A 257,786-nucleotide genomic window follows, 5' to 3' on the forward strand; every position below is an offset into this window, starting at 1 on the left:
TGAACTTGTGTTGATGCTTTAAATAGGATACAGGACATGCTAAACAGGAACAGAGGTCTTTACACTCTGCAATCAAATAGTAATTTTACTATAACAATTTCAGTGCTTCATTTCTTCAAACTGATCTTTAAACAAAAAGTTTCAGGTGTAACAAACTTTTGGGGCAGTTCCCTAAAAATGAAGACTATTTTATACATACATGGTCTTTAACAAAAACTGCTTTATTGTTTCTCATGTCATTACAATAATATTCATCACTATAAAAATAAAGAGTTTTTCAAACAAAAATTCTTATGGTCAAATCGTGTCACTTATCTGTGACTGGATGTCAGCTGACTATCAGCTTAGATTGGCTAATGAGGAGTGAAAGACAGAAACAAACCCACACCAACCATGTCACTCAACAACTAGAATAGAAATGAAGAGAATTCTGGGGCTGGAATATTGTCTATCATGAAATCTACCCCTAAAGAAAAAGACATCCAAATATAAACAATTTGACACTTCCAATTGTACCAACAGATTACTTTTGTGACTAAAAAGGGGTTTTCATGACAAAATATTCTTCTTGAAAGAAAAGAAAAAAAGAAAAAGTATCAGCTCTTGGGTTTTACACAAACATGGTTATTCTTAAAAACCTAAAAAGAAAACTCAGTGCAAAACCACTGCCTCTTTTGAACATCTCAGTGACCTTTTGCAGCGATTGGTTCTCTTACATATCACATATCAGCAAAAAAAGGAGCTGAGAGTTAAATTATCCACAAGTACTGAAACAAAAATAACAGTTAATGTGATGTGAAAGATCCATGACATCACATCAGTGCTGGTTCTTCATTCCCTGCTGTTTGCTTGGTTTTTTATCCGGCTGCTGTGGCTGCTGGCCTCGACCAGGACCTGACATCCCTCTGCCGCGGCTGCCAAACACACCTACATACAGACACAAAAAATGTCAAATTCAGCAAGTTAGAATAATAAATTCCTAAACAAATAAAGATGATGTTTCACCAGATGTGTTTAAAAGCTTTAACAGAGGGATTTTTTACTTATTTTAAGCTGATCTAAGTCTCATTAAGGCAAATCATGACAGAACAAATGCAGAAGTTGCTTCCTCTCACCTCGGCCGGCTCCGCCTCTTCCTTTACCCTGCTGCTTATTCTGCTGGGCACCTCCACGTCCACGACCCTTAGAAACCACCTCATCCTTCACCATGTCAATAATCTCATCTGGAATTCGCAGATACTTGATGGTACTTCCCCTGATGTAGCACTCTGGCATCCTCCAAAACTTATCACCATCCTGTGGGAAAAAGACCAAACGATGAGTGTAACCAGTATACTTCAAAGGGTCTATGCTAAATCCCTTTTTTGAACTTCCCGGTGTATTATAAAGAAACCTCAAACCAGTATTGACCCATTCACGCATTTCTGAGAATTCCTCTAAAAACCTGTGCTCCAGGAACCAGCCACACCTAACCCACAAAAACAAGCGGGTTCTCACGAGCTGATGTAGATAAGTGAGAACAGCCCCTTCCAGGAAGAGTCTGCGCTGCCAGCCCCGCCCCCAGGCTAAAACACACACTCCATGAAGCTAGTGGTGTTTGGCAAAACTCTCTTTACATGCTCAATATGCACATTCATCTTTACGAAAGTTTGAATGTTGTTTGTTTCGTGGGCGAGACACAGACATGTTGTTGATGCTGGCTATAGGTTGACATCATGGAAGTGCCGGTGCCTCAGATCCAGTCGTCTTGCTTCCAGGTTGGAAAATAACTCAGGAAAATAACTAATATTCATTCATCATTTTTTAATTCATCTTCTAAACCCGCTTTGTCCCTTTTGGGGTCACTGGGCTGCCGGGGCCTATCCCAGCTACTCATGGGTGAAGGCAGGGGGCTTCCTGGACAGGACACCAGTCTGTCACAGGTCCACAAATCACTCACCCATGCACACTTGCATTCACACTTATGGACAATTTAAGGTAACCAATTAACCTACGAAGGTGGGAGTCCCCGGAGAAAACCCACGTATGCACGGGGAGAACATGCAAACTCCACACAGACAGGTTCTTTTTCAGGTCCCCCAGCCAAGTCTTGGACCTGGCTGGGCTTGCAGTTGGCTGGGGGACCAACAGCAACCAAGTCCCCAAAACTTGGCTGGGGGATCTTGCGCTAACCACTGCGCCACGTAACTAATATTTAATTTAAAAAATCTTTCTTTTGTGGGCCAAAGGTAATATATATATGGATATTCTTTACCATGAATGGTTTAGGAATAGCATGGTACAGGGCCTTTAACAATAATCAGTCCTTTTTCTTCTAACAAAAAAAATTAGCGTTGAGGTTTTTGTTCCAACATGTATCAAAGGATGTTTTACTAAAACCATTGCTTCATTATACATTAGTCTTTATATTTTAAAGGCTCACTTCAATTATCTTTTGATCTATTCCCAGTATTTTGATTTTGTTTTTTTTCATTATGCAGCTTTAAGCCAAAATGAAAAACTTGTCTTGTTTTCTAGGACAGTTTCTGCAGAGTGACAGAAGTTCATTAGAAATATACCTAAAAAAGCCTGCCGCATTTTCCAAGGTCCCTTTGTTTCCACTCTCCTGCTAGCTTACACACCCTCATACCCCCAATCTAACACCAAGTGCAAGAAAATTGGTGGGGAATGTTGAAGCTATACAGACGTACAGTTTAAAGCCAGATGCCAGCTCAGACGAGGAAAACCAAGACGTAAATGGATCTAATTGCCTACAAACTTTCTTTATATATGTCCGTCATTATGAGAAAAATGCCACAAAACATGTTAAAAACCAAACCAAACAAATACACTATTTTAATTGGGGTGGGTCTTTAAACGGCTAAGGTAGTCAGAATGAAAACTGAAGGAAACAGGTAAGCGACTGTTAAATTTAAGCTAATTTTTTTTATTTAAGGTGTGCAGTTTATGGATCGTTCTCCACTGAGAACATGAGAGCAAATCTGTTACCCTGGATGTGCAGATGACTTCTCTCAAGTTGATGTTCATCCAGTTGTCACAGCTAACCAGATGACCGTTGTAGGTTTCTCCATTCTTCAGTTCAACCAGCTGAAAAAAATCAAAGTTCATTGAAAAAAAGGTCAGCTGGTGATTATGGTTTTCTAAAAGGTTCTTTCTTTATTCAAAAAGAAATGCACAAAAATTATTGTTTAAAGAAAAACATGCAAACAATCTCAATAACAAAACAAAAAACCTGATCTTAAAACCACAAGTAACTGAATAAAATGGTTTAACCAGTAATCACCAGATAAGGAATAGAAGGAGGAAAGAAAAGCAATTATTTCTTACCATAGGATGGTTCTGGGCCGTCTTCAAAAGGGACAAGGGAAGCTGCGAAATAGTAGAAATGGGTCCGATTTATGATCTCTATGATATATTAAAATAATGCATTCTAAAAGGAATATTGATTCAGAAATGAAGAACACGTCTGAATGTATTTCTGTGTCGGCGGAGAAACTTAAGCTCTGTTCCGAACTATAATGATTCGTTTGTGTTTAGTTTAGTACTAAACGTGTATCTGAAATGGTGACCCCCCCCCCTTATATATTTATATAGAAAATAATTTTAAAAAGAACCACTTGTATAGTCAGCGTTCCACAAGCAGAAAACAATTTAGCATTGGTTGCTAGCGTAGCTTAGCCTTGATTTGCGATGTTTAAACCAGTTACATGGGATTTTTGAAGCCAAAGAACAGGTCAGTATTTTTATATAGTGTGTGATTTTTACAAAATAGTCCATTTGTAAGTAATAACTTACCATTCTGGTAGGTTATGTTTGTGCTGCCTTAGATTAGCAACACGATTTTTACTCGCAGACTCTTCTTCGTTTTCTACGTACTCGGTGCCACGTCTTATTAAAACATGACTGCCCCCTAGCGCAAAACATGCGCAAACACAGGAGCATTTTCTTTTGTTCTTTTACTGTGACGAAATTCAAAAATAAATACAGAGGACCAAGTGTAACATCTATCTATCAAACACAGGAGCATTTTCTTTTGTTCTTTTACTGTGACGAAATTCAAAAATAAATACAGAGGACCAAGTGTAACATCTATCTATCTATCTATCTATCTATCTATCTATCTATCTATCTATCTATCTATCTATCTATCTATCTATCTATCTATCTATCTATCTATCTATCTATCTATCTATCTATCTATCTATCTATCTATCTATCTATCTATCTATCTATCTATCTATCTATCTATCTATCTATCTATCTATCTATCTATCTATCTATCTATCTATCTATCTATCTATCTATCTATCTATCTATCTATCCATCCATCTATCTATCCATCCATCCATCCATCCATCCATCCATCCATCCATCCATCCATCCATCCATCCATCCATCCATCCATCTATCTATCTATCTATCTATCTATCTATCTATCTATCTATCTATCTATCTATCTATCTATCTATCTATCTATCTATCTATCTATCTATCTATCTATCTATCTATCTATCTATCTATCTATCTATCTATCTATCTATCTATACACAAACATTTCCTTCAAAGCATAAAACCGCTTAATAATATCTTATAGCAAAATCCTGTGTCTCAAATTTCAGATTGTACCATTGCTGATTAGTTCGCATTAGGTATGAGTGTCTAGACTAAACATAATACAGTAATTTTTTCTTCATTTTCAGTGAAATGCATTTTTATTCCTTAAATTAGTACAGAATAAAATTAAAAAAAATAATGATGATAAAATGAGGATAATAGAGAAGAAAGAGAAGAATAATATTGAATAGATCACTGCCACAACTCCTTGTATTATAAAAAAGGAAAAGCTGGAATTTTGTTGCGTGTACATGTGACACAGTGACAATAAAATAAGTCTATTCTATTCTATTCTGTTCTATTCTATTTTATGATTAAGGTCTGTCTGGTTTTGGTAAAGTCTAAATAAATGTGACAGTGGTTTAAAAAATAATAATTTTTTTCATTACCAAATGGATTCATGTAATTGAATTACGTGAATCCTTATATAATTTGACCAACACGTTCATATTTTTGCTGGTGCAATTTTTGCAACAACTAATTTATAGCTTGGTACTTAATTAAAGTCTTATTTTATGATAAAACACAGGCAAGACAATTGGTTGTATTAAAATAGGATATTTGTGTAGTTTTTATTTATTTATTTTTTCTTTTTGTTTTTTCCCTAAGTTGACATTTCTCAGCCACCGTAGCCGTCATTCCGTTGATGGCGTCATTACGTTGGGTTTGACGCAGCGTGCAGGATGAGAGAGAACGGCAGGTTTCTTTTGATTGTGGGAGAAGGAGTCGTCAGCTGTGAGGGTCTCCGGCTGTTTAAGAGGATCTGTTTCGGCGTACAGACCCAAAAAAGAAGAACAGATTCTCGTCTACAAACTGGAAAATGGATAACAGTAAACGGAATGTGGTCGTGACAGGTTTGTCTTTGTCTTTAGCGCTCTTGTTCTCATGTTTGGTGGGCGTCTGAAGAAGAGCGACTGAAGTGAAGGAAAAGTTGCAGAGATGACAGCTGCTCGTTCGTTAATGGCGTCAGTCTGCTCTGGGCTGTTGTTGCGAACAGGAAGAACATTTTCTGTTTTGTACGTAAGCTCCGCGTAAAACTTGTACGCGGACTTGGTTACCTTTTGAGTGAAACAGTCGCTTTTTGGTATACTTTTTTTCAGCCATGACACAAAGGGGCGAAGTTAAAATAATAACATTAGATCGAAATCGATTAAATCGATGTTACATTTGGTAAAATAGAGCATAAAAGTGAAGTTCTAAATACAATACACAACCTCAATCACAATTTAAAGTAAACAAAAGCTTTAGTTAGCTTAGCTTCAGATTCCTGTGCTAACTTTTATGCTAACTGTTATTATTGATGGATTTATTATTAGTAACACAGCAGTTCTTTTCTCACTCGACAAATAAAAAAGAAAAACCACATGATGTATAATTTTATCTTTAATTCTAGAGACATTAGTTTACTGTGAAACCCTTACAATTGTACACATTCTGTACAGTACACTTAGTCTTTGTTCCTACTTTTGTGTGTTTTCAAACTAAATAAATGCTTTAACTCTGTTTTCAATGCCACTTGGCATGTTTACTTATTTATGCTTTATTAAAAGCATAAACCTTTATTTACTTTTTATTTTTAAAATTATTTTAAAATTAATGCAGTCATTATGTTAAAAAAAAAAAACAACGTTTCTTCCCAGTGTGTGCACACAACTCAACTTGACTCCTGCCCTGTCATCAAGATGCTTGATTTTAAACAGAAATCTACAGTCTTGGATGCTCTTTTTTTACGCAGAGTTGTAGTGGCAGTGATTTGTTTGCCGTGCACAAAAGGAGTGCTGAAACCTGCTGGGCCCTTTCATAGAAGACTTGTAGATTTCCTGGGAACGGCTCCTCCACAATAGCAGGTCGGCTGGCAGCTGCTGGCCTTTTGCTCCCCTGCTTTCCAGCTTGTCAGACAGACTGATCCTTTCTCCACCCAACCCCCAGGGACCCTCTGACCCAAAGACGGAGTGGTGGAAGGGGCTCAGTCGGAGATCCTCGTATAAACAAGTCTGAGTGAACATCCAATAGCGTTTCAGATCTGTTTGGTCTGCCATTTTAATTGTTGCTTTCGGCAAATTTCAACATAATATCATACTCATTTTGTTAAATTATGTGCATTTTGGTCTGTCCTTTTTTAACATTTAAAAGTTAGATTGGTCAAATATTAGCAGATTTTTAATTTGTGAATTAAAATCTGTCTCATATTACTATGATGCTTAAAAGATTTTACAGTACTAAACAGAAATCCAATTAGAATTATTTACATATTAAGCTTTAGATCAACCTATATAAATTTGTAGTGTTTTTTTTAGTGTATTATTGGTGCATTGAATTATGAACATTTGGCGGCCTAATACACTAGGAATAAAATGTATAAAATAATCCTACAATAAAGTTACTATGCACAATTGCTTTTTTTTTTTGCATAACTGCTCAAAATGCTGGTTTCTTTTTTTTCTTCTTCAGGTTTTGGACCATTTGGAGAGCACACCATCAATCCCAGCTGGGTAGCAGTTCAGGTATTCTTTCAAGCATCTTGCTATTCTAACAATGACACATTTTAGGTTGTTTTCTGTGACTAGATCTTCTATATTTGCTTGTATAGTAAAAAAAAAAAAATTGGTGTTCAGTTTGGCGTCTTGGTGTTGACAGCTCTTAAACCTGTGATGCGATGGTTCATTGACTGCTGGCCGGCCGTTCGGCTTCTCCGTCCTCAGCTGTGGAGGCTTTTCGTGGGGGTGACAGTGGTTGTGAGGGTGTCTAGACGGACTTGATAAGGATATTAGGGCCAAACAAAAGGCCACATTGTGTCGGGGTCGCAGACATGGTCAAACTGGTCTCTTTTCAATACTAGTGGGTGGGGTGGGTCACTGGGGACTACGGGAGTCTGGGGGAGGTGAAACTGACTGGTTGTGAACTTGACACATATTTATCTTACTTATGATATATGAATGCTTTATGTTATTTATTTGCTATTCTAACACTGCTGAAGATATTTGGAGAAAATGGACTTTGTTTGGAAAACAATGTTCTGGTAGTCAATATCTCCTTTAAGGAAATGAAAACAGACATTTACCCATTTCATGGTTACTATTCAAACACATTCTTGTTGAGGTTGTGTCTTTTATTCCAAAAAATGCTGTTATTTAATAATGTATGCCTCAGCTGGTTGAGCAGGTGAAATGGAAAGTTTCTTTGTTTTGCTGCAGTTGGCTTCTGTTTTCAGTCCCACCCTGACACGCTTTCCCATATGTTTTCCTTTTTTCCTGTTGTCCTCCTGTCAAATAAGAGCCTTCAGTGCCCAGTCAGTGAAAAAACTGCTGACAGTGTATGGGTTTTATGGGTTTAAAGGTCTCAAGGCAAACAGAGAAAACAGTTCTGTTCGAAACCATAATAGATGGAAGGTAAAAAAAAATACAGCATTGCACTAAAACAAAATAAAGTATATTTATTGTCTATTTGATTTTGATCTAAAAAGAATCTGTTGATGTTGCTTTAAAAGTATCAAATCTGTTCCAGCCTGTATGTGATTTTTGTCCTGACAGGAACTGAAGAAACTGGGACTTGGCAGCAATGTGGACTTGCATGTATATGAGGTTCCTGTAGAATACCAGACCGTCCAAAGTTTGGTTCCATCGTTGTGGAAGCAGTATCACCCACAGGTAAAAGCTAAACTGTAGTTTCCTTCCACACACGCAATTTTACAGATTTTAAAACCGGATGACTTCATGTGTTCTTTGACTCTATAATTTTACTTCTGTAAAAAAAGTTATTTAAGTTATTGACAGACATCAACAATGTTGTTTTTGACATTTCATAGTTACATTTAAGGTAATCTTAGTTGTTGCATCATTTGTTGCTACATACAGCGGGGCAAAAAAGTATTTAGTCAACCACCAGTCAACTTTTCCCACTTAAAACGACAAGAGACCTGTAACTTTTATAATTGGTATACCTCAGCTATGAAAGACACAATGAGAAAAAAAATCACATCTATACCTGCAACCTCTTCTGTAAGAGGATCCTCTGTCCTCCACTCCTTATCTGAATGAACAGCACCTGTTTGAACTGGTTATCTATATAAAAGACACCTGTCCACAACCTTAAACAGTCACACTCCAAACTCCACTAGACCAAAGAGCTGTCTAAGGACACCAGAAATAAAATTGATGACCTGCACCAGGCTGGGAAGACTGAATCTGCAATAGGTAAGCAGCTTGGTGTGAAGAAATTAACCGTGTTAGCAATTATTGGGAAATGGAAGACATACAAGGCCACTGATAATCCCCCTCCATCTAGGGCTCCCTGCAAGATCTCACACCGTGGGGTCAAAATGATCACAAGAACGGTGAGCAAAAATCCCAGAACCACACAGAGGGACCTAGTGACTGACCTGCAGAGAGCTGGGACCAAAGTAACAAAGGCTACTGTCAGTAACACACTACATTGCCAGGGACTTAAATCCTGCAGTGCCAGACGTGGCCCCCTGCTAAAGCCATTACATTTTCAGGCCCCCGTCTAAAGTTTGAAAGAGAGCATTTGGATGATCCAGATGAGGATTAGAAAAATGTCCCATGGTCAGATGAAACCGAAATCGAACTTTTTGGTAAGAATTCTACTGGTCGTGTTTGTAGGAGAAAGAATGCAGAGTTACATCCAAAGAACACCATACTCACTGTAAAGCATGGTGGTGGAAGCATCATGCTTTGGGGCTGTTTTTTTAGCAAAGGGACCAGGACAACTGATCCGTGTAAAGGAAAGAAGGAATGGGGCCGTGTATTGTCAGATTTTAAGAAAAAACCTCCTTCCATCAGCAAGGGCACTGAAGATGAAACATGGCTGGGTCTTTCAGCATGACAACGATCCCAAACACACTGACCGGGTAACAAGGAGTGGCTACGTAAGGAGCATTTTAAGGTCCTGGAGTGGCCTAGCCAGTTTTTTCCACAATAATTTACAAATAAATTCTTTAAAAATCAGACAATGTGATTTTTCTGAATTTTTTCTTCTTATTTTGTCTCGCATAGTTTAGGTATACCTATGATGAAAATTACAGGCCTCTTTCATCCTTTCAGGTGGGAGAACTAGGACATTTGGTGGCTGACTGAATACTTTTTTCCCCATTGTATGTTTTTTTTTAATTGTCCAGTTGCTGACAGGTCAACTGTGCAACTTTATTGACTCCAGTCATCCTTTGCTTTAACACAGTTCACCTTTTAAGATCTTTCTGTTTCACAGATTTTTTATTTTTTGGTGTAATTTGGATTTTTTTTTGTTTTTACAGTATATTGTGTTCTGCGTTCTGATTGGCTGTTGACCATTATAAATTAATCTCTTTCATGCTGCCATCCTGTCTAGAGTATGTTTATCTTGCCAATTCTAAAAAAATTTCAATTGCAATCTGATCTTTATTTTCATTCTATAATACCGGACTGATTGTTCTACAAAAGTTTGAACAGTGAGAGTTTAAACAAGAGAGAAAAGTGTGAAAATGTTCATTTCTGAGAAAAATTATAGTAAAAATTAAAGCTGACTACTTTGCGGATTTCACATATTGCGGGTTATAGAACAGATAAACGAAGGACCACTGTATATCCTTTATTTTGTTTATATTTTATGTTAATGGGTAAAGGGAAAAACTGCAGTGGAAAGTGGTGAATATATCAATGAGAAAACACTTCTGATGAAGTGTTCTTTTCTTAGGCTAGAGCAGTGAGCTGGAATGGCCTTCCATTTATTGGTCAGGGAAACCTACCTAATGGTTCTTAAACGGAAAAAAACAAATGTTTTCTTCATTTTAGTCAATATTTGCTGTATTTTTTCCACACATACCCCAACAATAAAGCCAAGCACATTTTAATCTGTTTTGAGTTGCACTCTATTTATCTTACAGTAGTCGTTTGATTACGATTATGCCATTTTTAAGGCAAAATAAAAAGAAAAACTGTTGTTTTCTAGGACAAAGTTTCTGCATAGAGCTACCGGTTCATTAGATATTTGCCCCTGAGTTGTGGGAGAGATTGTTGGCACAAAGTAAGCCTGACGCCACTTCCTGGCATCCAACTGCTTACTCTCTCTCCCACTAGCTTACAGCCCCCCACAACCCCAACCTAACATTACCCTGAAACAAAAACAGCAAGCAATATTGGAGCTACCCATACGTACAGTTTTGAGCCAAATTCAAGCTCGGACGACAAAACCAAAGATGCTCATGGATCTGTTTGTGGATGCATCAGAATGGAAAGGAGCAGGGAGCTTTTGGCTTGCCGTAGAAGCTTCTGCATCACTACTACGAGCTTTTACCAAATGCATTTTCGCTTCTGCTCCTGATTCACAATTATTTGAATAAAAAAATACTCAGAAATGTAATTTTAAGCTGAATTTTCTTATATGTTATATGTTCTCCATCATGCCCCAAAAACACGTCTAAAACACCAAAAATACGATTTTCATTGGAGTGTGTCTTTACTTTCTCTGACGTTTCTTTTTTCTTTCCGTGTCTGTGCAGTTGGTAGTTCATGTTGGAGTCTCGGGCATGGCCACTACTGTCACGCTGGAGAAGTGTGGCAGAAATCATGGTTACAAGGGACTGGACAACAGCAGCTTCTGTCCGGATTCACAATGTTGCATTGTGGGAGGCCCAGACTGTATCAACTCAGTTATTGACATGGAGTCCGTCTGCAAGAGAGTGACTGCGTCAGGACTGGGAGTAGCCGTCTCTGTTTCCAAAGATGCTGGAAGGTCTTTTTTTATTCCCTTTTAGTTAAGATATAGTAACATTCAGACATTATTTATACTCGGTGAGGGTAGTGACATGTGCATGCATGATATGAGAAAAACTTGCACTAGTAGTGATCAGTATTGCAACAACAAAATGACGTGCAATAGCAAAACAAAAAACAACTAATACATCATTTCCATTTCACAGCAACAGTTGTATTTAAGTAAAAGACATTGTAACTTCAATTATACTCCGAAAGATCCTCCTTTCATAAAGGCTCCATTGGATTGGTCACTGGCGAGAAGGGGTCCATCCGATTAGTCAAATGCGTAAAGGGCTTTTGTTTGATTCTTTAAATTCTTTAAGCTGCCACAAGATTGTATTGGCATGTATTTAAACATTTAAGGTAAGCATTTATCGCAGTTAATGCCATCTTTTGCGATACACGTTTCACACAGACATCACAATGAAGATATATTTGCCGTTTATTATGTTTGAGAGCTTTTACTAGCTAAGTCTTCATTGCAGTGCAACACTGTAATGGTCAAAGAAAAATGAACAATTTAGTATTTAGCAACTTTCCAGCTTTTAACTCCAACTTCTATAACATATTACACCAAATAATCTGAAAGTTTTTACTGCCAATAATTTTGTGAACTGCTGCTATTGATAATCTCAGATTTATTCAAATTCATTGAATATTTTTGACATGTTTATTCATGGCTTGCTTTGCTCCCATACAGGTATCTCTGTGACTATACCTACTACACATCCCTGTACCTGAGCCACGGCCGTTCTGCCTTCATTCACGTGCCTCCTCTCGGAAAGCCTTACAGCGGGGAAGACCTGGGCCGGGCGCTGCAGGCCATCATCCGGGAGATGCTGAAGCTTCTTGAGCAGGCGGAGGAAAAGATCAATTCCCAGCAGCACATCCACTAAGTGCCCTTCAAATTCTAACCAGCCTCTCCTGCCCTTGTCACACAAGAAAAATTGCACTTGACCACAAGTAGCCAAACTTCTTTTATACTTTGATCCTTTTCTTGACTTGGATATGCTTCAACTTATTAGGCTGTTGGAAGCATGTGCCTCTTTGTTTTTGTGTTGTTTCTTTTCCTTTTTCTACACCTGATTGAATACGATTTCAACGTATCCCCACCACAGGAGGAGAACATCCACACAACCGTTGGTTCCTTCGGTTTCTCTCAATTCCGAAAGACACAAGCAACGTTTGCAAAGTGCTTCTTAAATGTGTTCATATGCAGTCCACAGTTAGAGATGGAGCGCTGTAACCCCAAATATGGCTTCTATTGATGCACCTTATAGAGTTAGGGTTATTGGAATAGTTATAGAAGGCACATTTGGGTGTACTGCATTATCCATCTCAGAATTCTCCTCTTTTTAGTTTTTATTTTCTCGTATTTGTTTCAATTACCAGGTGTTTACCCAAATGATACAATTTCTCTGTGCCCGTAATGCATTATGGATTATATAGTAAGCATTAATTTTCTTTAACATTCTCTTTGTCTGTTCCTTACAGTTGACTTGTTCACATTTGTTTCTCTGGTAATTTTTCTTTATAAGAAGTTGTAAATTTGCCTTCTCTAACAAAGGTTATTTAAATCAGGGAACGGGTTGGTTCCAGCTCATACTTCCCCAGTTTCTTGGCTCAATTTTGACACCAATAAACCCAAATCAACCCTTTTGAGACCTGTCCCTGGGCTGTGCAATGTTAGTTCACAGGTCTCATCTAATGAATCCACTCAAAAACAAATATTAAAGTTTTCTTTTAGCTGCACAACTGTTAAAAAAAAATCAAACTTTTCATTCTTCAGCGCTTCTGAACTATTGAGGATTTTTCAAGTAAACACCTTGTGTACATTTAAACCTGCATTAAAGTTGCAGAAATATGCAAATAAGTACTTTTCACTTTTGTGCAGCCGTAATTGCTACCCCTTGATTAAAGCTTTTTGGTCTTTTTTTTTATTTTTATTTCAATGATTTGAATCTTTCAGATTTAATAAAGATGGACTTCAAGTTCAGTCATAATTGGGCCTTGAATTATTTCTGTTGCACTTTCTGTTTTTTATGTCTGTTGTACCTAATCTGGAATCTGGACAGAATATCTCAAACAATGTGAAAGACTAAGTTTTGTACATAAAAGATTTTTTTTCTGTCACTGTAATCTAAAAAAATGTAGCTTTTCAAACACAAGCATCATTTTCTTTTGTTTTTTTCTACATTTATTACAATAATGTGTGTAAAATGTGCTTAATTGGTGAGTGTGAAACATGTTTTTTGTTGCCTAGTTCCCCTTTAATCAGATCCAAGACACAATTAGCAGTAATTTTCATCTCAAAGTCTGAATCTGCTGTTGAACGGAGTTTTGTTCAATTATTTCAGTTTGTTGTTCAGTCTACCTTAATTTCTAGGCTATTTTGCCACCTTCCAAAGATTTACTTTGGTTGAAAATGGTTTTAAAATGCTCCAAATTGATCACTGCCCTTCGAGGGGACATAAATGTAGCCTATCCTGTAACATATAGACCAATATATTGCATCATTTGTATGGTATATTTTCCCATTAATTTTGAGTACTGGTAAATCCCTGTTCTTTTAAACTGATCTTGTTTTTTTTTTTTTTTATGTATAAAGCATTTTTTACTCCAAAGTAGGTTTCTGGAACTGTAAATGTTTTAGTGTTACCAAATGGTTTGTACCTTTTAGCATGCGTCTTTGTTTTCTGGTTTCAAAACCTCTTACGGTCAGGGCAAGTGAGGCGGTAGGGGCATGGTTAGTACTTAGATGCAATCTGCAGAAATTCTGCCTCACGTTTACTCATGAGGTGACCCCTTGACCCCCAACTCTCCTGTGCCTTGCTGTTATTCATGTGTGTCATAATACGGTCTCCATAATTCTCAGTAGTCAAGAGATGTGTTGCAGATGCTGTTCGGCCAGATGTGTGGCTACCTCAACAGAAACAAAATGTTTTGTTTTGTGTGTGCTTTGTTGTACACTAACAGTTTGGCTATGTGATGTATTCCAGGTTCCAGAAGGTTTCTTCTTTGTCCAAAACGTAGCACTGTTGGTAATATCACTTTGAAAAAAGAAAGACTTTGAAATAAAGATAATTAAGAAATTGTATCCGGCTGTTGTATCTGTTCTTCAAACAATTTGTCTAAACATGCTACCATTACAACCATGTGAAACAACCACTCTGCTGTAAAACAAACTTTTGAAATGTCTATAAACGTCATCTTTAATGTTTCAAAAGTCACACTGCTTCTTTGGTGAATGATGTATACTTACCGGTATATAGAACTTGGATAACTTCCTTAAATCATTCATACATTCAATCACTGATGGCAGCTCCACTCCCTTAAGCTGCCTTTAATCATTAGGAGGAATACAATTTTACAATCAGGGGTTGACTGGTCTACCGCTGCACCACAGCTGCTTGAATATTTAAGCAGCTCTTAATTTTACCTAGCATATTTGTGGTGGAGGGTTTTGTTTTTGACAATTGTTTATATCACATGTGTCAAACTCAAGGCCTGGGGGCCAAATGTGGCCCTCCCTGTCATTTTATGTGGCCCCCGAGAGCATAACAGTTTTTCATTTCTTAAAATAAAAATAAAAATTGGTGTGCATTTATTCATATCTAGGTGGAATTTGACTTAAAGTATTGGATTGGGCAACTATATATTAGGACTTAAACACTGTCTATATAACCTAACTTGACCGAATCAAATTTAAAAGGATTTATGCTAGAGTAACAAGCAAACAAATGTTTTCTATGCAACTGTAATTGTCACTTTAAAAAGTTATAATAAATAAATAAATTAGCTGTTTAACATTAAGAAGTAGTTACGTTTATTTTTCATTACATGTAGTTAAATGTATAAGTCATATCCGGCCCTTTGAGGACAGCCACTATGCTGATGTGGCCCTCGGTGAAAATGAGTTTGACACCCCTGGTTTATATGGTTAATTATTATAAAGTGCATTCCTCAGAAAAGGTTGCCAGAATATTGGCTTATTTGTATATGTATTTATTTATTTGTGACTTATAATGTTATAACTAAAGTGCCACCAGAAGAGGTGGATGGAGCATCCATAGATGGTACTGAAGTATAACTAGTGTTCCTTCAAAATGAAGAGTGAGAGTAAAACAGCAACTGGTGACAAGAACTCAAGCACTGAGCAGTTTGTAAACCTACGAGAATTGGTTTATAGTGTGATATTTAAAAACAGATGTTCCAATAAAATGCTGACTTGGATGAATAAAAAGGAACTTGGTCTTTTATAGAATATTCAAAATGCTAGAAACATAACTTTATGCAATAATATCGTTTTTGTTTTCCTTTATTGCAGAAAACTATGCTTCAGATCACTCCTGCTTTACCAAATTTGTAAAAGGAACAGGATTGATTTTAAGATTTGTAATATTCCTCCACATCCCAATAATGTAAAAATGGGATGCAAGCAGCATGGCTGTAGAGCCAAAGCGGAAATATTTTAGACTGGCTCATGCAGAGGTTTTCACATAAAAACTAAAGAGTTTTACAGCAAAGTAAACTTGATAATCCTAGTTATATGTCATAAACCTACATGAGTGGAAGTAACATGTATATGCACTTGTACAACATTCCATTTTTTTTATTTCTGTTTCAATACAGATTGCTTTTGCTTTAGTTAAAATTGTTTTATTGCTTTCGTGATGGGTTCTTTTTCTTTGTTTTGTTTTTCTGTTTTTTGTTCTTCTCTCTTGCTTAAAAATTAAAACACTTGGAAACTGAATTACAAAAGCCTCGCCTGGAACCAGTAACTCTTGTATAAACTGACTACAATAACAAAATTCAATTCATTTTTACCAGATTTCTGTGTTGTTGTGATCCGTTCAAAAAAAGTACGCGTGAGACATCTTCCTGCATAACCAGTCTTTTGCCCAGCCTCCAGTTAACGTCACACGTTGCGCGTCGCAAGGAAGTCCGTCACCGCCGAAGCTTTACCTGGATCTGCGAAGCTATCACGGTTCTGATCGGTTCTGTTTTTGTTTGGATTTGAATCCAGAATCTAAGCAACGGTCTCCGAACCATTTAGCGGCAAATAAACCGTGCGCAGATTGTAATCGTCACTATACGATTATCGGAAATCATTGAGCAAAAGTAAAGTTTCGGGTCGAGATGAGTGTGGAGGCGTACGGGCCGAGCTCTCAGACCCTCACCTTCCTGGACACCGAGGAAGCGGAGCTGCTTGGAGCGGACACACAAGGCTCCGAGTTTGACTTCACTGACTTCACTCTTCCCAGCCAGACGCAGACTCAAGGCCAGACTCCGAGCCAACTGGACAGCCAGGTTGACACGTTCAGTCATACAGGAAGGCGCGGTTAACAGACGCTAGCGGCAGCTAGCTATAACTAGCTAGCTCATCCAGTCTTTTTGCTAACCAGCTATTCTTAGATTTAGCTTGACTTAGCTTTAAGTTAGCTTGGTTAGCGCGTTATTAAGCCTTTTATCAACACTTCAAGCGTTTTTGTGTATTTCGGCACGATTGTTTTCTAAATTTAGAAACAATTCGGGTTCAAATGCATATAAATACGGATGATGTCTGCCATACAGTAACAAAATGTCAACATGTTAAAATTCCGCAGCGTGTGCCCTATCCGCTAGCAGCTATTGGTTAGCATCTAGTTTGTTTTGTAACGGCGGCATCGTTCAGCAGGTCAATGGACCGGACGAGGGTCTGCTCAACGGGGGATTGGACGATTCTGTGGCCAAGACCAGTCAGTTCTTGGGCGAACTGAACTTTGAAGAAGATGAGGAAGATGCGTACTACACCAAAGACCTGCCTGTGCATGCTTGCAGGTACTGCAACCTGTCACCACCACATGGACAACACACACAGGATGAAGTCATTAAAGCTTGAACATTTATTTTTTTCAACACATTTTTTTATTTAAAAAAAAGTTCAAGCTGTTAGTTGCACAGAAGTGCTTTCTTTTGCTTTTTCTGTATGAATCTTGTTAAGTAAGAACAATTGCTTAGTGTCTGTTGTATGATTTTATTAGTTGTTTCCATGCCAGTTTTTAGTCATAGAAACGTGTTTGAAGCAAAACTTTTGTCTAAAGAATGAAATACAGGTAAAGTCTAACGAATGTGTTTTTAAATATTTGTGGATCACAGAAATACATGGGATCCTATGAACATTTTACTGATTTCTACATTGCAAATTCTAAAATTTTAATGTGTTCCATTTTAACAACTTATCTGATTCATATAATAATTTCTGTTTGCTGTTACGATTCATAGTCCATATATAAAATTTCAGCCCACTGTTGTCTTTCCATATCAATGTCGTACAAAAATGGAACATTATTACAACATTCTATCACACTGTATGATCACATGTGTTTTTTTTACATATTGGACTGTCATCACTTGTTTGCTGTCCGCTGTGAAGCATTTTTATGTAGATTGATTACAGATTAATTCATTTTATTTTATAACTTTTTAACAAGTTGCCTCAGACGGATTGTTCTGGTTTAAAAAATGGATTCATTAATTTATTGTTTCACCTCTAGTGTTCATGAATTAATCTAACATTTATTTGATTTTGCAGCTACTGTGGTATTCATGACCCAGCGTGTGTGGTGTACTGTAATACCAGTAAGAAGTGGTTCTGTAACGGACGTGGCAACACATCTGGCAGGTGGGTACTTTTTAAAAAATGTGTTAAACTTAATCATCACAAGACTTAAGTGAATAAAATAACAAAAATCTGCTTTGGCCTTTAAATCTAATTTGTAATTTCACATTTGACACTGAAAACAGGCAATTTAACTAAATTCATGTTAAAACTTCACTGCATTTTCTGTTTACATTGCCACACAACAAACAGTGGGAAATCCATTATGACCCAATTCACTTTGCTTGCCCCTCACTCTAAAATGTTCTGTCTGTTCTGTGTAGTCCTGTTGCTCAGTCCGTCTTTGAAACTAGGCCTGGACAATATACTGTAAATTTATCGCCATCGCAATATCAAGCTGAGCAATATGCACATCGCAAATGACAGCCAAAATTGCAATAAATGGTTACCTTAAATGTGATAAAACAATCTTATGGCAACTTGAAGCATTTAACGAATCAAATAAATCCCTTTGTGCATTTGACCAATCGAATGGACCCCTTCATGTTGTGGACCAATCAGATGGAGCCCTATAATGTTAGAGTAGAATTTTTAAACCTTTGCAATGAAATGGGTTTGATGTGTTTGGTTGTTTTGTTATTCGCTTACATACCGCAAATTATATCGTTATTGCAATATTAATCCCTAATTGAAACTATAAATAAGTCTCTTATATTTTATGTCTTTTTTTTGTCTTCCATTATTTAGCCATATTGTGAATCACATGGTGAGGGCCAAATGCAAAGAAGTGACGCTGCATAAAGATGGACCGCTGGGTGAAACGGTTCTGGAGTGCTACAACTGTGGCTGCCGCAACGTCTTCCTTCTGGGCTTTATCCCTGCCAAAGCCGATTCTGTGGTGGTTCTCCTCTGCAGGTGAGCGGGTGACTTTGGGTGTGTCTTTGTTTACTGACAGGCCGCTGGGATAGTGTGCACTTACAATTTTTATGTTTCCAACACCTTCCCAAAAGATTACAGTAAACTTTAGAATCTAAAAATGAGAAATTTGCTGCAAAATGCAGCTTTTAATTTGAAAGGTCACACTTGGTGCTAAAGTGACACATGTGCTTTTAACATAAATGTCTACTGCTGTAAGTCTACTGTAAGTTAAGATAGTTTTTCTGGATTTATTCATGCATTTTTAGCGCTGTACTGCATGAAATAATTGCTCTAAAAGAGTTAAAGTTGTTCTATAATACCTAAAGGGAAATAAAGAAACACCCAGAAATGTGGGTCTTAAAGATTATATACCGTATGTCAAGAAAAAACTGTGAATCTTGAGCGAGGCATTAGGTTGTGAGTGGTGCATTTTTTTATTTGTCGGTTATTTTTAAAATAATTTCATCTGAATCGTGTATGTTCATGCAGGCAGCCCTGTGCTAGCCAGAGTAGCCTAAAGGACATCAACTGGGACAGCTCCCAGTGGCAACCACTGATTCAGGACCGCTGTTTTCTGTCCTGGCTGGTGAAGATCCCATCGGAGCAGGAGCAGCTGCGAGCTCGTCAGATCACCGCTCAGCAGATCAATAAGCTGGAGGAACTCTGGAAGGTATGCAGATTCACCTTTTGGGGTGCTTAAACAAAAGTTGAACCCAAATAAAAGGAAAAAGTAACTTCATTAGAGCAGAATGAACTCAGTCTGATTTCAGTGTTTTATTATTGGTTCTGATTCTGTTTCCATGGTAACAGGACAATCCCACCGCTGCACTGGAAGACCTGGAGAAGCCTGGCGTGGACGAGGAGCCCCAGCATGTGCTGCTGCGTTATGAGGATGCTTACCAGTACCAAAACATCTTTGGTCCTTTGGTCAAGCTGGAGGCTGATTATGACAAGAAGCTGAAGGAGTCACAGGTGACTGATTGACCAAGTAATAGTGGCTCAATAAAAATTAGTCATTTAAGGGGCTGTTTTTGCAATAAAAACAGAGCTACAAGGATCATTTGGACTTCCTGTTTTCTCTTGTATAACAGTTAATGTGGAAACAATTCCACTTTGGAGTTGCAATCTGGCAGCATTTTTCTTTATTATAATTTTAATATTATAATAAATATTATAATATTATAATATATTATTTATAATCAGTTATACTTCTTTCTTTTTTTCTAGACTCAAGACAACATAACAGTCAGGTGGGACCTGGGGCTGAACAAGAAGCGCATTGCATATTTTACACTGCCCAAGACAGACTCTGGTATGTTTTTGTGTAGTTTTTTTTATTCTGCTGTGTTATTTGGTTATTTGCAAGTATTAACTTTGTTTTTTTTCTACTTCATTTTAAATTTTGCAATTTATTTCCCACCATGGTTTCCATCCTAGATATGCGCCTAATGCAAGGTGATGAGATCTGCCTGCGTTACAAGGGAGACCTGGCGCCTTTGTGGAAGGGCATCGGCCATGTCATCAAAGTCCCTGACAGTATCCTTTACACTGCTGCAGAATATCTGCTGCATCACACTGACTTCCATCACAATTTCCCTCTTTAAAATCAGCAGCGTCACTATAGCTATAAAAGAGTTTCTTTAACAGCGTGTGCTTGAAGACTATGGGGATGAAATTGCTATTGAATTGAGGAGCAGCGTTGGAGCTCCTGTGGAAATCCCACATAACTTCCAGGTGGACTTTGTGTGGAAATCCACCTCCTTCGACAGGTACACTCAAATGCCCTGCCATGAACTCCAAATGAGACAAAACACTTAAAATTTAGGAAGTTTTATGTTACAGGATGTAATGTGACCTTAATTTTTCTTTTTTTATTTGTAAGAAGATTTCCATTCCAAGTATTTCCTAAGTTGACTCTTTTTTTTTTTTTTTGCACCCCTTTAGGATGCAGAGTGCCCTGAAGACCTTTGCTGTTGACGAGACATCGGTCTCTGGCTACATTTATCACAAACTTTTGGGCCACGAGGTGGAGGACGTTACCATCAAGTGCCAACTGCCGAAGCGTTTCACCGCTCAGGGCCTTCCTGACCTCAATCACTCGCAGGTCAGTCTGGCTTTCTGCTGATACTATGATTCTTGCTGTTAAATTTTAACTCATTTCAGGGCAATACTCCCATTCACTGTCATTTTTGTTGTCATATGCCCTTCAAGCACGGTCATTTACCTTTGGTTTTTGAAATTTTGTGGGGCTTGTGACTTCTTTAGAACAAGACCAAATATTAGTTGCTACAAGTGCCAAGATTACGGATAATTCATTTTCTCTTCTGCCCTTTTCCTCCCAAACAGGTCTACGCAGTAAAGACAGTGTTGCAAAGGCCTCTGAGTTTAATCCAGGGTCCTCCTGGCACTGGGAAAACTGTCACTTCTGCCACAATTGTGTACCACCTATCCCGTCAGGGCAACGGGTAGGACCATCACAATCAACAAACTTCTTCAAGCATAGAAATGTTATGCAAATCTAAAAATATTCCCAAAAACATTTACATAAATCCCTCATTGTGCTTTTATGGGTGCTTGTGTCCTTTTAGGCCAGTCCTGGTGTGTGCTCCAAGTAACATAGCTGTAGATCAGCTCACTGAAAAGATTGATAAGACTGGTCTGAAGGTTGTCAGGCTGTGTGCTAAGAGCAGAGAAGCCATCGAGTCACCAGTGTCTTTCCTGGCTCTCCACAACCAGATCAGCAACATGGACAGGTGAGCGGCACACAGACAAGAAGTTAAAGTACAGTCCACTCATTTTCTTTATTTTTTATTGAACCTTTATTTACCCAGGAAATGTCCCATTGAGATTAAGAATCTCTTTTTCAAGGGAATCCTCATCTTTTGATCTAAGTGTTACCAGAAGTCTTTTCAATATGATTGTGCCGATTTTAGCCTAAATCCAAAAATGTGTCATTTTCTAAGAGTTTCTGTTACGCGGTAAGAGTTCATCAGAAACTCGCCTCTTAGTTGTGTTTGAGACTGATGGTGTGGAAGTAAGATCCCTTTGTTTGCACTCGCCCGCTGGCTTACAGCCCATCACAACCCCAACCTAACATTAGCGGTGCATCAAAAATGGCGAGCAATATCGGATCTATTCAGCCATCCCGTTTTGAGCCAGATTCCAGCTCAGACGAGGAAAATGAAAACGTTATTGGATCTGCTAGTGGATGTATTGGAATGGAGCGTAGCAGTGAGACTTTAGCTCGCCCATTGCAGTGTCTATGTTTTTCAAATGGCATTTATTAATCTCTTGATTCATCGCGGTTTGAATAAAGAAATACTCAGAAATGTAGTTTTAATCGTAAATTCCTTTTTGTATGTCTTCCATGAGAAAAATTCTACAAAAACATGTTAAAAACAAATTTTCCTTTGGAGCGGATCTTTGTTAAAAATCTTAAAAATGTTTTTTATACAAGTCCTGCTGGGAATGTTTTTGGGCTTTGATAATTTTTTACAACCTTTTGTCATTTTGATGTACCTTTTTAATGTATTAAGCCTATCCTCCCAAATCAAGTTAAATTTTGAAAGATTTCCTTATGTTTTAAATTGTGCAAATCTATGTTTCTTTTTGAGAGCAGGCAGTTGGATTACAGTTTTAACTTGATAGTCAAATCCATTCGTTTATCCTGATCTTAGGTTACTGTTGCAGTGTGTGCCTGCCACTGTACATTCAGTTCAGGACCTTTTGAGTCACTGAGTTATCTCTCTTGGTTTCCACAGTATGCCAGAGCTTCAGAAACTGCAGCAGCTGAAGGATGAGACTGGAGAGCTGTCGTCTGCAGATGAGAAACGTTACAGGGCTCTGAAGCGCACAGCTGAGAGGGAGCTGCTCATGGTAAGACAGCTCAGCATTTGTACTATGATTGATGGTAGACAGAACATTATGTACTCTTAAGGGGTTTTTGGTCTGGCCCATTAAAAAACACGCAATCAAAAATCCCATCTATGCGGAGCTTTTTTTTTTTTTTTTTTTTTGATGGCTTTGTTTTTTTAGCAGCACAGAAAATCTAAATGGTTCCAAGATATGAAAAGAAAATATTCAGATCATTTAAGAGTTTTTTGTGATCACTATCTTCTATTGAGATGGTGTTTCCATGGAGAACCTATGAGTTTGTGCTCCATTGTACTATTTATTTTTACTTTTAATGGTATAAAACTGTAAAAACAGTGCAGATGCACCATTGCTTTGTTGTGTATGTACTGTGTTGTTAGCATTATTGCTGTATACGTGCAACAACTGCAAGCTGCAGAGCAAACAATATAGAGATTTAAAGTGAGAACCTGACTGTACTGAAGATCAATGCCCCACAGTACCGTACTTCAGCTGGCATAACACCTAAGTGGAATATCAACAATAAAGAAGAAGTGACCTTTTTATCTTTTGCACAGGTCTTAAGAGTTCTACAAACTATAAGTTCCCGTTTTTCTTTTCCAGAACGCTGATGTGATTTGTTGCACCTGTGTCGGGGCTGGGGATCCCCGTTTGGCCAAGATGCAGTTCCGCTCCATCTTGATTGATGAGAGCACCCAGGCCACCGAGCCGGAGTGTATGGTGCCGGTGGTGCTGGGAGCCAAACAGGTAAATAAATCCCACCTCTGTTCAGAGAAGTGCAAACGGATGTTCAGTTGCTTTGTTGCAACATTAATTTAGGATATTTGTCATCACACGTATGAATCACAAGTATATGTGTGACATCTGTTTGACCTGCACTCTTCCTCCCAGCTCATTCTTGTCGGGGACCACTGCCAGCTGGGTCCTGTGGTGATGTGCAAGAAGGCAGCAAAGGCGGGCCTGTCTCAGTCTCTGTTTGAAAGACTGGTGGTTCTGGGAATCCGGCCAATCCGCCTGCAGGTCCAGTACCGCATGCACCCGGCTCTCAGCGCCTTCCCCTCCAACATTTTCTATGAGGGCTCGCTGCAGAACGGTGTCACTGCAGGTTTGTCTAAAGACCCTTCGGGGGAGCTTTTATTCCCACGGACTGAGAAAAGCTGTGAAGAAAACAATGAGATTTTCATGTCGTTTCCAGCTGATCGCATCAAGAAAGGCTTCGACTTCCAGTGGCCTCAGCCAGATAAACCCATGTTCTTCTATGTGACTCAGGGTCAGGAGGAAATTGCCAGCTCTGGAACCTCCTACCTTAACAGGTAAAGTCACTTCACCCTTTATCTCCAGAGATGTCACCACCTAAAAAACACACGCTCTTTGATATACATCTTTGACAAAGGTGAATCGGCTGATTCTGACGCAGCTCTTCATTTTGGCTTTGCACCGTTATGCAAGACATCACCAACGTAAAGTGCTGTTCAGCACAAAGCTTCTTTTCTCTGCTACAAAACCTGCTGGAATTCCGTTAATTGCATAAACGTTTAAAGAGTGTGTCAACACCACAGCTAAAGCTTAGGTTTAAATGGTAAATAGCCTAGACATCGCTTTTCTACCTTCCTCGAAGGCCCAAAGCGCTTTACAGTCACATTCACACACACATTCACACACACTCTGCTGCCGAACAATGGCGCCAAGCTTCCACTAGAGGCAAGGTGGCTTCAACATATGGGCAGGAAAGGCGGGAATCGAACCTGCAATATTCTGACCAAAGGTTGACCGCACCATGGTTAAGCTACTCAACTCATGTAAATAATCTAACAAATAACAAACACGGACGAAAATGATTCTCTTTTTGCCTAACAAATATGGATGGGTATCGTTAAGCTTTTAACGGTACTACTACTCTTACTGATGCTGCTTATCGATCCACTATTTTAACGATACTCTTATAGATACTTTTTGAGGACGAAAAAAAAATAAATAACAAATAAAGAACATAAAGTGTTTTATTTCCTCATTATGCAACATTGTTTTTTTAACAAAACATTTTACTTTATACATTTTCCAACTTGAAAAGTAAAATACATGAAGAAAAAAGAAAAATAAACAGCAATGTTTTGACATATTGCTATCATGATGTAAATATTAAACAAATTGAATAAATGTTTGAGCTCATAAGCTCATCCCAGAGAAAGTCTGTGCTTCAACTCCCGCAGTGAAAGCTGCGTCTTAATCTGACGCCCGTGTTTTCATCTCTCTGACAGTTTGAAGTCAAAGCCCCTCCCCCGCCTCTCTACCTGCTTTTCCTCTCTACCTGTTCACCTCCTCTGCAGCAGCGAGTCGTTGTTTTTTTCCGTGCCCCTCCACTGTATGCTTCACAGAGAGCGCAAAATACGGTCATCATAGCTTCTGGTTGACACGATAGTCGGGGCGCTCTAGCGCAGATTGAATTAATTTTTACGTGGGCCTGCGTACTGTCTGAACAACAGCCCCGCCCCCCGTGCACACAAATAGCCATACAGACCTTTCCTCTTCAGCGAGAATAGCGAAATTAATATCATCATTAATTAACGGAAAATTGACTAACTTGGTGAGTTAAATATGGCAGATACCGTTTATATCTTGTGGGACACAAAAAAAACCAGATTTTTCCAGTACCGATAGCAGAACCGTTGAGGTCAGATCTTAACGATACTGCGGCCTTGAAGAATGTTGCCCCGGGGCTCGTTCAATACCGGGGCTCTGTACCCATCCCTACTAACAAAACTGTTGAAACATTCCAAACATACACAAGAAGTGAGGAAAATGTTCCAGCCTTGTTGTTGAGAAAGAAGATTGAGTAGCGCCTTTATTCCCATTTTTCCTTTTCTTAAGGACTGAGGCTGCAAACGTTGAGAAAATCACCACCAGGCTGCTGAAGGCAGGAGCCAAACCCGATCAGATCGGCATCATCACCCCTTATGAGGGCCAGCGCTCCTACCTGGTCCAGTATATGCAGTTCAGTGGCTCCCTGCACACCAAACTTTATCAGGTACCAGCACTTCTGACTTTTCCTCCTAAAAATGTAAAATATCAACAGAATATGATAAATCAAATTCACCCAAAACCATTTAAAATGCTTACTGTGTTTGTGCTGCTGTTACTAAGACATACCCCCATCTCTCCTGTTCCATCATAGCAAGTGGAGATTGCCAGCGTGGACGCCTTCCAGGGCAGAGAGAAGGATTTCATCATTCTGTCTTGTGTTCGTGCAAATGAGCACCAGGGCATTGGTTTCCTGAACGACCCTCGTCGTCTCAACGTTGCGCTGACCAGAGCCAAGTGAGAACCGTTTAGATCACGAGCAACCTGGGCTTCTCATTTGTGCAGATTCTGAACCTCACTTTCAGTCTCCTGTGGTTCTAACCTGATCTGTGTGCGTTTGTGTGAAGGTATGGGGTGATCATTGTGGGGAACCCCAAAGCCCTGTCTAAACAGCCTCTGTGGAACAACCTGCTGAACAACTACAAGGAGCAGAAGGTTCTGGTGGAGGGGCCCCTCAACAACCTCAGAGAGAGCCTCATGCAGTTCAGCAAACCCCGTAAACTTGTCAACACCATCAACCCCGTGAGTACAACCTCCTGCACCACTAATTCCAAGGCAGATCGGACTTTTTCTCAACATGAAAATGACAATCCAGAAAGTAATTTAAAATTCAAAATCAGATTTTGTTCATACTTTTTACTAGAAAAACAAAAAAGCATTACATTTCTTTTTTAAACTTGGCTTTATTTGAACTTTTACACACTTCTTAGGGGACTGAATTTGCCAAAGTCCAGCAAAATTATTTTTTAAGTAATTTTATTATATTTTGAATAAACATAATATATAGATGACTGTTAGTTTAGGCTTTAAAGAACTCCAAACTCTTTGTTTGTTCAGGGGGCTCGTTTTATGAGCACTGCCATGTATGACGCTCGAGAGGCTCTCATCCCTGGATCTGCATACGATCGAAGCAGCACTGGTATTTCTACATCTTTTCACATTTGTAAACATTCAAAAATGATCTCAGCAACTGTTGTCGTTTGTAAACCCCGTGTCTTCAAATGCTCTTTCAGCTGGACGTCCGTCCAACATGTACTTTCAAACACACGACCAGATTGGAATGATTGGGGCGGGCCCAGGTCACATGGCCGCTATGAATATCCCCATACCGTTCAACCTGGTGATGCCCCCAATGCCTCCCCCAAGTTACTTGGGTCAGGCGAACGGCCCTGCTGCAGGTAAACCAACCATTGCCGCTCTGCAGAAGCTATGACCTGCAAAAACAACACAGATTTCTTGATTTTGGCTCAAAAAAGGCCTCAAAAAGACACCTGGGAATGCTTTTAAATGTCTTAAAACATGATCAAAGTGGGACTTTAAATACTCAGATTTGTCGTTTTCTAAATGGAAAGGTGTCCAACCCATGAATAGGGTCACTTAGACCAAAGTTCTTCCCTGTTTTTAATACTTGACATTGGCCAAAATTCATTTATCCTGCTTCTTGTGTTTTGCAAAATGGTTAGAAATGATCCTTCTCCTGTTTTTATGAAGGCCGTGGGGCTATGAAAGGGAAGCCCGGGCGCAGCGGGCGGCAGAGGGTCCGCGGCATCGGGAACCAGGGTCCCGGGCAGGTTAACGGACCAAACAGCCAGGTCAGCCAGGATGGGGCCTCCCAGTCTTTCTCTCAGGGGCCGTTGACCCAGGGCTACATCTCCATAAGCCAGCCCTCTCAGATGAGCCAGCCCGGCCTCTCCCAGCCCGAGCTGTCTCAGGTAACCCATGCAGGGTGTATGCATAATACAGATTTTGCATTTTTTAAAGTAGAATCCTAATTTTTATTCAGTCAAATATGTACAGATCATTGAGGAAGTGTCTGGTCTTCTCCTCTACAGGACAGCTATCTGGGTGATGAGTTCAAGTCCCAAATCGACGTGGCCCTGTCCCAGGACTCGACCTACCAGGGCGAACGTGCGTACCAGCATGGCGGAGTGACCGGACTGTCACAGTACTAAAGTGTAAGTCACAAACTGTATCGGGGCACATTTAATTCTATGTCAAGACAAAACTACTTAGAGTTTACTCCGTTTTCAGCGCAAAGACAACACTTAAGGGTTTAATCCACCTGTAAATCTGCAGAACTTTGTTATGAATGCTTGGCTAAAACCTATAATGCAAAAGACCCCTGATAGTGTGTTTTACATCTGGCAGGTTGGCTGAAGAAGGGAGCTAGGCTGGAGCTGAGCTTAGTTCATCAGCTTTTAAATCTGGGAAAAAATAAAAACATAAAATGGATACCTGTTTTCCTCTGCTACATCCGAAGCACCACCAAGTGAAAGCGACGGGATAGCGAAACCAAACCAATGACCAGCGAGCGAAATAAGAGGGTAGAAGAAGAGAGCACTAACCGATGCGCATGGAGATGGAAGGAGAGGCCGCGTGAACAAGCGAAAGGCAGGAAGCGATGCCCGTGGGTAGTGATGGAAGGAGGTCGAGAAGATGGCGGCGTCTGGTCGGGCTGCTGAGGGAAACGTGAGAGATCAACAGTCTCTGAGAATCCAAAAGAGGTTCAGTCCCAAAGAAAATGATCCATGCAACAATGCCCCCCACACACAGTCCCTGTGAAGGCTTTAGTCCAGTTTACTCGTCGTCCGACGAGAATCGAGGCTTTTCAGCGGAATCTGAAGAATTCTTTCTCCAAACCTGGACAGAAATGTGTGCGGGAAGCTTTCAAGCATTCAGCACAGACAAAAATACAAGTCCCCCATGCTGGATGTGGGTTGTCTGATCAACCCGAACAACGTCCAAGACTCTTAAAATTAGGTTAATCGTGGGAAGTAATGTTCACCCGGGCCCTGACTCCTCGGCAGCCTACGAAGGAAGCAGCGGTCGACAAACCTTCTGAGAGAGGAAACAAAAACGCTGGTTTCTGTGCTCGAGTCTGATGTTGAAATACCTTTCACTTGCCTTGAGAACCACTGGCTCAACCACAAGGTTTTCAACGGGGTGGTTTCGACCACGTCAGAGGTGGAAAAGTGTGTGGATTTCAGACGTTTTTGTTTTTTTTTCCTTCTTTTCAAGGCATGAGAATCCGCAATATCGCAATCCTCATGGGACAGTTTTTCCTCTCTGGAGTATCTTTCTTATCACAGAGCACAAAATTGCAAAAAACAAAAAAAAAAAGTTGGAACTCAAACATGACCAGCGGAGAACATCCAACCATTTGATGTTTCTGCCTAGCCTTTTTTCTTATTGCAATCTGTCTAAAGTCAGAAACTGGCATCTTTCTCTTGTTTTTTTTGTTTTATTTTTTTGACTTTTTTAGCACGCTATATGCTTATAAGCAGATGCTTAAATGTTTTACACCTTGTGGTTCCTGTGGGAATCGCAGACTGTCCATAAACCATCGAACGAGTCGCAGGGAAAGTAAAGGATTATGGGGGTTGAGGCCCTTGTGGCAGTCGATTCACAAAGAAGTGGAAAAGGAAGGTGGCTGGGACAGAGAGGGGGTGTGACCTCAGTCAAAGGCAGCGGGTAACCACGCAGAGTGAAGGGCGTGGCATTTGGACCCTAACGGTCTGGGCAGATTAGCTCGCTAATGCGAAACTAGTCTTTTTGTTTTGTTTGTTTGTAAGTAGTTGTTGCATCAGTCCAACAACCAGGCAAAAGGCAGGAGGAAAATGTGAAAGTCAACAAAGCTGGTTGGCGTGGAATGCTCAGGAAGTGCCGTCAGCAGACACCAGGCGACGGCGGTGAACGCAGAAACCAGAATTAGTGCCTATAACCGGTCAACCATCAGAGAAACGCCTGCAGCACAAGCATGAATGTAGTTGGAACCAGCAAATAAAAGCTCCCAGACACCCAAAGGGACGGAGAAAACCAATGAAGAGGATTTTTTGTTAAAAGATGGGATTCCATTTGGTTAATTTAAGAGCTGGGATGAGGGGAAAAAGCCACCTTCCTTCTCTGTGGAGTGAAGACCGGCTGGTCGAACAGATTTGACCCTCAGTGGATGTTTTGGTTTGTGCAAAGCTGTTTTGCCTGCATTATGTTTTCAGTTGAACTCCTCTTGAGATCTATGACGCTAACATTTCTTGGACAACTGTGAACCAGAACCCTGAGCTCCTCTAGATTAAGCTTCTGTCACGTTTGCCTCAGCAAACGTGGGCGTTACTTGGGACATTTAGTGTAATTTTACTATAACCTGTCTTTTTGTAGCAACTTGCCGATAAACGGGAAAGAGGCGCGGGCCATTTCCTTTCTTCACAAAGACTTTTGTACTTTCCTCAAACTGTCCGAGGGATTGTAGTTTTGTAACTCTTCAAGGAGAGACACTTTCTGAACACAGTACGAATGTAAGTCCTCAGTGTATCTCACCTGCTTCTCATTTCTGCAGATTTGTGACAATCCTGTTTCACATAGATGTCTCCACCTTTAATTGACTTGGCTCTGTTTGTTTGACATTGTGGAAAATCTCATGTGCTTTCAGTTTTAATGTATCGGCCTGCTCCACTAAACTAATGTTCTAGCTTTAAACAAGCCCTCAATCACATTGCTTTGATGTGTTCCCATCTTCTGAGCCACAACTGATTGCATTGTGCAGTGAATATTATAGAAGTAATTCCGTTGTTTTGTCGTTCAGGTTTGCATTACAAATTACTAATTCTGTCATCAAACCAGATTAAATTGATGGATTAGATATGTCAGTGTGATGTGAATACATATTTGCAACAAATCTTATTTGCAGTGAAACATCACTGATGATTCCCTTAGAAAACCAAATCAATAAAAGTTTTCAATTTCATTTGTACTTATGGGGTGGTGTTTATTTGCAGCTGGAAAATGTCAGATATTTCACAGAAAAAATATGTATATTTATACAAAAATGTAAGTTTTATGGTGGTGCTAGCTCTGTCTTCTTCATCCTCGGTGTCTGTCCGTGCTTCTTTTGAATGGTCTCCTGGATTTTCTGCTTAAACTTCTTCTTCTGCTTCCTGATCTTCTCCAGCTCTGCCTTTCTCTTGGCCTCCAGCTCCGGATCCTGTCAAACCAAAAGAAGATTGAATTAAAAATTCATACAACTTCAAAGTAGCAGGCAGATCAAAAGGGTTTTATGTTGAACTTGATTAAGCAAAAACTGTAACTCCAGTTTGCAACACGATATTTTGACAAATGACACTTTTTAGGGCAAGAATCTTATTTTTGACCAAAAATAAAAGTAATTACTTCATATTTCATGAGAAAGAGGTTAAACAGTTTCCAAATCAAAAGTAACTTATTTAAAGTTTGCTTAGAAAGTTCATAAAAATTTCTGCTTCTGCTCAGTCATGTTTAAGTATAACTCAACACTCAAAGAGAGCCTTTGACTTCCAATCTGTGATAAAACAGAAAAACAAAGATACGGCTTTATAGAAAAATGTAATTAAAGTGTGTGTGTGAGGTTAACCGTGACAATGAAGTCCCAGCTGAAAACACAGATGTATTGAAGACCCACTCAGATAAATATGGTGTTTAACATGTTTTTGTGGCATTTTTCTGATGATGGAGGACATAAAGAAAAAAGAGGCTTAAATTGCTTTTTATTATTTATTTAAATCGTGAATCAGCAGCAGACTAAAGATGCAGTTTATAAAAGGTATTTGTTGCGTAGAGAAAACCCAAGCTCCCTGCTCTGCTCAATTACGATGGTAGACGACCAGTCCGACGGTACGTCTTCATTTTCCTCATCTGAGCTGGCGTCTGGCTCAAAACTGAACGACTGGATGGCTCCAATATTGCTCGCCATTTTTTTTGCACCGGTCATGTTGTGTTGGGGATGTGAGGGAAAGAGTGTAACCAGGTGGAAGATGGGATATTGGGGCGGGGTTGCTTTACGCCAACAGTCCCGCCCACAACTCTGACAAATTCCTGCTGCTCTGCAGAAACTAGAAAGATGTTTTGATTTTGGCTAAAAAAACTGCATAATCATGATTCAAAGACCACTGGGAACGCTTTCAAAATAGCTCCGTAGATGATCAGAGTGGTTCTATAAATGCAGCACTTTGAACTCTACATGAACTATTTTTATGCTTCTGACAAGCTCCTACAAGAAGTTCCTTTAGGGATTCTAAACAAATTTGGTTCGAAGCAGAGAAAACAGGTACATTAAAAAGTAAAATAAAAAAACACTGGACTTGCCTTCCCCTCCAGGATCAACTGTTTCCTCTTGTTTATTTCTTTTTTCTCATCAAAATCTGTTGATTCAAGTCTCTGCAAAACACAAAATGCCAACAAAACTATCAACATTTCAAATGGTTTAAAACTTGTATTTTCTATGTATATTTGAAACCTAGTCAGAATTTGTGCCCTAATTTGCTTGTAAATCCATGAAGGGAAACAGCCTTACGATCTCACACTCCCGCCGCGTGACGTTGACCTGGGTGAGGATCTTGTGGACCTCTTTCTCCTCCACAGGGTATTCCGTCAGCTTGGTCTCTGCAGAAAAGAAGCAGTCAGTGTCTGCCGTTACATTTGAATAACATTAATAGCCTGATCTTCCATTCAAATGATTAACTATTTCAGGGAGACTCCAGCTTTCATGACTAGTTTGCAGCTATTTTGATTTAAAAAATGTCATCTATTGTTTAGTTCAACCTGTAGTTGTAATTTAATACATGGAGCCAATCCCCCATCACTGCATTGCTAACAAGCTACAGGCAATTTCAGGCTGTAAGCATTAAAACCCACAGACAAAACTACATACTTGTCTGTTCCTCGATGGAATGCACTAGATGGATGTCGTACTGCGTCACCAGGGTGATGGACACTCCGTTTCTCCCTGCAAAAGATAAAATAATACTATCTCTACGGTGCAAATGAATCTATTCACATAGTATGTGACGGTTTGTAGTTCTTAAATGCTACATTTACAAACTACATGCAGCCAATGCTCAACTGCACACGGACAGAAAGCATCGTGGGGAATTGAATTGAATTTTAAACAAAAAGAAACAAAAAAAGTCGTTCAAATAAGACCGTACCTGCTCTCGCTGTTCTTCCAACTCTGTGGATGTAGATTTTGGGAAGCCCTGGCGTGTTATGGTTGATAACAACCTGGACAGTTGGGATATCTAAACCCCTAAGAAGCAGAACAATCATCAGAGGAATACCAGTTAAGAGTGTAAACAGTGGAACATTTTCTAGAATCAAAGACAAAAGTGGCCACAAACATGAAAGCTCTGTAGGTTTTCTCACCTGGCAGCGACATCTGTTGCGATCAGGATTTTATAGACACTGGCCTTGAACTTGGCGAGGTTGGCAAACCGCTGCCTCTGGAAAGCACAAAGAGCAAAATCCCTTCTGTTTAAATCTTTATCTCATCCAACATTTGATTCAAGCAGAAACAGTTTCTCTCTGAACAGCTCCTTAAGATCTGGCTTTGACCTCTAACAGTGGTTGCCATGGCTACAGCATCACAGCTGGACTTACCTGTTTCATCATAGAGTGCAGGGAGATGGTGGGGAAGTTAAATTCGCGCAGCATCATCGTGAGAATCTGACAGTTCCTGCAAAACGGTTAAGAAAGGGTGAACATTCATCACCAATGAAGAAGAAAACTCCAAATCATTTTTTAAATTTACAAATGTATGTGTTATTAAGGTGTTTACAAAAGCAAATAATATGTAAAAACAGAGTTTTAGTCGCACGGACGAGGCGTGGACAAATGAAAACACTGCAGAATTTAAGATGGATTTAAAGTTGAGCTCTCTGTTGTTGATTCTGAAAGAGTTTGAACATCTCACTTGCACGTGTTGGTGAAGATGATGATAGACCAGTCGTCGTGTTTGTCAGTAAAAGTCTGGATCAGATGAACCAGGTAAGCGTCCTTCACCTTCTCTGGGGTCAAGATGTATCTCTGGTCCAGCTCTTCCACCGTTCGTGTTCTGATAACAGCAATGAAGGAGACCATCAGCTCAGTTTATCTTCATTACAGAGGTAATGAACTCAAAACAGCTTCAAGGAGGGATTCTGCTTTAGTACCCCTGTGCTGATGGCATGTTTATCCACAGCAAATAACCAAAACAGAGGGCAGGAATGACACCGGCCCGTTTACTCACTCTGAGGTGCTCTCCCAGAAGAAAGGTTTATTCATGGCGATGCTCTTCAGCTCTTGCAGAGTGTCGGTTAGCGTGGCGCTGAACAGCAGCGTCTGCCGTTTGGCTGGTAGGGTCCCAAGGATCTCCTCCAGGTCTTTGGTGAAGTCGGTACAACCTTGTTCCAGTAGGCGATCTGCCTCGTCCAAAATCTGACAAACAGAAAAACAAGTGGAGTTACCATTCAATAAATTATTCACAGAGACCTAAATTAACAGAACATAGTTCTTCAATTCTTAAAGTTGCTCAATATCTCAGGATAAAAAATAATATGCTGGAAAATTGGTGTTAAGTCTACAAGGCATCAACTTGGCAATTTCTTAATCCTGAATAAAAATGTTCAAGTCTTAGTCCTCTGCTGTTTTTGGTTTGTCATATTTAGCATCACAGGGCAGTTATGTGCAAAAACGATCAGATTGCTGCTTCCAAAAGACAAATGTAGAGTCAAATGACTTAAGACGCCATTTCACACATTGATTAGAACAGATCAACATTTTAGTTTCCTTTCAGAGCTCACCAGAAACTTGATCTTTCTCATGCTGAAGGTGTTGGAGCTGCGGACGTGATCAGCCAGTCGGCCTGGTGTTGCTACCACCACATGCGGCTGCTTGGACAGCTCCAGCGCCTGGGTCACCATGTCTGTCCACAACACATCACAGAGAGGATTCCACCGTGTGAACACATTTGTTTAGGGTTGCATCCTCAAGGAGTGCAGAAGAAGCAAGAATGTGGCTACACTCTTTGGTGATCACCAAAACATAAATAGATTTAGATAAGTAATCCCAAGCATCAACAATGTTAAAAATCAAAGGTTAGCTTTAGATAAACTGAATATACAGCAATGCATAACGATGATTTCTCCATTAAAGGTTTTTAGGATGCTAAAAACATCTCGCCCCATTTTCAGATGTTCTGCTGGCCTCTCTAACTGTGAGGGTGATGTATGCATTTACCCATTCCACCAACAACGATGCAGTCCTTCAGACCAAGAGGCTTCCCCAGAACTCGGAACTGCTCTGCTATCTGATAGGCCAGCTCCCTGAAAGACAATCGATTTACAACATTTGAGAAAGCTAAGCCAGAAGAAGAAGAAGATTTGAAAATATTACAGGTTTTTAAAACAAAAAAAATGTAAGATATATTGTCCTTTGCTCTTCACGTCTCATCCCTTTATTTTCCAGACTGTATTAAGAAGTTGCACTAAGAAATTAGGTTATGAATAATTTAACATTTTCTAAAAATTCTGTTTTTTATTAGTGTTTTTTGGATCTGCATAAAAGTGAGATTACTTGCATGCGTTTGAAAGTACTGCAATGGATCTTCGTATAGCTTACAATCTGTATAAGGTAGGGGGCGTAATGATTAATCGACTTGATCGATTTGTAGTCCTACCATCCAAACAAAAAATCTGGCAGAGGCAAATTAGTAATCATGGTAATCAAGTCAAGCTATACCATTATACAATCATTTAAAAAATAAATAAATTGATTGTATCAACCCATTTGAAATGAGGTATGGTAGGTTTATTTTACTGTAATGTAGTGGACAACACATGTGATGCAGCAAAAATGATTAAACCATCAATTCAGTCCAATGTGTGGAAACACTTAGAATTTTACAGACATGTGACCATACAGTGTGCTAGAATGTTGTAATAATGTTCTATTTTTATATGGGGAAAAACAACAGTGGCCTGAACTTTATGGAACTAAAATGTAAATGGGTTTGCCCTTAATTCTTGTTTTCTTGTTTGTTTGTTTGTACACATATTTAATTTACACTTAATTATCTTGCAAGAAAAACAAGGAATGCGGAAAACTTCACCTTCACTGTTTGGTACAAGGTATTTATCTGAGTCACACTGGTTACATTTTTGGCTAAAGATGTCTTGGATCAATTTTAAGTCAGTGAATCAGATCAAAATGAACCAATATCAACTGTGAATCGGATCATCAACCACAAATTGTGATATGAATCAAATCGTTGTCATTCAAAGTGAATTGTTACACCCCCTAAAACGTGGACTACATGACTTTGTTCTGAGGTTTATTCTGTCGCATGTGGTTTTATATTGTACATACATAGACCTAACCTGAATTCAAGATAAAGATTATCGCTTGTTTGTTTTTTTTCCTGTCAGTCTTCCACCACTGACCTGGTAGGGGTGAGCACCAGGCAGAAGATGCCATAAGGATCTTCTGACAGTTTCTGCAGAACCGGCAACACAAAGGCTGCAGTTTTCCCACTTCCAGTCTTGGCACAGCCTAGACAGTCCCGACCTGCGTGGAGGACACACACAGCTGACTCACCTGCATTTGTTTACACCATCAAGGAAGCCACTAGTTTAACAACTCTGTTTATGTTGAAGACAAAGTACAAGCCCACAATATTTGTTGTTTACCACTCGACCGATGAACAGTACACGCCAACAAGAAGCTCGTGAAATTACGACACATCACGATAATTTTTTTTTAAATATCTAAAGAAATGTGTGTTAAAAGCAAGGTTTTAGGATAAGTGTTCCCTGGTTTCACCTTCGAGGATAGCTGGGACGCAGTTCTCCTGCACAGGAGTGGGTTTATCGATTCCCAGCTGTTTGCATTGTTTCACCAACCAGTCCGACAACCCCAGAGAGTGAAAGTCCCCCATCTCTGACGGTCCTTGGTACACACAGCTCAACAGAAAGGTTGTTAAAACACCCCAATAAACCTATTTGTCAGAAACTTTTTCTCATCCTCGTGCGTAAAACCCATCCCCGTCGCTGAATAATGACGTAACGGCATACCTCATAATCGCGGCGCTCGACTGCTCCCTGCTGGTCAAACCCGGAATTTAATACATTGAATAACTACAAACGTGGAACAAACGTACAATTATTGTTGTTATTACAGATGGATAATGTTAATCGATAGAGAATTGTTGCGAGAACAGGGTTTTTAGGCCTGAAATTTAAGGACACAAATAAATGTCATAGTGGGGCATAACATGAAAAGAGCTTTTTTATGTTTTGGCATTATAACTCCATGGATATTGATAACATTTTCCCTAGGCAATATTTTAAGCCAAAGACGTGTGTTTATTTACACAGACCCAACTCTCCCCCATGAGTGTTCAGTTTGGGTCTTCTGCCAGAGACCATGGTTGCTTGAGGTTCTATCTGTTCTTGGAATTGTGCATTCTGGCAGGATATTGTAGGTGTACAGACCCTTGCCAAAAAAAGAGAGAAAATCATAGAAAAGTGCAATCATTTCCATAATGCCATTCAACAAATGAAACTTTAATGGAAAATAGATTCAGGGCCCACTGTTTAATTTATTTCAAGTTTTTTTAGTCAACATTTTTGAGAAATCTACCCATATTTGGCAAGGTGTGAATGTTTGAAACTAAGGTTCACCAACTAATCCTCTTCTAGACTCAAAGCACCTGCACAGGTTCCCCACATGTCATTATATTGGTTAAGTTTGGTTCAATTGTGTCAGATGAGTTCAAAATGGGGAAATTTCAGACTTGACCACTAGCCACAAAAGTTCCTAGCTAAGGAGGCTGGCTGTTCACAGAGCACTGTGTCCAAGCAGATCAATGGAAATTCTAATGGACGGGCAAAATAAGGCAGGAGACGATTCACCAGCAAAAGACGACCATGGACTTCAGCGGATTATGGAAAGGACAAGATTCAAGAACCTGCAGACATCCAGAAAGACTGGAATGAGGTGGAGGAACAACTTCAAAAACCACCACATCCAGACGTATTCAGGAGATGGGCCACAACTGTGGGACTCGTCAAACCACTTCTGAGCCTGGACCAACAGAGGAAATGCCTCACCTGGACCAAAGAGAAAAAGGACTGGAGTGTTGGTCAGTGGTCCATAGTTCTGTTTTCTGATGAAAAGATAGTGTGTCTTTCATTAGGGAATCAAGGTCCAAGGGTTCTGAGGAAGACTGATGAGGAACAGAACCTAAGCTGTGAAATCTCCACAGTCAGTCATGATTTGGGCTGCAATGTTCAGCACTGGTGTTGGTAAACTCTGCTTTCTTTAATCCAAAGTCACTGCAACCGTCTAGCAGAATGTTCTAGAGGACTTCATGGTTGTTTCTGCTGAGGATCTGGATAGAGATGTGGGTTTCATCTTCCAGCAGCTCCTGGCTCCTGCCCTTACTACTGAAGTATTGAAGCTGGACATATCATTTTGACAACACTTTGTTTTAATTGAATTGATGAGATCATAATCTCTGTCCTTATCTTTTTGCAAAAACTGAGAAGTAAATAGTGATATCTCCACTGTTTTCTAATTTTTCTAACCCTGATTTTGTAAGTTTTTTTTGTGAGCTGGAACCCCAATTTATGTAAAAAATAAAAACTTGAAATCAAATAAACTATATTAAGTTTTTTAATGGAATTTTGGAAATGTATACACTTTTCCATGATAGAATATTTTTGGAAAGCGGCTGTGTTTCTTGGAATCTGCTGCAGCTACTCCCCTGTTTCACCGTCTTGTCTGTATGCATCTGTAGCTTTGTGGATTTAGCTGTTTCTTTTCCTCCTTCTCAACTTTCTCCTGCATTCAGTGATGCAGTAGATAGTGACTACAACTGTAGTCACTACTTTATTTTGAAGTCTACTTTCTGACGCTTTTATAAATGTTACGCCTTGGTATGCTGTGATAGTGCATGGGGGTGTGACGATAACCACATCACTGCATCACTGCACGTTTTTTTTTTTTTGAGAGCTTTTTTTTATTTTTTTATTTTTTTTACAGTTCTGCATATGGTGCGTGATTGGAACTTTAATAAACACAATAAACACATTCATCTTTGCTGATAATTTACTTTTTCTGCTAGTTCTGTGTTCAGACTTCAAGGGTTTCTGGGGGAAACCTTTTATTACTGTTCTCCTTCACTCCCTGCACCGCGCCTCTCACCTCTTGCACTGCACGCCCTCCCTCTTCTTACACACACATGCGCGGTTTCAGCAGCACATATAATCAGAATCAGAATCAGACATACTTTATTGATCCCACACATGGGAAATTTGTTAGTCACCATAGCAACTGACAGCAGAGGGAAAAAAAGACTTAGACTGAAATAAAAAAAAGCAAGAACAAAGAAAATGTAGCATAAATGCAAACATCAAGGTATTATATATACATCCTCATTCTACAACAGTTTCCATCTTGCGAGGAAATACATAAAATTTACTGCGTTCTAACTATTGATTTCCATTGTATTCTTTTCCATTAGAAGCTGCGTGCATTCTTGAGTGTGCAATGCGGCCGGCCTCCTAAGGTCTCCTAAGATTTTGTGTGTGTGTGTGTGTGGGGGGGGGGGGGGGGGTATGCAGAGTCCCAACAATGCGACTCCTGCTGCTTCATCACAGCGGTGATCAAAAATCCCACACCTCACAGCCCTAATGATGCAACACTCTTTCATGCAGCTTAAAGCTGTCCTGCTATCTATATTCATTTTTAGTTAAGGTTTAACTTATTCTAATACAAGACATCAGATATTTTTCTATTCGGAAGTTTTTACTCTTCAGGGTTTACCATTCCAACTTGGGTCTCCCAGGTAAAAGGTTCACATTATGTAACCACAACAAATCCATAGCATTTTGTCCCAAACAGCAATGGAAAGTGACATCAATAAGCTAAGAAATATATTTTTTTAATTTAATTATAAGTCCAAAGTGAGAGTGAGTTTTCTGTCCAGGTTTAAAATAAACCACAAAATGTCACCATAAGGTGTATTTTATGACAAATGCTTTTGAAATGTTTCCCATAAGCCAAGCAGCTTTATTGACAGAGGCCCCAAAAAATGTAGTTTCTAACTTCAATTCATTTCAATTTTATTTGTATAGCCCAAATTCACAACAACAGTCGTCTTGATGGGCTTGATGGCACTTGTATGAAGTGAAGTTCAGTTGTAAAAATTAAACTGTGTGACAGTTACTAAGAAATTGTTTGAATACATTTTTTTTAATGATTCTTCTTACACACTTTATTTCAATTTGGTTGTAACTTTTTTTCTTCATATGCTTGTCTTAGGACAGACTCATGAGACTGTAGAGCAAAATGAATGGATGGTTGGACGGAATGCTTTTTTCTTCTTTTAACAGTATGTAAAAAATAAATGTAAACTGACTTTTTTTGTGTTTTACCACTTTTCTCATCCTTATCTTTGTGGTCTGGCTCTGCTTTGGGTGAATTTTGACAGCGAGTTTGCTGAATGAAAGAAATTTGCTCATTTCTATGTCATCTACCAGTATTTATTTTTGGAAAAACAAATATTAGCCTCCTTTAGTGCACAAAGAATGAGTTTATCTGCATGTTTCTGTTTGTGGAAGGTCAGATCTTTCTGACATTCAACTGTTTTCTGTTACACATTTTTCAATCATTTTTTTCTTTTGTCTTATTTTTTTTCCTGGATTTTAACCATAAGACTGGTTTTCATTCAATTTAGAAACATCAAGTGTGACTTTCCGCCTCTCAAAGATAAGTGGAACAGTGGCACAGTGTTTCAGATCAATAAAAATAATTTATTTTCTCAATGTGGCAGACAATTCAAAAGTAACATTTTCCTACTTTATGGTCTGTTTCACCCTGTGGTTAGTGCACCACAACGCTCCAAACAGGCATCATCATCTGAAGCAGTTTCCTTTTCCTGGTAAGATGCTAAGTTATACAGCGAATGATTTCTGATCATCTGTTCAGATGGTGACTGGTCAGGGATTTGCAGCCTTCTGTTTATTTCCAGCTGTTCTACATGGATTTAAAGCTTGTGTTTTAATGGACATTTTTCATAGCTCATTTTGACCAAAAAGAAAAGAAAAAAACCCAGAGCACTCCAAGTTGTAACAGAAACCTGCTTTTGTTTGATAAAAAGCTTTTCCCCCCTTCTACTTTGTTAGAATTTACAAAGCATGGACATTTTTCCCGGTTATGGTGGTTGCCTATACTGACCAAACATCAGAGGAGGAACAAAGTGTGAAAATGTTTTATAAAAAAAGCAACAACATAAGACTAAACTCTAATGACTCCTGAAAAGATGGAAACATCTGATGTTTTAAATAATATATATATATCCATTTGTAGTAATTCAGTTGTGTGATAAACAACATAGAAAATGCTATTGTCCTTTATGGAAAAAATACAATACAGAATCTTTGATGTGAAATTTGACAAGAAGAATCATTTATCCTGGGACAGATTTTTGACCTCTCCACGGTGTTCTCAGTAGTAGCTGGGATAGGCTCCAGCAACTCTGCAACCCCCAAAAGGATTAAGCAGTTTTGGAAAATGAATGGATGGTTGGACGGAATGATTTTTTCTTCTTTTATGAAAAATAAATGTAAACTGATTTTTTTTGTATTTTACCAATGATTGACACACAAAAAACGAGATAATAGACATCAACCAGATTTCAAAGTTGACAGGAATAAAAGTCTGCGTTTCTTATGATTCCTTAACAGACTGACAAATGGAGATGGAAAGCTGTGGCAAGAGATGCTCTGATGTCTCAGAGCAGGTTCACCCTCTGAAATTCACCAACAAATCAAAAAGTTCTCTTTCAGCTTTTTGCCCAATCTGACCTTTTTTAAACTTGGCAGATGCATTATTAAAAGCATCAGAGGAAAGTTCTTTTCTTTACTTCTGCCTCCCTCCATTTAAAAAAAGGAATCTTTTTAAGCAAGTCCCTCCAGTGTTCTCGTCAGGTTTTGCTGCCTTTGAAAGGCGGTGTTAAATCAGTCTTCTGTGTTCTGCAAACACAAAGGCTAGTATGAGAAAATTACTGTCTTGAATTTGACAAAAAAATTACAGCACAAGTGAGAAACATCAAATCCTTGCTTGGATGTCAGAGGTTTTATTTTTTTTTTAAAAGTCAGATTACTTCAAGCTCATCCATGAAAAAGAGGTTTCAAAGAGCATCAACTCACTGAAAGCCAGGCTTATGATTTGGTAGACAAAGACATTCTGCATCTTTGGAATCATCAGGGCATCAATTTCAGGGGAAAACAGTGAAATTATGTTTTATGGAAAACTTCATAGTAATATTTTGAAACAAAATGGTTTTCAGTAAAGTGTCACGCTTGTTTGTCATGGGGTTGTGCCTGAAACTTCTTCATCAGACAAAGCTCCAAGGCTAATCAAACACACGTGACAGACAGAAAACAACAAAGAGATCATAAAAAACATCACCTGGATGGCACCACTTCCAATTAAACGCCTAAGGCAAAACTAAAGAAACAAATTGCAAAAAAAAAATGATAATCAAAAAACAGCCTCAGACAAGATTAGAAGATGATTTTTTGACATTTATGGATTTCAGGCTTCAGGAAATTACCAAGGATTTTTGACAAAAGTGAATGTTTGGTCTACAGCTCTTCTCCAGTTTCTGACTTTAGTAAAAACAAAAGCTTCTAAATATTGCTTCCATAACAGAAATCTAGCTTTGTTAAAAATAATTCAATTTGCCCCCAGTCTTTAGAGTTCGGCTCGGCTTTTGTTGGTACATCTGCATCTTGAAATTAACATAAAATAAAATTAAGAAATAAAGAGATTAAACCCTTAATGTATTACTTTGTAGCAGGGAAAATCTTCTGATGAAATGATCTGGGTCTGGACACTGGTGTGCCAGAGGTGATTAAAGCTCTGTGTAGCTGAAAATTTAGTCCGTTCTGTCCAGCTGTGCTAGAAATTACCTCAGACTGAGAAGTGTTGTTTCCAATAAGCACAGAGGTTGTTTGCATGCGAGACAGAGATCCAATGTTCCCTGTTGCCTCTGCAGCACAGAGGAGCAGTCAGCTGCATCGCTGTAACAGACCAATGACCATCAGTGCTCCCAGTGCTCTTCAACCACATTTGAGCCTCTGCTCTCCTGTGATCAGCTTGTTTTGCAGCAACTAAATGGGAAATTTTAAATCATGCATAAACCTTAGGCTATGTCTGTTTAGGTCTTTTTTTTTAAACACAGAGATATTTCCTTCTCTGTGAAATAGTGAAACCCTTATAGTATAACATAAAGAAAGGACCATTTTTGTGCTTCAAAATACACATATTGACATAACCTTCTCTCTGTGTATTTCACAGAAATATTATAAATAAGAAAATAAGGAACAAAAACAGAAACGTGTGAAAAAAAGTTTTGAAACATGCTTCCTCTTCTTGGTTGTCTGTCAGTCATTGTTTAACATTTCAACAAAACTGAAAACTTTCTTCAGTATAAATGAGACACATTTCCGAGCATTGTTTCTTAGAAAATAAGAGAAATGCTTTCCTGCATAAAAATGTGTTTTTCAACGTAAATCATTTTAAAGAATACTTTTCTATATATACTCTGTACCAATCAATGTGTACGTCAGCTAATAATATATTATACTTTTTTTAAATCAAAAGTTAAAATATATTTTGCCAACATTTTGAGTTAATAAAAAACCATGTATAGGATCACAGGGGTTTTCTGTTGATTATTGCCGGGCTAAAAGTTTTTTTTAAAGAAAAACTAAATGTATTTTTAGGTGTTAGATTTTTACCGACACAGTCCCAAAATCTGCCTGGATGCAGCTAATTTTTGTAAAACCAGAAACAGTTGACATGTCATTTGCATTAACTCCACCAGGGGCGCCAAAGAGGTCTCCCGAACCCTGAGAGAATTCTTGAATTGGATCCCAGAACGATCTGGCTCAGAGGTGGGAGGGGAACACAGCGTCTAAGTTCTGGAGGAGGCCTGAGCCGGGAGGTGACTGCTGCCCGTTGTGTGTTTTTTTTTATTGACAGTCTCCCGTTTGTACAACACGCAAATCTGAGCCAAACGTTCATTGTGCGCAATTACGCACGGGAACGACAGATCCGCGGCGTTACTCAGCGAGGAAACCCGCGGACAAAGGACGGCGGGCTGTCTGGAGTGCAACAACTGACTTGAGAGAAGAGGACTGCTGTTGGGGGGGGGGGACCGGGGACGGGATTCCGGAGTCGGAAGTAATTTTTTCTACTCTTTCCTTTGAAGACATGTAAACGGATTTTCCGAAAGGAACTTGCGTGTTTCGGGAAGGAAAATAGAAACCAGAAAGACTTCGTGTGTGAAATTAGTCCCGAGACCAGCAGACCCTTGGAGTATGGGGTAAGTTGAAAAGCAGAAATATCCCTTAGGTGTCGGGGAAAAAACAGTTAACTTTAATGACTTCCGAGCATGTGAGTCTGTTGAAGCGCCGCGTGTTTCTATTTAGACGCACACATATGACTGCTATCAGTTCACACATGACGCTGCTCTGTGTTTATGTCCCTAAATCCATATTATTTGGGGTGGATCCTTTCTGCGTAATCCTGACCCACTTTCTACAAAAGTCTCATGTTCGTTGAAGCCTCGCTGTCAGGGACATTTTTAAAGTCCGTAACTTTATCATAGTGAACGCACGGATGCACAGGCGGCTTCTGGGTGAACTCTGATTGTGGCGAAAAGCTTAGACCAGCCTGACACATACATGCCATATGAAATGCAGATGCGTTTTGTTGCTGCATCCTATGTATGGTCACGCGCACTGGTGAGTGGAATATGAGGAAGTGAGATTGGTGTTCAGGAGACTCCGTTGGAGTGTTTTGTTGGTTCAAACACACCTGAATCCTCCTCACTCCACACTCTACCTCTTCAACTCAAGAGAGATTTTCTAGTGCTGCCTACATGACAGTTTCATCAGGCTCACACTCCAGATGGCAGCCAAGATGACAATAAAAAGCAATCAAAAGGCTTCTTTTGTTGAAAATGCATCTAATGTTTGAATCTCTGCAGTCTGCGGGTGATTGGAGTATTTAAAAAAAATCTTGATAATTTACTAATTGCTGGACTTAAGCTGCAGGGTCTGCTGAGAGGCAGTGTTAAGAAAAATGTTAGGGATGAAACAAAATGTTAAGAAACTCGAAAGTCTTTACAAGAAAAAAACCCCAGACTCATCTGGAGCTTCAACTGGATGTGAACTTTGTGTCTTCCCTTTGGAGCAGGGATGCCCTGGTCCTCCAGATGCCACACTTAACCAGGTCTCCCTGCTCTGCTTGCTGCTGATTAACTGACTGTGATTCCATATTCTGACTGACTAAACACACCTCTCCCAGGTAAGCAGCAGCGAGCAGTGCAGGGAGAGCTGAAAAGCAGGCAGATTTGGTAGATCAAGGTGTTTGGAAGCTTGAAGAAGCAGAACATACTTTTGCCACTTGGAAAACTTGAACATCAGGGAATTAAATAAACCCCACATTAGATAAAGAAGCAGCATTAATGTTAGGGATACTTCAACAGCATCTAACCAATTTAGTGTTGATGTTTTTTTTAATTCTTTATTTTTCAGCAAACAAAACAATACCAAAAAAAAAGAACTAAACAAACAAATTGTGTCAATGTTTTTTTTTATTTTCTAAACAGGCCAGATTCCTAAAATAAAAGACGCTTTTTTGAGCATGTTTGTGTGTTTTTTTTTTTTTTTTAGAAATGTATGTTTTTGCGATTCTTCTAAGGTTCTAACTTGAATCTCTTTTGTATCAGTGGGAAAAAATGACTTTTTACAAGGCTCTAAACATAAAAACACACAGATTTATCAAAAGTTCATGTTTTTAAGCTGTTATCATTTGATTTTGTAATCTTCAGAGTGGTAAAAGCTATGCAGTGAATATATGAGTCGGAGAAAAGCACCTGAACTCATAAGCACCAGAAAAAAGGAGAAAAAAAATCACCCCAATCATTTGCTTGGAGTCTGCACATTACTTTTCTCTGGAACATTTAGAGAGATGTAGACGTTAACAGTCATTATTTTATACTGGAGACGAATCTGTTGGTGATAAAACTGTGCCACAGTAACAGCACCTTTCTTAAGTTTATTTAATTTATACTTTCACTCTTATTTACTTCTTTTGAGTTGAGAAATACATCAAAGTACATCTGTGATTGTGTTGCTTCTCACTGCAGGGTTTTGCAGTTCTGAAACTCATCTGACCTTAATCCAAAAAATTTTTTTTAACCAACTTTGTATTCTAACTGTGGAAGCACAAAGTGAGAAAAAAAAACATTTTTGGATCAATATTGGGAAGCATTGCATCATCAGTAGTGACTAGACTGCATTACCTGATACACTCTGCATCTGCAACATCTAACTGGACCTTCTTTCTTCTGCCGTTCTGCTTCAGAGGAGTAATCTGCGGGCTGTAAAATGTACCCGATACACCGTGAGAGGTATGAACGCACCGTCACCTCTGTGTTGTGGCTCTGCATGACAGAGAAGGGCCATCCCACAAGCTCTGGTTTCCTAAGAGGTGATGCTGAGCTTCAGATCACTGCAACAGAATCTTCCCTCAGCAAAAACTGCCTGAATGCTTACAGCTTTGCCGTTCATGCATAATTTACTAGAAAGTGCAATGAATTTAGACATTTGGCCCCAAATAAATAAGTAAACAAATCTGACAAGTGTAAAAGTATCTTAATATTAATGAGTTTCTTGCTGAAAACTTTTAAATGAGGGCAGGGATTAATGGAAGAGTCAAGTTTGCCTTTTGGAATCGAGAAGTTGAGCATAAAAGTATTTGGTCACTATTTACTACTCTCAGAATCAGGTATTTGTGGGGATTGTTCAGCCCGTCTCTACATCATTCATTTGCCTTTTTATTAATCCATCATCATGTCAGACCCGATGTTAAACTTTGCCATCATACTTTGTGGAAACGGCATCAAACGGTGGATGTTAGAGGAATGCAGGCTCCGTGTTTGTCTTGATGTGAGCATGCCGCCACGGCTCCCGCTGTCATCGCCTTCTGTCCCTTTCATCATGTCATCCTTCTGTCACTTGTTCCCCTGCAGCTCGGCTGCTGCATAAACTGTTGCTCAGTGTCACTGCTTATAGGAGCTGCGTGCCCCCAGCATGCTTTGCATGCAAAAATAAAAAGTTTGAAATCGTGAGAGCTCTCCTGTGGATATTTTGTGTTTAACAGGGAAAGGAACTTTTGATTCCCTGCTGAAACCAAAGCAATGATCAGTCTATATGTTTGAATAGTAGGTTTATTTGAACAGCAACAAAATATAAACACCGAAGATTTTCAACAAAACAAGTTGTAAAAGTTATAAATTACAAAATGGAACTAAGCGGCAAAAGACTTGTTTGTATTAAGTGTCGATGTGTTTTTTGTACCGTATGGGTAATTTCTTTTCAGATTAACTGACATCTCAGGAGGTTTGTTTTCTCACTTCTCCTGGTAGTTCATTTTTGTGTCAGTTTTTTTTTTTTTCTGCTGACATTTGGGAACTTGAACTTTCACTTCCTCCACAGATTAAGGTCTGGAGACTGGTGTGGTCATTTTCTGCGTCTTTTTGAACTTTTGTTACCATGGCTGTGTTTAAGGTCCATATTATGCTCAAATATCCATCCTTGACTGTTTTTCAATATCCTGGCAGATGGAAGAATACTTCATTGTAAATGACCTTTCCCAGTTCTTGATTTAATTCCTTCTCCAAACACAGCGAGTTCAGATGGAGCTCAAGATGCTTTCTTTTAGTCTCATTCAACCTCACCACTTTCCCCCAGTCTACTCTCAATCAGTGTGTAAATTTGCAAACTTTACATGCACATGTGCTCTCTTAAGGGGAGGTGGGTGGTGGAGGGCCTTGGAGGTGCCTTGAGATCATTGACAGGATCCTTTCATGGACTGCTGGGAGGATTTCTTATCTCTTTTTCACTGAAGCTGAAACTCTACAAGGCCAAAAAGACCACATTGCTGACATTGTTAAGCAGCTTTTGGTCTCGACCACGATGGAGTCTTTGAATTCTGATAGATTACTTATATCATAACAGGTGAATTTGATACAAGCAAAGAGCGTAGATGAAGATATTGCTTCTTATTTTAGATCATGATCTGTGTAGGAGACACATTGGTAATCTCTATAAATTTTCTTTAAAATTATTTTTTCTGGATTTCTTTTTTTTGAAGTTATAGACTGATCATTCCCTAGCCAGTGGGCAAACATAAAAAAATCCAAAAAATGCTTTTCTCCCTCTGTAAGAGAGCATTTCCCGCTGATGTTCTGAGTCTAGAATAATCAGCTTTGGCAGACTCTTTTATGCTTTAGTGCCACTTTTTGTACCATTGAAAGCTCTGATTGTAACTCAGGTTTCATATAAACCACCTCGTGACATGCTCACCTTTCAATTCATTTGCAGATAGATGCACTCAACGTGCATTTATCTGCTCGCTGAACTCAGCATGGAAATATTCTTGATTTAGAGTTATTAATCTGAATTTATTAACCAATTTACTTGATTTGAAAATCCATTAATTATTCACCGTAATTCATTTCTCTCACAAGAGCAAAGCCTCTGCTTGGACTCCACCTGTTTAAAAATCATGCTGTGTTTATTCTACGGTAATGTCCGGGTTTCTGCAAACCTTTTTTTTCCCCACTGCTTGCTTGCGTTTGTTTTTCTCAACTGATCATTTTATTTAAGGTCCGTCTGTTGTCTGTGTAGCATATCAGTGTAGCTCACAGGATACTATTTTTTTTATTTTCAGATTCTGTAATAAGATTAATTTACAGTGTTTTGGCTGAAGCCTGGACCCCTGAAAATGGGTTTATCTTTTCTGTGTAAGGGTCACATAAAGTGCATTATATGTACAGCTCACTGCACTGCACAAACCAATGACTCACAACCCGCTGATACAAAGAGAGCAGATTTACTGCATATTTACTGCAGAGTTTGCCTCAAAAGAACATTGAAAAAACTGTGCAGCAGTAAAAGAGGATATCGTTTTCAAAAGCAGTTTAAATAAAGCTTTTTTCTAAAAGTTTCAAGCCTGTTTTCTTACTTTAGGGATGTATAACTACTGCAGTTTAGCAACTTTTTTTAGAACAGGACTCAGCATGTTTTGCACTTTTACATAATTAGCTATTTACACCAGAAATTGAGACAATTCTAGAGTTTTTGTAGTCCGCAGTTGATCTGAAACTCGCTTTTAAATAAATGTAACCACTTTATGCGCATCACTGTGCTTTCTAGAAACTGTCAAGTGTGTGTCCTGCTGGTCAAGGAGAAACCAGCTTCTCTGCTCCTTAATTGCTGTTTAGGAATGATTTGCAGTAGCAGGAATAAGGAGTCATCCTTTTATGTGCGGGTTTGCTTTCCTTTACTTCAATTTGTGGTTATGGAAGCATGAATAGAGATTTGCTCTTTCTCTTTTTCTGCCTCTCTGACCTTCATACTGAATGCAGACAACACATTGCCTTTGTGTCAACTTCACAATTCATGACAGCAGCAAGTTATCTTCCCAACTCCTGCAAGTGGAGCTGACCTTCACATTAGTGCAGCAGCGCTCTGGTGCAGGATAATGAGAGCTCGTGGTTTTTTTAGTTCTTGTTCTTATCAAAGAAAACCTGCAGTCCTTCAGAGCCTTCCCCGCTTTCCACACCAGAGAAGGAAATGCGTCTCGCTGCGTGTTGCGGATTGTGACTTGTTGAGTAGCTACAGTGTGACTTGGCGTTTCCCCCTTGCTGGGCTATTTTTGTTCAGAGTTGTAGCGGGTCATGTTGCCCAACAGAGCTGGAGCATGGATACGAACTCTCAGTGGTCAGAGGAAGTAAACCCTGAAGGAGAAGTTCTTTAAGAAGAAAAAAGAAAACGTGACAGCAGGAAAAGAAAGGCAAAAGCTTCTCTGGGATGCCTGAGGCCCTCAGAGGATGTAATGCTACATTCAGTCGGTGAAACATTAGACCCAGCCTCGCAGGTTCAGTTTTACATGAGATGAACTTTTCCAGATGGAAGCAGAAAGTAGGACTCGTCTTTGTTTTATGTGGGTCAACGCAAACTGATTACCTGTGATTAATAAAGAGAGAGAAAACAAGAACTCACAGCTTTTTTTCTCGCCCCTAAACCAGTAAATGGACGTCTTAGTGAGTGTGGATAAAATAAAAAAAGAGTCATATGCTTTCACTGAAAAGTGAAAAGACCGGCAGGAAAGTAAAATGAGTTCCTGGGCAGAAATTAGTGTTATTGTGCAATTTTGCAAAGTGTACAGTTAAAAAAGAAAGGTCACATCATTAAAAGGCACTTTTGTGGAAGGTAATAGAAATTCTCCAAAATGTTAATTAAAACCAGACCCTCAAAAAGAGCCACTTTGTACATAGCCTTTACATCTGTGCCCATAGTAACTGGTTTATGGGTGGGATCAGAGCTTCTATGCTTTAGTGCTTTTTTCATGGGGTTTGTATGATTTAAAACCGTTTGGTAACCGTGACGCCCATTTCTGCCATACAAAACACAAAGTGGCATGAAATTGAAGATCTAAAAGACACATTAGGAGACTCAAAGAAGTTTTGTTTTTGAGTAATCAGTTTTTAAACTTTTAAAGTTCCACTCCGATCATCTTATGATCTATTTTCAAAGCGTTCTCAGTGGTCTTTTAATTATGAATATGCAGTTTTTTGGCAAAATAAAAAAACCTGTTGTCTTCTAGTACATAGTTTCTACAGAACGGCATGAATTCATTAGAAATTCACCTCGGACTTGTGGGTGGACTGGTTGGCACAGAAGTAAGCCTCCACTGGTATCCCATCATCTCTTTGTTTACACTCTCTCCCTCTAGTTTACAGCCCCTCACAAGCCCAACCTAACACTACCACTGCTATCCAGCAGTACAGTTTACAACCGTATGCCAGCTCGGATGAGCACGCACATGGATTGATTGATTTGATTCATTCATTCATTCATCCTCTAAGCTGTTTTGTACCTTTCGGGGTCACAGGGCAGCTGGTACCTAGCCTATGCGGGCGAAGGCTGGGGACACCCTGGACAGGTCACCAGTCTGTCATAGGTGATTGATTGATTTTCTGCAAGTGGATGCATCGGAACAGAGCAGAGCAGGGAACTTGTTGCCCACTCTTTGTAGTTTACTTTTTTTCGTGTGATCCTCATTCACGATTTGAATAAAGAAATACTCAAAAGTGGAATTTTAAGCTTAGTTTTCTTAATATATGTCCTACATTATGAGAAAAATGCTATAAGAACATGTTATAAACATGCAGCTGTGCCTTCTGAAAAGACACAAGATATTTTCCCTTTTGTCTCCCGTTCCTCCTAAAAATTCAGCTGTCTTTCTGCTGAGCCTAAACTTTTGAGTATAATCTGTAAAAGTTGGCTCTCCCTCACAGCTTTCCAGATCACACGCAGCTCAGAGGCCTCCGTCCTTAAAGTTTGAGGTGTACTTTCCTAATAAGCGACTGGTTGTTTTTGACCACAGGCAAGACAGGAAGGCTTCGCTTGTGTTTTCTGATCAAAGGTTCAGGCTGGTGGTTGGGTATCAAGATTAACACGACAGATGAAGAGCAGTCAGAGAGGATTAAAAAAGTAAAGGACTGGGGCAACTCGGCACAGCTACAGTGTGTGTCTGTGTGCCAGTGTGTAGCGGCAGCAAGACATTAAACCACATTTTTGAAAATTCTACACCAGCGCTGTCATTTCTGACTTCAACTCAGTATTTTTGTGTGTTTTTAGAACATGGAAGCACGCTTGGAAAGATAAATAATTAAAAAGTTCAGAAAAGTTGTACTTTTCCCCTGGTGATGGAACAAGGTTGTCTGTAGTGTTGGATTTAAAAAAGAATGAATCAATTCAAATTGATACTCAAGTGGAAAATATAAAAAAGGATCAATCAAACCCATAAATCTATTTGTCTGTTTGTGTTTAATTTAGGAATCAACAATTTTATCAATTAAAATTTCCAGTCATTTTTTAATCACCATTCATGTGAAAACAGATTTTCCTAAAATAGTTGTGTGAAGAGAAATTTGTAAAATAGATGAATACTAAATCCAATCACATGGTATCAGAAATCAAAATGAAATTGGAACTTAAACTTGGCACCAAAACCCAACCCAACAAGTTTGATCTAAGTTGTGAAACATCTTATGACCTGTTGAATAAGGTCAAGAAACATACATGTGTATAAGATCATTTTATGATGCCAAGAAAAGCAGGATTCCTAAGAAAATAGGTGAGCTCCTCTGTAAATCTTTAATTAGAAAATTCAACATAATAGGTCAACAGAACATTAGAAAATTGCATAAGCCAATCTGTAACTATGGATCTATATGCCCTACAAAAGCATATTGCGGGCATAAAAGAATTTACACAATGATGTTTTGCATTGTGAACCAATGTATTCATCATCAAAAATTCTTTCAAGTGCAGAAAGTAAAAAAAAGGTTTCTGGTTCTAAAACAATATTTGAGGTTCTAAAACAATATTTGCACACCTGCAAAGGCATTTTATGTCTTCAGAAGTGTAAAAACAGTACATTCACACACGAGAGCTTTATCTACAAGTGTACAAACAGACCTGCAGACAAACTCAAATTACAACCTCAGACTTTTGACATGAACATTTTTTCTGGATTGATCGACAAATCAGCACCTTTCTCCTGTCACCAGCAAATTGGCGTTCCTCCTCTGACTAGAATTTCTGACGGCAAAATGTTACACTGTTTACTGCAAACAGAGTTTTCCAGGATTTCTGGTAGTTAACTTTACTACTAAATCCTAAATCCCATTTCTGTCTGGCATAATATCATGTAAGAAATGCTCAGTTAAACTGACCTGTAAGAAAGGGCTGTGAAATGCAGTTAAATTATGGTGATGCCAGATGATACGGTTCCCATTTGTGTTTGAACATTTTCTGCCTAATTAAGCAGCTATGTTTGCAAAATGATCAAATGTCCCCATCTGAGTCTAAGTTATTCCTCAGAAACACCTGAATGTTTTTGGTTATTAATACTAATTTCCTACCTGTATGCAGACAAACACAGAGAAATGTGCAGTTTTGGAGAAATTCCTGCTCTAAAATCAGCTCTTTGTGCCACTAAATTACCAAATGTCCACATTAAATAATGATATACTCATTTCCATGCAGCTTTATTAATCGTGTCGTTATTTTGTTTGGTTATAATTCCTGACCACACAATGGGCTGGGGTTAAAATCAATATTTTTGAATTGGAGTTGTTGCAGGTTTTTTTAAAGGCTGCTCAGTAAGATGATCTGAAACAGGGATGGAAGAAATCAAGATCAATAGGAAAAGAGCAAACGCACACATTTCTGGATGCTTTAGAAAACTGTGAGAAATTTGAGATATAAAGTGCCCTAGCCACTTATGTTTTTAACCCCATTTTTTAAAACGTTGCATTTGGTACTACATGCAGTTAATGGGACATGTTGAATAGATTTATTAATATGTTTACTGTTTGTAAACATAATAAGGCATTGATTCAAAAACGCAATGAGATAAATTTGCTGGCATAATGAAATGAATTGCATAATTAACTTTTAGAATAAAAAAATCTATAATCATCAGTCAAATGTTGAACATTTTGCAACGAGATTTGCTAGTGATTGACAGCATAGTGATTCTCCTGTGACAGGAAAAAAGTGCTAATTGATCGTTTCAGACAAAATATTCAATGTTGAAAGTCCTTGGTTGTTACTTGATTTTGTGTCTGTAGATCTATGTGTACTTATGGAAAAGTATTTAAGCTGTTTTAAGGACCTAAATAATTTTTCTGTAGGCTGAAAACGGTTTATTACGTGCGCAAAAAGTTTCTGCAGCTGTAAATCTTTTTTTTTGGCATATTCTCAAACATTTTTTTTTCACAGATACATTTTTATTGTAAATGCAGGTAATATCCTGCAATTGCATCATTTCATTGTGCAGCTGCAAAACTTTATTACATGTGTGGTTATCATATTAAAACCAAAAATACTTTTAAAAAGTAGTCCACATGGAACAAGTCGATAAGTTTGATTAGCAGTACACACAGTTCAGCTTACAGTTCTGCAAAATCCAGCAATAAAAAGTCGTGACTTGATGTGAATTGAACAAAAAGGTGATGCTGTTTCTGAGCAACAGGGAAACAGTGTATCATTACCATAGTAACCCATGCGTTCACACTCACACAAACACATTCCTGTTCACCTTTATACAGGTTCTGGGGCACGACAACTTCAGTCTGAAAGAAAATGAATGAATCTAATTTTTATCGCTTTCCTCCTTATTGATTTTAGAACTTCTCCTTTGCCTCTTCTCTGTTTATATAAATGCCTTTATTCTCTTTTTTGTGTTGTAGCTTTTGTTCTTTTTGTGAAGAATAACAAATACTGAGAACACCAGAAGTGTGATTTCATTTCACAATGGCCCTTTTTTCGTTGCTCAAATCCAATATTGAAGTTTACAAAGAAATCCTGGTTTAGCATTAAAGTGAAACAGAGATTTATAAAACAACCAAATAAATGCAAGTTCTGAAAAAGTGACAAACTGATACTGCAGACCAGTTTTCTAAACTCTTATGAAAAAGATCCCATTGCTTCTGCAAAAAGATGAGCAAGATCATGTACTTTTCATATACTTTAGCTCTTATGAGATAAGGTCAGCAATTCTGCAGCCCTTTCTGAAGGTTGTTGTATTGGTAGTTGTTTTAATGCTTTAAAGAGAAGCTCTCTTCTTGCTTGAGGGGCCTTTGATTGACCAAAGGTGCCCATCTCATCCTACAGTTGCTGTGCCCACAGAAAAACAGAGCCAAGCACTGAGTTTGTCTGCAGTCAGCTGACATAAAAAAGAGGCTGCAGGCACAATGGTGCTTCATAAACTGTGCTTTGATTTGTGAGATGCTCATGTGGAGTTTCTGCAATCACAGCTCGCTTGTTTTTTGGGCATTGTTTCAAAAGTGTGGTGAGAAAGTTTAATGGCTTTCTGATTAGATTCAGCTCTCATGTCCATGGTGTCCCCAAAGCATGTCACTTTTTAAAGCTAAATTGTTTTTATTAGACTTGTCTTTTGTAAAATGTATGAAATCTAAAATGTGTCAATAATTACTTCAGTCTAAAGACCCACTCCAATGTTCTTGTGGCATTTTTCTCATGATGAAGGACATGTATAAAGACAATTAAGCTTCAAATTATATTTTTTCTTTTTTCTTTATTAAAATCGTTGTGAATCAGCAGCAGAAGAAAGCTGTATGGCTGAATAGCTCCAATATTGTTCGCCATTTTTGCTGCAGCACTAATGTTAGGTTGGGGGGGGGATGAAGGGCTGTATAAGGGAGTGTAGACAGAAGGATGTCGGGAAGCAGGGGCAGGTCTACCCCTCTGGGAACGCTTTTAAAATGGATCAAAAGATGATGAGAATAGGATTTTAAAGCAATAGTAACTGCTCAGCGTAATGTTGGTTCTGATCCTTTAACAAAACAGCAGAATCACTGGATATTTTGCCTTTACTGCTAAATACTGTTATGTTTCCCATTTTTACTCCAAAATCAGGATATTCTGTAGCTATCCTGTCTTCCCTGAGTTCTACAAGTCTTTCTATGGTTGAGTTTTTTTTCATTTAAATTATTAAATTTTTTTTGGTTTTGCTGAAGGAGAAACATAAGGAGAAGTGCTGTTTGTGTTGTTTAAACATATAGAGAGTATTGCATGTCTAAAAACCAAAAGAGTATCATTTGCTTTTATTAAGTAAAAAATTGGTGTAAATACAGAGAAAAATTAGGCAAATGTTTACTTTTATAAGAAGTGTCAGTCTAGTGTTAAGCTTATACCACTGTGGCTTTGTAAAACTCACTCTTTTACAACTCTGGTGTCAATTTTAGTCTGTGTAAAGTTGAATTTTTTTTTTTTTTTTTATCCAGTGGAGGCTCTGAAGTGATCCTGGGATGTTAGTTTTCATATGACACTGAGCCCACATGCCTGTAAAGTGTATGTAAGGGAAGAGCATCAAAGCTTCCTTTCCCAGTTAGGTTTTTCTTGTTGGAAGCATATGGAGCAATGTCCCAAATGCTATCTATCAGTTTGTAGTCTTAGCTGAACACAGTAGCCCAATCATTTTGTTACATGTTTTTTCTTCTGCAAAAAAGAATAATTTCATCTGTGTGAAGCAGAGAAAATGTTTGCATGCCCAGCAGGACGCTCACAGGCTGCACAGGGAAAGGCGTTTCATCAGATCGCTCATTCTGTGAGTCAGGCCGTGTCCTTGAGCTTCATCTGAATGCTTCTCGGAAATCAATTAATCATGATGAGGGAATGTAGCTGATGATGTCTGGACTGAGGTCTCTCATGTGGTGTTTTCAGTTCCTCGTTGAGCAGAATTTGTGGATCAAGGTAAAAACAAAAGTTTTGGGGAAAACTTTCAAAGTTAAGAATGTGTCATTATAAAAGCAGAAACTGACCCATCAGACAAAAGAGACTGCTGCAAACTGCTGCAGTGGATGAACTCAAAGTTGTGCAGAAGTGAAGGAGAAACTCCACTGAGTGATTTTTCATAGTGATGGTGTCAGTTCAGGTTTGAAACACACTCGAGAACCTGGCTTTGTTCCCCTTCGGCTCCGATCCCTTTTTATTCAGTGTCTCCAGGGCTTTTCTTGTTTATTTATTTCTTTGGACCATTCAACTCTTTTTCTTTTTTCTTATTTTTTTTTAAAGGAGGGGGAAATTTGTTGCTTTCCTTAAATGAAATGTGAAGCACAACGACTAACTATTCCAAACAAAACCACCTAGTGGTTGTGTTATCATTATTATGAAAATGGAATAAAAAAAAAAACTGTCAAAAGTGAAGATCAGTCAGAATGGAGCATCTGGGATGATGGGGCTTCTGGATCAGTAAGCTGTAGATCCAGCTAAAACAGGAGTTTAATTGTAATGAATGCAAATGCTTAAGGGCTTGAGGTCAAATGCATTGTAGTGTTTAATGTGGAAAACTAGGAGCATTCACACAGAAATCCTGCCGTGTGTGCATTAGTTGTTGCTTTAATCTCAATCAAAACCTTACTTCAGTCCTATTTTGGCAACAAGTTTTTGGATTGTTTCCAGACATCCATTAACTGCTCTTGTGGTTTATTTTGATTTTTAGTTCTTCTCTGCAACACTTTAATAAAAATGTAAAAAAAAGTCTGTTTCACTAGTGTATATAACAGAAGTGCTGGTCCACAACAAAGAACCACGAACGTGTTTTGCTTCTCTTCACTGAGGTGTAACAGCCACGTTATTTGCAAACTCGCTAACAGAAGGAAAATTATGCAGTGTGTTTTATTTCAAGTTAAAATAAAACAAGCATTCAACCTTCCGAGGTTTTGTGTCCAAAACCACCACCATAAAAATCATTAACGGTTTTAAAGTCTTGAGCTTTACCAAAAGAAGATCAAACAAAGCACTCTCATGGGGAATTTGAACTCTGTTTTTGATTAAAGAAAACACCATATTTTTAAGTAATATATATTTTGGCTCTTCCCAAGCGTGTTAGCCCCATGTTGTTTTAAAAAAATAAATGTAACTTCTAAAAATAATGAAGCAAAAACATTGCCAGAGGCTCCTATTTTGCGAGCAGTCTGATATTGTGCTCAGTTTATCTTTTTGACCCTTTTAATTACTGAAGTGTAATGTGAATAAAATCTGCTCTTCTGTAAAGTGTGTGTGGGGGGGGGGGGGGGGGGTTGCAGCTGAACATGCGTGACCTGGAACAGGAATAACAATAAATGATCCACATTACTCTTTTCTGCAATGAAGCTTTTGGCCTCTCACTGTGCTGCACAATCACTAATGTATTCCACTGTGCTGCCCTTGGATAACACTCACCAGGAGACAACATTGTGAATGTTAATCCATGTGTGGTCATAACTTTATGTATACACCAAATGATCTTGGGGTCAAAATGACCCATCTGCACTATACCTGTAAAAGGAAGCAATCTACACTCACTGGCCACTTTCTTACCGTGTTGGATCCCCATTGTTTTCAGAACTGCCTTAATCGTTGGTGGCATAGATTCAACAAGGTACTGGAAACATTCCTTAGAGAGTTCGGCTGCACATGCATGATGCCAATCTCCCGTTCCACTTCATCCCAAAGGTGATCAATGGGTTGAGATCTGGTGACTGTGGAGGTCAGGAGGTCATTTGAGTTCACAGAACTCATTGGCGTGTTCAAGAAACCAGTCAAAGGTGATTCCAGATTTATGACACGGAGAGTCATCCTGCTGTAAATAGCCATCAACAATACTTAGGTAGGCTATGGCGTTGTAAGCATGTTCAGTTGGTACTACGTGTGCTAGGAAAAAATACCCCCACACATTATACCACCACCAGCCGGAACTTCTGAAACAAGGCACGATGGATCCACGATCCATCCACTCATTAGAACAGGCAAAGTTTTTCTAATCTACTGTTGTCTAATTTTGGTATGACACCTCTGAAATGTGTCTTTTGGAACTGGTTTTCTTGGAGGCTAAATATAATTTTACGTATATATATATATATATATATATATATATATATATATATATATATATATATATATATATATATATATATATATATATATATATATATATATATATATATATATATATATATATATATGTATATATATATATACGCCCGATATTAGCAGTCTCATTTGAGTTGATGCCATCAAAAACACAATGATTTCTTTCCTTTTGCCCTTGTCATAAATGATGATGAGAACTATAATCTATTGGCGTTCACTGAGAAATAGTATTCTGTTCTTAATTCAACAAAGCTTTTCTTCGTCTGAAGGGGATGCTTTACTAATCGGGTATAGTCTCTGCAGCAGCTTTATAGCCTCAGATTGCAGCGCTCCACTCATGGAAAAGTTGTAGTATCTGAGTTTGAGTCGGTGGTTAGTTATGAGGGAGGCTGCACCGCCACAAGAAAGTTTCATAACAGCTTTTTGTTTCTGTGTGATTGGTGTATAACTTAGCTTGACAGTGATTTTTTAGCTGTTATTACTCCATGTTTATGATGGCCTGTCTGAGTCTCCAGTTGCTTTGGAGGCAAAATTAACCCCAAAATTAGCCCCAAACTAATGGGGCTAATCTCCACTTTTAACAGCTTTTGGATTTTTACAAGACTCTCACAGCAAATAATTTGTTCAGATTTAGCATAATACCTTTGGCACAAAAAGATAAAAAAACAAAAGAAATTTATCTCCAGTTTTAAGCGACGTGTGGATTATAGCAAAAAAAAAAACACATCTATTTGGCCTTTTTTCTTTTATTTAGTCTGAAGAAAGAAAACATGGGTTATAGCTCCACCTGTTCCTCAGTATGTCACACATGAACAGCTGTCTCCTTCTGTTCAGGTCATCCTTTGCCTCTCACAGAGTCTACTTTAATTAAAAAGTAGTCATCGACTCTTACTAATTGGATGAAGTACATGCATTGCATATGTAGACTGTGCTCATCTCTCCTGAAGTGCTTTATTTTGGACCTGGCGTCTGTGACAAACTGCTGTGCAGTGTTTGCACTCACCTCTGGAGGGCTTTAATCCCGTTTTAATCTGCTCATTTCACCAAATGTTAAAATGATGCTTCCTGACTGGGCTGATTAGCTTGATGGGCTTTTCACAGCAGCGTTGAGACAGACCAAATTAATAACCAAGCTTTAATATCTGTCGGATCTGCTGTGAGGGCTGAGAGCTGATGAGCAGTCAGTCATCTTTTCTCATTAAGATGAGGAAGTGATAGACGGGGTTTCTTGACAGGAGCTGTTTTACTTTGATGCTTTTTCTTTATTTATTTTGGCTTATTGCTTTAATGTTCTGGTTATTTGTTTTGCTGGATAATTAGCCTTATCGAATTTAATAACGTTTAATAGTTGTGCGTGTTGTGGTTTCTAACTATTTAAATGTTTTTGCCAGAATGCATAAAAAAATTGCGAATTTATTTACGTTTCTCAAAAGGTTTCCTCTCTTGGATACCAGATGTTGACTCAAATGTCACTGCAGTTAAAAAAATATATTTAAACGTCTTTTTGTAAATTTTCACTGTTTTTTGAGACTGTTTAAAAAAACTGGATGTTTCTGTGCCAGTTATTCAGGTTTTCTAGTTAAGAAAAGCTGGCTTCAGGTTATTTTTATCACTTAGTGTCCTTTGTAATTTCTTGTCAATATCTCAAGGCTTTTAAGGCTGTGCGAACATCCACGAGAAAGTGATAAATGCTCTACATTTTGTGGCTTTATTTGACTGAAATGAACAGAATATAACCTCAAGAGGAAAACAAGTTTAGAAGGACAGCACCACAAATTGGACCTTGTTTTTGTCCAGATGAATGGTTTGAAGTAGAGCACAAATCAGACATTTTTAAACTCTACACCTGATGGAATTTCTGTATTATTGAGACAGAAATCCTTTATCTCTGTCTGAAGCAAGAAGTAGCACTTTGAGTGACAGTATTGAGACCCATTAAGAAACATAGTTGGCTTAGTTATAAACTTTCTTCCATTTTCACTTTTGTAAAATAAATGTTAATAGAAAAGTCTAAAAGTTGCTAGTTGGTGCACTAATGAGGTTGCTCATCTGCTTGATTGTGTATTGATCCAGTGAGAGAGAAGACAGTGGGTTGCTGCAGTGATGCTTTCAATGCAGCCTTGCAGCCTGGGTGTTTGAAAGCAAGACATGTGTGTCTATTTCATGAAAACACTTGGACGGTCAAACCATTTCCCCTTATAATCAGCAGCAGAACATATTTTTCTTTTAGCAATTTGAATCAATTCCCACAAACAATATTTTATTTGTTTTATTGTTTTTCCTTTTGTTTTTGTTTTGTTTTGTTGTAGTTTTAACTCAATAAGGAAGTAAAATGCTCTGTCCTATTGACTTGTTAAACAGAATATGTGATGTGTCTAAGTGTCAGTCAGTTAGGAACAAAAGTTTACCCAACCAGGCACCTTATTCAAGACTCAGACAAGGATACTATCAATAACTTAAAGATTTTTAAATGATGCAATGACAAAATCAATCAATCACTTCATTTATATAGCACTTTTCATCAACATGCTGTCTTTCACAAGGGGCTTAACAAAAGACATAAACCTTAGTTAGAAACAATAAAAAAGTCACAATCACTGGCTAAAATTTGAGGAGACACTGCATAGGTTAAAAAATGTAAAAATGATAAACCATAGAAGCCATAAAAGACTTAAAAGGCCAATAAAAAATATGAGTTTGAATAAATGAGTTATGCAAAATTTAAATTGAAAAGATGTCTTTAATTTACATTTAAAAATCTCCACAGTAGCAGAAACTCTCAGATCCTCGAGTAAGTTAAAAGGTTAATTGGGAGGAGGATTAGTTACATTTTTAATATTTATAGAGCAAACTACAATCTAAAGAGTCAGAATATTGTTTGTCCGCCTATGTGGACAGTCAAATGAACGTGAATAGGAAGTTTTAAACATTTTTCTGGAGCTCACAGATGCCAAACAACAAAATCGTCCCTCTGACTAACTTCTTTTGTCTATTGTCAATTGTAGCTTCAGCAGTCTGTGAGGAAACAATAACTACTATTGTTTGTATGCAAATGATCAGTAATACCACCAACTTGGAACAATCCTTCATATAGCCACTGTTGACCTACATAAATCGTCGCTTTTTTTGCTTAGACAAAGACCAGCGCTTCCTCTCGGCACACGTTATCCTCATTAGCGTTTGTACATAAGAGGAAACGCCTCATTGCATATATTAACATTGTGCAGACTCTATTAGCTGTGTAATGTTGCATGAACTCAACCAAACAGCCAGCACGTGCAGTTTGTCTCCAATCAGAGTAGGATGGTTAATTGGAGAGCATGTGTTGTGCAAACCTTTAACTTTGCACCAGAAATGAATGTACAGCTTTAAAGCTTCATCTTTTTGGCTTAGTTGGATGTTTTTTCTTGAATTATTTGTATCACCCCTTGAGACAACCTTGGAGGGAATTGTCTGTTTTTCAAAAAATTGAACTGATATTTTTGTTAACAGAAGGAAAAATATAGTTTTTCATAAATAAATACAGTTTTACCAAAGGAATAAATGAAAAGAGTTGACAAGTCAAGTAAAAAACATTGTTGTTTTTTAATATAAAATATGATGAAGCTTTTATGTGTGATGCATAAGCTTTTCTAATAAACAAGTTCATAAAGATTGCAGAGTATTTTGAAGAAATCTCTGTAAGCAAAACTAGGCAAAAATTTTTTTTTTAGATCTATGTTTAAGTAAAGCATCTAAAATATTAGAGTTGTAGACATTAAAAGAACTAAATTATGTGTAAATATTCACATTTAATCTTTTCTACATTTGCACGGACCCACTGATACCTGTGGTGTCACTTCATTTTTTTAAAGCTGCCCTTCGAGGGTAAAAGTTGCCAGTTTTATTTTCTGCTTGAACATAGTTATTGAAGCTGACGTGTCTTAAACTTTTGCAGATATTTATTATGCAAATGCTTATTAAAATATAATAAGGAAACTGCCAGCGTGCTTACACATTAAACCAATGATCAAACTGAACAGTTGCAGTCGTAGACGATAACCCCTTCAGTTTCAACATTGGTTCCTTTGTGTCATAACTGCAGTGTTGTTTTTTTAGATGTCACATGGAGTCTGCCGCAGCTTCACAATGATTCATTTGCTTCTCTTGCTTTTTGCTTTGAAGGGAACAGCCCATCTTCAGCGCCAGAGCTCACGTCTTTCAGATCGACCCGGCCACCAAACGCAACTGGCTGCCGGCTAGCAAACATGCGGTCACCGTGTCCTTCTTCTACGATGCAAACCGCAGCGTCTACCGCATCATCAGCGTGGGCGGGACTAAGGTGGATGCCTCAACAAATCACACATCCACTGTCATGATGGACTTTTGCTTTGTCTGATGAGTAAAACTCATTGCACTTCTGTTGCAAATAATGATATTTTTGAACCTTTTATTAAGTCAACCTTATTTGATTTTGATTTTTTGATTTTATTGATTTATTTCAAGCGTTGTAGTCAAAGCAATAAAGAATTTACACATATTTATCAAACTCATTACAGAAATGATAAAATGCATAGATTTAAAAGACAGAAAACAAAACAAAAATGTCACTTCAATCACATTTGCTTAATTAAATACAGTGGTCATTAATAGAAGTTTAAGTAGAGTTTGATTTATGAAATATATCGGTTCATATGAAAGTGTGATGGGAGGAAATACATTTGTCAAAAGCACACAAAGTTCTCTGAATATGCACAGCAGGCTGACAGCAGCCAAAGTGATGTTTTGAGCACCTGGGAGTGAAAACTCTTGCAAGGACTTTGTAGTTTGAGAAACTTGGAAACAATTCAGTCACTTATGCCAGTTTGCTCCCCTGAGAGTTGATGCATTTGGAGGAGAAATGAAAAGAATCATTTGACATAAATAAAAGAAAATAAGCTTTTCTGGCTGTACAATGGTGAATTTCTTAAACAGCTTTACACTCAACCGGAAGTTTTGTCTCAAAAGCTTCATTTTTATTATTGTTGTAATAGATCCACATTTGAAACTTTAATTTTGCTTTGGTTTTAGTGTCGCTTTCCACTTGTTCCCCTGGAAAATCTCATTTATTGTGATGTGCTGCTCAGTAAATAGCAGGCCTCTTGTTGTTCAAAGAGCAGTCAACACTATTTGTTGGCTAAGACGGTTCATATGAAAATACCAATCATTGTTTATGAGTTTGACATTTAAAAGTGACAGAGATAATTCACAATATTGCTGCTACGCTCTGCTGATTTCCAGTTTTTCAACCGTAGGAATGATTGACTGTTGAAACCAGGCTTTTTACAGTGCAAGATTTACAACAGTAATGTTATTTTCAAGAGGCATAAAAATAAATTATATCGACCTTTACACAATGTCCTGAAAGTTACTTACATTTTTGTATCAAGAACGTTTTTTTTTAATGGAATGGAAACTTTTTCTCTCCCATTCCTGTATTGGTTTTTATTCGTTAAGGGAAAATGAGAAATCCTCTTTACTTTGTATTCATGTTCTTTATTATCTGTGGTGTCAGGCCGTCATCAACAGCACGATCACCCCCAACATGACTTTCACTAAAACCTCCCAGAAGTTTGGCCAGTGGGCCGACAGCCGGGCTAACACCGTCTACGGCCTGGGCTTCTCCACCGAGCAGCAGCTGCAGCAGGTGCACACGCACACACACACACACACGCACACACACACACACACACACACACACACACACACACACACACGCACGGGTAACACTCCAGCAAACTCTCCAGCATGCGATTAAAAAACATTTCTTTATTAGGTTGGTACAGTGCAAAACATAGATGTCTGCATACTTTGTTTGAAACTGAAACTAAGTTTGATGATTAATAATGAGTATATCCAGTACCGCTTTATCCAAAATAACTTTTGGTTGAAATGATGGACAAACGTCTTCATCCAGGGGCGGCTGTGGTGCAGCGGTAGGGCGGTTGACCTCTGATCGGAAGATTGCAGCTTTGATTCCTGTCTTGCCCGCCCATATGCCAAAGTGTCCTTGGGCAAGACACTGAACCTCACCTTGTCTCTGGTGGAAGGTTGGCGCCATCATCAGTGTGTGTGTGAATGGGTGAATGTGACTGTAAATCGCTTTGGGTCTTCGAGGAAGGTAGAAAATCTCTACAAATAAATCAAATAAATGCCATTTACCATTTACTGTCCAATCAGTGATGTCCCATAGTACCTACCTTTTCCAGTTTCTTATTGTGTTTCATTTTTTAACATTTCATTGTGATTTCTGGAAATTACTTTTGTTTTCCGAAACATGTCGTTTTTAATTGTGTAAAATAATTTTTGAATTGTGTTTTTGTTTCTGGCATTTTGTTTGGATTTCCAAAATGTTAATGTTATTTTGTTATTGTTTTGATTTTTTAATGGTCTTCGTGATCTTTGAAATGATTTGTTGAAGCCATTTGAACTTTAGGGCCACCGTAGGTAGGCCTACTTTGATATTTATTTATTTTTAAAAAGACACTTTTACAGGCATTTTAGATTAAGAAAACATTGTTTCAGAAATGACCAGAAGAATAATTTATCTTTGTTCAATCTGAGGTTATAAAAAAGAGTTTAAGACGTAACTCTTAAAGTGTTTGTGAAAAGGTTTTTTGCAATGAAACTGCATCATGTTTAAACAATTCATTAAAAAGGTGTTTTTTTGTGTGCCTTTTTCGTCTTTTCCTCTGCAGTTTGCAGAGCAGTTTAAGGAGATAAAGGAGGCAGCCCGGCTGGCCAGAGAGAAATCCCAGGAGAGGTTTGATCTGGCCAACCCTGCTCTCAGCATCGCAGCTCCTCAGGTGAAGTACTGTTGTACTTTCTAACTGAAGGAAAAGCAATTGCTCCCATTTTCTACGCAACTGATGCTCAAATTATTGTCGCTAATATTCAGTAAAGGTTACGTGAATATTCAACCAAAATGAGGAAAAATTATAAATATTTGTTGTATACTTTATAATGTAATTTTCTGTAAACTTTACTGCCAGAATTACCTGGCAGACATAAATATATGCTAAAAAAATGTGCATTTATAGTAGGCAATTTTCCAAAAATCTCTTGGAAAAGAAACAACAAAAAAAGTAATTGCAACACAATGAATCATATTTAAGTATTAAGAATTACGAAGTTAAGAGTTTCTATTACCTGATGGCACAACTCTTAATTTCATGTTTATGTGCCATCTGTGCTGAGATTTCCCTGAGGGATCCCCTCCATGTTCCTGACATTTGAAGCAAAGATTATATTTAGATTTCTTTTTCTTTCACATCTGGATAAGAACCAGCGACAGATTCAAGTTTGTAGTGACTTACTTCGACGCTATATATGCACAATATGGTCACCAACAGGATTTCATCATTCTATACTTAAATGTGATTATTTTAGACATACACACATATGCCCAGGGATTAGACGGATCCCCATCTGGGTGCTCCATTGCTCTTTCATTCCTTAACTCCATTAAAAGATTTCATGCATAAAAAATAGACAGAAAAAAGGAGCAGAACATATGTAAAGGGGCAGTAATGACTGGGAGTGAAAGTAAGAAGAATGGGGTATCAGGATGATGGAGAATAAAGAGAGGAGGGCAGGAAAGGGGGATGAATCATCTATAATTGACGGGGAATCTGGCAGCTGCTAAAGGGACAGTGGCCGCTTTTTTTCCTAGTAGTATGACAAATTTAAGGTGGAATTTTTTTTTATTTTTAAGGGAAAAAAATACAAAATGTAAAGCTGCTTTAAAAGTTTGCTGTAAAAGACCTGTTCTTTTTTTTTTTGGGGGGGGGGGGGGGGGGTAGCGGTACAGTCTGGCAGGAATTGCTCTCTATAATTTATGCATCAATCTGAGAGTTGCAAGGAGAGTGGACTGCCTCTTTTATTATCAGCAAACTGTGCCACCTTGCCTGGATGACCTCTAAGCCATTTATTGCCTCAGCTGGCTGTCAGACTGTATTTTCACCACATTCAGTGATTCTTTACATTCCATCATAGTTATTATTTATATGCTTTTTCCTGCAAACCAAGTGATGTGGCTTTCAGTCACGGAGCTTTGAATATTTTTAGATTTGTGACTGAACAATTGTAAGCTTGCCAGTGATGCTCATTGAAGTTATTCTAACGTCAGTTAGTGATCTTGTCTTTACTATATTTGGCTTTTTTTTAGCAGTCATGTAGTCATCCATACTCACTGATTTTCTGCCTCTTATGAGGATTCTTGTGGTTTATGCTAGATATTAATATTATCTAAATAATGTTATCTTGTGTTTTTTAAACAAATGCACGATTTGATAAATTAGCCTTATTAAGGAATGCTTGTTTGACTAAAACAGTCTGCACAAATGCACTGAAGCCCTAAATCCTTCTTCACCTTCTCCTGAGGGGTTGGATGTCAGAGTGCAAATATAAATATCATGCAGGCTGGGTAAGGACTCCCACAGTCAGACATTCAGCTCAGTACTAAGCAAACACACGAGTGAAGGAGCGGATTCTGGAGGAAGCAAGTGACTGCATTTACGCTTGGCTTTGAACTTTTTCCCATTTCATAAAAATTTCAGATATTGTGTTTTTATAGACCTGAATTATATAGAGTGTAGATTTATGACTGCACGACAAAAGGATTGTGTGACCTGGAACATGCTGATGGTGTTTATGTTTAGTCTTCCCCTCACATAACTTGTGTATAAAGTCCCACTCCAATCATCTTTTTATCTATTTTAAAAGCATTTTTAGTCGTCTTTTAATTATGTTTATGCCGTTTTCAGTCAAAAAGCCTGTGTTGTTTTCAAAGGACATAGTCTCTGCAAAGCAGCAGGAGTTCATTAGAAATTCACCTCCGAGTTGTTAGCGGGACTGTTGACGCAGAGTTAGCCTGTCCCCTTCCTATCATCCATCTGTTTACACTCTCTCAAGCTAACTTACAGTCCCTCACACCTAACATGACTGGTGCAACAAAAATGGCTACCAATATCAGTTATCCAGTCGTACAGTTTTAACCCAGAGGTCAGCTCAGATAAGGAAAATGAAAACGTATGTGGATCTATTTGTCTGCTAATGGATGGATCAGAATGGACCGAAGCAGGGAGCCTATTGCTTGCCGAGTAGCATCTACATCACTGCAGCGTTTTTCAAACTGCATTTTTTTGTCTGATCCTGATTCATAATGATTTGAATAAAGAAATACTCAGAAATGCCACTTTAAGTTCAATTTTATATATATAGATATAGATATATATATATATATATCTAGGATGAAACATCCAAGATGCATGATTACATCAAGCTCAAGGCTCCAACTGACAGTGTGCTCAGTGAATGTCTCAGGCAATGGAGAGTAGAGGATACAGTGCTGGAGGACAGATCCTCATGGGAGGACAAACCCCTGCATGGGATGTACCACCGGACCATAACTGAAGTGGCTGATATCAAGACGTCATACCAATGGCTAGAAAGGGCTGGCCTACAGGACAGCACTGAAGCACTCATTCTGGCAGCTCAGGAACAAGCCCTGAGCACCAGAGCGATAGAGGCTCTGATCTACCACACCAGACAAGACCCAAGGTGTAGGCTGTGCAAAGAAGCGCCTGAAACAATCCAGCACATAACTGCAGGATGTAAGATGCTGGCAGGGAAAGCATACATGGAGCGCCACAATCAAGTGGCTGGAATAATATACAGGAACATGTGTGCAGAATATGAACTGGAAACCCCTCAGTCAAAATGGGAAACACCTCCGAAGGTGGTAGAGAATGAGAGGGCAAAGATCCTGTGGGACTTCCAGATCCAGACTGATAGGATGGTAATGGTGAACCAACCAGACATTGTAGTGGTGGATAAAGAACAGAGGAAAGCCGTTGTGGTGGATGTGGCAGTGCCAAGCGATGGGAACATCAGGAAGAAGGAACATGAGGAACTGGAGAAATACCAGGGACTCAGAGAAGAACTGGAGAAAGCCTGGAAAGTGAAGGTGACAGTGGTGCCTGTGGTAATTGGAGCACTCGGGGCAGTAACCCCCAAGCTGGAGGAGTGGCTACAACAGATACCTGGAAAGACCTCAGACCTCTCAGTCCAGAAACGCGCAGTGCTAGGAACAGCTAGATACTGCGCAGGACCCTCAAGCTCCCAGGCATCTGGTAGAGGACCCGAGCTTGGAGGAGAAACCACCCGCAGAGGGTGAAGAGGGGCGTTTTTTTTTTTATATATATGTGCTCCATCATAAGAAAAAATGTCACAATCGGCGCGGTGGGGGGGCTGCTCTCCTGGTTGGGCTGGGGCGGCGCCCTCTTTCCCTCCGTGCCTCCCTGCTCTCTGGCTCTGGGGGCCTTGCGGCGGCCCTGCTGGCCCTGGCCTGGGTGGCGGGCTTGGTCGCCCGGGCGGCGGTTGTTCCCTGCCGGTTCCCGTGTGGCGTTGGGGGGATTCCGGCTGCCGCTGCTGGTGCGGTGGGGGTCTTGGGGTGGGGATGGCTGGGCACTCTCCCTCCTTCTTTTCACGTTCCACCATCCATTTTAGAAGAACATAAACACTCACCTGAGCACAGGTGTTAGCTCAACAGACTGAATGACTGAAATATTTCACACTAGTTGGTTTTAAGGCATAAGTATGCGTGTGAACACTATCTGTTTTGTGTACATGTCGACAGGTGGACATTTTTGCAACTAACAGGTGTGTTTATAACATTTGAGTGTGTGTGTGGACAGGCTCCGCCCCTTTTTTTTGTTTTTTTTTTCATTTGAACCTTACCATAATGATTAACAACCAGTAAACTTGCTGCTTTATGCTGCTTCATGGTCTTATCCCCCTTCCCCTCCTATTATCACCCCCTACCCCCCCTCTCTCTAACGTCCCTCTCTCTTCTTCCCCTCTTTCCTTTTCCGTCCGGTCCAACACCAAAGATTTTCAGACATGTTTGAAATTAATAAAGTTTGGCCTCAATTACAAAAGGGGTTTTTTCAGACATACCTTTGGTTTGTCTGAAGATTCATAACCCCTCTTGTTAAAGTAAAATATGTCCAACCCAAGAGGCCCTCAGCTCTCATCTGTCTGCCTAGCTGTTGGACAGGACAAGTTAAAAAAAAAAAAAAAAAAAAAACAAAACAAAAGAAAAAATGTCACAAGAACATGTCAAAAACACCAAAAAACATTTCATTGGAGTGGGTTTTTAACACAAACCATCTTAAGTTTTCTTGTACATGTGTGGATGAGCAGCCTTGGTTGGGAACATGCATTCAGAACTTTTTAACCACCAGAAAACCTAAATGATATTATTTTCAAATGCAGAAAATGCAAGTTACCAAAAAATGTGGACGGAAGAGAGAAATTGGGTGATTCAGTTTCACATGTGTTGATATTCTAGCAGCCTCCTCCCCTCCTATAAAATAGATTTCTTGCCTTGGCATGTTTACTTTCTGGCAGGCAGACACTGCTGAAGGATGTTGCCTCAGAGCACACAAACATTGTAACGTCCCAAAAAGAACAAATGAAATGATGAAAATGTAAGTAAATGTCAGGAAACGGCAGGAAAATGGTTGCAGCTTACCTCGAGCTGACTGCTGTAAGATCACCTTTTTACTGTCTGAACTTGTGCTTTAAAGAAATAATACCTAATCAATGCTTTCGTGGACTGTGAGCGCATGAGGTTGAAGAATGTCAGAGCTGCACTGCCAAATATCGATAAATGCTTCAGTGGGGCTGTAATGCCATTTAAGAACTCAATTAAAGCGGTTTAAACACATTTACTCTATACAAACGGTTTTAAAAATAGCTGTAGTCTTTGAGTTTATTGCTGAATCTCCTGCATGAATGGCTCTTGCTTCAAAATGTTGCAGGAAAAGCACTCAAACATAAGAGTTTGCCGCTCCATCTGTGGGTTTAGCATTGCATTACTATCAGCTGCTCAGTAACAAACCTGGTCAGTAACAGTAGAGCGGAGCCTCGGGCTTCACAGAGAGCATGTTCTGTCTCTGATATAGGAGGAGCAGCAGGGGATGTGCATGCAGTAAAGCTTCAGCTCTCAGCGTTGTTGACAGAGCTCAGAGCTGATGTGGAGGAGGAAGCGGGAAACACACTGCGATGACAATGAGGAAGGCTAAGTGGCACGTTTGCAGAGACCAGTTGGTAAAAAAGTAGAGGCTAATAGTTTTATTACTTGGCTGTTAGATGTAAAGCCTTGATGAAGCATGCAGCCAAGCACAGCTTCAGTGCGGATTAAAGGCAGCAAAGACAGTTCAGTAGGTTGTTACATGTCACACATGAACCATAAATGTTAGTTGAGGTAATTCATTTCAGTACATTTCTCAATTAAACATATTAAGTTTTTAATTTAAATGCTTTAATTATGATTATGATCTGATTAATAATCTGTGAAAATCCTATTAAAAAAAACGTTATAAACCTTAGAAGTCTAAAGCCTTTTTTTGCAACTCATTTGAGAGCCATTCATCCTTTTGTAAATCTGCTGTTTCACATCATTTGCTTTAACCAATGATTGATTTAGACTGTTGACCTACCATTATGTCCATATAATACTCTTCTGCTAATCCAGGCTTAAGTCAATGATTATGCATGTTATAATAGCTGTTTTTTCTCTGCTTTGCATAGCTTTTGAATTAAGCTTTGCACTCATGTAAAGCTCTGTGGTGTTCTATTTAGATGATTTAAAAAGTGTTGTATTTCCTATGACCTGGTTTTGTTCTCATTTTGTTGTCTATAGATGCAATAGAAACCAATGCAAATGAACCTCCATGTTAAAAATGACAAAATATCTCTCTCTTTTTTACTTTTTATTTTTTTATGTTTGACAAAAAGTACATTTTATGAAATCAAATAATATTTTGGCAACCACTTATGCAGAAAAATAAAATGTATTAAAGGACATTATGCTGTGCTTGAGATTTATTATGCAAAATGGGATAGTAAGAAAATAAATTACAATTTAAATTACTAACTATTCACAGCAGGAAGCAGGTCTTCCTGCCCACTGATTGGAAAAAGAGGCAGCCTAAAAATAGTAAAAGAACACTAATCTCAAAAAACAAATGAAAATAAAAAGTCCGGGCAGAAAGCAATTTTACTTAACAAAATCGTATGATAAAATATCCAAATCTAAGCTAAAAAAGCACATTGTTAGATAAACTTTAAAGTGAATGTTATACAGCCCAAAAATAGGCATTGTTTTGCTAGTTCTAAGCAAATGGTTTGTATTTTTGAGTTTCTATGTACTTAATTGTAGTTCATTTTAATTAGTGTCAAAAAACTAGTGTAATATGTGGAAATGACTCATTTTAGAACAGAATGTGAACAAAATAAGAATACAATCTTAGTGCAAGTCAGCCCATCTTAATACATCGTCACAAATTATAAAATGAGCACTTATTCTTGGAACATAAATTGAAATTTTTGTTTCCAAAACCATGGTAATGAATGCCAGTCTAACTTACCAACATTTACTGAACTTTAAAACAACATCCTCAAAAAATGAGCCAAAAATTACAGTGTAAAATTGTTTTTTTTTGTTTGGAGGCCCTAAATCAAGTTTTTTACTGTCAAGAGTTTGAAAAGATTTTGATTTATTTCAGTAATAATTTCCCTATTTCTAGATCCTAGCTCTGAATGAAGCAATCAATTCTCAGCTGTGCTGATCTGAGAAAAACCTGGAAAGATGTAGAGCAAAGAGAAATTAAACAACTTTAAACCTTGTACAATATCTTGAATGTCTAAAAAGTTTTAAATCATTGCAAGTAGTTTGTAGTGTAGGATAGTATCTTTGCAAAAACAGTAAAGGCAGGACTGTGTACTGTTTAGTGCGTGGCACCCGTGGGTCACGGGCAGCTTGAGTAAATGCGTAACACATGAATAAACAATGTTGGGTCTCAATGAAATCCAGCGCGTAGAAACAGGAGCTTCATAAAGCTGAGAGGCCAAAAAACGGACGGAATTTGAGATAAATAAGTAAACAGTCTGGATGAACTAAAAGACAAACAGTAGGGCAGAAATGTCACGATGAAAGCTCCGAGCAAAGAGGATTAATATTTAACGTTGGAGGGATTCCATTGATTAAAAGCCGCTGTTTCTCGCCTCGGTTCGGTTTGAAAGTTGCTTTTATGTAGTTTTAGGTGATAAAATGCAGCACTTGTATTGTTACGTATTCCCTTTATGATGTTGAACAGGGGGAAAAAAAGTGTTGTTTTTTATGTTGGTTGCCTTCAAATCAGATCAGCATTCTTATGAGTTTTAGAAAAACTAAAAATCTTCAAAAAATAAATGTCGTGTGATAAAAATGATTTAGTGTTTGGTTGAAGTCCCACTCCAATCGTCTTTTGATTTGTTTTAAAAGTGTTCCCAGTGGTCTTTAAATTATGATGATGTTTTTAGCTAAAAATCGAAGAACCTGTGTCGTTTTCTAGGACATAGTTTCTACAAAGCAGCAGAAGTTTATTAGAAAATAGCATCTGAGTTGTAGGCGGGACTCTTGGCGTGGAATAAGCCCAGCCCTACTTCCCATCATCTCTTTGTTTACATGCACTCCTACTATTTTACAGCCCCTCAAAACTCCAAGCTAACATTAGCGATGCAACAAAAATGGTGAGCAATATCGAAGCTATGCAGCTGTACAGCTTTTGAGCCAGATATCCGCTTGGATGAGGAAAAAGAAGATGTAAGTGGATCTAGTCGTCTGCAAGTGGATGATGCTTTGGAGTGGAGTAGAGCAGGAAGCTTTGGCCTGCTGTAGTAACCTGTATGTCAACCCCAATTTTCTTTATATATGTCTGTCATGAGAGAAATGCTATAAGAATTTGTTAAAACAAACAAAAGCACAATTTAATTGGTGTGGGTCTTTAAAAAAACACATTTGTCTTTAATCACTTCATAATGATGCTTCTTTTTTTCTTCCTGTGGTGCATCATGGGACATCGATTCCAGCTCTCGCAGGTGCGTAAAAGCACAAACTCTGTTCCCCCATTGAACATCAAATGTGCACGTTGCCTTTTGTTTCTGGGACAGGGATGTTTGTAATCTTAAAGTTGCATGGCCTATCAAGCTCAATAATTCATCTAAGATCTTATCTAAAGTCAACTTCAGAGCAAATGAAGCCCCTGAACGCAGCAGCCATAAAAAAAGGGAAAGCTCTGAGGGGGGCAACAGCAATATCAACTGTAAATGCACCTGCATATTTTATTTATCATGAACTGAAAATAGTATCATCACACTTTCCTGAAACCCTTACCCACAGGGTTTGGTCCGATGATATCACATATGGGGTGTTTTTAGGAGTAGAACTCTTTTACAGTCACAGCTCATAGATATTGATTATTTGCAGTTTTGTGGTTGAATGCCTTGTTTCCAGTCAGACACATATGGAAAGAGCTGCTGTAAGTGTGTAATCCAACTTATGACTTAAACATGACCTGCTGTATGAATTATTCAGCAATACACATAGCTAATCTGGTGTTCTTGGGGCTGAACTGGAGCTTCTCCAATTTTTTTTATAACTTTAATCCTTTGGACACACAGCTCATTTGCACGAGTCCACTTTGTATTATTTCTGCACAAATCTACAAGACAGAGAGCTGCGGAGCAATAGATTAACAGTTAACCCAGGGGGAATACAGTCAGCCCTTCTCAAATTAATAATATAAGCTCTCTCTTGTAAATGCAGGGTTGTAATGTTCAGAGAGGGATGCTGCGGTTGACAATTTCAACTTTATATATTATTCTTTTAACGCAGAAAGAGCCAAAAAAGTGATTTTTGGTTAAAAATGGGGCCAATTTTCAAGCACGCTTCTGGAGGAGTCTTCAATGTTCAACATTTAATTTAACAGAAATGCTTTACAAACATGGGAGAATTTTCTACACAGCAGGAGGGAAAACATCACAGCAGATTGTTTTGGATGAGGATGATGTCAGAGCATCTGTGTGCGTCAACGACTTGTTCAAATATGAAGCAGGTGAATGAGTCTTCCCTGTTCAGCCTGTTTAAACTTCATGTCTCTGTGAAGGTTATTCCCCAAGAACAGCTAAAAAAGACGGAAACAAAATCTGCTGGCTCCTGATTAATAGATAGATAGATATAAAACTTTATTAATCTCCCAAAGGAGAAATTCAGGTGTCCGGTAGCAAAACACACAACCACACACAACAAACAACAGTAAAAAGACAGTTCACAAAATAATATCAGTTCATATCAGGCAGGTTCATTAAACAGCCTGATAGCTGTAGGGACAAATGAGTTCTTAAAGCGCTCTGTCCTGCAGCGCAGTGAAAGGAATCTATTACTCCGTGTGCTCCTCTGACCTGACATCGTGTTGTGCAAAGGATGTCTGGGATTGTCCAGGATGCTCTGAGTCAAAGCCCTCATTCTCTTCTGCAGCACAGATCCCAGAGAGTCCACCCTCCTCCCGATCACAGATGCACATCTCTTAATCAGTTTGTCCAATCGAGTGCAATCCCTCGTGGTCATACTGCCACCCCAGCAGACAACCGATATAATAATAGTAATAGTGTTTTATTTCCCCAAGAGACATCATTTAGTCTCACATTCATTGTTTCTATCTATCTATCCTTTTAAGTTAGAAAATATTCTTTACTTATTCTTTTCTTCTACACTGGAAAAATGTGCTTCTCAAAACAAGTTAAAAATGTAGAAAACAAGATGTTTTTCCCTTTTTATAAGTAGAAGAAATCAGCCAAAAAAAAAAAAACAAGAAGAATTTGTCTTGGAAAGAGTTCTTGAATTAAATTGTGATGTCCTGATCCTTTAAGACCAAATTTGATCTTCAAATTAGCTATAAACCCTCATATTTAGGTATAATGCTCCAATAATTGGAAAGATTATGTCTAGAAATAAGCGTGTATTGATTTTATTAAAAGATTTATATCTTTAAAGTATCAATACAAACATACCTGCTTATACTTTTCCCACCAAAAATTATCCTATTCAAAGCGCTACAACAGTCCAGTTATCTTTATTTTTGCCTAAATAAAATAATACCTCAACAGGGATCTGCAACCTTTAAGGCTAAAAGATCCATTTGGTTCCAGTTTCTTGCCGACCAAAACCCAGAAAAAGCCGCAAAATCCCTGTTTTGCACTTTAATACATTTTATTTATGTTTTTGTGTCCATTAAGCCATTCATTTATAATGTATGCTTTAAATATTTACAAAAATTAAGTTATTGAAATTTTCTACATAGAAAAATTTTAACTTTTGATAGCAGCACTTACAAGTTCACTTTAAAATAAAACACACCCAGGCAATGTCTGCATGCCCACCCTAATCCCTAACTACTAAAAATAACTATATAGTGCAGGACTATCCAGTGCCCTGGATTTTAGCAATTCGGCCACCATGTTCACTACTTTTTGTTTTTGTAAATGGCAAAAATGACAACCGATTTTTGCTAAGTGAAAACCTAATCGATTCGAGCATTTTACCACGACTATTGATGAATCCACTGTGTTCTGATGATGAAAACATTAATGGTTTATTGAAAAATTGCATTGAAATACTTTTATTTTTGCAAAAAATTGTTTAAACCCAATGTATTGTGGTCTATATTCACCAATTTAGTGAGCATCAATGCACAGTTGTTTTTCGCAGAGACTTCTAGGAAATTTCTACTTGATTTTTGAATAGTAAATTTGGACAGCACTACAAAATGGTGAATGCACTTTAGTGCACTATGTATTAATGAATTCGGACATAGCCCCAGTGTCAAACAGGATCCTCCAGCTGCAGCAAATTTACTTTCATTTAAGATGCAAGAAAGCCTAATGAAACATGGCACTTTCCATGATTATGACTTAAGTGCACCTTTATACTTTTTGCCCTTTTACTATAAAATATAAACATAACCTTGGTGTTGAGTTTTTATTCAAATGCATGTTCTTTAAGCTTATTCTAAAAATAAACCACTCTTAATTTAATTTTTGTCAGTTATCGGACATGTTAAGAATATAAATATAAATGACATAATTTAATTTACTAAAACAAATGAACCAAAACTACAAACCTGTTATTTATTGAAATTGGTAGCATTTTTCTTTGCAGCCAAAAAGCCACAATGGAGAGAAGAAGCATGTGGCTCCAGAGTCTCATGTTGCCGACCCAAGGAAGTACACGTTTTTAGATAATGTTGGTTAAAACAATATGTAAAATATAAGTTAAAAACAACAGTTTAAAAAAAAAGACTACCTTTTTAATGACACAACAAAATATTAAAGATTAGGTACAAGATAGTAAAAAAAGTTGTTTATACTACAAACTAGACAAAAATACTTTGTGATATTTTTTTGCAGAATAGGTTAGTATTAGTAAGGGGAAATGCTGATATTTTAAATTTAAATTAAAACGGCAAAAACGCTTTTTACATTTTACGTTGCATCTAAATAAAAATGTATAGTATTTCATAAATAATGTAAAAAAATGTATTAAATGTTCAAAAGCCGAAAACACTCAAATTATCAAGTGACAAACCCATGACTCCTGAAGAGTAAGGTGTCCACATGTGTGTTACAGTATGTACCTAATTTCTCAACAGGAATCAACATGGCAGCATGATGTCAGCACCGTTTTATTTACACACAAACTCCTGAAACTGAGCCGTTTCCTGTTAAGTCCAATCAAACCTGTCAGGCTGGATGAGACGAACAGCTGGGCTTCACAGGCTGCTGCTCGATCTGCACTGATCGTTTTTTTTCCCATAAGTCCAGGCGAGACATATGAAGCACCTGCAGGCTGAGCTCTGTTCTGTGCTGGTGTCTGCGTTTTGCTCCAGTGATGAGAAGGAATGAAGGCTGGAACTAAAGACAAGATTTCTCAGTGTTTTTGTCTGCTACTGTCCTCTTATTTGGTATTTTAAAAATTAAATCTAAAATAAAAATATTAAAATAATTATTTGGGTGTTATGTTTTTAATTCAACCACACTATTATTGTTCAAATAAAAAAAAGTTTATTTTCTTTTTGTTGTCCAAATTTCTTAAAGAAACATAATGAAACTGATGGAAAATTGTTGCTTATTTTATGTGTGTGTTTGTGTGTGTAATGCTTTTTTTTTGCTTGTTGTGCTGAAGGAGCTGTCTGAAGACCGTCATTCTCCACCACTGCTGACAGTCAACGGGCCTGGGGAGGAAAAGCTGTTCCGCAGCAAGAGCGCTGAGGTGGAATTGACGGCTGAGAAGGAAAGGGTTAAGAAGATGCTGTCAGAGGGGTAATGACAGATTCTCTTTCTTCTTGTTGGACTTGTCGAGATAAGAGTGGGAACATGTTTTTCTATTTATTTATTTTACAAAACGACAGAGTTTCTTCTGTTACATCATAATAAAATGTAACCTATAATAATATAATAGTACATATCCCCACATAACACTACACTGTAAAAAAACAATACAACAGTACTGTACAATATAACAAGCTAACATAACACAATGCAACTTTACAAAGTACAACACAACATAAAACAAAATTACATAATATGACAAAATATACTACATACTAAAGCAACATCCTGATATGACACAACTCAACACAGTATAAGACAACATAAAACAATACTAAACAGTTTAGCATATATCATAACATATATCATAACATATATCATAACAAGCTAACGCTACATCCCAATAAAACACAACACGACATTAAGCACTGCTACACAATGTAACTTATAACATATAGCAATACTACACGCTAAAGCCACATCCTAATATAACACAACCTAATTTAACATAAAATAGCACAGCACAACAAAAGCAGTACTAAGCAAAATAACACAACATAAACCAAACAACATAACACTACACTACATAACTAAAGCAATACAACTCACTATAACATCATAATACACATAGCAAAACACAAAAAATACATCAGACCATTTACAATACATTTAAAATAATACAACATAATATCAAAATACTTCAGAACATAACAAAGCACAATATAACATAAAACATATACACATTACACTATACAAAGATAACATTCACACACAGACACACACACACCAGAGTCTTAAAAAAAACATGTTTTGGAAGACTTGTTTTAAAAAATAACATCCTAGACTATTTCCCTTAGAGAGGTGTGGAAAAAACCCTTTTTTTTACCGTTTGGTTTAAAAAAGCAAAAGTTTGGTTGTTCTGAAATTATGATAAACGCTTTTATCAGGGAAAAAATTATATCTAAAATTTACGTAAGTAAAAACTCCAATGGAGTAAAAACAAAAATTTGGTCTCAGGTATTTTGACGATTAGGAAGAAGCTGCAGGAGTGTGTACAAAGCTTACATTATGCAGTGTGTCAACAATACTGGACAAAAACACACAACCAGTAAAATGATGCAATAGAAGGGCGACTCAAATAGAAAAGCTTTTTAAAACCTTAGAAAATTACAGCAAATATCTCCCCTTAGCCAGTGCATTTACACAAATAAACAAACTCAAAGATTTTTGTGAAGCTCTTTATCACTCTGGCTTTTTCAGACCTACTGCTACTCCTCAGTCTTCAGCCTTCGTTGGAAGGAAATACTGATTTTGTATTTATGGCATTGAAAAGCACATGTTGTTATGTATATTTTTACCTCTGGACTGTAATTCAGGCTGTGTTGTTTCAACTCAATTTCAGTTCAATTTCTTTATTTCAAACACAAAATGAAAATAAGCACAAGAGTTTAAAAAAGACAGATAAAACAAGATGGCGTGCTTGTAAGACGTGTAGGTTGAAGAGAAATCTTGTATGATCAAAACACAAAAAAATCCAAAGATTTACTTTTATCAGTCACAGAAGCAATGCCTGTCATCGCCCCCTACAGGCCACGCATGCAGTATGCTGCTTTGTGTGAGTGCAGAAACAGGATTTGTGAGGGATGACAGCCTTTGAAGACCACTCTCCTGCTGTTCTCCAGGCTTTCACGGCTGCATGTGTTGTGACACATGAGTGGCTGTAAATGGGACTTACATAAAAGGTGTTCTCAGCTTGATTCCCGCCATGACAGCCAGAAAAGATGCATGTTAGAAAATGTAGTGTGATGCCTTTTAGTCTATGGTCATCTTAAGTGATGCTTTATAATAATGTAATGATCTATTTTGTGGGCTCAGTCACCATTAGAGAACTACTTTACTCTTTGCTTTTCACATTAAAAGCTTTTGTTAAACTCTTCTGACTAATTAAATCAGTTCTTATAAGAGTATTAAAAAGCAAAAATTATTTTAAAAAGTAAAAAGTAGACAAGTTTATTTTGTGCTAATCTAAAAGGAGTAAAATCTCGAGCCACAATCCTGGAGTCTTGCCACATTTCATGTTTAAATATTCCTGTAGTTTTTGTTTTGAGAGCACAAGAGGTCAAACACTTCCATGTATTTCTTTCATAGCCCGCGGGGTTGGACTGATGTATCTTTTTCAATCTCAGTCTTTGCGTTTATTGCTTGTCTGCTGGTCATTGAATTTAGCACCACAAGACCTTCATAATCACCTATATTGATCAGTCAACCATTTATGTGGTAGCAGGATATAGCCTATTATCCCAATGTTTTCATTGTATAGTTTTTATAAGCCAATGCTTGCCTGTTGCTATGGTGAGGGATTTTATGAATACTGAACTGTTAGTATGGTTGCCATGGCAAAGCCTGCTTCTTAAACTCCAGCCTCTCAGCTGTGAGCTTCGTGGTTTGTTAAATATTCTTACTGAATCTTGACCATTCTCACACTTTAATAAGTACAATTCCTTGTCAGTTTTCCCGTCCTGCAGTTTTTGTATGTATGTGGGGGGTTTTTTACGACTAAAGAGTAATAATGCACCCCTTATTTTTTTGAGCAAGCAGATCAGAGCTGAGTGCCTCTTGTTTTGGACAGATTTTATTGTTACAAATGGGGTTTATGGATCTTCAGGCAGACTGAGTGTATATTTGTATACACTCCATTTGTATTTTAGGCTAAGCTTTATTTATGAAAATTATATTGTGGCATTCCTTGTTGGACCGGATGGAAAAAAGAAACAAAAGAGGAGAGAAAGAAATAGAGTGGGATGTCAGAGATGGGGGATAAGGGGTTAAAGGTGGGGGATAGTCGATATCACAAAGTTAAAACCTAAAAGTGTCGTCAGTAAATTAAATTACATAATTTAGTTCACACAAAAAACAACAAAATAGTCTGCACACAATTATTTACAGGTTAGAAGTATAATTATGCATCAATGATTAAAGATTTATCTCCCAAGATTTCTGCACAGGTACCCACAATATTTGCATTACTGCTATTCATGAAGAGGGGTATAGAAAAAGGGGGAAAAAAAACATTACTTTTTCCCGTATTTGTGCAAAGGTGAATAAGTGGGTGGGTTGAATGAATGTGTGCCTCTTAGAGCTAGGGGCAGACAGCGCAGCAACCTGGCCGATCCAGGCATCCAAGAGCCACACCTTCAGACAAAGACCCAGGAGCAACCACCCTCCCGTGCACTGCACCCCCACCACAGAAAGGGAGATGGAGGTCAGGACCCATCAGCCCCCTGGGCGAGGAGTAGGAGGAACAGAGAACATGCAGAGCCGGAGCCCCGGCCCCGGCAGGGACCCGCCCCACCCCAAGGCGCACCAGGCCTATACCCAATGCCTCGATCGCTCGAGACCTACGCCGGCGCCCAGACGAGAGGCACGCCACCGCCTGGTAGTCCAGCGCCCCCACCCGCCCCCGACCCCAGAGGCAGGCCAGCACAGCCCATGGTCAGCCCACACTGCACACCCGTGCAACCTGCCCGCCAGCCCCACCGAGGTCAAGAGGGGGGAAGCGGCAGAAACCGACTGCCCGAGTGGGAAGGTGGGCGCAGGCGACCAGCTGAGGCCCCAGACAAGGCCAGGGGACGGTGAGCCTGAGGACCAGGCTCTAGTTGCTGTGAGCAACGTTGGGAAAGATTATGCGCCCCTTATGAGGACTTTTATGATGAAATCGTTGTAAATAAACAACATAAAACACTTCTGGAGTAACTTTCTGATATTAGCATTTACTCAAAGGCTGACTGTTAAACAATTTACCACTTTTGTGTATTTTGTTGCACGTGTTTCCCCTCAGGTCAATGTGTGAGATAAACATGGAGGCTGAGCTGTTCACCCTTCAGGACAGCAACGCCAAGCTGGTGGCGGCGCTACAGGAGGCCAACAGCAGCGTGGAGCAGTGGAAGAACCAACTGGCTGAATATGAGCAGGAGACGGATCGCCTCAGAGACCAGGTGAGCACCTATGGGGGGCCAGAGAGTGGTAGATGCTCATTCAGAAGCTTATGTTGAGGTGCGGCTGGAAATATTACAGTATTTGAGAAAACTGTCAGGCGGGTGCTGTAAAGATTTTTTTTTATAATGGATTTCTGTTTTTCTCCTTCGACATCGTCAAACAAATTTCAAGATCTTATTGTGAATCAATTCTTCTGTTTGTAGTTTATAGAGTAGAATTAAATGTATATTTTGGGGCAAACTTAAAAAAAAAGTATTTAGAAAATTATCAAGCAATGTTAAATATTGGGTAGTTGTTTAACACTCGCTCACAAAAATACATGGATTTTTTTTTAAACAAATTTACAACCACATTTAAATTCCAAAACTAGGTAGGTATTGTGCTTTCCCTTAGGAATTCAAGACATTTTTTCTGTGATGTAAGGTTTTATTACCTTTTTCTTTGGATTTTTTAACTAATCAAATGTGTTGAATTGACCGAAATTCTTATTGAAGTCCTTAAAAACCTTGCTTTTTCATTTACTTAGATGGTGCTGCATAAACTGTTATTGTGAATTAATATCAGATACACAGAGAAAATATGAAAAGTGGTGATAAATTCATCAAAAAAATGTTTTTGCATTTGCATTGCAGTTGTGTGTTTGATGCTTTGCAATGTTTTTCCAAAAGATGCACATAGTAAAGTCCCTTAACATAAATTATGACTCACAAAACCTTGCACACACCTCGGATTTGGTGAATAATGTACAAAAATCGGAAGAATGATTATCCATTAAATGAGGTTGCCAAGACAACCGTGTGAAATATGGATCAATGGAGGTGCAAAAAAAAGAAAAAAATATCCACGAAATACATGTCAAATGTTTCTCACAGGGAACTGAAAAGGCTGGGAGAAAAAGGCGAGGGCTATTGCTATGCCTGTAAAATGTAGCAATGCCCATTCAGACCTTATTGATGTAGTTTATCAGTTCTACATAGAATAACTTCTTTACCCTCAAGTTCTTTAAAAGCAATTGCATGCTTTTTTTAATGATTCAGCGTGCCTGGATCTTCTTAACATAAAAAGAAAGTCCCTAATGCATTAGAATGACAGAAGAAAAACCACCTTAAAAACCACAAGGTTGCAGACTCCACAGGTAAATACTAAATGTTGCAGTTCCTAACAATGAAAACTGACAACATTGTCGAATGTGCGTGAAGACGAATGCAGGTTAAATGGAGGAGTGGAGGAGCAGGACCTGGAGACATGCAGCCACTGAGGCGACCAGAAGCTGCTCTGTTTGCCAGAGTATTTACAAATGTGAGGCCATCTGTCCAACTGCAGCTTGGTCGAAATTGGGTCAAATAACAGGGCAATGATCTAATGTAATTTACACCAGAATATCTAAAAACCCAAAGAATTAGGTTGTTTTGGACCAGTTTTAATACGTCAGTGAAGTGCTGCTGTCTTAAAAAAACAAATGCAGATAAATAGTAATGAATTTAAGCAAAAATGGGTGTATCAAAATACCTACTAAGTGATGATATGAACCACTGAAATGAATTTCTTTACATTGTTGCTGAGAAGACCTGAAATTTGCTAGTTAACAGTAACTTGAAGCAATGCAGATTTCTTGCATTTCTTCTACAGGATTCAAGTAACACACAGTGATTCAAAGTGCAGATTCCTTTTTCATCTAGCCCCCTCTCTCTGGGACATATCTGTTGACAGGCGTCTCTGATAAGCACTAGACCAGTATGCAGACGTTTCGTCTCTAATTTAGGGGAAGGAGATTCTGCCTCTGGTCAAGCTTAACAAAGCTTCTCGAAGGGACAGAATGAAGTTCTGCTGTAAAGCAGTCTGCAGTGATGATCCTTATCAGTATTGACAGAAGCCTTTTTATTTTTATTTTATTTTAGTGCAAATTATGATTTAATCTTTTCCATCCATCACCATGGGTACAGGTGAAGGTTACCCCCCAAACACACACTCACAGCAGAAACACACAGCTCTGCGGCAAAGTCAACCAGGTGGCTGGAAGTAGAGCAGGCCTCCAGGGTTTGGCGATGGGGTAGAAAGAAAGAAAGAAGGGGGGGCCTGGAGTTTTTTTTCTCGTTTTTTAGGGACAGAACACTGCCCACCTCTTCCCCCCTCTGTCCCAGTTAGAGGGAGGCGATAAATCACAGGAGGAGCTGAAAAAGAGAGGGGCTGGCTGGCTTCTGGTTCCCTATCACTCTGTTTGAGCCACATTTGTGTTTGTATGCGTCTCAAAGGGTTGTGGATTTATTCCACTTTAGTGCGTTGGTATATTTTTATGGGGGTCTGTCAGTTTTGTTGACACCCAGCACCACAGAATAAACAAATGCATTTTAAAATTCCACTTCAATTCTCTTTTGATCTATTTTAAAGGTGGTAATTTAATTATGATTATGCCATTTTTAGATAGATAGATAGATAGATAGATAGATAGATAGATAGATAGATAGATAGATAGATAGATAGATAGATAGATAGATAGATAGATAGATAGATAGATAGAAATCCCTTTATTGTCACTGTCCACTTGGACAATGAAATTGAAGCCATCACCATTTACAGTGCAAAGGCAAAATCTAACGAAGTATAATAAAACAATACCAATATGTACAATAGCTACAAAGTGTACAACGGAGGTGTGCAAATATAAAAATGCCTGTAATCGTGTTTAGAGTGATATGTACAGATACAAACATGTGCAAAAACAGCATGGAGGTATAGAAGTGTTGACAATTTTCACACTGGATAAATACTTAAATAAGCAGAAATATTGATATGCATAAATACATATACACGTATGTAAAAAAAAAAGTATTGGCATGTGCTGTGGCAGATTTTAACTGTGCATTTTGGAGTTTAGCATGTTTATTGCCTTGATAAAGAACCTGTTTTTTTAGGCTTGTTTGCTTTGGTTTAGGTTTTTGCAAGAATCATTTTATAAGAGCGGCAGAATTCTTTCTTTAGAGCGGCATGAATTCTTGAAAAAAATAATTCGTGGAATTCGCCTGAGTTGTGGACGGGACTGTTGACATGGAGCGACCCTGCCACTACTTCCCATCATCCATCTGTTTACACTCTCTCCCATTAACTTACAGCCCCTCAAAACCCCAAACTAATATTACCTTTGCAACAAAAACCATTAGCAATACTGGAGCTATCCAGCCGTACAGTTTGGAGCCACGATGCCAGCATGTTAAAAACACCTAAAACACAAGTTTCATTGGAGTAGGTCTTTATTGTATTAAAAATATATTCATGTTTTGGGAAAAAAAACCTCAGACTTGTAACTTGACCTCTAATGACAACACATCAACAGCACAAAATGAACCAGCCATAAGTCTGTCATTTGTAACATATATATGTTTTTTATTGTAATCTTTTTTTTTTTAAGTATACAAAACATACTTTTTAATTTACATTTTAATTGTAATATTTTTAATTGTAAAAATATATAAACATACCAACCCAAATTGTTGCCATTATTTTCATTTTGTATACTACTTCCTGTCAAGATATTAAAGCAGGTCATATCAAAGTAAAAGTAAATAATTTTTTGAAAAATTAGATTTTAATTGACATAAATAACCATTATATTATTGGTTAATAATCAATATATATATATATATATATATATGTGTATATATATATATATATATATATATGTGTGTATATATATATATATATATATATATATATGTGTATATATATATATATATATATATATGTGTATATATATATATATATATATATATATATGTGTATATATATATATATATATATATATATATATGTATATATATATATATATATATATATATATATATATATATATATATATATATATATGTATATATTACGGCGAAGGAGGGTCTAAGGGCAGGGATGCCCAGTATAGTTTAGTCTGTTAAGTTAAAGTTTAGTATTCTCTTATTGAATTCTATGCATTTATGATCCTTTTGGTTGTATTCTTACTTTCAACTACGGGTACGAAGCCCATTGAGATGATTGTTGTTGTGAATTTGGGCTATATAAATAAAATTGAATTGAATTGAATTACACATTTTCATTACATTTTCTTTGTTTTTTAATTAATGCATTTATTTATTTTTGAAAGGAGTTTTACATGTGATTTTTGTCGTTGTTGTTGCATTGTCTAAATAATGCTGGAAATAAACCAATAAATCAAATCAAAACACCTAACTTTATATTTGTTAAAAGTTAAAGTCTGTTTATGAACAGCAGTTTGACTCATTGAACCATAAAAGGACATCCAGACTTGTTGATGTGTGAATGATGATGGATAAAAAAGAAAAATCTCAGGCTGCAGATGTAGATGTATTTTTTCCGCCAACAGTGATTTCCATTACAGCAGTCTCCATGCATTTACTCACACTTCCACACGCAAATCCAATGCGAGACCTTAGAGCACGTGTCAAACTCAAGGCCCGGGGGCCAAGTGGCCCTCCATGTCATTTTATGTGGCCCGCAAGAGCATAAACGTTTTTAATTTCTTAAAATAAAATATAAAAATCGGTGTGTATTTATTCATATCTAATTGAACTTGAAATATGGGATTGGGCAACTATACATTAGGACTTAAACACAGTCCATATAACCTAACCTGACAGAATCAAATTTAAAAGGATTTATGCTATAATAACAAGTAAACATGTTTTCTGTGCAACTGTAATTGTCACTTTAAAAAGTTATAATAAATAAATAATGAAATGAGTAATTTAACATTAAGGAGTAGTTGCATTTATTTTTCATTACATTTAATTACATGTATAAGTTATATCTGGCCCTTTGAGGACAGCAGCTATGCTGATGTGGCCCTCAGTGAAAATGAGTTTGACACCCCTGCCTTAGAGGGGTGGCGTGATGATAGAATTTGAAGTATATGTTTCTTTATCATCCGACTGCTTGATTTTTAGATGTCATATTTCCTGTTTAGATTAATTTGCTCCCAAATGCGTGGGTTTTCTCCGGGATCTCCGGCTTCCTCCCACCGTCCAAAAACATGCTACATAGGTTGATTGGCAACTCTAAATTGTCCATAGGTGTGAGTGTGAGAGCGAATGGATGTGTGATTGAGGATATTCCACCCTGCGACAGACTGGCGACCAGTCCAGGGTATCCCTTGCCTACGCCCAAGTGGCCGGGATAGGCTCCGGCAACCCCGTGACCCGAAAGGGAATAAACGGTTAAGAAGATGAATGAATGAATAAATGAATGAATGCTCCCAAATGTAGATAAAGCATCCCATAGTTCCAGAATTTTTGCTCCTCATGAATATTTGTGCGGGCTTCAGAGAGATGGAGCTCATGCCTCTGGGGACAGTGGCTGTCACACTCGCATGCACGCAGTGGCTAATACAGAGAGGCTGAAGCCTTTCCCCCTCCTTTGAACCCGCTGTGGTTTTCTACATTTCAGCTTGGACAACAGCAACATAGCGTGGTGCGGAATCTATAAGCCCGCACTTGGAAATTGCCTGTTAAAGTGCTGAGGGCAATTTGAAAGAGAAAAAAATAAATAAAAGAGATGCTGGCCATGTAAGCAGGAAAGCCTCTCTCTGGCCCTCAAAGGCTCATTTACATTTCAGAAGCTCAGCTGATGTTCACACTCAAACTCAATTGAAATGTGAGAAACTCGCAGTGACATTTTTACATACACTTCAGAGAAAAATGTACAAATGTTTTTCTTTAATGTTAATCATTTCATTAAAAAAAAAGTTTTTTTTTTGATGAATGTTTTTTCTGAGCCAGTTAGACATATATTTTGAAAAGTTTTGCTGTTTTGGGCGGCGTAATTGGACGCAGATGTTTTAAACTGTCAACTGTGAAGGGACCTTGCACCTGAGAATGACAATTTTTAGACTGTCCCCTGTGTTTTTTCATCCTCTAAATCACACTGTACATAAATGGTGCAAAGACAAAAACTGGTAAATGAATGAGAGAAAGTGGCAGTGGATTGTTTACAGCTGGATGCGTGCCATCCAGATGAAAGGTGTTGGGGCGGAGAAGTTTGCTCCTACATGCGTATTAATCAATTTTTTTCATTTGCTAAATGTCATTAAAGGAACAATTTTATTGCATTTTTATGCGTTACTTTATCAGTCACAAGGTGTAAACACTATGATATTTAGGGGTAGATTTGCCCCAAAGGTGTTTCATTTGGGTCAAATGTTTGGGGTTTCCTCCCACAAGCCTCCTACAATAGTTGTTGGAATTTGGTTCACTCCTCCTGGTAAAACTGGTGTAGCTAGGTTGGGCTGGTGGTTGCTCTTGATCCCACTTACCTTTTTTATTGCCGCCCACAAAGTTCTAAAGACTTGAGGTAGAAGGTGTGTAGTGATAGCCACTCCAATACCGAGACTTTATATTTCTTAAGACACACTCAAACTAATTTGGAGGTATGCTTGAAGTAATTATCCTTCTCCAAGACCCAAGCTTTAACATCCTAGCTGTCTCCAGATTTTGCTTCATAAAATCCAAATCATTATTTCTTATGATGCCGTTTATTTAATAAAGTGCAGCAGTCACAGCTAAGCTGCCCCACATCATGACACTACCACCCCCACAGTTTTGGGTTAATGATCCGATGTCTCAAAGATTTGCCCTTTTCTTCCTCCAATTGTGCTGTTTACCATTATGGCCAAACAATTCTGTTTTATTTCATCAGCCACATGTCTCCACAAATTAAGAGTTTTGTTTCCATGTTAGGTTTATGACAATTTTAAACTAAACCCTTTTAGCTGCAAAGGTTTCAGTTCAACTGAAGGTGGTACAGAACTTATTTAACTGTGTCACCGTCCCCACAGTTTCAGCAAGCACCTTTAATAGTTCTTTTGCCGTTAATCTGGGATTGATTCTTGCATTTTGCACCAAAAAACATTTCTATCTGGGACTTAAAATCCATGTACTGCCAGCGCAGTGTGATGATTACTTTTTTTTCCTTTTTAATTTGCACATTATTGTCTTCAAAAATGTATCTGGGCCCTCAAGCCATCTGGAAATTGTACACAAGGATGAGCCACACTTATGTAGGACCATGATTGTTTCTCTGATGTCTTGGCTGATTTCTCTTAATTTCCCCATTATATGTTTGTGATGCCTCCATATGCATCAAAATCTGTCCCACTAATTAACTCAAATAGAATCCTTTCCCCAATCAGACACTTTTTAAGCTTAAATGGAAGAATCTGGAGTTTTCATTTTACTAAAAGATGCAATACGCCTATAATATATATTATTGTAATTTTTTTATGAATGATATGAAAGTGATTAAGAAAATACATTAAAATCCTCTACCAAGCAATTCTTGCATTTATTAATGACTATTTTAAGATCTGAAACAAAAGTGTTCATTTTAGTTTATTTTTGTCAGTAAAGAAAACAATTTAATTATGTATTCCTCTGAAATGGTCTCAACAATAAATAATGCAGCATACAAAACAATAAACATTACACCCAACCCATCAGTCAAGGTGAAAGTGAAGTGCTTTGTCATTAAGTGCTTCAAAATGTGTATAATCCCTCCTTGTATGCATCCCATAACACACAAGTGCTCTCTGTGAGGAAAGCAAAACCTAAAAGGGAATCAAACCTTCATCCTCCTTTTGTATCATAACTGTTTTCTCTAAATGATGTGATTAAAATGAGCCCTCAAAGATGGCTGGACACTTGCAGTGTGCCCTGAAAACTTGACCTCGCATCATGTTCAGGCTTCAGACGGCCTGAACAGATTGATCTTGTTGTGTCAGACCATCACAATCTGAAATGTTTCCATTAATATGTTTAACTCAGGGAAGTGGGTCAGACTGGGACAAAAAAATTTCATCAAAATCTTTTGCCAGGTCGCATCCTTCAATTATAAAAGTCTCCAAGGCAAAAGGCATCCGTTCTGTGGGCATTGGCAGTAAGGCTCATTTTCCACTGAAGCAGTGTGTGAGAGTGTGTGTGTGTGGGTGTGGGATATGGAGCCAGAAATGGAGAGGGGGAATAAATAAAAGTTGTCCTTGATTCCTTTAAAGATTGCTGAGCAGATTGATGCCTGATGGAGGCTGGTTAATGACACATAGAACCAGGGCTCAATGGAAATTCATTTGTGGTGCAAATCACTTCTGAACTATGTGTGTGTGTGTGTATGTAAATAATGACGTGTTGTCGGATGAGTCTCTTCTGTTTTTCTTAGTTGTCTGTAACGATGAGTTAATTCTCCGCAAAAGGACAGACAGTTGGTGTCCTGCATGGCTGAGGCCTGGAACAGTTTTCTTATCTGTTCAGATGACTTCATATTTCACAAGAAACTCGAGCACAGGAGTTCTGTAAAGTCCTCAAAAATTATGGATTTTCACAGGAAAAACTGACTATTAAGAAAGTACAAAGACACTTGTGTCAGGTGAAATCATTTTAATGTTCTGCCTGGCAAGAAAACTAATCTTATCAAGAAAGTTTCTCACCAGCAAAATAAGCTTAGGTTTAGAAAACATGTCTTAGTGACTTGACTTTTTTTCTTGAAATAGGAATTCTTGATGGGACATGTTTTTTTTCTTAGCCCACTGACAGATCCTTTGCTTATTTAAAGTCCCACTCCACTCATCGAGTTGTGGGTGGAACTGTGGGTGCGACATAAGCCTACCCCCATTTCCCGTCATCCATCTGTTTACCCTCTTTCCCACTATCTTACAGCCTAACCTACAACAATAATGGAGCTATCCAGCCGTACATTTTTGAGCCAGATGCCACCTCAGACAAGGACAATTAAGACAAACATGGATCTGTTTGTATACAAGTGGATACATCAGAATTGAATGGAGCTTGTGGCCCGCCGATTATATCTACATCACAACGATTCGAATAAAGGAATACTCGGAAATGCAATTTTAAGCTTAATTAACTTTATGCATGTACTCCATCAATGCACAAACTGGAGCTTTTATTAAAATCATAACGGGGGATTTTAAAAAAGACAACCATAAAATGCTTCATTGTGAAACTTGACTGTTATTAAAAGAACCTAAATGATCACTTTTGGTTCTGTTTGGGCTGAATCCTTCTAACAGCTGCTTTCTTTTTGGAGACGAGCGCTCTGTGTGTGCCTGATAATCCACACCAATTCATCCACTGTCACCCTGTCCTCTCTTTCATAAACTACAAAAAATATGATATGTATCATAGTCATCCATTTACATTATACCTAGACATATCCTATTCAGAGTCTATGTATGCTCTAATCAACTTGCATTCAGAGAGCTCCAGCTCCTTCCTGCAGCTATTTATCAGCTTTAAAACAAACATTTACTGTGTTCTTGTGCCTTTGTGTTCCAGGTGGCAGAGCTGGAGGCCCAGCTGGGGCACCCCGCTGCTGGTCAGCCTGATGAAGAGGAGCTGAGTCGCTCACTGGAAGAGCTGGAAGCTTTGCTCAGAGCCAAAGACCAGGCACGTCCCCAAGTCTCTCTCCCTTCACTGCATGCTGTCCACATCGATTTGCCATCTCATTAAAGAGAATTTAAGAGTTGAAAGTAATCCTGGAATACCCCGATCATAAAACGCTGCCAGCAGCAAGCTGAGTGTGTGGGCCTCAATGTCTGTCTGATATTCAGTTACAGAGGAGACAATTGCTGGAAGCATTTAGTAATCATTTGTACACAAATGCAGGGGCATGTTTCTGAAAAGCAGTCTTTAAGATTATTAGAATCCTGTTCTGCTGTTGGCATTTGGTGCATTAACATTTTGAAATTTCCCACTCGTGTCACAAACCTCCAGTGGCAAAAATGTTTTGACAAAAATTTGTTTGCAGATGTTTCAAAAGAAATGGATTTACGCTCACCTCAATTTCAGTTTTTGCATCTGTGTTAAATGCAATAAACTGTAGAAATTTCAAATCAATTAGACAAATTAAAATCTTTCATTAAAACTTCATTTTCTAATTTTCATGTAATTCAACATCTGGATTCATCTTATAGCTGCAGCTGTTTTGTTGCTACATCCGTAATTAGATCAGACAATTATTAAGAAGAGCCAAAGCTGCACAAAAAAATAAAAATAAAATAAAGCTGCCATTCATACACCCTGTATTTATCTATAGCTTAAACGTATCACCGCTGGGTGCAATAATGGCCTTTAAATGTGAATGCTTCCTGCTTTGGCATAATCCTTATTAATGAAACTAGTCCTGTTTAGTTCCCCTTTTTTTCTGAAGGATTTATTTTTAGATCATACAGTTCCACTGACGTTGAACCTGAGGCACCCCAATAACCTGCTTAATGTCTGTGTTTTCAGGAAATTCAAAGTCTGCAGAGCAAAAAAACTGATGTGGGTGAGCTGGAGAAGGAGAAGGAGGAGGCCATACAGAGACTCCAGGTGAGTACATCCTCATACCCTGTTTCAATGCTCTGAAACCTTTTTTATAGACCCACTCCAATGAAAATTGTGTTTTTGGTGTTTTTAACATGTTCTTGTGGTATTTTTCTAATGATTAAGGACACATGTAAAGAAAATTAGTCTTAAAGCTGCATTTGGGAGTATTCCTTTATTTAAATCACGAATCATGAGCAGACAGAAAAATGGTGTTTGAAAAAACTTGTAGCCAAAGTGTTGTAGCTACAGTTGGCGAGCCACAACCTTCCTGCTGCGCTCCATCCTGATGCATCCACTTGTAGACAAATAGGTCCATGTGCATCTTTGTTTTCCTCATCTCAGCTGGAATCTTGCTCAAAACTGTACAGCTGGATAGCACCAATATTACTCGCCAGTTTGTTGCACCGGTAACGTGAGGTTGGGGGTGTGAGGGGCTGTAAGCAAGTGGGAAAGAGTGTAAACAGATGAACAATGGGATGTGGGGGCGGGTGGACAAATGGTCCTGCCCACAACTCAGAAGAATTCCCAAATAACTTCTACTGCTCTGCAAAAACTATGTTCTAGAAAATTACAGTTTTCTTTTTAATGGCATAGTCATAATTAACACTTTTAAAATGGATCAAAATATGATTGGAGTGGGATTTTAAGTCAAAAGAATGAAGCACAAGGTAATTCCTCTTGATTTGTTGTTTCTGATCAGATCTCTAGACCCACTACTGCAGGGTTGAATCAGGTTTAAACCAGTTCTGTGGAATAACCTTGTGCCGACAATCAGAAACAGTCTCTATTTTAAAACCTTCTCCTGAACCAAAACACACTATCATACATCGCAGGCTTTACCTTAACGATGTGGGTCACCTGATATCCAGTGAATCAATTCATCTCCATTAACTCTGTTGTCTTCAAACTGATCCATGTTTATACAAGGTGGAGAATAGATTTTAAAAAAAATATTTTTGAGGACTATAAAGACCAACTATGATCATGTTTTTGTTTTACAGATATAAAGCTTTAAAATTCAGACCAGCAGAATTATTGGCTAAAGAATAGAGCATGTCTGTTTATTTCTGGAGTGGAGCTGATGTGAGCCATGTTGGCTCTGGTTCCTCTGCTTTGACTAAAGTACATATTTAAGCTTTCAGCACATCTCATTTGAATAGGATGACATTTACCTTCAACAAACTTAATTGTGATTTTTCCTGGTGGAGAGCTTCACCTTCTTTAAGCCCCTCAGTGGGACCCATCTATCAAATGAGGTGAAGGATCACATGACTGCTGGGCTCAGAATTTAATTTGTGCTGTGAATTTTTAACTTGTCCCCCCAGGATTTTACATAGTTTTTTTGTTCTGTTGTGATGGTTTAGCAGAGAAGACAGCTGATGAATGGATTTCAGGTTTCTTTTTTATAAGCAAACACTAATTTCCTGTTTTTAATCTAAAGATCTTTATGAAAACAGTTTGTGGCATATTTTGATCCTTTTCATGAACTTATTTTCTGTTTTTTTTTAATCTAAAATCAGTCATCAAGAGGAAGCAATAATATAAAGCCCGAGAAAGAAAGAAAAACATTACAATAAATATGAATCAGACCGGGGAACGGATTCTTCAAGGAGAAAACAAATTATTCAAAACTTCAATGTCAATGGGAAAGATTGAATCTGATGCATATTGCATTGGCTGTATGAAGTCCTTTATCATTTTTACCAGCGTTGTCAGTTTTGAATTATGTTTAATATTCCTTGACCTTTGCGGTCCTTGTGCTCGTTCTACCAGCTGTTTGGTTGTTTATTTGGCACACAGAGGGATCTTTTAGAAAAGCTGTGAAATATATTACATTTCCAGCTTAACTTGTTTAAAACAAAGTGATTTTGATAGTCGTAAAGTTTCAAGTAAAACTTTTTCTGGTTCTAGTCCAAATCTGCATAGATTCTGCTTTTTAAATCTTTCTTTGAATCACTGGGAAGCTCTTTCATGGGAAAATGTTCTGAAAATGGTTTTACATCAAGTATTTTTGAAAAGAGAACAACAGAACAGTTGTGGAAAAAGCTAAATAACTTACTTGCATTTAAGATGTTTTGCGAATATAATCAGTAGGTGATTTGTAATGCTATTTTGGAAAGAAACAAATACACTAGTGATGATTATTGTATTATAAAAAAGATTTACAAGCAACTTTGAATGTGTCTGCAGGACCTGGAGAGGCGGAACGTTGAGCTGGAGAATCGTGTTCAGAGTGCTGAAAAAACGCTGGCTTCCAGCAGAGAGGAGCAGGAGCAGGCGGAGGTTGAAGTTCGGCGAGTCATAGAGGTTCTGGACATCAAAATCGGTGACCTGAAAGGCCTGAGACAGAGCTTGGCAAAACTGGTGGACTAGAGGTCACAGTCGGAGCAGGGGTGCTTCTCCACAGCTAGCCATTACCTTTTTTTCACATGGCCTTGATTTTTGTTGAATTGAGGCACGCAGAGCAAAAATCAAAGCAATACGGTAAAAATCCCTTGTGAGTTGAACCTCTTTTTGTCTGTGCAGGTAGCTGTCAGAAACTCTTAGAAGGTGCTTTATTCAGAGTGAATCATTACTTCTCTGTTTTGGCTTCTTCATTTAGGTTCTGATCTTCATGTTGTAGTTAAGCTGCTCATTATGGCTGTTTTCGTTATAATTAAAAGCAGCATTAGTCACAGATTAATTGCCAAATTCTATAATGACCTTTCATGTTTGTTGTTTGGAAAGTTTTAAGTCACTTATGGACACAAACACTAGCATAAAGGATGGAGTTGCATCAAGTTAATGATTTATTACAACTTAAGGTACAAAATGAGATTAATAGAAACAATGGCTCATTATCTACATTGCAGTTTCACCCACAAGTGTTTGTTGGAATCAAAGTTTTTCTTTGAAATGTGTTTTCTTTAATAATACAGTTTGTGTTGGTAAGATTTTAAAAAATCAAAGCAAACAGAAAACACCTGCTTTTTCACAAATGTAATCCAGCACTGTGGAGATGCACCCAGAGAGAGTGGTCAGAGCAAGAACCCACGTCGAGACCCCCTCAGCTCCAGTTCACAGCCAGCAGCAGGGACTTCTCACCAGCTAAGAACATCAGCACTCTCAGAGATTTGCTTAAACTCTGTCTTCTGGGGATCCCCAGCATAAAACTGTCTCCGTCCATGTTTTATTAGAACTCAACACTTATTCTATTATTCATGATCATTGATTTTGGCAACACACAGCTGCGATGGGAAGTGTGCGCCGACTGCCAGAGGAAGAGAAGAAGTCCTGCAAGGATGAAGCAACAGCTGGAAGACACTGATGTGCCTGAGAAGCTGCTGATGTTGAGTTGCACTTGATGATGTTTGTGCCAACTTTTCTTTGTGTGTGTGTTTGCATTTGTCTGCGCCCACAGAGATCCAACCAAACCTACCTTTTTCTGCTATTGTAGTGATGATGATCTCGATAACAACAAGTGCAGCCACAGCATAGATGAGAGCAGTGCATGAGCTCTGCAAAGCCCCCCCCCCCCATACCTGTCTAGAAATGTGAATCTCTGTCTAGGCTGCTGGAGTCAAACAGCACAACCACATTAGCTGTAGTAAATTGGTACTTAACTAACTTGTCTGTCAGTGGTAGATGTGAACTTCAGATGCACAAAATATATTGATCTTCGCTTCTCAGCCACTGATTAGCTATAGATTTCTCTGTGACCTTAACAAAGGTACAAACAAGATGCAGTTCTTTGCATCTGAAGATGCAGAAATCACATCAAGATGATCTGTTTTATATCATCTGCATCAGCAACCCCTCCCGTTATGACGACGACTCGCTTGTATTGCCTTGTTGCGTGTTTTTCTGATGGTATTCACATGATTTATGACTCGTAGTTTAAGGTTAGCTTGTTTTGAGATTAGAAAATAGTTTTAATGATCACAGTAACACTTTTAGGATGCATTTGATCACGAGTTGTGGGGATAAAGAAATCAGCTGCTGCAGCATCACTCAACTGGCAAACAATAGTTTTTCAGTAGTTTTAGTAGTTGGACTACTTGACAGCCTAAAGGGCTTGGTAAATGTTTTTCCTTCATTTTCTGTCAAGCATTAGAGTCTATCTGCTCCTCTGCATGATTGAAGCAAATGAACACAAATGCATTGGTGATCTTTGCAGAGGTGGTTTCAAGTAGTTTGGAGACTCCTGTTGTACGAAAGGTTAGATTTCTGTCTTTTAAGAATGGTTTTGCTCTGTTTCGGAACTTTAACTTTTAGTTAAATCTTTGGTCTGTTGCAAGCCGTCATAATTCCTCCTGATCTTTTTGACAGATGTTGAGGATATACCATATATATACCATATTTTTAAACTACATTTAGAATCCGTCTGTCATAGATTTGAATAGATCGTTACCTCTCACACAAATGATGTTGGTCTGAACACCGTTCTTCAGCCTGCGTTTTTCAACTTATTTGGTAACACAACAATTGAATTGAGCTTGCATTGCCAACTGTGACAGAATGCAGCACCAAAGATGCATTACCATCACACTGAGGAAACAGGAACCAGAACAACCCCACAGGGAAAGGACGACAATTCTCGGTTTCATTCCTTTTTTAAGTTGAACTAATTTTCAACTCAAATGTTTGACCTTTAACAACTCCAAATACCTCAGAGCGCTGCAGTTACTTTCATTTAAGTAAATGTACATTGAGGAAAAACTGAAAATTACAGACTTGGAGTAAATGTGCTTGAATGGAGTTTGAAAATGTGAGATGGTTCCCTTATATTTGTATTAAACTGGTTTACACATTAAAACTGCCATATCCAGTCACTGCTATGTTTGAGTGTTTCAGCTTTTAAAAAAGGAACCGACTTCAAGCTTTAAGATGGATTGTTATGTTAAATTATTAGCATATTTAATACAGGAACTACTAATTGACCAATTTCAAAACTCCAAATGTTCAAATTTCTCTTAAATATTTGCACACATTCAAATTCTCACAATTGTTAAACATGTTTCTAATTTCCATTTTGCTGTATTTACTGGATAACTTTTGAAATCATTGCATTTGCAATTGATCAACGGTCAATTCAAAGTTGCTTATACATTTTTTTATGTTTAAATGCGTTTAAAAATATATCAAATATTAAAATTAAAGTATGTGTAGTCTTACACTGAAGAGTAAAGTTTTAAAAGTAAGGACATTAAAGTTAATGATGCTTATGTCATGTGTCCATTTCACTCTACATTATGTATTTAAATATTATTGCTAATCTTACACATTTACGACACTCATTTACTGCCAAAACCTCATCCTCCAAGTATGTTTAGAGAAAATAATCCTCTTTGGCAACCTGTCTTTACTAATATTCTCAATTTACAAATGCATATAAAGGGTTAAACACTTCATAAACTGAAAGATTGTGTAGAAGGATTTATTTTTGTACATCTTTGGTCACATGGAAACAAAAGTTTTCAACAAGTTTTCTCATTCATTCATTTTCTATTCAGTTTAGTCCCTTTCGGGGTCACGGGGCTGCCGGAGCCTATCCCAGCCACTTTTGGGCGAAGGCAGGGGATGCCTTGACAGGTCGCCAGTCTGTCCCAGGGTGGAATGTCCACAATCACACACCCATTCACTCTCACACCTTTGGACAATTTAGAGTTGCCAATTAACCGATTAAACATGTTTTTGGATGGTGGGAGGAAGCCAGAGATCCCGGAGAAAACCCACACATGCACAGGGAGAACATGCCAACTCCACACAGAAAGGTCTTCCATTGATGTTTTGTTTTTCATGTCCCCCAGCCGGGACTTGAACCAGGGGCCTTCTTGCTGTGAAACAAGAGCGCTAACCACTGCGCCACCATGCAGCCCAGGTTTTCTAATCATTTTAAGAAACTTAATTTACCACCCATACACTTAGATTTATATCAAAAATGATCTGATCTTTCTTAGAATTTCTCAATAGAGCCATGAAAACGTTTGATTTGGAATGATCATCCAGCTCCCATTCGCCATTACGGAAATAATTGATTTGATATAACTTTCGATTTAAACAATAGTTGTCTCACTATGATCTTTTCATATAATTTTTGTGGAGCTAAAAGATTTGTCTTGTAAAATCACCAAAAAGCATGCAAGATTTAAGATAACCTGTAAAATATAGCAGGAAATCAAACCAGCTATATGTTCATTTAGGTTATGTAAACCACAAATCCTTCAGTGGAATCTGTCAAAAAAAGAGCAGAAATGTCAATTCTGGTTTACCTTCTCTTTATCCAATTTCCATTGTGATGAGGTCCATTAGTACAGTACACAAGCTCCAATATGATCAGATTTATGGGCCATTAAATATCACAAATATAATCTGCCATAGCTCTTTAAATGCTTTAGACTGAGGCAAGGCAGGACTACAAATTTGGACAGCTGTTACTTTTGCATAGGTTTTTGGGGGGGAATATTTAAAAAGGTTAAATAGTTTTACTATTAACAATACCTTCCCTTTGTGGAGCAATGGTATCTGAAGTTTTCTCTTTAAGCTGGCCCCACTGTCAGAAGCCCAGTTTTTTCCTCATTGATTTAATTAATTAAGCTGAACAATTGTAACGCAAGTAACACAGTTTAACATGATAGAATATTAGATACTTAGGGAATCTGAAAAACAAAAATAATATGTCACCAGCTGCAACTTTTTTTAAAGATAACCTCACTTTTTGCACTTGCAGCTTCCAATACCTTTCGTCTTTTCCACAGGCTAAATAAACAACACCTGGAATGGTTTTGTTAACATTTATTTTAACACCAAATGGCACAAAATGCCAATTCAACTGAAATGTTTACTTCAGCTTCTTCTTGGGGCGAAGGTTGTTGGTGTGGCCACACTTCGTCTTGCGGCAGTTGACGGCACGTGGGTGCAGACGGGCATAGCACCTGCAAAAATGACCAGGGATATTATAGGGTTCAGAAAAAATAAAGACAATCTATAGGAAAAGGTGGAGCTCACAGCTGCTCCTGCTAACACCACAAGTTGGGAAAATAAGGTCGAGAACTGCCCACAACTGTATGTGCCTTTAGGAATATGCATTTTTTACAAAAGCATTTCAGGTAAGGTAATCCTTTAAATTTCAACTTTACAGAATAACAAGTTTGTATACTTTTAACCAGGTTTCTCAACCTGGAAGCCATTTCAAAAAATAGCAACATGTAATCTTACTTGCGGCAGATCATCTTGTCGCAGTTGTATTTCTGAGCCAGCTGTCTGAGTGAAGGCTCAATGATACCACCACGCAGACGAAGAACCAGATGAAGGGTTGATTCTAGTAGGGAGACAACATATTGTTAACTGCAGGCTCAGAATACACAAGCACTTTTAACCTCGCCTTCTACAAAGGACCATTTGGCAGGTTGATTTCAATACCAGTATTGTGCAAAAAGAGCCAATACCTTTCTGGATGTTGTAGTCTGACAAGGTGCGTCCATCCTCGAGCTGCTTTCCAGCAAAAATCAGACGCTGCTGATCAGGGGGAATTCCTGCAGACAAGGTAAAAATAAGTCAACCAAACACGTAATGGCAGAACTATATCAATTAATATGACCTATATCAATTAATATATAAATATCTTCATATAGGACTTTGAAATATGTAACACAACAAAGCTATTTAATCGTAAAAACAAAAAACTTCACATCCCTGCTTTTAATTAGTTCATATGAACTCACCTTCCTTATCCTGGATCTTAGCCTTGACATTTTCGATAGTGTCTGAGGCCTCTACCTCGAGGGTGATGGTCTTCCCCGTCAATGTCTTCACAAAAATCTGCATGATTGCAGTCTGAATAAAAAAGAAGATAGTTATTTTACACTTCTGTACAAGTGCAGCTAGCTAAACTAGACCCGAGATTACGCCGCATCTCTGGCTGAGGTCCAACTAACGTTTTTAAACAAAAACAAGTAATCTTCAGAGTCTTTATTGATATTGTATTTGCTATGCATGTTTAAGAATTAATAAAGTCATTACTGTGTATTTAAATGAACGCCTGTAGATGTTCGTTTAGCTGTTAGCTTACTGGGCTAGTCAGGCCTCACCACATGCCTACAGTTAGCGATGGATTTAGTCAAGATCAGCGGAATTTTACGTATTAAAGCCATGTGAGCAAAATACAAATGTGAATCGTATGTTTATTTGACAACAATTGACTAGTATGGTCGAATTCAGTAGCTCATAAATGATTAAAATAGCATAACCGTAGAATGAACTCAACGTGTACTCACCCGGCCGCTAGCTAAGCCTCCACGAAAAGAGAGCGGAAACGTCGCTGAAAAGAGACTCGTGACTTCCGTTTTATTTTTTATAAAAAAGAATAATCAAATAAGAAATTTTTTTCTTAAATTTAGTTTTTAAATAAATCTTATTTACTTGACTTTTCAGTATTACTAATTGTAAAATAGCATGCTATAGTATTCATTTTTTGCACTGAAATACGTAAAATACTGTACAAAAATATGACATTGTTTGTTATAAAGGAATTTGTGGTAAAGAACAGACTTTGATTCAATTTAAAATTAGGAATAATATTGGTATAAAAAGTGGCCGATGGAATAGATACAAGATCATCCTGGAACAAGCTCTTATCTTTAGCTTCAAATGTTTAACAGAAAAAAAGCAGAAACTACCTAGAGGGAGATTGTGACACATCAGGAGGATTGAGTGTCAAAAAAGGAGTTGGGTTATTTAAATAATTCTTTAATCTAGATTACTTTAAGTGTATCGGTAAGTGTGCCAAGTTCAATAAAATGTAAGCTTCCTTCATCAGAGGAATAAAAAGTGACAGATTTTCATAGATAGTTGGTTTTATTTCTCCATAAAAAAATGTACAATATCTCATTAGTTGCATTGCAGATTTACATACTGTTCAGATGTGACGTATTGGGACTTTTAATAAAAGTGGAAGTTTTTGATTTAAAGTGCCCCAAAAGATTGTAGAGTATTAACAATACTATAAATCTTGGTTTCTCTCTCGTCCTGTTCAAAGGTTAAAATCTGTGAATTAGATGCTAAATGGATGCAATAACTGCTTACACGGACTGGAATTTGTTTTATATTTATAATATTTATTCATGCCAACTTTTCTTTTGACAATAAAATTGAAAGTTTTGTGACCAGCTCAACTGAAAATGCACCAAGCATCGGATTTGCTGAATTATATAACTTTGGATCACTTCCTTCTCAGCAAGAGGACAAGTCTAGTACATTCCAAGATCCGTTTGTTCATTTACGCTGTTTTAAAACTTTTGGGTTAAATCCACATTTTCTTCATCACACATTAGTCTGAATTTTTCAACATATTAAAATGATACAATCATTTGTCAGACTTGTCTAGGAAAAAACTCCCCAGATGTAATTAAATTAGATTATGTAAGAAAAGTAAAAAAAAAGTTTAATTTTTAACAAAAGCAATAAATTATGTTCTTCCCAGTAAAAGGGACATTTCTAGATAAAGAGAGGTGTTTTCTTGTAACTTTGATTCTCAGAAAGTCGGACTCATCAAAAATGTAACTTTTTAACCTGATCCAATATTAACTGACCTTTGAGGAAAAGAAAAATACTTTTGACACAAAACGATCACATTTTTCAGTCACCCCCCTCCCCCCCCCAGTTTATTTTTTGTTAAAAATTGATGATTATAAACCTAAAGCCTGAAGTTGCCAAAATACAAAAAAGGTGTCAAAAATTAAATAAAAATAAATAATAATTGTAATAATAATCCTTATAATGATCAAAAATAAAATATTATTATTGTTGTTATAATTATTATTACAATAATCATCATCATCAAGCATTTACTTTTAAAAAGCACTTCATAAAATTCTCAAGGACAATTTACAGGTAAAATACAGTAAAAAAACACAAAAAAAAACAAAGAAATGAAATTTAAAGTAAATGCGTCAAGTCTGTTCTTTAACATTTTCTTTAGATATAAGCAGCAAATGTGTATTTTTACCTAACAAAATGAACAACAAATAGTCTTAATTTCACAGATTAGTTTTTACATAACATAAACCTACAGGTTTATTCCCATATTAAGGGTCGAGAGTTGGATTCATATTCTGTACTTGTCATTCCTTCAACACTTACTATTAAGACAGCTATCATATTTTCTGACTGTGTCCCTTCTAAACATCCTACTTGCTCCCTGTTTACACTGTCAATGTTCACTATAAAGAGGGCAGCTGTGTTGCAGAAACATTTGAGTGAGGTGAACATGAAGTCACCTAAGTGTCAAGTGACATAAATACAGTCCGTTGTAGCACAAACAAAGCTCTCACCCTGTAGACCAAAAAAAAAGAGACAGAAAATCTACAGGCAGCATGTGCAGACTGACCTCCAATGAATACAAAGATAAGCTGCAAAAATTACAGTGATTGTTGGATGAAATAAAGGTCTATGCAAAGTCATTATTGTCTATAATAATTTTTATAACCTCTTTAACTTTTTGCAGCAGTGCAAAAATAACAGGTAGCTGTTTTGAAGAAATAAAATCTCGAAACTCCCTACATATAATCAAAGAATTAGGGCATCATTGGAAATTTAAGCTACAGTAAATACACAAATAAAAATAAAATGAAAGGATATAGATATATACAGATATATAAATGCAATGTAAAAATGCACACTAAAATCATTTTTTTCACTAAACACAAAAAGTTTTCTTTTCTTTTTTGGGGTCGATCTAATTAAATAAGTTCACATCATCTTTAGTTGAAAAATATCCAGCAATTTTAAAAAGAGGGTAATACAATCTCAGTTTAAACGACTTTTTTCAGTTCTTCTCTTTTAAAAAAGCCTGTTTCCAAGTCAAAGACAACATAACGGTCTCTAGAAAACGTAAAACCGAACTGAGGCACGAAGTATACAAAATGACAAATGAAACCCTCAAATTTGTGTCACGTGACCTCAAGATGCTCGTTCATTGGTGTTCATTTGATTGGCGTCACTAGGTGGGCGGGCACAATTACCACCGCGTGAAAGGGGCGTGGAAACCTTTCACGAGTTTAAAGAGACCAGCTTGCCATTCAGCGTTCAGGACTCAGTGTTGTTTTTTTTCTTTTTTTCATAAGAAACGTCCTCCTCGTGCAGACCCTCACGTAGCCTCCGTTCAGTCGGTGAGTTTAACCTCTTTCATTTATTATTTCAGCTTCCACCAACTTGGGTCAATGATTCACTCACTAAAATAAAGCCTGCGAATTTTTCAGCATGATGATCATGCTTTTATTACGGGTAGTTGAAAGACAGGACGAAAATAATCTATTCTTAATCAGTTCATAGAGGCTCACGATCGATATTCAAAGCCAGGTAGTTTAAGTTGCTTTTAGGTTAATCTCTTTATATCGATATAGTTTCTTAAAACTACGTTTGAACTGCCTGTGTATCCATATTACCCATGATTCCCCTCACTGTTGTTATTTTTTTTTCTTTCAAATAAATCTAGTGAAATAACAATAGATTTTCTTAAAAGAAATGTACCAATACTTTATTCTATAGTGTAAGATGTTGTTTCAAACACATTTATACTGTCTCTATAACCATAAGGTAAAGCTGAAAAGTCTGAGTGTCTATTTTATCTTCTATAGTTAATAATTTTGAATGTTGTGCTGCCTGTTATATCATTTCACGTGTTGTCTTATGTTCTTAACTTTTTGTTTATGTGATTAAGACACAATAAATAATCTGAGACCTAAAGTTTTTCTGGTTCATCCTACTGTTGCCCTCACACACAGGAACAACAATGAGCTCCATCAAGTCCTTCATTGTGGAGCTGGAAGGTCCACCTGATGCTGCCTTTACCTGTGGGGAGGTGGTTTCTGGACATGTGGTTTTGGAGCTCCGCAGAGAGACCAACATTTTCTCTATGAAGGTGCAAGGGAGAGGGGTGGCGACCGTGCACTGGCTGGAGAACCGTGGCATGAACGCTGTCTATAGTGACTACACCTCCAAACTCACCTACTTCAGGAAAAGACAATATTTAATTCGAGGTTAGTATTGAAAGTTAAAAGATAGATCATCTGTATGTTTAAAATTGATCTTTTAAATTTAAAAATAAAGAGGAAAATGTCCTTTTAAACGTATTTATTTCCTGCTCTGTTGAGGGTTGTTTTCATTTTAAATCCAGCCTGAAGCTTTGGTACATAGTGACTGTTTGGATTTATTGCAATGAAACATTTGCCCTTCTGCTCTGAGAAACAAAGTGGAAAGCTGCTGATCTACTCTGTCAGGTGTTACTCACTGAACCTTGTTGTAGCCATCTACAAAATGAAACCAGTCAAGCCAAACAAGTTGCAAGGAAACCAGTAAGGGTGTCCAGATATGTCTGCCAGATAATGAGATCTTTGACATTAAACACAAGTCCATTAGTGCAGAGTCTAGTTTACTAAGTGCTGCAGGGTGAAATTCCCCCAATGTGAATGGTAGCTGACAGCTTAAAACCAAAGAGGTAAATAAACCGCGGGCAGTGGTTAATATTTTATTATATGTTAACTACTTGGCTGTTTTTGTTCTAAAACGAAAAGTGACAGGCTACAAATACATGTATTCATTGCACAACTCTTCTCTTATTTCATTTTAACAGTTACTACATGTTTTAACATAAACTCTTAATATTGCAAACGTGAACTACAAAAAGGAGAAAAAGCATAAAACCAAAAGTCATGTTTATCGATATATTATGCTTGACCAACAAATGCGAGGCTTTGTTTTTTACAAAATTAAGTAAAGCTGCCTTAAAATTTACTGCTGACAAAACAAAATATACAGTCAGGACCATAAATATTTGCACAGAGACACATTCTTTCTAATTTATTTTCTGTACATTACCACAGTGAATTTTAAATAAAACAACTCAGATGCCATTGAAGTGCAAACTTTCAGCTTTTATTCCATGGGTTGAACAACAAGATTGCATAAAAATGTGATAAACTAAAGCATTTTTTTAACACAATCCCTTCATTTCATGGGCTCGTAAGTAAGTGGACAAATGAAATGACTGAAAACAAAATGGTCATTACTGATATTTGGTTGAAAAGCCTTTGTTGGTAATGACAGCCTGAAGTCTTGAACTTATGGACATCACCAGATGCTGGGTTTTCTCCTTCTGGATGCTCTGCCAGGCCTTTACTGCAGCGGCTTTCACTTGCTGTTTGTTTGTGGGCCTTTCTGTCTGAAGTTTAGTCTCCAACAAGTGAAATGCTGCTCAATTGGGTTAAGATCAGCTGACTGACTTGACCATTCAAGAATATTCCACTTCTTTGCTTGAATGAACTCCTGAGTTGCTTTGGCTGTATGTTTTGGGTCGTTGTCCATCTGTATTATGAAACGCCGCCCAATCAGTTTGGCTGCATTCACCTGGATCTGCACAGACAGTATGTCTCTGAACACCTCTGTATTCATTGGGCTGCTTCTGTCCTGTGTCACGTCATCAATAAACACTAGTGTCCCAGTGCCACTAGCAGCCATGCACGCCCAGACCATCACACTGCCTCCACAGTGTTTTACTGATGATGTAGTGTGCTTTGGATCATGAGCTTCTCCGGGCCTTCTCCATACTTTTCTCTTGCAATCATTCTAGTAGAGAACATGCTGGCTTTTTTAGATGCTTTTTAGCAAAGTCCATGTAGCCTTCCAGTCTTCTTTTTATGGTAGACTTGGATATTGATACGCCTACCTCCCGGAGAGTGTTGTTCACTTGGTTGGCTGTTGTGAACGGGTTCCTCTTCAATATGGAAATGATTCTGCCATCATCCACCACTGTTGTCTTCCGTGGACGTCCAGGTGTTTTTGCGTTGCTGAGTTCACCAGTTCTTTCTTTCTTTCTTTCTTTCTCAGGATGTACCACACTGTTGATTTTGCCACCCCTAATACTGTAGCAATTTCTCGCATGTTTTTTTTCTGTTTTCTCATTTTAATGATGGCTCCTTTCACCTGCATGGAGAGCTCCTTTGACCACATGTTGTCTGTTCACAGCAAAATCTTCAAAATGCGAGCACGAGTCCTCTAATCAACTCCAGGCCTTTTATCTGCTTCACTCATAATGACATAACAAGGGAATTGCCCACACCTGCTCATGCAATAGCATGGAAGTCAATTGTCCAATTACTTACGAGCCCATGAAATGAAGTGATTGTGTTTAAAAAATGCTTTAGTCTTTCACATTTTTATGCAATCTTTTTGTTCAACCCATGGAATAAAAGCTGAAAGTTTGCACTTCAATGGCATCTGAGTTGTTTTATTTAAAATTCACTGTGGTAATGTACAGAAACTAAATTAGAAAGAATGTGTCTCTGTCCAAATATTTATGGTCCTGACTGTATATACTTTATAACACGTCATATAAAGTTCATATTAACAAAGTATTAACAGGGATGCAGCGGTAGGAGTTTGGAATGTGTCAAAAGGCTCCTGTGAACAAGTTTAATTCCCTAAAGGAAAAATGTAGTTTATTTCTGTATGACTAAACTTAATACAAATGTGTTTTTTCTTTTTTTTAACTAAATTTAATTCAGTTTTGTCTTTCCCCAAGTTAAAATATTCTGGCTCAAAGTGTTTCATATCTGGCAACCATTACCAAGAAAACACTTTTCTTTTTTAAATAAACCTTCATATTTTTCCTCAGTCAAAGCTTACATAAATATACTGGTATAGTTAAAGGGAAAATACATCACCCCGAGATGGACCATTTTGGGTGGAGATGACAAGTTTCAAGCATTTAAAGGTCCCTCTTCCCCCTGGTCTTTCCTCTGGGGTCTAAAGATTCTAAAATCAGGAGTTATGATATATTTTCTCTCATCAACTAAAGCAACTTTAAGTCAAACTAAGCTTCTTTCCCAGGGTTTGTTTCAAGGTGATGCAAACGTATGGCTCATTAGCAGTAAAGGTGGAATGATGAACAACCTGTGGTAAGTGGAAACAGACGTCAAACTAAAAAAGAAGGACAAATAAGTGGCTGTGGTGTAATTTTTTTTCAAGAACCATTACTCAAACACCAAGATTTCTTTATAAATTCCGATTTCTCAAGGTAAAATAATGATACAGGCAGCTGTGGGACAGAAGTAGGGCTGCTGACCTCTGATTGGAAATTGGAGGTTCAGTTCCCATGTTCCCACATGTGTCACAGTGCATTTGGCCAATACATAGAACTCTACATCGTTCCTGGTGATCTGGTTAGCACCATCACTGTGGGAATGTGTGTGCATACACGAATGGCTCAATGGGACTTCTAACTGGAAAACGCTATGGGCCTTCACCAAGAAAAATCACTACAAAATCCCATTAAACATGACACATTTAAATTTAAACAGTTTTTAATTGACAGTTTCAGACAACAGTTTGTTTAAAGTTGAGGTTGTCTTCGATGTTTTAATATAAACCCATTAAACTTGTAAATGTCTAAATAAAGATCTTATATCCTCATCCAATCTATTTAAATTTGTAACCACATTTTGGACTTCTTTTTAAATAAATATCATTCCTTTGGGCTGCATCACTGTTAAATGAAGTTTAACCCACCGTTGCCATTATCAAAAGGAGTCGTCTGGGCACTGAGCGTAATTATCTGTCATGTTATGTGCAAAGAAAGGCTCTTATCAGTGTTTTTCCAGAGTGCTCTACTACAGCTGAGCTGCCTCGAAGTTTGTCCAGCAGGTGTCGTGTTGGTCTTTTTGCTCTTTTTTTCCTCCACATTTCAAAGCACACCTTCCTGAATGATAGGGAAGCAAAACACTGGCAAGTTCACTACAACTGTCCCACAGATCTGGCAAAATGTTTGATATATCAGTTGGTTAGTAGTTTAAAAACAAATCGTCAAACAAATAATGCTCCAATGCTACTACAACACTTCTGCGAAAGTTGATCTTTCTATTGCCTGTGGGTAGCAAAAGCTGAGGGCAACTGTTAAAAAAATGCAACTATGCCTAAGTAACTAGCTAAACTATGTTTTGGATGTGAGATTACTTAAAGATCTTCTGTTATTCATCAACACCCAACTGCAAAGGCTTCCTGAAAGCCCTGCAGCTGTTTGCAACAGTTGTGCAGGTTGACCAGTTGGTGTCACTGCAGAGCTAAGCCATCCTCTCAGGGAACAAAGGAGTAAACAACTTTGTTTTCCAGAGCAGACTTGATTTGTCCCATGGCTTTTTGCATTAAACAGAGCATGTATAGCAGTAAAATAAAGCATTCCCAACTCAGTTCACTAAATGGAACAGTTTTAAAGCACAATACCCCAATCCCCCCCCCCCCCCCCCCCCCCCAATAAAAGGGTTTCTGGAGATGTTTATGTGCATAAACACGCTTAAAGTGATTCATGCAGACGACTAAGATGTTACCATATATTTTTTGTACAGTAACTTTTAGTTTTGTTGTGATGTACTTTTAGTGTTAAAGTCTTCAGTGCAGTGCATGTGTTTTTAAAGAGATTTGGTGTACTTTTGTGCTTATTAGTTGTTTTAGTTTGCTTTTTTTCATGTATAGTCAAGGTTGTGGGGTTATGCTTTTTGGTTTGGACTGAAACCTTTTATAGAGTTCTGCCACACTGTTGCATGTCCTGTAATACTGTTTTCTTCCAAGAACCTGTAACCCATCAATCATCACCGGGCCCTGTTTTCTTCCTGTGCTGCTTCCACACCCCAGTCTGCGTGTTTGTTATGACGCCTTCAAGTGTTGTCTGGTAATTGGACTACTGACAGTTAAGATGCGCGAAGTTTATAAATCTCGACGATGTTGCTGTGGAAGTGTGAACAACGCATGAAAAGTAAAATTTTTCATGTTTATTTTATTTTCATATTGGTTTTATTTTTATTTATTTATTTATTTTAAGCGGACACGATGCGACACATGATGCGTTTTTTCTGTTTGAAGCTCATCTACTTCTATAAGGAGGACAAAATAAGCTAAGACAATTCAAAAAACATTTTGGCACGTTTTTATGGTTGTTTTCATCTTTTACGTGATTGATATTGATCCCAAAGAGACACTGTCTAGTAACTTTGATGAGGAATTTGTAAGTTTAGCTGCAAAATGTCAGTGCTACAGAGGAGTTCCTGAACGCAGCATTGCTCTCCTGAGGCCTTGCATAATAAATTCTGAAGCCACGCCCACTTGTCAGCAGTCTAAAAGGGCTGTTGTCTCACAACGCTCGGTAGTTGACTTGTTGCGAGTAACTTGAACGCGCCGGAGGACTTAAGATTCCTGCACAGCGCTGTGTGGAACAACAACCACCAAAGGAAAAACCCTTTTTACGGCTTAGAAAACCGAACGCAATCCAAGGAAAATGATTTTCGGCAAGTTGAAAAAGTTTGACATCGTCTTTGACTCCTCGGAGGTGGACTGTCCTGTGTTCAGCAGCGGGGATGTGGTGTCGGGTCGCGTGCTGCTGGAGCTGTTCGGGGAGACGCGGGTGGACTCCTTAAAGCTTCACGCTGAGGGGTTCGCCAAAGTGCACTGGACCGAGTCCCGGTCGGCCGGCTCCAGCACCGCGTACACCCAGAACTTCAGCGACGAAGTGGAGTACCTGAACCGCAGGGAGGTCCTCCTGCAGGCAGGTCAGTCAGCTGTTGATCGGCTGCAGTCAGAAGCTTAGAGAACTCCCTCCTTTAACAACCACATCATGAGCCCTGAAAAACAGCACAACACAGGAATTGTTGGGCATTTTCAAACACACTATATTGTATTAAGTTAAACTGTTTCAGTTGATGAAAAGGATCCTACTTTTAAGCCTATAAAGTCAGCTGTTGTTTGCTCTAAAGGGCTCCAATTATTGTTTTTCACCAGTTAGATCAGATTTAAAATGATTCTGAATTATTTATTTCTGTTGTGGCAAATCGAAAAGAGATGAGCCTAACATCCAGGAAATGTTCCTGCATCTGTATTCTAAAACTTTACATAGATTCATCCCAGCTTTCCTCCTGACAGTTTCTTTGTTGTTTTTCTCATCTCCAGTGTGGGAAAGCCTTGAGTGTCTGCCCTCATTCATTGAACACAAAGTTGTTTTGGTTTTAAGAGTAGAAGGGAAACTCGCCACCAGACAGGGCATGCCAATTTTATTTTATGTTGCTTTATTTGAGATTTTTCTCTATTTGACTTACTTAAAAACCAGTTTAAATCTGCGACACTGAAGCCCTTTTAACCCTGGTTTCTGCAGCGTGCACACCCATTTTCAATCAAAATCCCTTTCCTTGACAGCCTAATCGCAAAACGTAGCTTCCAAAACAGCTAAACGTGTTGCTGGACTTGATCAGCTAGAGCAGGGTTCACCAACCTTTTTGAGACCGAGGGCTATTTTGTGGGCACCAAGTGGTATGAAGGGCGCCACTAAAAACCTCCTAGCCCCCCCCCCCCCCCCCCCCCCAAAAAAAAACACAATTTGAGGACTTCCTTTTGTGTGCCCTATTTTTATTTGCTCATTTTACACACAAAAACATGCATGAATTTTCTAGTCTCGTATTACAGGGGGGGGGTCAAACTCAGTTGCAGAGGGAGCCTAATTTCAAAATAGACTTTAGGTTGCAGCCGAACAAGATAAATATTTATTGAACACACTAAAGCTAAACTTTTAAACCTTTAAAACTTTAACTTAATTTTAACTTTTTAAACATAAATGTAAATAAAAACAGACAGGAATATTAATCCTCACATTAATGAATTACTCAACCACCTCAACCTATTCTCAAAATCTTTACATTACATGAATCATAAGAATGTCCAGAAATTGTGTAATTTATTTGATCTATTTAAACTTTTGTAATAGACCCTTACTTTTAGTGATTATTTTTTAAGTTATATTTGTTTACATATTTGGGTTTTCTTTGTCTACCTTTATCTCAGAATTGATATTGTTGTCATTGACAGACATGCCGTGGTTGTTTGTTGAATATTTGCTTCAATAAAAAAAAAAAGATTTTTTTTTTGGGTGCATTCCCTGAGGGCGCCATAAGGGGTGCTCGCGGGCGCACTGGCGCCCGCGGGCACAGGGTTGGTGACCCCTGAGCTAGAGTATTTGGTGGTGGTGGTGGGTACTCTTTTGCAGCTTAAGCAGGCTGTATACCATAGCTTGAGGAAAACAAACTCTCTGTCAGCACAATGGAGAGGGAACCGCCTCTCTGAGCAAAAACAGAAACCATGTGACTGCAGAGAAAGACAGAGATTTCCCTTTCGAGTCTGACAAAGCTTCATCCATTCAGCAGGGTTTGTGAAGTCTTTTAAAGTGATCAGTAACTACATTTACTTTATTACACATCCTTTAGCAGAATTGACCACTGATTGGTTGTCTACAAAATCTGGACACATACAATGGTTATTTAGGAACAGATTTGCCCTTTAACCCCAGAAACCTAATAAGGCTAACTGAGCCAAAGACAATAAATGGCTTACGTTTTTGTTCTTCTTCTACTCTTTCCCCTTCAGATAATGGTGAAACGACCACCCTTCCTGCTGGCAGACACGAGTTCCCTTTCAGCTTCCAGCTTCCAGAAGATACATTGGTCACCTCCTTTGAGGGGAAGCATGGCAGCATCCGTTACTGGGTCAAAGTGAAGCTGCACCGGCCGTGGGCCCCTGTTAGGAAAATCAAGAGAGAGTTTACCGTCATCGAGCCCATTGACATTAACACACCAACCTTTCTGGTAAGTAGGACCTTTTAGTACTGTACACACATGTTTGTGTATTGGCACTTTTTGTAATTTCCTTTTGGGATGTTTTTAGGCACCACAAGCTGGAACTAAGGATAAGATGGCACGGGCATGGTACCGTAATTTTGGACAGGTGTCTGTAACAGCAAAGATTGACCGTAAAGGCTACACACCAGGTAAGGACCCTATAAACACCATCTTTAGAAATGTCCATATAAGGTTTTTGCACCTCTTGAAGGTCTTTCTTTTTTTTCTTTCTGCAGGTGAAGTGATCCCAGTGTTTGCAGAGTTTGACAACTCCACCTCCAGATCCATTGTTCCAAAAGCCTTCATCACTCAGACACAAACGTTCATCGCCCGTGGAACCATGAAGCAGAAGCACTCGGTGGTAGCCACCCTCTGCGGCGACATTGTTAGCGCCAGATGTCGCGAAACCTGGCACGGTCGCGCGATCAAGATCCCACCTGTGGGTCCGTCCATTTTACAATGCCGCATCATTAAAGTGGAGTACATGCTGAAGGTGAGTTTATCCTTTGTTTTTCCTTTCTTTTGTTGCCGTCTGCATCCTTAGTTACTCATAGGTCTTTTCGTTTCCTCCCAAAAGGTTTGTGTTGATGTTCCTGGGACATCTAAGCTGTGTTTGGAGCTGCCACTGGTCATAGGGACCATCCCCCTCCATCCCTTCGGCAGCAGGACGTCCAGCATCAGCAGCCACTACAGTCTCAACCTAGACTGGATTCACATGGCTATCCCTGAGCAGCCAGAGCGTAAGTTTAGTAATTACCAAATGTCTGCAAAAAAACGTATTTACTATCACAAAAGACGAACATTGGAAGAAGAACAGGCTCGATCTGTATTTTGGTTTGCAAGACACCAGAAGTTATTTGTTTTAAAGAGTTTTTAAGCTACAGTGGTGATTCTGTGTGAATCAGTTATTGAGTCGGAACAGCGAGCTCATCCTCCCCGTCTTTCTGCAGCTCCTCCAGATTACAGCTCTGTGGTGACGGAGGAAGAGGCCGAGCAGCAGAATAATGCAGTGTCCTCACAGCCAGCTGAGGATCTGAGCGGGATCCTGGAGCGACCCCTCATGGCTTTCGTCCAAGAGTTTCGCTTCAGACCGCCGCCTGTGTACAGCGAGGTAAGTCGCTGGAAAGAGCACTTTTTAGTTTGCACAGCTGGATGTTAAAAACCTGACATGAAGAACCAGAAAAGCAATAATCTGCTGACCTAGTCTAAATCCACCTTTTCCTGTCCACAGATTGACCCCAACCCCCAGCCCATCAACATGCGACCTCGCTGCATGACATGTTGAACCACGAGTGCTGCTTGAGCAATAAGCAGCTTTTTTATTTCAAGTCCATGAAGAGATTTGTATCCTCCTGGATTACTTCTCTCTGGTAAAGAGCACCTGTCCCACCGTGGGTTGTGGCGGTGGACTGAGGCGGCGCAGAGCGGTCAGGAGGCGAAGCTCACAGAGACTGAATGAGCACAGACGAGCTGGCGCTTAGCAGCCAGCGCAGTAAAGCCGACGTTTTCCCCGGTTCTGCTGAGAGTGAAGCTACTTCTTTGCATCGGTTCCTGAACTCCCCAAATGATTTATGGCCCCCAAACGACAGGAGCACCAAAATTCAACAATTTCCTTTGTATGAAGAGACTTTGACACTTAAGGAATTTTTGATATTTTTTTTGGGGGGGGGGGTAAGATCACTTGATATTTCTCAGGCAGAGAGTTGCACTTCTATCTGGTACTGAAATGTCTGCAAAGAAGGGCTCTTGATAAGGCGACATGTTCAGAAACGCATGTTCATCTTTGAGTGGTGAAACGAAAAGTGCCATTACTGTATCATCTGTTTCTAACTTGCCTTCGCTTCACTTCAGGATGGTTATTAACCTCTACATTGTTATGCATTCTGTGCCTCAGCAGCAATGTCGCATGTGTTGACTTCCATTGTGACTTGGGCACCCACTGTTTGAAGGTGTGATGATTCGAAAAGTCAGGAATAGCAGAAGGATGTGTTTTTATGCATGCGAAAATGGTAAGAGTGCCTTAGTTAGCTGCAGTTTAAAATTGCACAGGCGTAAAGATGACTCTCAGAACTGGATAGAGATGATTAATTATTGAAAGAACAAAAACGGTCACGATGTAAGTGTTTGAACTCCAAGAGTAGGCTTGTGTAAAGGCGAGGCCCGAAGCACTGATAGCTGTGGTAAATGATTTCCACAAAGTGATGAAACCGATTAAAGCAGTTTGCTTAAAGGCTGCACAAAGCCTGCAGATGAGCTCTTCTGGCTGCTGAACCAAGGGAGAACTCTGAAAACCTTTGAGCCATGTGGACCGAAGCTCTCAAAGGGAGCCAGACGAGGTCCAGCCTTAAGGTGCAAATGCCACTGTTTTCAAAGGACAAAGAAAATTCCAAAAAGCTAACTCGAGGATTGTACGCTCCTCAATTCCAAAAAAAGAAAAACTGTTGGGTCTGACGATCCAGAATTCAGGAGCAGCTCTGGAACTTCAGTGATCCACGCTGAAGATACGAGTTTCTTTGTTTTTTTACAAATGTATTTTCTTTATTGGGATTCAATTTTTGTAAAGATCTTTTTAATAAATAAAATAATAAAGAAAAAGTCAGTGCATTCAATGATTCTTTGACCATTTGAAGTTGTAGAGTTTTAGGCAAATGATAGAGGATCTGTGTTCACCATGTTTACGATTTTTGCAAACTGGTGCATCGAGTTCAAAATGAAAGGGCCAACTATATAAAAACAAGTGTAATGGATAAAAATGATAATTAGCTTCCAGTGGTGCCACTCCTTTTAAAACTGAAATTTAGATTTCCTCAGGTAGATTAATATTTTACAAGGGTTCCAGTTATTTTTGGCCATAAACAAACACTGAAAAAAAAATAGGGTTAACACAGCAAATAGATGGCCAAAGCAAGTTAGAACTGCTTTTGTCAAAGGTTTATTCATAACAACGTAATCGGGCCAATGTCTGCTTGACGGTGTTTAATATTTTTCTGCCTCTACCCTCTCCCTAGTACTTCTGTGTAGGGAAAACAGCAATGTTTTACTGACCTAGTATCGTTTTTTCAAGTGTTAAAACGGATATTAACCCTTTTTTGACTCCCTTTGCTCTGCTTGTTTATAGAAATCAACAAAAAAAAAAGATAAAAGCAGCTTAGACAGATCCCGTTTTACCTGGTTACCTGACTTGGATGAATAAATGCAAGTCGAGCCCTCAAGAAGGCCAGCTCCAGCTCAGAAAATTCATGAATTAGTCATTTCATGAATCATGAATATGGGAATATTGTCCAGCTCCATGAGTAATTCAAGCTAATTTGGGGGAGAATTATGTACTGACACAAAGAGTAATAAAAGCACCAGATGTTTTGGTTTAAGACTCTTTGCACAATCACCACCAATTAAGTAAGCAACAAAAATACGACTCTCTTCCTCTAAAGTTGGCAGGTTGCTGAAAAATAAGTTATTTTTTAAAGAGGGTATGAGGAAAACATTGCGGGAAAAGGCTCAAAGGTCCTTTATCCCTTGTGCTATCCTATGGGGTCAAGATGACCATTGACGTGTTTTGTTAAAATAAAATAAAATATGTCCAACACAAGAGGCCCCTCCGCTCTCATCTGTTTGCCCAGCTGTTGGAGAGGACAAGTTAAAAGAAAAAGAAAAAAATAATGTCACATCTATTGAATGCAATTTAAACAAAGTTTTAGATATTTTAGAACCACTATGTATTAAACTGTGTACATGTTTTATAACAAAAAAAGTTTTTTAAGTTTTTAAGTCTGACATTTTCTCATTCAGCTGTAACAATGGTGGTTTTTGGATGTCAGTGTAGCCTCACAAAGCTACAATTGTTTAGTTTGGACCGCAGGGGAAAAGTTTTTACAATCAAAAATGTTGAACTATTCCCATTTTTGATTGTTAACTGGCAGCCGACAAAAAGATTGACTCAGTCAGATGTAAGAAATGCACTTTCTTACATCCCACGTGTTCCTGTAGTCCTTGTGACTTTGTGATTCTAGAGAAAGAGGTGTTGTTGTGTAATCCTGTAAACTACAAGTCTGAACACAAACGGTGAAGTCAGTTACTGAAAAGAACATGATGGGATGGAGTTGTGGTTTATGGATTGTAATATATATCAACATATTATTTTTGTTTTTAACACAAACAGACAAAAGAAAAACGTGAAAAATACATGATAGTCTTGTACTGTCATTTCTTTTCACCATAACCTCTATGAAAAACAATTAAATGGCCATTTTATGTTTTTGTTCTTTCAAAGGTCCCTATGTTGTAGCTTGCTCCAAGGTTTGACTTTAACAAATAAAAAATGTATCTCATGTGAATGATCAAACAGTGGACAGGAAGCCAAAGTCCAAAGTACTGCTCCTGATGAACAATGAAGTAGAGCCAAAAAAGTTGGACCAAAAAAAAATTTGCTTAACATTTTACTGAGTACTTTCCCTTGAAATGATAAACTGTTGTTTAAAAAGAGTAAAACCAATGGAGATGTTGCTGTTGGTTGCTCTCATGAACCAGATTGTTCCTGAAATTGGAGATCTTTAAGGAGATCACATTTTTATTTGGGACATCAGTAATCTGCAAGGATTTGGCACAATTTGCCTTGTAAAAAATAAGGGGAAAAAAATCATTTTAGTTTTATGTTAAAGCTGCAAGCACTTTAGAATGCTTTTGTAAAGACATCCCATTAGAATTTAACGGTAGCACTGAAATTTAACTTAAAAAAGAAAGAAAAAGGGGATTGAAATTCTGAAATCATGCTAAACTCCCTCTTCATAATATTACAAAATGTTCTGTTGCACGACATTAAAAACATTTGCACAACAATTTTTCTGAAAAATCTAGTTTGACTTTTGTTCCCAAAAAATAGCATGATTATTTTTAAAAATAGACTTTGATTTGGAACCAGGTAGAATTACTATTCTCCAGGTAGAATTACTATTCTACCTGGAGCCTCTTCCCTTGTGGTGTTCTGTAATTTTGGTCATCATAAATAGGCTTGCTGGTGTACTGGTGCATTCCATCATTTAGTTTGACACTACCCTGCTTTGCTGTGTTTATGTGCCTGCGTCAGAACATAAACACCACAGTCCAGACATTATTTAACGACTGCTGAACACTTTTGCTAATCATATTACCAGACACACACAAAAACAGGCTCTTGAAAAGTTTCAGGCTTCATGTCTGACCCTCAAACTAGCAGCTGCAAACCAACCAATGGCTGTGCATGCCGGCTCAGCTCTTCTATGCAGGACAGTGGGTGCTCAGGATCTAAACTGTGTTTACTGTAATTGAGGAGCACATTAAAGCTTGGTAGGTTTAGGAGTTAATGACATCTTGAGTTTCACAAACTGCTACGTAAGCTGTGTCGGACCTGCAGCATGTCAACATTTCAAAATGAACCACTTCCTTTTATAGAAGTGTTCAGGCACTTATGACAGTCATTTATTAAGGAGCTATTGTGTATTGATGGATGGAAGTGTGCAGGAAGCTCCAGAATTTTTCGGTCTGCAGATAAATATAGGGAGTGAGGGTGCAGTGCGTGTACAGTTGATTTGTACATTCCCCTGTTGAGGGATCACAGATCTGAAGGGTTAGGTATGTGATCTTTTGCTGTGGGATGCAGAAACCTTCAGATGGAGCATAGGGATGGGAATAAAGGGGATGCACATCTGGATGAGGGGGTACAGGCAGAAAAGTGTACATGGGTTTTGCCTCTGATACCGGCAGTCTTTTTTTATTGAACAAGATGCAGCAACATTTAATTTAGTCTGTAGAGGTTTGCTTGTACAAATGAACTGCTGTAATCAAAGGAAGAGAGGACACAGTCAGCAGAGGGTTTAGTCTTTTAATGAGGCCAAATCTGCCTGAAAAGTGGTGGAAATGTTTTCTGTAAAGTGAAGCTGCAATCAAAGAAGAGATGCTGAAGTGAAAAGAACAAAAAGAGCCTGTGTTCTCAGCAAAGAAGTGACGGGAATAAAAAGCTTTTGGGGTTTAGACATGTAACTAGAACTAGGAGGCACAATCCAGCACTGTTTTTTTGTCCTGGTCTCACTTCCAGGCAGATGCAAAGGGTTATATCAGAAAGGACATCAGACATAATACTGTCTGAAACTAAAAGTAAGCAATCATAAAACAATATGTGGCCCAGGATAATTTTGCCAAGTTCACAGAAACAATTTGACATAAAAATAAAATGCATTACTTAATATGATCGTCAGTCATCATTCAGCTTGAATGATAACTGATGAACTTGTCTCATAGCTGGTTACCCTACTTTGTAATTGATTTAGCCTAGGTTTGAGAAATTTAAAAGTAAACATAAACATGTGACCCTTTAAAATAACTTTTTTCATTTTTTTTCACTTTTTTTCATACTGTTCTTTAAATCTTTGCATTTATGTAGCTTGAAGTTACTTTGGAAATATTTTTCTGTGCTTTTGGACTGCATACAGATCATATTCTTGTTTTGAAAAACCAAATATGCTGCAGTTGTCAAAAACATTGCTTGCTTTATACAATACTGATCAGCATGTTGCCAGACATTTTTGTTTTGATACTTTTTTATAGCTGACATAAGGAGCTCTTGTATCTGTAACATGTTTGATCGTATCATTGAATGTAATCAGAATTCATTCAGCATCACTTTTACCAGTTTGTCTCAAATGAAAACAAAAACTCCACAGCAGGGACATGTCTGAACAAAGAACATCATTGGGCCTGTCAGGAAAATATGAATCATGGCTTTATCAAGTTGGATTTAAAGGTGCTGCTTTGATTTCCAGAAAGCAAGGAACATTGAAAGAAAATGAAAACAAAACGGTTGAATTGGCTCAGTTTTAAAAGGACTGAAATGAGTGGGAGCTCCAAGCACAGAGTTATCAATGTGCACGCAAGGGACATGCAAGGAGTGCACAATAATTACTATAACAGCACTAAGGGGGGCCTTTGCACAGTTTGCAAGTTTCAATGGGTTAAAAAGATGAAAATCCATCCCACCCCCTTATTTACCTTTATGTCTTGTTTAAGTGGTTTGACATGAACATTTAGGCTCTGGCTTACCAAATGGTCTACAACATTCTTTAGACCAAAATATTGGTCTACAAAATGTTTTGAACACAAAAGTGTTTTGAGCTTAAAAATCTCAAATAATTTTAAAGTAAATGTCTTCTCCAATTAGTATTAAAGTAACCCATTTGAAGGGTAAAACAAAAAGATTAACAGAAGTGTGCGGTACAGAACAGAAATAAAACAATGATAAATACAAATAGATTAAAATCAAAGCATAAAAAACAGATGATCCAATAAGAAAACCACAGAATTCCTGCACAGAAAAGGCAGATGGTTTATTTCTAATAGTGGCATCTTTGACAAAGTGTTTGAGATTAGATTTACAAAAAAACAAAACACAAAAAAACAAATTTAAAGCAGTTGTTTGCTCCTCTGGTATTATTCAGAGTTCTGGCCATATTAAGAATGCTATTCACCAATAAAATGGTTAGATTTAATCACCCTTGTCTGACTTGTATGTGAAAGGAGGATCAGATCAGCAGCTTGTTGACTCTAAAGACAGCACAGGAGATCCTTTTTCAGACTCCTCCCGCAGGAAGATTTCATGGAAAGCAGTGTAACTCCAGAGGGGTCACAGGGCACACAGCGATCCCAAAAATATTCTGGAAGACGAAAATGACCACACAAGAACAAACAACACAGGATGAGAGCAGCTTTGTGTCTGTCACGGCTTTGGCGACAAACCAGAATTCACAGAAATGAGCCGTCTCTTCTTTGTTTTGTTTTTTGCACTCTGCAGAAATTTTTGTTTGGACGATTTCTTCCTCTCAATAGAGAATGCTCAGGGCGCTCATGAAGTCAGACAGGAATTTTGACAAACAAAAAAAAGAGAAACACAGACACGACAGGTCCTAAAAATGGATTATTTAGGTAAAAAAATCCTCCAATCAAGAACGGCGATGTTATTTCACTTTGAAATCATTTACAATTTGTAATCATTAGAAACCACCTTTAGCAATAAAAGGACTTGTATAATGATAGACAGAGGATCTGGTCTGTGCCAGATTAAACTTAATTTATGTTTTTTAAGGATGTATGAAGGATTATACATGCAAAGTAACATTTAACCAAGAACATTTTGCAAGAATGCATTTTATTCATCTTTACACAAAAACAGTCAGCAGTTTATAATCTAGATAAAGAAAAAAATTAGGAGGGCCTTCATTGTTATGTATTACGCAGGCATGCTTAAGTAACTTCCCTCCCATTCTGGGCGGCAGAGCACATGGTTGGGTTGTTTGGTTGGGAGAGTTGGCTTTCAGCCAAGTCTGCAAGAAGAAACTTTCTCCTTCATAATGTGCAAAGGTGAAAGCAGTGCTAAGGAATGTATTTTTCTTAGAATGAGCACAAGATTAGCACATGCTGTAACTCTCTCAGAGCTGCAAAGAGGGAAAACAGTGGTGGTGAGCTAAAGAGATGAGTTCGTTTTGACTTGGACATATTGTCTTGCTTTCTGACGCCAAAAGAACATTTTGTCCTGTGAAAAATTGATGTAAATAACTCAAAGAAGGAAAAGAAGCCACTGTGTAGGGCATTGTTCATTTAACTTGGATAACAAAATGTGAACAAAAAATGCAGACTATTCTATTTTAAACTGTTTTTTTACAATTTATACATTTTAGAAAGAAAATGCCCTGTTTCTTAATCTATTAAACTTTTAAAGTAAAGATTATGAATGACCAGCGCAGAGATTCAGATAAACACACTAGTTCTAATCAAGTAAACTTTAAATCCAATTCACGCCTCTGATGAAGCAGGAAGTTTATTCGTATGTTAGCATTATGTTGAACAAAAAAAGAAACTGCATTGTATGACAGATTTCCTTGTACCTTTGCAGAAGATGGGATTAAAAGTGTTTTTCTTTAAACCTATAAAGACGTATGGGAAGCTCTTCAGGGTAGAAGTGAAACTGAAAGAATGTTGTGTTTTATCAAGCTGCAACGGAGCATGCAAGCATGACAAGTGTGGAAAGAAGGTTGGAAAAATTACAGTTCAAATGGAGGAAATTAGAAAATGCGAAAAGTTGTATGACAGTTTTCACATTTCACACTAAACATTTTATGGACCCCTAAAGGGACATTGAAGAAGAAGAAGAGAAAAAAGTAAAAAAGAAGAGAGAAAAACAAACTAACTGGTGCACACCAGTTAGTTTGTTTTTCTTTCTTCGATTTTTTCTTTTTTCTTTTTGACTTTAAGTCTTTCTTCTTCTTCAATGTCCCTTTAGGGTTCCGTAACATTTAATTTAACACAGTTTGGCTTTAACTGCATCTTGTTATTGTCAAGCTACATTCACACTGGGCTTGGCAGCCTGCTCTTAAGCAAACACTTTCAATAAAAAGTCCATGTAAATGCTCATAAACGCACGTTTCTGGCATTCATGCTAAAAAGTCTTGCATTGGCCTTGATTACAAAAGGGGTTTATTCAGACATACCTCTGGTTTGTCAGAAGATTCATAACCCCTGTTGTTAAAGTAAAATATGTCCAACACAAGAGGCCTTCAGCTCTCATCTGTCTGCCCAGCTGTTGGATAGGACAAGTAAAAAAACCCAAAAAACTCTTGCATTCATGCGTAGCTACGCAAGTTTCCATGACTGTTTTTTGGGCTCTATGTACAACTTTTGGGCCCACTGAACATGTGTTGACAGTTAAATCTGGTCAAAGTTTGACATTTTAGGGATTCGGATTTGGTACTGAAATTTGGATGAAGTTCCCTTTAGTTCCCGGAATTGCCAATCATATAAAAATTGATCATGGAGGAGAAATTATAAGTTGCTGTTTGTTCCTGGGCGGAATAAAATGACATCAAGTCTATCAGAATAGAGCTGTGAAAGAAAAAGCCTGGGCAAGATTTGAAAGATTTACACTTCTTTGACATGAGCCTTGAACAACTTTAGGTAACGGACATGCGTTGGTAAAAGGTTGCTTAATGCATCTCTTTCGTCTGTCTGGTATATGGATTAAATGAACTTTATTTACTGAGCCTTCATATTTTCCAATTATTTATATTGTAGTAGTCTTGTAATCCACATGTATCTGGAGACCCCAGAGTTCACATTGAACTGGAATCAATATGTGGTGCAATATCTCCATCTACAAATGAAACAGCACATTTTACAGATCAAACTTCAAACAATTCTGAGTTGGAAATACTTTATGATGCAACCCTTTTCCAGTTATTTTTATATTAAAAAGTCTTTTCTTCTTTGATTGCAGTGCAATTGTCATTTACGCCAATGTTTTGTCTGACAATTTTGTGTTGTCACTTGGCCATTTTCACCCTCTTTGACTTTCTTACAGTAGAAGAGATGTTTTATTTTATGAAAATCGTTAATAAATCACATGCATCAAATCCAGTTCAGCCAAGGCAAAGACAAAAAATAGTTGTCTGCATTTTCAGGTAGGTAATATCAAGTTTCTCACTGCAGTAAACATTTGAGTTAAAAAATGATGCTGGTTGTAATTTAAAGGTGCATGTTGAAGGAAAAGAAGCTCACAGGGAAGGGTTAAGTGTGAAAGTCAGAATTTGTTCTCCCTAATTTGTTTCACATATTATTCCTCAAACTTTTTTCTCACGTGAGCTCTGGCATGTCTTGTTTCCTGTCATGTTGATTTACAGTAGGACGTGTCCTTCTGCACATAGCCTGGATGTTAGTGAAACTGCTACAGCATAAATGTTATTGGGAGTGTAACATGACTCGCTTTGTGTAGGAAGTCCTCCACTGCAGCAAGAGCCTCTTTGTTTTGAGAGATCTGACCTGAAGAGCAAAGTTTAGTTCCCTGCAGGGGATGAAGACAGGAAGGTTGGTTAAAACATTAAAGTCTGATGTCAAGCTGCCTCTACTGCTGTAAACAAGAGCGGATTTTCAGGCACAGCAAAACTGAGCAAAAATCATTTTCCAGCATGTCAGTGGAAACAGATGAAATAAGCAAATTGATTATTTTAGATTAAATAGGAACAAAAAAATGAATAAAATGCATAATCCAGTTTTCATACTTACATATTTGGAAACAATAGATGCAGTCATAAAGGTGGCAAACAAATTTTAAAAATAAGATTTCAGTAGAGATCACAGCATAGAAAGTGAAATATTTGGAAAAAAAATCAACTTTAGTGTTGTTAGCAAAAAATAATAAATGACAATGTTTATTTTTTTTTTCTAATTTAGCTGGATGCTGAAAAACAATATTAGTTGTGTGCATGGGTGAATGGAAATTGTGACTTTGAAGTGCTTTGGACCTACAAGGAAGAGAGAAAAGTCCCTATATACTGTAAGTAAAAAGCATTTATCATGCAGGATATTCTAAATGTTAGAATAATTTGACACTAAAAAGCAGAAGCCCTCCTGAAAGATTAAGTCGCTATTAAAAAAAGATAATGTTCAAACCAACAATAAACAATAAAAGTATTTTCATATTTATTAATGAACAAGGCTTCATTAAAAAATATGAAAATATGTGATTATAATGCCTATTTTAGAAAGCATTTATTTAGGATATACTTTGAAAATTGCATCCCATGTTGTGTGAACATCTTTCCTAAACTTCTGTTTTTCTTTATGTCTCTAATTGTGCTCACATCTCATCCTCCTCTGGTCCCCCCCGGGAGGAAGGCTATCCTTGGTTCTGACGTCAGTCTTTACGGGTAAGTAAACAAAGACAAATCAGGGGAAGAGTCTCCCTATAAACAGAGCTGTTGTCACTGTCAACAAGTCTAGTTGAGGAGAAAAGCATTTAGTCGTGGCTCTGTCAAGTGCAATACATACTGATCACTTGGCATTTAAGGGATGACAATGCGGTTTGGGACGTTTCTTTTAAACTCTTTGTTTTCTAACTAACATTGTTGCCTAATTGTCGCTCAGATTTAAGCACAGATTAAACAACTCTGTTGATTTGTAAGCGTTGTACTGTTCTCATTACACAGACCTTGAAAAAAACCTGGGGGAAAACATAAAAACTCCACACAGAAGGATCCCACCACTGGTAATTCTGTTACAGGTCCCTCAGCCAGCGCTTCAACCAGGACCTCCTTGCTTTGAGCCAAGTTAACTAACCACTGCACCACTGAAAGGCTTCAACTAAGATGTGTCGTCTTCTCTTAGATAATCTGCTTACCATGTCCCACTTATATAACTGTACATTTTTAAAGGACCACAATCAATGAAGCTCTTTTCACTTTGTGAGCAGTATGTCAGGTGATTGCAGCCTTTATTGGATGAATGAATCACAGCTTTAAAGCTGTAAAGTTGACTCATGCATGAAATTTAAACAACCTTTTCCAGCGAGAGAAACAGAAACCAAAGCTATAGAAAGAGAAAGCAAACAATTTAAAAGGCCCCTCTGTCATTGTTTACTTTCTTGTATGCTCGGTACTTTTCAGCTTTTAAAATTTAAAGACCCGCTCCAATGGAATACAGGTTTTAAGTGCTTTTAATATGTTCTTGAAGCTTTTTCTCATGATGGAGGACGTATATAAAATAATTTAAGATTAAATCTGTGTTTTTGGGTATTTCTTTATTCAAATAGTGTTGGATCAGGAGCAGATAAAAACCTGCAATTGGATAAAGCTCAGGTTTCTGATGCAGTGGTTGGAATGGGCGGGTAGAAGTCTCCCTTCTTCGCTCCAGTTCTGATGCATTCCCCTGCAGACAAATAGATCCATCAACACCTTCATTTTCCTTGTCCGAGTTGCTATCTGGCTCAAAACTGTACAGCTAAATAGCTTCGATATTGTTAACCGTTATTTTTTTTATTTTTTTTTGTTACGTTAATATTAGCTTGAGGTTGTGTGGGGCTGTAATTTAATCCTAATTGAAAGACCACTGGGAATGATTTTACAATAGCTAAAATATAGTTGCAGTGGGACTTTAAAGACTTGTCCTGAATGGTTTGGTGAACAGAAAACAAATGAAGACTAACCTGACTTTGACTCTCTCAGGCAGTTTCAACACATAAAAGCGGTACATGATGTTCTGCAGCCGACCTCAGCATCTAAAGAGGAAGTCGGGGCGTGCTCACCAACCTCATCACATCCGTTTCAACGCGTTTGCCATGAGATGTGATGACAGCATGGTCAAACTCATTAAAGGGCTTTTGCTTCTTGTCGTGCACTCAAACAGAAATTTAGCTTATTGAACACCACAGTGAGAGGATTTTAAGGGGTCTTAGGTTTAACTCTCAAACAGATGAAGACAAATAGTTAAATACCCACAAAAAATCTGTATGAGTTGTTTGCTGTAGATGTTTATGTTTTAACAATCTGATGTCAGAATTTGCTCACAGTTTGCACCTGTTTTGCTTTGATTAGCTGAGACCATCTTTTTTTTTTACTTGGACACTAATTGATGGGAATTCTGGAATGTTGTGTTCAACACTTTTATTGTAGATTTACATTATAATACACTTAAGCTGAAGGCCTCTTGTGTTAGACATATTTTACTTTAACAACAGGGGGTTATGAATCTGTGACAAACCAGAGGTATGTCTGAATAAACCCCTTTTGTAATCGAGGCCAAAGTTTAATTTTTATTTTTAATAAATTTTATTTAAATTATATTTCAAAATCTTTTGTGTTGGACCACACGGAAGAGGAAAGCAGGGAAGAAGAGAGAGGGATGTTAGAGAGGGGGGAATAGGAGGGTGACTATAGAAGGGGGGGGGGGGGGGGGGGCTAAAACCATGAAGCAGCATAAAACAACAAGTTGCTGGATGTTTATGATCATTACAGTCAGGTTCCGATGTAATACAAATCTAGAAGGGCGGGGCCTGTCCACTTTAAGCCATTTTTTTAATGGAAATTTATGTTGTCCTTCTACCAGTTTTAAGTCATTAAGCTAGATACACATTTGATACGTGTTCAAGGACCAATGGTGTTCACACTGGACAAGCAGGAAGGGGCTTCCTCTTCTTTTTCTACTTATTAGGGCATATCCCCCACCTGCAGTTGGAAGAGGTTAAGTGGAAAATGTTGAAGCAATGCATATTTTGTGATTTGGGCACAAAACTGAAACATTTTGGTTCATTGTCAGCGTCTTTGTAATGGCGGGTGAGTGGCAATGGTTTATGTTAATTTGAAAAACAAAGACAGACACAGTCAAGCTCATCACAGTGTCTGAGTTCACCAGATAAACACAATCCATACGTCACTACCAAATCCGAGTCCCGGATTGGTTAAAATTCAATCTGGTTTAATGTTTAATGGCCATGTGTTTTGTATGTAGAGAGGGAAAACTGTTGTGAAAGTTGTATAGCCATGCGTGAATGCGAGAGTTTTGAACGTGGAAGCCCGAATAAACATTTACATAGAATTTTCATTGGAAGTTGCTGCTTGAACGCATGTTGCCGAGGGCGGTGTGAACATAGCTTTATGGTTAGTCAGACTGACGTGAGTTTACTAACATTGTTGCATAGTTATGTGCATTTGTGTTTTGTTGTTATTAGCAAACAAACTAGGACCTTTTGTCACATTTTTTGATGATTCATACTTTAAAACACGATTTTTTGTGTTGTGCCACAGTCAGGACAACTGATGTTGCAACTGTCACTTTTTAAGTAATGCAAAACATGTCCATGCATTATTACATGAAAATGATCTTGTAACAGTGAAGGGGACTCGTTTCAAAAAATAGAAACTGCAAGGGATCGAACCCTGTGTGCTGACCTAGCTTTTCCTGCACCTCAGTCCAGATGTTATTCCAAAGAAATGTTCAAACAATAGCTCCAGGAGACAGAGAAGGCTAATGAAATGGAGCTGTGGGGCTCACACCAGCTCACAAGATTTAACAAGCCTACAAAATGAAAAGCAGAATGGATCCCAGATGATCTTATTTAGAGCAGAACAGCCTGTTGAGACTTTGGTATGCTACACACGTGCCATGTTAGGGAGACTGTTGATTCTTGGGCTAACTTTAGCTGAACCAAGACTGTTTAGCATTAGCATTCTCACTATTGTTTAATTATTACGGATTGTGCTGTTAAATGGAAGCTGACAGAAGAGCATCTTGCATTGATTTTGCAGGTGAAAGTTTGTAATCAGACAGGCCACTCTGCTTGTGTTGATCTTAATGTCCCTCTCAAATTATCTTTTGATCTAGTAAAAGTGTTCCCAGTGGTTTTTTAATTATGATTACACAGTTTTTAACCAAAATGTTGTTTTCTAGGACATAGTTTCTGCATTTGCGGTAAAACAAAAAGGGCGAGCAGTATCAGAGTTATCCAGCCGGGAAGTTTTGAACTAAATGCCAGCTCAGACAAGGAAAACAAAGACGTACATGAATCCATTTTTCTGCAAGTGGATGCATCACAATGGAGCAAAACTTGTGGAGTGTTTACATAACGACTAGCTTTCTGAAACAACATTTTTTTTGCCTGCTCCTGATTTACCACGATTTGTCTAAAGAAATACTCCAAAACACAATTTTTATTTTCTTTATGTCCTCCATAGTGAGAGAAATGCTACAAGAACAAGTTAAGAACACAAAAAATATCATTTTCATTGGAGTGGATCTGTAAGAATTTAATATCTGCTTCTGTTATTCGTTTGAGAAAACTTTCAAATTATGGATGATCAACTTGTATGGAAGATGAATCATTTACAGTCTGCATTGGTTTTATGACCCTTGTTTGTTACAATTTTTATTAAGCACTACATCTTAGTTTTGACTCTTCAGACTTTCTTCTTTCCTGGTATGTTTAGGGGTTTAGGCTAATTTGCCTCTGTTTTATTTCAGAGTGGATGTGAAACTGTGGAAACACTGCGTGTTTGCTACCAATAGACAGAGTCAAATAAAGGGCAGCTTCCCACCTTCTTCCATGACCACAACCCATTGGACCACTGCTTTCTTTGTTTTTCAGCCCGCTGGCCAACTCCCACCAGCATGGCTTAGCAGTTAACAGCTACCTCAGAAGAAGTCCTGCTGGTTAAGTGTCGAAGGCCAACAAAACAGGCTTCTCTCTCAGAAGATAACAGGACCAAATAGCCCTTCATCCCCACAACTATCTACTTCTGTTTCTCTGACTCATTCCAGTCTGTCTTCATGGTTGTTTTTAACTAAGATGAAAGCTATAACCTGTTGGGGTTGATTCCACCTGGTGTGTTTTTGAATCACAGGTGTTTGTTGCTTGTCTGGATTGTTAAGCCATTTCAAACTGGTTGGACAGTTTTGTTAGCTCAAAGTTAGAAACAATGCATCAAAACACATTCTTTCATCTGCTGGACTATTTAAACATGTAGTTGTAGATTTAGATAAGTAATTCTTCTTAATAGAGTTCTGGTACATCCCCTGTCCGTCCTGGGACAGGATCCCTCTACGTGGACACCCCTGAGGTTTCTTCTTTTTTTCCGGTATCTGTTTTTTTTAGCAGTTTTTCCTTACCGCGAAGGGGGGTCTAAGTTCAGGGATGCCAGTTTGGTTTAGTCTGTTTAGTTAGTTCAATTTAGAATTTTCCTATTGAATTCTATGTGTTCATGATCCTTTTGATTTTATGTTTACTTTACAATTACCGGTACGAAGTCCATTGAGACGACTGTTGTTGTGATTTTGGGCTATATAAATAAAATTGAATTGAATTGAATTGAATGTTCTTGGATCCCCAGTCAACACATCTGTTTTCTTTCACATTTGATGTGACAAAAATCTTTCTTTATTTGTTCCATTCAGTTTTATGACGGTAATTTTGCAAAGCATTAGCTGAAATGGTGACCCAAATAAGGGAAAGGTTTCTTTCACCACTTACCACAGCACTAGACCTTCCTGTCATTTAACACAGCCAAAAAACCTTTCAGAACTCAAATGAGTCATTTTAGTCTGCAACCAATGACCTAGTTGTTTCTTTTTCACATTTTTCATGTTTCAACTTCTAATAATTAGGCATTTACACACATATATTAAATTTATTTATTTTTTGTTTAAAAATCCTAAGGAAAGGCAGATTTGGTGTGTTGTAGCATATCTGATAATCTGTCAGATTGATCATTTATCAAATCTTGCTGTTGCATGGTCTGAGAGCGGTAAGAGCAAAGGAACAAATATGCTGTTTTGAATTGAATCGAACTTCACTCTTCATGGCAACCCAAAGAAAAAACAAGTACAATTCCTGTTCACTGTACTGAAGTTTGGTGGAATAATCATAATTTTCTTTACATCCATTATACATACTTCTCCATGGATCTGAGCAGAGGGAGTGGGAGTGCTTCCAAATTCCATTTGGCTCGTCCGTGCTCCCGTCCTTGGCCGTAGACCTTGCCTCTGGCTTGACTCGCGCCCCCAGCTGTCCCCCAATTTCATCTGGATGAAGGCTATCTGCTACAATGTTCAAACATGTAGTTGTAGAGTAAGAACAGCTAATTCTCTTCTACCAGGCCAAGTACATTGCCTGTCCGTCCTGTGAGAGGATAGCTCTTTCATGTGGAGATCCCTGAGGTTTCTTCTTTATTTTTTTCCCTGGAATGTTTTTTTTTTTTTTTTTTTTTGAGTTTTTCCTTACTGGGAAAGAATGTCTGGGGGCAGGGATGCCCAATTTAGTTTAGCAATCAACTTTTTATTTTATAACTGATTTTATGTTTTGTACAAATAGTGAAGCCTGTTGAAACAACTGTGTTGTTATATTGGGCTATATAAATAAAACTAAACTGAATTGAATTAAACTAGAAACTAAACAAAATGCTTTTGGTTTTTTTGCAGTGTACGCTTTTGACATAGTTTGATGTGGAAGCTGACTGCAGGTCATACGACAGATGCAGAAGCCACATTGGGTATTTATATTCTTCTTTGCGTTATTCCAGAACAGCTGATTTATCATTAAATAACCTATTTTCTACCAGAGCTTTTACAAGACCATCATTGGCAAACTATTTTTTTTTACCTTTTTCCACCCACACCTGCATATGCTGCAGATACAAATTGGATTTCAGCTTTTTTGATCAGCACAGCATGTTCCAAACACCATGCTGCTTGCTAAAAATCTCTGTTCCAGCGGAAATCATAATTTCTCAGCATATGTTATAGTTGTGCAGCTGTGGACAACTTGTACTTTTTTGCTCCACTCTAACTTTCCCGTGATGACCCACAACTCATTCATCCACCTGAATACGATTAAGTGAGCTTGGTAACTGAAGGAAAGTTTGCAGATTTTTGTTAGAAAGGAACAAATTTACTATGGTTTTAAAGAAAACCAAAGTGGTTGTTTGCTGCTGTTATTTCGGCAGGAATCCTCCCTCTTCATTTAAAAAAAACTTTATCTTTAGCCAGACTTTTGACACAACATGTCTCTGCTCTGCTTTTGCGTTTTACTGTTTTGCTTTGCTTTATCTGGTGTTTTTATGTTTGTATGACACTTGTTTATACTTTTACCTCTAATCATTTTAATCTCTTCGCTGTTGTTTTTTATGTTTTTATCAGATTTGAATGTACAGCATCTTTTTTGACTGTGGTCAAGTTAAAGCACCATATGAATTCATAAACTTAAGCTTGTTGCCTTTTCTGTTTCATTTAATCTCACATGATTATTGTAATCCTCCTGAACATTTCAGCACATTTGTCTTGTAAAGCGGAAAACAAAAGTGAAATGAAAATTCTAATCTCCTTGGAATTAGCTCCAAAGGTGCTCAAAAGAAAAAAAGTCCAACATGGTAATTTTATTTTGTAATACCTAAAGTAAGCACAGAGGCAGGAGTTCCCCTTCACCCAAACAATATGATTGCCATGCTGACAGACAAGTCGCTGCAAATATTTACAGGACATGTTTCGCAACAATCTACCATTTTCATGTACAAACAAATGAAAGGTTCATCAAGTTCAAAATGTCATGCAGCTTTAGTCAGAAACAGCAGGGCCGCTGTCACTGAGGGTCTCGCGCGGTGAATAAAAAAGAACCCAGAGAGGAAGCTTTTGGAGAAACAGAGCTGGGAAAACAGATGCAACCCCTGATGTAACCCTTGACACCCATAAACCAGAGCCCCATGGGAAACCCTCTCATCAGCTTCTGCAGCCAGCAGCCCAGCTGAAGAGTCAAGAGGTCGCACAGCTGATCCAATCCCACATGCAAGTCACATAAACAAAACACAACAGGGAATAAGTGCAAACAAAGTTGCTGTGCGAGGGGTAAGCATGAGGCTGAAAGGTCTTCCTTGGTGAAAAAAAGGGAGTGTTTATTCCAAAACTGACAGAACAGGAACCCCTGCATGATGTGATAACAACAAAGTTGACAAAGACATGGAATTGTTTGTTGTATCAACCACTCTGACTTCCTTTTTGCTTTTTGAAAAGTGAGCTTTGAGTGTTTTGACTCTGGAAACTGTGTTGTGAACCTACAGAATGAGCACAGTGCTCCCCAAAGATCTGGAACTCATCTGTCTTGAATTAAAACAAACTGAAACAGCTTGTTCCTTTCACTGTCCATCAAATGCTGAGAAACATGTACCACGCAGACGTCAATCCTGACAAAAACAGCTGCTAAAGATTGAATCATTTGTTTCTGGTCACGCAATGCATCCCAGAAAACATAACATTTACGCAATGACGTTAAAAATAAAATCACAAAAACAAAGTAGAAAGGCAAGAACATCAAGATGAGCCCAAGGAGTGAGAGATGAAAAAGACTTGTGACAACAACATAGGAGCAAGAGGACAAGTAACAGTGGTTGAGTGTAAGTTGACTGGAGACAAATAAAAGAAAGAGTAACTGGAGCAGTGCTTAAGGCAGTGAAAGAGTTAAAGTAAAACCCTACCATTAAAAGTGATTTTTGACTGATTGGCAGTTGTGAAAGCAAGGAAACTGAATCATCCAGCGTGGGTCTGTGTTTTATTCATCTTGTTTTATGAGTTAGCCTTTGTGAGACATTGAAACCTGTTGGATAATGCCATGTGTGCGGTTGCAGCACCATGAGGACTCCCTGTTCCTGAAAGCAGTGAAACAAGAGAACACCTTCAGCACACAAGACCTTTTGTGCCATGTCTGAACTCAAATCGACAAAACAAGAAGCTGAAAAAAAGGCGGAGCAACTCAGAGAGGGTTAAAGGAATGAAGACAACAAACTTTGCAGTCTGCTTAACACCAGACACTGACCTGGATGTTGATTTATTAAATTAGAAATAAAACTTACAATACCTAGATTAGTCAGATCAGAAACTGTTTTCACTCATGTTTACTGCATTCTATTTCTCTTGTTTACCTTAACTGTTGGTGTTGATTTGTTTGGATGATGCAAACCTGAACTGATTACATTAAAACACAATTGCAAAAAAAGAAAAAGCACTAAAGCTTTCTCTGACAAGGATTCTTGTCTGACACCAAACATTTTACTTCACAAAGTGTCCAAATACAAAATTTGATTAGTATTTTTGGTCAAAACAATTTTTTTTACATCTTAATTTGAAAAACTACAATGTGTTCATAAAGTTGTAGAGACACGATGCATTCTCCTTAAAAAATGCAGAAGTATGAAAAAACAAACGATAAGCAGCGAGAGCAGAAGCCCTAAATAAAGCAGAGTGTTTAGTTTTGAGTGGTCCCTAAATGTAAACATCTACAATGCACAGTAAATCTGAATTAAATACTTAAAGGCACATTAAGCATGCAACCACTGGCACTCACACGTAACATAAAGCTGACATAGGGTGTAGAGAAACAGCAGACATCATTAAAACTGGTTTGTTTAAAGCTCAAGGATGTCGGTCACACATGCACGCCACAAACATATGCACACGTGCTTCCTTCTTGCATGCATCAGCTGAGCAAACTGCAGATGTTTAAATGTAGTACCATGTGGAAAATATGCAAGGCTGTATGTGCACAAAGTGTTTCTTTGGTGTGGGCAGGCTTCCTGTTTGCAGGCTCAAGAGCTGTCACATGGTTCTCTTTTCCTCTGTGACAGAGCCGCAAAAACACTCACTGCAAGCAAAGTCTGTTAGGTGTATGCATGATAAAGGTGCATGCAAATCCATTGTACTAAAGTTGAAAAACTAATAGTATAATAAGTAAGGGTGTTTCTTTCCAAGGTGTGAGACTGCAACATAAATAATTTTAGAGAACTTGAAACATAAAATCAAAAAGGCTCATATGTGACTGTTTGCAGAAGTCAGCAACAGAAACAGCCCGAAGCTCTGACCTCTTTACCCCTGTCCTGTCGGCTATTAATCTTAAATAATAATAATAATAATAAAGGCTATAGGGTTCAGAAAGGAGGATGCAACGCAAATAAACACAACAAAATAGCAGCCACAAAGCTTACAGCAGGTTTTTTTTGCCGGAAAAAGTTTTGAATCATTTTCAGTGACTTATTATTAAAACAATAAAAAAAGTTTGCAGATTTAGTTTATAATTAAAATGCAGAACTTTTCCCAGGTTGTCAGTTTTTTTTCATGCTTTTTTTTTTTTTAAACAATCATTTGCAAACATCTGACCAAGTCAGGTCTGTAAAAACACATGAGACAAGCATCACGTGTTTTTAAAGCCCAGGCATGTTTAAACGACGCAGAAGTGTGCCAAGCACCAGACAAACTCGTTTTCAGCATCAAATACATCAACAAGGGGGAAGTGAAACTCAAAACTGTGTGGGTGTTTGCGTGTCTGACTGCAGACAGCTGGAACATCAGGCCACGCCCACTCCTCTAGTCCTCATTGGCTGGGCTGTTGTCAAGGGGCATTTGTGAAGAAAAAATGTTTTTCTTCTCAGCCAATCAGAAAAGAGCTTGAATTTCCCTCAGCCTTATCTGTGGTGACATCATAGGGCCCTTTAAACGGCAAACCACAGACATTTTTTTTTAAAGGCCGCAAGAAACAAAACACACCTAAAAACATCAGCAGACTGACACTGACAGTTGGTCGACATACAGTTTGTGATTGTTTAATACGGTTGTTTTTTTATCTTTATTTTAATGATGTTCCCCACTTTTCAAAGCCCAGCATAAACTCGCTTTATTTCAAGTTACAGAAGTAGTTCATAGTGGTTTACAGGGAAACAAAAGGCATTGGTATCAAAACAACAAAATATTAAAAGAGTGCCTGCTGGTTTGGTTCGGCAAGAACAGACTAAAGTTCATTTTAAAGTTGGTGCTGATCAAGTGTGTAGTCAGTGGCGGTTCTACCCTGAATTACTCCCCGGGCGAGGCCCTCCTCTAGCGCCCCCCCCCCCCCCCCCCCCCCCCCCCCCATAGAGTCACTTTGTCCATTTATTGTAACTGAAAATACAGTTAGGAAATATTTAATAAACACAAACAATCTGAAATAAATATTATAAACTACAAATCACACTAATAATACACTAGAATAAATGTAACTGCAGCACTAAGAAGAGAAAACACTAACTAAAACCTAACCTTTGTGGCCTTCCTGATGCAAGCTTGTCAATAACGTCATCATATGAAATCTGCTCCCCCCCTGAATGATTGATACTAACAACAGCAGGTTAGTGAGTTGCTCCTGAGACATTGGTGATCTCAGGTATGACTTGATCAACTGGAGTTTTGAAAAGCTAACAGCAGCAGCAGCATCAGCAGCAGCAGCAGCATCAGCAGCAGCAGCAGCAGCAGCAGCAGCATGCTACCATCACAGCTTATTTAACATTATGAACTAATATACAACAATAAAACACAACAAAAACTTTGTGTTACAGCAGAGCAGACAGACACACGAATCATAACTAATGTTACAAGTTAAGGCAGAGCAAACATTTAAGAATAAATATCTTAAAAATGACGTTATTTGCAATATTTGGGCCTACTTCAGTTTTGGTCATGATAGACCAAACAAGAGATTTTTCCTCTGCAACGTTGTTGTTGTTGTAGGGCAGGTAGCATTCGAATTTAGAAAACGTGCATCTAGCTATGCGATATTACCCTTTTCTTTGTCTCTTTTCTCCTCTTCTTCTCTTTTCTTTCTAAAGTGGGCACCAGCTTTGACCTTTTTTCTCCATATTTCAGATGTTTTTGCATTTAGCATAAATGTCCTGACATAGGTATCAAGTCTGTCGACTAAACCAACTGTCATCTAAGTGAAGAATTTTTTTTTGTTTTCCCATTTTTTATTTGAAATAACCAAAAAAGCATGATTTTTTTATACTTTTTTTATACCCGCAGCCCCCCCCCCCCCCCCCTCCCGTTCGTCAAACATTTCTTGCAGGAGCGCGTGCAGCTGCACCCAGGGGCGCCAATTCGCTACATGGCGGCGCAATTTTTATTTTTATTTTTACATCAAGCACTGAGCCGCGGCCCGCGACCGTTGCCCCCCTGGAAGAAGATCCAGCCAGGTTTGCGCATGCGTTTTGTGCTCCGTGCTCACCTCAGCCTGCACCCTTCACCCCGCGCCCCCTCCCTTCTCCTTCTTCACCCCGCGCCCCCTCCCTTCTCCTTCCCACACACATTTGCGTCTACTTCTCAAAGACAGGAGAGAGCGCAGCTGCGGGGCGGGGGCGCCGCCAGGTTTCAGGCTGTTACAAACTCTGTGATATAAGTAAACCAATAGTGATGCATAAAGTATTTTACAAGAGCTGACCCGCTGGCGCCGCCCCTCCGTCATTTTTCCGCCCCGGGCGATCGCCCGTATGGCCCGTGCCTAAAACCGCTACTGTGTGTAGTTGCTGGCACCAAAAAACTGGGCCAAGACCTGGAGGTGGTCTCGGTCCACTTATAAACACACTCCGGTACAGTTCACTTACAGTAAAACTATACAGGCCAAACATCAAATGTCATAAGCCTTTTTGAAACTAATAAGCAGACATAGTCAAGTATTAGTGTAAAAAACAGATTAGTTGAGCCTCGTTTCCACTGAGCGGTCTGGTCTAGATATGGTCTGGTACTGTATTTTGAGCGTTTCCATTATAAAATAGACCCATTAAGCTGGACCAAACCACACAATTTTGGGCCTTTGTTGGTTGTAGATCCATAGAAAAATGGAACGGACTGGTTAATTGACTAAAGGTCATTACAACACAATAATCCACCAAGAAAGTGGCTGCATTCCCCTCTGCTGTTCCTTATTTGTCCACAGCTGCACAATTATGACATATGCTGAGAAATTATGATTTCCGTTGCACCGAGGATTTTTAGCAAGCAGCATGGAGTTTGGAACATGCTGTGCTGACCATAAGGCTGAAATCTCATTTGTGTCTGCAGCAGACGCAGGTGTGCGTGGATAAAGGTCTACTTTAAGAATAAATGGTTTGCCTCATGGTCTTGTAAATGGTCTTCGCCAATCTTCTCTCAAACATCCTTAAATGCTTTGTATACAAAATACCAAAAGCCAAGCAGAAAAAAATGAGCTGTTCTATTGTTGTTGTTATTTTTACTTTGCATGCGCCGTGACTACCCAACTTTGCGAGGAAACGCTCACCTGAATTGCCTGGACCATTCCGAACCGGACCGGACCATGCAGCTCTGTGGAAACGAGACTTAAGTCTGTACTCAGTGTGTTCTGAAATAAAGCACACAGGCAACATTTACTTTTTTAGTTCACAAATGAGGATTTATACAGATTTTTTTTCTTTTTTTATCAAATGTGAAGTAACCCATAAAGTACAGATCTTTTTGAAGGTCTGGTTAATTAAGTGGGTATTAATGCTATAATGTGTTGAAGGACTCCCCGCCAAAAACAATTGAGTAGATTTGGAAAACGAAAGGATAGATAAATGGATGAATAGATGGATGGATGTTGAGGAGCAGGTTTGTTGTAAGAAATTTGTTGTCCAAAAAAAGGCCAAATTCCTTAATTGCTGTGGTCTCAGAGCTTCTGCAAGTTATATTACAACTATATTTTTCAAAGGCATTGTTATAAGGCTCTAAGAAGACAAATGCATTTACAAAATCAAAATAGATGAAAGAAATAAAAAAGGAAGCTGAAAATCAAGGTCTGAAGTAAAAATGAATTAACTTGTAACTTTCATCTATCCTGTTGTCTTTTTCCAAAAGGTTGGAAGTGTTTGTTGGAAGTTAGTGTAATTTAGTGATCTTCGAGTTATGAAAAGTTCTGAGACATACTGAATATTTTATCATGAATTAAATTTAAAAAACACAATATCATAATGGAAAGTTATGGAGCTTCTGCACGTATCATTAGACTAATGGTTTCTGTTTCCTTTTGTAAAATGTACCGTCACTTTTTTTACTATATTAAAAACAGAAAACTTCTGCATCATTTCTAAGGAAACGAAATAGATCAGCTCACATTCAAAAGTAACAAACAGGCGACTTTAGCACAAAGTTACCCAGACTGAGTCTGCTGTGACCTTTTGAACTGAGAGGAAAGTTCAGGTTCAGGTTCTATCAGCTTGCTGTCTCTGCGCTTTGCAGGTGGAGATAGCAATCACCACCGCTTTGCTACCAGCAGACACACTCTGGAGTACCCTGAGATCCTGTGATACATGTCATGCCTGTTGAGAGGGGAGAAGAGATTCCTGTATTCCCTGGCTCTGAGCATGTGACTCAATCAGCAGTGTAGAACATCCATGCTTGGGATGCACTGTTGTAGACTTGATGAAACATGCTGATGTTTGCCCTTTTTACCTCTAGGACTAGGAGTATTTAGGACTTCTCTTTAGGCTATTATTGTAAGATTGATTGTTTTTCCAAATGACCAATTACTATTGCAGTTATTATTAACACATGTTTAATTATTGATCTACCTCTATTATCTTACCTGAATACTTATCTGGCGCTTTACTACCTTCTTAGAAGGCCCAAAGTGCTTTACAGTCATTGTCCCAGTCACCCTCACTTATGGCAGCTGTGTTGCCTGAACCTATAACCATAAGGAGCAAAGACGGGTTCAGCATTTTTCCCTAGAACATTTCGACACATGGGGTCAGAGGTCAACCGCTCTACCTCTGCACCACACTTTTTTAATTTGTATTTTTGCAAAGGCTTTACATAACTTAGTACATCAGTCAAAAAATGCAGTTTTTTTATTATTAATGACAATAATAAAACTGTTTAATATTTTGATCTTTTCATTTGTTATGGGCGTCCACTCTGCTGTTCTCATTTCACCCTTCCAAAGTATTCTGCCCCCTTCCCACCCCCAACTTAAATTATTCTAGCTCCACCACTGGGACATGCCATATGTACGGTATAACATACAGTTGTCTCTTTATTTTGAATAAAATTATCAATTTAATGGTTATTAAATGAAAGCTGATTTTATTTTTAAAAATGTTCTGACTTATACATAAAAGAAGCTTAAATAAAAATAAAAAAGTGTCCTTCACACCTAAATTAATGGGAGAATTTCAGATCTCTTTCACAACAGGAAGAGGCCTTTTGAGTAATGTTAAACATTATCATACCAACAATTAAAGTAAAATATTCTGTGATGAAAGAATTTTAAAAATAAATAATACTTTAAGGTTCCTTTGGCTGCACCCCAGCTCATCTGACTTCTCAGAATCAGGTTAAATTCAGGGTTAAGATGAGACAGCAACAGGCTCTCCTTAGTCAGTTAATCCTGTCTGTGTATGCACAGGAAGAAGGCTGCTGGTGGGTGAAGGGGTGGTGGCGGTGGGGGTGCTTTCAGCACTGGCTCACACCGGTTTGCGCCGCTTCTTGCTGGCGCGCCACAGCGAGGTTGTAAGGTTAACTTGGGGTGGATGGAGACGAGGGGGGTATTTAGCGCCTCGATTGCCCTTTGCAGCTCCGACGGATTTGGCAGAGCAGCCTGTTGACATGTGAAGCTTTTTTTTAACTATACAGAAGGCATGTGGCCGTCATCAATTCTCCTCCTGTGCAAAATTAAATCTGACAGAGTGAGAGCTCGGTGTATGTATCTCACTGCAGGGTCTTAATGAAACAGATTTGTGCCCTCATAAAGCAGCGTGTGCCCAAATCTGTTTATTCACCCAGAAATTTCTAAAATTAATTTGCTTTTTGTAAAAATCATTAAAAAATAACTCTTAACTTTAAACAAATTAGATAAATCTTGCTGCTGTTTCTGAGCATATTTACAAAAAAAATCTATGATGTGATTTGAGAACTGATATTTCTAAATCGCTTAATAAGTGCAGATGAAATAAAACACAGTCAGAAGTTTTCAGAAGACAAAAGGTCTTTCCAAAAATTCTTCTCAAAAAGTCATCTTTCATAGAAGTGACTGTGTATAGTAGCAACTTAAGCTTTTTTTATGCTTCCTGAGGACAGCTGCTCTTGTTGAGAGTTGTAAAAATGTCATGAGCAGTGGCTCTCCACAATTGAGTATCTCATGATATTTAGCACTAACTCCTGAGCTTGTCTGTTTTGATTGAAACAACAGTTGTGAGGTAAATAAAAGCATATATTTTCCATTCATTTACTTGAGTCCTTTGTGATTTGCTTTTCTAATGTTTGCTAGGTGTGGATTGTTGGAAATCTGGAATTGCCGTTTTCAAGGGAAACCAGGAACAAATATACAGATATGCCTTCTGCAGTTAAGGTAAATTGTTCTCTTTGATACACTGACAAATAAAAAAGTTTAAAGTCTAAAGCTACATTCACTCCGCCCTCTGCAATGGCGTTCAAGTGACCATTTTCAATGAAAAGTCTATGTAAGCATACATAAATGTGCTGTGTTTAAAACTCGAGTTCCCTTGTCACTATTCACGTGCAAAAACTGAACTTGGGTTGACAGTAAACAAGGTCAAAATTTGACCAATCAGGGACTCAGATTTGGTAGTGATGTGTGGAGGGCCTCCCTTTTATTCACAAAAGAAAGTACCAACCATTTGAAAATTGATCATGAAGGAGAAATCAATATTTGTTGTCTGTGCCCAGCTGGTGAATAAGTCTTTCATGAATGTGCTTTTAGTGCTTTCTTGAACGCCTGTTACATGCACGGTGTGAACAACATAGCATCACTGCCAATGATGATAAATGCCATCAGAGAGCACAAGAATGCTCAAATGTACCCCAATCACTAACTTTCATATTTGTTGTTTTTGAAAGATGAGTGTGAACTTTTACTTGTGGAAAATCCATTTCACAAACTACTCCCAGCACTGACACACATTTCCAGATATCATAATCCAGCAAGACAGTTTAACTTCACAGTTTTGTGCAAAGAAGCAACTATGCTACACAGAACATTCAAGCCAGGGGCGGAGCTACATGGGGGCAACAGGGGGAAAAAACTGTGCTCAGATCTGAAATCTTTTACCAGATAGGCTAAAACGAATTAACCATAAAACTAAACACCCAATTATAGCAAATGTAAACAATTATTGTTTTAAGTTTTTCTTTTTCTTCTTGTCTGAAGGGGCTCAATTTGCAAATTAGCATATAATTCCTATGAACGTGCGATTTGTCCGTCCCTTTTGAATATACTAATCATCATCTGTCACTGTAAGCGGCATGTCAGTGCAGGGAGAGTGAAGGGGTAACTGCTGCAGATTTAGTTACGGCCTGAAAAATCTCAGCGTTGCACATAGAAAAAGGAGACATGAAACTTTTGACGCTCACTTCCTGGTTAGATTCTTCTCCAGTCCTCGTCTAATTCATCCAGATCCTTTCATGTTGTAGTCACTGGATACCAAATACTGACTTAGAAATATGACTAAATTCTGTTTTATTTTTCAGGTCTGCCGCCAGCATCAAGGTTAAGCAGTCTTGTCTTTTTTCGCCTTCACATTAACACTCAGTGTTTGTGAATAGTTGTTTTTCTCTCGCAGCAGCTCACTGGAAAACTAGAAAACTGTCTGTTTGGAGCAGTTTTTACCTCATTGCACATGGAACAAAAGGGTTATTTAAAGTTTAGTTCTATGTTTTATTCTCAAATGTTAGAAAATATGTTTTTTTACTGGTGATTTTTCAGTTTCACAGGTTTCCTGCTTTTCACAAAAACGTCTCAGATGATTCCACACAGGTTTGAAAAACATGAAGCGGCTCTATAACTACATTGAAAAAAAATGTTGAGTTTAACACCTTTTTGTTAAGCATATCCTATTTTTATCACATTTAAAATAATAAAATGTGGCATACACAAGGGAACGATCAAACATTCATCCATGCAATCACTATTTAAGAATAACATTTATCTTTTGCAGTCCAATGAGTTTTGAAAATTCTCCTTTTAGGAAAATGAATGTTGCTGTGTTCCTTTTGCACTTACGGGGAAGGAACTGACATTATTTACACTTTAACCATCGTTCAAGGACTTCCAATGGAATAAGTGTGTTGTTAAAGAACAAAACAGGTTGATTACTATTTAAAAAAAAAAGGATTTTTCCACAAGAATCAAAACGTGAAGGTAAAAGACAAAGTTGATCATATTTGTATTTCTGATGTTTTTTAAGAAATCCAAATACATTAACCTAGCTGTGATTGTGCTGAAGGTACAAGTTTCCCACAAAAGGGCAAAAAAAACAAACAAGCAGCCACACATTCAGATTTTTCCAGAACAAAACACAACAAAAATGTGCAGTGGAAAATGAAAGCAGTAGGGCTTGGTCTCTATCCAGGTGGACCAGATTTTCCGCTGTGGCAGATGACGCTTTCCTTTCAACCACTAAGTGAATTTGTTTGTGAGTTCTAAAATTTCTCACTAAATATTAGTTGAATGGTATTTTCCAGTTATTTTCAAGCCACATTCTTATCTAATTAGTCTGCGTTTCTGCTTTTAGAAAATGAACATCTTTTTTCCACAAATGAGAACCAATGCTTGGATCAGTGCCTTGCTGAAGGACATTTTGGCAAGTAGTCTGCCAAGACAAGGAACTCAATCACCTTTCTTCTGCCTGCCAGACAACTGCTCAATCCCCACTTATGCTCAGCAGCTCCACTGTAACTTACTTAAGTGTTCTCTTGAGGGCAACCTAGAATGGAAACTGGGGTTAACTGTCCCAAATAGGCAGAGATGATTCTGTATTTGCCCAGATGATGGAAGATGGGAAGGAGGGATGTAAAAATAGGTATGTGTGATCTTCACACAGAAGCCGGCCTGAGCCGGTCCATGAAGTATGTTTAGGCCTTGGCACCAGCCTGAGTTGAAAAATAGTCTTAGTGATCATAAACCCTGTAACGGTCAGCCAGATCTCTGCAGATGGACAAACCAAGACACCATTCATTCAGACCTCCGTAAACTTCCAACACTCTGCGTGTCAAATTTTCATAACAGTTCCTGTCTACTTCTAAACACGATAGCTGTATTAAACAGAAGTTAGTATTCATTTCTATTCTTTTTAATGTTCATTTTATTGCAAATTCATTAGACTAAAAACACTTTAATACAAAAAAGTTAAACATTTTATGAAAGTTTATGCACAGTCTGTTCCTTTTATATTTAATGTACCTCAAACATTGTGTTTCTGTATTGAAGGTTAAAATTTTTGGATTTTTTGACTTCTTATTAAAAAAAGAAGCTTTTACACTTGCACGAATGCTTAAGGTGCAAATATCTTAAATACGTTATAAACAATTTATTTTGTCAAAGCAGTAAAAAACTCCAAAACTGTTGAAACTCTCCCTTATTGACAAATAGCCCAAGCTTAGAAGTCATATTTCTGAGACATTACCCATTTTTCCTTAACTTTTTTCCTAAATCTCCTGATCTCTGATAGGTAGACAAAGCCATTAAACGTTAGAGCCAAATTATAGATTTGCCAAACGGATAAACGTTTTGCAGGTTGTATCAGGAAAAAAAGCTCAATGTGCATTGAAAAAATTGCCAAACTACCAAACTTGCTTTATTTGATAACTTAATAGAAATTTGATGGGAAAAAAAAACATCAACTTTTTCTGTAACAAATTCAAAAGTGATTAAGCTGGCCGAGTTACTTTTATGATAAAAAGTAAAATAAACTGACCAAGTTTATTTTGTTACAATCTACTTTTCCACTTTACTAATTCTCCAAGGACAAATTTTAGTCATATAATCATAAAAGTTTACTTTACTAATGATTAGTTCTGTGTTTCCCTCCCCTAATGAAATGAATAAGATCTCACCAAAATGGATCAACAGTGAATAATTCATGCAACTTCATAAATAAGGTGGGATTTCCTGCATTAACACAACAGAAAATCCTCCTAGTATTTAAAATGAAGAAAGTCAACCAACAGTAAAAAAAAGAAGAACTGCAACCACTGCTGCAGCTCTGGAACAATTTGTTTCCCCAGAAATATCCAGCTACTTCCTAAGACTGTTTTTATGTGAAACAATCTGTCTGTTTTTTTTCTGTCTGCGCACTTCTTCTGGTTATGTAATGTTGTAGGGAACACCTGCCCCTCACTCAGTGTTCTGGAACATCCCAACATTTTTGCTACGTCCCACCCTCTGGTCTCATCTTTCACTTGTTTTCATTTTTTTCTTTAGTGACATCGACCACATGACGGAGTGCTAAAAGAAAAAGTCGGGCCAATCTGAGTCAGAGGAAAGGCGAGGAGGAAAGGAGGGAACAGAAGCACACAACCTAAGACTCAGCATGTACTGGTTCAGACCGGTTCTTGTCCTCCCTCGCCTTCCCACCTCTTTGATTTCTTCTGGCCTTCGTCATATCTCTAGCTTTTTATCACATATTATTTCCTTTTTCTCCATTCTTAGTTTAGTTTGTTTAACAGTTTCTTTCCCTCAATTCATTTTATTTATTCTTCCTTTCTCAAACATGTGTTGTTCATTCATTTCCTCAGCATGTTTTCGCCTGTTTCACTTCTTTAAAAAAAGAAGCTGATCATCTCAAATAGACATTTTTTAGAAGGAAACACATCCATCTGAATTACAGACTAAAGTCTTTTAATGTGCTGGAAGGTCACAGGTTCCTCTGTCCTGTGTGTGAAAAACAAAAAGGAAGTTTCCAGTGGTCATCTGTGACCACACATTATGGGTGTTGATATGAAAAGCAGTTTGTTTCTGACATCCTAAATCTCTTGGTTTTTTTTTAAATACATTGTTGTTTCAAAAAAAATGAATCAGTTTGATCGTGTGTGAAAACGAAAGAGTTTGACAACAGATTAATAAAGCAGGTGAGAATTTAATCCAAAAAAAGTGCTTCTATGTCTTTCATGAGATATTTAACAGAGATGCTGAAACTATATACTATCTTACAAAAACCTCACAGAACATTCATGAATGGAAATGCTCACCCTGACAACATCACATAAACTGCCTTCTACCTCTAAAGTAAAACCTGCAATAATAAATCAGTTAAAAAAAGGAATTTATGGGATATAATCAAAGAAAAAATCTCTAGTGACACAGCTACAAGTGATTTAATTAAAAAAATGAAATACAGCCTTCATACGGCAGCATGACTGTGTGCTATCCAACATCTGTGAATCTCTTACTGTCGTAAAGTAAAAACAATCATTACATTTCAGTCCTGCAGAGATAAATATCACCTGAAACACAGAGAAAAGTGTTAGTCACACGAGTTCTAATTAGCATGGTTTAGTATTGCAACATAACAAACCGCTGCAACCACTGACTTTATTCATAGACCCAAAATCATACAGTACTTTACAGCAGCTTTGAGGTTGGATGTCAATGAGACAAATTTTAGTTTTTGAATCATGGCAGGGTTGAAAGGGTTTTACACTGGGACTGACTCACAGGCTGCAGTCTGTTAAAACAGAAACCACAACAAGTCAGACAGCAACTCCCGGCCTCACAAAGCCCTTCATGTAATGCAAAATCATCGTTTGCCGTCTCAACACAACCTGGTGTGATAAATTATCCACCTTTAGGTTCACAAACTGCAAAACAAAGACAAAAATAGAACAGTACCACAACAGTATCTGACACACAAGAAGAAAAACAAGGACACCACATTCGGTTGTTGCACTTCTTTCTTATAAATGAAATATTCAGTCAAAAAAGGAAAAATAATGTTTTCAATTTTGTATTTATCAGTGATCCCCCCCCCCTCCCTGATGGGTAAAAAGAAAACTAGAAATACAAATACTTTCCTGGACAGACAAAGTAGCGGAGCACAAATGAGTTACATTCTCACAAGTTTTAGCAAAAGAAGGGCAAGAATGCATACTGGTAAATGCAGAGGCCCTCAGGGAACACTTTGCCTTTTAGACCCTTTATTATTAGACACTGGAAAAACTTTTAATGAACCACAAAGCTGTTATAAAACGGAAAATGTCCTGCTTGTGCCATCAGCTGACAGGCATGAACCAGACCCTTGGTATCAGAATCCAGGTTGTAAAAACTCATAACTTTAACTTGCAATGAAGTTTTTAAGAACTTTTACATTTTGGCAGCTAAAAACAAAACAAAGTATCAGCTGTCTTATATTTATCAGGATTTAGTTGGAGATTCAAGGTGTTTATGAGGAATTCAAATGCACATTTATAGCAGTAAAGAAGCATAAAAAATCCACATTAAATTACATCCCTTTAAAATAAAGAAATTAAATAGCATTTAAAAGACAATCTTTTCACTTTGTCTTATAATAAAATGTGCCACACAATGATGATTAATTAAAGGCCTGTCACAAAGCACGGTAGACATAACTCGAACTGTCATGGAAAGCTATGTGCGTATGCATTTTTTAAGAATCTAGCACAACTGTGTAGGATTTACATAATAACTGTCTATAAACTACGTAAAATATGTGTAAACTGCGTAACTGAACAGTTCAAGACCGAATTCGCGTAAAGACTTGTCGGCCAAAACCCTCAACGGACATCTGCGCGCATCTATGAATAACAAATACAAAAAAAAACTTGTGAATTACCTGCATTACTTAATTACATGTATCACAAAAGACTGAAATGTCATACGTGGAAAATACGCAAAACGCATGTGTGACACAACCTCAACTCACTGTTCCCCAAATGAATGCTTTATGCTGTGATCCTGTATGAGAAAATGAAAACTTTAGGCATTATACAAAACAAATTGAATAAAAACATCAATAAATAAAAAAGGTTTTGCTTGTCTAACAAATGTTAATGTCAGCACAGTTTCCGTTGAATCTAAAAGCTTTACCAATACATGACATTTTGTTTGATCTATAGATACTTTTTTGTGTTCTGCAAAATTTTGATTCATTTTTTTTAAATAGTCAAAATAAAAACTTCATGTCTGTTTTTAGTCTAAAACATCCTTTTTTTAGCCCCATAAAACACACTGAATTTGTTTTTATCTCATTAAAACTGCAAAAAGAAACACAATAAATACATACAGACAAATTCTGTACTCTGGTACACAACAGTAGTTGTTAACCTGTTGTATTTCATTTTAAACACATCCTAAATTTAAGGCGACTATAAAAAGCCCAGCTGAGTCTTTTGGCTGACGTTTTGCAGAAACTCATTTTGACTCTAGCTTGTTCAATCTGACCACTGGTGCCCCAGCTTTTGCAGCCTCTCTGCACTTCGGCTTATCAAGACAACTGGCAGGCTTTCAGGCAGACAGACTGAGATCTTCAGTAAGAGTGTGTCATCTGTGAGCACTGAGGGTACAGGGGGCTCTCGCTCTGCTTTTAAAACAGACTGCTGTGTCACAAGGCTGCATAGTTGAGATGGCTCCATGTTTAGACGTCTTTCACTCCTCATTCCACCCTGGGCTCCTCACTTCACAGATATCATGTGGCTCTGCTGAGTCAGAGCAGTTCAAACTGGCTGAACTCACAGAGATGAAGAGGACTTTTGAACATAAGTGAATCACTGATATTTCACATTAAACCTCAGCCACTTACTTAAGAGAGAAAAGAACAAGTCGGAGATCCTCCTGTTTTGACCTGTAGTTACATGACTGATAGAAAGGGCGGGAAACCTGCTGGCTTGTCTCTTTCAGGTTAGGCAACATCTACCTTCATGTAGACTTTTCTCACAAAACATAAAGCTGTGAGGGAGCTAAAAATAGGACTTGATCTTTTTAATAACAGATAGTAATGTGTGTACCAAACACATCTCATGCATATAATCCCTTAATTGTAATACCTCCAAAATAATTTTGGGGAACGAGCGTCACTTTCCTCAGAGTGAGAAGTTTGGACCCCCCGACAGAGATGAGGGATGAAGTTCTTGAGCCAGTTCTGCTTTCTAGCTTTTTGCAAAGTGAAGATCAAGAAATAAACTGGAGGTTGAAAATTGATCTCCAGCTTTTGACCTTATGTTGCACAAAACATTCTTTATCAAAATAAAGACCCTCATGCTGTGCATTTACAGAAGCCCTTTTGAAATATAGAGGCAGCCCATATAGTATTGAATAAGTCTACATTTTTGAAATATTATCTAAATAAATGGAACTAGTTTTCTGTTTACTTTAATGTTAAATATTCCATGAAGGGCCGCACGGTGGCGCAGTGGTTAGCGCTCCTGCCTCACAGTGAGAAGGCCCTGGTTGTAATCCCGGCTGGGATCTTTCTGTGTGGAGTTTGCATGTTTTCCTTGTGAATGCAGGGGGATTCTCCAGGCACTCTGCCTTCACAGGTTAACTGGTTCCTCTAAGTGTCCCTAGTTGTGAAAGTGATTGTGTGATGGCCCCACAACATACTCGCAACCTGTCCAGGGTGTATCCTGCCTTTGCTCTACCAGGACAGACTCTGGCAACCCTGTGACCCTGAAAGGACATGGCTGTTCTGAAGTTTCCTCCAAATGTTTTGTTTTTGTTATAACTCACAGTTTCGTTACTCTTTTCTAATCTGCCTTCACCTAAGAAAAGAGTAAGAATTGTGACACAGGTTTTAGTTATTCAGCTCCTCTGTAGATCTGAAGTTGTGACATTAGATAAGTAGAGAATGGACAAGCACAGTAAGAGACTAAACAAAACAAACAAACTGTGAGCTGACCTGAAAAATAACAGGACACTGCTGATGATGTTTTTTTTTTTACTAATTGTTGATTGTAAGAAACACATTTTTCATAAAATCCTTTAAGAATAAATCCATAAAAGTCTTTTTAATGGTAAAAAATTATACTTGATTGATAAAGAAAGTTTAAAAATTCATATTTTAAGCTGTCTTTAGGTTTGAAGGTCAAGCAAATGTTCCTGTGACTTTAATTTATCTGTGTTGACTCCAGAACAGTTATTATTAAAAAATTAATATTAAACAAGAGTGTCCTCCAAACAGCATAATGATTAAACAAAGTGCCTTCAGTCCAACTATGTGGCTTTGCTGGAATTTGGACTGAAACCAGCAAACCGGCAAAATTTACATTTAACTTTTTTTGGTTTGTTTTTTATGGGATAAAAAAAATATGCTGCAATTCAGGTAATAAGGAGCTGAAATCAGTACACAAAGCTCACCGCTCCCCAGCCGTTGCACAAACTTTAAGGCGCAGTGTTTTGACAAAAAAATGAATATAACATTAAATGTAAACTTAACATATAGCATTGCTCCTGCGTAAAAAATGTAAACAACTCACAAAAGCAAACTCCTTTTCTGAAGCTCAACAATCACCACCATCATTTACACAGTTACATGCTAACCAAATATCCACCTTTTATTAAAAGCTACTGAGTGACATAGAAATCTTTTCTTTGTGCTTTCAGAAAAACTGTGGATTCTCAGACCCAGCTCCAGTGAAGGAAAGAGATGGAGATAAGTGAGGCTGCAGAGGACCCCTGCAGGCCAGCAAGGTCAACGCGTGAAGATTTAAATGTGAGACTGGCGCTCCCTCTAGCGGTTAACAGGAAAACAACAAACTGAAGTGTCAAAGCTTTTTAACATTAAGAACTCCAACAATGGTCATTTTGACATTTTGATCTAAAAAAGTAATGGAAAAAAGGGGAAACAACGCTTTAAACTTATTTAAGACCAAGTTTAAACGTTGGAGTTGCATTTGTAGCTGAGTCAAAGGGAAAAAATGATTTACTACTAAAAACAACAATTTAAACAATAGTTTAAAAAAATGTATTGACTTAAATGTAAGTAAACACAGAAAAAATGGGACAAACATCTTCATGTCTAACAGAAATAAATGCACATAAAAGAAGTTCTAAAAAAGAAACTATAATGACATTGTCAGGATTTGTGATGTTTATTTCTTAAGTAGAGGAGCTGTTTGATAACATTCATTTATGTATTTTAAAGAAACAAAACAAGAAAATCAAATGAAGCAACATGTTGCATGACTTCTTTATTTACTTTTAAAATGCAGCATTGCAGGTGGCAGGAATACACCTTAACCCTTGTGCTATCTTAGATGACCCCACCCTTACTTTGACCTGTTATTCCTACCATGACAAAGGTGGATAAAAGTGGAGAGATTTCATGTAATCCATGGACACCAGTGAGGTTCACAAATCATTGAAGAAAAACGGTTCAGCGCACTGTCTATTAGGTCTAGATCAGTGTTTTTCAACCAGTGTGCCGCGGCACACTAGTGTGCCGTGGGAGATGGTCAAGTGCGCTGTGGAGAAATTGCCCTCATTCACTGATCTAAAAGCCCCATGCCTGCATGTTTGTGGATGTAACAAATCCCTAGATGACAGCCTCACTGAACAGATATAAACCATGTCTAATTTTTTTTCCCTTCAGGCTTTAGGTCTTCTGAGTGTTTGTAGCACTGACCCAGTTTTTCCACCAATGTGACCTTTTTCATTAAACAACTCCAGATTTATTAGAACAACTTTTTTTTTTCCTGAAATTTTGCCCTTTAAATGTTGACACAACATGGAAATGTTGTTTTAGTTAGAAGCGGGAACTCTTATTCACCCCACATGAATGTGCAGCTTTCTGGCAGAAGACATCACAAAACCAAACGATTGAATCATGCAAACAGCCCAGAAACTAACGCTTTTTATTTTTTTTAACATGCAAAGTTATTGATAATGTGGGGGCAGAATAATACTATGGCTGTGATTATGTTTTCTTCTTTCCCTTATTCAAATGCTATAATTAGGTTTCAATCTTCAGTTTGGTTTGGTTTAACTTTCCTTTTCCGAGGAAAAGTTAACTTTTTTTACTGTTGAAAACTAGTCCATGTATTTGGTGAAGTAATATAGCATTTTTGCCACTGAATCAGATCAGTTTAAATTTCTTTATTGTACATAACTTTAGAAAACTTAACTTAGGCTTTTGTTTTTTCAAATTTTGATGTTTGTTTCAATGTTTTAATTTAGTCCATTCTACATGGTTTTTAACGCCCTACATTAAGTTAGGTTTCACTTTCCTTTTCAGAGTAAAAGTCTGCTTTATTTTCTCTGTGTGGTTCTTCCCCTCAAAGAACAACACCCAGTCTGTGCAGGAGCGCTGCATGTATACGCCACAAGTTAGAGAGAAAATGGCTGATAAACCCAAAGAAAAGCCCAGGTAAGTCTCTATTTTTTGATTGTGGTGCATGCAGAGCTGATGTTTTGATTTCTATAGTTTTTTTCCAACTCTTAACTTTTGTGTGTGCATCTATGTTTGACTCTTGTTATAAATTGAAAACATAATTGATCAAGGAAGTCAATGTGGAGATTTTTCTTTGCATTTTGGCAGAGTTTTGGATACATTTTAACTATTTTTTTCCCTAGACTTTAAGATTATATTATGGAATTTCCATATTGCTTTGTATGAAGTTGGGTGGTGTTTTTGTTTTATAAGAAGCATTCCTGCTGAAGAGGAAATAACTACCGGTAAGTAGAAGCCAGTGCTGTAACTCTTGGATGTTCTGAATAACAGCTTTCAGTAAAAGGAAGTGGGATCACTTTTGTGTCCACTCTAATAATACAACATACTTACTACTATTAAAATAAACCAGCAGTCTGTTTTGTCATTGATATGAAGCATCCGCTCTGATGGATCTTCACCCTTTCTCAGGTGTCTCAGTTTACGTTGAGTGACAGGAGCAAAATAAACAAGACTAAGACATTAATAGCCTCTGTGTGTGTGTGTGTATGTTTTAGTCCCAAACTCGAATGTAATCAGATCTTCTGTTGACATGAATTGCATTAAAAATGCATTTTAATGTTTCATCCTTCCTTTCCTGATGTCGATTATCCTTTTGTCCTCATCAGCTTGTTTAATTTTGGAGCGTTTGCCACACCAAACACCTGTGAACCACCAGCTTTCACACTGAATGCCAAACCTGCAACTGTTTCCAGCTTTTTATCAGATATTATACCAGAAAAAAAAAGCAACGCATTGAAACTTCCAGGTGCGCTGTCGACTTGCTGATTTTAATGTTAAAATTATGCATTTGTGCAAATCAAAACAATTTGGATGTCTTTTACTAGATCATACCTCTTCCTTTAAGATTATATGTCATAAATCATTTATGATCTATGATATTAACTCTATTGACGTTTTGTTGTAAGCGGTTCGTGCAGTTCAACCAACGTTTGGTCTTCCCTGGAGAAACATGGAGTGGACAGAAGAGTGAGTAACCTTCCACTGCTATTTCCTCTATTCTCAGTTAAAATAAAACAGTTTTCTCTTCTTTTATTGAAACCCTAACCCTAACCCTCTCAGTATGTACATTTTACAATAATTCTCCTTCTTTATTAGGCATAAGAAAAACTTGATGAAGACTGTGAGCTCCTACAGACCCAGCTGTGAGATGATTACCGGAGCTCAGGTTCTCGTTTTGGGCCCAGTAGGTTCTGGAAAGTCCAGCTTCATCAGCTCCGTTCAGTCTGTGTTTCATGGAAGAGTTGTGAACCGTGCCATGGTGGGCTCCATCTCAACCAGCTTCACCAAGAAGGTAAAAGTGAATCGGCAGAAACACAGAACTGAAGCAGTCACCTTCAGGTGCTTTGAAGCTTGACTTGAACATGACGGAACATCTTTTTGCACTCGTTCATTTTCCTGTTGTGGTAGCTACAGACCTTCAACATCCAGGTTAAGAAGGGAGAAGACAGTGGGCTGGTGATGTGTGACATAAATGGCTTTGGGGATGGAGATATCACCGGGCTGACCCTTCATGACATTGTGTCAGTGATCAAAGGGCACATACCGAATGGACACAAGGTGAGCACAACCATCTGCTAATGTTGCTGCACACAAAAGAAACATGGAGGAACACAAACTGCAGGAGTACTGAACACATTTCCTGCAGTTCTTTCTAATTTGCAGCAACAAAAAGCAGGTTTGTGTGTCTCGTGGGAAGCAAAGACTTTAGAGGAGCATGGGAAATGTGTGTTTGGGAACGCAATTGGGATAGGCTCCAGCAAATCTCAATTTTAATCAGAAAAAGAGAAGCCACAAGGAAAGTTTAAGATTTCCATAAGAAATCCAAGCATTTCATGTTGATGGAAAGTAGCAGGAATGAAATTGAGCCAAAACCTAAAGTCCGCTCTAGTCTCTTAAGGAGTTTCTTCAAGCCCCTTCTTGCTTGCTGTGATGAGGTCAGACAGAAAGTTGCATAGACCATGGTGTTTGCAAACAATGTCTTCTATCGTAAGAGCAGGAGAGAATTGGAGAGATGAGGTAAAAAGGTGGAGGATTTTAAATGCAAACAGCCAAGATCAACAAAGTTCAATAAGGAGATGAAGAAACAAATGTCAGTAGTTTGAAACAGGGGGGAGCAAAGTGTCAGGTATGATAATGTCGTGGTCTGGTTTAGAGACGGTGGCACTGAGAAAAAGATGAAGAGACAGAGGTGAAAGTGCAGAAATTTGGGGAGTGACAAAGATGGAGTGATAATGAAGACCAAAGAGGAGGTTTGTAGATGTAGTGATGGAGAACATGTGTGTTATGATCGGGGAGAGACTGATGAGTTTATTAATCCCTAAGTGCATGATTGTTGGAGGATGGGTGAGCAGGTGGCTTAATGAGGTGACATCCAGGAATCAGACCAGAAAGCAGACTGAAAAAGAGAAAAGACAGGATCAAAAAAAGGAGTGGTCAGAAAGTACTCCAAAATTAGTGTTTGCTCAATATCACCTAGTTACAGTTGATGGACAGGTGGGATTTAAAGGGATGAACAGGATTTAAGGACTGCATGTATCAGCGATAACAAGTTCCAGATGCACCAGGAGGTCTGACCAGCATCTAAAAGGAAAATAAGAAAATTGAAGTAATCCGTCGTTTCAGCTAAACTTGATCTGCAGTTAAGAAGAATCACAAAATTCCTGACTTTTCCAATGACTTTGAACTATGAGGTCATAACTGGCCTAATATTGAACATCTTAATGGATTTAGTGAAAATCTACAGATGTGCTATTTCTGTATTTATTCTTTATTTATTTATTTATTTTTTTGCAATAATGTGTAGTTTTTCCTGCTCTCAGTTTAGCCTGGAGCAGCCAGTGACATCAGAAACTGTTGGCTATGTGAAGACTCCAAGCCTTGCAGAAAAGATTCACTGTGTGGTTTTTATGGTGGACGCTTCCAAAATTGCAACTTACCCCAAAAGCCTCAGCGCCACCTTTAGGATGCTCAGAGAACAAATCAGCAATCTGGGTAAGCAAAAATGTGTATCAGAAGCTGACATTAATTAAAAATCCCATCCAAAATGTAATGTGCGTGTGCACAAACACTTTTGTCAGATTTCTTAAATAAACTTGTGCTTTGTAGGAGTTCATCAAGTGGCCTTGCTGACTCATATTGACCAGATCTGTGCAGCAACTGCTGCAGATGTCTCTCAAGTTTACACAAGCTCAGCCATTCGTGACGCGGTGATTACATTTCAATATTTTATCTATATGTCAACAAAAGTTGTCATTCTGTTTTGAAGTTTAAACTGTGGTTGTGTTTGCAGATGAACAAGGCTGGAGCTCTCCTGGGCATGTCCACCTCGTACATTGTTCCAGTGAAGAACTATTCATCAGAGCTGGACCTGGATTTGAAGAAAGACATACTTCTGCTCAGTGCTGTTGACCACATCTTGCAGTATGCAGAATTATTTTTTCAGGACAATAAACCCAAAAAGAAGCAAATGATCTTATAATTGAAAGACAAAGAAATATAGCTAATTATACTGTAGCTTCATTTCAGTCTAATTAGAAAACGGGGAGCTTTAATGTTTCTTCTTTTTGATTAATATCGATTATGAATTTAATGAAAAAGGTTAACTAACAATGAACAATTTTAACTTTAAATCTGCTAAAAATGCTCTACTTTGTAATGGAAGTGTACTTAAATACATTCCAAAGTAATGACAACTCACAGGTTTAGAATCCTTGTTTGAGCCATCAAACCAATAGAAACAAATGAAATGTGTTTTTCTAAACAGCAAACTAAGACTTTGTGATAGAGGGCTGCATTGGGATCGGGTCCCGCCGGGTCCCGCGGGACCCAACCCAAATCTCGCGGGATTGGGAGGTTTGAATTGTGCTGCGGGCGTGAGCGGGCGGCAAAAAAAAAACCCCGCGGGATCAGTGCTGGCATGAATATCTCATGAATATATATTAGCGGACTACGTTAGGCTGTGCGGCTGTTGGATTCTTATGTACTGAAGCTCCGTGAAGGCACCAGGTAGAGACGCCTAATGGCCTCTGTCATCTAACCTGTTGTTGGGGGTGTGCAACGCCCCGCCCCGCCTCTTACTAAGAGCGCGCTTCAGGCCGTCTGTCTGCGCGCGCACACACGCACACTTTTAACAGAACAGGATTTGTAAAAATATATTTAATAATTAAGTTGCAAATTACACAAAAGAGGAATGCATGAAAAGATGAGGCTGGAGGAGGGACATGAATCTCTTTAGTAATAATATCAATACAAATACTTGTTTTTTTTTCCTGCGGGACGGGAGACGATACAAAATCAATGCATCTCTATTACTGTGCGGGACTAAATTCTATGAGTTTTGCGGGTGCGGGCGGGAGTGGACATACATATTGCGGGAGCGGGCGGGAGTGTAACGCATACGTTGCGGGAGCGGGCGGGATTGGTCAAAAATTCAGCGGGCGCGGGCGGGAGCGGGATGAAGAAAATAGTCCCGCGCAGTGCTCTACTTTGTGACTCTCACTTGATCTTGGTTAGTTAGAAACTAACCCAAAAGGCTCTTTCAGATGGCAACAGAAAAAGGGTGCAATAGACTGACAACTTCTTCTGGGTGTTCATAGCCTTTGCCCAACAGTAGCTGGGTTGGAACCAGCAATCCTGAGACCCCAAAATGGATTCAGTGGATTCTGAAGATAAATGGTTGGATGTAAAATTGTAGAATTTATTTTTATATCTAGTAAATGTTTTAAAAAATATTCTAATAGACATCTAAAAATATCCCAATTTTGGATGGCTTCAAGTAGATGTGTAGCAGACCTCTATATGCAGATGTCTTTCAGAACAATATTGGTTGGCATCTAATAGAGTAACAAAAAAAGTTGTCTGAATAATATGTTAATAAATTGAAAGTTGAGTCATAATAAATGCTCCACATAAGATCCCTGTACAAGGAGTCCAAAGAATAATCAGTAAAGCAAACAACCACTCGGAGAGAACGTGATGAAGACCTTGCATCATCAAGTACTGTTTCAAAGAAAAGCAATACAATTTTGATTCATGCCAACATCTGGTGGAAATTTTGCCAGTAGGATTCCCAGAAATCCTCTTACTGATGAAAATGCTGTTGTGTCAAATACTTGTATTCATAACCTTTTTTTTTGGTACTTGTGCATTTGTGTCTGCTGCTGATCTGCCTATGGTTAGATTAGTGTCAGATTAGAGATGAGAAAATGTCGAAGCTATGGCTTAAATACCAATTAAGACAAAATTTGTGAACAATTTTTTTTTTTTTTTTTTTTTTTTTTTGTAGTACCGGTAATTCATTTAATCCAAATTACAGATGCTGTATAAGTTTGAATTAGTGAAAGTACAATTTAATTAAAAATTTGTTTGTTCATTCTATTGCCACATTTCTATGCTTATTTTATCTTCTTAGTGCCTTTAAGTAAAATTATGTAAGTTTTCTTTTTTATTTATTTAAGATTTGGTATCGAGAGTGATTCAAGTTGACTGAAGCATTTTCCACTTGATTGCTATATCAGCTGAGATGAACTCCAAGCTCACCAAGAAGCAGCTGATAACAATCTGCTTTCAGCTGGGAAATGTTAAACTGAAATTGCTCTACAAAGCACCATCTATGGTTTCACTGGAGCTGCTTTCCATAAACACTGAGCAGAGTCACTCACTGTGTTTGTGAGCTACAACTCCTCTGGATTTGTGTTTGGAGGCTACACCAGTCAACCATTCAGTCAGACTGGACAGTGGGTGAAAGATGACCAGGCCTTTCTGTTCAGTGGAGAAAGGCTCAACACATATCCAGTCAATTAGGCTTCACATGCAGTGAAAATGGTCAGGAATAGTGGTCCTAACCTTGGGAACACATTGATTTTTGTCTATGGGAACAAACCAAAAGTGTACACCTATGCTGGAAATGTTGCAAGTTTTATGTTTCCACAACATTACAATTTCAATGCTGAAGACATGAATGGCAAGGACTTGAACCTGACTGAATGGGAAGTTTACCTGGTGAAAGATCAGTTTTATTCTTAAAAAAAAAATATATATATATAAATATACATCTGGTGTATCATAAGATTCATAACCCCTCTTGTTAAAGTAAAATATGTCCAACACAAGAGGCCCTCAGCTCTCATCTGTCTGCCCAGCTGTTGGACAGGACAAGTTTAAAAAAAAAAAAAAAAAAAAACCTCAAACCGTTCAAACATTTCAAAACACTGAATATCAACATCACAGTAATTGTTCAAGATCTGTTAAACCAGATTAGAATGCAAGTTATATTTATTTTTACTCTTTATGGGAGTTATTAAGGGCGGAATATCTTAAAACAGTCAGCTTCTGCACAATGCAGTGTCTGAAAGTTTGTCTGAAATGTAAAAGATTTGGAAGTGGCCATAAGGACTGGATGGTTTTTGAGAATTTAAAGGTAAGTTCTCTTTTGTGGTGATAAAAATGCTGCTAAAGTATTTTACCCTCTTTCCAACATTTTCACTGTTTCTCATAAGTAGTTGTAATTTTACTGGTGTTTTGTCTGTACAACTTGAATGCACACTTGGAGAGTTAGCAAGCATTAGCCCTCTGTGTACCACTTGCTCATTTCCAGTTTTAGCATTAGATTTGAGATGAAACAAGAGTAAAAGGGTTTTAAAAAATGTAATGTTGCCATTAACTGCAAAATGTATGCCAGTGTGTCACTATAAGGTTAAATAGCACTTGGTACTTTCGTTTTTCCCCCCCATAATTATCGTAGCAATTTTTGCATAGTAAAATGTTCATATTATAGAACTGCATGAAGTGTTTCCTCTGTTCAAGTGTTTCTAGTATTTGATTAGCATTTTCCTTTTAAGGTCAGGCTGTATGTGGATGATGGCTTTATTAATGCAATCACAGGAACGTATTACACCAGTTTTAAAATCGTTACATTGGCTCCCTGCACTTTTCAGGATTAATTTTAAAGTTATCTTAATGGTTTATAAATGTTTTTACGGTCTTGGGCTGTCTTATTAAACTGATCTGCTTTTAAGATATAAACCCTAACGGACCCTGCAGGTCCTTCCGCCCTGGCCTCTTAGCTGCTCCGAAGGTGAGGACCAAAACACACGGTGAGGCCCCGTTCCACCGTTACGCTCCTCGCCTGTGGAACAGTCTGCCGGAGAACCTCAGGGCTGCAGGGACTGTGGAGGTTTTTAAGAAGAGACTCAAGATCCACCTTTTTAATATTTTTTATCATTTCTAATGATTTTAATTTTTTTATTATTTTTTAGAATTATTCTTAGAAATTATTTTTATTTTATTATTATTGTTTTCTTATTTCCTCGATGCTTATCAAATCAAATCAAAATTCTTTATGAAGCACTTTTTATATATCAGATTTTTTCCTTGCCTGACTTTCATCACTCTTAACATCCGGTGATATCAGGGAGGGCAGGTGAAACCAATGAGGAAGATTGGAGAACGTAAAGACAGCGAAAAGGTAAAACGGCACGAGAACCGGAAACAACAAAATAAAAGCATAACAAACCCTGGAGAAGGAAAACAAAAGCCTAACAAAAAAAAAAAAAAAAAAAAAAAACGCCCTGACCCCAGTACCTGACAAGGAGAGCATACATACACTGCCGTTCTTGATGTAGGGTGGGGAAGTTTAAAAAACATATATAAATATTTATTCTACCAGTGCTTCAGCTTGCTGAATGAACATCAAGCAAATAAAAATGTCTTTTTACTTTCTAAATTTACTTCACACCTAAAATATGTAAAAATAATCAATCAAGTAATCTTCAACATCTCTTTATATGTAAAAGCTGGCAAATCTCAAAGTTATTTTTCCTGTGTTTAAAAGTAATACATCTGTTAAATATGAAAAATGTGCACAATTCTAAATTGAAAATTCCAACAAAACTTCAACATTTCTGACTATTCTGTTTTTTCTTTTTAACTTGTCCTGTCCTTCAGCTAAGCAAACAGATGAGAGCTGAAAGCCTTTTGTGTTGGACGTATTTTACTTTTACAACAGGGGTTATGAATCTTATGATAAACCAGATGTATATTTAAATAAACCCCTTTTGTAATTCCAGCTAAACTATATTCATATTAATTATATTTGTAAATATATTTTTTTGGACTGGAGGGAAAACAATGAGGAAAGAAGAGAGAGAGATGACAGATAAGGGGGGGTAGAAGGGTGATTATAGTAGCGAGGGTAAGATCATGAAGCATCAGAAAGCAAGAAGTTGCTGGAGCTTTATTATTACAGCTGACAGGTTAAGACACATGAAAAATCTAAATTGGGCGGGGCCTGTCCACACACACACACACACACACACACACACACACACACACACACACACACACACACACACACACCCACACACACACACACACACACACACACACACACACACTCAAACGTTACAAACGTTTTGTCTTTTATACTTTCAGTTTAAGGATTTGCTGAACTTTTGCTTTCGCTTCTGTCGATCGAAGTGGACCAAGATTACCAAAAGCTTTTACATTCATTTACTTAACAGCTTTCAACAAAGACAAAAGGTGAGTCATAACATTAAAAGGAGAGTTGTGTTGCTTCATTGCCAGGAAGTCAGTATTTCTTGAATTGTCTAAATGATTTTTGACTTTGTTCGTTGTGACTGTTGTTACTTAACCGTGGTAAGGTATTTAACTTTGGTAAGGTTTAGAGCAAATATTTGGATTTGTAATGGTTTGCCCAATTGTGCACATTAAGGCAGGCCAGGAGGAAGGGAAAACTTTTTCTGTTGTCAGTGTAGTAACATTACTCCAGTTTTGACAAACCTCGCCTTTAACATTTATGAAATCCTGCCTGTGAAAGTGGTAAATGGTAAATGGCATATACTTATATAGCGCTTTCTACCTTCTTTCGAAGGCCCAAAGTGCTTTACAGTCACAGTCCCATTCACCCATGCACACACACATTCACACACACATTCAAACACTGATGGCGGCTCAGAAAAGAAGAAAAGAGAAATAGGAACAAGGTGGTTTGGATGAGGTAAAAATGTGCATTTGTGTTCTTCGCTCTACTGCTTATAGTCCTTATATGTCCTTCCCATAAGACGAGAAACTTTCACAGCCATGATTTATATAAGATAGGATAGGACTTTATTGATCCCCGGGGGGAAATTGGGTTGTCACAGCAGCCAAAAACAGGAAAAAAATAGCAGTTGGAAAAGTACGAAAAACAAAATGGCAATGGGTAAGAATAAAAATAATACAAGGCGGAAGTAAAAGTACAAGGCATTAATAACGGATTAAATAAGGCAATAAATAGCAGCAGCAGCGTTTTTCAACAGTCCTAGACCGTGTTGTTGAATAGTCTGACTGCTGTTGGGATGAGGGACCTCCGGTAACGCTCTTTTTTGCACTGGGCGTGCAGCAGTCTCTGGCTGAATGAGCTCCTCATGGTCCTCACCGTCGCATACAGGGGTTGGGAGGGGTTGTTCCGGATGCTGGACAGCTTGGTCAACATCCTCCTCTCACCTACAGAGTCCACTGAGTCCAGGGGACAGCCCAAGACAGAGTTAGCTCTCTTCACCAGCTTGTCCAGCTTCTTTTTGGCAGTGTGAGCAGTGTGAGCAAAAATTAGAAACCTCAGGGAAATTAAGGGTATGGATTAATTTATTCACGTTAAAAAGCTGGGTGTGTTATTATTTTATTATTAAATTCAAAGTTGTATGCATATTCTTTTCTAAATACCAAACAAAACTTTGAGTAACAATTTATATTTTCCTTTTTCTTTTTTTAAGGTTTGGTGTTGACACAGACTTAATCAACATTTTGAAATTAACTCCAAGATGAACTCCAAGCTTACTGAGACGCAGCAGAAAGCAATCTGCTCTAAGCTGGGAAATGTCAAACTAAAATTGCTCTACAAAGCCAGCATCCATGGTTTCACTGGAGCAGATTTCCACCAACACTGTGACAACAAGTCAGCCACGGTGTCTGTGGGCTACAACAAATCTGGACATGTGTTTGGAGGCTACACCAGTCAACCGTTCAGTCAGTCTAGACAGTTTGTAAATGACGACCAGGCCTTTCTGTTCTCCTTCAGTAGAGAAAAGCTCAACACATATCCAGTCACTAATGCTCCATATGCAGTGAAAATGGACATGAATAGCGGTCCTAACTTTGGGGACACATTGATTCTTGTCTATAAGAACAGAAAAGAAATGTACAGCAATCCAGGTAGTTTGGGAAGTTCTTTTCACAAAAAATTGTACAACTTCACTGCTGAAAAGATGCATGGCAATAACTTGGATCTGACTGAATGTGAAGTTTACCAGGTGGAAGGTAAGTTTTACTCTTTAAAAAGTGCACACACAATTTTCATCTACTTGGTATAAAGAAAGGCACAAGGCAGACTGGTTCTAGATTAAAAAATAAATCAGCAAAAGTTCAAATTTAAAATACAAAAAACTCAATGTGAACATCACAATATTAGTTCAACATTAGTTAAACTAGATTAACATTAGCCAGTAGTTTAATATTCTGTGGCTGTGTCCGAATTACCGCCCTAACCCCTATATAGTGCACTATATAGTGCGGTCGCCATTTTGTAGTGCTGTCCGAATCTACAGTTCAAAAATCATGTGCACTAGAAATTTCCCAGAATTCTCTACGAAAAACCAGTGTGGATCGATGCTCACTCGATCGGCGAATATTGCCCAGAATGCACTGCATTCATACCAGAATGCATTGCGTGTGACCCACAATACACTGCGCTTGAATTATTCGAAGATCTTTCTTTTTGCAAGTCACCACAAGAGGGCAGCAAATCTTTAAAAATGATCCTTTTTGGTATAATTCAGGGGTGCTCATTACGTCGATAGTAGGCCACCAAAAACAAATAAAAAAACGAAAAGAATAATTCGGCTTCAGCGAATTACCATCCTCACTGTTAAATCCTCTGATACATACGTCACTACACAAGCGTGTTTAACTACAGTGAGTGCACATTCTTCAGCCCACGGCAGCTCTACAGGCCGGCTGCGCTTCCGGGTACCAGACAGAGGGCCACTCCTGCCCACAGGAGCGGCGTTTATTTAGCCCGTGCCGCTTCGATCGGAAGTGAGACCGAGTTGCCCTAAATGACCCAGTTGTCCTACTACATCCCCCGCAGCCAGGCCCGTGGTTCCTGCCCGAGGTTACCGAGCGCTATGCAAATATACGCCATTCTTACCATATAGTAGAGACCTTCACCCATGATTCCCCACTTCCTATGAGTCTTAGGGGCTGAAAGTAGGGCAAACCCCCAGGACGCTAAAATATCATAAAAACTTAACGCCCCTCTCACCCTTCCTTTGGTGGTTTCTCATCCAAGCTTGAGGGTCCTGCGCAGTATCTTAGCTGTTCCTAGCATTGCGCTTTTCTGGACTGAGAGGTCTGAGGTATTTCCAGCTTTGGGGTTACTTTCCCGAGTGCTCCAATGACCACGGGCACCACTGTCACCTTCACTTTCCATGCTTTCTCCATTCATTTATCTTCTAACCAGTCTTGTCCTTTTCGGGGTAGAGGGGCTGCCGGAGCACATCCCGGCCAATTGCGGGTGAAGGCACACTCCAAACAGAAAGGTTCCCCATTGATGTTGTGTTTCAGGTCTCCCAGCTGGGCTTGAACCAGGGGCTTTCCTGCTGTGAGGCAAGAGCGCTAACCACTGCGCCACCGTGCAGCCTAATAAAATATATATATATTCCAAAAAACTAAAAAGTATGTTTTCAGAAGCAAAACACAACGCACAAAGTTGTTTGGCATGAAGTGGTACAGGATATCATCGTCCTGTCTGCTAAGTCCCATAGGACCTACCAATACCGGTTTAATTTAGTAAAATTTCTTTTGGTTTTCTGGAAATTACTTTTTTGTTGTTGTTGTTACTGTTTATTATCTTGCATTTTGTTTTGATTTCTAAAATGTAATGTTGCTTTTTAACATTTGTTTTGCTTTTTTAATATTCATTATCTTTAAATGTTTGTGCATCAAGGGATTTGTTGGTGTGATTTGCACTTTCAGAGTTACCGTGATTAGCATGCTTTTGACAAAATAGAAAACTCAGGTTTAAAGATTTGGTTTATCTGAAGTTGCCAGGACATGCATTAAAAAACAAGTGTCATCTTCTGAAATAAACAAAGCAGAGTTAGTATAGTAAATTATAAACAAAAAAAAATAAAACCTAATGGGAGAAAAAACACCCCAGAAAGGCAGCTATTTTTATAGTTTTGTATTAAGTATTTATTTATTTTGATCCTTTGTTTTTCTCTTTAACAGAATCCTCCCAATTTGAAAACCCATGGAGGACAGTGAATTGGAATTCTGAGTAAGAAACTATTCAAATTCAAAAGTTAAAAAAAGCAGCAAAACATTTTTTTTCAATAAACTTGTCAGACAGTTTTGAATCTTTGCAATATTGTAAACAAGCTATAATAAAACGGCTGGTGCTTTTAAAAACCCATTTTCAAAACAATTTTTCAGAATAAGAATAGTTTTAAACGGGATTCTGTACATGTTCTTTATTTTATGCAGGCAAAAGAAGACGTTGATGGAGAGAATTGAATCCTACAAACCCTCGATCAGTTCCGTGTCTGAAGCACGGGTTTTACTTGTTGGACCAGTCGGAGCTGGAAAATCCAGCTTCTTCAATTCTTTCAAATCTATATTTAAAGGTCATATCACCAGCCAGGCCACACCTGGAACCTCATCTACCAGCGTGACAACACTGGTGAGTCATTGCCCCAAAACAGTAAATCACATGACTATAAATGTTATTAAAAATAATTTATATTAACACCACTATTGAGATGGAGGTAGCGGAGATGAAGATGTTGAGGTTCTCCTTAGGAGTGACCAGGTTAGACAGGATAAGGAACGAGTACATCAGAGGGATGGCTCATGTTGCCTGTGTCAGCGACAAAGTCAGAGAAGCCAGACTGAGATGGTTTGGACATGTTCAGAGGAGGGATAGTGGATATATTGGTAGAAGGATGTTGGAGATGGAGCTGCCTGGCAGGAGGACAAGAGGACGGCCAAAGAGGAGATGTATGGATGTCTTAACAGAGGACATGAAGTTGGCTAATGTTAGGGTAGAAGATGTTCATGATAGAGTGAGGTGGAAAAGGATGATTCGCTGTGGCGACCCCTGATGGGAAAAGCCGAAAGAGAAAGAAGATATTAATACCACTATGCCAAAAATTTCAGGCAAGTATGAAAACATTTGCAAATAAAGAATGCTTTCAAAAATGAAATCATGCTTTGTCTAACCATGTTTTTTAGATCAATTAACAAATTGCAGTAAATGAACAACAGAGAAATCTAAATCAGATCAATATGTTGAGTGAGCATCTATGAACTTCAAAACAGTTCCTCTAGATACACTTTATGGAAGGAAGTGAATGCACTCCCCAATCGCACACTGACAAGCACACTTCTGCACAATCACATGCTTGGAAAAAAACCCCAACTTAAATATGGCATCAAATGGGGGCCAAAAGTTTAAAAACTGAAGTACAACCTAACGTATTTTATTTTTTAGTTGTTTGAGACTGGTGTAAAAGTCAAGTTGGAAGTCTGTTACAATAAAATACATTTTTATAAAGCCACTGTTTAGTTATATTCTGATCTTTTACTGCGCCACAATGTCACTAATTTAGATACAAATATCTTACAATTATGCATTTTTCTAACAGCAATAAAGTTAAACATGTTTGCGATTAAAATGGATCAATTTGATATATTAATTACACCAAAAAATTAATCGTATGACACCACTACCAAAAGCAGACACTGAAAAAGTGAATGATAATTGCTGCAAGTTAAATATTACTTTGATGCTGTCCCTTTTCAAATGGTCTGTTTTTAAGTATCCAAACTCACATTTTCACTGTCAAATCTTTTTTCTTTCAGTTTTAGGTCAAAAACCTTCAGTTTCGGCTTTTAACCCTTTTCTTGGGGGTTTTAGTCGAAGGACTAGGGTGGGAGCTTCAGGCCCGGTGCTTTCACTGACAGTGTAAATAGCATATTTCAATTTTATTAATATAGCCCAATATCACAACACAATTTATATATATATTTTTTTTAAATATTTAACTTCTATCTAAATATTTAGCTAATATATAAATAACTTGCCGATTAGTGAACTATCAAAATAAAAGCTGGATTTTGCTCTATCTCTCAACTGTTTCTCACCAAACTTGTAGTTCATTCATGTACTTATAATGATTCAAGATATGGCCAACCTGCTGGTCAAAAACAAGGAAGAGCCTTTTTAACTGTCTTTTTTATTTGTAAATAGGCTTCCTATTAGGGTACCGCTACATAGCTATGTCCCTCCCGTAGATGGGTGAAAGGGCGCAGTAAGCATTTTAGTCAAAAAGTGCTCAAATTTAACATATAGAAGACAATAGGAACACTTTTCTGAGCAATCCAAATATTGACCACAGACTTCTTGATAAAACCATAATACATGTTGACATACCTCATTTCACAGTTTACCGTCCCATGCGATCAGCCCTTTGTGTACACCATTAATTTATGATCACGAACACCTCGTTGGGTGTATCCCTTACATAGAGAGTTAATAACTGTAATGTTGTGGGCTTGTTTTAGTTCTTTGGGCTTTCATCTGTTCTTGATCCAACAAGAATTAAATAAATAAATACTCAGAAATGCCGTTTTAATCTTAATTTATTCATGTATGTTCGACATCACAAGAAAAATTCTACAAGAACATATATATCTATATATTAATTCTAAATACCTGAAAGTTTCGCAGCTACACCGTGACACCTGGACGTGAAGGCAAATCTCTGCCCCTTGTCTTTTGTGACACCATGGGACTGGAGGCAGAAGTGGGGGCGGGGCTTAATATTGCTGAGATCAGTAACATCATTAATGGTCACATACCTGACCGTTATCAGGTAAAAGACTTGATTAGAATTTGTTGAAAAGTTGTGCTTGTAACAGATTGGAACTATCCACTCATTCTTTCATTTTACACATGCAGTTCAACTCCTCTGTTCCTCTGCAATCAGAGGCTCAAACTTTCCGCAAGAATCCAGAACTTAAAGACAAGATCCACTGTGTGGCTTATGTCATAGATGCCAGCAAGATCTCCATCATGTCCCAAAAGATGGAAGATAAGCTCAAAGCTATCCGCAAAACAGTCAACTCGTCAGGTAAGTATTAGAGTCCTTAATTATTGGCTGGACAAAGATTTTTTTTAAATATTTTTATTTCACATTGTTTGTAATTTTACCTGCTACTTTGACAACATTTTCTTGTAATTCTTTCAGGGATCCCTCAGCTGGTGTTGCTCACTAAAATAGATGAAGTCTGCCCTTTGGTGAAAGAAGACATCACAAATGTCTACAAGAGCATATATATCAAGGAATTAGTACGGATTTTCTAACTTAAAAGAAAGAATGTATTTAACTCAGGTCTTCCACTCTCTAAAATTTCTTAAATGTTGTGTCATGTGATCCAGATGCAGGAGGCTTCCATTCGTATTGGTGTACCTTTGTTCTGCGTTGTTCCAGTGAAGAACTACAGTGAGGTGCTGAGACTGGACACAAACATCGACATCCTGCTGCTCAGTGCGGTCGATCAGATGCTTCACCTTGTGGATGACTTCTATGATGAGCAAAGAAAATGAATGAGCAGTGATCCTCTACAGCAGGGGTCGGGAACCTATGGCTCGCGAGCCATATATGGCTCTTTTGATGGTCACATGTGCAGACAAATCCTTAATTATACTTTTTTTTTTTTCCATTAGACCAGTCCTTCTCGGGCGCGATGCAATGCCAGAGGCGCGCAGTAGTAGCGCTGCTTGGAGAGAAAACTATCAGTTTACTGTTATCTATTATTTCACAGAGTTTGTACCACCCGGAAACCTTTGAATTGCCGTGCCTAAAACTGCGCGCTCCCGTTTCTGAGGAAGAGCGCGCAGTTTCAGGGACGGGATGTGCGAGGAAGAAAGCCGGGGGGGGTGACAGGCAGCAGGTGAATCGCGCAGGTAAAAACGTATGGTATTTATGGTAAAAACGTAAAACCCGCTGCCCGTCTGTCACACATCTAAAGAACATTCAGACCTAAGATCCCGTTTAAAGTCTCAACGCCTGCATGAATCAGAAACTCACCAAGTATCAACCAGACTAGACAATCAGCAAAACTACCACGAGAAATACTCATCATTTATTAGCAACAGCATAACAATGTTATTAAAAAGAATCCACAGACTTATTGTACTTTAAAAGTGTTGAAATTACATCAAATGCACACATTCACTTGTATATTTAGTTTTAAACATATTGTCGCGGACTGAGTTTAACTTGGCTGTTGGGCCGCGTTAAAAGTTCTGGAGTTCATGGAACGCATCAATCAAGCAGAGATCTGATTGGCCCTGAGTTCTGTCGCTCAGCCTGTTGTTAGGGAGTTTGGACCAATGGGGTTCAGCCATGGGCCGAATAAGGAAATGGGAGGGCTGGAGCGGGAGGGGGGGGATATAAAGTTGGGAGAAGCGCTCTTGTCCAACTACCCCTGGCTGCAGCCTGCAGAACTGCACAACATAGTGGAATGCTGGAACGCTAACATTCCACAGCGTGTTCACATTCCTCTGCGTTCAAAGCATTCCACTATGTTGACCCATTCTGCAGGCTGCAGCCAGGGCTTACTCCTCTCGTCTCGGCGGGAGAGAATAAGGAGTTGCTGAATTAATTGTACGGCGTTTGTTGCGGTCTGCAGTAACCAGAATAAAGAACCCTAAAAAGAGGTTAAGTCTCCGTGCCTCAGTGTGGGAAAGGGACGCTACATTATTGTATGGCTCTTTCGAAATTACATTTAAAAATATGTTGCGTTTATGGCTCTCTTGGCCAAAAAGGTTCCCGACCCCTGCTCTACAGGATCCTCTATCCTTATGTCGTTATACATCCATGTACCTCCTTTTTGGGCTTCCTCTCTCTTTCATGCAGTTAGGTGTTAAAAGTAAAGGGGAATTTTAGACCTTCATCTTCAGGGGTGATTAGCCATGAGAAATTTCAACATTTCAACATATCTAAAATATATGTATAATTTCTGTATAGTTTCTGGAGTGTTATGAATCTTTTATCAAGAATTAGGTGCTCTAGTAGTGTTACGCTCTCTGCTTGCCAAGCTGGGAATTGTAACATTTCTTTGTTTATGAGGATGTCTGGGTTCTTTTAGAGGGTGTCATTTTGCACGGTTAAAGTGAGGAGTTTGACACTTTAAGAGACTCCCACAAGGCTGTTAAAGTGGCGTTTATATTAATACTTTGGAAGCAGTCCTGTTTTGAAACTCTTTGGATAATATCTGACAGGTTGATCTTTCCACATAACGCCTGTTCTAAGTCTAACCATGAGTTGGATTCTGGATTATTTTTTAACCATTTTAAGATATATTGTAATCTATTGGTAAGAAAATAGTTGTGGAAGTTAGTTAATATTAAGCCTCCATAGCTTTTTGCAGATTTTAAAGTTTTTAGACTAATTCTTGCAGGTTTATTGTTCCATAAGAAGCCTGATATGGATGAGTCTAATGTTTTGAACCACTTTAGTGGCGGTTGTGTTGGGATCATCGAGAAGATATATAATATTTTAATCCAGTCAATGAATGATTCCCCAGACTTATGGAGGGCAGCAATGAGGAACTTCCATTTTACTCTGTTAAAAGCTTTTTCAGCATCCAACGATAGTATGGTCATTTCCTGGTTTTTAATAGTGGCGATGTCTATTATGTTAACAAGTCTGCGGACATTGTAACTCAAGTGTCTGCCTTTGATGAATCCAGTTTGATAAAGATGGATTATGTGAGGAGTGATTTTTTTTCTATTCTCTGTGCTGGTGCTTTGCAAATATTTTTTACGTCTGCATTGATTAAAGAAATGGGGCTTGTGGGATTTTTTCTGGTTGTAGAAGAACAATTATCTTGGCTAAGTTCATGTTAGGTGGAAGTGATTGCCTTTCCTTAATTAATGGGACTATTTTATAAAACGTTGGTGCCAGCTGTTCCCAGAATCCTTTATAAAACTCAACAGGAAAGCCGTCAGGGCCTGAAGCTTTGCTATTAGACAAAAGTAACAGAGCTTCATGAAGTTCAGACAACAAGAGCGGTGAGTTTAAGTTTGTGATTTGATCCTGATTTAATCTGGGTAGGTTTACATTATTAAGAAATGAATTGATGCTTTGCTCTGATGCAATGATCTGTGATTGTTTAAGTTTTGATAAAAGTATTTAAACGCATTATTAATTTTGACCGGGTCATTAATGACATTTCCTGTTTGGTCCATAATAGATGTGATTGTTGATTTTTCTTTATTAATTTTAAACTGATTAGCTAGAAATTTGCCAGATTTATTTGAGTTTTCAAATCTTTTAAGTTGAAGTCTTTGTATTTGAAATTGTCTTTGTTTATTGAAAATGTAATTTAACTGAAGCTTTAATTTTTTCAGATCTCCCAAAATGTTTTCCTGTTCAGAAGCACCATAAACAGCCTCCAGGGTTTTGATGTTATTTCCTAGTTCTAATAAATCTGCTTTTTCCTTGTGTTTTTTATGAGTTGAGTAAGGAATGATTTTCCCTCTCATCACTGCTTTTACTGTTTCCCAAAGAAGACGTGGTGAGATATCGGCAGTATTGTTGAGTTCTAAGAAGATTGCCCACTCTTATTTAAAAAAAATAAAAAAAATATTGGTCTGTATTAAATATTGGGATGTATTAAACCTCCAAGTTGTACCTGAGGGTGTGGATATTTCCCAAGAAATATTTACAGAAACTGGTGCTGCATGATCACTGATAATAATCGAATGAAAGCTGGAACTTTTGATATCTTTTAAAAGAGATTTATTAACTAATAAATAGTCTAAAGAAGAGTGAGAGTGGTGAACTGGAGAGAAGAAGTTAAACCCTTTAGTGCAAGGGGTTCTCAAAGTTTTTGTAGCAGAGAGCCAAATTAGGAACTCGACATTAGGGGGCCAGTTTTGTTGAAAAAAAATTGGATAACAGAAAAAGTTGTTTTAAATAACTTTAATGACCATGACAATCAAGCAGGCCTCCAGATCTTTTCCCAGTTGCAGTCAGAGGTTTCTGCCCAGATCTTCTTTTCATCAAGCAATTGTATAATTTGATAGACTTATTTGTCAAGCTTTTTCTTTTGCTCTGCACAAACAATAACAGCTACTTTCAGCATACATTCTTTTTACAAACTCCCCGTCACTGAAGGGCTTGCTACACCGGGAAATTCCCAAAGCCACGATGTAGCTAGTGTGGCAAGTAGGACACGCCTACTAATTATGAGGCGGCAGGCAACAAACTTGTGTTAATTTGGTGGCGGTACTTCAAAAGCCCTCCTCCTCCCCGTTTGGACATGAACTCTTGCTGTTGCCATACATCAAGGCACCAGAAGTGGAACTGGAGTTGGCAGGAAGGTAAACCAGGTTTTGAGTTCTCCGAACTGAACAGGGATTGGTAACTTACGCGCAGACTCGTTCACAGTTCCCTTTACACAAGCAATCGGCCAGGCTTTGGGGTATGGAAGCGATTCTGTAGCATAGATAAAAATAAAAGCCCAAACCAGAAATGCTTTTTCATTTTCAAAATGAAGCTGCATCAATTGACTCAACATTAAAATGAAAAAGCATTCCTTCAAAATGATTTTTCCTTTTCTTTTTCAACACTGCTTATTTTGTCACTTAATTAAAATGATTTGAAAAAATGGTATTTGACATTTATATTTCAAAAAGTTATCTGGTAAATGTGTAGCAAAATTAATTTAGAAATGTCTAATTTGACAATTATGAATTCACAGAAATGCTTTTAAATTTTTATAGTGTAACTGCATCAAATGACTCAAAATTAAGGGGAAACTCAATACTTCAAAATGCTTTTTCATTTTATGCTTAAAAACCGCTAATTCAAATGAAAATGCAAAGAGGGGATTGCATTTGTGTTGTCACATCCACCCTGCGAAAGTGTCTCATAATTCAATTCGACTTAGCATTTCCAGAGGGGAGGTGGGGCGATGACGTCAGTGCTATCTCCGTGTGTCTGGCTGCTAAGAGACACAGACATGTCCAGGATCAGCTTTGTGTTAGATGCAAGGGAGATGGCTTTGGCTACGTTCACACTGCAGGCTGAAACGACCCAATTCCGAATTTTTTGCCCCTAAGCGGCCCAATTCCGATCTTTTCATGACAGTCTGAATGACACAGATCCGATCTTTTCAATTGCGACCACCAGGTTTGCTGTCCTGATTCCGAATTGTAGCCGTTCTTTTCAATTGCGACCGCCGTCTGACCGGCCAGGCGACTTGATTCCGAACCGTACGTCATCGACACGCAACAAACGTCATCATTTTGCGTTGAAGTAGGCGGGAACGAGAACGTAAACATCAACCATGGTGGACGATGCTGCTGAGACCAGTCAGTGGAAGGGAAGGGAGGTCACTGATTGGATTAATATTTGGGGTGATCGCACTTTTCAGGCCAAACTCCAGGGCTCTTATCGCAACTGGACGGTTTTTGAAAAAAATTCCAGCTAAATGGCAGAGCGTGGTGTTGAACCTTTCCCGCGATAACTTTTTCTTTCTCCCCTTTCCGTCCGTGCTCAAGCGCAGGGGACCCGAGGCGATCATCCTCGTCCTCCCTGTTCTGATCCTTAGATTCTCCAGAACGGGTTAATAAAGAGTCCATAGAATTTATTCTGGGGGAAACTTTCCTCCTTCCTCCGTAACACACAACATGAATGCGCGCCCACACTGCCCCCCCCCCATTCTCTATCGCGGCACGCGCTTGCACACACACACACGCGGGGCGCGGCCCCAACACATACACATTCCTATTCCACTACAGTGGGTACAGACGATCCAGACTCCATTGCCTTCTTAAAATGAGAAGATTGTAATTGTGCTGCTCCTTCGTGAAAATAAATTTAATATTACAAAAAGAGCTCCGCTTTTGACAACACTGTTGTTGACATCCATTGTTAACGTTGGCTCCGAACAACAAGTGACGTCGTTCACCGTTGAGTATTCTTCTGGCTTCTGCGCATGCGGGTCTCGTTTGGGTCATGTCACGGTCACACTGGAGATCACAAAAGTTCGGATTTACCTGGAAATGTGAACGGTCTAGCAAACAATTCTGATTTTTTTCAAAAAATCCGAATTGAGCATTAAGCCCTGCAGTGTGAATGTAACCTTTGTGACGGTTGTGCTCCCCAGATGATTGTACACAGCTTCTCTGGACTACGTATCAGCATTTCTGCCTTATGTGGTCCTCCTTCGGATGCACCGCGGTTCGTCGAAACTTTCCCCCGGACCGCTTAAGGCGGAAGTGCTGCTAGTCCTACGCAGACCTGAGAAACTAAACCATAATATGAATTTGTGTTTCCAGTGGTGTCCAGACAAAAAAAAAAGGCTGATAAAGGCTTCCTACATATTTACATCCAAGATAGTAAAGTAATAAAAGGACAGATCCGTGGCTGTGTTGCTCCAAAAGATACGTGTTGGTGCAACCAGCAAATGTTTAGCATGTCAAAATCTGCTATAGCTGTTGATGTTATGTGCTGTGTGGTTTCCCATCACGTGTGCAGTGCTTCACAAAAAGGGTGTTTGCTTTGTTTTTACGCTATTTTAACCACCTCGGTAAGCTCCTCCTCCAGAATGTTTTAACTGACTTTTATCAAGGATTGTTGTTTTTATGTAGGGGTTTCTTAACAATGTTTAAAACTGAAATCTAATAAATTATTTTAAAACAAACCACAGCATCTGCCTTGGTTTAGAGCAGGACCTATACCCGCCTTTCTTTAATCTTTTCCTGGGGCTGAGCAGCCCCAGTTGGCGTTGTTGACCCTTCGTGCTGCCACACTAGCTTCTGTCACAGCTTCACTGGATTTAGCCATTTTTGTAAACCTTATCTTATGTGCAGCATAGCCTCGTTGTAGTTGTTGGAGCTTATTGTTGCGCTCCTTGCCGATTGATTTGTATTTGCTTTGTAACACAGTGACTTTTATATCAAATACTTTGAGCATTGCATTTACCTGTTTGCAAAATCAGGCACATGACTTTATTCAGCTCGTGTAGAACAACAAGTAAGCATTTGTTCATTTGAAATTGAAAGTGCCTTTTCTCCTCGCCAACACAACGTTTTTCCTCAAAGAAGCCTGCCCTGGCTCTCTCTGAATTCCGCTCTGATTCCATTTCTACTGCTTTTTTTTTTTTTTTCTTTCTCAACTTGTCCTGTCCAACAGCTGGGCAGACAGATGAGAGCTGAGGGCCTCTTGTGTTGGACATATTTTACTTTAACAAGAGGGGTTATTAATCTTCAGACAAACCAAAGGTATGTCTGAATAAACCCCTTTTGTAATTGAGGCCAAACTTTATTAATTTCAAACATGTTTGAAAATCTTTGGTGTTGGACCGGACGGAAAAGGAAAGAGGGGAAGAAGAGAGAGGGACGTTAGAGAGAGGGGGGGTAGGAGGGTGATAATAGGAGGGGAAGGGGGATAAGACCATGAAGCAGCATAAAGCAACAAGTTTCCATTTCTACTGCTGCTGTCACGGTCCTTCCTTTTGCAGTCAGAGGCAGTGGCATAGAAATGTTGTCTGCCCTCTTGTGGTGAAATTAATGCACTGTATCGTTGACACCCAATTGTAATTGCCCTTTTTCCTGTAGATGTCGCCAGAAACCATGAAACAATATTTTACAAGCAATCAACAGCTGGTTTAATAACCACCAATTAGGATGTACTGAGGGCCACAAAAAATCTTCCCGTGGGCCGCCATTGACCCCCGGGCCGCACTTTGAGAACCCTTGCTTTAGTGTTTGGGTGACATGAGCGCCAAGAGTCGCAGATCATTCATGTGCTGCTTTAGAATACCTGCAGACTGCCATGTGTGCTGCCCAATGTGTCTTGGATCTTCAATACAAAAACCCCTCATAGTGTAGTGCTGTCTGAATCCACAGTTCCAAAATCCAGTGCCCTAGAAATTTCCCAGAAGTCTCTGCGAAAAACCAGTGTGGATCGTTGCTCACTAGATTGGCAACTATAGACCCAATGCATTGTGTTTGAATTATTCAAAAATGGTGGATGGTTACGCAAAGTAGAAGACTTAAATATGACATGTTTATATGTTATACTCCTCAATCAACAACCTACATTTTGAATCTCATCAATTTCGGTAATGCTAACGCTAACTGGCGATGGAGGCTAAAAACGAAAGCAGTAATTAGTACATCAAAAAGGAGTGAGTTCTAACATACAGCCTGCATTTGAATGGAATAAAAAAGCTTCCTGTTAGAATAACAAGCTGCATTTTCTTTTGGGGCCTTTATTCTTATTTGGCAGCCATCGATGCTCCCCACGACCTTCTGAAAGGCAGCAGACCCAGCAAGCTGCTCAAAACCAGAGGCGACTAATGGCAGTTCATTCACACTGGGTAGCTGGATGACCCTGTCCTGTTCTGTGGACAATGTCCCTCACAGTGGACCGTGGCATGTCAAATGCTCTGGCTACCACACCGTAAGATGTGCCAGACGGCAGCCGGAAAAGAAACACCAGGACCTCAGTCTCCTGTGCCCACTTCAGAGTGTGGGGAACTACACCTTTATGTTGGCAAAGCAGCAGAGACGTGGAAGACCCTGTAAAATTGAGGAAATTTAATCTCTTATTTGATGTCTTACATTTTAGTTTATAAAGTATTTATGAATGTTGGAAAATCTTGTGTTTTTTTGGCTGGGTTTTAGGATTTTCAGATATTTTTAAAAATGAAAGTATTTTTGTTTAAAACAAGTGTTCTGTAAATCGTTTTTCTAAATAAACTGATATAAAACCCTTTGTGTTGAAGGCTGATATATATTTAGACTATACAACTCATGCTTAAGTGTTGAAAACAAATGTTAAACTCTTGCCCAGTAGATGGTGTAACCCTGAGCACAATTAGCAACAAATGCTTAAGTTTAACTTAAAAAAAACTAATTTCAACTTACATGTTTTTCATGTCTGGTCAGGCCAGCCAGGGGAAATATTCTGAGTCGTCTGCTTCTCCTCCTTGCCGCCCTGTGATGCATATCTGCTCGTTTTCGGTTTAATCTTACGAAAAGCTGTTGAATTATTGCAAACAGGTCCACTGACAGATTAATATTCAAAGCCATTTTCAGTAAGGTAGAAGAAAACAATCCAGAAAAAATGCCACCTCGTCCCAGCCCGTAAATCATTTAGCCCAATGAAAAGAAAAATTAAACATCGCCATGAACTTGTTACTTGGCGGTTTATTTCTAAACAAATACATTTAATCTACACCAATGTGTTGTTTTTTATCATTTATAAATCAGTCACTTTTTTATCATCAGAACACAGCAGATTCATAAACAGTCTTCGTAAAATGTTCATATTTATTAAGTTTTTACTTTGGAAAATGGGTGTCATTCTCTGCGGTAAATAGAAGTAGTTCGCCTCCAGACCAGGTGGTGGCGGTAATGCGCCACCACTTAATGTTTTCTTGTCAAGCGCCATATGACATGAACAACACCCGAAAGAGAAGTAGTGAGCATGGTGTCCGAATTGCAGAGAACTATATAGTGCCACAATATAGGGTTTTAGTAGTTAGGGGCTAGGGTAGGAATTCGGACACAGCCTGTATGTAATTTTTCGTCAAAGGTTGACATTCAAAAATACCAAGCGTCTCATCTTTGTGAAGTTGATCTGGTTCAGTCAGATCTCCTCTGTAGGAGAAGATTCTCTCAGGTGCAGCCAGGTTGGTTGTGGAGCCGGTCTTGGATGCATGCTTTTGCACGATCAATTAAAGTGAAGTGGTTCCCGTCATGTAATTGATTAAACAGAATTGTTTTTTTACGACACAGTGCGACAGTGCGATTTACGGCAGTCAGGTATGATGTGCGTGTTTGGAGAGCGTTAATTGTTCTGCTGTCAACCACCGAACTATTGCCACTCGTCATTCCACATGGTGTCAGAAGTGACCCGGACAGAACCAACGTCAAGTACAGAGTAAGGACACAAAGAACTGAGCGAAATGGCTAAGTTTAATCCGCCCACCAACTTTCCCTGATTAGCCGACTGAATGGCCGGACTGGAGACAGTGCTTTGGGCGATACAGAATTGCCACGAAGTAATAAGGATGAGGGGCCGGTAAAGGTGGGCTGCTTTATCTACGCAATGGGCGCTGAGGCAGAGATTATTTTTAAGTCATTTACATTAAACGAAGAGGGCGACAGAGAAGGTAGTCCTAGATAATTTCGACGACCATTTTTTCCTCGCGGAGGAATGTGATTCACGAAAGAACGTGTTTTTACCAGTGCGTGCAGCGGAAAGGGGAGAAAGCAGAGAGTATTATTCAAGCACTCTATGAACTGTCTGAGCACTGCGACTTTGGAGCGGCCAGAGAGGAGCACGTTCGTGACCGAATCGTGGTGGGGATCCAGGATAAAGAGCTCTCACGCAGGCTACAGAAGATGTCGGATCTAACTTTGGCGCTCACAGTTCAGACTGTAAGGCAATCGGAAGAGGTCGCAGCTCAAGTGTGTCTGCAAGGGGACACGGTTCAAGAGGTGTGACACAGAAATAAAAACACAAACTGGAGACAAAAGCATAACCTGGCAAGTCAAACGCACACAATAAGAAATGCAGAAGATGTGGAAGGTTGCCACTCAGAGGGGATGAGAAATGTCTAGTTTTAAAAGCTAATTGCCGTAACTGCCACAAGATGGAGCATTGAGCCAGAGCATGTCGCAGCAGCAGGTCAGTGAATGAGGTCACTGGAGCCAAGGAAGGGGAGCAGACCTCATACTTTCTCGGCTCCATATGCAATGCGAAAAGAAACAAGTCTGAAGCATGGACTGTGTTGCTCCAAGTTGAATCTGTTCCTGTCCAATTTAAGATTGACACAGGGGCTAATGTCAATATTATAAATGAGGAGCCCTCGACACAGGAAAGGTGTTACAGCCACCTGACCTCCCACTAGACAGAGCTACACATCAAAAATATACGTAGTGCATGGGCATAAAGTCAACAATCTGCTCAGCCGCTCTCTGTCTGTAGAAATGAACCTGGTGAGAAGAGTTGATGAGATTGCAAACTATACAAATAAATAAATGGCCGGCAGTCAGCCCTTTGGGGAACAAGGCATTTTAAAAACGGCTCCAGTTAAAATTGAACTAAAAGAAGGTGCCGTGCCACACGCAGTTCACACACCAAGGCATGTACCATTCTCCATGCTACAGAAAATAAAAGAGGAGGTGTTAAGGATGGAGCAAAACAACATCATTAAACGCGTAATAAAACCGACAGAATGGTCTGCTCAAATGGTGCCGGTCTTATAGAAACCTACAGGCAAAGCCAGGATCTGTGTTGACCTAACTAACTAAACTCAACAAGTCGTGAAAAGAGAGCGGTACATCCTTCCAACGTCAGATGAGATAACGTGTAAGTTGAGTGGTGCCACTATGTTTACATCTCTGGATGCTGCAAGTGGGTTCTGGCAGATTCCCCTGCCCCCAGATAGCTGCGAGTTGACAACATTTATAACACCATTTGGCAGGTACTGTTTCAAAAGACTGCCATTTGGCATTTGCCATTTGGTGCACCAGAAATTTTCCAACGTAAAATGCTGGAAACTCTGGAAGGTTTGGAGGGGGGGGAGTCTTAATGGACAATATCTTCGTGCATGGAGCCACCATGGACGAACATGACGCACATTTGGAAAAGGTCCTACGTCGAATCGAGTCAGTGTGCGTTAAACTCAACAAAGAAAAATGCTCCTGGAAGAAGAGCCAGTTAAGATTTCTGGGTCACCTGATCGGTAAGCCAGGAGTAAGGCCAGACCCTGAGAAAGTGGAGGCGATTAACCAGCTAACCCCACCTCAAAACGTTCAGGAACTGCCATTAAGGACTTGCTGGTCCTCGCTGGTCCTAAAAAAGAATTTGGATAATTGCTAAAAGTAACACAATCCTACAATCTAAGCTTTTCCTTAAAGCTGTAAAACATACAATTGCTAAAATATAGTAACATCAAAGCCCCAAATAGCAAAAAGAACACCAGTAACTATGATATTCTATGAAAGTACCTCATTTATTTCAACGATTTCTGCTTTAGAAATACTGTTTTCTCAAACTATAATTACATCAAAATATGGGATCTGCTTTAAACTATCTTTCTATAACATAATACATCAATTCTTTAACACCAAAACTTAGTTATCTGGGAAATATCAAAACAAACATACAAACAAAATTAAACATTGTAAACATTCTCTTTTAAGGGAGTGTGGGTCCAAACCACCAAATACTTATAATTATAATTAATGTCAATGATGTTTTTGAGCAAAACCGAACTAAATCATGGTAATTAGGAAATACAAATAAATTAAAAACAGAAATGTATTCAAATGTTTCAGTTTTGATCAATGTGGTTGGTTATTCTGCAGTCAGATCAAGAAAATCTACAGGGGGGGGGTTCCTCCTGGTCAATGGGGCACGCACTGATCAAAGAAATAAAGAAGAATAAGGAGGTCCCAGACCAGATTTAACAAACTACTACAAACGGTACATACAAACTATACACAGACTTGACATAAAGGCAATTTCAAACAATGTATAAGCATGTTTTATACCATGGTCAGTTACAAAAGCAATACATATCAACCAGGTTTTAGTCCTTAATTTTTGTTTTTTTTTCCCGATTTGGATCGCTTTTCTCACAAAAAGCTGACTATATGTAACGCACCGCATCACGTAACATATAGTCCGCGTCACGCAGCACCACCGCTGCAGTCAAGATTCGGCGATATCTACATGCTGATCACCCCGATGGATAAAGCATCAGTAGTAGTAGTCCTGGAAGTCTGATAGGCCTAGTCCTCCTCCTCAACCTAACTGATCCTTGGTGGTTTACCTTCCCAAAGGAATTGGGAAATGAATGAGTCTAATGATTTGAACCAAGTAGTTGGAGGTTTGGAAGGTATCATTGAAAACAGGTAGTTAATTTTGGGGAGAATCGTCATTTTTATGGTTGCAACTCTCCCTATTAGGGAAATGGGTAGAGTTTTCCATCTAGTGAGATCAGCCTCAATTGTTTTAAGGAGTTGGGTGTGGTTTAACTTGAACAGATCAGAAAGCCAAGAGGAAATATTTATACCTAAGTACTTTATGTTGCCTGTTTGTAGTTTAATAAATAACAGATTTAGATAATTGCAGTTAATTGGAAGAATTCTGCTTTTAGACCAGTTTATGGAGTATTATGAAACTGAGGAAAATGTATTAATTAGGGAGATGATTTGGCAGATGGAAGATTGTGTATTTGGAGTAAATAGTAAAACATCATCTTCCTAAAGACTTATTTTGTGTTCTAGATTATTGGTTTGAATGCCTTCAATGTCTCGACTTTGCCTAATTGCAACAGCTAGAGGTTCAATAAATAGTGCAAATAAAGACGGAGATGGTGGACAGCCTTGTCTGGTTCCTCTTTGTAAATTGAAGCTTGGAGACGTTTGATCATTTGTTCTGACACGAGCATTAGGAGAGGCATATAATATTTTAATCCAATTAATAAACGATTTTCCAAAGCCAAATTTATTAAGGGTAGCTATTAAAAATTTCTAGTTGACCCGATCAAATTCCTTTTCTGCATCCAGTGTCACAATGGTTGCTTGATAGTTGTTATTGATAGTTGTATAATCTATGAGGTTGATTAATCTGCGCATGTTAGTAGATGAATGTCTACCCTTTATAAAGGCTGTTGGTCAGGATGTATGAGAGAAGGAACTACCTTCTCCAGCCTTCCTGCCAAAGCAGATTATTATCTGCATTAATCAGCGATATGGGTTGATAGCTGGATGGTGATGTGGGATCTTTCCTAGGTTTCAGAAGTAAGATAATATCGGCAGTGTTCATATTTGGAGGTAGATAATTGTTTTCCTTAATTTCTATTGTCATTCTGAGAAAAATGGGAGCTAAAATTTGCCAAAACTTTATATAAAGTTCTGCTGGGAAGCCGCCTGGTCCTGCGGCTTTTTTACTAGGCATGTTGGTTAATGCTTTATGTAGCTCTTCTTCAGTAAGAGGGGACTCCAGGGCCGTAATTTGTTCCTCCTTTGGTCTAGGCAAAACTATGCTATTGAGAAATCTATTAATGTCATCGTCAGTAGGATCAATTTGGGATGAGTAGAGGGATTGATAAAAGTTTTTAAAAACAGTTTACTGCGGCTGGATCACGTGTTGCGTTTCCTGTTAGGTCAATGACTGATGAAATAGTTGTCTTCTCTTTGTTTATTTTGAGTTGATTTGCCAAAAATTTCCCAGATTTATTACTGTGATCAAACCTCTCCAAGCGTAATCTCTGTAATAAAAACTGTGTTCTTTGATTATTTATTTCATTTAATTCGATTCTTACTTTCCTTATTTGTTGTAGAGTTTGTTCATCCGGAGAGTTGCTGTAGGTTTCCTCTAACAGTCTGATTTTTTGCTCTAAATCCACTAGTTTAGAGTTTTCTTTTCTTTTTTTGTGGGAAGAGAAGGCGATTATTTTGCTTCTCATGACTGCTTTCCCGGCTTCCCATAAAAGGCATGAGGAAATAACTGGGTGGTCATTATTTTGTAAATATGAAGACCATTCTTTAGCAAAAAAATCGATAAAGTTGGGTCTCTGAGCAACGATGTATTGAACCTCCAGCTCCTTAATGAAGATGGTGATGTTTTGTTTTTTAGAGTCAGGAAAACCGGTGTGTGGTCACTGATAGTAATGGGGTGGATCTGTGCTTCCATAGCTATGCTCAACAAGGAGCTGTTAACCAAGAAATAATCTAGCCTGGAGTATGATTGATGAACTGTGGAAAAACAGGTATAAGCTGTTTTTGTGGTGTGGAATAAACGCCAAATATCACAAAGACCAAAATCCTCCATGTACTGTTTAACAGTGTTTGTGGACTGCCAGGTTTTAAGATTTCCAGTGTTATTTAGCCTATCCATTTCTGGATCTAAACACATGAGGTCACCTGCAATAGTTAGCGAATTGTCTGTATGCTCAGATAGCGCAGAGAAGAAGGAATGAAAGAATTTAGAGTCATCTACATTGGGGCGTACACATTAGCTAAACATAGCTGCATATATTGAGTGGAAAGAGTGACTTATAAATCTTCCATCTGGATCTATGACTTTGTTGGCTTCTGTGAATTTAACTTCCGTATTTATCGGAATTGATACTCCTCTCTGTCTAGAATTATAACAAGCTGAATATACGTTCCGAAAATCTGCTGTGGCGAGAATATTCACTGATGAACTAGACCAGTGTTTTTCAACCAGTGTGCCGTGGGAGATGGTCAAGTGTGCCGTGGGAAATTGCACTCATTAACTGATCTAAAAACAATCACCATCTCCAGGATATCAGCTCTTAGTTCATCCAAACAGGCCCTGATAAAACACAGAGAAGTTAAGAATATGAAATATCATAAAATTATTTTTTCTTTGTGTTTATATGATTCTATTAAAGACACTTTGATAGAATGACGGTACCGCGATTTAAGGAAAGTAAGGAAAGGTCCCGCCCCTTTAACTGTCTCCACCAATCATTCTTGAAGGCTTAATCACATGTCATCAGTCTGACCAATCAGAAGTGGTTAAAGTATTCACTTCCTTGTTTCGATTTAGCGCAAAAAAGTCTCTCTGTTCTTAGAAAAATACCAGCTAAAGCTCGTCTTTAGCGGTGTAGCTTTCCACAGAATCTGGTATCAGACCGTGGAACAAGTGAACAAAACAATGAAGCTCAAAAACACTGGTCTTTCTGCGGTCGGCGGATTATCGGCACTACATCTCCCATGATGCATTAAAGTGACTGTCTTAGTGCACAATGAGTCTCTCCTCTTAACGTCTTAAAACAACGAACACACATCAAACAGTTTTTGAATCTTTTGACTTAATTTTTAATACATCTTTTAGAAAAAACAGCTGCAGCTTCCAGCTTTTTCTGCAACAATTATCACAAAAATGCATGTCAGATTGCAGAGGAGCTGTAGATCAATACAGACTATGAGCTTTTTCTTTTATTTATCTATTTTTTTGGATGCTGGTGTGGCACGGGATTTTTGTCAAGATTAAAGTGTGCCGTGGCTCAAAAAAGGTTGAAAAACACTGAACTAGACACATGAGTTTCTTGAAGAAATGCAGAATCAGTTTTTAGATCTTTTAATTTGGTCAATATTTTCAGTCTCTTCCATTTCCGAACACATTCCAAGTAACTAACCTTAGGGTGGACATGCTGCTGTTAAGGTGATTGTTAGAAACTGTATGTTATTTATTGAGGCAAAAATTAGTATGTATGTATATATATAATTTGCTTTTTTGTTTGATAATTAATCCCCTCCTCTGAGAAAACTTTGTTTGAAATTATTATTATTTGTTTTCTCTTTATATATTTTAAGATATTTCATTTCGTATCAGCAACCTCTATTTTTGAAATTGTTTCTGCTATTTCTATTACTTATTGTAATTGAAAAAGGTTGGAATGACAAAAAAAAAAAAAAAAAAAAACTAATGGAAACAGCAATGACTCACGGGAAAAAGAGTACATTCAACACTTAATAACAGTTCTCGACCGACATACATTTCTTAAAATCAAAATAAATGATCTTTTCCTGAATAAGAAAAATGTAAATGGCGAGCGTTAATTTATTCATATCAGCATACACTCCCGAATCCGCTAAGTAGTAATACTGGACGAGGAAACCTATAGGTACGTAAATAAAAATAGTCGTAAGTGAAATACAGCGATGAAGAAGAAGAATCACATACAGAGGGCGGAGTTAAAGGCGTTTAACGTCACCCACGTTAAGGCATATCCAATGAGTTATATCACTAGAGGAGACATCACGTGGTTACTCATGGGAGGAGAGCACCGCCATCTTGGTGAGGTCAAGTTACTGCTGCAGTGAATGCATGTGAACACATTTTTTGCATAATGCCAGTTCATTGTGCAGGGGCTTCATTAATAGAACACATGTTGACATGCATGATGCTGCAGGGCTATTATCAACATGCTGGATGACATTTTATTTTGCTAAACCTGTATACAGCAAACTAGGCTATTTATACAGATTTATACATTTCTCAGTGACTGAGTCAGGTTTGCAATGGACTCAGACTTCAGGAAAAAGTGGATCTTGGCTATCAAAAGAGTTAACCCAGATGGATCACTGTGGTACCAACTAGAAATACAGTCTGACTATGTTCAGAACATTTGTGGAAACACATTTAGATAAGAGTCCAGACTGTTTGCTTGAAAGCCGACACCATAACATCTGTGTTACACAAATTGATCACTCACATGAATCAGTAAATCTATTGGTTTTCTTTGTTGTTGTTGTTGTTTTTAGGGTAAATCTATTGTTAATTTTTGGACTTCTTTTGAATATATATAGATTTTTTATTATTAGCATTATTATAAATAATAATATTAATAGACTTATTTATCTATTTATTGTTATTATTTATTGTTTGTATTGACTTACTATTGATTTATTATTATTATTATTATTATTATTATTATTATTATTATTGACTTATTGTTGGGTTTTTCTAAATAATTAAATTTACATGTCAGAGGTCTTAAACTTCTAAATGTTTAGGAATTATTTTTAAAAATTCTTTGTAATAAGAATTTTTAAAAGTCCTGCAACAATGCATTTTCATTAAAGTTTGAGCTTTTAAGGCTGACTGTTTCTCTTCTTTAACAACAACAAATGATGTATCTATATATATATATATATTATATATAAATATAATATATTTACATATGTATAAACATATATAAATATAACAATATATTTAGTATATAAGAGCTACTTAGACACCACTAAAAGCAATAGAAATCATTGCCATGTGGGCGTCGTCAACCTCACCAAGATATCGTCGCGCTCCGCCACCGTCGGCCAGGCTCCTAAAGCGGGCGTGTCTCCTCTAGTGATATAACTCATTGGGCACATCTACTGTCTGCAGCCAGAGGTTTCTCCAGTCTTCCGGTTCACTTTCACTTCAGTCTTCTAGCTGTCTGTTAGCTTTCCATCTCCGCGCACATTTACTAAACAAAAGGAAGACGGTAAGACTCGACTTATTCAGTAAAAGATATATGTTTAAATAGCATTTTTTGAGTCTCATTTTTCTTCTTTAACTTCTCGTTTATGTTTTTCCCCCTAAGTGGAGACATAAACCCGTATTTCAATCAGTTGCTCAGAGAGAATTAGAATTTTAGTGATTATTAATTAATACATTTATGTGTTCTGATGTGATGTAGTGCAGTAGAGACAGAACTGTAGGTGTGGCTTTTCAAAGGATGAGGGAATCGATACTTATCTTTCAACAGAGAAGAGAAATCTCCACCTATCAGCCTTAACATTTTATTATTATTATTATTATTTTTATTATGATTATTATTATTATTATTATTATTATTATTATTATTTTACAAGAAATAAGAAACTCAGAGGTTAAAAAAATAACAAGATATACCGGTAGTCGAACTTCATCAAAACCATCATGTAGTATTGAATTTCAGTATGGATTTGTGCGAACCACGGCGAACATAGGTATATTTGTTGATAAACTTGTGTTGTGCTAGAAAAAACTTACAATGTGATTGAAGTGTTACAGCAAAACTTATAACTATTCAAGATGTTTCTTTTTTGTTTTTTTGGTCAAATAACAAAGAAAAAGTCCTGTGATTTATTTAACAAAAGGCAAATCCTTCTTTCCTGTATCCACCCCCCCCCCCCCCCCCCCCCCCCCCAAAAAAAAAAAAATTAAGCATCCAGTCATTATCAAGATTCTAAGGATTAGCAGCATTCTCAGTCCAGATGAACTCCAAGCTCACCAAGACGCAGCAGAAAGTGATCTGCTCTCAGCTGGGAAAAGTCAAACTGAATTTGCTCTACAAAGCCAGCATCCATGGTTTCACTGGAGCAGATTTCCACCAACACTGTGACAACAAGTCACCCACTGTGTCTGTGGGCTACAACACCTCTGGACATGTGTTTGGAGGCTACACCAGTCAACCGTTCAGTCAGTCTGGACAGTTTGTAAATGATAACCAGGCCTTTCTGTTCTCCTTCAGTGGAGAAAAGCTCAACAAATATCCAGTCACTAATGCTTTATATGCAGTGAAAATGGTCAGCACCTGTGGTCCTTATTTTGGAGAAGCATTAGTTCTTGCCAATGGAAACCAACCAATAGTGTACAGCAATCCTGGAAACTATTATAACTTTAATGCTGCAGACCTGCATGGCAACGACCTCAACATGACCGAGTGTGAAGTTTATCAGGTGGAAGGTGAGTCCAACACACCTGGTTTTTGATCAAAAGCTAAAAGAAGTGCTTTTCTGCAGCAAATGTAGACCTCCCTGCTGACAGACATATTTTAACCATCTTGTTTTTATGACAACCGGAGGAGGAGCTTGATATTCAAACTGGGTTAACTTCTTCGGGGTAGATTCCAATAGTAATAAAAACAACAGAACCAGTGTTAGGGAGTATTTCATTACTATAGTAATGTGTTACTATAGCATATGAGTTTTTGTTGTAACGTAGCCAAGGAAATCCTAATACAGTTTTAGTAATACTTTACTCAATGTGTAAGTCATTTGTGCATTTAAATGTAAATAAAAAGACTTTACATTGAAGTGCTCTGTTCACTGAAAAAAAAGACCTGTTGGATTGACATAAAAAAATCATGGACATCGGTTGCGCGCAAAAAAATCATGTTGAACCAATATAATTATTGCACATAATAAAATCATGTTCTACTGTAATGAATGCTTCTTTGTTTCTGCACCTAATAATTTTACATTAACAAACAAGATTTTATTATGTCATTTACCATAATTTTTTCAAACATTAAAAACACTATTATTTGTTTGAAATTACCTACATAGTTCATTTAATTTATAAATTATTTTAATAAAATTTAAATTGAAAAATAAAATTGCAATTGCAGATTATTATTTAAAGCAAATACTTTCTTGTGCATTATGAAAATCCAATGAACATATGACACTGAACACAAATTTCAGATTTAACTTTTTTATTATCTAAACTTGAAAAATATGTTTACAGTGTTGCAAAAAATGACAAATCAAAATAAATTGGGCTTGCTATTTTATTAAACAGAAGATAACAGAGCCAAAGCAAACAGCTGGAATCCCTTCTTAGGAAAAAGTTAAACTATTCAAAGGTCATTTTATTCAAAGAGTCGGATCTTTAAGCCTGAAACCTTAGACACCACTTTGCCTTACAACTCTAATACAGTTTTTTTTGGATTACCTCAAAGGTGTGTGACGGAATGTCCAAGGGAGAGAACCCAAGAGCAGGAAGAACGACCCAAATCCAATAGTTCACTCGAAGGGGCTTTAATGCCAGAGAACCATAACACCAGAGCGTAGAACGAAGACGCTCCGACACAGAAACAAGATCAGACACTGCATAAATAGACAAACCAATCAACATAATACACAACACCTGTGACCAGCGGGAGAGCTCAAGAAGGGAAGGGCCTCCAGGAGATCATAGCAGGAGCAAAGTCACGGCCCCATGACAAGGTGTTTCTGAGATGAGGATGGTTATCAGATTTGTGCTGTAAATAAGGCCAAAAAAGCCTTGGCAACTGCCACTCAGACACTTGGTGGGTCGACCACCACAGCCTGGGAGATGTGGACCACGAGAATGTCCTCTTCCTCACCACTGCCAGTTTCCATTAGGAGGGAAATTCCCACCGTGGTGTCCTCGATTGCCTCCTGGATTGCTGCATGGTCTTCATTCTGAAGAACACAGAAGATATTTGTGTGCACAGTTCACATTTGAAGTTTAGTTAAAGCGTCTAGATTACACAACTGTACTTTGAACAAACCCCTGAACTTGCTTATATTGGCGAGAAGTTCAGCAGTCTGAAATACAAAGAGTCAAAAAATTTTAAATTCACATGAAAACTTTGGAAAAATACAATTCTTACCTTTGGCTCATCAATAAATGTTATAGTTACTGTGTTAACAAAATCATTATATCCTTAGTGTCATGTTAACAGAGGTAGTGGGATAACTGATCAACCATCAATTTCATTATTTATTATGTATGTATCTCTCTGCATAAAAGGTGCGTGTAAAGAGTAGGGCTGGCAATCTTGGTTACCTCCCGATTCGATGACAATCCAGGAGACAATAATTCCAATAATATATAGTAAATGCATGGTGACCCACCTGACTCAGTGAAGACTGGAGCATGGACCCCAGCATGATCAGGGAGGAGCAGTTGGAAGTGTTGTGTGATGAGCTCTGTAATCAGGACGGAGGTTTATTAGTTAAATTTCAAATATATAGAGAAAGTGACACTTCCACAGCTTTGTTGTATCATTTTAATAACTAAACATGCATTGGTTTGAAATCAATAGCTGCAAAAATATTCTGAAGAAATTAGACCAGAAAGAACATTAGACACCTCCTCCCCCCACAGGATTCAAACCAGGCTTATGAGAACCCGCGAATTTTGAAATGGAAACTGCAAAACTAAACTAGCAGATCGGGAGTGGATAATCCCCCCCACCCATAAAGGATTCCCATATTAATTTATCACAAATGGGAGGAATATGTGAAGTAGGATTACAGACATTATTATAAGGCAGTAAACTTTTTACTACACATTATACACTTGTTCCAAAAGGACATGAATATTTTCACTCAATTAAACTCTCAAAGCTAAAATAAAAAATATGTTCAGCATCATAGAATGAAAACAAAGCTCTGATTGAAACCAAAGATTTATGTAAACTGGACACACCAAACGCATTCTGTGCACGAGACGCGCACGGAGAATGATTGACAGCTGACTGAGACAGAAGTGCGGTGCTGTTTGCTGGTCAAATAATGCTGTCCTTAAACTAGCTCATGGTGGAACGGTATGGAAAAACTAAATGACAATAGTAATGATAGCTTCTCACATTTTCCTTCAATTTCAGTCTCCACAACGCAGCATTTAGCAAAAAGAAATCCACTTAGTGACGATGAAAATTCCCCTGGCAGAGTTTCTGCCTGTGGAAAAAGAAAACGTTGTGCCCGCAAGCGCCCACTGCCCTCTGTCAAAAGCGAATTCCTACGGTATAACTACTCACCACTCTTCCCCGTACATCATTTGAAATCACCGCGTTTACAGCTGAATCTGCCTGCGACGTGAAAGTACAATTTACCGCGCACACACACCTCCCCCTACCTGCCGTCCGAGGGCTGCGGCCGGCAGGGACAAAAGTGGCGCGCAGAGCCTTAACTTTGATAACTACGACAAAAGTGGATTACAAAGCTCTTCCCCGTGGAAAAAAATAACACTAATGATACATTTACGCCTTCCACTTTCTTAAATTAATTTGTTAGAGTAAATTAACTTACCTTTTTTAAGTTCCTCCAGCCAGAGCAGGTGCTTGTAGCTTCTCTAAAATGGCTGACTGCAAAGTTTCCCCTCCTGGAATTCTTCTTCACCGATGAGGTTTACTTATCCAAAATTAAGGGGCAAAGGATCAAGCATAACTATTTCATGTTTTGTCAACATGATTTAAATATATAAAAGTAACACAGCAAGAAATTATGTGTGATTTTCAAGATTATATTATGTTTCGAAGGTAAACATAATTTGTTCATATTAAACAAACATGTTTACTATTTGTAAATTGAACAACCCCACTTTTCCCGTTTTTTCAGTGTTCTTCCCCAGAACCAACATCTGTCTGTGCTGTTGTTGTGGGTTAAGTGTACTCATCTTATTCTGCTTTCATTATGCAGACTTTGGATAACGTAGTTCAGGCTTGAGTCAGGGCAGAAACAGGGTCAGGAAATAGAATACCAGGTCAAAATAATAATGTTCAGTAGGCATTACGGCACCAACTTGGCACTGAGCGAGGCTCGGTGCACTGCTTAAGGCTCAGGGGGGTATTCCAGAAAGCAGGTTATGCTAGCTCCCACAGTTAGTTTGAGGCTAAGGAAGTTGATAACCTCAGCTTTCGGTTCCAGAAATGGAGGTATGTTTCGGGGTATGTCAAGTTGCCATAGCTATTCATGCTCTGAACATAACCTGGTCTGGAGCAGGTTTAGTTGAAGGTTAGTTTGTCTTCAGAGAGGTGAAGCAGCATGGCGTGTCCATTTGAAGATGATTCAGTGGATGAAGAAGCTCAGATAATACTTTTTCCACAGTGAGAGGGTGATAAGACCACATATGGATGTTAGAAAGATAAACCTTTTTACTTAATTATCTGCTTTAGTTAAGATAAATATTTTTTTTGTTAAGTCAGCTTAAAAATAACATGTAGTTATCAGACAGTTATTTTACTTTCATTCAAACTAATTTAATTAAGTAGGTGTAACTTTGATGCTGCTGTTAGATCGGCACCGCAAGGGATTGTGGGATACCATTCCCTTTGCCTGTCTGGATGGATTTGGGTTTAAGTGTGGGTTTTTGACCAAATGTGTTTAGGTGTTTAGCTGTTTTACTATGTTTTGCCAAGTTATTTTCTCCTACTATGCTTAAGCCTAGTAAGTGAGAGGGAGGGAGAGGATGATGTGTTTATAAAGCGCCCCTAGTGCGTTGTGATGTAACGACAGTGTCGGAAAATTAGATCAAGAATTTATGCATTCTGTGTATGTTGTTTCTTTTGTTTTATTGTTTTAAAAATGAGTATATCTGCCGGCTCAAACTTACACATATGAAAGTTCAAGAATTATAATTAATTAAGATGGAAAAAATATTAATTGAATTGGAGTAATATGACATTTAGTTGGATAAATATGTAAATTTGAGTTGTATAAACACTAATTAAGTTTTATAAATTATATATATACGGCACAAGGAAAATGGAAATAAGATCAGAAACTCGTGTGTTTACTTTGTCTGTTCTTTTTCTCCAAGTAGAAACTCTTTGTTTTACTGATGCAGCCATATTACTTTTTTGATGGACGTATAATCTTCATACGACTTCATTGATATCTCCGACTCCGTGTCACTGAAGTATAGCACTCTTTTTTTCTCTCCACGCGTTTCCATGGTGACTCCGGAAATCAGAGATACCAAGTCAAGCGTAGTTACACCAACTCATATCCGGACTTTTGGAACCCACAAACCCAGAGTGAGCAAGTTCAGGTGGATTTCAGCCAGAGTTTAGGGTTAAAGTCAGGCTAGTTTAAATGTGCTTCCTAGAAAACCCCCTTTGGATGATTGTCAATGGGATTCAGGCGAGTGGCATCCAGGGACTATGCCCTGAGGCTGCTGGGAGATGAGTCAATAGTCCGGGCACGGCTCTCACCGGTGATCAGAGGGGGAGACAGAGCTCTGACTCCTGACAGACTGAGTGGTTTAACACTGATGAGAAAACAAAAGAGCAGAAGATTATAAGAATCAATTTATGGTCCTTAGCTCAAATGGATTCAAATGCTGCAAATGCTGCAATGTTGTGTTTTTGAAATGTGTTAATATTTGACATTTTCATTAATCATAAATATTTCTGTGCTTTAATAGAGATTGTTGAATTGGAGAAACCTTGGAGAGTTGTAACCTGGGAGTCTGAGTAAGACAGAATTAATACAAACAGCTGTAGCTGAAAAATCGAATTGTTAAAAAAGGTTTCTTGCATGTGTGTACAGGAGAAGGTCTGAGCTGATGGAGACCATTCGAACCTACAGACCTTTGAACAGCTCAGTGACCCAGGCTCGGGTTTTACTCATTGGAGCAGTTGGAGCTGGAAAGTCCAGCTTTTTCAATTCCCTCAACTCCATTTTTAGAGGTCATGTCACCAGTCAGGCCATATCTGGAAGCTGCTCCACCAGTCTGACGACACAGGTGAGAGACTAAAGGTATAAAAAGAAGTTACTTTTGTTCCATCCGTTTATGTCGGGGGTCGGCAACCCGCGGCTCAGGAGCCGCATGCGGCTCTTTATCGCTGCCCTAGTGGCTCCCTGAAGCATTTTAAAAAATGTTTGAAAATGTAAAAAGATGCGGGAGAGTAATATATATATATATTTAATATGGTTTATGTAGGAGGAAACACAAGATACAAACATTCTTAACGTTTTCCAATGCTGTAAGAATGTGTAGAATAAATATTAAATTTCAACATTTCTGTCAACGAAGATTTGCGTCATAGCCTGCGACACACGTTTCTACCAGCAGGGTAGCGGACCGCTAGGCAGGTGGCTGATGTAAATCGAACCACTGTCAGTTCTGTGCATTGCTTTGTAACAATTCGCTCCACTTCCGTGTCTCTTTACAAACAAAAAAGGTGTGTCGCCCTGTCACCTGGCTGTCACCTGTCAGCTGGTACCGTTGAACCAATCGGGTGACGACAAATACAACAGATGTCGACAAAGTTTCATTGAAATAAATTTTTTTAAATAAATAACCAAGCTTTCAATCTTTACGTCATGTGCTGAAACTCATCTTTAGTGGCAACCATTACAGCTTGATAAAGTTGAAAGCGAATATTCTGATCTCCTGCTACACAACAGTCCGATGGCTATCCAGGGGTGACGTTTTGCGTCACTTTGTCATCTGTTTCGAACACGTGAAAATGTTCCTGAAAAGCAAAGACCTGTACTACTGCACTTTTTGGTGGATATAACTGACAGGCCACCTAAAAGAGCTGAATGAAAGTCTCCAGGCGCCGCAAATGCTTGAAGCTGTTCTGTCATTCGAGCGCAAGCTGACTGTCTTTACCAGAGATGTACAGTGAAAGAAGAGGAAGCTGCTGCGTTTTACCCTTGCACTGACTTGCTTGGCATTTGCACAGAAATCAAACTTAACTGTATTAATTTGATTTTATATACTTTACCTTTTCAAAAGGCTGCTTTTTTCTTTTTTATAAACGCAGGCTGCGTTTTATTGCACTCTTTAATTCCCAGAGAGGGGCTGGTCATCACACACGTTGAATTTTATTGTTTTTTGTTCGAATGAAGCAATGAAACATAATTCATTAATTTTGTATTGAAGTTAAACTTGCACAACAGAGCAGTCACGTGACGCGTCGTTCTCCACAGAATGCACCGCAGGGCAAATAAACATTTAATCATTAATGCTCATTATTTATTTGTAGTATAATTTAGTCATTTTGATAGGAGGCTAATATAGCTAATATAGATACATATTGCATGTGTTGCCTTCATTATAAGGCTTAAATAGGGCTTTTAATATTTTGTGGCTCCAGACATATTTGTTTTTGTTTTTTTTCCGTCCAATTTGGCTCTTTCAACATTTTGGGTTGCCAACCCCTGGTTTATGTTTTATTTTTACCTTGCTTATTGTGTGCTCAACAGTTTCGAACATACTCCGTGAAGGCTGGAAGAGAAGGCAAACCTCTGCCACTCATCCTGTGTGACACCATGGGACTGGAGGAAAACGTGGGAGCAGGACTTGACATAGACGACATCAGCAATATTCTTAACGGTCATCTGCCTGACCGTTACCAGGTACACATGATCTAATTCTGTTGAGAAAGCCAACTGAAGTGTTTGTTTAGCAATAACCAAGTTACTCTGTAATTCTCTTGACAAATGCAGTTCAACCCCTCTGTTCCTCTGCAATCAGAGGCTCACGGTTTCTGCAAGAGTCCAGGTCTCAAAGACAAGATCCACTGTGTGACTTATGTCCTGGACGCCAGCAAGATCTCCATCATGTCCACAAAGATGGAGGAGAAGCTGATAGATATCCGCAGGAAGGTCAACTTGATGGGTAAAGTAGGGTTTGGCTCTATTTCTCATGAAGAACAATTTTCTTTTGGTGACATTTCTGCTGGTTTTCAGGGATCCCTCAGCTGGTGTTGCTCACTAAAGTAGATGAAGTTTGCTCTTTGGTGAGAGAAGATATCAGAAATGTCTACAGAAGCAGCTACATTAGAGATGTGGTAAGGATTTTTCACAATTATCAATATTAAAATGTACTCCCAGTTCTAAGAGTCACTGATAGTCCTGTGATCATGTGATCCAGGTGCAGGAGGCCGGCACTCGGGTCGGTGTACCTTTGTCCTGCATCATTCCAGTGAAGAATTACAGTCAGGAGCTGGAATTAGAAACGGACATCGATATTCTGCTGCTCAGTGCAGCTGTTCAGATGCTTCGCTTTGTGGATAACCTCTTTGATGACCTCAGTGATCAGCTAAGCAGTGTCACAAACGTGAAATAAACATCACAAACCCCAAAAGTGCAAGACAGCTCATCAGTATTTATGCTTTCAGAATGAAAACTGTTTGTTGGAAAATTTAAATTACAAATTACTATGTTGCTTCAAATTTGTCAAAATGACTAAAGCTTAAAAAATTGCAATAGTAGAAAACCTGGTGGTTGTCTAATTGTTTCTATGTACACAAAGCTGATTGTCATTCTGTGCTCCCTTTCTTTTAAAGTTTGACAAAAATAAATCCAAATCTTCTGCCTGTTACTAAAAACAAAAATAAAGCGCTATGTTTCTGGAAATGAGAGCTTGCTTTCTGTTACTGAATTTAAAGCAGTATTAAATATTGCACTAAGCCGTTTCTGTCTTCATTTTCACCGCTCAGAGTCTCCAGTCAAAGATCCAGTATAAGTAATGGAGGAGAGACATTTATACAGTCAGGTCCATAAATAATGGGACAGCGACACATTTCCAACATTTTTGGCTCTATACACCACCACAATGGATTTGAAATGAAACAGACAAGAAATGTTTTAGCTGCAGACTTACAAGGTTTGCATATGTGCCTCCCACTTGTTAAGGAACCAAAAGTAATGGGACAGAACAATAATCATAAATCAAACATTCACTTTTTAATACTTGGTTTCAAATTCTTTGCAGTCAATTACAGCCTGAAGTCTGGAACATACATCAGCAGACGCTGGATTTCATCCCTGGTGATGCTCTGCCAGGCCTCCAATGCAAATGTCTTCAGTTTCTGCTTCTTTGGGCATTTCCTTTCAATTTTGTCTTCAGTAAGTGAAACGCCTGCTCAATCGGATTCAGGTCAGGTGATTGACTTGGCCATTGCATAACATTTCACTTCTTTTCCTTAAGAAACTCTTTGGTTGCTATTGCAGTATGCTTTGGGTCATTGTCCATCTGTGAAGCGCCGTCCAATGAGTGCTGAAGCATTTGGCTGAATATGAGCAGATAATATTGCCCCAAACACTTCAGAATTCATCATCCTACTGCTTTTGTCAGCAGTCACATCATCAATAAATACAAGAGAACCAATTCATCATCATCAACCATCATCACTGATGAGGTGGTGTGCTTAGGATCATGAGCAGTTCCTTTCCTTCTCCATACTTTATTCTTTCCATCATTTGGAAAACTCTAATCTGGCTTTCCTGTTTTTGAGGCTCACTTAGGGTTTACATCTTGAGGTAAACCCTCTGTATGCACTCTGGTGAAGTAATGGAACTGGTATAAAGCCAAAAATGTTGGAATTGTGTCTCTGTCCCATTAGTTACAGACCTGACTGCAACTCCGAAAAATTGAATAACCACAGCTAAATTCAATACATAGATACATTCATTCATAGCTGTCATGTTTGTAGTTGTGAAAAAATGATTAGTTTGTAAACTAAGCAATTCATTTACCGGTAATAAACAGACTCACAACAGAGGACACACTCTGGACTTGGTCATCACCTACGGCCTGTCTGCTGGTGTGTCCTCTGTTGTTGACTTGGCTGTTTCAGACCATTATTTTGTGTTTTTTAAGGTGACTGGTTTTATCCAGCAAGAGGCCTCAGTGAGAACTGTGACGAAACGATATACAACTTCTGAAGTGGCAGAAAATTTTATTGACATTTTAAAACAAACTCCTGCTCAGATTTTAGCTTTGTCCTGCGATTCTCTGACTGATGATTTCAATGACAGACTTAAGTTTGCCATTGATTCAGCAGCTCCAATGAAAACAAAAATCTTGAAACAGAATCCGAAGACGCCTTGGAGAAACGGTGCTATCTTAAATCTGAAGAGAATTTGTAGGAGAGTGGAGAGAAAATTTAGAAAAACTAATTTAACAGTCGACTATGACTTTTTAAAGGATCAACTAAAAACCTACAATCACGCTGTCAAACAGGCAAGAACACTTTATTTTGCAACTCTCATCACAGACAATACACACAACCCCCGGTTTCTTTTTATGTCACAGTCTTCGGGCCCCGCCCCCTCTCCTGTGGCTCTCCCTGAGTGGCACTCAGCTGTCTGCAGTTAGGCTAATTTGTTTTACACTATTTAAGTCTGTCTGTTTCTGCTTTCTGTATCAGAGCGTGTTCTTTGTTTGGTCTGTATCATGTTGGTTCCTAGTCCCGTTATGTTGTGGAGTTTTTTTCACCACCTAGTGTGGTGTTTTTTTTGTTATTAAAGACCTCTGGATCTTTTCTCAACTTTGGAGTCTGGTCCTGCATTTGGGTCATCCTGAGTTACCGTAACATTTTGAGACTTTTGATTTTTTATTAAACAAAGATTTTAATAAATCTATCATGCCTCACTCACAAACTGCATGTGAGGACTTTGCTGACCACTTCAGGAGTAAAGCCAATGCTATTAGATCTAACCTTAAACCAGTACATAGCACTAATCCTAGCAGGTCAGTGGCATTGTCTTTACCTGAGGAAACGATGGAGAGTTTTGTCCTGGTTGATGCAGAGATGCTTGGTCGAGTTTTTTCCCAAGCAAACACTACAACCTGCCTTTTAGACCCTATTCCCACTTCTCTTTTTAAAACATTTTATAAATTCTTCGAGTCAGAGATTTTAAACAGCTAACTGCTCTCTTTAGACGGGGGTCTTCCCCTCTGCCTGAAAGACGGCGGTGGTGAGGCCCCTTCTGAAGAAGAGTAACTTGGACCCAAATAATATGGACAATTACAGACATGTATCCAACTTACCAATTTTTGGAAAAATTATTGAAAAACTTGTTTATAGTCAATTACATGACTTTTTAAATGAACATAATGTTCTTGAAAAATGTCAGTCTGGTTTAAGGACAAATCACAGCACTGAGACGGCCCTTTTAAAAATTTTAAATGATCTCAGAAATACTTATGACTCGCAGAAACTTTCTGTTCTAGTGCTGCTCGATCTTAGTGCCACCTTTGACACGGTAGATCACCAGATTTTATTAGATTTAGTAATCGGATCAGCCTCTCAGGAACTGCTCTTAACTGGTTTCACTCCTATCTCACAGATCGACACTTCTTTAAACAAACTTAGGAATTTTAAATCTTGATGTGTGAGAAACCTGGGCGTTCTTTTTGACTCTGAGCTGTGTTTTATTCCTCACATCAGAAACGTTGTGAAAACAGGATTTTACCATCTTAAGAACATTGCCAGAGTCCACCCATTCCTCTCTTGCCAGCACAGAGGTGCTAATGCATGCTTTTATTTTTAGTTGTTTAGTTTATTGTAATGCCCTGCTCTCTGGTTTACTGAAAAAGTCAATCTCAAATCTGCAACTATTGCAGAACTCTGCGGCACGAGATCTGACAAGGACCAGAGGGCGGGAACACATTACACCGGTTTTAAAATCGCTGCATTGGCTCCCTGTGCATTTCAGGATTGATTTTAAAGTTATTTTAATGGTTTATAAATGTTTTTATGGTCTTGGGCCTTCTTATTTAAATGATATTTCAAAATACGAACCCTCGTGGACCCTGAGGTCCTCTGGCACTGGCCTCTTAGTTGTCCCTAAGGTGAGGACCAAGACACACAGTGAGGCTTCGTTCTGCCTTTACGAACCTCGCCTATGGAACTGCCTGCCAGAGAACCTCAGGGCTGCAGAGACTGTAGAGGTTTTTAAGAAGAGGCTCATGACCCACCTTTTTAGTCTGGCTTTTACATGACTTTGATAATTTTGTGATGTCTTTTATTATTTATCAATTAATTAATTTGTAAGAACTATTATTATCTCTGTTTTTAATATGCTATTCTTTTTATTGTTATTTTACCAATGATACTTAGGTTATGTTTTAATCAGTTTAAGTATTTTATTTTTTAATAACTAACATTGTTATATCTTATTTTACTTTTTATCTTTTTGCATTTTTATTGTTATTTTATTAAAATTTTTATTCTGATGTTTTTTACTCCAGTGTTTCCTCTTGGGGATCCATTGCTGTGGGGCACCACCATCTTAACCTGTAGGGGGTGCTGTTGCTGCGATGCCCGTTCTCATTTGGCATGCTGGGGTCCCGCTCTGTGGTCTAATAGCCATGGAGGCTATTAGGCTGCTCTGTGTTGGGCGGGCACTGCGGTAATGACCCCTGTGGTCAATTCAATTCAATTTTATTTGTATAGTCCAAAATCACAACAACAGTCGTCTCGATGGGCTTCAAAGTGAAACATGAACTCAAAAGGATCATGAATACAAAGAGTTCAATAGGAAAATACTAAAATGAACTAACAACTGACTAAGCTATACTGGCATCCCTGCCCTTAGACCCCCCTTCGCGGTAAAGAAAAACTCCTAAAAAAACGGATTCCGGAAAAAGTATAGCAGACGAGCTTCATCCAGCCGTGGTTGGGGGGAAAGTCAGGGGCGCGAGTCGAGCCGGAGACAGGAACCACAGCCAGGTGTAGGAGCAGGTCCGGCTGGGCCTTGGAATAAATGGATCCCCATGATATCGTTTCCTCACAGCAGTACCAAGCCAGACCTTCATTAGAGACGGTGGCACTGAGAAAAAGATGAAGAGACAGAGGTGAAAGTGCAGAAATTTTGGGAGTGACAAAGATGGATTGATAATGAAGACCAAAGAGGAGGTTTGTAGATGTAGTGATGGAGAACATGTGTGTTATGATCAGAGGAGAGACTGATGAGTTTATTAATCCCTAAGTGCATGATGGATGGAGGATGGGTGAGCAGGTGGCTTAATGGGGTGACATCCAGGAATCAGGCTAGAAAGCAGACTGGAAAAGAGTAAAAGACAGGATCAAAAAAAGGAGTGGTCAGAAAGTACTCCAAAATTAGTGTTTGCTCAATATCACCTAGTTACAGTTGATGGACAGGTGGGATTTAAAGGGATGAACAAGATTTAAGTACTGCATGTATCAGTGATAAAACAAAACAGTAGATGGCAGCAGAGAGGCAGGGGTATTCATGAGGACAATAAGGTGGTCAGGAGTGAGAAATAAATATATAAGATAAAGTTGAGTGGCAGATGATTTGCTGTGGTGAATTCTGAAAGTAGCATCTAAAAGGAAAATAAGAAAATTGAAATTATCCGTCGTTTCAGCTAAACTTGATCTGCAGTTAAGAAGAATCACAAAATTCCTGACTTTTCCAATGACTTTGAACTATGAGGTCATAACTGGCCTAATATTGAACATCTTAATGGATTTAGTGAAAATCTACAGATGTGTTATTTCTGTATTTATTTTTTATTTTTATTTTTTTTGCAATAATGTGTAGTTTTTCCTGTTCTCAGTTTAGCCTGGAGCAGCCAGTGACATCAGAAACTGTTGGCTATGTGAAGACTCCAAGTCTTGCAGAAAATATTCACACGGTTTTTATGGTGGACGCTTCCAAAATTGCAACTTACCCCAAAATCCTAAGCGCCACCTTTGGGATGCTCAGAGAACAGCAATCTGGTCAGCAATCTGGGTAAGCAAAAATCTGTATCAGAGTAGCTGACATTAATTAAAAATCCCATCCAAAAAGTAATGTGTGTATGTGTGTGCACAAACACTTCGGTCAGATTTCTTAAATAAACATCTTGCAGTATGCAGAATTATTTTTTCAGGACAATAAACCCAAAAAGAAGCAAATGCTCTTAGAATTGACAGTCTAAAGAAAGACATGAAGAAATATAGCTAATTATACTGTAGCTTCATTTCAGTCTAATTAGAAAACGGGGAGCTTTAATGTTTCTTCTTTTTGATTAATATCGCTTATGAATTTAATCATGAAAAATGTTTACTAACACTTTATATGAACAATTTTTAACTTTAAATCTGCTAAAAATGCTTTACTTTGAAATGGAAGTGTACTTAAATACATTCCAAAGTAATGACAACTCACAGGTTTAGAATCCTTGTTTGAGCCATCAAACCAATAGAAACAAATAAAATGTGTTTTTCTAAACAGTAAAGTAAGACTTTTTCGGTCTAGGGGAATTCACAAAGGGGCCGAAACATATGAACGATGGACACCAAATAAGTTTAGGAACACAGTTTACTAAGTGGGGAAAATAACCTGTGTCCTATAAAACAAAAATGAATAAATAAATTACTGTACTGGTCCCAACAAAATACAAAACAGAGGGATTGGAGCCTTGGCCAAACAGAAAATAATTCAGGGAGACAACTGACCCTGCCCCGTTGACAGTTGGAGTCAGCAGCTCCCTGCTAAGGCTGCCTAACAAAATCTAACTATTGAAAGTAAATAAACAAAGCCCGCAAATAAGGACTACCAAGGTCCAACCCCAAACTAAAATAACTAGGGATGGCCAGTTTGACACGGCGCTTCATGAAACAGAGTGTTTCGGCACAATGTTTCGGGGCGTGTGTCAACTAGCTCAGATCACGTGGTGGATGACGTATGATGCGCCAAATGCTTCGTTTGGTCGAACCACGCTTCAGATGTCACTTGCGTTTCGAACAGTTGGGCGCGCTATTCTCTAGAAATGCGAAATGAATCCTGAACGTTTCCCGACCAGTTCCATTGTATCTCCTGTATTGGAATCAGCGTCAGTTCATTGCACTTTACCATGGCTCCTATTAAAAACGTTCTGTGGCTGAGGATCATTTCAACTCTGTTTTTTATAATAAAACAATACACTACGAACATTGTGTATAAAGTAAAACACTACAATAAATCTATAGTGGCATGAGGTTTTTTTATGAATACAGATAGCTCAGTGGAATAGTCAGAAGTACTAACATTTAGAAGATGTAGGTTCGAGTTCAACTTTATACATCTTTTTTTTGCATTTATTTTTTTCTTCATGTGATGTCTATTTTGCTGTGTCAAGCACCTCTCACGGAAAACGTCACGTGTTGTTTTACATTTTTTTTTTAATCATTTACAAAATTGTTCTGTTTTACATTTTTTCATCATCATTTCCAGATTGAAGTGTTACAAGGAGCTTTGTTGAAACATATGTTGAAATACAATCAGTCCGCCACCAGATGCCGCTGTTCTGTGTGTTTTCAAAGCCCTGAATGAGTGGTTCATTTTTCCGGCACAATTACAAGAACCCCAATGAGGCCTCATGGGGCTTCTATTCCCATCCCTAAAAATAACAAAACCCAGCAGTATACGACTGCTGAGGACCAAGAGGGAATCAAAAGGGAAACAAACCAGCCAGCATAGCTCCAACTCAACACAACTGCTCCTCAGCCTCCTGTTCTGCTCTCTCTGCATGCCTCTCCTTGGTTGTGGCCTCCTCTGACTTAAATACCTGGCAGGTGCTGATCAAGATCATTGGCTGCACCTGCCAGGTGAGCAGAATGAAAGGGGATGCAGCAAAGCAGAAGCAGCAAGACACAACAGTGACTCTCACTTGATCTTGGTTAGTTAGAAACTAACCAAAAAGGCTCTTTCAGATGGTAACAGAAAAAGGGGGCAGATTTGAAAAAACAAAGGATGTGATGGTGGAGATCCTGAATGCGGGAGGAAAGGACAGAGTGGCGGCGCGTAGTTCGAATGGTCGATTTCGAACGCGGAAATTCAAAGTTGAAGACGGGACGCAAACATCGCTACTCGGATGCGTTTTCCTTCCGGTGGTGTTTTTTCGAAATAGCCGGGGAACATGGCTAAATCAAGGTTGGACGCTAAAGCAGCGGCGGGTAGGCACAGCTGCGTTGTGACTGGGAAGGAGTGGGGAGAAGACGGGGGATGTGAAAGTGAGGATAGCATGGAGATGAGCTTTGGGATTGAAACAGGGAGGGAAAAGAGGGGAAATAGTTTTGATGGAGCTGATGCTAGAAAACAAAGAAGGGTGATGTCGACTGACAGTGACGAAGAAGGAGGGGATGGCTATAAAGTAATTTTGAGATTTTCTGAAGGACAAGGGTTAGGTTCTTTGAGCCCGATAAAACTGACGACTATCTTGAAGAATCAAGTGGGGGATATTAAACTTGCTAGAGTCCTGAGAGATGGGAACCTGTTGATTGTTTGTAAGAGTGAGGAGCAGAGGGACAGGGCCTGTAAAATGAGAGAAGTAGGGAAACATAAAGTTGTTAGTATGAGCAAGGTAGGACTGGGAGGTCAGGGGCCGAGAGGAGTTATTTGGAGCATACCTGTGGAGATGTCCATTACAGAACTTAAAGCTAACCTACGAGGGGCAGAAATAAGACAAGTAAGGATATTAAGTGTTTTTCGGGATGGTGTGAGGAGGGATTCTGAGGGAATACTGTTGGAGTTTATAGGAAGGAGCCTGCCGGACAGAGTATCCCTGGGATACATGTCTTATACTGTGAGGGAATACATTCCTAAACCTGTTAGATGTTTTCACTGCCAGAGGTTTGGACACACTGCTGCTGTGTGTAAAGGCAAGCAGAGGTGCCCCAGGTGTGGAGAAGATCATGGCTATGAGTCCTGTGGAAACAAGTCGAAACCAAAGTGTTGTAACTGTGGGGGGAATCATAGTGCTGCGTATGCAGGCTGTCAGGTCATGAAAAGAGAAGTCCATATTCAAAAAACCAAAGTACTACATAGAATCTCATATGCAGATGCAGTCAAAATGGTTGGTAAAGGTTCTGATAGACAGGCAGGAGTCATACACGAGGTGTCTAATAGTATACAGGACAGGAATGTTGGGGGGAAAGTTTGGTTAGATTTGAAGAAACTAGTCACGTTTGTTGCTGGAGTTATAAATGCAACGATGGAAACTAAGTCGAAAACAGAAAGAATACAAATCATTGTGAAAGCAGCGGCGAATCATTTGGACATCAATGAGTTAACATGGGAAGAGGTTCGGAACAACCTCAGTGCCCAGTCTAGTCAGGAGGTGGGAAGTGTGGGATAGTAAATGGTTCTTGTACTACAATGGAATGCAAGGAGCTTGTTGGCGAATGGACAGGAATTTAAAAAGTGTATAGATGACTTGGATCAAAAACCAGATGTTATATGTATTCAGGAGACGTGGTTAAGGCCAAATTTAGATTTTAGAATTTCCCAATATACGGGAATCCGGTGTGATAGAGCAGGAGGAGGGGGAGGTGGTTGTGCCACCTTTATTAAAAACAATTTCAATTACAGGGTGATTAAAACAGGAACACAAGAAGAATGTATTGGCATTGAAATTTATATTGTTCTGGGGAGAGTGTATGTTATTAATTACTATAATCCATGCAAAAAGTTAGATCTCAGTCTTCTTAAATCACTTATTCATCTAGACAATGGGCATGTCATTGTTTGTGGGGATTTTAATGCACATAGCACATTATGGGGTGGGAAGGTGACAGATGCTAATGGTGAGGTGTTGGAGGATTTGATGGATGAATTACACTTGGTGTGTCTCAATGATGGGAGAGGAACAAGAATAGATGTTTGTACAGGGAACATGTCAGCACTAGATCTCACTTTTGTTTCAAGTGTCCTGGCAGGGTGTTGTGAGTGGACTGTACACAACAGCACTATGGGGAGTGACCATTTTCCTGTTTTCTCTAGGGTTAGTGGAGATAGAGAACCATCAAGTAATGACAAGGAAGGAAGATGGCTTTTTCAAAAAGCTAAATGGGATGACTTTACTTGTATGTGTGAGGAATATTCAAACATTAGTATGGAGAGCACTGCTGAAGAAATGGAAAAGAAAATTAGAAATGTAATAATTTTAGCAGCAGAAAAGACAATTCCAAGAAGTAAAGCGACTATGATGAGGAGAAATATTCCATGGTGGACTGAAGACTGCAAGATAGCAGTTAAAAATAGGAATAAGGGTTTGAGACTCTTAAAACAGACTCACACATATGAAAACCTATTGAACTATAAGAGGCTTTGTGCACAGGCGAGGAGGATTATTAAAAAGGAGAAAAGGGAGTACTGGAGGGGTTTTTGTGATACAATTGGTCGAACAACTCCGGTTAGTACGGTTTGGGGTATGATTAGGAAAATGAAGGGTATAAGGAGAGAATTACAATATCCAGTATTAAATATGGGTGATGACCTGGCGATAACAGATACGGATAAAGCTGAAATGTTGGCTAAGACCTTTGTGAGAAGTCAAAGTAATGGGAATTTGTCAGGATATAGGAAAGGGAGGAGAGATGAAATTAGGGAACAGCACTATCAGGAATTTGATGGTGACACTTATTTGACAGCTATGGATGCTCCGTTTACATACTTTGGAGTTTGCACTACAAAAATCTAAAATCACATCACCAGGTAGGGATGGTATAAGTTATGTTATGTTAAAACATTTAGGTAGAAAAATGAAGTTGAAATTATTGGACATGTATAATAGGGTCTGGAGTGAAGGTAAATTGCCGACTAATTGGAAAGAGGCGGTGGTTATTCCCATATTAAAACCTGGGAAAGATCCGAGCAGCCCAGAAAATTACAGGCCCATAGCACTCACATCACATGTTGGGAAAGTAATGGAAAGAATGATAAATGAGAGATTGTCTTACCACCTGGAAAGAAAAAATTTACTGTCCCAATACCAGAATGGTTTTAGGAAAGGTCGAGGGACAATGGACCCTGTAGTCTGCCTTGAAGCAGACATTAGGAAAGCCCAAGTAAATAAAGAATATTTAGTGGCAGTATTTTTTGACATTGAAAAGGCTTATGATATGGTCTGGAAAGAGGGTTTATTGATAAAATTAGGTAGGTTAGGACTTCGTGAAAGAATTTATAATTGGATTAAGGGATTTTTATTTGATAGATATATACAAGTTAGACTAGGACAGTCCTTTTCTAATAGGTATATAGTCAAGTCAAGTCAAGTCAAGTCAACTTTATTTATAAAGCGCTTTTAAAACAGCAGAAGCTGACCAAAGTGCTTAACAATGCAGAATAAAACAAAACAACAAACTAAAACAGAATAAAATCAATAAGAAATCGATACATTAAATAAAAATACATAAAACCAATAAAACCAATAAAAATAAATTTATAAAACCAATAAAAACATCAACTCATACTGAGTTAAAAGCCAGGGAGAAAAGGTGAGTTTTTAACTTGGATTTAAAATCATTCAGTGAACGGGCCTGCCTAACCTGCATAGGGAGTGCATTCCACAAGCTGGGGCCAGCAACAGCAAATGCTCTATCCCCTCTGAGTTTCCGCCGTGTCCTTGGCACATCTAGGAGCAGCTGGTCAGCTGATCTAAGTGAGCGGGAAGGGAAATGCAGGTGTAGCAGCTCAGAGAGGTAGGGCGGAGCCAGACCATTTAAAGACTTAAAAACAAATAAAAGAATTTTAAAACGAACTCTAAAATGGACAGGCAGCCAGTGGAGAGAAGCCAGAACTGGTGTAATATGCTCTCTCTTCCACGTTCCAGTTAACAAGCGTGCAGCAGCGTTCTGCACCAGCTGGAGACGGGACAAGGATGAGTGAGGGGTACCAAAGTAAAGGGAGTTACAGTAATCCAGCCGAGTTGTAACAAAGGCGTGGATTACTGTCTCAAAGTGCTTTCTTGATAAAAATGATTTGACTTTGGCAAGCTGCCTTAACTGAAAGAAGCTGGATCTCACCACTAAACTGATCTGCCTGTCCAAATTAAAACCAGTGTCCATCTTCACTCCTAAATTTGTGACTGTGGATTTCACCGATTGAGTGAGAGAGCCCAGAGCTATTGGGTGTGACTCACTGTTGCCACTGGGACCAAAGACAATCACCTCTGTCTTTTCCTCATTGAGGTGGAGAAAATTCAGAGCCATCCAGATTTTCAATTCCTCCAAGCACTTAATTAAAGGGCTGATGGAGTGGGCATCCTTCTTTGTTATTGGGACGTATATCTGGGTATCATCCGCATAGCAATGAAAAGCACAGTTATGCTTTCTAAGAATGGAACCCAGGGGGAGTAAGTAAAGGGAGAAAAGCAGAGGCCCAAGGACTGAACCCTGCGGGACCCCATACAGTAGAGGAGCAGAGGAAGATTGAACATTATTGAGGTTTACACAAAATGTTCTATCTTCTAGATATGACCTGAACCACTGCAGAGCAGTGCCACGGATGCCTACAAGTTGCTGTAACCGGGAGATCAAGATGTTGTGATCCAGTGTGTCGAAGGCAGCCGTAAGATCCAGTAGTACCAGAACCACATGGTCCCCAGCATCTGTAGCTAAGAGGATGTCGTTAAACACCCTAAGCAGAGCTGACTCGGTGCTGTGAAGAGATTTGAAGCCAGACTGGAAAACCTCAAGGTTGCCATTTTCATCTAAAAAATCCTTCAATTGAACATACACAATTTTTTCCAGAATCTTTGAGAGGAAAGGAAGTTTAGAAATGGGTCTAAAATTGGACAGCACAGAGGGATCCAGGTTAGGCTTCTTTATCAATGGCTGTACTGTAGCATGTTTACAGTTTCTAGGAAACACACCAGAGGAAAGGCTGCCGTTTACAACAGCAAGAACTGCAGGTCCCAGAGTAGTGATAACCTCTTTAAATAATCGGGGTGGAATCGCATCAGAGGGGGAACCTGAGGAACCTGAGTGAATAGTGGATAATGGAACCCCACAAGGAAGTGTGATTAGCCCTGTGCTGTTTTTAATTATGATTAATGATATCTTTAATTCACTTGGATGCGAATTTGGGAAAGCATTATTTGCAGATGATGGAGCCTTGTGGAAAAGGGAAAGGAATATTCGTTATGTAGAGAGAAAGATACAAGACGCTATTACAGAGGTGGAAAACTGGTCATATGATTGGGGGTTCAAGTTTTCAGTGACTAAAACAAAATGCATGGTTTTTACTAGGAAACGTGATACTGTTTTGAACTTAAAATTACATGGAGAAGCAATGGAGCAAGTGCATAGTTTTAGATATCTGGGAGTCATATTTGATACAAAGTTGAAATGGAGAGAGAATATTGATAGTATAGTAGGGAGATGTAAGAAAGTCATAAATATAATGAGATGCTTGAAAGGTACTGGGTGGGGAGCTAGTGCGCAGGCTTTAAAGCAAATATATATTACTATGATTAGGTCAGTCACAGATTATGGAATCATTGTTTATAATACAGCTTGCAAAACGCTGTTACATAAGATTGAGGTAATCCAAAATCAGGCATTGAGAATATGTACTGGGGCTATGAGGTCAACTCCTGCTGTGTCATTACAAGTTGAAATGGGGGAACTACCATTGACTCTCAGAATCAAACAACTGATGCTTAATTATTGGGTGAAAATACAGGGTTGTGTAGATGTAGAACACATGGTTAGGAGAGCTATTGCTCCTTGTTGGGAAAGTGGTAATGGGTCAAAAGAAAGTATTGCTTGGAAATTAGCTAGTTTTGCGAGAAAAGCAAACATTCATGGTAAAACCCTAGTTAAGACATTTTTGTACCCGACCACTCCTTTCTGGGTTTTTCCAACCATACAAGTGGATTTGTATCTCCATAGAACAATGGAGGGTAGCAAATGGAAGGGAAACTGGGATGAGATAACAGCAGATAGGTTAGACACGGTCCATGCTTCATTTATCCCTATATATACAGATGGATCTAAAGATCCAGACACAATGAGAACTGGTTTTTCTTTCTGTATCCCTACATTGGGGAAATATATTGGAATTAAGACGCAAAAGGATCTTTCAGTTTTTACAGTTGAAATGTTGGCAATATCATATAGTTTAAGCTGGTTAGAACAGAATAGAGTTGGAGATGGTATTATTTGTTCAGACTCATTGTCAGCTTTGATGTCTCTGAAGTCTTACTATTCTGATAGCAGATCAGATATATTGTATGAAATTTATGAGAGTTTGTTCAGGTTGGAAAAATTGAAAATAAACATTAGATTTATGTGGGTACCAGCACATAGGGGGGTGGAGGGAAATGAAATGGCTGATTTTCTGGCTAAAAGGGCGTTGAAACGAGGTATGGAGATGGAAATTCCATTAGCTAGAACAGAAATAAGGGCGATTATTAGGAGGCATATTATGGACGAATGGCAGACACAATGGGAAAGGGAGGGGAAGGGTCGACATTTATTTAGAATTCAGGACAAAGTAGGGAAAGGTCTGAATATCAGAGTAGACACCAGAGATCGTGGCATAATATTACGGTTGAGGATGGGTCACACTGGTTTAAATAATACATTGCATCTCATAGGGAAACACCCAACTGGTTTGTGTGAGTGTGGGAAAGGGGAAGAGTCAGTTGAGCACGTTTTATGTCACTGTGAACTGTATGGGGAGGAAAGACGACAACTGGAAAGAAGGGTACGGTTGAAAGAGGGTGAACACCTTAGTTTAAAGAAGCTTTTGGGAGGGGAGGAAAAGTTACATGGTGTGATTATAGGTTTTTTGAAGAGAACTAGGTTATGGGGGACAATCTAGGGATGGGTGAGGGATTTTTTTATTTTATTTTTATTTTATTTTATTTGTTTCTCTGTATGGTTGGTTAGGTAGTCCCCACTCTGACCTATAGTCCAATGCAGTAGGTCGCGGTAATGCACCTTTACGATGGTGCCGCCCGCCAATAAAACCAAAAGAAGAAGAAGAACAGAAAAAGGGTGCAATAGGCTGACAACTTCTTCTGGGTGTACATGGCCTTTGCCCAACAGTAGCTGGGTTGGAACCAGCAATCCTGAGACCCCAAAATGGATTCAGTGTGTTCTGAAGATAAATGGATGGATGTAAAATTGTAGAATTTATTTTTATATCTAGTAAATGTTTTAAAAAGTATTCTAATAGACATCTAAAAATATCCCAATATTGGATGGCTTCAAGTAGATGTGTAGCAGACCTCTATATGCAGATGTCTTTCAGAACAATATTGGTGGGAATCTAATAGAGTAACAAAAAAAGTTGTCTGAGCAATATGTTAATAAATTGAAAGTTGAGTCATAATAAATGCTCCACATAAGATCCCTGTACAAGGAGTCCAAAGAATAATCAGGAAAGCAAACAACCACTCGGAGAGAACGTGATGAAGACCTTGCATCATCAAGTACTGTTTCAAAGAAAAGCAATACAAAGTAATTTTGGTTCATGCCAACATCTGGTGGAAATTTTACCAGTAGGATTCCCAGAAATCCCCTTACTGATGAAAATGGTGTTATGTCAAATACTTGTATTCATAACTTTTTTGGTACTTGTGCATTTGTGTCTGCTGCTGATCTGCCTATGGTTAGATTAGTGTCAGATTAGAGATGAGAAAATGTCGAAGCTATGGTTTAAATACCAATTAAGACAAAACTTCAGAACAATTTTTTGTAGTAATTCATTTAATCCAAATTACAGATGCTGGATAAGTTTGAATTATTGAAAGTACAATTGAATTAAAAAAACAATTTGTTTGTTCATTCTATTGTCACATTTCTATGCATATTTTTTCTTCTTCTTAGTGCCTTTTAAGTAAAATTATGTACGTTTTCTTTTTTATTTATTTAAAGTTTGGTATCGAGACTGATTCAAGTTGATTGAAGCATTTTCCACTTGATTGCTATATCAGCTGAGATGAACTCCAAGCTCACCAAGAAGCAGCTGATAACAATCTGCTTTCAGCTGGGAAATGTTAAACCGAAATTGCTCTACAAAGCAGCTCTATGGTTTCACTGGAGCTGCTTTCCATAAACACTGTGACAAGTCACCCACTCTGTCTGTGGGCTACAACTCCTCTGGATTTGTGTTTGGAGGCTACACCAGTCAACCAGTCAGACTGGACAGTGGGTGAAAGATGACCAGGCCTTTCTGTTCAGCGGAGAAAGGCTCAACACATATCCAGTCAATTAGGCTTCACATGCAGTGAAAATGGTCAGGAATAGTGGTCTTAATCTTGGGAACACATTGATTTTTGTCTATGGGAACAAACCAAAAGTGTACACCTATGCTGGAAAAGTAGCAAATTTTCTGGTCCCACAACATTACAATTTCAATGCTGAAGACATGAATGGCAAGGACTTGAACCTGACTGAATGTGAAGTTTACCTGGTGAAAAAGATGCGTTTTATTAAAAAAAAAAAAAACTAACAAAAACTCAAACCGTTCAAACATTTCAGAACACTGTTCAAGATCTGTTAAACCAGATTAAAATGCAAGTTATATTTATTTGCACTCTTTATGGGATTTATTAAGGGCAGAATAACTTAAAACAGTCAGCTTCTGCACAATGCAGTGTCTGAAAGTTTCAATGTAAAAGATTTGGAAGTGGCCATAAGGACTGGATGGTCTTTGAGAATTTAAAGGTAAGTTCTCTTTTGTGGTGATAAAAACGGTGCAAAAGTATTTAACCTCTTTCCAACATTTTCACTGTTTCTCATAAGTAGTTGTAATTTTACTGGTGTTTTGTCTGTACAACTTGAATGCACACTTTGAGAGCTAGCAAGCATTAGCCCTCTGTGTACCACTTGCTCATTTCCAGTTTTAGCATTAGATTTGAGATGAACCAAGAGTAAAAGGGTTTTAAAAAATGTAATGCTGCCATTAACTGCAAAATGTATGCCAGTGTGTCACTATAAGGTTAAATAGCACTTGGAACTTTAGTTTCCCCCCCCCAATTATCCTAGCAATTTTTGCATAGTAAAATGTTCATATTATTGAACTGCATGAAGTGTTCCCTCTGTTCAAGTGTTTCTTGTGTTTGATTAGCATTTTCCTTTTAAGGTCAGGCTGTATGTGGATGATGGCTTTATTAATGCAATCACAGGAACGTATTACACCAGTTTTAAAATCCTAACATTGGCTCCCTGCACTTTTTAGGATTAATTTTAAAGTTCTCTTAATAGTTTATAAATGTTTTTACGGTCTTGGGGCTTCTTATTAAACTGATCTGCTTTTTAAGATGTAAACCCTGATGGACCCTGCAGGTCCTCCCGCACTGGCCTCTTAGCTGCTCCGAAGGTGAGGACCAAAACACACGATGAGGCCTTATTCCACTACGGTCCATTAAGGTCCTCGCCTGTGGAACAGCCTGCGGTAGAACTTCGGTGCTGCAGAGACTGTGGAGGTTTTTAAGAAGAGACTCAAGATCCACCTTTTTAATATTTTACATGACTTTTCACACAATGTCCATTCTCGTCCCCCCCCCCCCCCCCCTCCAAACCCTAAACCTAAATTGATCTCAATTTACTTTTTATCCCTCCAGAACACCTAACCCTGACCCAAACCCTAATCCTAATCCTAACCAATCCCCCCCCCCCCCATCCCTACACCTAACTTAATCTCCATTTTTAGTTTTTATCCCTCCAGGTCACCGAACCCTGACCCAAACCACAATCCTAAACTTAACTAATTCCCCCCCCCCCACCCCCCCCACCCCCACCTTCCCCCAAACATTTTTTTCTTTTAGTCTTTTATTCTTTTTTTCCATTTATTTTCCCTATTTAATACATTTTTTACTTGCATAAAGACTATTATTATTTTATATACTACCCTTTTGTTTTGGTTGGTAAGGTAAAGGGCTGCCACGCAGGAATCCAGGGTTCAATTCCCGGAGGGGAATAAACAATGGTACTGGGGGCAATTACCATATCAATGTCGAGCACTTCACATCAGTTGGTGGGGGTCCTTCCTTAACGCTACTGCCTCCCGGGCGTGGCTCGTCTGCAGCTCCCCGCTCCCCCAGGGGTTGGGTCAAATGCAGAGAACAGATTTCGCACACCTAGGTGTGTCACAGAAAGTAGCACTTTCACTTTCTTTCTTTTTATTATTATTATATCCACATTATTTAAGGTTATGTTGTAATCATTTCTAATGATTTTTAATTTTTTAAGATTATTCTTATATATTATTTTATTTTATTATTATTGTTTTCTTATTTCCTCGTTGCTTATATTCTGATGTCTTTTCTTACTCCAGTGTTTCCTTTTAGGGATCCATTGCTCCGGGGTAATACAGGCTTCACCTGTAGGTGGTGCTGTTGCTGTGGTGCTCATTCTCATAGCTGGGGTCCTGTTCCATGGTCTATTAGCCGTAGAGTGAGCCCTGCTGTGTTGGGTGGGCACTGAGGCAATGACCCTTGTGGTCGGGCTGGGCTTTGGAATAAATGGATCCGCCTTATTCCGTTTGTGCACGACAGTACCAAGCCAGACTGTTTCTTTAAGCAGCAGTTCTTAAGTTTTTGTTCAAAGTTATATTGTGGAACTGGGTGGGAGGAGGTGTGCACGATTGTTCTGTGTTTTCTGTTTAATTAATTTTCATCTTTTATGACTTTTCATCTTTTATGACTGCTTTTATGTAAAGTGCTTTTTCACATTATTCTACCAATGCATTAGCTTGCTGAATGAACATCAATTCTTTTTACTTTATAAATTTACTTCGCACCTAAAATACGTAAAAGTAATGAAGTAATCTTCAACATCTCTTCATGTGTCTGTCTTTGTTTTTGTCTTTTATACTTTCAGTTTAAGGCTTTAACTTTAAGCTGAACTTTTGCTTTCGCTTCTGTCGAACGAGGTGGACCAAGGTCACTGAAAGCTTTTACATTTATTTGCTCTCAGCTTTCAACAAAGAAAAAAGGTGAGTCATTACATTTCTACCTGAAAGTCAGTATTTCTTGAATTGTCTAAATGATTTTTGATCTTGTTCGTTGTGACTGTTCTTACTTTACCTTGGTAAGGTTATTTAACTTTGGTAAGGTTTAGAGCAAATACTTGGATTTGTAATGGTTTGCCCAGTTGTGCACATTCTGAATTATTATTGAAGCAGGCTATGAGGAAAGGAAATTTTTTTCTGTTGTCATTTTAGTAACATTACTCCAGTTTTGACAAACCTCGCCTTTAACATTTATGAAATCCTGTCTGTGTGTAAAAGAAGAAAAGAAAAATAAGGGGGAAGGTGGTTTGGATTAGGTAAAAAATGTCTTAAATGTGAATTTGTGTCCACCGCTGTACTATTTATAGTTCCTATATCTCCCTCCCTAAAGACGGGAACGTTTCACAGCCATGATTTATATGGCAGTGTGAGCAAAAATTAGAAACCTCAGTGAAATTAAGGGTAGCGATTCATTTATTCAAGTTAAAAAGCTGGGTGTGTTATTATTTTATTACTAAATTCAAAGTTGTATGCATATTCTTTTCTAAATACCACACAAGACTTTGAGTAACAGTATATATTTTCTTTCTTCTCTTTTTAAGGTTTGTTGTTGACAGAGACTCAAAAGCTTAATCAACATTAACTCAGAGATGAACTCCAAGCTTACTGAGACGCAGCAGAAAGCAATCTGCTCTCAGCTGGGAAATTTCAAACTGATTTTGCTCTACAAAGCCAGCATCCATGGTTTCACTGGAGCAGCTTTCCACCAACACTGTGACAACAAGTCATCCACGGTGTCTGTGGGCTACAACAAATCTGGACATGTGTTTGGAGGCTACACCAGTCAACCGTTCAGTCAGTCTAGACAGTTTGTAAATGATAACCAGGCCTTTCTGTTCTCCTTCAGTGAAGAAAAGCTCAACACATATCCAGTCACTAATGCTCCATATGCAGTGAAAATGGACATGAATAGCGGTCCTAACTTTGGGAACACATTGATTCTTGTCTATAAGAACCAAAAAAAAGTGTACAGCAATCCTGGAAGTTTTGGAGGTCATCTTCACAGTAAATATTACAACTTCACAGCTGAAAAGATGCATGGCAATGACTTGGACCTGACTGAATGTGAAGTTTACCAGGTGGAAGGTAAGATTTACTGTTTAAAAAAATCCACACACAATTTTCATCTACTTGGAGTAAAATATGCAGAAGGCAGACTTCTGGAAAAAAAAATCAGCAAAGTTCAAATTTAAAACACAAAAAACTCAATGTGAACATCACAATATTAGTTCAACATGAGTTAAACTAGAACTTAAAAAATAATTTAACTAAAAATAAAACCTGACTGGAGAAAAAAACACCAACAAAGGCAGCTATTTTGTAGTTTTGTATTAAGTATTTATTTATTTATTTTGATCCTTTGTTTTTCTCTTTAACAGAATCCTTCCAGTTTGAAAACCCATGGAGGACATTGAATTGGAACTCTGAGTAAGAAACTATTCAAATTCCAAAACTTAACCCTTGTGCTATCTTAGATGACCCCACCCTTACATTGACGTGTTCTCCCTACCATGACAAAGGTGGATAAAGGTGGAAAGATTTCATGTATACATGGACACCAGTGAGGATCAGAAATCATTGAAGAAAAAAAGGTTCAGAGTACTGTCTAGTGGGTCTAGATGACCCAACTCCCAATGTTAAAGTGCCTAGGATAGCACAAGGGTTAAAAAAAAACCGGCAAAACATCATTGCAGTTTAAACACTTGTCAGAAAGTTTCAAATCTGTGAAATATTGTAAACAATCTAGAATAAAACAGCTGTTGCTTGTAAAAATAATAAAAAAATAATTTTCAGAATAACAATAGTTTTAAACGAGATTCTGTACATGCTCTTTATTTTATGCAGGCAAAAGAAGACGTTGATGGAGAGAATTGAATCCTACAAACCCTCGATCAGTTCCGTGTCTGAAGCACGGGTTTTACTTGTTGGACCAGTTGGAGCTGGAAAATCCAGCTTCTTCAATTCTTTCAAATCTATATTTAAAGGTCATATCACCAGCCAGGCCACACCTGGAACCTCATCTACCAGCGTGACAACACTGGTGAGTTATTGCCCCAAAACAGTAAAACACATAATTATAATTGTTCTTAAAAATAATTTATATTTATATATTTAATTTATATTTATTTATTTACAACACTATGCCAAAAATTTCAGGCAAGTGTGAAAACATTTGCAAACAAAGAATGCTCTCAAAAATGAAATCTTGATTTTTCTAACCATGTTTTTTAGATCAATTAACCAATTTGCAGAAAATGAGCAACAGAGAAATCTAAATCAGATCGATATTTTGAGTGACCATCTTTGGACTTCTAAACAGTTCCTGTGGATACACTTTATGGAAGGAAGTGAATGCACTCTCCAAACGCACACTCACAAGTACACTTGTGCACACTCACATGCTAGGAAAAAAAAACAACTTAAATATGGCGGCAACTGGGGGCCAAAAGTTTGAAAACTGAAGTACAACCTAATGTATATAATTTTTTAGTTGTTTGAGACTGAAAACAAAACACCCCTTGGTGGTGTAAAAGTAAAGTTGGAAGTCTGTTATAATTAAAACATTTTTTATAAAGCCTCTGCTTAGCTATATTCTGAACTTTTACTGTGCCACAATGTCACCAATTTAGATACAAATACTTTAAAATGAGGTATTTTTCCAACGGCAATTTAGTTAAAAATGTTTGCGATTAAAATGGATTTATTTGATATATTAATTACAGGTCGCGATTAATTAATAGCACCAAAAAATTGATCGCATGACACCACTACCAAAAACAGACTTTGAAAAAGTGAATGATAATTGCTGCAAGTTGAATATAACCTTTATACTTTCCTTTTTCAAATGGTCTGTTTTTTAAGTATCAAAACAAAAATTTTCACTTTTAAATCTTTTTTTCACCTTCAATTCTTTTTTCTTTCAGTTTTAGCTTGAAAACCTTCAGTTTCGGCTTTTAACCCTTTTCTTGTGGGTTTTAGATGGACTAGGGTGGGAGCTTCATGCTCAGTGCTCTTACTGACAGTGTAACCTTTGATATTTCAGTTTCAATTTTATTAATATAGCCCAATATCACAACACAATTTACCGTGTATTGATATTTATTTGCTAAATAAATATTTAACTCCAAACTAAATATTTAGCTAATATATATATCACTTGCCAATAAGTGAACTATCAAAATAAAAGCTAGATTTTGCTCTATCTCTAAACTGTTTCTCAACAAACTTGTCATTCATGCCTGTACTTACAATGATTCAAAATATGCCCAACCTGCTGGCCAAAAACATAGGACGAGCGGTTTTAATGCTGCACCGCTATGTCCCTCCCGCAGATGGTTGAGAGGGCACAGTAAGCATTTTTATCTAAAAGTGTTAAAATTTATCACATAGAAGCCAAATGAACACTTTTCTGAGCAATCCAAATATTGACCATAGACTTTTTATTAAAACCATAATACATGTTGACATACTTTATTACACAGTTTACTGTCCCATGCGATCAACCTTTTGTGTACACCATTAGTTTATGATCATGAACACCTCGTTGGCTAAATCTTTTATAGAGAGGTAATATATATATATATATATATATATATATATATATATATATATATAAAAACGCCCCTCTCACCCTCCGCGGGTGGTTTCTCCTCCAAGCTCGGGTCCTCTACCAGAGGCCTGGGAGCTTGAGGGTCCTGCGCAGTATCTAGCTGTTCCTAGCACTGCGCTTTTCTGGACTGAGAGGTCTGAGGTCTTTCCAGGTATCTGTTGTAGCCACTCCTCCAGCTTGGGGGTTACTGCCCCGAGTGCTCCAATTACCACAGGCACCACTGTCACCTTCACTTTCCATGCTTTCTCCAGTTCTTCTCTGAGTCCCTGGTATTTCTCCAGTTTCTCATGTTCCTTCTTCCTGATGTTCCCATCGCTTGGCACTGCCACATCCACCACAACGGCTTTCCTCTGTTCTTTATCCACCACTACAATGTCTGGTTGGTTCGCCATTACCATCCTGTCTGTCTGGATCTGGAAGTCCCACAGGATCTTTGCCCTCTCATTCTCTACCACCTTCGGAGGTGTTTCCCATTTTGACCGAGGGGTTTCCAGTTCATATTCTGCACACATGTTCCTGTATATTATTCCAGCCACTTGATTGTGGCGCTCCATGTATGCTTTCCCTGCCAGCATCTTACACCCTGCAGTTATGTGCTGGATTGTTTCAGGGGCCTCTTTGCACAGCCTACACCTTGGGTCTTGTCTGGTGTGGTAGATCTGAGCCTCTATTGCTCTGGTGCTCAGGGCTTGTTCCTGGGCTGCCAGGATGAGTGCTTCAGTGCTGTCCTGTAGGCCAGCCCTTTCTAGCCATTGGTATGACGTCTTGATATCAGCCACTTCAGTTATGGTCCGGTGGTACATCCCATGCAGGGGTTTGTCCTCCCATGAGGATCTGTCCTCCAGCACTGTATCCTCTGCTCTCCATTGCCTGAGACATTCACTGAGCACACTGTCAGTTGGGGCGTTGAGCTTGATGTACTCATGGATCTTGGATGTTTCATCCTGGATAGTGGCTTCTACGCTCACTAGTCCTCTGCCTCCTCCTCCATACAGTCTCATGGTGCTGGATTTGGGATGGAACCCTCCATGCATGGTGAGAATCTTTGGTGTTTTAACATCTGTGGTCTGTATCTCTTCCTTTGGCCATCTAATTATTCCTGCAGGGTATCTGATAACTGGCAGTGCGTAGCTGTTAATTGCCCGGGTCTTATTTTTGCCATTGAGCTGGCTTCTCAGGACTTGGCTTACTCGTTGGAGGTATTTAGCTGTTGCAGCTTTCCTTGTTGCCTGCAGAATTCCAAGGTACTTGTAACTCTCCTTGATGTCTGCTATTGTTCCGTCTGGGAGTGAGACCCCTCCTGTGTGGACTACCTTGCCTCTCTTTGTCACCATCCGGCTGCATTTCTCGAGCCTGAATGACATCCCAATGTCAGTACTGTAGATCCTGGTGGTGTGGATCAGGGAGTCAATACCACGCTCGCTCTTAGCATATAGCTTGATGTCATCCATGTAGAGGAGGTGACTGATGTTGGCCTCATTTCTGCCACAATAAGGTTGCATAGGTCTTTGGACAGCTCTTTGCTTTTACCCATCATGCAATGCTTCTTGTTTAACACCTTGCTAGTGAGAAACCTTTTTAAAAAGGCATCAATCAGGACTATACCAGCTGATATTACTTTGCACTAATAGGGGGCAGGTTAACCTTCTGAATACTGACAAATTCCTGCTGCTTTCTTTGCTTGCCAGAACTTTTTACCGCTCCCTTTCTTCATGTGTTCATTACTTATTCCCTGTGCCATTTCACTTTATTACACATAACTTCATTTATGGACATAAATGTTTGGATTTCTTTCTATGTGTGCATTACTTGGGTTGATGCCGACATCTGGTGAAAATTTCGTGTCAATTGCTCGATTAGAAATATGTTTTTTGAGAGAAATGTTCACGTGTTCGATACTTATTTTCCCCGCTGTATACATATATATAAATTAATTCTAACCACCTGGCAGTTTCGCAGCTACTCCGTGACACCTGGACGTGAAGGCAAATCTCTGCCCCTTGTCTTTTGTGACACCATGGGACTCGAGGCAGAAGAGAAGGCGGGGCTTAATATTGCTGAGATCAGTAACATCATTAATGGTCACATACCTGACCGTTATCAGGTAAAAGACTTGATTAGAATTTGTTGAAAAGTTGCGCTTTTAACAGTTTGGAACTATCCACTCATTCTTTCTTTTTAAACATGCAGTTCAACTCCTCTGTTCCTCTGCAATCAGAGGCTCAAGCTTTCCGCAAGAATCCAGAACTCAAAGACAAGATCCACTGTGTGGCTTATGTCATAGATGCCAGCAAGATCTCCATCATGTCCCAAAATATGGAAGATAAACTGAAAGCTATCCGCAAAACAGTCAACTCGTCAGGTAAGTATTAGAGTCCTTAATTATTGGCTGGACAAAGACATTTTTTTTAATATTTTTATTTCACATTGTTTGTAATTTTACCTGTTACTTTGACAACATTTTCTTGTAATTCTTTCAGGGATCACTCAGCTGGTGTTGCTCACTAAAATAGATGAAGTCTGCCCTTTGGTGAAAGAAGACATCACAAATGTCTACAAGAGCATATATATCAAGGAATTAGTACGGATTTTCTAACTTAAAAGAAAGAATGTATTTAACTCAGGTCTTCCACTCTCTAAAATCTCTTAAATGTTGTGTCATGTGATCCAGATGCAGGAGGCTTCCATTCGTGTCGGTGTACCTTTGTTCTGCGTTGTTCCAGTGAAGAACTACAGTGAGGTGCTGAGACTGGACACGACCATCGACATCCTGCTGCTCAGTGCGGTCGATCAGATGCTTAACCTTGTGGATGACTTCTTTGATGAGCACAGAGAATGAATGAGCAGTGATCCTCTTTAGGATCCTCAATCCTTATGTCCTTCTTATACATTCATGTACCTCTTTTTTGGGCTTCCTCTCTCTTTCATGAAGTTAGGGTTAAAAGTAAAGGGGAATTTTAGACCTTCATTTTTAGGGGTGATTACTTCTTCTCTTCTGCTTGATTAATGCAGACACCTTGTTAGTGGAGCTAGTTATTAAAATAATTATGCATTTTGTACAATCACCAAATTTGGCATGGATGTACCTTAAACTTCCCTCTTTCAGAAAAGCATGTTAACCATGAGAAAATTCAACATTTTAACATATCTAAAATATATGTATAATTTCTGTATAGTTTCTGGAGTGTTATGAATCTTCTATCAATATTTAGGTGCTCTAGTAGTGTTACGCCCTCTGCTAGAGAAACTGGGAAGTGTAACATTTTTTTGTTTATGAGGATGTCTGGGATGTCTCAGATGGGTGTCAATTTGCACAGTAAAAGTGAGGAGTTTGACACTTTAAGAAATTCCTACAAGACTGTTAAAGTGGCGTTTATATAAATACTTTGGGAGCAGTCCTATTTTTTTAAAAACAGTTTTTAACAGGCTAAACAATGGTAGATATGACAGGTTGATCTTTCCACATTACGCCTGTTTTAAGTTTAACCATGAGTTGGATTCTGGATTGTTTTTTTAACCATTTTTAGATGTATTGTAATATATTGGTAAGAAAATAGTTGTGGAAGTTAGTTAATATTAAGCCTCCATAGCTTTTTGCAGATTTTAAAGTTTTTTGACTAATTCTTGCAGGTTTATTGTTCCATAAGAAACCTGATATGGATGAGTCTAATGTTTTGAACCACTTTAGTGGCTGCTGTGTGGGGATCATCAAGCATAATATTTTAATCCAGTCAATGAATGATTCCCCAGACTTATGGAGGTCAGCATTGAGGAATTTCCAGTTTACTCTATCAAAAGCTTTGTCATCATCCAACGATAGTATGGTCATTTCCTGGTTTTTAATAGTGGCTTTGGCTATTATGTTAACAAGTCTGCGGACATTGTCACTCGAGTGTCAGCCTTTGATGAAGCAAGTTTGATCAAGATGGATTATGTGAGGAGTGATTTTTTTTTTTCTTATGTTCTCTGTGCTGGTGCTTTTCAAATAATTTTTACGTCTGCATTGATTAAAGAAATGGGGCTTGTGGGATTTTTTCTGGTTTTAGAAGAACAATTATCTTGGCTGAGTTCATGTTAGGTGGTAGTGATTGCCTTTCATTAATAAATGGGACTATTTTATAAAACGTTGGTGCCAGCTGTTCCCAGAATCCTTTATAAAACTCAACAGGAAAGCCGTCAGGGCCTGAAGCTTCGCTATTAGGCAAAAGTAACAGAGCTTCAAGAAGTTCAGACAACGAGAGCGGTGAGTTTAAGTTTGTGATTTGATCCATATTTAATCTGGGTAGGTTTACATTTTTAAGAAATGAGTTATGCTTTGCTCTGATGGATTGATCTGTGACGTGTATACATTTTTATTAAAGTCTTTAAACTCATTATTAATGTTGACCGAGTCGTAAGTGAAATTTCCTGTTTAACCCATAATAGATTTGATTGTTGATTTTTCTTCATTCATTTTAGTAAATGGTAAATGGCGTATACTTATATAGCACTTTCTACCTTCTTTCGAAGGCCCAAAGCGCTTTATAGTCACAGTCCCATTCACCCATACACACACACATTCACACACTGATGGCAGCTCCGCTGCCGAACACTGGCGCCAACCTCCCACCAGAGTCAAGGTGGGGTTCAGTGTCTTGCCCAAGGACACTTCGACACATGGGCGTACAAGGTGGAAATCGAACCTACAATCTTACGATCATGAGTCAACCGCCCTACCGCTGCACCACGGCTGCCCCTTAAACTGGTTAGCAGGAAATTTGCCAGATTTATTTGAGTTTTCAAATCTTTCAAGTTGAAGTCTCTATTCAAAATTGTTTCTTTATTGAAAATGTAATTTAACTGAAGCTTTAATTTATCCTAAAATGATGTTATTGCCACTCTTATGTAACCCTTGTGCTATCCTAGGCACTTTAACGTTGTAGAGATTTATAACATGAGGCCTTCTAGGACATCCTACAAACACCTGCTGCGTCTGTGAACACGCTGAGGAAGAGGAGGGTGGTCTGTTCGCCCACTGAAGAGAAGCAGCGAATACACAGGTAGAAGAAAAAAGGAGGGAATTGCATTTTCTAGTCTGTGTAAAATATGACGTATTTATATGAGATAAGAGCCGTTTTGTTCATGTTAATGTAAGTATCTGTGGGGCAGGTATGGTCTTTCTTCCGCGTAGTGGATAGATGAAGAAGATATCAGAACAGGATGAACTTTAGCCTCCTCTTGGCATATTTATCAACTATTCAACATGGATCAGGTACGTCTCCCTCGTACATCAGAGCACATTCATTCAGTGTGATGTCATCAACCGTGAAACACATACAGACAGTGGCGGTTCCACACTGACTTCCTATAACCTAACTCTCTGTAACACCCCCCCCCCCCCCCCCCCACAAACACACACACACACACAAATTTGATGACATCCTTTTATCTCTATCTTTATTTATCATTTTACACCAAATTCATGAATTTTATAACTCGTACTACAGGGGTGTCGAACCCAAGTCGCACAGGAGGCCTAAATTTAAAACACGCTTTAGCAGCGCTCACGCAGCCAGCCTCGAGCTGCACAGACAAGGATTTGATGTGGAAGTGCCGGTCTCGACATCAGAAGAAAAGGCGGGGGAGTCCCGTCTGCAGGAGATCCTAGGATGGCAACGAGCAGACCCTCCACCAGGCAAAGAGTAAAGGAAAAGCTAAGAGAGTTCGCCAGAAACGAAGATAAGTGATATAATTGGAAGATGTCAATAAGCACGCCTCCTCAAATTCACTGGATTAAATGGGGCGGCTCCAGAAGCACAGGTGAGGACTTCAACGCTGGACAATAAGGATGGAAGGGACTTTTTGTTGCCCCAAATCCTCCATATGGCCCTCTTCTACTGGGATGTTTGTTATGTTTAACGGAAATGAGTGAGCAAGGAAATTATAAAATACTCTCAATGAATGTGAATGGCCTTGGTAATCCCATTAAAAGAAGCAAAGTATTAACAAAACTTAAGAAAGATAAAGCGCAAGTGATATTTATGCAAGAAACTCACCTGTCCAAAGAAGAACATGGGACATTTGTTAAATTAGGGTATTCAAATTGTTTTTTTAGCTCTTATAAAAACAGTAGAAGGAGGGGTGTACTAACATTAATATCAAATAATGTTAATTTTTGATAAAGATCGGAGATATGTTATCGTTAAAGGAAGAATAAATAACACCTCTGTCACATTAGTTAAAGTGTACGCCCCACCAGAAGAGGGCCCAAATTTCTTTAAATCATTATTCAATAAAATTACTTCTATAAGTGAAGGAATCTTGATTTGAGGAGGGGACTGGAATACAATCTGAAACACATCTAAATACACAACAAGCTTTAAAAATTATAAGAATATAAATCAAAAAATCTCATCTCTCTTCTCAATGATAGAATAGAAATATCTTTATTTGTCATTGTACATGTACAACAAAATTACAGTGCAATTATTTTCCGGTGGAATAAAAAGTCAAGTAAGAATAACAAAAACTAAAACTGCGCAATAGATATGTTAAAAATATACAAAAAAAAAAGAAAAAGACAAAAAAGGAGGTTATACCTTCTACCGTTATTGCACGCTTCCCTAATAAATTAACTATATTTAGCAGCGTTTAAGGCCACAATGGCTGTCGGATAGACCTGATGCAGGTCTATGCGATGTGTGGAGAGAACTACACCCCTCAGAGAGAGATTATACGCACTATTCTGGAGCTCACAAGGTCCACTCAAGAATTGATTTTTTTTTCTGATTGATAACCGAGACAGACACAGGGTATTAAACTGTAATATAGGGACAGCAGACATATCTGATCATAACTCTATATATTTAACAATGCATCTAGATAACCAACAAAGAAGAACTATTTGGAAAATGAACACTAGCATCCTCAATAATGAATCTGAAGTGCAAAAAATTAAAAAAGAAATTGCAGATTGCATTGCCATCTATAATGATGGTCATATAGAACCAATAATATTATGGTACACTGTCAAAGTAGTAATGCGAGGGAATCTGATATCAAGGATGTTGTACCTTAATAAAAAGAAAATGATTACACAGACTAAGCTTGAACAACAGTTAAGAAGGTTAAAGAAACAACAACAACAAATAGAAGTAATGATCTGATGAAAAGTATAAAAGAGGTTAAAGAACAGCTGTCCATTATATTAGAACAAGAAACCCAGAAAAAATTAAGATTCACAAAAAAAAATGTTTTATGAATCAGGCCCCAAAGCAACAAAAATTTTGGCAAGGCGCTTAAGGTCACTGCAAAAGAGGAACTTGATTCATTTTGATAGAGATCCTGCCACCAACAATATAAATTATGAACCAGGAATAATTCAACAAATATTCCTAAATTATTATAAGACTCTATATGCCTGTGAGCCAGTCAATGAAGGAGAAGTTACAGATTTTTTGGCTAATTTAGATCTGCCTTCTATTGGAACCACTCAAAATAAGACTTTAACCTCACCAATTACAAAAACTGAACTGGATAAAGCCATTAGGAGACTGAAAAATAACAAAAGCCCAGGAAGCGACGGCTACCCAAATGAGTGGTATAAAGTCTTTAAAGAAGATCTAGCTCCTCTTTTACTAGATTTGTTCAACTGGACACTTAAAAATGCCAGGACTCCACCATCATGGATGGATCATAGATGGATCCATCATGGATGGAGTTCATCATGGAGTTATCTCTGTACTACTAAAAGAAGGGAAAAATAAAGAATATTGTGAGTCCTATCGACCAATCTCAATTTTAAAAGTTGATTAGAAATTGATCACATCAATAATAACAAGACGACTGGAATCTTTTCTCCCTGATCTGATAGATGAGGACCTGACAGGTTTTATAAAAGGACGACAGACACAGGACAACATAAGACGCTCATTGCATGTCATAAACGAAGTCAACACTCCTGCAGTCTTAATAAGTTTAGATGCTGAGAAGGCCTTTGATAGTGTCAGCTGGTGCTTCCTAGTCATGGTTCTGAGGAGAATGGGCTTTAGCCCCCCCTTCATTAAATGTATAAAAGCATTATATCTTAAGTCGACAGCCAGAATTAAAATAAATGGAAACTTGACAGAGAACTTTGAGCTGTTCAGAGGAACACGACAAGGATGCCGTCTGAGCCCTGCTCTTTTTTCTCAGTTCATTGAGCCTCTATCTCATTTTTCAAAAATAAAATGAAAAAGCAATCCACCAAAATGCTTTTTCATTTCCTTCCTCAACACAGCTTATTCTGTCACTTAATTAAAATTAAAATGAAAATGGTATTTGACATTTCATTTTCAAGATGTTCCATGGTAAATGTGTAGCATAATTAATTTAGAAATTTCTAATTTGACATTTAAAATGGATTAATAGAAATGCTTTTTAATTTTCAAAATGAAGCTGCATCAAATGCCTCAAAATTCACATGAAAAAGCAATACTTCAAAATGCTTTTTCATTTCCTTCCTCAACACAGCTTATTCTGTCACTTAATTAAAATGATAAAGAAAATGGTATTTGACATTTCATTTTAAAAAAGGTCCACGGTAAATGTGTAGCAAAATTCATTTAGAAATGTGTAATTTGACAATTAAAATGGATTAACAGAAATGCTTTTTAATTTTCAAAATGAAGCTGCATCAAATGCCCTCAAAATTCACATGAAAAAGCAATATTTCAAAATGCTTTTTCATTTTATACTTAAAACCGCTTATTCTGTGTCATAATTAAAACGAAAATGCAAAGAGGGGATTGCATTTGCATTTTAACATCCACCCTGGGAAACATGTCACAATATTCATTTCTTAAAAGCATTAGCAGAGGGGAGGCGGGGCGATGACATCACTGCTTTCTCCGTGTGTACGGCCGCTGTCGCTGAGAGACCTGGTGTGTCTGTGTTCGCATAAAGATCACCTAAAACCGGGTCCTGTTAACAAACCGCTGGACCTGGCCCGCTCAAACCTGGATTCCTGGATCTTAATGCGGGAAATGCAGCGGAATGTTCCTTTAGCTCCCTCGTGAATCAGAAGCTGTGAAACGCAACCAAACTTCAGCGTCGTCTGACCGCACGGATTTAAAAACATATGATCGAGCAGAGCAGGCCCTTAATAATAATCATGACAGTAATAAAAGCACATTATGAAGATAGTTGTGTACAAGTCTCTCCATGGCCACGCACCAAAGTACATCTCTGACATGTTAGTGCCATATGAACCATCTCGTACTCTGAGGACCTCAGGGACCGGCCTCCTGTTGATTCCCAGAGTCAGAACTAAACAAGGGGAATCAGCGTTTCAATATTCTGCAGCTAAAATCTGGAACAGCCTCCCTGAAGGCGTAAGACAGGCCTCTTCTGTGTTCATGTTCAAATCTAGACTTAAAACATTTCTGTTTAGCCGTGTATATGACTGAAAGGTCCTATCTGCACCTTTCTTTCCTTCCTTTCTTTTTAAATCTTTTTTTTTCTTCCTTTTCTTTTAAAGTAAATTTTATGTTGATTATTTCTATGATGTATTGTGATTTTAATGCATTTTTCTGTTTTGTGAAGCACCTTGAATTACTTTGTGTACGAATTGTGCTATACAAATAAACTTGCCTTGCCTTGCCTTGCCTTGCCATAGTCTCCTGCAGCTTCGCGCTGAGTGAGTGTTTTTGGTCCAAGCAGCAACGTTTACCACGGAGAAATCTGCTATCTGTTGATGGGGCTCCAGCTGTCATCAAACAGCAAATTCAGCGCGAAGCTCCAAATAAATGTGTAAATATGTGGGAATTACATCAGTCTTTATTTTGTTCTGGACACCACTGGAAACACAAATTCTTATGATGGTTTCTCAGATCGCAGGAGCATTTCCGCCTTCAGCGATCATCGGGAGCTTCGTGCTCCGCTGTGCGAAGGCAGCTGGCGGTCCGAAGAAAAAAGCTTGTCCGCGGTGCGTCAGGAGGAGGACCGCAGAAGGCGGACATGCTGCTATGTAGTCCTGAGAAGCTGTGGAAACTCATCAGAAGTTCACAACCAACACAAAGCCGTCTTCTCTGGCGCTAACACAGTCTGCTCCTGGTGCGTGTGTCTCTCTCAGCGGCCGGACACACGGAGAAAGCAGTGATGTCATCGCCCCGCCTCCCCTCTGCTAATGCTTTTTCTAAATGAATATTGAGACAAGGTGCGCAGGGTGGATGTTAAAATGCAAATGCAATCCCCTCTTTGCATTTTTGTTTTAATTATGACACAGAATAAGCGGTTTTAAGTATAAAATGAAAAAGCATTTCGAAATATTGCTTTTTCATGTGAATTTTGAGGCATTTGATGCAGCTTCATTTTGAAAATTAAAAAGCATTTCTGTTAATCCATTTTAATTGTCAAATTACACATTTCTAAATGAATTTTGCTACACATTTACCGTGGACCTTTTTTTAAAATGAAATGTCAAATACCATTTTCTTTATCATTTTAATTAAGTGACAGAATAAGCAGTGTTAAGGAAGGAAATGATAAAGCATTTTCAAGTATTGCTTTTTCTTTTTAATTTTGAGTCAAAAAATGCAGCTTCATTTTGAAAATTAAAAAGCATTTCTATTAATCCATTTTAAATGTCAAATTAGACATTTCTAAATGAATTATGCTACACATTTACCATGGAATGTCTTGAAAATGAAATGTCAAATACCATTTTCATTTTAATTTTAACTAAGTGACAGAATAAGCTGTGTTGAGGAAGGAAATGAAAAAGCATTTTGGTGGATTGCTTTTTCATTTTATTTTTGAGTCAAAAAATGCTTTTTCATTTTGAAAATGAAAAAGCATTTCTGGTTTTGACTTTGCTTTTTATTAATGCTACAGAATCGCTTCCATACACATGTTCTAGAAAATGGAGAGAATTTGGATGGAAAAACTTGACAAGGTTTTTTTATTAGTCCTCACATAAAGAGTAAACAGCTGGGAACCTCACAACAATGCTGGAGGCTATGCTGGAGGCTATGCTTTTAACGTTAACCATTCACACATCTTCTGGTCATGTGGAAATATTTCTCCTTTCTGGAAAAATATGGTCAAAACCTTTCGGGATATCCTTGGATGTGAGATAGTCATGGACCCACAGATATTGTACTTTGGCCTATTGATGGACGTCATTCGACTAGAAGACAAATACCTGTTCAAGGTGATGATACTAGCCTGTAAAAAGGCAATAACAAGAAACTGGTTGAGAAGTGAAACGCCGACACTGCAGCAATGGAGAGACATTATGGAGGAAATTTTCTCCATGGAGAAGATAACATATTACTTAAGGCTAGAGGCACAAAAACTCGAAGATCGATGGAAGAAATGGACACAATACTCAACTCCCTCGGTCCGGTCTTGAAACAATGTTTTAGTTGCTCCCCGCTACTTACGTCTGCTTTTGTTTCCCTTTTTTTTCCTCCTCTCTTTTTTTGTTTCCTTTGCTTTTGTTCTTACAGGAAAAGCTGTATTCTGTGTTAAGAAAATATCTAAAACATAAAGTTAAAAAAAAAACACGCTTTAGGACAAGATAAGAACAAGATAAACAGTTATTGAACACACTAAAGCTAAACTTTTAAACCTTTAAAACTGAACTTTTATAAGATAAATATGAAAAAAAACAGACAGGAATATTAATAAATCAAGTTAAACCTAAAAAAACATATAATATTTTGTTCTCCATAAAAATATATTCTGTCAAAATTATACAAATATGAACATGCTGCAGAACACAACAAAACCTAAAACCGCTACTGCATACAGACCCAGCACTGACTCATAGAAAAAAGAGTAAATTTAACACTTAAAAGTTTGCGTCCAACATACATATCTTAAAATCAAAATAACAAATCTTTTCCTGAAATGTAAATGGCGAGCCATAATATAATCATTCCAACATACACTCCCGAATCCGGTAAGTGGCAATATTGCAAGTGGAAACTTATGTAAGTATAAATAGTAGTAAGTGAAATAAGGCAATCACGGCGATGAAGAAGAATCACATACAGCGGGCGGAGTTAAAGGCGTTCAACGTCACCCACGTTGAGACGTGCCTAAAGTCTGCAGACCGCAGCCAGAGGTTTCTCCAGTCTTCCAGTTCACTTTTACTTCAATCTTCTAGCTGTCTGTCAGCTTTCCATCTCCGCGCAGATTTAGTAAAGGAAGACGGTAAGACTCGACTTATTCAGTAAATGATATATGTTTAAACATTGTTTTTTTAATTCTCATTTGTCTTCTTTAACTTTTCTTTTATGCTTTTCCCCCCTAAGTGGAGACATAAACCTGTTTGTCAATCGGCAGCAGAGTAAAGAGAGCACTATAGGTGTGGCTTTTCAAAGTATGAGGGAATCGAAACTTATCTTCCAACAGAGAACAGAAATCTCCACCTCTCAGCCTTTACTGTGGAAGCGATTCTGTAGCATAAATAAAAAGCAACGTCAAAACCAGAAATGCTTTTTCATTTTCAAAATGAAGCTGCATTTTTTGACTCAAAAATAAAATGGAAAAGCAATCCACCCAAATGCTTTTTCATTTCCTTCCTCAACACAGCTTATTCTGTCACTTAGTTAAAATTAAAATGAAAATGGTATTTGACATTTCATTTTCAAGACGTTCTCTGGTAAATGTGTTGCATAATTCATTTAGAAATGTCTAATTTGACATTTAAAATGGATTAGAATGGACTTTTTATTTATGCTACAGAATCGCTTCCATACTTTACAACTAAATGTTATTATTATTATTATTATTATTATTATTATTATTTACAAAAAATAATAAACTCAGAGGAATAGAAAAATAAAAATGTATATTTGAACTTCATCAAAACCATGATGTAGTATTGAACTTCAGAATGGATGGACGTGTGCGAACCACGGCAAATAGTGAGATTTTGTTTGTTGATAAACTTGTGCTAGAAAAAACTTACAATACAGTTGAAGTGTTACAGGAAAACTAGTAAAAACTAGTTGGTTTCAGTTTTTCCACAAATCAAAATGTTATTTTTTTTGTTTTTGTCAAATAACAAAGACAGTGTGATTTGAGTATATTTAAAGGTGTTTTACAAAATGGTGTGATTTATTTAATAAGGAGGCTAATCCTTCTTTCCTGTATCCCCCCCCCCCCCCCCAAATTAAGCATCCGGTCATTATCAAGATTCTAAGGATTAGCAGCATCCTCAGTCCAGATGAACTCCAAGCTCACCAAGACGCAGCAGAAAGCGATCTGCTCTCAGCTGGGAAAAGTCAAACTGAATTTGCTCTACAAAGCCAGCATCCATGGTTTCCCTGGAGCAGCTTTCCACCAATACTGTGACAACAAGTCACCCACTGTGTCTGTGGGCTACAACAACTCTGGATTTGTGTTTGGAGGCTACACCAGTCAACCGTTCAGTCAGTCTGGACAGTATGTGAATGATAACCAGGCCTTTCTGTTCTCCTTCAGTGGAGAAAAGCTCAACAAATATCCAGTCAGCAATGCTCCATATGCAGTGAAAATGGTCAGCACCTGTGGTCCTTATTTTGGAGAAGCATTAGTTCTTGCCTATGGAAACCAACCAACATTGTACAGCAGTCCTGGAAACTATTATAACTTTAATGCTGCAGAGCTGCACGGCAACGACCTCACCATGACCGAGTGTGAAGTTTACCAAGTGGAAGGTAAGTCCAACACACCTGGTTTTTGATCAAAAGCTAAAAAAAAAGTGCTTTTCTGCAGCAAATGCAGACCTCCCTGCTGACAGACACATTTTAACCATCTTGTTTTTGTGACAACCAGAGGAGGAGCTTGATATTCAAACTGGGTTAACTTCTTCGGAGTAGATTCCAATAGTAATAAAGACAACAGAACCAGTGTTAGGGAGTATTTCATTACTATAGTAATGTGTTACTATAGCACAGGGGTCGGGAACCTTTTTGGCCAAGAGAGCCATAAACGCCACATATTTTGAAATGTAATTTCGAAAGAGCCATACAATAATGTAGCGTCCCTTTCCCACACGGAGGCACGGAGACTTAACCTCTTTTAAGGTTCTTTATTCTGGTTACTGCAGACCGCGACAAACGCCGTACAATTAGTTCAGCAACTTCTGAATGTCTCCCGCTGAGACGACAACTTTATATTCCCCCCCTCCTGCTCCAGCCCTCCCATTTCCCTTATTTGGCCCATGGCTGAACACCATTGGTCCAAACTACCTAATAACAGGCTGAGCGACAGAACTGAGAGCCAATCAGATGCGTTCAATGAACTTCAGAACTTTCAACGCGGCCCAACAGCCGCTCAGTCCGCGACAATATGTTTAAAACTAAAAATACAAATGAATGTGTGCATTTTATTTAATTTCAACATTTTTAAAGGACAATAAGTCTGTGGATTCTTTTTAATAACATTGTTATGCTGTTGCTAATAAATGATGAGTATTATTTCTCGTGGTGGTTCTGCTGATGGTTTAGTCTGGTTGATACGTGGTGAGTTTCTGCTTCATGCAGGCGTTGAGACTTTAAACGTGATCTTAGGTCTGAATGTTCTGTAGATGTGAGACAGACTGCTCACATGCAGACATGGAGCCAAACACACACTCACACGCTACAGTGAGTGACGGGCAGCAGGTTTTACGTTTTTACAATCCCTGCGCGATTCACCTGCTGCCTGTCCCCACAACACCTCACCCCCACCCTCTGCTTTCTCCCTCTAACATCCCGTCCCCGCATCTGCGCACTCTTTCTCAGAGACGGGAGGGCGCAGTTTTAGGCACGGCAATTCACAGGTTTCCAGGTGGTACAAACTCTGTGAAATAATAGATAATAGTAAACTGATAGCGCTGGCGCAGATTTTTCTCTCTAAGCACCGCTACGACTGCGCGCTTCTGGCATCCCATCGCGCCCGAGAAGGACTGGTCTAATGAAAAAAAAGTATAATTAAAGATTTGTCTGCGAGCCACATGTGACCATCAAAAGAGCCATATATGGCTCGCGAGCCATAGGTTCCCGACCCCTGCTATAGCATATGAGTTTTTGTTGTAACGTAGCGCAAAGCAATCCTAATACAGTTTTAGTAATACTATACTCAATACGTAAGTCATTTGTGCATTTAAATGAAAATAGTAAGACTTTACATTGAAGTGCTCTGTTCTTCCCCAGAACCAACATCTGTCTGTGCTGTTGTTGTGGGTTAAGTGTACTCATCTTATTCTGCTTTCATTATGCAGACTTTGGATAACGTAGTTCAGGCTTGGGTCGGGGCAGAAACAGGGTCAGGAAATAGAATGTCAGATCAGAATAATAAAGTTTAGTAATGCAGGCATTACGGCACAAACCTGGCACTGAGCGAGGCTCGCTGCACTGCTTAAGGCTCAAGTGGATGATTGTCAATGGGAATCAGGCGAGTGGCATCCAGGGACTATGCACTGAGGCTACTGGGAGATGTAGTGAGTCAATAGTCCGGGCATGGCTCTCACCGGTGACAAGAGGGGGAGACAGAGCTCTGACTCCTGACAGACTGAGTGGTTTAACACTGATGAGAAAACAAAAGAGCAGAAGATTATAAGAATCAATTTATGGTCCTTAGCTCAAATGGATTGAAATGCTGTTATGTGATCCAATGTTGTGTTTTTGAAACGTGTTAATATTTGACATTTTCATTAATCATAAATATTACTGTGCTTTACTAGAGACCGTTGAATTGGAGAAACCTTGGAGAGTTGCAATCTGGGAGTCTGAGTAAGAAAAAATCAATACAAACAGCTGTAGCTGAGTGCTACACATTTGGTAATAACAACAAAAACCTACCTTTTTAAAAAAGCTTCTTGCATGTGTGTACAGGAGAAAGTCTGAGCTGATGGAGAGCATTCGAACCTACAGACCTTTGAACAGCTCAGTGACCCAGGCTCGGGTTTTACTCATTGGACCAGTTGGAGCTGGAAAGTCCAGCTTTTTCAATTCCATCAACTCCATTTTTAGAGGTCATGTCACCAGTCAGGCCATATCTGGAAGCTGCTCCACCAGTCTGACGACACAGGTGAGAGACTAAAGGTATAAAAAGAAGTTACTTTTGTTCCATCCATTTATGTTTTATTTTTACCTTACTTTTTGCGTGCTCAACAGTTTCGAACATACACCGTGAAGGCTGGAAGAGAAGGCAAACCTCTGCCACTCATCCTGTGTGACACCATGGGACTGGAGGAAAACGTGGGAGCAGGACTTGACATAGACGACATCAGCAATATTCTTAAAGGTCATCTGCCTGACCGTTACCAGGTACACACGATCTACTTCTGTTGAGAAAGCCAACTGAAGTGTTTGTTTAGCAATAACCAAGTTACTCTGTAATTCTCTTGACACATGCAGTTCAACCCCTCTGTTCCTCTGCAATCAGAGGCTCATGGTTTCTGCAAGAGTCCAGGTCTAAAAGACAAGATCCACTGTGTGACTTATGTCCTGGACGCCAGCAAGATCTCCATCATGTCCACAAAGATGGAGGAAAAGCTGAAAACTATCCGTAGGAAGGTCAACTTGATGGGTAAGAAGGGTTTGGCTCTGTTTCTCATGTAGAACAATTTTCTTTTGGTGACATTTCTGCTGGTTTTCAGAGATCCCTCAGCTGGTGTTGCTCACTAAAGTAGATGAAGTTTGCTCTTTGGTGAGAGAAGATATCAGAAATGTCTACAGAAGCAGCTACATTAGAGATGTGGTAAGGATTTTTCGAAATTATCAATATTAAAATGTACTCCCAGTTCTAAGAGTCACTGATAGTCCTGTCATCATGTGATCCAGGTGCAGGAGGCCGGCACTCGGGTCGGTGTACCTTTGTCCTGCATCATTCCAGTGAAGAACTACAGTCAGGAGCTGGAATTAGAAACGGGCATCGACATCCTGCTGCTCAGTGCAGCCGTTCAGATGCTTCGCTTTGTGGATAACTTCTTTGATGAACTCGGTGATCAGCTGAGCAGTGTCACAAACGTGAAATAAACATCACTCACATCATTCCTTGTTGTAGAAGAACCCACAAAGTGCAAGACAAATTAGCAGTATTCATGCTTTCAGGATGAAAACTGTTTGTTGGAAAATTTAAATTACAAACTACTATGTTGCTTCAAATTTGTCAAAATGACTAAAGCTTAGAAAATTACAATAGTAGAAAACCTGGTGGTTGTCTGATTGTTACTATGTACACAAAGCTGATTGTCATTCTGTGCTCCTTTTCTTTTAAAGTTTGACAAAAATAAATCAGAATCTTCTGCCTGTTATTAAAATCAAAAATAAAGCGCTATGTTTCTGGAAATGAGAGCTTGCATTCTGTTACTTCATTTTCATTTATTTATTTGTTCCTTTCATGAAATTTGATGTTCAAATGTTTACATATTTCTCTTTCATATTAAACATTTTCATGATTGGAACTGAATTTAAAGCAGCATCAAATGTTGCACTAAGCCGTTTCCGTCTTCAGTTTCACCGCTCAGAATCTCCCGTCAAAGATCCAGTATAAATAATGGAAGAGAGACATTTATACAGTCAGATCCATAAATAATGGGACAGGGACACATTTCCAACATATTTGGCTCTATACACCACCACAATGGATTTGAAATGAAACGGACAACATATGCTTTACTTGCAGACCTGCAGCTTTAATTCTATGAGGTTCCATTTGTGCCAAAAATCTGTTTTTGTGTCCACTGTCTATGTCTTTGGTCGTCTCACTTTGTCGTCAGGACTTAGCAACCGTTGCTACTGTCGATAGCTACTGTCGATAGCTATTGTCGTTAGCTACTGTCGTTAGCTAGGGTGTTTGCTACTGTCGTTAGCTACGACGTTTCCCCGTGTTTTGTCGTTAGATGTTCTCGTTTTTCAAATTTTGCCAAAGTCGTCAGAAAAGTCCTTTGTAAGGCCGGTAAATTTTTTCCTGTACTACCACGGAACGAAAAAGATTTTGATATTCCCTCAAACGCGTATCGCCAGAAAGGGGGGGGGGGGGGGGCATGCATACAACGCTTGAAACGAAAACAAAGTGGCGCATTACCGCCACCACCTGATCTGGAGGCGAACTACTTCTATTTAACGCGGAGAATGACACATAATAAATATGAACATTTTACGAAGACTATTTATGAATGTGCTCTGTTCTGATCATGAAAAACGTGGTTGATTTATTAATAATAAAATTACAAACACATTGGTGTTGATTTAATGTATTTGTTCAGAAATAAACCCTCAAGTCATTAGTCCATGGCAATATTTATTTTTTTTGCCGCTGAACGATTTACGGGGGCCTTGCAAGGAGGCCTTTAAAATATCTTTGATGAGTTACCTTCTCAAATTTTAGTGGGTCGAGTCACTAATTATGAATATAACAGTCGAAAACTGACTGGTTTTTGAGCTTTTCTTTTTAATCTATTTATGTGACCATGAGATGGCGCACTCGGGACCACATAAGGCTCTTATTAGCCTGTCTGATCCTCGTTTATCCATCAGATTTGTAACAACATATTTTATAAAGATCAGTCATTTTTCAAAATAATTTGAAATAATAGTTTCATCACAAGATTAAATTAAAGCCATACTCTAAATAACTTTAAACGGGAACGTGAAACCGTTGTACGCTGCACCCCCCCCCCCCCCCCCCCTTTCTGGCAGTGCGCGTTTGCAGGATTGTCAATAAAGGTTTTTTTTTTTTTAAAGTGTTTTGTTCCGTGATAATACGGGAAACAATTTATCGACCGTACAAAAGACTTCTCTGACGACCTTTGCAAAATTTGAAATACAGCAAGATCTAAGGACACGACATGGTGAAAGAACGTAGCAAAGGACACTAGCAACGGTTGCTAAGGATCTTCCTGACGACACGTGAAACGACGTAGCAGACGACACTAGCAACGGTTGCTAAGGATCTTCCTGACGACATGGCGAGACGACGTAGCAAACGACACTAGCAACGGTTGCTAAGGATCTTCCTGACGACACGTGAAATGACGTAGCAAACGACACTAGCAACGGTTGCTAAGGATCTTCCTGACGCCGTAGTTAGACGACATGGGATAAGGACAATGACAAAGATAAAGTTTAAGGATAAAGCAAGCATATACATCACAAAGTTAATACAAAGTAATAATCAAAGAATCATGGGCATGCAGAAGATATTGCTTAGTAATACATAGACATGAACCAATGTAAAATGAACTCGTTCAATAGACATAGACAATGAGCCCAAAGCATAGACAGTGGACGCAAAAACACGATCAGTAGACATAGACAATGGACCAAAGACATAACAGTAGACGCAAAAACACATTTTGATATTTTTGGCACAAATGGAACCTCATATAATTCTAGGGTATTTACATTCAGATCAGCTGCCAGGATGAGTGCTTCAGTGCTGTCCTTTAGGCCAGACCTTTCCAACCATTGGTAGGACTTCTTGATATCAGCCACTTCAGTTATGGTCCGGTGGTACATCCCATGCAGGGGTTTATCCTCCCATGAGGATCTGTCCTCCAGCACTGTATCCTCTGCTCCCATTGCCTGAGACATTCACTGAGCACACTGTCAGTTGGGGCGTTGAGCTTGATGTACTCATGGATCTTGGATGTTTCATCCTGGATAGTGGCTTCTACGCTCACTAGTCCTCAGCCTCCTTCCTTGCGGCTGGCATACAGTCTGTATGGTGCTGGATTTGGGATGGAGCCCTCAATGTATGGTGAGGAGCTTTCGTCTTTTGACATCTGTGGTCTGTATCTCTTCCTTTGGCGATCTTATTATTCCTGCAGGGTACCTGATAACTGGCAGTGCGTAGCTGTTTATTGTCCGGGTCTTGTTCTTGATATTGAGCTGGCTTCTCAGGACTTGCCATACTCATTGGGGGTATTTTTTGCTGTTGTAGCTTTTCTTGTTGCCTGCTTCAGGTTGCCATTTGCCTGCAGGATTCCAAGGTATTTGTAAATGTCCTCAATGTCTGCTATTGTTCCTTCTGGGAGGGAGATCCCTCCTGTGTGGACTACCTTGCCTCTCTTTGTCACCATCCGGCTGCATTTCTCGAGCCCAAATGACATCCCAATGTCAGTACTGTAGATCCTGGTGGTGTGGATCAGGGAGTCAATGTCACGCTCGCTCTTAGCATATAGCTTGATATCATCCATGTAGAGGAGGTGACTGATGGTGGCGCCATTTCTGAGTCAGTATCCATAGCCAGTCTTGTTGATTATTTGGCTGAGAGGGTTAAGGTCTAAGCCGCACACACACCCGCCAACACCCAGACACACCCAAGCTTTTTTTGCTCGTCATTTAGTAGGCTTTCAGTCTCTTCGCACTGCTCACTAGTTGACTCCTCTGTTGAACCAGTCCTATTTGGCTCTCACTTGTCTGCCTGTTATGTCAACTAACTCCAGTTTTCAACGTTACACAATGGCTGTCAGACAAAATTCCCTCTTGTGGCTCCTCTTAAGTAGTGTTTGGAAGTTATAATTGATGTCCAGCTGTGCACAATAAGCCACAATTTGTTTCCAAACATATCACCTTAAAGCATGCATACAAACTGAAATTAGAAGAAAAAAAGTGAGTGCTGTCTCCCTTTGCCTTTTTTTAACAGAACGTTAAAAAAACATTCCAAAACACATAATAGAATGTTAAGAAGTGAAATACAATGGTCAAAGTTGTTTGGCATGAAGTAGTACAGGATATCATTGTCCAGTCTGCATTGTCTCATAGTACCTACCTTCACCGGTTTAAATTAGTAACATTTCATTTTGTTTTGTGGAAATGACTTTTATATTCCATTTTTTTGTTGTTGTTACTGTTTATTTTCTGGAAATTCGTTTTGATTTCTAAATTGTAATGTTCCTTTTTTCATATTTATTTTGCTTTTTTAATATTCATTGTCTTTAAAAGTTTTTGCGTCAAGGGATTTGTTGGTGTCATTTGCACTTCAGGGCTACCGCAATTAGCAAGCTTCTGACAAAAAAAAAACCCACAAGTTTAAAATTTGGTTTATCGTAAGTAGCCAGGACAGGCTTTGTAACCCTTGTGGTATCCTAGGCACTTTAACATTGGGAGTTGTGTCATCTAGATCCACTAGACAGTGCGCTGAACCTTTTTTCTTCAATGATTTTTGAACCTCACTGGTGTCCATGGATTACATGAAATCTTTCTACCTTATCCACCTTTGTCATGGTAGAAATTACATGCAAGGGTGGGGTCATCTTAGACAACAGAAGGGTTAATAGAATCCTTTCAATTTGAAAACCCATGAAGGACAGTGAATTGGAAGTCTGAGTAAAAAACTGTTCAAATTCCAAAGCTTAAAAAAACTGCTTAACATTTTTGTGGTTTAAACACTTGTCAGACAGTTTCAAATCTGTGAAATATTGTAAACAAACTATAATAAAACAGCTGTTGCATGTAAAAACTCATTTTCAAACCAATCTTTAAGAATAAAAATAGTTTTAAACGAGATTCTGTACATGCTCTTTATTTTATGCAGGCAAAAGAAGAAGCTGATGGAGAGAATTGAATCCTACAAACCCTCGATCAGTTCCATGTCTGAAGCCTGGGTTTTACTTGTTGGACCAGTCGGAGCTGGAAAATCCAGTTTCTTCAATTCTTTCAAATCTATATTCAAAGGTCACATCACCAGCCAGGCCACACCTGGAACCTCATCTTCCAGCGTGACAACACTGGTGAGTTATTGCCCCAAAACAGTAAAACACATAATTATAATTGTTCTTAAAAATAATTTATATTTACACCACTATGCCAAAAATTTCAGGCAAGTGTGAAAACATTTGCAAACAAAGAATGCTTTCAAAAATGAAATCATGCTTTGTCTAACCATGTTTTTTAGATCAATTAACAAATTGCAGTAAATGAACAACAGAGAAATCTTAATCAGATCAATATTTTGAGTGACCATCTATGAACTTCAAAACAGTTCCTCTGGATACACTTTATGGAAGGAAGTGAATGCACTGCCCAATCGCACACTCACAAGCACACTTGTGCACACTCACATGCTTGAAAAACAAACCAACTTAAATATGGCGGTAAATGGGGGCCAAAAGTTTGAAAACTGAAGTACAACCTAACGTATTTTAATTTTTAGTTGTTTGAGATTGAAAACAAAATACCCCTTGGTGGTGTAAAAGTAAAATTGGAAGTCTTTTATAATAAAAAAAAACTTTTATAAAGCCACTGTTTAGTTATGTTATGATCTTTTACTGCGCCACAATGTCACCAATTTAGATACAAATATCTCAATATGAGGTATTTTTCCAACAGCAATATAGTTAAAAATGTTTGCAATTAAAAATGGATAAATCAGATTCATTAATTAGAAGTCAGGATTAATTAATAGCACCAAAAAAATAATCGCATGACACCATACCAAAAACAGACTTTGAAAACGTGAATGATAATTGCTGCAAGTTGAATATAACCTTGATACTGTCCTTTTTCAAATGGTCTGTTTTTAATTTTCCCTTTCAAATCTTTTTTTCACCTTCAATTCCTTTTTCTTTCAGTTTTAGGTAAAAAAAACCTTCCGCTTCGGCTTTTAACCCTTTCCTTGTGGATTTTAGATGAGGGACCCATTAGAATGACTAGGATGGGAGCTTCAGGCCCGGTGCTTTCACTGACAGTGTAAACTTGGATATTTCAATTTCAATTTTATTAATATAGCCCAATATCACAACACAATTGTCTCAACTAATCATTGTTTAAAACGTTACATAATTACTAGCAGAATAATTAAAACAATTACTATTCAAGTGGTCAATGTAAACAAAGTGGCCACAATAGACACCTTCATCCTTTACATCTAATCTAAACTGCAGTAATAAATGGTCAAATCTTTACATAAGGCATCTTAATTGTCATAAATATTAAAGTAACATTTACTGGTCAAAGAATGCGGCATTTCACGACAACAAATACATAAAATATTTATTAATAAAATGTTTTTAAAAAGATGAACTCCTGCATGGTAACATTTTCCGACAGCTCTGCCTCCTTTAGGACTTCTTGAGCCATTTAAACAGCGATCATACATATTTCCTCAGTTTTTCTTCAAAACAAAGAGCTTTCCCAGACTGGATGATAGCTCCGAAAAATAACTTTTTTTTAAAATTACAACTATAAAGTCGTTAATTTATGAAAAAAAAAGTCATAACTTTTAATTTACAAGAAAAAATTTACTAAATTAAGGAGAAAAAACACCAAAGTTTTCTGTTTATCAGAGTCTAGCTTGAAGATGAAAGATGTGGAGCATTTTGTAAAGCTTTATTTGCGGATAGCTTTCAAAAGCAAAGAAATTCTGAACTTTTTGGCAACTTGAATTTAAATTGTTGCTAATGTAGCCAGCCTTCCGGGGTTAGATGAATGAAAATAGTCTGTTATATTAGCATAAAAACACTGAAAATGCTTTAAAAGTGCTCCTCCTCAGACGGAAGCGTCACACAAACTTAGAGATCTTGTCTTTGGTGGAGGAAGAAAGGATTGAAGTAGAAAGCTGCAGGGAAACAGATCACTTCATCAACAGGCTGCAGAGATCCTCCAAGCCGCTAATCTATAAATAATATAATATAATATAATAATATAATAAATTGTAAATAAAACAAATGAGCTTCCAAACACTTAAAAGGTTATCAATAAACATTCAGCTTACCTGTTCAATTATGTTTAGTTGGTCTGCTCTGCTGCTGCACAGCGTTCACTTGCTGCTGTACTGTGTGTGCTCACTTCTACTATAATCTAGTAAATTTACAAAATATAAAGTTGTAAATTTACAAGGGGTAAACTCGTAAATTTACACTGTAAACTCTGATTTGACTTATCCTCACAGCATCGGTCTACGTGAGCCACTATGGACATCAGAGTTGCACAATCCAATGCATCCTCTGAACTGTGAGCGAGTCTTGTCTAATATTTTCTTCTGTGGTGCAGTTAAGAGATGCTGGACTCTTTTCTCTGAAAACCTATCTCAATAAGAGCATTGAGTATTGTTGATTTTCCCGAAGTGCTTCTGTGTATATAGGTGTGAATGGCCATTCTTTGTCTCATTATCTGTCACTGTAAATTTCCTGCACGTGTAATAAATGGTGCTAATCCATAAACCAATTTAAGTCTCCTGCCTCTCCCTCCTTGAGTCGAGAACTAGAATCTTATGATCCCTAGCCATTTATCTATTTATTTATACCATTTAAGTAGCTTCCTGTGACAAAAGTGCTACACTTACATAGAGAGGTAATAACTGTAATGTTGTGGGCTTGTTTGAGTTAGTTCTCTGGGCTTTTCAGCTGTTCTTGATTTAACAAGAATTGAATAAAGAAATACTCAGAAATGCCGTTTTGATCTTAAATTTTTTATGTATGTCCTCCATCACGAGAAGAATGCTACAAGAACATATGTATCCATATATTAATTCTAACTACCTGACAGTTTCGCAGCTACTCCGTGACACCTGGACGTGAAGGCAAATCTCTGCCCCTTGTCCTTTATGATAATAGTATGATAATAGTCACATACCTGACCGTTATCAGGTAAAGGACTTGATTAGAATTTGTTGAAAACTTTTGCTTGTAACAGATTGGAACTATCCACTCATTCTTTCTTTTTACACATGCAGTTCAACCCCTCTGATCCACTGCAATCAGAGGCTCAAGATTTCCACAAGAATCCAGAACTCAAAGACAAGATCCACTGTGTGGCTCATGTCATAGATGCCAGCAATTATCAACGACCCGCTCTTTGGAGATATCTTGGATGTTAGCATGGATGGAAGACGGAAGCCAAAGATAAACATCAAGAGAAGTAGCCCTAAAAGTAGCTTTGCTACACATGTGTCTTCAGCAGGAGCTCCAAAAACTCAACAGGTGCAGCATGGTGCAGTTATAACACTCAATGCCTTTCAAGCCCCCTGCATTTTCTGTAAAGGCACCCATGCCTTAAAGGTCTGTGAGGAGATAAAAGAACGAACGGCAAAGGACAGAATCAAATTTTTAATAAGTAAAGGACTCTGCTTTGGCTGTCTTACACAAGGTCATCGGAGTAAGGACTGTCGCAGGAGGATCCAATGCACAGAATGTTCAGGAAAACACCCAAGTATTTTGCATGTAACAAAGGATCTCTCAGTCCTAACAGAACAAGATGCAGCTACGAACACAGACATGAACAGAGAGGCGACGAGCGCCCTTATTGAGGCCAAGAATAAAATCAGTAGAGAAACTGGGGGAGGTAATATTGAAACTATTCTACCTATTCTACCTATAGAACCGAGTTAAAATCCAAAAGAAGTAACAAATTAATACATCTCTACGCATTGTTGGATCCAGGAAGCACAGCTACTTTTTGTACCAACAAGGTTATGCACCAGCTTAACCTGCTAAGAAGGAAGACAGAGCTCCTACTCACTACAATGGTAGCTGAAGAGAAAGTTAGCACTCATGTATTGACAGATCTAGAAGTGTGTGGCCTGGATGAGGAGAACTACTTGGACCTCCCACCAATGTTTATCCAGCCAAGCATACCAGTCAAAAAGGGTAACATACCTCTTCAGGCAGACGTGGATCAGTGGCTCTACCTCCAGGAAGTTCGTATCACACACATCGAAGCAGATATTGGTTTGCTTATTGGCACGAATGTCCACAAAGCCTTGGAGCCTCAGCAGATAACAGCAGAGGTGATGGACCGTATGCAGCAAGAACTGCCCTTGGATGGGTTGTCAATGGCCCACTCAGAACCACTACTGCAGCTCACCATGGTATGGCAACCCATTCAGTTGGTCACATTTCCGTGGCCAGCATTGAAAATTTGTTGACTCAATTGTACAATGCAGAATTCCCTGAATGAGATATTATGAAAAGTCTGAGATGTCTCAAGAGGACCATCAGTTCCTGGATTCAGTGAAAGGTTCAGTACAACTAGTCAATGGTCAATACCAAATTGGACTACCGTTGAAAGACAAAGCCAAAGAAATGCCCGTCAACAGATCTTTAGCAGAACAGCGACTTACAAGGCTTAAAAGGAAGTTTCAAAGAGATCATGACTTCCACAGTGAGTATAACAACTTCATGAAAGACTTGTGGTACAAAAAATATGCCACCAAAGTACCTGATGAAGAGCTAGGCCAAGGAGATGTATGTTTTATTCCCCATCATGGAGTTTGTCACCCCAAAAAGAATAAACAAAGAGTTGTCTTTGACTGTGCTGCCTTATATCAAGGAGTATTGTTAAACAATCAACTTCTTCAAGGCCCAAACCTTCCAAATACTCTTGTAGGAGATCTGACAAGATTCAGGAAGGATACAACGGGCATGATGGCAGACATAAATTCCATGGGCTATCAAGTGAAAGTGCCGGAAAAAGATTAAGATCTGTTGCGATTTCTGTGGTGGCTAGATGGTGACCTGAGTTTAGAACCAGCAGACTACAGAATGCATGTGCATCTGTTCGGAGCAACTACCTCTCCAAGTTGTGCCTCATTTGCGCTGAGAAAGACAGCTGAAGATGGCAGAGACCGGGCTACACCTGAGGCAGTAGAAACGATCTTGAACAACTTTTATGTTGATGACTGCCTGAGCTCAATGTAATCCGATGAGCTGGCCATCAAACTGTCAAAGGACTTGAGAGCATTGTGCGTCAGTGGAGGATTTAACTTGAGCAAGCAACTCCAGAGCACTCATAATGTCAATCCCAGAAGAAGAAAGGGCTTCAGGAATTAAAGATCTCGTTCTAGACTACAATGAGTTACCAACATAAAGGGCGCTGGGCGTACAGTGGTGCACAGAATCTGACATGTTTAAGTTCAGGATCAATGTACAGCAGAAACCATGTACTAGAAGAGGAGTCCTGTCAGTTGTAAGTTCAGCTTATGATCCTTTGGGATTCTTGGCACCTTTCATCCTAACTGCCAAGATTCTTCTAAGAGAGCTCTGCAAAGAAAAAAGGTCCTGGGATGAGGAAGTGTCAGAAGAACAAGCAAAAAAATGGAAAAGGTGGTTGGCTGGATTGCAGAAGGTGTCATCTTTTTGCATCAAAAGGTGTATCAAACCCACAGGCTTTGGTGTGATCAAGACAGCACAGCTACACCACTTTTCAGATGCCAGCAATAACGGCTATGGTGCAGTATCTTACCTGCTGCTGACAAATGAAAATGATCAGAAGTTTGCTGCATTCATGATGGGAAAGTCAAGAGTGGCACAGCTCAAGATGGTTACCATTCCCAGGATGGAGTTGACAGCAGCTGTAGTTGCTGTAAAAATGGACAAGATGCTGCAAAATGAATAACAGTTTAAAAATTGCCACAAACTATGAACCAGGCAATTATCACTGTTCTTCCCAAAAAAGGAAAGGATCCATGTGAGTGTAGCTCGCAGTGGCGGTTCTACCCTGAATTACTCCCCGGGCGAGACCCTCCTCTGGCGCCCCCCAATAGAGTCACTTTGTCCATTTATTGTAACTGAAACTAAGAAATTGATATAAAAAAAAGATGTTTATCAGAATTCTGCACTGCATTATAACAGTTATCGGAACATAAAAATTAAAAGACTATCAGCATGGCAAAAATACAGTTAGGAAATATTTAATCAAACACAAATAAATAATCTAAAATAAATATTATAAACTACAAGTCACACTAATAACACACTAGAATAAATGTAACTGCAGCACTAAGAACAGAAAACACTAACTAAAACCTAACCTTTGTGGCCTTCCTTTATGCAAGCTTGTCAATAACGTCATCATATGAAATCTGCTCCCCCCCTGCATGATTGATATTAACAACAGCAGGTTAGTGAGTTGCTCCTGAGACTTTGGTGACCTCAGGTATGACTTGATCAACTGGAGTTTTGAAAAGCTAACTGCAGCTGCAGCAGTTGCAGCAGCAGCAGCAGCAGCATGCTACCATCACAGCTTATTTAACATTATGAACTAATATACAACAGTAAAACACAACAAAAACTTTGTGATAAGCAGAGCAGACAGACACACGAATCATAACTAATGTTACAAGTTAAGGCAGAGCAAACATTTAAGAAGAAAATCTTAAAAATGACGTTATTTACAATATTTGGGCCTACTTCAGTTTTGGTCATGATAGACCAAACAAGAGATTTTTCCTCTGCAACGTTGTTGTTGTTGGAGGGCAGATAGCATTCGAATTTAGAAAACGTGCATCTAGCTATGCGATAATACCCTTTTCTTTGTCTCTTTTTTCCTCTTCTTCTTTTCTTTTCTTTCTAAATTGGGCACCAGCTTTGACCTTTTTTCTTCATATTTCAGATGTTTTTGCATTTAGCATAAATGTCCTCACAAAGGCATCAAGTCTGTCGACTAAACCAACTGTCACCTTAGTGAAAACATTGTTTTGTTTTCCCATTTTCCCATTTCACACAAAAATAACCAAAAAAGCATGATTTTTTATACCTTTTTTATACCCGAAGCCCCCCCCCCCCCCCCCCCCTCGACACACATTTACAGCAGGAGCGCGTGCAGCTGCATCCAGGGGCGCCAATTCGCTACATGGCGGCCGCAGTTTTTATTTTTTCATCAAGCACTGAGCCCTGGCCTGTGACCGTCGCCCCCCTGGAAGAAGATCCAGCCAGGTTTTGCGCATGCGTTTTGCGCTCCGTGCTCGCCTCTCAACCTGCACCCTTCACCCCGCGCCCCCTCCCTTCTCCTTCTCACACACATTTGCGTCTACTTCTCAAAGACAGGAGGCAGCGCAGGGCGGGGCGGGGGCGCCGCCAGGTTTCAGGCTGTTACAAACTCTGTGATATAAAAAAACCAATAGTGGTGCATAAAGTATTTTACAAGGGCTGAGCCGCTGGCGCCGCCCCTCCGTCATTTTTCCGCCCCGGGCGATCGCCCGTATGGCCCGTGCCTAAAACCGCTACTGGTAGCTCGTACCGCCCCATCAGTCTACTGTGCTGCGATTATAAAATTTTTACTAAAGTATTAGCTCGTCGCTTTGAATCGGTAATCCCTAAAATAATAAATCCAGATCAATCAGGCTTTATACCCGGTAGACAATCATTCTATAATATGCGTCGGCTGCTGAATATGCTGCACACTTCCCATTCCGTGCACCAGCCAGAAGTTGTCATCTCTCTAGATGCAGATAAAGCATTTGATCGGGTAGAGTGGGAATTTTTATTCACCACTCTAGAGAAGTTTGGATTTGGTCATAATGTAATTTCCTGGATAAAAACAATTTATTCTACACCCATGGCTTCAGTATATACTAATTCTACATCGTCTGACTATTTCCAGCTGTATCGTGGAACAAGGCAGGGCTGCTGTTTATCACCATTTCTTTTTAATTTGGTCATAGAACCTCTGGCCATTGCCCTACGAATGGATGACAGGATCAGTGGAGTCCTCAGACATAATGAAATTCATAAAGTCTCCTTGTATGCAGATGATCTTTTAGTATATTTATCTAACCCCAAGCAATCAATCCCAGCATTTTTTAACATACTAAACTCATATAGTAAAATATCTGGTTACACTATAAATTTCTCCAAAAGTAATCTCTTTCCAATCAATGAATTGGCAGCAGCAATAGATTATACCCCCTTTCCTTTTAAAAGAGTTAAAGAATTTACTTATCTTGGTGTTAAAATTACACACAATTACAAAGACCTCTACCTCCTCAACTTAAAGATTTTGTCAGAACAAATCAAGGAAGATCTGACAAGATGGTCTTCATTACCTATGTCTTTAGCCGGGAGAGTAAATATAATTAAAATGTCTGTCCTCCCCCGTTTTTTATATTTTTTCCAAATGATCCCTTTCTTTTTACCAAAGACAATGTTTAGAGAAATAGATAATATGATCTCATCTTTCATATGGTGCAGAAAAGTTCCAAGAATGAAAAAGATGTTTCTGGAAATACCAACATCTGCCGGAGGTCTGGGCTTACCTAATTTAATATCTTACTACTGGGCGGCAAACATTAGTAAGATACCACATTGGATTTCCACATGGGGTAGTAGCCAGGGTCCAGCCTGGGCTAAAATGGAGGTAAATAGCATGTCAACAGCTGGTCTGGTTTCAATTGTGAGTTCTCCAATCCCTATAATTTCACATCCCCAGATTCTTAATCCAGTTTTAAAACATTCCCTAAAAATCTGGTTTCAGTTTAGAAAACACTTTAGCTTTACTCGTCTTTCCTCTTTTTCTCCCATAGTTAATATTCCCCTTTTCCCACCGTCCCATATCGATGGTGCATTCCAGATGTGGAAGGACCTTTTTTCCAAAAGAAATCTAATGTCCTTTGAATCACTACATGAAAAATACAATATTCCCAGATCCCACTTTTTCAGATTCCTCCAACTCAGAAGTTTTGTTAATAAATACTTTGATCCCTCAGAAGCCTACCACATTGACACCATAGACGACTTCCTTGCTTTAAACCCTCATACAAAGGGCAACATATCTAAAATTTACAACAAGATCCAGGGTATTAAACCACTTTCATTGAACAAGACCAGGCTGGCATGGGAAAAAGATCTTGAGGTTACATTTTCAGAAACATCATGGCAACTCTGCTTGGAACGGATCCACACCTGTTCTATTTGTATTAGACACCGTCTTATTCAATTTAGAGTGTTACACCGTCTTCATTATTCAAATGAAAGACTTTCTAGGATCTACCCCGATGTCAGTCCTTCATGTCTAAGATGTTAACAAAGTCCAGCCTCTCTAGGACATATGTTCTGGAACTGTATCTCACTGAGGAGTTTCTGGACAAATATTTTTGAGGTCCTTTCACTGATTTGTGAGACAAAGGTTCCATCCTCTCCACTCACTGCTGTTTTTGGGGTTTTGCCCCCTGAGGTCAAAATCTCTAAATTCAAAGGGAGGGCAGTTGCCTTTGCAACAACAATAGCCCGTAGGACTATCCTCTTCAAGTGGAAATCAGATAAACCTCCTTCGTTTAATGGCTGGATTAGAGAAATGTTCTCTGTGTTGCAACTGGAAAAATTTAGATACAGCAGGGAGAACAGCTGTGAAAGGTTTATGGAAATTTGGACACCCTTTACAAATTATGTTAAAAATGTGAGTCTAAGCTGAAGCCTCTTTGCATGTTTTAGCCTAATAACCTAAACGTGAAGATGTAGAGGTATGCGTACATAAGTGTGTGTATCCGTATGGGTCTATAAGTGTTTAAATATGCATGGGTACTTGTGTTTCTACAGATAGAATAGAGAAAAACATTTGAAAATTTCTGTCATGGATGTACACTTTTCTTTCCTTTTTTAATGGTTTTTTTTTAATGGTTTTTTTTATGTTCTTCTAAAGTTATTCATTATTATTATTATTATTATTATTATGTTTTGGGGTGGGGTGGGAGGGTTACTGTGCAGGTTCGTGTGTTTAAGTTTGTATCATAAAATCTCTGAAAATAAAGTTTAAAAAAAAAGAAAAAAAAATGAATAGCAGTTTAAGCTGACCGAATCCATCTTCTGGACAGACAGTATCACCGTTCTCAAGTATATGAAAAGATGCTGCGCGATACAAAAAATTTGTCGCAAATCGCATCTCATTCATCAAAGAGGCTACAAACCTTCCCCAATGGAAGTACGTGAATACAGCAGACAACCCTGCTGATCCAGCTTCCAGAGATTTAAGCGCAGAAGGCCTGCTTCAGAGCAAAAACTGGATTCAGGGACCTCACTTCTTGTTGAAACCAAATGGCGAATGGCCAGGATGACCAGATCAGTTGATTTCTGACACAGAAAATCCAGAGGTCAAAAGATTAGCCCAAGTGTCAGTTATACAAGCTGATGAGAAACTGGATGTAGTGACCCAGTTTGTGACCCACTTCTCAAGTTGGTACCAGCTCAAGAAGTCAGTTGCATGGCTAATGCGCTTTAAGGAGACATTGCTAAACTTGAGACAAAAAAGGAAGGAACTTCAAAAATCGTTCCATGGTCATGAAGCTGGGACATCTAAAACAGAATCATATCTCCAACAGAGAAAGCTTGAGTACAAGCAAAGATACAAAAACCAAGCGCTTACAACAGAAGACCTTGCCAAGACAGAGTTGGAGTTAATTTGTCTTAGTCAAAAAGAGAAATATGCAGAGGACCTTAAAGCTTTGCAAGATGGAAGAGGTCATGTGAGAAAAGATAGTCATATCTTCAAGTTAGATTCCTATTTGAAAGATGGCATGATAAGAGTGGGTCGAGCCGCAATGCCACTGGATGCCAAACATTCAGCTATCCTGTATAAGTACAATTTGATTTCCAAGCTCACACTTTGTCACATACACGAAGAGACAGGACACTCAGGAAGAAATTACATTCTCGCGAGACTGAGACAGAAATTTTGGATACCCAAAGCCTGCTCAGCAATACAGAAGCTAATTTCTGAGTGCTTTATTTGCAGAAGACTACATGCTAAGGCAGGTGAACAAAAAATGGCAGACTTGCAGGAGGATCGATATTGCCCAATTAGCCCCCCTTCACAAATACTGGTGTAGACTTCTTTGGACCATTTGAGGTCAGCAGAGGTCATTGCAGAGTGAAAAGGTATGGTGTGCTTTTTACATGCTTAAGCAGTAGAGCAGTCCATATAGAGGTAGCATACTCACTCGACACCAGTTAATGCATTAATGCATTACGCCGCTTTCTAAGCAGAAGAGGTCAAGTCTCTGTCCTCCGCTCAGACAATGGCAATAATTTCGTTGGCGCAGATAGAGAAATAAGAGAAGCAATACAAGACCTGAACCAGTTAAAGATCCAAGGATCTATGCTTCAACGAGGAGTACAGTCGATATTTAACACCCTTGCCGCATCCCATCATGGAGGTGTATGGGAACGCCAAATACGGTCAGTCAGGAAGGTTTTGAATTCCCTGTTAAAACAGAAGATTATAAATGATGAAGAACTGCAGACACTTTTGTGTGAAGTAGAAAGCATCATCAACAGCAGACCCATAACGACAAGCTCTAACGACCCCAAAGAACTGGAAGCTTTGACACCGAATCATCTGCTGACAATGAGAATGCAACCAAATAACCCCCCAGGCATCTTCTCTAAGGATGACATCTATGCACGCCGATGATCGAAACAGATTCAGTACATGGCAGATTTGTTCTGGCGCAGATGGACACAGGAATATCTGCCTCTTTTACAGGAAAGGCAAAAATGGAGCCTATCAAGAAGAAGCTACAGCGTGGGAGATTTTGTCCTCATTGTAGACTCCTCTGCACCACGGAAATCCTGGTTGATAGAAAAAATAGTCAAGACCAAGCCTAACTCAAAAGGGGCAGTTCGAAGCGTCATCGTCCTGTTTGGTCAATGATGGAGGTGACTGTTGATTTTTCTTTATTAATTTTAAGGTGATTAGCTAGAAATTTGCCAGAGTTATTTGAGTTTTCAAATCTTTCAAGTTGAAGTCTTTGCATTTGAAATTGTCTTTGTTTACTGATAATGTCATTTAATTAAAGCTTAAAAAAGCAGCCTCCAGGGTTTGATTTTATTTCCTAGTTCTAATAAATCTGCTTTCTCCTTGTGTTTTTTATGAGTTGAGTAAGGAATGATTTTCCCTCTCATCACTGCTTTTGCTGTTTCCCAAAGAAGAACTGGTGAGATATCAGTAGTATTGTTGAGTTCTAAGAAGATTGCCCACACTTATTTAAAAAAAAAAATGTTGGTCTTTTAAAAGAGATGTATTAAACCTCCAGGTTGTACCTGAGGGTGTGGATATTTCTCTAGAAATATTTGCAGCAACTGGTGCATGATCACTGATAATAATTGGATGAAAGCTGAAACTTTGGATATCTTTTGAAAGAGATTTATTGACTAATAAATAGTGTAAACAAGAGTGTGAGTGGTGAACTGGAGAGAAGAAGGTGAACCCTTTAGTGCAAGGGTTCTCAAAGTTTTGTAGCAGAGGGCCAAATCAGGAACTCCACATTAGACTGGGGGCCAGTTTTGTTGGAAAAAAAATTGGATAACAGAAAAAGTTGTTTTAAATAACTTTAATGACCATGACAATTAACCAGGGCCTCCAGATCTTTTCCTAGTTGCAGTCAGAGGTTTCTGCCCAGATCTTCTTCTCGTCAAGCAATTGTAGACTTATTTGTCAAACTTTTTCTTTTGCTCTGCACAAACAATGTCAGCTACTTTCAGCATACATTCTTTTTACAAACTCCGCGTCACTGAAGGGCTTCCTACACCGGGCCTTTCCCAAAGCCACAATGTAGCTAGCTTCTGTCATAGCTTTACAGGATTTTGCCATTTTTGTAAATATCTGCTGTGCGGCATTGCCTTGTTGTAGTTGTTGGAGCTTATTGTTGCGCTCCTTGCCGGTTGATTGGTTATAGATTGTATGATTTGTAACACAGTGACGATTTATATTGAATTCTTTGAGCATTGCATATACTTGTTTGCAAATCAGGCACATGACTTTATCCAGCCCATGAGCTATGACAATTTAAGCATTTGTGCACTTAGCTTGGAAGCACATTTTCTCCTGGCCAACACGTTTTTCCTCAAAGAAACATGCTTTGGCTCTCTCTCCGAATCCCGCTCTGATTCCAATTCTACTTCCGTTGTCACGGTCCTTCCTTTTGGAGAGGCAGTGGCATAGAAAATATTGTCTGCTCTCTTGTGGTGAAACTAATGCACTGTACCGTTGACACCCAATTGTAATTACCTTTTTTTCCTGCAGATGTCGCCAGAAACCATGAAACAACATTTTACAAGCAATTAACAGTTGATTTAATAACCACCAATTAGGATTTATTGAGGGCCACAAAAAATCTTCTCGTGAGTCGCCATTGACCCCCGGGCCGAACTTTGAGAACCCTTGCTATAGTGTTTGGGTGACATGAGCGCCAAGTGTCACAGATCATTCACGTACTGCTTTAGAATACCTGCAGACTGCCATGTGCGCTGCCCAATGTGTCTTTGATCATCACTACTGTAATATAAGACGTGTATGGAGTCAAGTTTTCAGTTTACGTCTGTTTATTTAGCTATCTTTTACTGCACCACAACAGTACAACTCAAATCTCACAGCGACACCTGTGGACACAAAGTGTATATCAACTCCAATACACTACATCTTCCTTTTTTTTCTTTTTCTTCACTAGAAATTGTGGTCAACATTCACAAAAAAACACAAGTGACGGAGTGTCTTTATTTATGTCTATCAAACAGACACAGAAAGTTACCATAGTCCTGAATAGACTCAACTAACCAATCACATGCTAACTAGTATTACTAATCAAACTCAATAGACTAATCTCACTTTAAACAAAATCAAAAACCTGTAACCTTACAACATCACTGAAATATAAGATAACTTGGTACACAACCTCTCAACATATGCTTTTTAGTCCCGATAACGCTGCGGCATTCTTACAGGCCGACCACAGCGTGTTGTTTTCACAGGGCTGTTGACACATTCAGTGTTGTCAGTCATTATTTCTTGCCTCTGTGGTCCAGTGAACCCATCTTGAGTTGAGCAGGGTGAATCAACACTTGGAACTGTCTCTGATTCCACCTCACAGGTGTTCTCCAACAAAGTATCTTGTGATGTCCTTGGAAAGGAAGTCTCTTTGGTTTGAAGCAAGTGTCTGCGGTTCCTCTTGTCCACTTGTCCACTTGGTGTTTTGACTATGTAGGATCTTGGCAGATTGTGTTTATTTATCACAGTGGCTGGTTCCCACTTGCTGCCTTGCCTAATCCTCACATTTTCCCTATCTTGGAGTTCACACAGTGTCCTGGTTCTTTGATCAAAGGATAGTTTCTGTCTTTCCTGTCTCCTCACAAGGTCACTCCTGGCATTTTCTTGAAGAGCAGGTTGTAACAATGCCTTTGTCACAGGTAGTTTTGACTTGAGTATTCTCCCAAGGAGTAATTGTGCAGGTGAAAGGCCAACCCCATCTAGTGGCGTATTCCGGTATTCCAGCAAGGCTAAGTACGGATCACCACCACTGTCCTGTGCTTTCTTCAACAGGTTTTTTACTGTCTGGACCGCCCTCTCAGCCTGTCCATTTGATTGTGGGAAAGTGGGACTGGAGGTGGTGTGTTTGAAATCCCATGCAGTGCTAAAATCCTCCATCTCCTGACTTACCAGCTGTCTGCCATTGTCTGAGAATAACTCATCAGGCACCCCAAGTCTTGCAAAAATGGACTTGAGTGCAATGATGATATGTTTGCTTGTGGTTTCACTCAGTTTGACGATCTCTGGGAATTTTGGAAAATAATACACACACAGTAAGAACTCAGTTTCATTGAACTGAAACAAATCCACACCTACTTTTTCCCATGCTCTTTCAGGTACTGGCTGTGGCATAAGTGGCTCTTTGGGATTATTGTGTGTGTTACATACAGCACAATCAGCCACAACTTCCTCTATGTGTTTAGCCATACCTGGCCAGAACAGTACATCTTGGGCTCTCTCCTTACATTTAACTATTCCCAAGTGTGATTCATGGACTTTCCTGAGCATTTCACTTCTCATTGTGTGTGGTCCTACCAACCTGAGTTCTTGAATATGAGACCATCCTCATAAACTAGTTCTTCTCTAAAGGTCCAGTATTGCTTGATCTTGTCTGGAAGTTGTCTCTGGTTTTCTGGCCACCCACTCTGAATTGACTTTGCAACCAGTCTCAACTTAGGATCATCTGCCGTTGCATTTCTAAACTCCCGCAACTTTTCCTCTGACACTGGGAGTTGATGACTGATGCAGTTAACTTCCATTTCTTCATCTATGAGTGTTTCTTAGTGTTCTTTTAGACATGCTCTGCTTAGTGCATCCGCAACATGCATCTCCTTTCATGGTTTGTATTTAACCTCCAGACTGTACTTTTGCAGCCTCTAGCTGGAGCACTGAGGAGTGACTTTTTGAATATCACTTCCAGTGGCTTATGATCACTTTCTACATGGACATGTCTTCCATATAGGTATTGATGGAACTTCTCGCAGCCAAAAACTATAACCAGCAACTCTTTCTCAATTTGGGCATAACGTTTTTGAGAGTCAGTAAGTGCCCTGGAGCCAAATGCTACCGGCTGTCCTTTCTTGCTCACAAACCCGCTGAACTTGCATCCACAGACAACCTAACTGGTTTGTTTACATCATAGTACTTCAGTACTGGTGCTTGGCTGACTGGTGCTTTTAGTTTGTCAAAACTCTGTTGTTGCTCTGTTCCCCAAAGCCATTCCATGTTTCCTTCCAACTTCCTCAGAGGGGCACTTATGTCCGAAAGGTTAGGGATGAATTTAGAGAGGTATTGCATTAACCTTGTGAACCTCTGGAGCGCAGCTTTATCCTCTGGTGCAGGCATGTTTTGAATGGCTTGGACCTTTTCTGGGTCTGGCTTGAGTCCCTGCTCACTGAGCACATGTCCAATGTAGGTGATTTCTGTTTCAGTTTCCGATTTATTTTCCGAAGTCAACAGTCATGCTGCTCAATGTTCTCTCCCCAAACTAGGATGTCATCTATTACATTGACCACACCCTCTAACCCTTCTAGATGTCTGGCTATGCATCTCTGGAACACTTCCGGTGCTGAAAAAATCCCAAAAGGAAATCTTTCAAATCGGTATCTGCCAAATGGTGTGTTGAATGTATAAAGGTGAGAGCTTTCTTCATCCAGTTGAATTTGCCAAAATCCATGGTTTGCATCCAAAACTGAAAAATATTTGGCATTTCAGCTACGACTTCCTCAATTGTTCTCAGTGGATAATGTTCTCTTTTATTGGCAGCATTCGGGTCTTGTGGGTCAATGCAGATATGAACTTTGTTAGGTTTTGTTACAGTCACGTGCAGAAATGTGGCTCTTTTCACCGCGTCGGACTTTTCATCGATTCCGCTGGCGACAAGTAAAAGTTCAAATCTCTGGATCCAGACCCTCCAATTTTCCGCTAAATTTTCTTCTAGACTTAGTGAAGTCGGTGGTTTCATCTGCTCCATTTTCTTCCTCTTTCCTGCTAGGTTTATCCCACTTCTGACACCATGTAATATACGACGTGTACGGAGTCAAGTTTTCAGTTTACGTCTGTTTATTTAACTGTCTTTTACTGCACCACAACAGTACAACTCAAATCTCACAGCGACACCTGTGGACACAAAGTGTATAACAACTCCAATACACTACAACTACAAAACCCCCTTATAGTGTAGTGCTGTCGGAATCTACAGTTCCAAAATCCAGTGCCCTAGAAATTTCCCAGAAGTCTCTGCGAAAAACCAGTGTGGATCGATGCTCATTAGATTGGCGAACATAGACCACAATGCATTGTGTATGGACCACAATGCATTGCGTTTGAACTATTCGAAAATGGTGGACGGTTGCGCGAAGAAGACGACCTAAATATGACATGTTTAGTATGTTATGTTCCTCAATCGACATCCTACATTATTTTGAAGCTCATCAATTTTTGTAATTCCAAAGCTAACGCTAATTTGTGTCGAAGGCTAAAAAACAAACGCAGTAGGTAGTACATCAAAAAGGAGTGTGTTCTAAATAATAATAATAATGGATTGGATTTTTATGTGCTTTTCCAAACACTTAAAGTGCTTACATTGTGTCCATTATTCATTCACTCCTCATTCATACTTGGTGATGGTAAGCTACTGGTGTAGCCACAGCTGCCCTGGGGCAGACTGACAGAGGCGTGGCTGCCATTTCACGCCTACGGCCCCTCTGACCATCACCGGGATCATTTATGCACATTCACACACCAGTGGAGGCCACACTGGAGGCAAGGAGGAGGGTGAAGTGTCTTGCTTAAGGACACAACGACATTTGGCTGGTGGGAGCGGGGATCGAACTGCTGACCCTTTGATCATTGGACAACCCGCTCAACCGCCTGAGCCACTGTCGCCCTAAAGTTCTAACTGCTGTCATGAGCTAACACATTTTTTGAATGTTATTATATGTATTGGGACAGACGAAAATGAGTAAAATCTGATCTGTCAGCAGATGGAAAAAAGAGCCTGTTTTTTTTCAGGCAAGCTGGTGCCGGATGGGAGTGATCACACTTGCTCAGATTTGTATTCATTTATCATTAAACTATCAATCATTGTCATATTGGGATAAAGGTTTTTGTTGAAAGAGTTAGAAGAGAGGAGGAAAGAGCAAGAAAGGAGGAAGAGAGACAGGAGAGTCTGTTAAGCTTACTTGAGTTAAAAATATTGTTAGAAAAATGTAACGTTGTTGTTGTTTTTGCAATTTGTTTAATAAATGTATGAACTAAAATGAATTATTTACATGATCTATTATTTAAATCTGAGCCATTTTTAACAATCTCAAAAGGATTTTCATATAAACAAATGTAAATATTTTCAATTTCGTTTTGGATGTGATGTGCAATGCAGGGAGACCCACCATCACCCTCTATGTAAATCAAACATGTTTGATGTGCAAAAGTGATTGGCTCTGGACACATACTGACTCCTATTGTGAAAATCATAAACAACCTCAGCTGCAAAGCAAAACAGTGCAGGATTTTCAAGGTGCTATTGGAGGAGATGTCTGCTGAATATGGTGAATATGAATATGGTGAATCTGAACTTGCATTTTTGACTGATATTACTGGAAAACTAAACCACTTGAACTGCGAGCTGCAAGTCAATGGCAAAACTATATTTTTTATGGAACAGCCTGCCTGAGCCAGTGTTTCTTGTGAGGATCTTTTCTGCCAAGGCTTGCCGGCTTGGTCGGTGCTGCAGTTGTCTCCCTTGCTGGGGCAGCTGGAGTTTAACTTTGCATCCTCACGGCTGTGAAGTGGACCCCGTTGCTCTCCCAGTCTGGGTGGGTGCTGTGGCGATGTTCCAATGGCCAGGCTAGCTCCTGGTATGAAGAGATTCCCAAAAACGCTTTCTAACCGCAGAGCCAAGCATATGTTGGTCATGTTTAGGTCAATAATGTGATGAACAGCTTCATGTTGTCTTGTGATGTAAGTTCTTAACCTAAGTAAACCTAAACATGCCACCCTGTTACTAATCCAGTTGATATGGTTCTTCATCTGTGTCTAAGTGTTATAAAAGCATTGTTTTTATATTTAGAGCTCTAAGCAACCAAGCAGTTGTCTATACAAAAGACCTTTTTACAATAGTGCACTTTTAGCAGGTCCCTGAGTACATATGACCAATATATGGTGGATTTTCAGAGAACTTGTTTAAAACTGAAGGAGACAGAGACTTTGGAGAAGTGGCTTCATTGTTCTGGAGTTCTTTGTTTCATCCACAGAAGAGTTGAATTGGTGATTTATTTTAAAAAGCTGCTGGAAAAATGATCTTTTCAAAATTTCACTTTCTACTTTGGGTTTTACATTTTGTGTTACATTTTTTGTGCTTTTGTTGGGAAGAGTTTGTTATTTGTTTAGTGTTTAAAGGTGCTACATATATACACATATTTATTTAGAGACATTGTTATCAGTTGTTTTTGTTGGTGTTCAAGTTTAATTTCATTGGATGTATAGAAAGGAAAAGAAGTTGCAACATTGATAGAAAAGGATTTAAGAGATATTTCTTATCCTATGTTACATCTGTAGGAGTATACTGAGGTTGGGTTTTGTTTTGGAGCATTTTCATATGTTTTGTTTGTAAAAAAAAAAAAAGATAAAATATTGAGTTAATTGCATTTTGGATGAATAAAAAAAGCAATAATTAGAAATAAAGATATATAAAAGACATACAAAACAAATGAAAAAGCAGTCTTTCATTGTTGAAATGGCTTTTCTAACTCCTCATCCTTGTTTGTCAGTCCTGGCTAATTAACACATGAGCAGAACCCAGCAGGGGGAGGACAAGTGTAAACCGACTCTGGCCAACGTGACGAGATTAAAGTCGTCATGTCGACTTTAATCTCGTCATGACGAGAAAAAACAAGGCAAAAAGTTTCGAGAAAAAACTCGTCGTGTCGAGATAAAAGTCGAAATAAAGTTTCGAGATTAAAGTCGCAATGTTGCGCGAGTACGACGGAGTTTTAGGGCCACGGTGAGGAAAAAAAATTCTGGCCAACATGACGAGATTAAAGTCGTCATGTCGACTTTAATCTCGTCATGACGAGAAAAAACTCGACACAAAGTTTCGAGAAAAAACTTGTCGTGTCGAGATAAAAGTCGAAATAAAGTTTCGAGATTAAAGTCGCAATATTGCGCGAGAGCAGTGAAGCTGAGTCTTTCAGGAGCATTCAGTGTTATGGCTAATGTTAGAGAGCTAGTGGCTTTGTAGTTAAGAGTTTACAACAGAGTTTAATGGCCACCAAAAAAAAGTAAATTTATTAGGAGATAAAAACTCGTAAATTTACGGGAAAAAGTTCATAGATTAACAAGGAGAAAACACCGAAGTTGTCTGTTTATCGGAGCCTAGCTTGAAGATGAAATATGTGGAGCCTTTTGTGAAGCTTTATTTCCGGATTATAGGTTTAAAACAAAGAGATTTTGAGCCTTTTGGCGACTCAAAATGAGATTATTTTCCGTGTAGCAGTCTTTCAGGGGTTCGGTGTCAGTAAAGCGGAGTTTCATCTGTAAAATAAGGAGCTCAGAGACACGTTTGGGTGTAGAGGATCGCTGCAGCCTTTATTCTCCTTTTCATTAGTTCGGTAAAGTTAGAAAGATATTCACAGATTCGGACTTCCGGCCTCAATAACTCTTCCGATAAACGTTCAAATGTGCCAGCAAGTATCTAATTCCTTTTGTATTAACCCAGAGAGTGAACTACAATTTCACTTCAAAAGAAAAAAGATCGTTTTTTCACCTTTTGATCAAAATTGTTCTCTTCGAGGTGTAAATGCAGACACGCAGCGAGCCGGCAGCCAAGGGACCGTCAACAAAGTGCAACCTCTGTGAAACACCATGCTATAAAAATCAATACTCTTTTGAAAAGTGAATACATCTCTACATTTATATGAACTGGTAATGAATATCTGTCAGCATATTCATGCTAAAATAAATATTTTGTGTGTCTTTCTTTATTATATTTTATTGCACATATTTTTCACATTTATTAGAGACAAGAATCATAATTAAAGTGATCAATAGCTTTTAAAAATACTGAAGTTTCAGTCACCAAACTTTCTGTACTAAGTATTCATGACCTTATTGTCCGACTAAAACAAAGACTTGGCCAGAAATGAACTTTGTTTATGTTTTTCTATTAGTCATATAGAAATATGGATCATATTCGGTCAAAAATCCTCAATAGCTCTAAAGATACTGAAGCTTCAGTCACCAATATACAATCAGTATATTGATAAATGCCTACTGATATTTTGTAGAACATGAACTTATAGTAGATACTACTAGTATAATAACTAATAGATACTAGTAGATACCATTAGTAGATACTACTACTGATATATATATATATATATATATATATATATATATATATATATATATATATATATATATATATATATATATATATATATATATTGTTTATATTTAATGCTTTGGTGTGTCTGCTTGGGGTGTTCGGCTCTTGACTGAGAGATATCTATAATAAACAAAAAATGAAATCTGTTGTTCTGAAATAATAATAAAAATATCATTCTAATTATTAATTATATCTGTAGACATTTCTATTCAGACTTATAATCATGAAATGTTTTTATTATTAGGGTAACATAATTCTAACTTCACCAGTTGGTCCAGGAACAGGTGGAGCCCCTTATGCTGAGTTCTGCCTTGTTTCTCTGACCAATGATGCTGACTGTCCCTCCTCTGATGCCGTCTCATCTTTGTCTTCCTTATTCTCTTCTGTCATTCATGCTGCTCTGTCTCATCTTCCTCCTCCTCCTCACTACTCCTCTGTTGCTCCCCTACCATCTCTTTCACTCCTTCTGCTGCACTTTTATTCTTAAAATAAGAATATATGTTGAATTTCTCTTCATTCTCTGAAAATGGACAGACACAAGCATCAACTAATGACTATAGGTAACTCTGTGCAAACAAAAACACATCAAAATGTTGCGGTAACACAACAACCAGTGCTTAAATAGTGCCATGAAAATGAGTGGCTTGTGACAGGGACGTCCTTTTTTTTACTTATTAATAAGAAGTAATGACACATCCACCGCCGCTGATGATGTGGCGTATTTGCACCAAGTATTTGCACACCGGGTTTACATGTTTTGCAGACTGCATGTTTTTTACACCTTTGCAGCTGTGTTTATTTAATATTTAATATATATTTCTTTATTTAATAAGAATCTAATTTTTGATAATAATTTTTCATAATAATTTTCAGTGATATTTTTAATTATTTAATATAAATGTCATTTGTGATGTCCTTTATTGATGTTATATTATACCGATTATTTCTGAATGTCGTGTTGCTGCCACAGATAAATGAAATTTCCCCATTGTGGGATTAATAAAGTCATCTATCTATCTATCTATCTATCTATCTATCTATCTATCTATCTATCTATCTATCTATCTATCTATCTATCTATCTATCTATCTATCTATCTATCTATCTATCTATACAGATCTAAAGTACAGTAAACAGATTGTTAAAGACCCACGGAAAATATTTAACAGGAAAAGAAACGTAGCATTTTGGGATGTGTGATTGTGTGTGCGTGCGTGCGTGTGTTTGCGTGCTGAAACCGTTGCTCGCGCGATGCAGGAAGAGAGGGGGGATAGCGCGTGTGAGTGTGTGGAGCGCATACACGCGCGGTCAGTCGCCGTTTTGGACTTAAGGAAAAAGTAATAAA

The 257,786-nt window shown here is 38.5% G+C and overlaps 12 protein-coding genes and 1 long non-coding RNA gene across 21 annotated transcripts; 8 read left to right on the top strand and 5 right to left on the bottom strand.

Moving 5' to 3' along the window:
- Positions 1 to 200: 200 nt before the first annotated feature.
- On the bottom strand, positions 201 to 3,932 carry lsm4 (LSM4 homolog, U6 small nuclear RNA and mRNA degradation associated). Its single transcript, XM_004067921.5, has 5 exons — positions 3,796 to 3,932; positions 3,328 to 3,369; positions 2,989 to 3,087; positions 1,116 to 1,296; positions 201 to 927 (listed from the first exon to the last, which is right to left on the bottom strand). Exons 1-5 carry the CDS (start codon positions 3,796 to 3,798, stop codon positions 818 to 820), a joined length of 435 nt encoding a protein of 144 aa, XP_004067969.1. The 5' UTR covers positions 3,799 to 3,932; the 3' UTR covers positions 201 to 817.
- Positions 3,933 to 5,282: 1,350 nt separating this feature from the next.
- Positions 5,283 to 14,460, top strand: pgpep1 (pyroglutamyl-peptidase I). The gene is made up of 5 exons (XM_011474029.4): positions 5,283 to 5,468; positions 7,066 to 7,118; positions 8,145 to 8,261; positions 11,108 to 11,340; positions 12,064 to 14,460. Exons 1-5 carry the CDS (start codon positions 5,435 to 5,437, stop codon positions 12,257 to 12,259), a joined length of 633 nt encoding a protein of 210 aa, XP_011472331.2. The 5' UTR covers positions 5,283 to 5,434; the 3' UTR covers positions 12,260 to 14,460.
- A 1,767-nt stretch (positions 14,461 to 16,227) lies between these two features.
- On the top strand, positions 16,228 to 30,580 carry upf1 (UPF1 RNA helicase and ATPase). Of its 4 annotated transcripts, none has more exons than XM_023954254.2 (24): positions 16,228 to 16,673; positions 17,038 to 17,183; positions 17,938 to 18,027; positions 18,712 to 18,879; positions 19,372 to 19,552; positions 19,693 to 19,854; positions 20,110 to 20,194; positions 20,320 to 20,418; positions 20,543 to 20,651; positions 20,827 to 20,986; positions 21,229 to 21,347; positions 21,471 to 21,635; positions 22,644 to 22,758; positions 23,359 to 23,502; positions 23,647 to 23,860; positions 23,951 to 24,068; positions 25,624 to 25,780; positions 25,928 to 26,070; positions 26,181 to 26,355; positions 26,671 to 26,752; positions 26,847 to 27,011; positions 27,325 to 27,545; positions 27,666 to 27,788; positions 27,982 to 30,580. In XM_023954254.2, exons 1-23 carry the CDS (start codon positions 16,503 to 16,505, stop codon positions 27,783 to 27,785), a joined length of 3,309 nt encoding a protein of 1,102 aa, XP_023810022.1. In that variant the 5' UTR covers positions 16,228 to 16,502; the 3' UTR covers positions 27,786 to 27,788; positions 27,982 to 30,580. The 4 variants fall into 4 exon arrangements, with proteins under 4 accessions (XP_023810022.1, XP_023810023.1, XP_023810024.1 ...); XM_023954255.2 differs by having other exon boundaries at positions 28,094 to 29,649; XM_023954256.2 differs by having other exon boundaries at positions 16,277 to 16,673; positions 17,041 to 17,183.
- On the bottom strand, positions 30,563 to 36,689 carry ddx49 (DEAD (Asp-Glu-Ala-Asp) box polypeptide 49). Its single transcript, XM_004067924.5, has 13 exons — positions 36,436 to 36,689; positions 36,057 to 36,180; positions 34,855 to 34,940; positions 34,419 to 34,540; positions 33,866 to 34,053; positions 33,551 to 33,691; positions 33,238 to 33,313; positions 33,004 to 33,080; positions 32,790 to 32,887; positions 32,513 to 32,587; positions 32,156 to 32,244; positions 31,948 to 32,019; positions 30,563 to 30,811 (listed from the first exon to the last, which is right to left on the bottom strand). Exons 1-13 carry the CDS (start codon positions 36,548 to 36,550, stop codon positions 30,665 to 30,667), a joined length of 1,410 nt encoding a protein of 469 aa, XP_004067972.1. The 5' UTR covers positions 36,551 to 36,689; the 3' UTR covers positions 30,563 to 30,664.
- Positions 36,690 to 43,544: 6,855 nt separating this feature from the next.
- Positions 43,545 to 96,627, top strand: LOC101164469 (homer scaffold protein 3). 2 transcript variants are annotated; one of them, XM_011474031.4, is made up of 10 exons: positions 43,545 to 44,011; positions 46,060 to 46,105; positions 62,376 to 62,532; positions 63,745 to 63,876; positions 64,928 to 65,035; positions 77,299 to 77,435; positions 81,283 to 81,439; positions 90,785 to 90,895; positions 91,739 to 91,819; positions 94,007 to 96,627. In XM_011474031.4, the coding sequence occupies exons 2-10, from the start codon at positions 46,083 to 46,085 to the stop codon at positions 94,187 to 94,189; spliced, it is 1,089 nt and encodes a 362-aa protein (XP_011472333.1). In that variant the 5' UTR covers positions 43,545 to 44,011; positions 46,060 to 46,082; the 3' UTR covers positions 94,190 to 96,627. The 2 variants fall into 2 exon arrangements, with proteins under 2 accessions (XP_011472333.1, XP_078801998.1); XM_078945872.1 differs by lacking the exon at positions 46,060 to 46,105 and having other exon boundaries at positions 43,562 to 44,011.
- Positions 96,628 to 97,216: 589 nt separating this feature from the next.
- uba52 (ubiquitin A-52 residue ribosomal protein fusion product 1) lies at positions 97,217 to 100,199 on the bottom strand. 2 transcript variants are annotated; one of them, XM_004067926.5, is made up of 6 exons: positions 100,072 to 100,199; positions 99,520 to 99,631; positions 99,244 to 99,330; positions 99,014 to 99,116; positions 98,641 to 98,730; positions 97,217 to 98,029 (listed from the first exon to the last, which is right to left on the bottom strand). In XM_004067926.5, exons 2-6 carry the CDS (start codon positions 99,620 to 99,622, stop codon positions 98,020 to 98,022), a joined length of 393 nt encoding a protein of 130 aa, XP_004067974.3. In that variant the 5' UTR covers positions 99,623 to 99,631; positions 100,072 to 100,199; the 3' UTR covers positions 97,217 to 98,019. The 2 variants fall into 2 exon arrangements, with proteins under 2 accessions (XP_004067974.3, XP_078802000.1); XM_078945874.1 differs by lacking the exon at positions 97,217 to 98,029 and having other exon boundaries at positions 98,576 to 98,730.
- A 2,629-nt stretch (positions 100,200 to 102,828) lies between these two features.
- Positions 102,829 to 114,096, top strand: arrdc2 (arrestin domain containing 2). Of its 2 annotated transcripts, XM_011474033.4 has the most exons (8): positions 102,829 to 102,963; positions 103,579 to 103,833; positions 111,251 to 111,468; positions 111,548 to 111,650; positions 111,738 to 111,994; positions 112,079 to 112,241; positions 112,452 to 112,612; positions 112,733 to 114,096. In XM_011474033.4, exons 2-8 carry the CDS (start codon positions 103,587 to 103,589, stop codon positions 112,784 to 112,786), a joined length of 1,203 nt encoding a protein of 400 aa, XP_011472335.1. In that variant the 5' UTR covers positions 102,829 to 102,963; positions 103,579 to 103,586; the 3' UTR covers positions 112,787 to 114,096. The 2 variants fall into 2 exon arrangements, with proteins under 2 accessions (XP_011472335.1, XP_004067973.1); XM_004067925.5 differs by lacking the exons at positions 102,829 to 102,963; positions 103,579 to 103,833 and adding an exon at positions 106,971 to 109,389.
- A 3,265-nt stretch (positions 114,097 to 117,361) lies between these two features.
- On the bottom strand, positions 117,362 to 137,314 carry LOC144991872 (uncharacterized). The gene is made up of 4 exons (XM_078945875.1): positions 137,210 to 137,314; positions 135,908 to 135,988; positions 128,737 to 128,883; positions 117,362 to 119,183 (listed from the first exon to the last, which is right to left on the bottom strand). The coding sequence occupies exons 1-4, from the start codon at positions 137,267 to 137,269 to the stop codon at positions 119,124 to 119,126; spliced, it is 348 nt and encodes a 115-aa protein (XP_078802001.1). The 5' UTR covers positions 137,270 to 137,314; the 3' UTR covers positions 117,362 to 119,123.
- Positions 137,315 to 149,572: 12,258 nt separating this feature from the next.
- On the top strand, positions 149,573 to 165,631 carry LOC101164715 (uncharacterized). Its single transcript, XM_020702396.3, has 16 exons — positions 149,573 to 149,738; positions 150,428 to 150,567; positions 150,728 to 150,788; positions 150,918 to 151,113; positions 151,230 to 151,379; positions 152,642 to 152,813; positions 152,928 to 153,028; positions 153,112 to 153,299; positions 159,223 to 159,408; positions 159,604 to 160,136; positions 162,108 to 162,156; positions 162,363 to 162,558; positions 164,600 to 164,752; positions 164,839 to 165,010; positions 165,128 to 165,228; positions 165,319 to 165,631. Exons 1-16 carry the CDS (start codon positions 149,683 to 149,685, stop codon positions 165,484 to 165,486), a joined length of 2,622 nt encoding a protein of 873 aa, XP_020558055.3. The 5' UTR covers positions 149,573 to 149,682; the 3' UTR covers positions 165,487 to 165,631.
- Positions 165,632 to 182,815: 17,184 nt separating this feature from the next.
- Positions 182,816 to 192,327, top strand: LOC101174318 (interferon-induced protein 44-like). Of its 2 annotated transcripts, XM_023954261.2 has the most exons (8): positions 182,816 to 182,942; positions 183,648 to 184,168; positions 189,383 to 189,431; positions 189,508 to 189,703; positions 191,173 to 191,325; positions 191,416 to 191,587; positions 191,659 to 191,759; positions 191,843 to 192,327. In XM_023954261.2, the coding sequence occupies exons 2-8, from the start codon at positions 183,697 to 183,699 to the stop codon at positions 192,035 to 192,037; spliced, it is 1,338 nt and encodes a 445-aa protein (XP_023810029.1). In that variant the 5' UTR covers positions 182,816 to 182,942; positions 183,648 to 183,696; the 3' UTR covers positions 192,038 to 192,327. The 2 variants fall into 2 exon arrangements, with proteins under 2 accessions (XP_023810029.1, XP_078802002.1); XM_078945876.1 differs by lacking the exon at positions 183,648 to 184,168 and having other exon boundaries at positions 182,837 to 182,942.
- Positions 185,514 to 187,357, bottom strand: LOC144991873 (uncharacterized). 2 transcript variants are annotated; one of them, XR_013655534.1, is made up of 4 exons: positions 187,267 to 187,357; positions 186,088 to 186,162; positions 185,742 to 185,778; positions 185,514 to 185,652 (listed from the first exon to the last, which is right to left on the bottom strand). It is a non-coding gene; the product is annotated as an uncharacterized LOC144991873 (long non-coding RNA). The 2 variants fall into 2 exon arrangements; XR_013655533.1 differs by lacking the exon at positions 185,514 to 185,652 and having other exon boundaries at positions 185,708 to 185,778.
- A 17,635-nt stretch (positions 192,328 to 209,962) lies between the features above and the next one.
- Positions 209,963 to 218,476, top strand: LOC101165222 (interferon-induced protein 44-like). Its single transcript, XM_023954262.2, has 9 exons — positions 209,963 to 210,056; positions 210,303 to 210,417; positions 211,035 to 211,578; positions 211,872 to 211,920; positions 212,338 to 212,533; positions 216,054 to 216,206; positions 216,293 to 216,464; positions 216,583 to 216,683; positions 216,774 to 218,476. Exons 3-9 carry the CDS (start codon positions 211,083 to 211,085, stop codon positions 216,939 to 216,941), a joined length of 1,335 nt encoding a protein of 444 aa, XP_023810030.1. The 5' UTR covers positions 209,963 to 210,056; positions 210,303 to 210,417; positions 211,035 to 211,082; the 3' UTR covers positions 216,942 to 218,476.
- Positions 218,477 to 226,155: 7,679 nt separating this feature from the next.
- LOC105358629 (interferon-induced protein 44-like) lies at positions 226,156 to 231,388 on the top strand. Its single transcript, XM_023954260.2, has 8 exons — positions 226,156 to 226,279; positions 227,249 to 227,769; positions 229,779 to 229,827; positions 229,930 to 230,125; positions 230,212 to 230,364; positions 230,455 to 230,626; positions 230,697 to 230,797; positions 230,881 to 231,388. The coding sequence occupies exons 2-8, from the start codon at positions 227,298 to 227,300 to the stop codon at positions 231,073 to 231,075; spliced, it is 1,338 nt and encodes a 445-aa protein (XP_023810028.1). The 5' UTR covers positions 226,156 to 226,279; positions 227,249 to 227,297; the 3' UTR covers positions 231,076 to 231,388.
- The last annotated feature ends 26,398 nt before the right edge of the window (positions 231,389 to 257,786 follow it).

The sequence above is a fragment of the Oryzias latipes genome, chromosome 4, assembly GCF_053564925.1.
Source record: "Oryzias latipes strain Hd-rR chromosome 4, Olatipes_Hd-rR_3.1".
Classification (NCBI taxonomy): domain Eukaryota; kingdom Metazoa; phylum Chordata; class Actinopteri; order Beloniformes; family Adrianichthyidae; genus Oryzias; species Oryzias latipes.

Coding starts and splice junctions, on each gene's coding strand:
- LOC101164469 (XM_011474031.4), top strand. CDS start 46,083: ATGTACCCGATACACCGTGAGAG. Junction 77,436..81,282: donor AAGAAGATGCTGTCAGAGGG/GTAATGACAGAT, acceptor GTTTCCCCTCAG/GTCAATGTGTGAGATAAACA. Junction 81,440..90,784: donor CGGATCGCCTCAGAGACCAG/GTGAGCACCTAT, acceptor TTTGTGTTCCAG/GTGGCAGAGCTGGAGGCCCA.
- ddx49 (XM_004067924.5), bottom strand. CDS start 36,550: ATGGGGGACTTTCACTCTCTGGGGTTGTCGGACTGGTTGGTGAAACAA. Junction 33,081..33,237: donor TGCACTCTATGATGAAACAG/GTAAGTCCAGCT, acceptor TGTGCTTTCCAG/AGGCAGCGGTTTGCCAACCT. Junction 32,888..33,003: donor GCAACAGATGTCGCTGCCAG/GTGAGAAAACCT, acceptor TCTGCTTCTTAG/GGGTTTAGATATCCCAACTG.
- upf1 (XM_023954254.2), top strand. CDS start 16,503: ATGAGTGTGGAGGCGTACGGGCCGAGCTCTCAGACCCTCACCTTCCTG. Junction 20,987..21,228: donor CTGACCTCAATCACTCGCAG/GTCAGTCTGGCT, acceptor CCTCCCAAACAG/GTCTACGCAGTAAAGACAGT. Junction 27,012..27,324: donor GGCGAACGGCCCTGCTGCAG/GTAAACCAACCA, acceptor GTTTTTATGAAG/GCCGTGGGGCTATGAAAGGG.
- LOC101164715 (XM_020702396.3), top strand. CDS start 149,683: ATGTATACGCCACAAGTTAGAGAGAAAATGGCTGATAAACCCAAAGAA. Junction 153,029..153,111: donor GCTCAGCCATTCGTGACGCG/GTGATTACATTT, acceptor TTGTGTTTGCAG/ATGAACAAGGCTGGAGCTCT. Junction 159,409..159,603: donor TCCAGCTTCTTTTTGGCAGT/GTGAGCAGTGTG, acceptor GGTTTGGTGTTG/ACACAGACTTAATCAACATT.
- LOC101165222 (XM_023954262.2), top strand. CDS start 211,083: ATGAACTCCAAGCTTACTGAGACGCAGCAGAAAGCAATCTGCTCTCAG. Junction 211,921..212,337: donor ACATTGAATTGGAACTCTGA/GTAAGAAACTAT, acceptor TATTTTATGCAG/GCAAAAGAAGACGTTGATGG. Junction 212,534..216,053: donor CTACCAGCGTGACAACACTG/GTGAGTTATTGC, acceptor ACCACCTGGCAG/TTTCGCAGCTACTCCGTGAC.
- lsm4 (XM_004067921.5), bottom strand. Junction 3,088..3,327: donor CGGCCCAGAACCATCCTATG/GTAAGAAATAAT, acceptor GATTTTTTTCAG/CTGGTTGAACTGAAGAATGG. Junction 928..1,115: donor AAGAGGCGGAGCCGGCCGAG/GTGAGAGGAAGC, acceptor GTCTGTATGTAG/GTGTGTTTGGCAGCCGCGGC.
- pgpep1 (XM_011474029.4), top strand. CDS start 5,435: ATGGATAACAGTAAACGGAATGTGGTCGTGACAG. Junction 7,119..8,144: donor CCAGCTGGGTAGCAGTTCAG/GTATTCTTTCAA, acceptor TTGTCCTGACAG/GAACTGAAGAAACTGGGACT. Junction 8,262..11,107: donor GGAAGCAGTATCACCCACAG/GTAAAAGCTAAA, acceptor GTGTCTGTGCAG/TTGGTAGTTCATGTTGGAGT.
- uba52 (XM_004067926.5), bottom strand. CDS start 99,622: ATGCAGATTTTTGTGAAGACATTGACGGGGAAGACCATCACCCTCGAG. Junction 99,117..99,243: donor AGACTACAACATCCAGAAAG/GTATTGGCTCTT, acceptor TCTCCCTACTAG/AATCAACCCTTCATCTGGTT. Junction 98,731..99,013: donor GACAAGATGATCTGCCGCAA/GTAAGATTACAT, acceptor TCATTTTTGCAG/GTGCTATGCCCGTCTGCACC.
- LOC101174318 (XM_023954261.2), top strand. CDS start 183,697: ATGAACTCCAAGCTCACCAAGACGCAGCAGAAAGTGATCTGCTCTCAG. Junction 184,169..189,382: donor TGAAGTTTATCAGGTGGAAG/GTGAGTCCAACA, acceptor GTGCTTTAATAG/AGATTGTTGAATTGGAGAAA. Junction 191,760..191,842: donor GCAGCTACATTAGAGATGTG/GTAAGGATTTTT, acceptor CATGTGATCCAG/GTGCAGGAGGCCGGCACTCG.
- LOC144991872 (XM_078945875.1), bottom strand. CDS start 137,269: ATGACTGTAAAGCACTTTGGGCCTTCTAAGAAGGTAGTAAAGCGCCAG. Junction 135,989..137,209: donor AGCGCCAGATAAGTATTCAG/GTAAGATAATAG, acceptor GCTTTATTTCAG/AACACACTGAGTACAGACTT. Junction 128,884..135,907: donor GAATGGTCCAGGCAATTCAG/GTGAGCGTTTCC, acceptor TGAACATTGTAG/CAGATAGCCTTCATCCAGAT.
- LOC105358629 (XM_023954260.2), top strand. CDS start 227,298: ATGAACTCCAAGCTCACCAAGACGCAGCAGAAAGCGATCTGCTCTCAG. Junction 230,126..230,211: donor CCACCAGTCTGACGACACAG/GTGAGAGACTAA, acceptor CGTGCTCAACAG/TTTCGAACATACACCGTGAA. Junction 230,798..230,880: donor GCAGCTACATTAGAGATGTG/GTAAGGATTTTT, acceptor CATGTGATCCAG/GTGCAGGAGGCCGGCACTCG.
- arrdc2 (XM_004067925.5), top strand. CDS start 109,119: ATGATTTTCGGCAAGTTGAAAAAGTTTGACATCGTCTTTGACTCCTCG. Junction 109,390..111,250: donor GGAGGTCCTCCTGCAGGCAG/GTCAGTCAGCTG, acceptor TTTCCCCTTCAG/ATAATGGTGAAACGACCACC. Junction 112,242..112,451: donor TATCCCTGAGCAGCCAGAGC/GTAAGTTTAGTA, acceptor GTCTTTCTGCAG/CTCCTCCAGATTACAGCTCT.